This window comes from Anopheles arabiensis, chromosome 3 (assembly GCF_016920715.1).
Source record: "Anopheles arabiensis isolate DONGOLA chromosome 3, AaraD3, whole genome shotgun sequence".
In the NCBI taxonomy this organism is placed as follows: domain Eukaryota; kingdom Metazoa; phylum Arthropoda; class Insecta; order Diptera; family Culicidae; genus Anopheles; species Anopheles arabiensis.
Window position 1 is genome coordinate 18,323,523 of NC_053518.1, and position 288,358 is coordinate 18,611,880.

Consider the following 288,358-nt stretch of genomic DNA (forward strand, 5'->3'; position numbering starts at 1 on the left):
GGTCCATTAGGGACTTGAACCCATGACGGACATTAAGTTCTTAAGTCGTTTGAGTTGACGACTGTACCACGAGACCGGCCGGGAATAATGAATGAGAAGTAAAAAATAATAAATGAACTCATAGATGTATTATTATTGTATTGATATGATAAGCTTGAAATGTTGATAGGTGAACTTATTAATAAAGAAAGAAAGAAAGAAAGAAAGAAAGAAAGAAAGAAAGAAAGAAAGAAAGAAAGAAAGAAAGAAAGAAAGAAAGAAAGAAAAAAGATTAAAATAAAAAATAGTGTTGATAATAACATAAAAAATTTTAAAATCGTTCTTTTTCAAATCAAATACAGACCAGCACGAAAAAATTTTGATGTAGCTTGAATAAACTGAAATTATTTGATTTTTTTTTATTTTTCTGAGGACTATAGCTGGGTAATATAACAAAGAACTGCTAAAAAAGATAGCAATTTTAGAAATCCATTATTTTCCGCACATTTTTCTATATTCCTTTTTTTCTCAATTAGTAATACGTGACAATATGCTGAATAATTAGACGCTGTTGTCTTTTTTTTTTGTTATTTTGATATATTTCAATACTTTTTTTTCTATTTTCTAACAACTCCAATCGCCCATAGTGAGCTGTTTCGTGGCAGCGCCGGCACCAATACACCGACAACGGCCACCGTTGCGTAGCGCTGCGGACTGGCTCAACAAGTTTACCAATCGAAACCGGTGCCTATTTGTGTGCGAACCTTACGCCGAACCACCACCGACCGAGGAACGCGCGTCCGCCGCGAATGCATCGCGCAAGTGAAACGCAAGAGTGTATGTTCTTTTTCCTGTTCCCTTCTTCGGTCGCCAGCGTAGTACTGCGCGGCGTCCAGTCCAGTGACGAAAGGTAAATCTCCATGCAACAAACAGCATTAGCAGTCGGTAACAGTGCTAAACAACAAAAAATTGAGTGAAAAACGAAAACAACCCCAAACTCGGTGGTGCTCTGAAATTTCAAAAAAAAGGTGCAAAGTGGAGGTTGTGTTGCTTTGCGGCAAACGAGAAATTACGCCAAGATCGCTAAGATACGCCAACGCAGAGAGAGGCCGTACATGCTTAACGCGTGGCAAACAGTGCACCAAAACCGATCGAAGCAAACAGTGCATTTTTATCTCTGCCACGGTTGCCATTTTTTCAAGTGTTCGGCCACGTGCGGTCAGTGAGGGGCGGCGCAAACGGTGCGGCGAACATACATCGTTCGGCAATTCGGGTTTGAAAAGCGCAGTGTACAGTGAGAAAAATATATTTTAATCTCCAAGCCCACGAGCTGCTACAGCTTACCAAGTGCGGAGTGCAATAATAGTTTTTGCGTGCAAAAAGTGCTGTTCGCGTGAAGTGGCCCGCAACTGCGTCTTAGAAGCTTGTGAGAAAAAAGAAGCTTGTGATTATAACGATTGCTTAGAATTAGCTCCCAAGTGTGTTCCTGTGACACGGCAGCAGCAAGTTTCCCGGTTCCAGGCCAGTAACTCCACCAACCCCACACAAAAAAAAACACGAAACACGTCGTCGTAAAATATATCGCCCGTTCCTGCCGCTGTACAGGTAGGTTGGCCCCGGTATTAATTGGAAAGCTTCGTAAAACTGTCATAAAATCAACGACCGAAGCTTCTTCCTCCTGACGGTGACCTGTGACGAAACGTTGAAACCTCACATGAGGACATGATTTCTTCCTCCTGGCATGGGGGTTCACCCTCCAGTTCTTCGCAAGGGGGTGTGTCTTTCTAAGGGGAGCTTCATGCACACACACAGAAAAAAAAACCAAAGGGAACGAACCCTTCGCTGGGGTTGAATCGGCGTTTGGAAGGAAAACGCAAAGATCGACCCACGAAGATAGCCCCGAGCCTTCCTGCTTCTGTTCTTCTGCATCGCCAAAGCGCTGGCTGCTCTGCATTTTTCCTGGTGCTTCTTTCGGGGTCCATTGCCTTCCCTCGGGTACATAATATTTATGTTGTACTTTGAAGCGTTTTTTTCTGTTAATACTTTGTCCCGCCTTTGCCTCCGCTTCGTCACGCAACACCGCAAACTCACTCACTCACCAACACCACCGGCACCAGCAGCAGCAGCAGCAACAGCGGTCAATTGTTTCGGTCATTAGCGGACATGCGAAGGCCCTTCAAGAATGCGCTGCCAGGCCCGTCATACAGGTTCGTTAGGCCGTGTCCGTTTGCTTGAGGAAGGGCACAACCAGCACACACACACCACTGGCATACCTTAACATAAATGTCTGTATGTGTGTGTATTTGTATGCTTTGCGATGGTTTCGACCAGTTCGACAGAACCAGTTTCTTGAGTCAGCCAGAAGGAGGCTCCTTTTTGTTGGTGTGTTTGGCCGCACGGTGCAGTGTGTGGAATGATCTCAATGCTGCAAAGGCAACGATCTATAGCTGGGGTCGCTAGCTGTGAAGCAGGTTTCGTTCCACACGCCGGGCAAGTTCTTGTTCAGGTTCAAGCCTTTTCATTCGATCCTCTGTTCCGCTGCTCTGTGGGCCGGCAGAAACACAGGGTTTGCCATTCGTTCATTCCAATAAAAAGGGTCGAGATCCGAGCTTCTCTTTATCAATGGTTCGAGGTTGAGCTGGGTGTGATAGCTTTTCCACAAACATCTCTTCTCAGCCTGCAGTCGTGGTGCGCGAAGTATGATCATTGAATGATCACGGTACAAATGATGATCTACATTTGGGGCAAAAAATAAAACGGTGCATTGCAGTCCCATGCCTGGCCTTCTTTGCTGGATGGTATGTGTGTGTGTGTGCACCAATTTCTTTAAATGCATATGTAGCACCTGTGCGTTCTGTTGCACTCGCGTTGCGCACGTACCTGTTGCATTCGTACCGGCTTGGGGCGTCATTCTTGTGCCAGTCGGCAAAGTGGTGCAAGTAACGGGGTTTTGGTAGCGCATAGAATACCATAAATTAATCTTGGGCACATACAAGCATACATACGCGCGTGCGATTGTGGCGTGTCGAGATGGATGGGATAGATAGTACTGGAGCGTATGTTCGGTAACTGGAAATGTTTAATGATAGTTGTACTAATCTTTTTCCATCACTTATCGGCGGCAGTGCTCCGATTTGTGCATGTGTGGGCTTTTTTATCTTCAATTTCGTTTTAATGTTGCTTAGAGCAGGGTTCTATGTTACTTAAAATTGGAAGAATGCCATCTCAAATGTTAGTTGTAGCCTAGCACATTATGTAGGATAAAAATGCATTAATAGGTAAAATAAGAAATTAACATTAATCGGAGACATGTCGGCTTCTATAAGTCAAAATTCCAATAGTCACATATGACAGAAAGGGCATTGCAGACCTACATTTTCATATGCATCCATTCCACTAGTTTTTACACTGAACGATTTAGTTCTTATATTCCTATTGTTGTCCTCGTTGTATCCTCATAATTGGTTTGAAGAACTTAAAGACCCTAGCGCTATGATTACCAAAAAATACTTAAACTATCAACAGATATGAGAGAACTTCAAACTTCTAATGTTATTTTAGAATTGCTGTACATACTGTTGCGCGATGTACAAAACCTCTACAATGCTACTAACACCTGATAGGTATCAAATAGTTCCCTTGACGCTTGGTAATTACAGTTCATGAGCGATTTTGAAACCAACCAACTGAAAGAACCAAGAAACAAGTTCACAATCTAATTGGAGTATTGATAATTAGATTTACTCAACTTATTTTGGTCGTTCCCTCAAAATATGAAGCTAATTTTGATAGCTTTATTTTAAAATAGAAATTGCTTTATAACCTTGATCCTCTAAGCCATAACATTCGCAGCAGCTAGTATTGTTTTACATTGGCCTTCACGTCTTACCGACAGCGGTTGTTGTGCCAAAGAGAAGAAGGTAGTCTTACTTCAAGGCGTTGCAGAATTTAGAAGTTTACGTGTCTGACATAAAACTATTGTGTGTGTTGTCATAAACCTTAACAATAATTCCAGCATAAATATGTAAATAAGGCATACAACCATTCTCGGTACAGGTGATATGTCTACCATTTCAATTGGCATGATAATTGGAATCAAGTACAGATACTTAAGATAATACTTAAACACATAAATATTTAATTTTAGAGACAACTCTGAACCTAACCGAAACCTAAGGCTTGAAATGCTCTCATACGTCCCAATTCTTCTCCTCCCATGAGTATAGTTTGGGCATTTCTATCACACCAAACAAATGATAATGTGACATGTTTTGGAATGTGTCTTATCACAAATAGAAATGCTTATCATAATGTGGTAGCATTATCAAATCCTCACCATCATTAACCTGCATGAAATGACCAGACATAGCACTTTTAAAACCGGTGGAATAATAAAGTGCATCTTTTAACAATAACTCCTTGGTTTTGATGATGTTAGTCGTTCATAATAAGTTAGAATTAACCTTCCATTAGTTTTATCACCATTTATCGATACCGGAATCAAATTAACCCTGTCATCTTCCACGCTTAGAGCTGTAATTTTCCAGCCAAAAAAGTTGTCAACATGTCTCTGATCCTTTGTTTCGGCGGGTTTGACTTTTGGCGTAGACATTGTTTACATCGTAATCCTGCGTGTTATTAGCATAACTTATCATTTACACCTTCCATGTCCGGTTGAACTCACACGCTGGAGAGGTTGTTTTGGAGCCTCGCCGGCCAATGGTATGCAAGTGATCAGTTTACGTTCTCGGGAACTCCCTCAGCCGATGCGTGAAACACGATACGACACTTTGTGTTTTTCTGTCACTTATCAAGACACCACAAAAAAGGCTGTTCCAGCCCGGGGGGAGTTGGGTGCGAGCTGCCTGGAATTCACCCTTATTTACCGTTTAATTAACATCCATTGACACTCCCGCGAATCATATTACCGCGTAGTTTCGGTTACGGTCGGTGTGTCCGCCGGCATATGTGTGCCCGTCCATTCTTAAAATCGATTCGCATTTGGCTTCGGTTTTTGTGGAGTGGCCCAGAGTTGCTAGGCCGCCGAAAGGGGGTCGTCCCTGTCGATGCACGTTCTTGTGCAGCAGAGGTTAACCTTCACGTGGTAGGGCAAAAATGCTTGTGTATCGATCGGCGGCAGCTGCTCGTGGTTGCAGAAACTGGTTCTTGTTTTCAATATCACTAATTCATCAAACGTGTGCACGGGTCGACCGCGCGCATGCACAAACACACTGTTATAGGTTGCTGTACCGTACTGCCGTGGAAAGCCGTGTAGAGTGGAGGGGTTGAGGACTAATTTGCTGTAAAAAAGGCATAGCGAAGCAGAGGAACGCCAAACGGATGACCGTAAGGCAAGTGTGCCTGTGTTTCGTGCTGCAATTGGGGGGAGGAAACCGGAAAAATGCAACCCAAGTACCTTCCCATCGCCACCACACTGTGCCCATATGGTGGTGCATTCCTCTGCACGAGAACGTGCAGCTCTCTTCATCACGCTACGGTCGAAGAATGCAGTTCTTCCGTTTTTGCCAAACGAGTTGATTGATAAGTAACGATTTGTTTCCAAAATAAGGTAACTTGGTCAACAAACTTATCCAATCAGACGGAGACATGAATTCCCAGAGCGAATCGCCCCCCGTGGTACAAGTGCATCTGGGTGACGACTTGGTCGTAGAGGGTGCTCCAAAGCTGCACTCTTTGATTGACCGCTTGTAAAACTTACAACATCATCAACCATCAACCCCAATATCGATCACCTCCCCTCATTTTGCCATTTCTGACACTCGGCGTGATCATGGTGTAGGAGTGGGAGTGGGTCGCCCCGCTATCAGTTTACGCGACAAATGGCGTTTGACCAAAAGCGTAATGTGTTGGAATGATAAATCGAACCGAGCGCTGGCGTTGAGATTGGGTTTCACAGTGAAATCACTGGCCAGCGAACCGGGCGTGCGGGCGTGCGGGCGTTCAAGTGAATTAATTCGCGTGCGCACTCGGTTAGGAGGGCGCGGGTTTAAAAGGGGTTGCGCAACAACGTGTCTGAGTATAGTTTGAGACGATTCACCGATTTTTTAGTACGATGACAGATGAGTGGAACCACGTGCGGGTAGGATTCAAGTTGGATAAGACGCAGAGCTAACCGTTTTATTGGGCATCTTTGGTTCAATATTTTGGTAGCGAATGATGGCAGATGGAACAATTAAGCAGGTCACTGTATTAAATAAGATAAACTGAGATGATGTGTTTGTTATTGCTAACTTTTCTCTCATAAATGTTCTATAAAATAGAAAAGATAGTTGAAGCTGTACCACGCATTATTGCCTGTTTTCACACTCACTTAGACAAGAAGGCACACATAAAATTCAAAAATGTCTAATAAAATGATAGAAAAGGCTTTTAAAGGCCATACGAAGATATTAAGAATTCTCAGGAAATCCAATTAGAAGTGAAATTTAGAAGATTATTGATATTGATATTACTGCATTTTACTCATTACTTAACTTTACTTACTTGCAATATGTATTGAGAGGGTGATTTTATAGGAATCAATCCCAAGAATTCCCGGCTGGTCTCGTGGCACAGTCGTCAACTCGTACGCCTTTCCAAACATGTGCGTCATGGGTTTCAAGCCCCGAATGGGGACCGTGCCTTGATATGAACAGGGCTTGACTATCTTGCAATATGTGATCAAAAAGTCAATGAAAGCCCAGAATATTAGGTAGTTCAGGCCTTTGACCAACAACGGTTGTTGTCCCAGAAGAAGAAGAATCCTAAGAATTAACAATTACTTTGATGTATTGCTTTGTAAGAGTTATCTCTTTTTATGAGAATCCAATCGTCTAAAATTGTGAAGAATTTTGGGTTATTCGACCTACGCTGATGTCTTCATCAGAAGATGTGAAACAGGACAGCTGACAGGCAGGAGCTGACAGAACAAAATTAGGAACTGTCAAAAGGTGTAATATTATGTTGAATTGATTAAATCGGAAAGTAAGATAAGATGCGCTCATAATAATACTAAACTTCAAAGATGGGAGCATGGATCTTGTTTCCTTTCTTAATGAAGTCTTGACCAAGATCCGGGTTTTACGCCTCTATCAACTCAGAATTCCATTCGAATGGATTCTGCACGTCAACCGATGTATCTGATGAGAGTTTAATAATGCACTACTTGCCACAAACAACCTCATCCAATAAAAATGCCAACAATTAAGTGCGCCGCTGCTGACAAGCTCTCCTTTCTGCACATTTGTGCAATCGATTAAGGCGAGTCGTAGAAGCGCGCTTGCTTGTCACGATCGCTACACTATCTGGAGCGTTACGACGATCCGTTACTAGGAGGTTCCATTGCCGAGTGATCCGACCACTTCCACAGTATCCGGTGCAGCTGGCGAAGGTAATGGATCTGGCGGTACCGCGCCGAAGTACGACGCACCGCGCTTGGCTTTTAATTAGCGTCATTGTCGCTGCATAGATTTCGCGGGCTGCGTCCCGCCACACAAACACCCCGAGAGAGCACGCTTTTCAGGGTGAAGCGCATGAATAAACGCTAGAATTGTTTCGGTGTGTAATTGCCGGTATCGGACTGAATCGCCCTCCCCGGGGAATGATGCTTGGCTGATAATCGCCCGGTGACATCAGCATTGGGACACTGGGGGATGGGTAAGAATTAAAGCAACTTCGCTGAGAACTCTGCGAGATTGTCGGCGAAGGGAGTTGAGTAGTACCTTTTTATTAATTTTTGAAAAAGGAAAGCAAGGTCTCACATTTATAATATTATCACATTAAATACGCCTCAGAAGTTCTCAGAGGCATATTATTAAATAAGCCTCTCAGAAGTAAATTTCCACACAGCAATTTTTTTGCCTAACACAATCAAACGCTTGTCTCGGAAGAGCAGAATTAAATTACTTTTAATTACGATCGCTTTCGCTGTTATGATGATTGATACTTTCAAAATGATTTGAAGAAATTTCAACAATTAACTTAACAACATCTCATTAAGCCACTGAAAAAACGCCATTCAGTTGTATTAAACGGGTCTTTAGACCTTTCAAATTATTCACACAACTGTTGATCCCAGTGGAATTTGAGCCGCTTTTGTTGTAATAAACGGAAAAATCTGAATCTCTCCCCCAAATGCAAAACGGTGAAAATGGTCGTTGACATTTAAAAACATGGGACCCAAAGCTGACATGAAACATCCCGGTGGCGGGTGAAAAACAAGAGCTGATGGAAGCTAGAAGAACGCTGAATGCTGCATTCACCTGTCGTGGCTGGGCTAGATGCAGCAGCACTAGCTGGCTGAGTGGTGAGACAAAAGTGTACAAACAGTTCATTCGCTACCCAAGCGTGACAAGGCGGTACAGGTGGCTGGAGGGCACAGCCGCGGGACAGATTTATGCAAATTCGTCACAATGGGAGCTTTTCACCTTTGCCAGCGCGAGGCAATGCAGATCAGATGGGTTTAATCTACTTTAAACAATAGCGTAGGCTCTGCGAGTGCAGCCCAGCTCTCACACGACTGCATTCCATCGTCCTTCCCCAGCCTCTACCTACTATAACAACGATCGTGCTGCGATCGATCAAAGAAGATCTTCTGCAGGGGCATCTTCCACCTCATATCCATACCGCGGTGGCACACATTTCGCGGGTTCGTCGTTTTCTGCGCGATATACCAACGGTATGGCCAAAAAGATGTTGCTGTGTGTGTGTGTGTGTGTGTGTGTGTGTGTGGTGGAAAGGAAAGCTAGCACAATGACAGTGTGTCGGTGTGTTGGTCTGTGTTGCGAGCGATTTTCATCGCACGTCGCTTTTCCTTCATTTCGTTCGTTTCGCGCAATCTTACCAGAGGGACGCTCCAAGGTGTTGCTCGATTAGGTCGAGCATCGTTTTGGGAACTGTGTTGTAGCTGTGTGTGTGAGAGCGATACTTCTTTTATGCCCGGCATTTTTTTTTAATTTTTACTCGATTCATGTTCATCCCTTCCCATCTCATTTTCACCACATTATGTTTTGCGCCCTGGGAGAAGGCAAATTGTAGGTCTTTCGTTGTCTCTTCCTTTCCTTCTTCTCCTGTTTTTTTTTTCTTCTCCTTTTCTGCACTGCGATCATCGTGACCGTGGCAGATGTCGGCGGTGCGATTGGGAACCCAATATCATTTCACCTGTATCATTGTATGCACATGTGTGTATGCGTGTGTATTTGCGATTGCAATTTAATTTCGCTTGACGATTGAAGAAGGCTTTTTGATATCGGGCTCAGCGTTAGCGTAGAGGGAAAGAAAATTAGGAAACGAATAGCACTACACGAAAGCAACGAAACTTTTGAGGGGAGACTAACACAGGCACTAAAGTTCAAATAATAGAGCGGCTTTAGCACAAACCACCAAGGAACAAAAAAACTTTCCCTCCAATGGTGGCAATGGTGGCCGATGGGTTTTCGGTTTCAGTTGTTGATTAGTCCCGCCATTCCGGTAAAAAAACCCATCGAAAGTTCCGCGAAAACAACCCAACGGTAAACAGGGGGAGCTTCGAGGCCAGTTTTCTTCGACGGCCGTTTCCGGCGGCCCGGGCCTATGCAATTGCGGAGCGGAAATGAAGCACAGCCCTCCCGAGCAGACACGCGCCCTTCGCCCAATTCGATCGATCAGGCTCGAAGTTTCTGCCGAACGATCGTCAGCAAATCAGCCAAAATGCAACAATTGCATACCGTTCATTTTCTTGAAATCACCTCACAACAGGAAAGGAGGGAGTTTTCTTCGTCTTCGTTTGGGAAATGCGTATGGAAAGTGTAAGTGGCGCTGGAAAGGAATCGTTAATCCCCGCGAAAGGTGTTGTTGGGCGCTGCGGGCGAAATGGAAAACTGTTTTCCCGTGTTCGTTTGATTAACGATCTGAATTGGGGTCAGCCTTCGAAGGGTGCTGCACGTAATCGGAACGTAATCCCGCAAACACTCGGCGGGCTTATTTGCAGTCGGTGTAACGCACACACAGTGGCGCTTGGTTTCGGGCGGATTAACTCTCGGTGTAATGGGATACCGGGAAGGGAAAGTACAGAGTAATGAAAGTATTCTTTGAATGAATGAAGTTGGATTTAAAATGTAAACAATGATTTAAAAAGGTGCTAATGATAGAGTTTTGGACGGCTATCGATTTCGCATAGTTAAGTATTCTTTCAGCAAATCCATTTTCTTACAGTACCATGCAAATAAATCCGTCCAGGATGAGTCCTCCAATGTATTTCCAATAATGTGCCTTTAATTTTTGAAGGTTCTCATTTGCTGCAAAAAACGAAACAAATCAACATGTAATACGTCTGACAGACTTCAACGCAGAATTGAAGTGGATGTTACAAGCGTAATCCAAGGAATTACTGTTAGGATTTTGTGAGATACTATTAAGGTCAAAGTAAATTTCATACGTATGTCTCTTATAAGGAACTAAATTATCAATATTATTGTATGACTGGATAGTAGTCTTCGTGTGATGCATCTTATATCTAATTGCTCATACATCCAAAGACATCTGCAGCTCGCTGGAAGTTACAGGAAGGGTTCAGGCAATACAATAGGAGAATTGAAGTCCACCAACGACCATGCATTAATATTTTTCGAAGAAGTGCCTTTTTATATGTAGTTCGGTATCTGAACTGGCACATCAAATAAGTAAAACTCAGAGCAAGTTTAGATCTTTGAAAGAGCATGTGAAAGAGTTCCATCATGCATGTTGTCGAGCATTATCATATTCAATAAAATTGGTTCCAATCCTCATTGGTCATTCTCAGTAAATCAGTAAAAGCTAGTTACCTGTTCGCTTATTAAGAACAGAAATCTCCTTAAGGCCTACGACGACCTTCATTCTTAAGGATCTTAAAATGTTCTTCAAAATGATGTATTTCGATACTGTATACCTTTTGAGATATTTTAAAGGCACGGCATCACTCGTTTAATATATTTTTGATCGTTTCTAATATCGAATCCAATACGAAGTTTAATACTCAATATCGTTGATAGGCTAAACATATTATTATCGGAAATTTGTACCATTCTTTTTGCTCTGTAATTAACTTACAATAAACTCCTAAGAACACTTCCTTTGCAACTCTCCCCTACGCTAAAGCTATTCGCAATTAATCTTGAACAGTATTGAAAACATAATGGCCGAACAAAATAAGCTCCACTCCAATGTCACCCACCTGGGGAGAGGCGAGCAATTTTAGAAATTAAATCCTCAATCCTTGTTACGCTGTCCAACCTGTCTTTTTCATGCATCTGGACTACTTTGCCCTTGGAACGCTCCAGTCCTGTTCTCGCTGCGTGCCAAAGCGCTCCGGCACTAGTTCCACCTCAAACAACTCGCACTTAAAACCCGATTCAACGCGCAAGTTTTTCGTAGTAACAACTGCACCTTTCTGGCGTACCCTCACAGCCGAGCAATGTGTGCACTGCCCTAATGGCCGCAATTAGCCCGTGTTATTGATTCCGATGTGCGAGAGCTGGAAGATGGAAACGGGAGAAGAAAAAAAACCAAAACAAAACGGAATAGTAACGAGAGGAATTACCCTTTAGCAGCTGGCTCGACCTCCTTATGCCTCCTTTCACCAATCGAACCGCAGCACTGTGCTGGGTTTTGGTAGGAATTGGTAGAAATGAAACTGCAACAGTGTTTGCTATGGTATGGCAGAGCTGAGAATGTGAAACAGGTTTTTCGGCGATTCGACCGCTAGGAAGCTGCTGATCCTATGCCAGGGCGGTTAGATTGGGTCTGCGCGACCTTATTTGAAGCCCCGTTTAGGTGTGGGCGCACTGTTGAAGCTCCCCGGGTGTGGCAGAAGAGGTGGAAGCTTCGGGATCAATCCCAATACGTTGTACTTTCTGCTTTCACATCTCATCACACCCTTAGTTCCCAATAGCAGCAGTGCTGATCAATCAACCTTCTTTCTGGGTGGACCATAAAGCGTTAGTTTCGATCAATTCCAACGCCGGCATCGAAACGATGCTTGCTTACCCTTTTGTGTCGTGGATGACTCTTCAAAAATTCAAAACTCAAAGCCGTCGAGATTATTCGTCTCTTTCTTCGGCGGAGGTAATAAACCAAAAAAAAGCACACACCGAAGGTACGTCTTCCAGACCATATCTTCCGGTTTCCCTTAAAACCCTGGGGATAGGAGATTTCATTTTATCTCCATTCTCTGTGACTGTGCTTCAGTGTCCTATAAACTCAAACCAAGCATTGATGTTGTTTTTTTTGGGTTCGGATATGTCTCCCCTACTTCCAAACAAAACAACGAAAGCATGTAGACGCCACGCGGGAGATAGCAAAACGTGATACGTCGAGGTGTGTACCGCTTTCGACCGCGGTTTAAATACCTTCGGAGCCACCAACCCACAAAGATATCCACATTCGCCGTAAAACCGGTCAAAGTAAGCGGGATACTAACGAGTTCTTTGCTCCAAACCCCCAAACGGACCGGTAGAGTTCAGCGAGGTCTATGCGCCAGGGTCTCGACATCATCGTGCTAAAACTATTTGTCATTAAAGCTAACGCTATATTAAGTTTTGCCGGTTCGTTCGTGCCTTTGCTTTGTGTCGTCGTATTGGTGGAAATGCTTCGTTGAGTACCAAACCCGCGGGACAAAGTGTTGCGTGCGAGGAAGGAAAGAAAAATCCCCCACAATCAGCGCGAGCTGAGCTAGTCTGGATGCGAAGAGCCACATAAATATGGTGCCTAATTGACCGGTTGGTTCGTTCGGTGACTTGCCAAACTAACTCACGCGTCCCGAACCTGGGGTCCAGTTTCGAAAAGCAACGGACCTGCTAGCGAACGGGACGCGAAAGTTGTTACACCCGGTCATCCCGGTCTCCGGCGGGAGCTGCGAATGGCAATGCGACATGGCAATGGGGCCAACCAGGGGCGTTTGCGTGAGCGGACTTGTGAATTTGTGGTGCAAAAATACCGAGCACTCAACAGTTCTGCCGGACGGAGTTTGGGTGTCGTTTATCTTCTTAGGTCACTGGGCTTGTTTCTTTTTCTTTCCCTGATCGTTCCGAAGTGGTTCCGTTTTATCGCAGTTTCCTAGGTGTGGTTGGTGGACTGTAATTTCTTGCTGACGTAGAGCATAGATTCGTTCCAGTTGTATGACTTTTTCTCAGAAAATAATCTGACGTTGTTTTGTTTTTAATAGTTTCATTAATTTTACTGAAGAAGGTAATGATTTCCTTATTCTCTAGAATGGCTGTATTTATCAGATCTCATCACAAAACAGCTAATGAAGATGACCCTGCTAAGATATTCTATCTTACATCTATTCCCAAAGGGCCATAAAAGCAGATAAATTAGGTTAACAGTTCGCTTTTAAAATCTAGCCACTGCATCTTGCAAGCAATAGAAAGTTTATCTCATTCGAAATCCCTTCATCATGCCACGATCCAATCGATCGCAGCTGTTTTGCTCATCTAACAGGTGCGTACGGTAGTTCCCGTGGCGGAGTCTACATTCTACCTTGCTTGCTCTCACACTTTCAAAGATTATCGCGAAAATACCGTCATCCACCTTGAATCATACCGTTCAACACCGACTCCGGATGACGTGATCGTCACAAACACCACCATTAAGTCGATCAATCGTTGGTACGATCGAACGCGACAATATGCGTACCGTAGAGGTACCAAAGAGCCCTAACCTCCGGCAAGGGACTTGCACTAGGCGTTGACTGAACAACGGTTAACCACGAGCTGCTAGAACAAGTTTGTCGGACATTTTTTTCGAACTTGTTCAGGCGGCATATGTTGCTAATGCCGGTGTGTTGTACAGCTTGATCACCGTCATTAGGTCTAGCGTGATGGGGAGAGGACAGCGTGTAGTGCTTGTTCAAAGCCTTGATCTATACCGGACTTCATTCGTGGCACGTATTCGCCAGCTAACTCATACGATCGAATCTTCATTGACGGTTGTTCAAAAACAGATATTACCTGCTTTCAAAGGTAATAATTGTTGATAAAATCTCTATAGCTGTGCTTCAAATTTTTGTCTTAAATGGATAATATCCCATTTATTAATAATTGTCTAGTTAAAAAACTGATTCTTGACATCCATTTTTATTTAAGCAGGTTCTTAGTTTTATGGTTCTTTGTGACTGATTTTTAGTTCTTGAATTCATTTTTATGATACTATTCAATGCGCTCTCAGAACACTTCCATCCCATGGTGTTGGGCTTGGTCATCAGGAAGTCTACAACGTGAATGCATTGCTAAAATGACGGAAGATCATTTGGCAACAGTAAAGGTCACTGGCAATCACTCCATCAACTAGGTTATGCCAATCCCAGCGTGGAGCTGAACATTCCGGGAAAGAACATAAAACACGGTCTGCTCACACCGGCTCAGTTGTACATCGGCTAACCGTTAGCTGGCGATTAAGTCTAAATGAAGTGACGGACAAAGCAAGAAAGAGAGTCAACCGAACTCATTGAAGACAACGTTCGAGCCAAGACTGTGGGAATGATCTTGAAGAAGTGATTTCTTCTGTCGGTGCTAAATGCAATTAGGTAGTGTTGTGTGTGTGTGAGCATGACGCACCATGGAGTCTATTTTGGCAATGACACTTTTAAGCTTTTTGTAAACAACCAGTCGGTGAGATATTGTCACAAAGTGTGAAATATAACAGCCTGTTGTTGCTGTTGCGATTATGGCATGGTCAATGAATTGAACTCGTCGTAAAAAGCGCACCCTAAGTGTTTAAGAACATTTGTAAACCGCATTAAATTAACATAAGTTTAGTTAAGATGCTATTGTTTCTAGAAAATAGTCTTCCAACGCCTACGCGCGGACCGTCTGCTCAAGAGCACATCTTTACGGCGCAATTCATCGTCAGAAGATCGGTAATAAGGTATGCCTTCATTGCCGGCTGTTTGTTGTTTTCGCTACAAAACGCTCAACTCCCTCATCCGTTCCCAGTCTACTTACTCAAACACAGGTGCCGATCGGTCAGTTATTTATACATTCCCTGCTGCAAAGCTGTTCAATTAATCATTATTAATGATTGGCACAAGGGCACACCGCGGACACACAGGCGATGAATGTCGCAAGACGCTGAATGAAACAACAAAGTGCACTACCATCTCAGCGAGAACAAACTGCCGAGAAATGGTACAAAGAACTGTCGTGCGCTGCAAGCGACGAACCCTTAGATTCGTCAGTTGGTGCGCCATTGCTGTGCGAACAAATATGCATCCGGTCTGATGCAAGCAATCGGGGCTACGATTAAATGAAATGGAGTCGAATTTTTCGTTGTAGAAGGTGAAGTGGGTGATTGTTTTTCGTTGCAATTTCCTCTCACCCCCGTGCCGAATCGAATCCGGTTTAAACCGCTGCCCAAATCGCTCGCATAAGAAAAGCGGGACGAAAAGCCCCGAAAACCCGGCTCGCGTGTGTGTGTGTGAAGGCAAATGTGGGGTGTAATGACACGCTTGAAAGCTGTCTCAGTGTCTTAGTGACTAGGCTGGCTGGTGGAGGTTCAATTTCAAAGCGATTGAGTTACGATCGATTGAGTCATTTAGTGCGATTGAGACTTGCTTTTTTTTGCTGTTGCTGTCTTATGGATACGTGGCTGTAAGTTTCACATTTGGAATGAGGGGCTGAAGCTGGCTAGGTTTTTTTTGCTCGTGTCCAGTAGACAAACCCGTTGACGTTAAGAGGACAGTTAAAGGTTGATTTGCATTGCGACCTTTTTCTATTGTGTTGCGATTGTAGCGTGTCGCTTTTACAATTGATTTCTATCTGTAAATTAGAATGCAAATTAAACAGCGAGAGAGAGAGAGAGAGAGAGAGAGAGAGAGATAGAGAGAAAGATAGACATAGACAGAGAGAATGGAAATTATTTCACAATTTTAAGCCTATGCTCATTCGTGATCAAGATTCGTTAGACGAAAGGCTAAGGGCCATGCCTCGATTTGCGTGGCTCAGAACAATCTCCGCAGAATGGCTTAAGATTGGCGTGATGTAGGCTAATTCCCTCCCCCCCCTCCACATCTTTTGTGGAATGAAAACGTGTCCGGTTCCACCCCCGTGAGCTTGAGAGTGAGAGAACCACCACCAGCAACTGTTTGCATATTTTCGACGCCATCCACCTCAACCATGTTGGAAGGGTGCCAAACATCGAAAGCAAAATGACCAACACAGCACAGCGCGGACAGTGGGAAAAGGCCACGAAGCACGCGGGAAGTAATATGCTTGTTGCAAGCAGAGTTGCGAAAGTGAGAAATTTCCCATCTCTCGCCCGCCCGCGCGCACACTACATGACGCGTCGTACCGTGTAGGAGGTGTTTCGCCGTAAACATGCCAAATGCTTGTTTGAGCTGGGAAGATGGGAGGAGGATGCAAGAAGAGGGCCGCACTTTTTAATGTGCCCGTTTTTTTGCAGTCCTCAACCGCATAGACGGGTGTGATGTGCATGTGCAAAACGATTCCGCGAGAGCCATTGGCTGCAAAAGATTGCAGCTAAACTTTCGCGCCAGATCCACGACCGCCTGGTGTTGGTGTCGCTCCGTGGGAGAGGCTTTTCGGGGTGCATGCTATGACATCATTTGCCCGGTGTTGGGGCGTGAAGCCAGCGGTTGACCGAAGAGAATGTGATTCAGTTTTTTTTTTTTCAAACAAATGCTCACGAATGTAGAAATGCGTGACATGAATGGAATGTTGCTGCACAAAACACTCACCCGGCAATGGGATGGTGAATATAATTTCTCATTTTTGCTTGACACCTCGCGGCTGCGGGGTTCGTATGATTATTGCATTTAAATCTTTCTCGAAAGCTTACCAACGAGCTTTTGGAGCAAGCGTGCAATGGAACGAAACAGTTGAACCACCTTGAAACTTATGATCCGTGATTGTTATCGCTAAAGTGTGCAAAGCAAAGGTTGAACCATCAACAAAAGAAGGAAAAACACAGAACGTCTCCACAAGCCACCAACCTTTGATAAGAAACTTATGCTCGTTTCACAAAAACTGCCACCCCGCCGTGGCGGAAAATAATGACTATATTTTTGTTTGCTTTTTGACCGGCCCGCTATAATCACAGTGTGTGTGTGTGTCTTTGCTGGCGAAGGAGTGCCTTTTTGTATTTATTTTCTCAGCCCTCCTCCTCCGTCTCTCCTCTCTTGAGGCCTTATGGCAAGGGATGGGGGTGCGTTTAATGGACACAAACTCGACCGGAACAAATCCGGTACGGTGTGGTGGGAAACAAAAAGCGCAAAAAGGTGGAAATCACTACCATTATTACACCCGTCGGGCAGTTCTTTTGGACCGATTGTTACCTAATCAGAGTGGTGCCTCGAATGTGCACTCAGGGTAAGGCCTTTCAACCTTTGACTTCTTCCACACTTTACCTGTGCGACACCCAACGCACCTCCGCAGTTCGCTCGGCTGTCATCTGATTATGGAGACAGCCAGGGACGTGTTCACTTTCCATACTGCTGCGAGGGAGAAAATATAGGTGTACGCAAACGAGCAATGAGCAATTGTATTGTTTGGGGACCCTTCGAGGAGTGAAAAACGCCGGCGGTGGGAAAACGCATTTGGCGAAACACACACACACACAGTTGGATGAAGATCGAGCAATGAAAACAGAAACATGACAAGAAAACATGGAAAAGAAATTTTGATCACAGCAGTGCAGTGAAAAGGGCTCGCGATGAAGTTTTTAAATTTCTGCTGCTGCTGCTGCTGGGATGTTGTGAATTCGAGTAATGTTGTGGAGGCGTTGCTTATAAAAGGGTTCACCATCAACACAGCCACCTCAAGGGGAAGCCCCAGAGAAGAGCGTCCAAAAATGGTTTCCCTCCCCGATCGCGGCGCGCGATCGAGATCGAGTGAAAGTTAAGCCCACCGGAATGGAATGAAGGTGTGTGTGTGTGTGCAGGGGTAGGTGGTAGTGGAGTGTGAGTATTGAATTGTGTGCTGTTTGTATCGGTTTTTAATTTCACATTCACAAATTTTGATGTGAATCAAACGCAAAAAAAAGAGTCCGCTGTTTCTCATCGATACATTTACCATCGGCGGGAGGTAAGGCGAGCAAAATCGAACGGCAAGAGGGTGGACTGGGCTGAAGGGAGGGATCGCTAGACAAACGTGTGACTCGGTTGTGCCAGTGTTGCGTTTCGTCTGCGGTCTTAAAGGCGGGCGCGCGCACTGTCTAATGGCATGTCGATCACGAGTGCAATCGGTTCGATTGCGCCGCCTTTAAGCGCGGCCGTCTGGCTTGCGGTTGGTGCGGCTTGGACTGGACCGTGTTTTATTTCTTGCAGCAAGAATGCGCTTGCACACAGTGGAAATGCAAATTGTTCGTTTCGGCTGCGGAACGAAGCGGAAGGAACACAGCATTGGCGTGAAGAAATCATAAAACTGCACACGCTCGTTCGGTGCAAGGCAATAAATAATGAAGCATTTTCATATGTCGTTAATTTATGGGTTGAGTATCGATTTCGGGGTGGGGGAAGTATTGGGTGTTTTGTTTCTTACTAGAGTTAGTTTGTGGTGATGAAGCAAACGTACCAAAAGGGCCAATGGCCAATGGTGTTGCTGCAGATTTGTTTGCTCGTATGCAATACATTAGTACATTTAATGTTGGAATGTTAATTAGAAAAAAGGGTTTGAGTGTTACAATGCAAATACGATTGTTATTGATATGTACCCTTTGTATGCATGTATTGTTTAAGTAGGTCGTTAATGGATGTAATTATTTGTGTAATCTTGTACTGTTATGAAAACATCATGAATTAAATATTGAATACCGTGAATGGGTTTAAATGGAGCAGCTTTCAATCTTATTAAAATTTAACGTGTCAGACATAAATTGCTTCAGTAGCGTCAATGTATATAACATAATATAATGCACAATCGACCTGCGTTCAAATCTCAAAATAAAAAAAAGCTAAATTTGAACGTTCAATGTATTTGTTGGTGTTTATTTTAAATTCATTCATATTTCTAGAGTACCTTTCATTTTAACCTAACCTTTAATATTTCTGTTTTTTTTTAACAAAATGGAAAAAAAAACATAATTTTAAGAAGAAGAAGTTTATAATTTTGTTAAGGATGAAACATACTTTAGGCTAAATTGTTTGCCTTATAGAAGGATCTTTCTTTTATTCCAAAATTATTATTAAAGTGTGACATGTAACTAAATTTAGTAAACAATAAAATATTAATGTATGTAAAAAATAAAAACAAACAACACTAAGCAATTGTAACGATTTTCGTAAAGGACTGATAAATATTTCTTATGAAGCACAACTTATAGCTTATCGTTGCTGAACTTATTGACCGTTTGCTGCTTACCAAGTATTGGAATAATGTTTTAAATCATTTTTATGATACGCTCATCGCTATTATGATATTTTGTGTGTGGAAAAAATAAAATAAATTTAAGTCTTTTATTAGCGTTCAATGTTTGCCTTTGTGTTCCAAAGGTTTGCAAATATAATCGCGAAACATGACACTCAATCAATTTATTACTACATTCATTATTAACAGTATTATACGAATCGATTTATTTCACACGCCGTCATGCGGTTGAAAATCAATTTTAATTAAACCTCTTGTCAGTCAAATTGACAGCGTTGCAATGCTCTACGTTGTAGCAAAAAAAAGCCAAATGCAGCCATAAGAAAATGCTGATCTTTTCTTTGATTAAAGGAGGGTTGATTGTTGCTACTCCGTTTTTTTCGGCATGAAGTTTGGTCGCTTTTTTGTCAACCAGCATCCCTAAATGCTACACTTTCACAAGCCTCAAAAAAACACACACACACTCACACCATCTTGCCAAAATAGAGAACAAGGTTAGGTTCTTTTCGTGTGGGAACCTCAGCCAGTGCCCCCGGTGATGGTACTACCCCGGTGTGAACGCGGGAAGAAAACCATCAAACCGTGCGCAGACTGTCAAACGGAACAAAAAATAGGCAGCTAGACACAAAACAAATGCACAGTCACTGGGGCTTTTTTGCAACAAACAAAACACACACAAAAAACAAAAGCTCCCCGCTGTCCTCCTTTAAGCGTCGAAGGTATTTGTTTCTTTGCTTTTAGATATTTTTTTTTTCTTACACAAACAGTCGCGTTAGTGCCTTTCCATGCCGGCACGCCAACAGTGGGGTTTGTTTTGGGAAACTAATTTTCGCTTTACCTCCCAATCTACTACGGTGCACGGCGCTAAAACTATGCCATTAATGTGGGCTTTGTAATTAATTGCCAAATACCAACCAGCATTTGTGGCACAATTCTCGGAAGTACGGCACAATTTTGCATCGTGGCTTTATGTTTTTATGCTTTTATTGAGTCATGCCACAATGAAGAGAAAAAAACACACAAAATCACCATAACCGTCGCGATGTTTTTGGCCGATTTGGGGCTACAGATTGCATGGACAAGATAAAACACTACACGACAGCAGCTTTTACGTGTCGCTTGGCCATAGGGAAGCATGAAAGGGCGGCCCATACCGTTCGTTATCACAGCACCGCACACAATCGTAACGATCGCTTACGACGCCCGGTGACGGACGGTGTCGTAAAGCCCGACCACTACGCTTCAACCCCCAGAGATAAACGTGTTGTTCCGCATGCAAAAAACAAAACGGGAAAACGCATAGATATATGGCAGCCGTATTCGAGCGCACGAAATCAAAGCCAATTGTGTAGCGAGTCTAGTTCTCCGTTTTTTTCTATTTTCTTTCGCGGGCTGCAGTAAATCATCCGGGCCGTGTAATGTGGGCTGTGTGGATTGGACATTGGGCAGGGCGCACTGGCTCGTCGACACGGCTGATTGGTGCAGGAGAAAGCAATCGTTCATTATGCAACGGTGTGCAGGCGCTGCTTTAATCAATGCGCATGATATGCACGCTTGCCGGGTGGAATTTTGCGTGCAACCCACCCCCACTGCGCTTGAGTGCAAATATCGCTAAGCTGTCTCAACAGATGAGAGGAGAGAAATGGGGGTTGTTAGGAGACACCCGTACCGTTTGAGGCTGTAATGGGTTATAATGAGTGTAATGGTGAGTTGATATAAAATTTGTTTTGGCACTATTGCTGCGGATCATTTATTGCAGCCGGGCGCGCAGTGAGAAAGCAAGCAATGATTGACGGATAAATGGATTTGTTCGATTTTCTGTGCTGCATGCAAATTTGTTGTATAATATTTGCATATTTATTGGTGGAATTTGATGTTTTTTTGTTGTTGTGTTTCTGATTGAACGGTTTCCATAAGCAAAGTGGCGTTATTTATTGCATCGAAACAAAATAAATAAAACAGCAATACTTGTGATTAGCCAGTCTGATCGTTTCACTGATCAATCAGATGAGTAAAGTGCATGGTATAAATCAAATATTTTGCTATTAATTTCAAGTGAAATAATATAAACGATTATCGTTTAATTTCATACATAGTTTCCTAAATTGAAACGATAACAAAATAAAGCATATTGTAAATGATATTTAAGAACCAGAAAAAGCATAAGCTTCATTTATCTGAGTAGCACAGACAATTAAATATGCCAATTTTTCAATTTAAGTTTTAAGTTAAGTTTTTCCGAGTCAATTTTCATAGTCTTCAACAATTTTTCTCCGCCTCCAAGATGTTTTTCAACAGCATTTAAATGTTCTATTTACATCACAATAATGTTTCAGTTCTTCCACATGGTTTTGCACATGCACATGAACAGGATTGAGTTTGACAGTTATTTGTAGTGTGTTGAAAATCATGTAAAAGAACTGATATTTTATTGTGATGCAAATACACCATTTGACAGCCTTTGTTAACCATTTTCAAGGTTGTGAATAATGATTTGAATTCTCGAAAATGCATTGGAAAACCCTGTATTCTTCATTTATTTGTTTTATGTTCCTACAAATGACCTTATCAAGCATTTGAAGATATGCTTTTTACATAATTATAATATTTTAAATTATTTTTGCCCAAAACCAATATCGATTGTCGATCACAAATGTTAAATATAAATTGATCAATATGTGTTACTGCACAAAATAGGATACATTTTCACTTTATGTGAAAATCAGATCCTATCAAATAAAGAATTGGGTACAAGCGAAAATATTTATTTATTTCCCTTAAAAAATAATATATAAAATTGGTCATACCTTTTATGCCTTAATTTTGAGTAAGAACATTGCAAATTGCAGAAGTTAATATCTCTTCATATGTCACATATGTCTTCTGACTTTGACTTGTTTGTTTGTTTATAGTTTATTATTCTTATTATTTGTTACTATTACAGGGTTTTCCAAGTTAGTTACAAATTTAAACAGTGTTATACACTTCATGAACCATTCACTTCATGTATCTAACCTAACAGGGGTTTTAAAGTCACTTTCGAATGTGCACATAACTATTCAAAACATCCAAGATGTTCTTCAACAGCTGTCAAATGGTGTATTTGCTTCAAAACAAAATTTCAGTTCTTACACATGATTTTCAACACATAACAAAGAACTGTCAAACTCAATCCAGCTTGAGGCGTGTTGAGAATCATGCTGAAGAAATTAAAAATTATATAGATGGAAATGAAACGTCCGATTGAAGTGGATTAACATCTTGCACGCGGTGAATAATAATGTTTACATTTGAAAGTGACTTGGAAAACCCTGTAAAGCGCATTAAATACGAATGAAATGTTCAAGTGATTTTTGATTTTAACATAAAAGTATTCAATGATTTCATATAACAATAATTCAACATAACCCTTACATGATAAAAATACATGTTTGATTCGTTCATCGATTTATGGAAGTGCAACCTTGCCAACCAAACCATACACCTTACCCTAGATCGATTTGACCCTTCTAGTGTACTTCGCTCAAGTTCGCAAGCACTCTCCCACCGCGTAAGACGCTTTCTGCATTCTTGCACTTGACGTACAATGCGGCCACTTTTTCCTGCATCTAACAGGATTAAGTTTCTATTCCCGGCCGCATACCGGTGAGCTGGCAAACAAACGACGCTCGAAACGCTTTAATTTAATAACCTCCAACAACAGCTTGTTCCCCCCAAAAACAATCCTCGATGGGCGCACTGTGTAGCACGGAAAGGTCAACTGCACGATGCAACAGTGCATCAGGCAGCTAACAAATCATTGACGGTTGTTTGCTTTGTTTTTTCGTTCCTCCTTCTGCATCCACGAATTGGGCAAAAGATTGAGCGAATCAGGAGGTTCATCGACATCGACGTCCCAAAAACGTAAAGCACCAGAAGTGTGGCAGACAAGGTAGGCTGGTATCGCAAACAACAATCCCCCTCTCACCCGTGAAAACGAGGAAAACCCGTGCCTGAAGAAAAGCTCTTTGCACTGGCGAAATTTGGTTTTTGCATAACTACTACTTGGTTATGAATATCCGCTGCCCGCCGAGGTTGTGCGCGCTTTTCGGCCAGTGTTTGTTGGAGGTGGAGGTAGAAATGGCACACGAGAAGTGCTTAGGCGAAACTTTAAACCAATATTTCATTACAACACGACCCTCCCCACCCGGAATGGTGCACGGAGAAGACGGTGCAGCCCGATTTATCTTCCCCGAGCATCGTACGTTTTTCCTGCGGCCATTCCGACATTCCAGCGAGTGGAAAATCAACTCGAAAAAGGTGAGCGGCGGCATGACGGAGCGTCTAACCGGGAAACATGACGCTCGGGTTGCGAAAAATGACGGAAATGATTGGAATTTGTGTTTCGTTTTCTACCTAAATCGACACAGTCGGATTGGTTTTCTCTAATCCATTTCAATTTCTTACATTTCATCTGTGTAGCAAAAGAGATTTGAATTTTCTTTTCCTACCTCGGCTTGCTCTGAATGATTTTCCGTGTTTTTTTAATCTATTCCCGATCGATTTAAGACCTTTTTTTCTATGCCTTTTCCCGCAGAAAGCAAAACTGCATCTTCTTTCCCTCTTTAGCGCTCTCTTTCTCTCTTTGTGCACCAAGATGCAATTGTCGATCGCTTACTATTGCTATTGCCGGAAGGATGGAAAGTATATCAACCCTCCTCCATTCAGGAAAGAAAGGAGGAAAAAACGAAAGCATTTTAACTGGCTTATTAGCTGTTAATTAATTGAGTCTATCGCTCAGGCGTGTTTGGTTTCACTTGTTACAGAGCTTAGAGAAGCTGATCGATCAGATTGATCAGAAATTTCACTAAAGGGGAATACAAAACAAGATTTTTAAATAGATAATTTGATTAAAAGATAAATAATTTCGAAAGAAAAATAACTTGTTTGTCATCTCATCAACAGTCTAATTCACTAATTCAGTCCAATGTGTGCACATTACGTCCAACATAACGTTAAATCAGCAAAAAACTACATCACCACAACAACAGAAAAGCATTTTAGTACATTACGATTAATAATTACCGTCAATCGCTGTCAATCAATCACTACTCGCAGCCATTCAGCTCGCGCTGCCCCCGGCTAATGCTTTCGTTGACCCCAAACTTTGCCACACTCTAATAAATCGCTCTCGCCATCCCTCCATGCGGTACCAAAAAAGGAGCTGCGAGATGTAACGCTCGTGCTACTACGGTCCGTTCAATCATCTCATTATGTAACGATAATGCAGCTCCCGCGGCACGAGAGACAACATTTTCCCGCACGATAACGATCGGGCGGTGAAAGGGCCGGTGTTGGTCGTGTACATCTCCCTCTAGCCTTTTGCGCCCTGGGGAGGTGAGTGGCATGTGAGAGGGGGTTTATGGACAAGTAAGTGATAAAAGTTTGTCACTTGCAGCTTAAGAGCAGGCGCCAGCGACACACACGCACAGAAGCGAAGGGGGCAAAAAACACGAACATTCGAAACGGTCGATCACTTCCGTTCGTAATGCTATGGTGCACGTGCCCCTGCGTACTGAAAAAAAAGCATGGTGATCATAGACCATTGCCCGCATTGGTCGCAACGACATCCATCATCACCCTCCCTCAGGGGGAGTTGGCTCTCTCCCTCACGGTGACACATGATGTGTTTGTGTTGGCCGTGTGCGTAACGCGCGAGCCTAAAGCGTCGTTTTTTCCATTGTCAGGGTGGCAAAGTTTACGGTCAACGTGCTTGCGCACTGGGGGAACTCTATTGGTACGACTGTCACTGGCGCCCTCCGTTGTTTGCTTGTCCCCTCCACACCTCCTCTCGGGAGCATTGATGCGTTGTTTCACATGTGCTTTTTTGTATTTGGATGTCTAGCTTTACAACGTTTACCGTTTGGTGCCGTTGTTTACCATGTTCTTGGTTTAGGGTTGGCGCACTTCGAAGGTACCGTTTGCCATTCCGGTACGGTTCTTGTTTGTAATCCACCTGCCACCATCACCACCATAATCAAATTATTATTCACTCTTCGTACGGCGCGAACAAAGGGTAATGTCGATCACTAAGGCGTTTGTGTGCTTGGGTTATGTTCCTTCTGGGTGAAAGATGAAGAGCGAAGCTTCATTCAGTAACGATCAAAACTGCTTTAAAAAATGGGGTCAACGTATCTGGAATGATTGCCTTAAAATAATTATTTATTTAATTTATTTTATTTTATTAATTGGATTTTTATTTGTCGGGATTCGATCTCTAAAATATTTGTAATTTGAATATTTAAAACCTTTTTTATCTAAATTATTTCAACTCTCCAAAAGACAATCAAAGATTATTGAAGTCAATAAGACCCTAACTTTCAAAGTCATTTCAAACCAAACAACCAATCAACGTTGGTATAGTTGTCCAGTTACACCATCTAACAACCTGTCCGTTGAGGGTTCAAGTCTTGAGCCTTTTGTTCATGAGATAAACTATCATGCTGATGGACACAATAATTAGCCTTGGATGATCATGCCCAACACTGACTTATTCAGGCCTCTCTACACTAAGTAATATAGTAAAAATACATGAAACTTCTATGACATGTATAAAAGATAAAGCGACACGATCTAGACATCAAAGAGGCTTGCGAGCCGTACTTTGCCGATCGCTACTCTACGCCATTCATAGTTGATGTAAGCTACAAAACGAGAATGAAATCTCAAATGATCGTACTCAAATTATAAAATCTTAAATACTATGCTTTTCTAAACTCATCTACCAAGAGGCTTTTCAAACAATTTTCGGCCACTTAATTCACATATATATGCAACAAAATTACTGACACAACAGGAGCTTTCCCATACTATGTTTGGGAAAAGAGAAAAGGGATTTTATTTAAAGAATACGGCTTGCAATTAGATCCTATTCATCAAATGTTTTTTCTTTTAAAAATACATGAACAAAGCTACAATCTTGATTGGAATTCATCTAAATTCAACTCGCTAGACTTTGATATGGTGATTCTTATCCAAAACGCTTCTTTTTCATGTATAGGAGGTCGACTAAGCGATTGTCTTCTTCTTCCCTGGCACAACAAACGTTGTCAATTAAGGCCTGCCTGTACTACTAGTGGGCTTGGCTTTCAGTGACTTATTGATTATCAAAGCAGGATAGTCAGTCATGGGTTCGGGGTTCATTCGGGACCTGAAGCCATGAGGGGCATGTTGTTAAATCGTACGAGTTCACGACTGTACCACGAAACGATGGTAGAATCTAATAAACCATTATAACTTTGTAAAAGGCTTGACTTGTCTGAAATCCGAAGAACATCGAAATTCTTCCAATTCCATCGTAAATATTCTTATGATTTTACGTCAGCTGGATCGTTTTTGGATCTGCTCAATCTTGCCACTTTTATCATGTAAGCAATGTATGTTTACTTAGAAAAGTTTTGATGGCTCTTAGCATTTCATACATTTCATAAATCATTCACATATTTTGCTCTTGGTTTGACAATTTGGTTCTTCACGTGAAATTCTACGAACATTAATGTAGAATTTGGCTCTTTCGGTTGTAAAGTTTGCCGACCGCTGGCTTAGGACATAGAGCCCTAGTAGCTAGGAAACTGGACCCCGTTACCAAATCGGGGTACAACCTCGAAAAGAGAAGAAGTAGAACAATAAGATGCATACGCTTAAGGATCAAAACAATGATTTATTTTCGAGTAAGTAAGACAATATGACGCCTCAAAGCCTCAACACAAACTTCACAGTTCAAGTTTAATATTGTTTCCGTTTTTTTTCGTTGAAACACGTTCAACATTTAACATTACAGTTGGAGATAAAAATAATTCATAAATATGCATCCTATAGAAACCTATGCAGAGGCAGTACCAACATATTTATTATTACAAATAATTGTGAAAAAACGGAAACGGATTGCAATCTTCTTCCAATATAACTGTGTGGGGTGTAGTCAGCAAAGCTAATAGGATAGAAGATATTACTTCTACTATAAGAAAATAATTAATATCTTATTACGCCTGAGCTTATGGAACTTCTCGGATAGACGAGCTTTCCGTGCTTTCCTTAATCTGCAAAACTAGAAACATCAACCACAGCAGCACAAAGAAGGAAACTCGCGCTCCTAAACCTGATGCTAACCGACCCATAACACTTCATTTAAGCGAGATCGGTTGCAGAGCAACAGGCAAAACAGCAAAAACAACAAGAACAACAACAACAGCAAAACAAAAGGGAAAAGAGTCCATAATTGAGTACGTACTTTATTTCGTTCGTACATCCGCCCCGTTTCAGGGCAGGAGAGCGAGAGATTAATTAGCAAGATCAAGTTTCCCGGGCGCAGGGCATTGTTTTCGGTTTCGCCTGCCAAGCGCACTGTAACCTGAAACATCAATTCGATCCAATCCGTGCAGCCGGTTTCCTTTCGGTTTGGTGCCTCTTCTCCGCTGCCGGTGTTCGGTCCACGGCGTGTTGATTGATTTTGCGTCTTTGCGCTAGGCGGAGAGAAGCCGGGGCGAACGGGGTAGAGGATTATTTACATCTCATCACCTTCACAAGCGTTTGGCGAAATCGGTTCGTTTCGGTGTGCCGGGGTATGCCGAACGTCCCACCCCTGCAGAAAGTGGCCTGCTCGCCAAGTGCCTGAAGATTATCGTGAAGATCGTTCCCTTTTAGCTGGAACCTTTCCCAGTTTCATCGAACTCTGTTTCAATCCGAGCGGTAGTACGTTCGTTTCAAAGCTCTGTTGGCATCTCTGGGCGAGTTTCTAAATGGCAGTGGCCTTACAAAAGGGAAGGCGCAGCAGAATGGCAAATGAATAGGAAAAGCAACAGAGACCACGACGTCAGGTTATGAAATATGCTGTACAACACTAGGATTGGCATCTTCATAGCTTTACCTCAATCGGAGCTGAGGAACAAACCGTTCGCCACTCTTCAGCGCTGGTGAAAATGAATAGCGAGCGTCAGCATCGCGAACCTTCGCATTTACAAAACTGTTTGGGGCGAGGAGAGGCTTTTGTGTCGAAGAATTCGGTCAGCTTTCAGATAGTCGAAATACCACGATCTGGTAGCATTTGGCAAGCAGCAAATCGGGGTGCAGCTGTTACAAAAGGGTACTTGTTGCTTCTTGAGCATCACGTCCGGATGAAGGACATAACGGATGTACATCAAGTTGGCAAAATCTTCCAGCTCCCAAACAGTAAAAAACTTGCTTCGTAAAATCAACATACTAGCCCGAATACCTTCATGCTCAAGTTACTCATTCTTTCGTCTCTTTCTTTCCCGTGTTGCAGAGTGCCCGTTGCGGAAGAAGATGTAGCTAGCTAGTCGGGATGATGGAGCAGAACATTTTCGACGTATCGGATGACATTTCCTTCCCGTGGCTGCCGGCGTACGGCGAGGCAACGGAAGCGAACCCCCTGAACGCGACCAGCAGCCGCATGCTGGAGACGATCGTCGAGGAAACGTCCGACGATGACGATGGGCGCGGCGACAAGGACCAGGGCGGTTCGCAGCAACCGCTCAGCTGGTCCCAGTACGATCAGGTCTGGAGTTCGGGCGGCTCGGACGCGGAGTCGGTGATACGGGTCGAAACGCCTTCCGGTAAGTATTGCATACCACGCCAAGTCAACACTTCTTCATGTCCTCATGTCTCACGATACCATTGCTTTCGTTTGCAGATCAAGACACAATGTCGGAGCGCGACTTCATCTGCCCACCGAAGCGTCGAAAGCAGGAGACGGCATCGTTCGGCGACGAGTTCCTCGCTTCCGATCTGTCCGCCATGTACGGGCGGCGGCCGCGCATCTGCGAACCGGACGGGCTCGAGCCGAATGAATATTTCATGAAGCGACACAATGAACAAAGGTACGTCTCGAGTACGTTCGTACACGGTGGATAATCCGACCAGGGGGCGGGTTGTTTGACGAGGAGCGATAAAGCAGACCGGACAGCTTCCAGCGAGCAGTTGCTGACGGGTGACATTTGGAGATCATTTCATGGGTCTTGAACCTGTGGAGGGTTTTCTTTTTTCACTTCGCACTTTGCGGAGAAGCCCCAAAAATGGCTTGTAGGAAGTGACATTTTACAGCGTCGAGATTAGTAACCATCTTTTCCTCCACAAACAGGGAAACGGACAAGTTGTCGCGAGAGGAACAAAATGTTTATTTAATGATCCTCGGAAGTACGGGGACAGTCGTGGGGAAACGTGTCGTTTTACATCCAATTTTTTTTACTATTGTGATGGAATGACATCGTAAAGTTGGATGAATTGTTACGGCAAAGCTCTGCACGACAATTTGCCGATCGTGAGCGAAGAGTTATCACACCGAAAGCTTTTTCCAATAACAACAACGAAATGCGTTGCACGAATCAGTCGTGACGTTGCTACGTAGAAATTAAATTTTATTCTATTTTGCCAGCCTTTCATATTGGCGATATGAACGGTTCCTTTATATCGATAGATTTAATTTATATTTACCTTTTTTTGCATTAAGTTTTTAATGGACGGTTGCTTGCATTGCATGAATTGTTGGCTTCAAATTTTTATCTCTTGTGATTACAATATATTTAAATAGAATACACTTAGAATATTAGCCAATTGAAAAAATAATCAAATTCCTGTGATTTGGTAGTCAAACGTGAACCAAAACAAAAATTGTTACGCTTTTAACAAAATAAAAATAACGCCATATTCAAACCAACATTAGCGCCACCTCTATGTCAAAATAGCAAACCAACTTTTTGTCGCATTTTTGTCGGACACCCTGATGGTATGCAATTTGCAGTACAAACACACCATGTGGTATGCAATCCGCAGCACACAACATAGAGCGCTTCATTTTTCTGTTGAGTGTTTTGAATTTTTTGCTTTGAAGTCATGAATTTTAAGGAAATAGAACAACTTTTAAATAATGAGGTGTTTTTCAAAACAAGTGAATTTCTTTTCAGAATTGAAGTATAGTAAAGAAAAGAATGCATGCACTATGTTCCCTATTTCTTAACGCTGCATTCTTCTTAGCAATTCATATCGCACTAATCTTACACGCTCAATTAGTTCTAATTCGACTTTATTTTTTTTAGAATAGTTCTTAGACGTTAAATATACCTTTTAAAGAATGTGACGTCACCATCAACACCCAACGACATCAATGTTTTCCGAAGAGCAAAGTGTCTTGAACCATTTTCACTCAATTTCATTGTTTCTTGAGGATGTCTATTCCTTTTTCATTACCACAACTTCTTCTCCGACCGCGTCACGTAATGGACATGATGGCAATGGCTTCCTGTGGTTCTCTCGCTCTCTCTCTCTCTCTCTCTCTCTCTCTTTTGCACTTTCCGATTTAAAACACTTTCCATGCTGCATTAGCATCCATCCAGTGCACGAGAGCGTAAACGATGGGAACTGACAAATGAGTGAAAATTCGTTTTCGTGCACCATAAAGCAGGCGCACAAAGTTCAAGGGTCTTTCATTTGGAGGGAGTTTCTGTGTGTATGTGTGGTGTGTCGTGAAATCACTCAAAATCGACGATTTTTTTCCACGTCGTGCTGTTCACCCTCTGTGTGCTAGAAATTGAATCGCTTGAACCGGTTGAACCTTCGCTCCCTCGCAGCATAACGTAACGCATTGGCTCTATCCCAGATCTAAGACCATAATCAGGTCGTTAACCGTTTCCGCACGCCCTTGAAAGGGTTGGGGCATCAAAATATGCGACCAGCACGGATTATGAACCTCCCGTACTGGAGTTGTATCTGTAAAGACATATTGGCGCACGACTGTTTCGAGCGGCTTGATAAAGAGCGCGAGCGTAACGCCGTCAACTGAGGATGCCAATTGTCGGTCGGCAGGCTATTAAAGTTGCACTGCGGACAATGTGACAGCGATGTCCCCGTTTCCATCCACAGGGAGGGTAACATAAAGCGTAAGGCCCGCGGTAGACACCAGACATGGCGTCGTCGTTGGTGGTTGTGCCCATTCGCTTTCTCTTCAAGCAGCAGAAGCACTGGAGCAAGGGTCATTTGCCAACAGTGGCTTTGTTGCGCTGTGGCAAAGGAAGCGCGCACACATCAGCATCGTCCAATGTGTCGGTAATGGGGTTGTTTCCTTATCTAATTCCCTCTCTTTGACCACTGTGTCACCTTCTTAATTGACTAATTCCCAGCGAGCCTCCCTCCCAGCCGATGTAAAGCGATGCACCGTTGGCCGTTAATCGTTTTCCCTCAATTATATGGAATGCGTATAAATACACTCCCCCAACTAGCAGCAATCAGCCCGCGAGTAACTGCTGCGGCGAAACGGAAAGAAACTGACTGCCTCGTCAGCGGCACACATTCTTGCGATGTTATTTTTGGATTTCGGAATAAAAACAAATCGGCGTTGTTCCATCGGAAAACTAACCGCGGCATCGCTCACATCTGCTGCTGTTTTTCACATCGACCACAGAGTCTGTACGGACTGCAGGGCATGCAAATCACGTGCAATTACGTGCGTTGCCTACGATCGTGCGGCACACACTGCGGTGTTAGGGGATTGGGTTTGGAATCGAACAAACAGTACCATTGAGTGCTTGCATGTATCACCGCTCGATCGACCTGATACAGTCAGGAATTTTGCGCCAGCGACTCCCAAATGATCATCACGTACGCCTACAGAATGATAACAACAGCTCGGTTCGAGTCGAGTATTGGACGTGTTGAATGTGCACAGAGATCATGAAGCATGTTTAAATAGAGAGCAAAAAACGATCAAACGACCTCACAGCTCTCAAGATACAACTGCGACACTTGGTTACTTGTGCATAAATTCCACACTCACAAATCTTGAGACGCACAACCGATTGCTAATGACACTTTCGGGGTGTAGAGTGTGGGTTCCATAGTTGGTACAGATGGTTTATTAACGAACACGCCAGAAGCACCCGACGGCGTTTGACAAAGAGTGCTGCTGCTAAAGAGACTACGATTTGCATGTCGTCGGGGCTACAAGTAGCTAGTGATGGGGAAATTCCAAATGTTTGCAAACGAAGAGTAACCAGCTTCAGAAACAGGCCGGAACTGATCATGAAAGAGCCGTTGTACCCATTGCCATTGTATTAGTATATTACATTACAGCGTTTTTCAGGAATTCTCATAGCTGTGGGACACTTTATTGACTCCTTCTTACGTGAAATGAACTTAATGTAATAGGAATTGGACTCTATAGCACACTTGTTGGACAAATCCAATAGGAATTTCCGAGAAGTCAGTCCAAAAAAGATGCCATAGAGTCAAATTTCCATCATATGAAGTTCACTTCAATTAGGAAAGAGTAAAGGAAGTGTTCTACAAATATGAGAACTCCTGGAAAACCCTGTAAAGAGTTTGTCATGATGTTATTCTTCTTTTTATATGGTCTTATTGCTTGGTTATGTGTATGATACGTTCAGTCTTCATTTTAGATTTGACTCCATCACTGGTATGTTGTTAGCTTTATTTTCTGGTACGTCACTTCTAGAATACTTTACGATCATATCAGTCTGGTTCATACCGCGAATAGATCGAGTATGCCATATACAGGTCTGCATCCTGATCATAGCTGAAGAGGGATCATCCATAAATTACGTTTAGCGAAAAATGCGGTACCCTCCCTTCCTAGAGTTTAAACACTCCAGACTCCAGAACAGATTGAACACTCCAATAATTGCCTGATGCCATCATACAGTCATTACATACTCTAAATATACAACTTTATGTATACTGCCCATTACAAATTAGGGCTTTCGCTGAAAAAATAACTATGTTTTATCCTTTTGAACAGCAATATAATAGGTTTACGGCGTCTTGGGAGTTTGAAAGTCTTTTGTTTCCATCCAAAATTTAGAAATAATCGTTTGTTAAATTCAGAATAAATCTCAAACCAAGTAGTGACTGAAGTAGAGAATATATTATATTAATTTGTGAGCTATAAAAATCTATCATTAGCAAATTTACAACAGAATATGATTCTATTAAATGCGTGTATTCTTCAGATGAGCAACCGGATTAACATTATTCGTTGTTTAGATTCTCCATATTCACTCTATTAGCGTTTTGTAGCGCATTGATACCCCATTTGTGGTTGAAATAGGCCGCTAAAACAAAAACAAAAATAGCTACTAACAGCTTGCAAAATGTGTACTTGCACCTAGGTTCGAATATTCTTCCAAAGGAACGGAACAAACTAAACCCCCCATCACTAAGCAAGTAGTAGCAAACCTCAACAACCGAGGTCGTTTATCTTGAATACAAAGCGGCTGGTTTGTTTGCTCGGGGCGATGCTGAATGGTGAGGAATAGGTCTAATCAGGCTTTATTGCCAGACAGGGTGTGTGTGTGTTTGTGTCTGTTATGAGTTGAAGAAGTTAGATGGCATAAATCCCCAACGTAGTAGAGAGGTATTTAGAAAGCAGCGATCTTTAAACAGGCGATCCCCTTCACCCAGCACACGAATACTTCTGCGAAAAGCCAAATCGCACAAAGATCATCTGTAGAAGATCTTCTCTATAACAAAGATCCGCGCAGCATTAGGCGTATAAGACGCGCCCGTTGTGTTGCTTGCTCAGAGGAGCTCAGTCGGCTCGGTTCCCTTGCAGGCATGTCAAAATCGCGCTAGTAATTGGACCGTGCCTCGCTGTGTTTAGTGTCCCTTTCCACCTCGGCTTCTCTCCCACTCTCCCCCACTCAATCGCCCATTGACCGCCAGCGTCTTCGCGTCAAGAAAGAGAATGTAACACACGCGCGTCTCAATCCGTGATCGTGTGCCCGTGCGCGCACTTTGGGCGAAAGGTAATTTGGCAACCAGCAAAGTCGGAGCGGATCCGGCGGCGGTGGCGGTGGCGGTTTGTTGTTTTCGGGTGGCCAATCGAGGCCAATATGGGCCACTGTTCAAGTGCTGCCCGCATCAGCGCGTTGTTTATACATCAACGTCCAGAGAAGGCATGGGAAAACTACGTTCCAGAGCGCGTTTCGAGTGATCGCTGCCTGCCAACGCTGTGAGCGAGCTGAGTTTGAGCTTGATCGCCGCACACCGGTCGTCCGGCTGTTCGTCTCTGAGTGTGTCTCACTGTCGGGCCTATCGGTACGCGAGTGTAATGGTGTAGCGAGTCGCCACCGACAACACAACACAAGCGCGCTACTCGCGGCCAACGTTCAGATATCGAAAGACGCGCGTTCAGACCAGCACGTGAAACGAGCAGCGGGTGCCGCGAACGAGTGTGTTCGGTTTGTTGTGTGACGACGCTCGCCTGGATCGCTCGCTTTGGGGTTTGGGTTAATCGGTGTCGATATTTTAATTATTAGCAACACAACAGCCACACATACACACAAACACGTTGGCTGGTGGTAAAGGTGTAAAAGGGTGCAAAGCCCACGCACACCACGCAAGTGTGGGATTTGAAGGATTTGTGTACGGTTTGGATAGGGCCACGGACAACCAGCCGACAGTGGCCGGGGCAGACAGTCAATTGGAGCAGCTCGATCGGTGTGGTCGTATCAATAGAGATAGGGTAGGGTGATGAACCGGTCTCGTTAAAATAGAGCTCGTGATGATCGGAATAATCAATTCGATCTCCCCCTTCCCGTTTATCGCTGTTCAATACAGAGTCCCCCGTTGGTAGCTAATTTTCAATTTCCGTATCTGTCTCTCTCCCTCTCTCTCCGCAGGTTACGATTCGACGAGATTGGACATGATCTATTTACCGACTCGGATAGTCTGTCGTACGCGTCGCTAAGCCGCTCCTCGTCGCTGATCCAGTTCGAATCGCTGGAACGCCAGCTGCAGAGCGAAACATCGGCAAACCAGCACCATCCCCTATCCGGCTCGTCCCCGTCGCTGTACACGTCCGAGTCGAGCGGCCCGGCCAGCCATGCAGGAGGCGGGGTGGACCCAACCGGGCGAGGAAAATCGTTGCCACCTGCCATTGGCGCAGGGGTGCCGGTGCTGTCGGCAGCGGTCGGCAGCAATCTGCTAACGACGTCGAACCTCATGCAGAAGAGCATCGGCCAGACGGCACTCAACATCAGCGACTCGGAGCTCTACTCGACCTCCTCCAGCGTGAGCAGCAGCTGTGGCAGCGGCCCGGACAGCAGCAGTAACGCGAGCACCAGCACGGGCAGCAGTAGTAGTAGCAGCAGTGGCTTCCGCTACACGGACACGAACCGGGCGGGTGTGGTGAAGCAGGAACAGACTGGGCGCGGTGCTGGTGGTGGTGCGACCACACCGGAAGACGCCGGCGACACCGAGGAGGAGCTGCTGAGCGCCACCGTCCGGTGCCATTCGGGCCGTTGCTCGGCGGAGCGGCAGCGACTGCAGCACGGCAGCCGCGGCATTGCCGCCCGCAACAAGAACTCGATCGAGAGCCTCAGCGAGGACAGCGGGTACTGTGATCATCTGCAGCACGGCGGAGGCAGCATGAACAGTGGTCTGCGCGCACGCTCCAAAAGCTTGACCAACTTCGGTTCGGCCGAGAACATCACGTTCGTGTGCGGCACTGCCGGTGGTGGTGCACTGTTTCCGTCAACACTGTTGCCGGCGGGAGCGCTGTCGATGACGCAGCAGCAACACGAACAGCAGCAACCGCTCAGCCTGGACTGTATTGCGATGGAGGTACGTGGCCAGGCCGGCACGTCGCTGTACCACGAGAACCGCCTGTCGACGGTCTGTGATGTGGATGAGGAGGAGGAGGAGGAGGAGGAGGAGGAGGAGGAGGAGCAGTACGAATCCAAGTGTGACGATGGATGCAGCGCGGATGCCAACTGCATCATCGGCCCCTCACGAACACCGGCAACAATCGAACGGCAGCAGCAGCAACACCAACTGTGGACGAATATTAATAATGGTACAAAAATAGAGCGTGGCAGCGTTTCGTGTAAACAACGGACGGGCGAATCGCGTCAGCAGCAGGGTGGTGTGGAGTCGGCCACACGTACGGTGACATCGATGGCGTCGTCGTCGTCGTCGTCGCGTTCGGAGTGTAAAAATAGCACCCGATGGCGACCGGCACTGTCCCTCAGTGCGCCCGATCTGCTCGTCGGGGCGGCGGAGCGGCACCGGCGGCGACCAGGGCGATCGGGCAGCGAGCGGACCGGCACCTCGGCAGCGTCCGGCACGGCTGGCGGCCTGTACGATCCGATCAGTTTTACCGTGTCCAGCGTGCCCGAGTGTTTGCATCTGTACGGCGGTGCGGCAGCAGCGAATCGATCGCACCACGGCTCGTACAGTGACGGTGACAGCGCGTCCGGTGAGTTTGGCCGGCGGCACGCGCCCAGCGGCTACGGGTACGTCGATTCGGTCGCCAGCCAGAACGTGAATCTGTACGATCTGCAACCGCGGCCGGCCAAGGGCGGCAAAACGGTAACGTTCCAAACCGGCGCTGGCAGTAGCCCGGCCCGGCCGAGGCAAAACATACGGGCGAGCTACGCCAACCTTACCGCCCTCAACTACAGCGACGAGGACGAGGAGGACGGCCCAGTGTACGGCGGGCGCCGGGGGCATGAGTACTATCTGAGCCGCAACACGTTCCGGACGAGCAGCGGCACAAGACTCGGCGGGGCCAGCCGCACCACGACGGCGTACCAGCCGATTGTACCGCAGCGCACGACGACACTGCTAACCGTGCCTGATATGGAGCACCGACAGCCGGTGGAGAAGATGGATGCGGCGGTGTTGCAGGAGGATGAGGAGGAGGAGGAGCAGGATCTTGCGGACGATGAGGAAAGTGCGATCTTCCCGGTGGATCGGGACGAGCGGAGCGTGTTCCACTCGCTGCTGGAGGAGATGTCGGCCCACTTTGACCGCAATCTGTCCATCATCAACGATCAGGCCGAGGCGTACGAGCCGATCGCGGCCTTCCTGCACGAGCAGCGCACCGCGGGCAGTTGTGGCGGGTCGCGACCACCTCCAGTCGTCGCGTCGCCCAGCGTCACCAAAACACCTCCGCAAGCTCCGCCGCGTCGAACGCAGATCAAAACGAACCCACACCATGCACCGCAGCAGGCCGGCAGCAGCAGCAGTCCGGCCGTGGTCCCAGCAGCAAGGCCGGTGGCGACGAACCCCGGCGTGACAGCGAGGCGACGAACGTTCGACCAGGACCCGACCAATTTGGTCACCTGCTACGCCGCTAGCCTCGAGCGCTGTACGTTCGATCCGACGGAATCGTCCACCACCAGCCTCGGCCCGTCGGCGACTGATCTGCATACTAATGATGGTGTTGGTGTAGCGCTACCCGCCCGCTACGTGCCAGTTCCGGTGAAGCGTGAGTTTGTGGCCAGCACACCGAACCTGCACTACTACCACGGGGCGGTGAATGGTGCGGAGGCTGGGGAAGAGACTCGCCATCCCGATCATCACAACTCGCTGCGCAATGTTTCGACCTGCCGGTCGACGGGAAGCATTTTGGCGACGGCGTCCAGCTCGCGCTGTGGCCTGTCCAAAGGTGTTAGCTTCTGTCCGATCGTTTCGGAGATTATCTGGAAGAGCACGGGCAGCTCCGATCTGGAGCCGGACGATAATGGCAGCGTCATCTCGAACCAGGACTTTGAGATCGATATCGATGAGGATGATTTCGAGGCGGACGATATGGATCACGTGAACTATCAGCTGGAAACGGGTGCCGGTTTGCAGCGAAATGGTGTGCCAGAGCGGGAGCACACGAAAAGTGATGGGCAGCTGTACCCTTCGACGCCCCTGCAGTCTAGGAATAAGGTAAGTGATGGGCGAGGGTTAGAATAGTACCGCTGTAGTAGCTGTTGTTGGCTTTTGGGCTTTCCAGAGCGGCAGGTAGTGTTGGAAAATGCCTGTAAAAAGTGTGTTTTTTGGGCTTGTTTAGTAACAACTCTTAAATAATCTGGGTTTAGCGTTGTGTAGAGCTAATACAGATTTTAGTTATGGTTGAACAAATTTTGTTACCTGAAATAGAGGTACGATACAGAGCAAAACGATAAATTTACATTTGTTCAGTTTTGCCTACTTGTTAAATCAAAAATCAAACACGTTACAAGGTCAATATTCCAATAATGAAAGTATTTGAAACTCAGTGTCAGAATGTAGAAAAAATCTGAAATATTTTTGAGGAATTAGCTTTATTTGTACTCCTTAAGGAGGCATTAAGAGCAGGGGAAAATAAGGTATTGATTTTGCATAGTTTTACATCCTTACATTACCTTATTGTAGATTACCTAACATTTTTTTGGTTCATCTTACAGTAACAGTTGATATAACTATGACTTTAAAGTTGAAAAGATGTTTTTTTTATTTGATCTTTAATTTGTAATTGAAAAAAAACGTAAGTCAAATAATTATTTATTATTCATTATTATCTCGTATATGCTCCAATTCAATATTTGGCAATCAAACTGGTCGAAGTTTAATGTATGAATTTAGCCTTTATTGTTAAAGTTATCTTGGTTAATCATCTAGAAACAACTTTTAATAGTGTTCAGAAACCCCTGCGCTCAAATGTCTTGCTTAACGAATATAAAACATTTCAAGCTCGTTATCAAATGTCCAACGAAGACTGTGTTTAAACAAACGTTATTATTATAGGATTTGAAATATGTGTTAGCATTGCTATCATTTGAACCTTTTTTGTAGAAATTCGTTGAACAATTTTATACTTGAAAGACATATTCTTGAAATTGTCCTATTATTTGTTATTATTTTCAAAATTTGTTTGAATTTTTCGTTTTAAAAAAAATGAGATGATGCCAGAAAAACGCGTTAAAAAACGAATTAAAAGGATTGACCAGTAAATTGTGGGACGAAATAAGACAAAATCAGAAAGCATTCTAAACTCGTTTTGGAAATTCAAAACAACTGTTATAAGCGGCAGAAGTTTTTCACCCAAAAACACAATTAAATTCTTTAAATTTCGTCTAGCGCAACTATTGCATGATCGACAGTGCAGTGTATACTCAGCCAATTTGGTCGACATAAACGATCATTTGAACAGACGAGAGTGGTAGCGAGAAAATACAGGAGAGAGGATCAATTTTGCAAAAGAGCCAAGAGAGCATTTGAAGCATTTTGAGAGAAGGTACAAACGATCGTACAGTATGACGATGGCATGAAAGAGATAGCGATAGTCAGCCCTTTTCAATTCTCACGTTCGCGCCCGTCTCTCTCTCTCTCTCTCGCTCGTGCGCAACTGTCCGACAGCTCCGACACGTTCGCGTCCGACAACACAACACAGTTGCGATCCGCACTCGTCGCTTTATTTCACGCTCGGTAAGTCGAGAAGGCGGATCGCGTTTTGTTGTTGTGTAGGGCCGTCTCGATCGTGAATCACCCAAAAATAAACGGCGGGGGGTGTGGTGTGCAAATATTAGATCAAATCAAATATTTAAAAAGAAACACACATAAAACAATTGCATCAAACAGTAGGCCTCATTCTCCTTGTTTGTTGCTTTCGTTCCAGAGTGAAGGTGAACTGTATGCGATGATCCGGGAAGAGGAGGTCAGTGGTGTGCAGCATCCAACAACGACGCTGATCGTGAACGATCGGCCAGAACCGACGGTGCGCCTGAACGGTGGTAGTGTTGGTGGTGCGGGTGTTGTTCCGATGACCCCGAGTGATATATCCAGTGCCGGCCAGCCGGCCCGGTTCAGTGCGATGAGTGGCGGTGCCGGTGGTGGTGTAGTGGCGGCGGAAGAAGAGCGCAGAAATGGCGCCGGCCCCCAGCCCAACAGTGCAAACGGCAATGGTGCAATGGCGAGCCGAAGCCTGATCGCCAGTGAGATGCGTTTAGTGAACAGTGTCGGTGACGGTGTGGGGGTCAAGGGTGGGTCCGCGGCCACGATGCCCAACCAGTACAGTGTGAACATGACCAACAACAACAACAACAACAACAGCAGCCTGATAAAGAACTTCAAAAATGGCAAGGCGGAAAAGAAGGGCAAAACCTTCCTGTCCCGCATCTCGTCCGGCTTTCGGTTTTCCTTCCGCAACAAATCGAAGAAAGCGATGGCTGTCGGTGGTGCTGGTGCTGGTGCTGGTGCTGGTGGTGGTATGCTGAAGCAATCGTCCAGCTTTACTGCACCGAGCAACAACAACAACAACAACAACAACCACATCAGCGCCAAGAATGGCCGGGGCGGCGGATCGGCCTCGAACAGTGGGAAGGAGAACGTGTCGGCCGACTTTATCTTCATCCCGCTGAAGGATCGCCGCCCGAACAGCCAGCCGAGGGCGGACGAGCCGCCCACCTATCTGCAGCGCCAGCTAGGTGCGGCCGGCGTGACGGTGGACGACAGCTTCACCGGGGCGGAGGACGAGCCGGACGATTGCGAGATAGCGGTGACGCGGCCGGGCGGCAGCAGCTACTACCGATCGGGCTCCAGCACCGCCCTGCACGGGGAGGGCAGCGGTCCGGAGCAGCACCGGGGTGGCAACCACGTGTTGAGCAGCAAGCCGCCGCTACCGAAGCAACCGCCGCGCGTTGTCGGTGTGTGTGCGAAGCGGTCCAGCGCCTCGCCGGCCAAGCACGCACATGCGCCGCGCGGCTCGCCGACGCCACCGCCGAGGGAAGCCGAACAGGACGAGCTCGACTCGTCCGCCGTGCCGTACGGAGCCCAGCGCCGGAGCCCATCGCAGCCGCATCAGTACGCGACGGCGAACGGTTCGTACGGGTGTGCCTCCTCCGCGTCGTACTACCGGGACGGTCCGGACACGGTCAGCATCGACGGCGGGTACGAGGACGAGTACTACTACGGGGCGGGCGGCGGTGCGGGGCTGGTGCACCAGCGCGGCAGCACCATGGGCAGCGAGCAGAAGATCGGTCTCATCGAGACGAACCTGGACACGCACGAGACCATCATCTCGGGCAAGACGCGCTCGCTGATGGAGCTGGGCGGTGGTCAGCACTATCGGGGCGTCTACCATCACCTGCAGCAGCACCAGCACCAGCAGCCGCACCACCATCACCACCACCAGAACCAGTCGGCGGTGCACGGCCATCAGCTGCAGGTGCACAACGATCCGGCCCAACCGAATGGCGCACCGGAACACCACAGCCATCATCATAGACAGCCGGGCGGTGGCGATGGGCCCGGCCGTCCCCACAAGAGCATGGAGTTCCTGCTGGACAAGGAGAACCAACGGAACGTTCTGGTGAGTCTCTGCCTAAAGCGGTTTCTGTGCTTCTTCGTCAGCGCACGGCACGATCAGAGTTTGTGAAGGAATACGCTTTTTTGGAGGGGGGTGAAGGGAATAAGTCGTTGGGCGAAGTTAATAATAAATCATCGATCGGGTGTGGTGTGTGCCTTAGGGCCGTGGGACTGTGATCCACCAGTGGTCACACGAATGCATTGATATTGTACATATTTCGCGTTAGTATTATTAGCTTAAGTGTTTAGGATTCTCATAGGCTACAAGAAGACGTACGGGCGTTTCCAGAAGAGAAAATAAAATAAGGTCCTTTTTTGTAGAAGAAATGAATGAACCTCGGAGGACGCAAAAGGAACAAACACAATCATCACTTTCGCCTCAGATGATACGATTGGTTATGGGGGTCGATTTTTTACTTCTTCCAAAATCCTCCAGATTGGAATGTTCATTTCAACTCCCTCGCTTTGTGTGAGTTATGTAGGACGGTAAGACGCGTTTTGTGTGTGTCTGTGTTTTCGTAGTTCGTTAACGGATGTACACCCCCAGGGGAGACAGAAGAAGCATAGAAAGGGCAGGAAATGTGAGGCAAGATAGTGGCGGTGAAATCCCGAGTTTGGTTTCGGAGCCGCTGAGGACACTCTTTCTCGCGCATCCTCAAAATTCCTTTTCTATTCTGGGTTCCCTTTTTTTGTTCGCTCGCATCGCAGTTGTCGTTACGTGTCGTTCGTCGGCCATTGTTATGCTGTGTTGGGTCTGCTGGGTTGGGCTCGGGACGTACGACCAAATGCCGTAATGATGATCCACTCTCGGTGCTTTTGTGTAGAAGCAGGAATAGGACGAGGCAGAGCGGAAAAAAGTCCAACTAACGGCCACTTGGGGTGATAATTTTTGGTGGCTTCTCTCTTCGCCTCTCTCTCTCGGTTTGCTACAGGTGCTTTTGTTGTTGCTTAGGATGCATGCCTGTGCATGTGTGCATGTGTGTGTGTGTTTGTCAACAATGCACATGGTGCACTATCTGAAATTGCGTTTCCCTTTGCTCTGCAGGTTGATAAGGTTGTTGTTTGGTTATTGTGTGATGCAGGTACAGAAGTATGTGAGTTTGTGTTTTGGACAACCACTGCCAGATAGTGTGCAGTGGAATGAAGTCATTCCAAGACCGGGTCCACCCCACGTGGGTATATGGGCAGTGATAAAACGAAACAAACGAACGAAAAACCAAACGTCCCAATTGTTTTGGCGTCCCGTTTTGGTCGTGTTCGTTTCAGTTTGGGTTCCGCATTTTTGTTGTATCGTTTTTTTCCTGTAAAAAGAGTGTTTATTGAAGGTTCATAAACGAAATGATGGTGGTAAAGGATTTCGTACGCCCAGTAATGCTGATCTGTTTGTACGTTGAAGCGTTTAGTAAGCAGTTTTGCTCTTCATAGACAAAGGGATAGATAGATCCTTGCCAAAGCTTGTAACATAATCGAACCAATTTATAGACCAACTGTAAGGAAAACATGGTCCTTCACAACATTCCCCTTTTTTGCTACTGGTAGGCACTAATAAAAAATGATCAAATTCTCAAATTCTGGTGCCCGAACCTTACAATCGACACAAATAAAAACAAACGATAATGTTACGGTTGGCTTTGGTTGGGCGCTTTCACGTCGCTGAGAGAAGGGCAACAGCACATCTGGCGCCTCCGCAACTCGTCCGGCATGGGTCCGAGGATGGATGGAAGCCCTTGCGGCCAGCGCCCAAGTGGAACGATTCTACTCCTACCATTAGTCTGGGGGCCTTTCCTCGGATCGAAACCAGACAGCTTTTTATTGTTATTTTTGGGGTAGGTTTTTGTTTGGGTCGGTAGGCAAAAGTAAGCAAGATTAAGAGGCTTCTCAAGTTGGAGGCGGGGTAGTTTTGTGGTCGAAAAGAAGGTCCCTGCTTGATGCGTTGACGTTCGGTAAAGCCCGATCGATGTTTTCGATTGGGAACATATGCTCTCCGCATCGAGAGGCCGCGCTACCCTGTTAGCAACACACGAGAACAACTTTGATCCGCACTGGGCATTGTTTGCTTATGCTGCTCGTTGTGACGGAGGGGAATGATGGGAGCTTTTACCTGGGATAACTTGCCAAGTCGCTTCCCTTTGCTTAACGAGAGTGGTAAATGTGTTTTATCCCTGGTTTAAACTACCCTGCGTGCTTGTTTTTGTACCCCAAATCACCCTACGGACAGAAACAGTCCACGAGTCCAGAAAAGGGTGAAATACAGTGACCTACTAGAGTGATGATTCTCTCAACTTTGAAGTGTTATTTTGAAAATACAATGACCGGTTCTAGTTCTAGAAGCTAGATTGAAAATGTTGATTTCATTCGATAGTAAATCTTTCTGAGGAATGATTTGGATTTTTAAAATGTAATATTATCGCACTTTGTTCGATCCTATCGTCAGACTTTGAGGCTTATTGAGGCTTATTGAACACTTCTGTAGACCACTTATACCTTTCTTCACACGTCAATAAGAACACTTATTATATATGCTCCTGCTAAAATCTAGTTAATGCATAAAAAAAACCTCAGAAAACCATGCCTGAACGCACTGAATGTCGGACATACGTTATTCCTCATCTCAATAGACCCATAGATGGTCTATATTGGCCAATATAGTACTGACATTACATAATTACAGTAATTAGTGATTCTTGGGCTTAACTAAAACAACAAGTGTGTATTACAAAAGCTAACTTTAGAACACTACTTGTTGTAAGCAAAATTAGTGTTCTAAAGTTCTAGCCTGTTCGGGCTGCATATAAACAGTTGAAAAGTAAATTTTGGCCAATTAGAGTTCCATTAGGAGTTCTTCTTCTTCTTCTTCTTCTTCTTCTTCTTATTCTATTTGGCCGAACGTCCTACGCAAATATGCCAGCGGATAGTCAAATCCTTGCAACGAGGGGACGACTTGAATTCAATTCTAGGGTTGAACTTATGACGGACATTTTATTGAGTCGTTTGAGTTGACGACTGTAGCATGGGACCGCTTAGGCCTATTAGGAGATAGACTTGCTCTAATCTAACATTGGAAACATTTGATACTTCATTCATTTAGTTTTATGCATATTTTTGTACTTGAAAAGAACCGAAATAATGCATCAAAACTTATTTTAAATTGAGTGCATTATTAACTCAATCAACCAAAGCAATGACAACACAACTGATGCCAAAAGCTCATGGCTATTGGAAGGCATTTAACAGACAGTACAAGTTATCGTTCATTAATTTAGTACACCACTGTAAAACAAAACTTTTCGATTAAACGTTCTTCAAAGTCAACGATGCGCCAATGGGACAGCTGTTTGATTCACCTTTCTGTTCCCCGTAATGAAGTCCTGTCTTCGTGTTTCGGTGTTGTTGAACCGCTCAGAAGGTCGGGGGACGGACAGAAAGTTTTCACCGAAGTTCCAGTTCACCGTGGTCCGAGTGTCTTTTATCTTTTCAGTCTCGTCCACCGCAAGCAGCCAAAATAACACATGCGGCGGGGGGGGGGGGAAGTGGATAGGATGTTGCTAGTTCAGTGGCCTGTCTATCTTCAGCCCTTTCCTGTAATAAAAAAAAACACCAGATATGGTTCCGTAGCCCGACACTGCGTCCGTCGTCACCTGAAGCGTGAACTTTACGTTCCGCACACGCGAACCTTTCCCCTATTTAGGCGGGCAGAGGGTACGTAGTATGTTGTTTTTCCACTGCTGCCTTTCCCACCGTATATGCTAAGCAGGGCCCGCTTCCAGACACATAGTTCAGCAGCAACTTTGGCATAATAGTGTGTGTGTTTTTGTGTGTGGGGGGAAAAAGTACACTTTTAAAGCAGCTAGTCCGCTTCCGTTCTTTCTTCCGTATCGCACGCCGTACTACCAGCGACCGTCACTAATTGAATTAATGTGCTTCGACGGTGTGTAACGGGATTGTGGCCCTTTTTTGCTGACTGAAGAAATACACACAGAACACACACACTTTAGCAAGCGTTTATCTCATGTGGCGCTTTGTGTTTTTGCTTTTACTGCCTCCACTGTACGCGCACCTCAATGGCTCACAAGCCATAAGGCTGATTTTAAAATTCCTCCGTGTGTTTGTGTGTGTGTATGTGTGGAAGGGGTTTAAGTTTTCCCAACCATCCCCTTCCCCTCCTCCCCTCTCCTTGCATTCCCCGAAAAAAGCAGGGGAAGCTTCACGTTGCAAGGGCGCATGAACGCTTCCGCCCTCCGAATGGTTTTTCCGACGTGAAATGAACGAAGAGGAGCTTTTCCCGTTTCGGCACTGGCAAAAAAGTGGCAGCCCAGCTGCATTTTGGGGTATGCACTGGGCATACGTCTGGTGTGTGCACTCGTCTGTAGCCAGTGGCCGTCCGAAACTGGATCCCGGCTTCGAACAGGTCCCCCGGGGTCAGACGGAAAGCTGAACCGTAAGAGAGAGAGAGCATGGGAGCGGGATGAGAAAATCGATAGCATCGGACCGAATGCGACGACAGAAAGCGCCTTTTTGTGCGTCCAGAGGGCCCCAGAGCGTCTAGTCTGACCGGGAATGGACAGACAGAATCGCACACACACCCATTCGTCACCCATGGTACGGCACAGTAAGCAATCCTTTTTCTTCACCGCACGGGTGAAATAATATTCCCCATTTTCCAGCCTCGGTTGTGCTGCGACCGGAATCTAATTACGCTCTTCACGCCGGGCCGGTTCGAGGTATGAAATTTATTTCCGCCCTTTTTTTCTGCCGCGCGCACCGGCGGGGCTTTATCTACGTGGCTGGGTTTGCTGGGCGAAGAGCACATCAGTTTGCGAGGTTCAGCGTGCTTTCGGGCCGTTTGCCAAACACGAAAATTGCAACTAGTTTGCAAGGATGTGGAGCGATGAAATTAATATTTAAAGCAGAATAGCACGCGCACGTGACTGCAGGAATTGCGGTGCTCTTTAGTGTGTGTGTAGCAAGTCTTCAGGTTGATTGGATTTGTCGTTTCACCATGTGCGACGATGATGCTTTTCACCGCGGATGCTCAACGAAAACGCCCAAAGGGCGCGGTTTGCAACTGTAAAACCGAAGTCCCCGGTTTCGAGGCAGGAGATTTCGTTTCCTTCCCTCCGCGATTTCCATCGTCCCCACAAAGTGTCATAGGATTTATGCGCTCTCTGGCATACATTCAAAATACACACACGCCACTTCCTTCCTTTTCGGCAGCTCGCGCAAGTGTACGCGACTAACGTGGCAGTAGGAGCGCAACAGTGTGTATGATGATGTTGGTTGAGAATGGCGTGTGCCTCCCCTTCCCTGATCCCTGATCCCTGATGGCCCTCAGGCGGTCGATACAAATATTTACTACAGGGGGCATGTTCATACGTTGTGTCGTTGCCGCCTGTGTGCCAAATCGAATTTACATCGCGTGCCAATCGCTGAGAACGGAGCATAGGAGCGCACTTTTTTTTTGTTCGCCCCTTCCGAGCGCCGAAGAATGATTTGTGGTACGGTGGGAAGCACAGCACAGCGACAGTAATAGAGCGTATCCGGGCACCGGAAACAGGATGTGGGGAGCTGTCCGAAACGGTGCGCGCGAGGGGTTTCGAATGGTGAGGTGAAAAAGTTTATAATCATTCAAACGGACGCCGTTGCGTTCTCTCTATTACTCTCTGTCTTATATATATATCTCTCTCTCTCTCTCTCTCTAAATATTGATAGTGAATGTCGGAACACGGAATGTTGTCGGCCGGTGTGAAATACGGAAATTTGTTCCCTTCAAGCGCTCAAACTCAAACAGGAGCGTATTTTATAAGCTGTAAGCAAATAATCTAATTTTTCGGTGCCTTCGGGAATAGGAGGTTAAAGGCAAGAAGGCCTTTTCAGTTGATGTCCCAATTCATGGATTGGAGAAAGTCTTTTTTAAAAAATTGACTATATTGAATATTTCTTGAATTGAAACTGATTTTACTGTAATTTAAAAAAAAACTCTTACATTGTTTGGTTTTATATTCTGAAATTGTGAATTTAAATGATGTCATTGTCTTACTTCTGATTACTTTGTGATATCACCCGATTTTCTCAAGTTTCAAAATTGAACAATCCAATTCTTTGGAAGAATTCACTGTTTGTATTTAGCCCGGGAGGTTTAAAGAAGATTTACTCAACATTGATGACTGTAAGTGGGCATTTCCAGATATATTAGGTTCTCCTTCTTCGTAATGTAGGACCATTCAACCATCCGTTCCTACATGTATAACTGACCGTATGCAGGTTTTAGTTGCATCCTAATAAGAAGTGAGACACACTGCTAGGGATTTTCAATGAAGAATGTTAGGAATTGTCATTGTATTTCATTTGGACTCGTTTTTTTCATGATTTGTGTATCTCTACTTGGTCGTACATTTTTTGTTTCTTAAGATCTTCGATAAGAGATACTTCCAAAGATATTTGCAAAGATACTTCCGACCTTGTCAAAACCTGAGTTAGATTAAAAGGGGTTTATCAGTATCATCCTCTTTGAGGAACTACAAATTAGCCAGATTTTTTATCGCAGTAGTTTTTGATGTCGATACCGTGGTACAGTTGTCAACTTGTATGGCTTAACAACATGCCCGTCATGGGTCAAGCCCTGTACGGGACGTGCTCCCCATACGTAGGAGTGATTATCCTGCTATGGGTAATCAATAAGTCACTGATAGTTTAACCAATTCTTTTGAAGAACTACCCAATGAAGAATCAAATACATTCCATTATAGTAAGATTTGATGCGTCTAGCTATTAAATCCCTGGTGTTTCATCGTCTAATTCCACTTGTCTTATACTCCACAGCTTTGTGAATTCATTCTATACATGTAATATGTGATAGATACTAAGAACTTTGTCAAAAAATGTAAGATTCCGATTATCCCCTACCGAAGATATTATAATCATCTTGAATTTACCTCCACAAAACGTCTCAGAACAACTCGCCACCGATAGAAAAGAATGTAAGAAATGTATCAAACATTCTTTCCAAGGTTGGCTCTAAGTCATCGGAACACCCCAACACGAAATGTTTTAGACATTTTGCCTTCGCCGAGTGTTTACTGAGAGAAAAAAAGTGTGGCTACGATATAAATCATTGCAATGGAAATAATCCTTCATCGCGATGTTGTTCCCACAACGCGTCTACGAGACGCGATGCTGGATGGAGGACGGCCGCGAAACCAAATTCCCATCTTGAATTTTTGGATTTTCATTAAGAGTGAAAGGAGATCGGACTCCTACCCTCTCTACTCGGTGTTGGTGGTTTTGAAAATTGAGTTGATAAATCATTCACACTGTGGTGGCCGCTGGTCGAAGGCGGTGCGAACGAGATGGACGGCGAACGATGATCGTACTAATTGATGTTTAAGCTCTGTACTATGTTGAGTGAAAAATGCTGAAGAAAGATACTGACTGTGGACTGTGCTGGGCTGTGGGGGAAAGTTTGAAGGATACATTTATTCACAACTATTTATTTTGAAAAACCTTCAGAATCAGCTCACTCGTTTGTGGGTGTGTGTGCAGTGTTTGGCAATAGTTTCGGTTTTATTAATTGATGTTTTGTCTTTTTGGAGTGGGAAACTTTCAGTTAGGAGGGCCAACCCATTCGATTCGCTTGGCTAACATTGTAACAGAGCAACTTATTTCCTTTTTTTTTGAAATATTACACACATGACCTCAAACACCGAACGCACCCGTTGCAGGTGTGAGTGCTTACGTGCAGGGACAAGGTTCAAAATAGGACTCCATTTATCAGGTAACAGTAATTTGACATTCCCACGTGTCACCTTCACCCCTTTTTTGCTTTTTGCCCGTATTTGATACAACCCGATATCACGTGAACCATTATTATTGCGCGCAATGTGGAGCAGGCCCACCACCACCTGGGCGCAGCTGCGTTCAATCGCGCTGCATTCCAAAGGCAGGGTCGGTCGGCCCACTCTCGTGCTCTCTTCGCAGGGCAAGTGCAAAATGCGGTCGCCAAGGGCACACGCCAGTATTTCCAACCTACGCGCTAGACAGTTGTGTGCTGTAGCAAAACAAATTGCATTCTCCGTTGGTTTGCTGCCGAGATGGGGGGGGGGGGGAATGCGAACAAACCAGCCAACCAGCGACACAAAAGGGAAGGAAAAACGCACAAGCAAAAGCTGCATTCGTTAGATCCTTATTTTTCATTGCTCGCGGATCTCCTCCTGCAGCGGGGGAAAGTGGACGGCTGCGAGGACGGTAAAACAATCGGGCGCATAAACAAATTAATTCTCATTATGGCGCTAAGTTGTAGTGGCTATTTTAAGCATTGCGCCTCGCTAGCAACGGCACCCCTGGACTCGTCGTCGTCCTCCTCGTTTGTTTCTTCACGCCAACGCCAACTCCGCCCGTACTGATAAGTAAGCGGCAGCCCACTGCCAGCACCCCCTTGGGAGTAAGATAAATGTATAAAAATTTGCTTACCCATGCGAAACGGGCGTCTCGAACGAACGCGAGCGTCTTCTTTTTCGCAGGCTCTTGTGTCATACTTCCGTGGACTTGCTGAGGCTGAGTTTTGTTTTGCTATTTTTTTTTGGGTCTCCTCAGAAGATCCTCAGTTTCTCTCACGCCCTGCCAGCTCTCGATGGCACTCGGTAAAGCGGTGTGTGTGTGTGTGTGTGGCTGCGGTGCGTGAATTTTGTATGAATATATGTATTTATTTCCTTTTTTCCTTAGGTAAAGTTTTGGCCTTATATTTTTTTCTTCTCGTTGTGGGCATCACGTCTGGTGGTGACGTTTTTTTTGTGGTATCCAAAAATCTCCACGTGTCGTGCCACGTGTGGAGTTTCGTTTGGTGTCCCAAAGTCTCCGGGTTTGGTGCGCAGCAGCACCATGATGGTGTGAGGATTTGATGTCTTGCGATGTTGTCTACTTGGAGCTTACTTTGGTAGAGGCCATTTACCGAAACGAAATCAAAGTTTCTGCTGCTGCTGCTGCTGTTGAGGTACCATATGTGTGATGCTTCGAGATACAGCGAGACGTGAATAAACCCTGAATGTCTCGCTCTCTCAGACACCAGCTGAAAATTGAAGATGAATTTTCCATCTCTCGGCACGCGGATGCTGCTGAGATGATAGCTACGACGGCTGCTGCCCGTACTGTACCTTTCTACGGCTAACTCTAGGCGAACATCTTCCACACGGCGAGTCTTTCGGGGCGACCCATGTTATGGGACCGAACCTAACATCTGCTCGCTTGGGATGAGTTGGACGAATGCCCCGATGGAAGGACGCCGAACGGAAAGAATGCAAAGCAAGCAAGAACCTTGTCATGCGGTTGCCTTTGGTACCATGTCAACCGGATGTAGCGGTGCGTGTGTACCGTGGGAAGTGGGAGAGACAAAAACGGAAGACAACGATCCAGGGCTCTGCTCGTGGTCGTCACCGACGTGTCGTATCCAATTCTAGCGAACCGGATGGTAATGTTGGCGCTTTCATCATCATCATCCGGGTCCGGACAATACGAAGACATCGAAAGAGGTCGAATTAGTTGCCTTTTATTGTTGGCTATTGGAGTTTGGCTGAGGTTTTGCAGCGCAAGTCCGCGATACGGCGCCATTCAATTAATCAACGCACGCTTTTGAATGGAGATTTTCGGCCGGTTCCGGCAACCGGAACTCAAAACAGATCAAACAGATTCTGTGAATACTGATAAGCTACATCTGTGTAGCGCTGTTTCTACCCTTTTACCGGAGGACCTTACCGAAGATTAGACAATGGGTTAAGACACAGTTTTACTACGACTGTGTGGTTTCTGTGCAGAAACGAGAATTATAAGCAGGGATCTCCTCACTCGGCTCTCCGTACGACAGGTGAACCATTTCAAGATGTAAATATCTCACCACAAATATTTGCTCACTGTGTTTTATTATTATTCGGTACAGTCGGCAACCATGCCGGCGTGCAAAGGTGAAAGTTGTAGGCAGTAGAAAGAAACACACCGAGCGCTCCAACCCAACTCTTCAGCATCAGGGCATGTGTGTTGTATGTTTGATGAGCATACAGTCTGTAACGTCACCGGGAGCGCCCACCGGTGAAGGTTATGAGATTTTTCACCAACCCCCGTGTCTCGGTTGGGTGAGCCCAAGTTTTGTAATCATATTACCAGGACGGAACAGTTTGTTGCAAAGAATCTTGATCTGCAAGACCGTGTGGGGAATGTGCGTGGTCGTCTGGCCTTCTGGAAATGTCACAGTGTATCCGTTTGGGACAAAATTACATACGGGGTTTTTAATTTGATTTGTGAACCTGGCCGGAACCTACACAAAACTGTGATGCGGTTGGCGAGCTAAATGCCCCTTGACATTAATACGATCAGACAAGTTTAAATTGTCATATGATTGGATGCTCCAGGACTACAAGAGTAGCGCTGGAGAAGGTTTTGCAAAGATGTCCAATTTTGACCTCAAACAAGGCAACTTCAAATTTCAATTAGTTCAAGAATTGGAATTGAATATTCTTTAAAATACATGCATTCTACTCGGTTACTGGCAACACTCAGCATATGCTTGATCTCAATGTACAGCTTTAAAGTTTGCACGAGCTCTCAATATCCACCAGAGATCGTACATTGAAACTACCTTGAATATTTTATTTATTGCCCACCTTGGTAAACGTTGTTCGCTCACCGTTGGTCGTGTCGAGGTGTTGAACTGGTTATCTCTGGTTCACTCTGCTCACCTTGGGGTTGGTTTTTAGATTATTTCCCCCTTGCCAAACCTATACCAAGGTCCCGTCCTGCACCGTCCCGGGAGACACGCACGACCGGTGTTGGATTCAATTAAAAGTTTGGTTGCCCCAAAGTTTTGCCCTCGGAGTTCGTTACCTACAGCTTTCTCTCATCTTATTTTTTCCTATCCAAAAAATACCATTAACACACACACACACACACACACACACACTGACAGAGTGTCTTTGTGACCATAACAGCCGTAAACCGTTCGCATTATCTTCTTGTGCGGGGGGTTAAAAGCAGGATGACCCTTGGACTTTTTTTTTGCGAAAATCTTGAAGGTTACCTTCTCTTACCAGATGGAAAGTGTAGAGAGATTAGCCAAAGCAAGAGATCTCGATGGCCCTTCTGGGGTTGTGCAACCGAAATTTATAGCACACCGTTTATGCAGTCCAAGCACGAAATGTATGTGTGCTTGTGTGTGTGTGTGTTTCTGTTTGATCGAACAACGGCCATCGAGATTGACTATCGATCCGGTTCCGGTACTAGAACGGTTTTCGCTGCACGTTCATTTCAGCCTGAATCCAATATGGCAATGTTATATTCGCGGAAACTTTGGCTAGCATTGGACCGTCATGCAATTCACACCGTTCGGTTAAACCTGACGTGTGATTGACCAGCTAGGCATGATGATGGGAGCGAACCACATGCAATAACCTTGCCGTGGTTCCGGTTTTTTGTTGGTGTGTGGTGAGATTTTGGAACAAAATTTTGGAAAAATAAAACCCCACAAACGCGGTTGCGGATGCCCAGCACAAACCACGAAACCACGCGACGGATGAGCCTGCCAGTCTGTGGCTTTGAACAGGATGGGGAGGCAGCCAACCCGACCAGAGCCCAGTTGTTTACAAACACAAAATCCCACGGCCACATGTAGCAACATTCGGTTCTGCACTGTGCTCGATTCTGAACCTTCCGACGGCGGGTGTTGTGAGTGTGTTGAATATTAAATTGCATTATCATCAACAGCATCATCATCATCTGTTCAACCGGTGTGCCCATGTTCTTCTGCCCCCACACAAACAGAGCATCATCGCGTTGGCCTCCATGTAGAATTCATTCGCGAGCTGCCGCGTGTGACATCATCACCGAGCGCGGGAGTGTTGTGCCGCGCGAGATGAGTTGGCGCATGTTGGGCGCGTATGGTTTTTGTGTGTGTGTGCGGGGGCATTATCAATCGCGCTCCACATATAGCCCTCGGCCCATTGACTGGCCGGTAGGCAGGGAGAGGTTATCGAGGTTGTGCATCTGGTTGATGCATGCACACTCTTTTTGTTGTTGTTGCTGGACTGGAGCTGAGCTTCGTTCCAATTTCGTTGTTGTTGTGTGGCGCAATTGCGCGGGCCCCATGGAATGTGGAGTTGATGCCCCCATGGGTTGTGGGATGCTGCGAGAAGGGGAGATGGTGGCTGTAGTAGAAAGGGGAGGACATTAATTCGCCGGGCTCTCGCAGTAGTGTGATCGATGGGACAGTGTCTCTATCTGCGCAGTTGTGTGGCAAAAAGCAACTTTACGAGCACGCGGAGATATGAATATTCGTAAAGGAAGCAAAAACAAGCAACAACAAAAAAAAGTGGCAGTAAAAGCCATAAGCCTAGAAAATATATTCGAAATGACTCACGCACAGCACTGCTACACGTCTCCGTAAAAGGGTGTTGTTGTTGTTGATGTTTTTTGTTTTTGTTGTTGTTGTGGTTTTGATGCTGTCCACTTTCCAAATCAGCTCTTTTTTAAGCAACCGTTTTTATTGCCACCTTTTGATCGGTTAGCTCTCAGCCATCGTGCTGCCGTGATGTCATAGGTCAAGGCAGACGGGGTTTGACATTTTGTCACAATCGCCTATCTCTTGCCTTCCAGAACAAGTCCCGCTAGCGTGTTGATAAGGTTTCGACATGGTTTTGAAAAAGTCTTTTTTTTATTACACTAGGTCGAATCGAGCTCCGGACGAAAGCGCGATAAAGCGAGGTAGTTTACAATTAAACCCTTAAATGCGCAGCTTTTCGCGGGCCGCAAAAGTGAGGGACCTCGAAGTGTGGTTTAGTGTTATCTGGAATGCGAAAGGCCCTCGGTCCGTGGGAACCGGTTTCTTTAATAGCTTCCTGTACACGCGCATGTCTTCTTTTTTTTCGAAGCTGAAGTAGGCTCTCTTTCTCCCCATTTCCACATCACATTCTTTGCTGTTGCGTTTTCTTGAGCTCAGCTTCTTGAGCTGGTTTTAGGGCACGCTTCACGACGCTGGAGCTAGGTTGAATTTAACAAGTTCTTTACAATTTCTATTGGAGCGTTTGAAGTGAAGGCTTTGAAAAAAAAACGAGCCGCCCAACTACCAGCAGTAACCTTAATCAATTCAATTCAGCTAGAAGCAAACGGCTAACCGACGTTTCCTGTGCGGCTCCAGTGCGGAGAAAGAGCTTGCAGCTCTTACACTTTGTCACGGTTGGGGGTCACACAATGAGAGGCACTGTTGTGCCGCACTCGACATAACTCACCGTTCGGAGCGGACCCGGGACGTCCTCCAAAGAAGAAGATTCCAAGTATTTCTTGTCGACCGCCATCATCTGGAGCTACGCTGGACGCTCAATTCGTCAATTAAACACGCCACGGCCGGCGGGCTAGGCAGCGAACCCGCAGCTGCGACGGCGGCAACATCACGTCACGATGCCGCTGGACATTATTGGTTCAAAGAGGGGATTTTTATATGTTTTTTGCTGTGGCCCTCCAGAAAGCATTGCCATTGCAGCGAGGAGGCAAGGGAAAGGGTTTGTAAATGGAATCTTGGTGCTGGAATAATTTCTCCCCACCCCGGACAAAGATGTGGCACATCACGAGCGCGTCGAAAGCAGTCCGAGCTCGAAAGGCCCGAACCCACCCCGAAGCATCATATCCAGGGCGCGTCGGCAGCGACGACCCCGCATCGAAATTGCAACCCTTCCTTCGCTGCCGCCATTGCTACTGATGAGGCTGCAAATGTTTGCTGCCGCTCGTGATTAGACTAATTGCGGCGGGCGGGCTGGCTGGCTGGCTTAGACCCCCATTATATGCCCCCCCCCTGCGGGTGATGATGTGTATTAGAAAGTTTAAAATCTATTTCGAAACAAATGATCGCACGCGCGAACGTTGCGCAGAGCAGAAGCCACACGCGCTTTTCTAAATGCGCTTTTGATCGTTTCGCGGATAATGATGGGGAACGGCAAAAAAATGGCAAAAATAATTTAGTAGGGTTGGGAAGTAGGGGAAATAAACCAGTAGCATGGAGGAGGCAGTGTGTGGATGTTTATTTTTTTCGCGGATCGCGGAAATTATTTAAAGATCGCCTTAATTTGGCAAGGGGTTGATAAGGCTCCACTCAAAAGGGTAGGTAGGTAGATCAGCTGGGACGCAGTGTACTGATTTAAGGGGTTATGCTTTCTATTTTTCTTTCTTATAATGAGGCTTCGTTGCAAGATCGATGAAAGCTTAGAAATTACAAGAAGAAAAAAAGGGTTTATTAGTAAGAAATTGTCCAGGTTATGCGAATTCAAACCCTCAACACTAACGCGCACAAGCACTAATGTTATGTTTTCTCTCTTTCTTTTCCTCTCGTTTTAGGTGAGTCACTATGAATGGAAAAATTAAACACATTTACCGTACACGAAGCAACTCACAAAGGTGACGGTGAGTCAATGAACAATTGCATCACTCGATGGCAAAGAAGGCCACTTGCGCATCGGCGTGTGTGTGTGTGTGTGGATTCAAACACGGCCTCGTTGCGATTCTTCCAACACGAAGAACGATCGCACCTTCGCGGTGTTCCGATTTCGCGCACACAAAACATGCAAATGAACATGCGACAAACTTCCTCGTTGGCTGCTCCATGATAAGAATAGGTTGTCGCGATCGTGTGAAACGAGGCCACCATGGCCATGGGTGAAACCCGCTTCCTTATCGACAAACCTACGCCACCTTACCACGTCACCGCCTACATGCAACCCAGCGTTGGCGCTGCTATTTGCACGCTGCCGATCGAAGATCCCGATGCGACGACGAACGCTTACGCATGTCTGGCGCGTTAGTCACACGTCAATTGTCACCGTGCAATTAATGCGTTTTCGAATCGTGCCGAATCGCGTTGTGTGGCGCACAATAATGTGCCGTCTATTTTTAGGGCCCGCGTCTGCTCACGAGTCGGACGAGTTAGCAAGAGCAGCCGCCTGAGTTGGCGCTGAGCATAAGGGAAGCAGAAGAAGGAGCAAAACACGATCGACGAGCCCGCCCTACCAGCGCGCGCGAGCGGTCGTATCAGTTTTACCCTCCAGATGGAACATCTAACATGCGGCTGGCGGCTCTGCCCCGGGTTTGCCGCGCGTTTCTTTCCCTGCACTGCAAACGGCTAAACCATTCGGCAGCACCGTCTCCCCGACCGGTCGAACGGTTTATTTATATGGAGCTGGTGCTGGAATTCCGGTACCGCTGCAGGGGAACTATGCCTCTATGTGTGTGTGTGTGTACTATTAAAAACAAAACCCTCCGATCGCTCTTTTATCTGTCCGCACCGTCCTTGGGACGCCTGTAGTAAGCTGGGGATGGCGTCATCGCACAGCAACGCGCTTCCGGTCGTGTGCGCGACCGGCTCGTGAATCGCGTATCGGAGTTCAAAAATAAATCAGCGCTTGATCGAACCGTGTCTGCGACGTGCTATAGATTACACTCATCGCTGGTGGTGGTGTGAGAGGGTAAAAATAATTGCCATCATTACCCGCCGGCATCGCGATCGCGGTTCGTCTTGTCGCCCTACATCCATTGAAGGGGGCAGTCTCTCTCGCCGAAGAGATGAAGAGCTGCGCTAGCGAGGCTCATCTGACACGAGTGACACGAATCAAAACGCTCCTGTCACCACCGTTGTTCACCACCGTAATTGACGTAATTGAATCGATGTCACGAGGGCGTCCAACCGGGGCGAGACCGGCGCGATAGCGTACAGCCCACCTTCCATCATCGATAGGCGCGAGTCAAGAGGCGGCAGCTCACCATGCTCCTTTGGATCTTTATTTGGTAGTTTCGCTTACAAGGCCGAGAGTGCTTTCCCCTTGCTCAAGACGCTACCCGGAGCGAGATTGGCCTTTGGGTGGTGTGCCTGTTTTGTGCGCCAAATTAGTGCACCAATCTCGCGCGTTTGAATGCTAATATGATTAGCGGTCGGTAGCGTTTCGCTGGCGCCTTCCTCAGCTTCCCACCGGCTTGGTACGATGCAGCCATGCCAATGACGGGCACCATGTGATTAATAGAGATGCACAATCAAACCGGTTATTTGTGAAGGATATTTCCGTGCAACCGCTGTTGAAAACGCCGGAAAAGGCCATGTCAACGGCGACGCGTGTTGTTCACGGCCCAGCTTCCCTTGCGTTGGCCGGCGCTAGTTAAGCACACGTGCACGCCGTTGGCAAGATAACGCGCTGTCGCTGCTGCGGAACCTTGATTGATTGCGTAAAACCGCTCATCTTCGTACGCGGGTGTTTACAATTAAATGAATGAAATGGTTAACTCACAGTAGGGTGTGGTTACATTCCAATAGCAGCTGAAGATGACTTCGAGGTCGACTTGTTTAAAGGTTGGTGAAGGTTAGCCTTTCAGCTCAAGTAGTATGTGCGCACTGTGCATCTGTGTCTGTGTGTGTGTGTTTGTATTAGCCGAACCGAGAGCACAAAAGCCTGATGAGGGAGCGGAAAACACTATCCAGCGATGCTTCGGTAGCATTAATGTCAATGTCAATGGGGCTTTGGCTCACTGCTGAGTGGTGCTTGCCTGCTATATACTCTTTGAAGCACACCCGAATGCTCCGCTAATGCTCCGGCCGTCCAGTGTGCTTTCCGCATAGAGCCACAGCCGTGACATGATAGTGTGTCTGGTGAGCTCTTGACTTTAGCTACTCCGCAAAAGAGGGGAAAGGTACGGAATGAGTTTTCCCTCCCCGTCACTGGTTACACGGTTCATGGCGGGTATCATTTTTCCCATTACAAAAAAAATGCTATAATTTAAACACCGGAACCATATTACACCCTCTCTGCACGCTGACTCTCGCGTTGTGTGGGTGTAAGGGAGCACGACACACACACACAGATACACCTCGTTTCCATGCGAAGAGGAGGAGATTGGGTGCGTCTCACCCAGGTGTCACCGGAGACAATTAATGGTTGGCTGGTTCCGGTACATACCGATTCCGGGGGCTGATGCGATTTGCAAGCTCTTTGTGCAAGCGCGCGTCGCTGTTGCGTGAAGAGTGTAAAAGTTCAGCCCAGAACAGCCCTTTTATCCAACATAAGCACGCACACACACGCACACACATGCTCGCGAGCTCCGGTGCTGTAGTGGGGCGTTTTCTCCGATAATGAATGTTTCCAACAAAACCCTTTGCTCTACACACCGCCAGACCGCCAGCTTTCTGTGCTGCTGATGGGTTCGAGTTTCGGTTTCGGGCTTGATAATTAGTCGCATGATTGCTTTGAGCATAATTAATGCATGTACGTGTGTGTGCGTGTGTGTATGTGCGTGTCTGTCTGTTGCGTTATTGTGTGGTGGACGCTATCGCGGGCAAAGTATCGCGCACGGTACATTGTTTACGCATTGTACCGCTCATTACTATTTTTTACAATATTGATGCAACGCTGTGTCACATTTCGATCGAACAAGCGCGATACATTGCAACGTTTGATTGGAAATGTGAAATGTATGTGATGGATACGTATTATGGGAACAGTTTGAATAAAGAAGATAAATGTAGAGCCTTGATTCTTACGTCAAATAATGAATAATTAATTGGTTTGGGTTAAAAATGACACAATATTTTATTTTTTAGTATTGTGGATATGATGTATATGTGTTTTTCGATTGTCTTTTAATAATATCAATACAATTGCTTTGAGATAGGAAGCTCTGACTCAGTTTCGTAAACCTGTATGATTTCTCAAACTGAATCAATAAGTCTGGATTTCAAATTTTAATGAATGAACCTCTCAATGTCCTAAGTTCTGACTCATTAAAATATAATAATTGTTGATAAAGAAAAAAGAGCGAAAAATAACCACTTAACCAAAGATGTAGGAAGAATTCAATAGTTAGCTTAATTAGTTAGTAATAACCAAAGAAGTTTTCGGAAGGATATTCATATATGCCACACTTTTTGTGATAAGTCCTCGAAGGCACTCAAATATATTGTGTTGGTTAAAAATTCATGACTGCTTATAATACTTTAAAGTTTTATTAATCTGCAGGGATTTGATCTTTGTAATCCATCGCTGAAGTGTCATATTAATCAAACTTAATGAACAAACCATGAAGAACAACACCAAAACTAAGCATTTTACTGTCTTCTTTGCAGCAAGATAAGCACAGCGCCTAAAAGTATACGTTCGAATTCTTTAAAATTATATTCAGTATCCTATGCCTTAACCGTAGTGCAAATATTTCAAATACAGGTCAAAATAATTACACAGCAGCCGCTCCACAACGCTACCTCGAGTGAACGTAATCCAATCCACTTAGAATTTTCCACCTTCGTTTTTCTTCAATTTTAACATGAAGGACACGAAGAACAGGGCCTAAGCTGGATTCTTACAAGCGAGACCTTCATCGTGTTTGGCTCCCATCACGCTCAGAAAAACATGCTCCGAAGGACGGCGGCGTCTCAAATTACACTCCAGCCGGGGTTTTGGAGTGAAATTTATTTCTTGCCCATGCTGTATTTCCATCGTCATACCGTGTACACATTCGTACAGGTGTACAGCCCACGCCACCCTCCCGCATTGGCAGGGAATCTTGCGAAATGCTTACGCGTCCTATGCTGCCACCGTTAGAGCTGCTACCACCTGGAGGGGGCTTTCAGGTTCCCCGAACGCTTCCCACAGACATTCCACTTCAACCGAACCTCTCCACAGCAGTCAATCAAGCTGGAAATCCCCTACGGAATGAATGTAAGATAGCTAAAATTAATGTTCCCCTTACAGTGTGCGGCGTTACTTACCCGGTTAATGTTTGTTGTTCACGTGGCGAGAAAATGCGCTTTGTTGGAAAAGAAAATACATTCCCCAAATTTGCATTCTACCCGATGGGGTGGATCTTTCCGTTCTTGAAAGTTTTATTTTAACTACCGCAGCGGCAGCATCACCCTGCCGCAACCAGCTGAACCGAATAAAATCAGCAACATTCGGGTGCCGTATGTTTACGATTGTGTTGCAAAGGAAAACTTGAATGTGGTTTTCCCGGGCGAGGGATTTAGTGGACTTGTGGTGGAAGATGGGGAAGATATTTGATTACGAGTGAAATCTCGAAACTCTTTTCTTGTTTCTTCGTCGTTCGTTCGCATTTTTATGGCTCGAGCACACGCCCTAAACGAATTCTTCAGTTTCAGTGAGGCTTGTAAAATTGGCTTCAATTGTTTTGATATCACGTCGGCTTGCGTGTTTATCCTGCTGTGGAGTACATGATTTGATAAGAAATCTCAGTAATAATGAGGTCACGTGCAGAAACCCCAAAAAATGGTGGAAGCCCAATTTCAATCTCTGGATGGGCTTTGGTGGGCAGGGGGTTTAGATTGTGTCGCAAACGATATCATCATTGCAGATCTTGATCTTGATCTAAAATTGGGCTCCTCCAAAAGAAAAAAACGACCCTCAATGTGCTCACGTACATACAGACGGTTTCATGTGTCACCATATCGTGCCTTGTCTTTTGGTTTGTTCGGATGGATATATTTACAATCCAACCCAGTGTTATGCACGTAAGCGTTTTTAATGCGTGTTTAGGTGTTTGTCGATACACGTGATGAGCACACGAGAGACACGGAGTTTGGTTTCGTTGCGCTTCGTTTTTTTTTATTTTCTGCTCCTATAAACATTTGTATTTCAAACCTCAGGCGAAGCCAAACGACCAGCAAGATTCACTTTTTACGATGACACTGAGCGGGTTTGTTTGCACCAGAGAATCACTTTCACGGAATGTCTGCCCCCCCCCCTCATTCTCTTCCTTCACGCCTATACTTGATCCTTCACCAAGAAGCTGGAGTTCAGGGTAGTGCGCAGAGCGAGCGGGTGTACCCTTCTTTTGCCGTCGATCGGATCGCTTAAACACCACAACAACATAGGCCCGTTTGCACATAGTGCAAACTATGTGCAAACGGGCCTATGTTGTTGTGGTGTTTAAGCGATCCGATCGACGGCAAAAGAAGGGTACACCCGCTCGCTCTGCGCACTACCCTGAACTCCAGCTTCTTGGTGAAGGATCAAGTATAGGCGTGAAGGAAGAGAATGAGGGGGGGGGGCAGACATTCCGTGAAAGTGATTCTCTGGTGCAAACAAACCCGCTCAGTGTCATCGTAAAAAGTGAATCTTGCTGGTCGTCATCATTTGCCTGCGGCAAGCTCATGGAAACAAGGGTCATGTTACATTGGAATGAATCCAAAAAAAGCAGGGAGCTTTTGTTTACATTACATATTCCACAAGATGGGAAGAACCTTTGACTGTGAGGTTGTGTTTTCAAAGACACAATGCTCCATGAAAATCTATCTCTTGGTGTAATTACTGTTCGAAGATCGTGGCTTACATCGTGGCACCAACTTTTGAATAAAAGCAATTTTTCATCATGATCATGCAGTGCGCAATTACTTCCGGGTCTTAGGCAACACACACGGTTAGACATTCAGCCCTGTAATGGAGGGGGATCCGATTCGCTCCATCCATTTTTTGTGAAGGTTGATCCCACCAACTGCGCTTCGAAAGCAGGAGTCGTCGGAGTACAATGCTTAACTTGGGTGCCTTGGAAGCCCTGCCATGTGAACTGTTTGACACGTATCAAATAACGTCGAATTAACACTGGCCCGGAGGGTTTGCGTTTTCTGGGGCCGACGCAATTTTCGACGCATTTCGATGGCCATTTCGCTTGTTGGACTGGGCATCGTTTTGATTCCCACGAACTCACGTAGGTTAAATGATACTGCCCGATTGTCGCATTGTTACATTGCTTAATGATCGAAGTTTTGCAGCGACCTAATGACGATCGTCTTAATGATCATGATCGTCGTTTTCAAAGATGCTTTCAACATTAGAAAGTAGTTACGCAGAGGGGGTATCGTCTGAATCTCTTTCAATTCTAAACAAATATGTTGCAAAGCAAAACCTAATCGAAATATTATTCACCCACCACGGATGTGCATTCGAGCGCACACACTTGGCAGCAGTGAATATTATATTCAATGCAAATGTGGCAACCCTTACGTGTGTCCCGAAGGAAAGCGTCGAGAGTCGCAATAAAAAAGCAAAACAAAATAACAGCTCAAACGCACATCCACAGAGAAGCTAGTGCGCTGTTGGCTGGTCTTCCGCTGGCATCGTAGACTGGCAACCAAGCAATGAGCTGGAAAGCGCTGGACTTGCGCTTTCGTGCCCGTTTGATATTCATCATTAATCTTGTGCGCCTCCTTCGTACGAAATATATATTCATGCATTGAACAGCAGAAAGTGAGGAAGATGCGGTGGATGGCAGGGAAAGCCAGCGAGGAGGAGGGGTGTGTTTTGATTGAATTCGTTTGTTTACACACGGCACACAATTTCCTGTGTCCCAATAGCCTAGACGTCCCAGGGACGGAGTTGGAGTTGGAGGACCGACCATGTCTCCCACCGTTACAAACCATTGTTTTGTGATTTGTTCCGAGTTTGGAGCGATTGATCACTTAATCTACGATGTCGTAGTGTGTCGTACGCATAAGAATAATATGGAAATTGAGGGCCGTGTGCGCTTCGTGTCCAATATGGGCATGACTTCCTACGGCTGAGGACCTTCCGTGGTCTTACCTTACGCGTTCAAAGAACAGTACTTCCGCGGTAGATTCGCTTCGGAAATAGGCTCTTGTTATAGCTCCAGCGCTCTAGAGCTCTAGCGCGTTGTCCAGCAAGCAAAGTTCCAGTCGATAGTCCAACCCATTACAACGCTCACTGGACACCTCCAATGGACAGCACATGTGGCACTGGCGAGCCAACCGACCGGGTCTATAAATAAGCGTCCCAGCAGGAACATAAGCCGAAGGGAGGGAAAACAGGAAAATCGATCCTTAAACGAGGTCGATTATTTGCCACCGAAGAGAAGGGGGAAATTTAATTACGCTTCCATGGCATTCCTGGCCTAGCCAACTGTCCGTCCGCTCCGAGTCAACGATTCTGCTGGGCTGTGAACCTGGAAGTAAATTTTAATGGACTCGTCGTAATAATCGTCGATTGACATGATGCCCCGTTTGTGTCGTGGCGTTTGTTTGATCGTCACTCCCCAACAATGGCGGCCGGCTGATGCATATCGGCTGGAGATGATAAATGGATGGCATCGGTAGCTTTTCCCCTGTTCATCCTTCGGTACGCCAACCTCTCTGTTTGGCCGTCTGAATGTATACTTCCAATCTTTTGATGCCCGATAAGTGAATTATCTCGCTGTTAACTAATCCCTGCGCCCCACTTATTGATTGCTTTTAGTATGCAGTAGCAGCAAAAATAGAAGCAAAACAACCAAAGATGGTCAAATGTGATTTTGGGGCTTTTGGGGGGAAACCACGATAGAAATCGAAAATAATTATATCTCAAAGAGGTCTTCTTTTTTTTCCTCGCTCGATTCATTGGGCTCAACTTTCTCTCCCCATTTTCGTGAACCGGCGTGGGCCTTCTTTTTTGTCTGCCTCCGTCACACAAAATCGATCCATCATCAATAGTAGTAACATCGGCAGCAGCATTAACAACAACGTTGCCAATGAACTCAATCAATTTTCCTTTCGGGCTGAGCTGCAAACCCTTCCCCGGGTCGCTTCCCTCGGAACGGGGTAGTCGGCGTGCTCCTCTCCGCGTGCTTTCCACGTGAATGGCCCCCGTGATTCAATAGCGCGAAAGCTGATGATTTGGTTCGTGTGCTTCTTTTTTTGTTTTGTAAATTACATCCAATCAATGGAAAGACGGAACAAGGCTTGAGCAAAAAAAAACCCTGAGCAAGGAAATAAAGAAAAACGTCCCGGCATCATCCCAATCGGATCCAATTTTCAACAACTCGCGAAATTGTTTCCAATCTATCGGGAGGCAACAAAAAAAAAAAACTCCATGATCTGCTCGATTCTTCCCCCCATCAACATTCGTCGTTTTGTAGCCCAGTGGTACGGTGGAATATGTTTTGCATATTTTAAAGTCATCTTTGTCGGTCCATATCTTAGGAACGCTGCGCTGAAACGGAACTCGCAGAAGGAAAACTTTTGCTCATTTTCCAATCACGCTCGATTGCGTGTCGACGGCGCATCACTTTGTAGAGAGCATCAATCGTATTGATGAGCAAAACATTCAAAACTTGTTGGAGCAACTTTTGCACAGAATATTGAAACGTACTTCTTGGTAGCAATTTGTAAAATATGCGTTTAATTTGTAACGCACCTGCTGCTTTGTTGTGCGTTCTTGGGCAGCTGATCGGTACGTTTGATTTTGTAGTATATTTCCCGGACATTCCACTACAAAAGTGCACGCCAAGCGATAGGAAAACTTCAGTGCAAATGGTCGACTAATTACCTATTTGCGTGGAATTTTCATTTGCTGTAAAATAAACCCATTTATAACAAAACTAAAAAAAAAATACTCGCGCTCCAATGTTGGTTCGGGCTGGAATTTGACGCAAATGCTGCTCTCCTCAACCCCGCACACCCGCGAATGCTGTGTGGTTGGTGTGTTCTGTTTCCATTTTCCACTCCCGGAGAAGGCGAACGAATGGTCCCGGGCGAATGGTGCGATGGTTGTGTTGAGTGCTGCGGTTGCGGTGTGGTGTTTTAAAAATACTTGCATGAGATCATGCGTTCCGGATGTTTCAGTCCGGCTTTCAGACACCCGGCAGTATGTGCAGTGTACTACGCGGTGTATTGCACAGGAAGGGAGCGAAAAAGTAACGATCGTTTCCCGACCGAGATGATTCCTCTCAGCTGTCCGGGAAAATTCCCTTTGTCGTCTAGCCCGATTTGCCACGCTGGTTTCGGCCGAAAAGTACAGAGTGAGAACGGGACGTACGGGCTCTGCTGCTGGTGTGTTTGGAATGTTTTGATTAGCCTGTGCGCAATACAGTGCAAAAACAGAAAAAAAAATATTAGAACCTGATGGTGGTGGTGGTGTGTGCTGGTGCTGATCTTCGGCTCCAGATACGGACGGGAAAATGCACGCTTGCATGCTAATTGCAAATAATCGCATCGCACCGAAGCAAACAACTGATGCACGAGCGCAACAACTGCATCGACATCGACCCTTCACGCACACGTGTGTACACACATACCCATAGACAGTATGGTTGTTTGGGTTTGCTTTGTGGCTGCTGTGGATGGACACTCGGTTGCCCGCACGCCCGCCGTTTGAGGTTCACGACGGGGGCATTCGAGATTAAATTAATGTAACGCGCAGTAAGAGCGCTGCTGCCGCTTGGGTGCAGCTTGGTCTGAGTGCCATGCCGTTGATGATGCACTTTGTGATGGGCGTTCATCATTTGCTTGTTTGTTTATTGTGCCGGGAGGGAGGGGAAGGAGAACAGCTGAAAAAGGGGTAAGACTCAACGGTCGATGTTTATGGTGCAAATTCTTCGCACTTGTGCTTACTTATTTACTGCACAATGTTTTGAGGCTTCGAACGAAGCCAAAACAGTATGAATTATTGTTCCGCTATGATCCGCCGGCTGCACTTTGCCCGAGAGCCCAGCTGTTGAACGAAATGGCTTTTTTTTAATAAATTTAAAGTCAAGTGACTTCCCAGCGTGTCTTTTGTCTTGCTCTAAGCAATGAATTCTCTTATTTTATTGTATTTATTTCTTTTATTTTATTAAAAGGAGCTCTTTGTTAGGAAACTATTGTAACTAGAGATGGACAACTCTGATTCTGAATCATGAAATCTTCACAAACATAATCGGAATCTTCAACGTGATTACATGAATCTGAATCTCAAACTTAGAGATTCATGATTTTATTAAGAATACATGAATCTCAAAAGACTTTACATGTAAATCTGTTTAATAAAAAAAAAATGCTTCTCTTAACATTTTGGTTAGGTTTTGGCTCTTCATTGCACTTTTCGTCATAGGCCAACGTTGTCAAACTCATTTGGCTCCGCGGACCAAAATGCCACTGAAAATAGTAGCACAGGCCACAGCCTAGTTTTTACATGATATTATTTGATACAAAAATCAGTCCGTTCGAAGAACTTTCATTTTGGGAAGATAGTTACGTTACAAAAGTTCAATCAGTACCCTTCATATTTCAGGAGTCTGGAATTGACTGACTTGTACTATAGAAGCAGAAATGATCTATAAATGAATTTCGGCTGAAACGGTCGCAGGCCAAACCAAAACACCTCGCGGGCCATTAGTTTGACATCTCTGGCATAGGCAATTCGAAGCGGTCCTAAAATTCTATCGCTCATAGTTATTTTTCGCTCCACATTGAAGCTTTTGCCAGAATTGTTAATTCTTGTTCAAACTGATAATTTCGCTCACATAATCCTACATTTAAAACCGATGGCTCTTAGCTCGTGTAGCTGTGGGTTTGTGTTCTGAGTGTTATTTTGGGCTCTTTAGAAACCATTCTTGTATGTTACGCTATAGATGACCTGTGTTTGTCGCGGTGCCTCATATACGGCCTCATCTTTACGTACATCTTTACGATAGTACTTTTTAGTGATTCATAAAGCTTTAGTGATTCGATTTGTAATAAGAACCATTCCTCACTGAAGAATCTTCGTACATCTTTTACTTTTTTACAAATATTTCCACTAGTAGATTGTAATTTCTACCCAATATTATTGAATTTTGTAATAATGTAAAAACAATATAATGATTTTCCTGTATTCTAATAGTATTTCATTTATTTCTCCATTCTAGGTGAGTAACAACATCCAAACGTGTTGTCGGCAATAAAAACCTCACTACTAGAACTAAAAAAAAACCTCGTAAGTACCTCAGTTTATCGTAGCTCGGAGCGACACGATTCGAACGTCACGCGGAGGGTTTGATCGCACACAGTTATGGCGCAAACGTCACTCGACAATAACACTCGATTGCTGCCGTCATCCCATAATGTGTTACGACCAATTAAACCTCTGGGGATTGGGGGAGGCACACCCACTGCATGGGGGCGAGTGACGCCATTTCGCACATCATTATTATGTAGAAACGTGCATCTCACTGAATCGTCCGACACTTTGTGCGGTAGAACGAAAGCAAAAGCACATGCCTCAGTGTGTGGGGGGTAGGGTAAAGGATACTTCCGAAGCAAATTTAATTGCTGTCGGTGGGTAGTGCTGTTTGAGCACCGCATGAGACATGGCTCCCGGTTTCTGCGCTGCTCACACTTTACTCCTGAAACGACTAACAGGAGGAAACTAGCGAACAATGTTCAATGTTTTGTAGCCATTTCCTGGGAGCTACCGGATGCACTCACCACAGGAACAGACGATCATCGTTTGTCGGACATTGTGTCCTTTGGTTAGTTTCTATGGGAACTCTTATAGCTTTCGACACGTTTTGCTGTGCCCGGGAAGGAGAGAAAGCTCACCCGAACCGAATGGTGGAAAACGGAACGAGGAGTTACGAGAATAAAAATGCCCCATTGTTGTCGGGGTCTGTTTTTCGCACGTTATTTTCCTCTTCTTTTTTGTTCTTCCACCTCCCTGTACTCGGTGTACTGCGCCGTAATGGTCGCGCGAGTGTTGGGTGGGAATTTATTCGAGTTAATTGAATTAGTTTGATCGCTTCAAGCCCGTTCGATGGAGCACTAGTGGAGCGGAACGAAGCACTTGTATATGCGCTGTTTACAGTAGAAGAAAAAAAACAAGCCAAATCCTTCCCCATCCGACCCCGATGTCTTCTGTCGTTCCCTTGTTCCTCTTGCGTATGACATAATGGTGCAGAAAGTCAAGGTGCTCGATTGTTGCAAAGAAGGGGGCCGAAGCGTTAAGTGATTGAAGTTCTTGCGGTTGCTCAATCGACGGTAGCAATACGCAGGGAGGCATACTCACTCACACCTCAATCCTTATACTGCGCATTGTGTGTTCACTCTCAAGCATCCAGACAATTTCGTGATTATCCTTTCGCTGCTGAGCCGCAAATTAAGGCTTGTGTATGTGTTTGTTCACCGTGTTTGTGTGGTGTACCGCGATGAAAGGCTTCAAGTCAAGCGTATGCCAGACACGTGCATCGGTGCGGCGGCTCCGGTCATGTATCCGTGCACACCTGTTGCCAGCTCGCGGCTCATCCTGCACTGGCAGCCCGACTCATTAGCCCGGGACGTTGACAGGCTCAACTCCAAGCAGCGTTTTAAGCGTAGGCAAAGATTTCTCTTCCTCCACTTGTGTGTACTCTAATGAATAGAAGGCGACAAAATGAGCGTTCTAAACATATTCACAACCTGCTTGTGCTCTGTGATGAGGTTTTATGTGGCTGGTTCCTTCTTTAAACGCACGGATGGTTCATCCTAGAGATGGAGTGTGCTTATTCGGCAACCGCACAACCCATACAGTGCCCGCTACACACGGCTAAGCTAAAGCGGGTTCTGTTGGCTGTTTTGTGGCGTGGACGAAATAAGAAAGAAACTCTTTTCAAGCGATCCTAACGATGTAGAACTGCTCCCGCCACTGACCACTTCACGGCCAAAAGACGATGCTAATCCACCGGCAATGTTGACACGTGCCGGCCAGGTTATGCTCCATGAATGTGCACATGCTTGAGTGGCGATGCCTGGTGGGAGTTTCCAGGATATTCTTCAGAGCAAATCGTACCAACTGTACATGAGTTGATAAGGACGTTCTTTAGTAGAAGTGCTGTTTTGCTGGGCGTCACTCCTTTCATTTAATATCGAGGAGTTATTCAGCTCCAAGGAAATATATATGCCTGGTAAATTTTACCAATTATAGTGAAAGTTTCCGTAGTACCGATGTATGTTGATGGAATTGAAGTATCATGAAGGAATATGCTTGTACATCAGAATCAAATGGCTCTTGTACTATTGGAGGCGCAAAATCCTGCAAAAGAACCTGAAAATTCCCTTTGAAAAGTACAATACAAATTGTGAACCGTTCCATTGCCTGTTTTAGCTGTTTTATGGATATGGCCTTTATAATTTACTGCTGAATGATCTGAATTCCTTGGATACTTCAAAACCCAATACCAGTATTTCAATTTTTAATGTCTTGGAAAAGGCTATGAGTACGTTTAATTTTGGGCTGAATAGTTCAATTTTCCCTTTTTTACCAGCAAAAAACCATTTATCCTTTATAAAAATAGAAGTATTCACACACTCTAGCAATATCAATATCTGCTCTACTTGGAGAATCGCCAGAACTTTTGAGCTCTCGAACCCCACTTACCAACTTCATCTGCACAATCCGTTGTTTAAATAAGCGACAGACAAGCGTATACATCGCTGTATATTACATTCATCGAATGCAATTGGGTTTCCGCGAGCGGAGACATCTGATTGTGTCACTGTGGGTGGCAGCTGATGACAGAGCGTAAAGTGCATCCTTCCGGCCATTTGCGCCTCGCCCTCGGCCATCTCGAACGAACGAATGAAAGATGCAATCATACACAGAATTGTGTCACTCGCAAGACGTAACCGATAGTCGAGGAACGGCGGGAGTGTGTGATACCATTAAAGGTTACTCTCTAATCCCGTCGCGAGCAGCGAGCAAACAATATCTCCTCCATCCTCAGCATCAGCAGCTTCAGCTAACGATGACTATGTTGAGAATGGCATGTTTTTTTTTTTGCTTGTTTCTCGCTGTTGTTTCTGCCATGTTTGCCACATTGCTCGACATTAAAACCAAAGGTTCAAGGTTAGCGAAATCGAACGGCACGGGAAGGTGGGCAACTTGGCAATCGTCGTACTGTCGTTCTGACGAGATTGATTGATTGTGCTGAGCGAACTCGTTCCTTGCCGTCGACGGTGGTGTTACGCAATGGAGGCAAAGGAGGGATTGAAGCTTGCGAAACAATCAGTGTCAAGGGCGGACGAGGGCGAACAAGTAGGGTGGATAATGCTTTCGAGCGGGACGGGCGGACAGATCATGGCAAAGGTCAAGTAGAGGTGTTCTATCTTTTGCCGCGCTCATGTAGCTTCCCGCTTTCACCGATACACACAGGTGGTTCTGGGCAGGTCCTTTCCTTTGGAGTTTAATAATTCATGCAAAATGTACATCAACGTATGTGCTCTTCCTGTGCACATACACATACCAAGGGAAGCTGCGGTTTGTGATGTGCAATTCCATTAGTGGCAACGGTTTATAGCTATTTACTTCACATTTCCATTCAGTGTGCTGGATTAGGATCTGCTTCACGTTTTCGCGCGAATTAGCTCATCGTGTGAGCTCCGGGCTCGTTCACTAATGAACAGCAGCGTGTCCTTGGGTGGGCGGGCTACCAAACCGCCAACCCACTTCCCAGCTCGACCTCATTCGACCTCATCAAAAGGGAAAAAGAAGCGGAAAATTCAAACATATCCACAAACAACAGCAGCAACCTAGTTAGTACATGTTTGCTGCCCTTTTTCGCACGTCTTCTTTCCGCCGTGTGAGGGAGAAACTGGGCGATATATGCGACCACCTACACACATTATGTTTTGATTTATTCGTAGAACTTTTCGGAAAAATTCCTCCATCATGGTCTCTCCCTACTGCTTTCGTGGTCCGGGGCAGCATCACTCGCGGGTTGAGTCTGTTGCATTTGGACTCGTTAGTCCGTGTGATTTATGAGATGAATCTGATAGCACCGGGTTTGGTAAAGTAAACCATCCTAAAGGGCGCATTGGAGGTGACGTTTGCTGCTTCTCTCTTTTTCTTTTTTAAACAAGCAAACGCATGGAAATCGCTCCGTTTTCCCCTCAGGGAAATGGGTTTAAAGTGGGATCAGGTTCAGTGAGATAGCGAGCGACATCCCGTCGTTTGGAAGTTGTGTTGTGCCGTAAATGGTGGAACAAATTGAATCATGCTTGATGCTGTTGCCCAACTCTTTAAGGTTTATATGGTTAATAAAAGTACATCTTCTGGAAAGGTTCCTCCATGTGTGCGGCGGGTGTGTGTGTGTGTCATCTTCTATTGAAGTTGCAGCGAAGCGTAGCAACATCTTTCCACCGTTCGCCTTGATCCATCTCACCAGGGCGGGGAAACCTTCGGGCTACGTAGCTTTTCTTGCACATTCAACCATGAGCTGGAATTCTGTGGGTCTATTTTTGCCACAGTGTTCTGCCCTGCCCCTGGTTCCTATCGCTAAACACACACACACACAGCGTTGTAAAGATGCACGGGACGTCTTGACGCCTCGCTGCGCTACCGATGTATCGACCGATGTAGGAGGATGTATTTCGCTAATCGAAATGTTTCTCATCGCTACTACATTGTGCAGCAGCCAACAGCCCGGGATATAGTAAGGAAGGGCACATTTGGCTAAAAATAAAATTTAACACTTTGCGAGCTGGGATGCGAGAAGAATACTGTTGCAACACATGTTACCATTCTCACGTCGTTAAACTTTCCCGCCTTGAAGCGACCGTTTTCGCGCTTGCTGTTGTAAGCTGCAGCCAGGATAGTGTTGTGTTGTGACCGTGGTATTACTAAAAGGGAATGCACGCTACTGTGCACGTGACGCCTAAGCAGCTTGTATCGATAGTTCGTGCACTTCGATAAACTGCACCTTAATCAGCCGCGTAATCCAACAAAGTTTGCGTAATCCAGCGATCGACATCCCTCTCTCTCTCTCTCTATCTCTCTCTCTCTCTCTCTCTTATCCGTGCCGGTATGCCAACCCATTTCCTTCCGCATGCCGGTGTGAGGAGCCATTTTTGGAGCTGAAGGTATGCCGCGAGAGCTTACCCCGCCGCAAAAACACTATCCAATGGAGCGAAGATAACGAAACCGTCTCGTGGTGTTTTGCCTGTGCTTCCCGATCTTGTTACGGGCTGTCACGGCTAGTCACGTCGCGCCGTGGTGACCGATTTGCTTTGCAGGGCTGCCAACGGTACCACCGCCACCGTGGCATTGGGTCGCGCCAAAACATTGTGCCGACCGACTGACCACTAACCGGAAACTAGCGACCTGACATGTGAAACACCAACAAATTAATGAATGTCCACCGGAGAATTTGAGCACATAAAGGGAAACCGTGGGGAAATAGAGGCATTGGGGGGAAAAAACCTCTCCGACCGACGGCGACTGACAGGTTGACTTTGATCCCAACCGGTGAAATGCGGCGAAATGTGTCACCAGCGGTGCGGTTCTATTTCCGGGCCTTTGCCCCGTGAGCGACCAAAACGTTCGTTTTTCTCACAGAAACAGAAGCGTTGGAAAAATATGCGGAACGCGCCTTTGTGTTTTTAATTAATTGTTATATATTGCCCGTGGTTGCTAGTTGCTAGCTCAAGTATGCCATTATGCCGTCAAGATAATACTAGAAAGAGAGTTCAGTGTTTTGAAATATTGCGAGAAATATTGCAGACAGGACCTAAAATGTTTCTGGACAAAAACATTTTAAATATTGAAATAGCTAAGATATTTAGCTAAAACGGTTTTAATGCAATGAAACCATGAAAGATTGGAAGTCAATTTTGCGGTATATGAACTCACAAATATGTTTTACTCTATATTAAGACATCAATGCACTTTTATTTGCAGTGTATTATCTAAACTCTATCTCCAATTTCTGGGCTGCTATTCCCCAAATAGCCAGAATTGCTTAAGCAGCTCATTTTGGCACGCTAAAGATCGCTGCTCTAATTCGCCTTTTGCAGTAGATAAACAGCATCAAAGTTCTATGTGGGTCTTTCAAACAGCGCCTAAGCAGCTTCCTTATGCCACGATGCCAGGGATTATTTTTCTTTGTGTTTTATTTTCAAGCAAGCGTCATCGATGAAATAAACAACAAAATTTGTTTGGTTTAAACACATATGTATATTTTTAAATCTTTTGTATTGATAAATTACACAAATTTTTACACAATTTACTGATAATTCACAATCGCTTCACTCAATATTCATTCTTCAAGTAACGAATCTAACTTGTGCAGCAGCAATGAGATTATTGCCGGCGTCCGTCTTTGACACTTTGACAAGAGCCACCTTGAACCGATGTCATGCATTAAAAAGCTATAAAGTTCCACCAAGTTCAGTACCCTTTCTTAACAAGCCTTCAAGTTCCATCATGAACCCTACGCATAGTGCTAATCAGCCGCAAAGTTCCAAAGAGTACCATGTGCCTGTTAAAAAGCTCCATAGTTCCGCAAAGTACCGTCTATCTCTTAATCAGCCACAAAGTACGACATCGGAACGATTTTTCGTTAAACAGCCCTAAATCAGCTATAAAGTACGAGCTGGCTATTTGGGTCGTAAATAAATTTCGCTTCTCTCTCTCTCTCTCTCTCTCTCTCTCTCTCTCTTTCTCTCTCTCTCTCATATTCTCATACAAACTACAAACCTCCATATTGTGATACCATTGGGCACAAATGTAATAACAGCCCTCTTGATGTTTTAAGACGGAAAGCTGCCATTTTAACTTGTCAGTCGAACTATATTTATCATCTCGGTTGTATATTTTACACCCCAATTGACAGCTGGCGGACCGCAATGAATTTTGACAATGTGTAGAATCATGCATTGAAGAATAGGTTTGTTTATCATTTTCTGTTTAAAAAACAGGTTACAGTTCTTTTAATATTTGGGGTGTTATTTTGCATGGAGTGATGACGTCATTTCAATCGGCAAATGTCAAACTCCATGTAAAAAAAGTATCTAGTATCGTGAAAGGCTTCATTAACAGAATAAGATGCTTTCTTTTTTCCACTCCAAAGTATTTTTCATATTGATGTTGTTATATTTTAGAGGGTTTGGATCTCGTGAGTCTCTTTCGACTCTATTTCTAATGTAATGCACATGTGTGCTGCGTTTTCTGTACGCCAAATGTGCAAAATCGTACCACCGAAGCTACACTTGCATTGTGTTTTCTAATCAATATGGAATCCATGCTATTGTTTTGACCTATCTGAACGAAATCAGCTTGCGACGAAAGTCCAAAACCACAGCCAACCCTCTTCTTCTGGTGCGATAAATATTCATCGTGCATTTACAATTTGCATTCCTCGGCGTGCTTCTGGTACAGCAGTGCGCTCGGTTTGCGCCTGGCAAAACAGTGCCTAATTTACATTGCCTCGAATTGAATGAAATCCCGGAATAGAAATTGAATTGCCTCGCTTCTGTCCATTATTCCGTCCGTCAATGAAGAGGCCGCCAAAGTTTTCTCCTTGCTTTGCGAACTCCAATTTACATCCCACGTCGTTACGTACGCTTGGTGGGAGTACTTTTTCCATTGACTGTTTTCGCACACTAGCTATCTTGATTCTGATGGACTTACTGACTGATTCAAGCCGCGCTTTAGATTCACACTCATCGCGTGGTTGTGAATTGAAGTTAAGGGAGTTGTGTACGTTGGGTTGACAAATCAGCGTCTCTCGTCCGCAATCACCTTCGTGTAAAGCTTTCAAGCCTTTTTCCAATGTAATATTATTTTATAAGGCTATGTGAAAACTTTCGTACAATGAGTAATACGCAATAAAATTTAAAAACAGCACGATTAGCATACAGATTAGCTTCACTGACCTGCAAGAAAGGCATGGTTTTGCTGTGTCTGTTGGGGTTTCCGCTAGATATACCTCGTAGAAGATGTACTACTTTTTTTTCTTTGCGAGTCACCAGTGCTTACCCTTTCAGAGGTTGTTTCGTCTGTCTATTTACGCCTCCCATCTCCACCACAAGCAGCTTTATCTCCCTTTCTTTAACCCGCCTTTATTCTGCCTTCAGCCACTTGCGTAGGTTTTCCGTTTGAAAAGGCGTAAAGTAGATTAAGATTACCGGGCGCGGGCGCGCGCTACCGGGCGAAAAAGTGTTGTTTTGAAGTTGAGCAAACGTTTTCCGCAGAACAGCACTTCCCATTCTATGCTGAAGGCTTATAGGCGTCCGCTTTCACCTTTTGCTTTGTGCTGTGGGAAAAAGCTTAAGAGAAGTATTGCGCTGCGTGCAACATATTCGAGGTTTTGGCCCCGGTGCGCAGCTTCCCGCTTCATTTTGGTGCCCGGTGCCAGGAACGTCGGCACAAGAATTCTTCCCAGCAATTTTCTCACCGAAGAGCTGGGTGTGTGTGTATGTGGTGCATTGTTGGAAGTTTTTCCTGTTGTCCCGCTTCCCCCGGTACCATTTTCCATCAAATTCTCAATGCGGCATCATTTAACGGCTGCAGAACCTTGCCTCCTCCTGCCGTTCGTTGTGGTAGATATCGTGCTCCACAAGCGGGAAAGAAAATGACTCGCAACGAACCGGGGAGGATAAACGGATGCCGGCAGAGCATCGTTTATCGATCCGAATGTGTGGCATTCGCACGTATTTCCTTTGGCCGCAAACACCCATCCCATACAGAACAATCCATCGCTCTGTTGTCCACGACTTGCTCGGGATTGATGGGAACGTGCCAAGCGTATGGGGTTTTTGTTGTTGCTGTTGTTGCTGCAGCTTTAAGTGGCCACATACACACAACGGCCAACATTGCACAGCACTCCCTGCACGCAGTTGCACTTCCGTGTTGCGAATTTGTGGGGAGAAGAAATACGTGTGGCTCGGCCAATGGATGGGAGATGGATGGATTTCTATATTTAAAGCCGCCAACAAATGCTTCCCTCACGATTTCCATCGCGCAGATTGGCCCGATGAGCCGATGTCCTCTAGTCCCCGCAGACCCACGGGTCGCGCTCGTTTGCAGTTGGGTTGCGGTGGGTGGATGACGGTACAGTTCAGAATGGCGGCAGTAATTGCTACTCTCGGCAGCTCGGAATCGTTTAACTGCGAAACTCCCACACGCCTTCCTCCGCTATCTAACGATCGGTGTGGCACACAGTGAAGCAGAAATTCATCCCCACCGGTCTGGTACGGAGTCGGAGCGGTACGGCTTCAGCTCCAATTGAATAATAACATTTCAAATTGGTTGATATTTTATGCAGTCAGACCGAAGATACACACTCTACTCCTGAAAAACGTGACACAGGATCGGTGGAAAAGGTTTTGAAGGGGCCGAAGAGACTGAGCGGTGAAGTGTAATTTGCTAACTCATGATGAAAGCGGTACTGTACTGCAAAATTTGCATCTGTTTGGGGCGAGTACGAACCAGACACACCGGGAGTTGATTTATATCGATCGGATTGAATGTTAATAAAATGTGTGAGTGTGTTGAAATGCGTTTGAGTTCGAGCGCATGATGCGGAGTCGCGCGTCATGAATCATGCAGCAGGCGATGACAGGACACGAACGACTTTAAGGGAGAGATTGTTAGATGGTATGATTGAGATTTTGATGACTTAACACTTCTTTAAAGTAGGTTAGGTTTCATTTCTACCTGAGCGTGTATACTTCAAAGATATTATTCGTCGTGAGTAGTCTAGGATTCATTGCCGGGAGGAGAATCGAACATGAATCTTCAACTGAGGGTAATTAGAACCACGAGTCGTATGTTCATCGAATCATCATCTGAATGACGGCGAAAGAATCGTACCTGACATCTTTACGAAGCATCCGGTTTGTGTACAAATTCGGATCTACCCAATCGCTTTAAGCGAGTTTTTGACGAATCTTTGAAGGCTCTTGAAGGTTCGATTTGCTACCGATTTTTTAATGTATTTTAGGTATACTATCGATTTATTGTATGTCACGAAGAGTCATTTGGACATCTATGTCTCTTTTGAACTTAACCTTTTAAAAGTAATTAAAGAGATGAATCGTTATTCCAATAGGCTCTATAAAAATTACCAAATTAAAAAATAGTAATCAAATGAATATATCGGGATACCTTGTACCGTTATTTAAACTAAATATCAAATTTCAGATGCATCAGGAATCCAATATTATTAATGATGTATTCTCGAACTAGGCTCTGCTCTATTCTAGGCACCGGTTCATAATTTATAATGTTCCATGAACTAATGCATGTACTACTTGTAGTTCAAATGTCACAGAATAGGAAAACGATAGTCAGTTGTTGAAAAGCTTAATCAGAATCATGTACTTATTGGTGAATAATGTCTCTACGTGTCAGATTCTACACTCGACTCGAGTGTTACGGATTTTGAGGAGAAACATCTCTCACCAGCTCACCACAAAACCATAATTATGCTCTGTTTGATAACGCGTTTCATCGCAAACACACTAAATTGTTCTCTAACAAACAACTCATTACCCATGCTCACTGATCTTGCCATGCTTATTTAACCAATTTGCTCTTTCAAACCGTATTCAAAGTTTGTTTAAGCGTTCAGTCTTTTTTTTTTCGTTTAACTTGAAATGAAAACTCGCAAGGTTTCCCGCCAGCGAAGCTTTTGCAACGTTATACGCTTAACTGATGCGAACAATGGGCAGCTGTTCCCCGGCGTACGAAAGAAGAAAAAAAAACCCTACACCACAGTGCACTCAGTGCCACACCGCAACCGTACCGTGCATAATTAGCGACAGTGATACAGGTCGTAAAATATCATCTTACCAGTTACTCACTCCTCAGAAAAAACGCAGTTTACACGGTACAACGGTGCCTCGGGCGTGTCACCCTGCAGCTTTTTTGCGTAAAAAGTGCCCCTGTTTTGGATTATTTATGCTTCGCGCCGTAATTCTTTCGGGTTCGCTGAATGCAAGGTCATACTGCAATCGGGGTTTTATGGTGCAGAGTGTGGCTGTGTAGTAATCGGAGGGTCGTTCCAAAACTCCATTGTTCATGCGTTTATGCTGCAAAAAGATAAACGAAAAAGACTGTTGAAATGATGAGCTTTTGAAATCGTGTAACCGTATGATTTGTGTTTGGGATTTTTTCTACAACCGATTTTCCATCAGCTATTTGGAAAGAAAAGCGATAGCGTTACGACATCGCTTATAACCAGCAGCCAGTTACGGTATCAATGAGTCACAATAAATATTTATAATCGCCTACAATGACAATGGCTCATTGCGGCGCTTTCTCTTAGGGTTACAAAACTTGCAGCCCTTTTGTTTTTGGTTTCAGGGCCTTATGTAGGCTTACAATTTAGAAGGTAAAAAAAATCACTTTCGAGGCAAAGATATCTCCATCATCCAGCCTCTTCTGCTCGCCAGGTACTCATTTTTATGGTCATTAAATAATTCATGCATCGAACCCAAAAGGGAGACCGGTTCTTGCCGATCTCACCTAATTGGCTCGGCCAGTAGGGCAGCGGCCCTAGTGGAGTATCGATCAGCGTCTCTACCGCCGGTCGGGATACGATTAATGAGACTCATTTAATATTCAACCATTGCAATTTATGGTGGGCAGATGTCCTCTGGTCTGATAAAAAGAGACAGTGATAGTTCGAAGGGTTCAGAAAATTCAGAAGTGGAAAGCCTTTCGAAGCTTCCCTACCGATGGTTTGAAGTTTTGCTGACACAACATTTCCTGCATTGCTGTTTACCTTCAATTACTGCTCGAGTGGGGCACGTACCAGGTCAAGTAACTGCAGAGCAACGGAGCTGGAGTGCGGATAAGCAAAGGATGCATTCCTGGTTCCCCCTTCGCCAGAACAAACATGATCTCGCTAGAGAATGCAATATAAAGCAGCAAATTGGGTAAACGTTAAAACGGCACTGCTAAGCAAATAATCTTATTTAATTTCATTTCTCCTCAAGGAAATACATCGTTACAGTGTTCCCGTTCCGGTGGTCCCCGTGCCATCGGAATCGCTCCTTCCGCGGCGCAAAGCTGCGAAAGTTCTGCGAAAGTTGCATAAATCTCGTCTTTTTCTCCACCTTAAACATTCACTCCACCCTCGCTTTAAATGGGCGCATGGAGCAACCCATTCCATTCTTCATCCGCCTGCGACTGACAGTAGCGCGAGCGCCGTCCGTTGACATTGGCTTTGAAGCAGGATGCTCGCACAAAGACACCGACACACGGTCCCGCATTCGGGAGTGTCGTCTTCGCCACCAGACCACATCCGTTTGGTTTCCTGTATGCCTAGAAATGCACAAACACTGCCGCCCGTACAATTTTACTGCTTACTACAACTACCACACACCATCCGCTTCGGGTTAATGTCAGAATGTGGCGGGGAAAATACGATTTTCCGAAGCTCCGAATTTCGTAAAGTTTCCCTTACTGGGGGGTGGGCTTTTGGCGTTGGCAAAACAAAACAGCAGCACGAAAGCTCCCCGCTTACTGAAGTGGAATGACAGCGCGTCGCATGCGCAGTGCGAAACTAGGTTAGCAGGACACTCTCGGCCTCTGCCGAAGAAGGGGAAAAAGGCACTCAGCCGTCCATCAAACGGAGGAAATGTGTCAACATGAAGATGTGTGTCGTTTTTTCGGGTGAAGTTTAGTGAGTTCGGGTAGGTGTCTCTTAGATGCCCCATAGGTCATCGGAAAATGTCATGGAAAGGATATTTTGACAGCAGACTCACATGCGTCGATCGTGTCTGTGCCATCTACTGTAGGAATTGGTTGAACTGTAAAGTTATTTTTGATTTAATTTCTAAACTTATGGAAATCATCTCTCTGAACCTAGGGAAACCCTACACTCAGCATTATACTAAACATATTCTACTAAAATTCGCTTACTCTTTACTGCTGGTCCTCCAATAGGAAAGCTTTCTCTGCAAAAGCTCCCCATTTGAAAGCTTCGCATCGTTTGCATGTCCTTTCGAGCGCCCGCTGTTAGTACGCGCGAGCCCCCTTTTGTGACGTGTCATCGTGCGTAAAGGACCTTCTGCTTCTTTGTTGTTGGTGTCAAGTACGTACACACCCCCCGCTGCCAGTCTTGTGTACAATGGCAGTGGGGCACATACACATGCGCACGCCCCAAGAAAGCTCTATCGACGGTATCGGCATTGTCATTTGGAGCACACTGACACACTACCGACAGCTGCCAAATGCTCTCCTATTTTGCACACACACATACACTCACGCAGACACTAGGTCCTCCAGAGCAAAGTGTTCCAATGTCAAATGCACTCTCACGTGGTAATATCCTTTCCTATTATCTAATCCTACAGAAAGGAATTGAAAGAGCGATAGAGAGGGAGAGAGAGAAACTGTTTCTCAATCCGAGAGTAGACTTTTAGTATGTACAGTAGCAACAATTCCTTAAAGCGCATCTATAGTTTAGAGCAGTTGTTGGTGTTGTCCTAAACTTGTGATGGCAAATTTGGATATCTTGCATATTTTTGGGATATTTTAATCTCAATTGAGACAACAGGACTCCAATTCTTTGCCATACCTTCAGTTACTGGGGTCCTTTATGCCAATTTAGTGCTTAGTAATTTCTAATATTCTAGAAATAGAAATTACCAAAACCTCAAACAAAAACAACAAAATAACTTGAAGTATTTCATCTGAAACAATCATAATTGTATAATTAAAATAAAATAAACTAAATAAATAAAATACTTAAAACTAAAATAAAATAAGTGGCGTGGATTATGTAAGACTAAATTTCTCAGGCATTTCTGGATTTTCTAATATGCGAAGACAGTCTTGGTCACAATTCAAACTATAGGTTTAAGGGACTAATCTTTGACTTATTGTCTACGTAAGCGTAGAATTTCAAATGTTAGTTTCAAAGCACTTTCAGGCTAGTTTAAAATATCAAATTAATGGTTGTTGTTTTTGTTTATCCTTGCAACTAAAAATTGTGAGAATTGTTGTAAGAATAAAATAGCAATTGTTTGCGGGTAGTTTGTACAACTTTTTGCATCCATACTTGGACTCCATGCTGAGTGAATTAATAAGCCTAATATTACCAACTACACCTACAGCAATGTCAGTCACTGTATCCACTGGTGTGCCGGTTTGTAGTAGACTCTCTCGCACATTGCATTCTCTCGGAGAATGAATTTTCTTGTTTTTCCGCGTGTTGTATTTCCCCCCGTACAATAGCTCCCTCCCATATCGCCAGAGCTTTTCCCCACACACATACACAGCACACATTTTTCCAACCCGAGGTCATTCCAACGTCACGCGAGTCCTCGCGATCCGTGCGTGAAGGGTGCCAGTTGCGTTTTGCTCGCTGGCAAAGGGCACAAAATAGTATAGCCGCCTGTTCGACGCTGCTTCTTCGCCGTGGCCGTCACCCTGCCAGGGTTGCCGTTTATTACTGTGCTGTGTGCCGTTGGTTTCCTAGCAGTGATAGAATGGGGCGATACACTGCACATTAGGCGAGTTATCGATACAGCAGTTGCAGCAACCGCCTCCCAATCACTGCGGAAGTATTGTCGAGATTGTGCAATGTGTAAAAGTTGACGTGCGTTCTGTGTGGCGTTGCTGTTTGGATTATATTCACAGGACGACGAGCCCTTAAGACATCCCGACTGGGAGCGGAGTGCCCAAGAGAGCAAAAGGCAGCCCAAGCGGTTGGAAGGAAGCGTTATCCGCGCCCCCAAAGAGATAGCATTAAAGTGTGGTGCTGCTTTCAGTGTTAACTGCAAAGGAGGAAAATTACTGCCTTGACTGTCACTGCCGCCCTTTCTATTACTACACTATTCGTTTTCCGTCCGCTTTCTATCGTCCTCTGTTGTGCACTGTGCATCATGATTGAGCTTACGTTGCGTTAATCAAGCATTGCAAAGCGTTTGACCTTTTGCTGGGTGGATGAATTGGCCCCTTTGCCTGCCGTCCCTCATCGTGTAGCTACTTTTGTTGTTGTTGTTGCTAAAGACAAGAAGTGATCTTTCAAGGACTTTTCAAATTTTCTTTTTGTTACTTTCTACTGTACACTCTCTCTCTCCTTGTCTGTTCTGCAGTTACTTTTTTTGTCGTTTGCGATGAAGATTCAAGATTTACATGTACAGCAGTTTGTATTGACTAAAATATTGTTAAAATCCGTTCGTTTGATTGTAGTTTAGCCGTTTTCGAGTTATAGTACGAGCCCTTTTGCCCCGTAGTATAACTTCTCTTACAATTGTCTAGACAGTTTCTGCTCCCAAAGCTTCTTGTTTCCGTTTGCCGTTGTTCTTTTGTGCACCATTTCTTCTGCTTTTCTTCTTCTTCTTCTTCTTTTTCCACTATCTTCGTTACACATTTCAGTCTGTCTTGTGCATGTGGGCGTCTGTGTTTGTGTCTGTGGGAAATTAAGGGGGTGCGTCGTGTGCATTAACATACTGCTAGAAAAGTGCTCGAAAGCGTGAACGCTCACGTGAGAAGGCGCATCCTTGTACGAAAGAAGGGCAAAAAGTCACAGCGTGTAAATAAGGAGCATCATGTGATTGTGTGTGTGTGTGTCTGTGTGTGTGTGCGTGCCAACGTATAGCAGGCTGTGAGTGAGCGAGCGTGATTAGTGCAGCTAACACCACGATTGAAAAAAAAAACAACTCAAACCTTCATCAGTACAGCCGATTTTGGGGGGAAGAATTAGAACGAAGAAGAGCAAAGGAAGGGAGTAGCAGTGATTATTGAAGCAAGCGTGTGTGCTCTCGTCCCCTAGTATCCATTCCCACCCTTACCATCTTACACAAATGCACGCAGACGATGTCCTTCGCCTACCGTTCGTGTGAAACGTCATCGAAGCTGCTGGTCTGACAGCTGCCACTGCGGTAGTGTTGTGCTGATAACCAAAAAAACACACACACACACTCGTGTTATGTTGTCTGTGTGTGGGTGAGAGTGTTTTGATGTGCGTGTGTAATACGAAACGCGAAACAGGATAGCGACTAACACCGACGGACACCGACAACCGATCACACGCTCAGCTGTCACACGTGACGCCAGCAGCAGCGCCGGAGCAGCGTTACACACACCCCCCCCAAAAAACCCCGGCCGTGCGTGGCAGGACCGGGAAGCAGCAGAAGCAAAGGATGATTAGTTCGAGCTTTAAAGAGGTAGTGTGTGCTATTTTTAGATTAGACACACAAGCTGCTTCACGGGCGCATTCAGGGCGCGCTATTGATGAGTTTTGTGCAGGAAGGAGGGCCTATCCCTCGAAGAAACGCGTCGAGCAAAAAAAGGATACCAGAAAGGGTTGTAGAGAATAGGAGAGAGGAGAGAGAGTAAGTGAGGGGAATGGAGAGATGATGTTGCTCTTGCTGCTACAAAGCTTTTGAGCTTTCTGTTTGAACAACGGAGATGATAGTGGCGACAGTGTGTACGTAGCTGATGTAAACAAACAGAACCCGAGTCATTTGTCATTTCCGGGATGTACCGACCCTACTGAGCCTTCTTGCGCGTTATGTAATTGCAAATGAAGCAATGCAGCCTTTAAGATGCAGCAGAATGAAAAAAAAAACAAACACTTGTTTGAGATGGAGATAACTCGTTGGAAGTCATTTACTCAAGAACCTGAGCATAATGAGTAGGTCATCAAGATGAGAAGACGCGTTTGCTCCATATCTCTGAAGCTTCGATATGGAACGACATAAAAACCCTTTTGCTTTGAGGTTGGATTTAATCGCTCAATTGTGTTTGTGTGAGATGCAATTCCCTACACGATCCGTCGTATTTCCTCGAAACAAAAAGTCCCACACATTGGGAGTGAAAAATCGTGCATGTTGTTTATGTAATCAAATCTTTCTCCTCCAACCCATACTTTCCTCACAGAAGAGACGACGGAAAGCGAAAGATCGATGTTAGTTAGTAGCTGGTGGAGTCACTTCTTCATTTTCACATTGCTCCCTGACACGTGATTTTTGCGTGAGCAGTGCTCCCTCTCTCTTTCTTCATCTATCTCTCTCTCTCTTAGTATCTCTCGGCTAGTCCGCTCATCGTCTCGCTGGAAGCACACGTCGGGAAATGTAGCGTGTAATTAATAAATCTTCCCACCCCTAAAAAGACGGGAGCCCCTCACGGTGGTAGAGAGACTAAAAATTGACGTCTACAGCACGATTATGTGTCCGCTGTGTGCTGTTTGGTTTTGCAACAACCTGAAGCAAACATCGATTTTGTTTTTTTTTTGTTTTGTTCATAAGGTGATTTTTCATCGTTGAACATTATGGTTTGGTTGTGTTTTCTTGTTTCGGTTCCGCTTGAGTTCCCTGTGGCCAAAGTGAAAGCCAAAGGGCCCTTCCTTACAGCTCGATGATGCATCGATGTGCATGGGGTGCAAACATTACACAATTTCCATACCGCTGGCCGGCCAGGTCACGCTTTGGGGTTTGGGTGTGTCGTCTGTTTTTTGCTACTGACGACACTTGCGACACTATCCAAACCAGCTGGGTTGGGAAGTTAACATTGTAACAAGCTGTGGAGGTAACTATTGCACCCAAACAAACACCCCCAAAAACCTTAGCATCTCCAACTCCACTGCAGTGAAGGAGTTGGAATACAATCAGCTTAACACTTTGACCGCCGGCCTGACGTCACAGTTTGCGAGTGAGCACGTAGCGCATGACAAGAGAGCGATGAGAGCGACAATTGTTCGTGCGACTATTATCACTCTTTTGTTTCATTTCGATAAGCGGCGTAGCACATGTCGTTCTCGTTCTCTCTTTCCTAACTCATTCGTTATCAAGAGAATTGGTGAGCGTCAGATGCAGAGCTGAGCGGTGAACAAAGCCGTCGTGCGATTTCATATGACGCGGCGCTTAAAGTGTTAAATGCTACCATGAATTAACAATGTTTGGTGCATTTTAAAAAGCCACATTGCTTTCTTTTCCCCTGCAAGATCTTGCTTTATGCTTGGTATATACCGCTGTGAGGGTGGTCCGTCTAGGAAGGTGACCGTGTAACGCCGAACCTTTGATGGATCCAACACGAACGGTGCGGAAGCCTGACGCCAGACGCGTCGGGCTGTGTTTACAACATCGTTTGCCGGGGCGAACCCGCCGGGCTCGGGTTCTTTCCATCCGCTGGGGGTTCTTGTAATGTTTTTGCCAAAGCCGGCTGCACGCTATTCGGGTAATGAAATGGAATTCTTGGTATTTCGCCCCGTATGCGGGGCACACACACACACACACGTCATCCGTGTGTCGTTGCGATGTAAATAATTTATGTTCCTTCCCGTACGAACTGAGCTGAGGTTCATTGATGTTGTGTTTTGCATCTTTTTTTTATTCTATGCCTTTCTGTTTCAACAAAGAAAACTAATATTTTGTTTTTTTTTCTTTTTCTTTCTTCCCCATTTTTTCTCGTTTTAGGTAAGTGTGGAGCTGTTGCAGTTTGACAAGTCCTTTGCTTGGAGCGAAGAATGCACCGGCGTTTGAAAGCGGTTGTTGAAAATAACCAAAGATTGAAGACCTTTTCGTGAAAGTATGTCATAAAAACAAGGACCTACCTTGTCGAAAATTGCTCTGGAACGCAAAGCATTAGAATTAGGACAGTCAATCTATCAACTTTACCTTTAAAATGTCTTAGTGACAAATCAACCCAAACGTACCTGTGTTGTGGTGCCATTTCGTTACCGTCGTGCCATCAAAATGGTACCCATGAAAGCCACCGGGAAAGGCTACTCCCACAGGATATGGTCCCGCAGCTATACGATACAGTGACGTAAGCGAATACCATTCCCCTCTAGGGAATCCGGCTACCTTTTCCCGTGGGTTTGCCCCATTCTACTTCGAAAGAAGCAAAGAAGATAGAAAGCAGAGAATAAAACAAAACCCCACGGACGAAACGGTAGCGGGGTACATTAAAATGGGGGAAAAAGCATGTACCATTACCCGGGGAAACTGTGGAAACCACACGGCAAGGCACGCTTGGTGATGTGGTAAAAGCGGCTCAAAACCATACAGCAAGGATATGGTGCCCGCCACTTGGTTGGCCCGGTTTTGGCTTGTGTCGTTTGCAATAATGAGAAAAAGCAGCGACAATAACAGCACTACGAACCACAAACAACCAGGCAGCAGATCAACCAAATGGCAGCGCAATCCGAACGAATGAGTGTCAAAGCTCCGTTCTCTGGCCGGTGTGTCGGTCGGGACGGCTCGCTTGACAGAATGAAATGTCCCGGCTGATAGCCTGGCTGGCGCGGTTTGAACAACACCAGGCGGTTGTGGCTGTGTAAACAAAACGGTGGGAAAAATGTGTCACAACTTAATGAGGAAAGGCATTGTCACGGGCGCAACACAATGGCAATCGACAATGGCGCACAACACAACCTGCGAGATATGCGATAAAAGCTCTTTTTGTTTGTTTGTGTGTGTGTGTGTATTGTGCAAAAGGGTGACGTTTTTCAGCTTTGCACGATCCTTTCGTCCAAAAACCCCTTGGCTGGATGTAAGCTGGCGTGTATGTGTGTTGGAATGTGTTTTTGCTGTTCCTCATCAGCTTCACATTTCACAATTAAAAGTGCCTGAGAAGGTGCTTACAGGCTTCTGGGGTGACATTTAAAGCCATAAAGCGACCCTTCATGAACCGTGTGTGTCGGTGTCACACGCAAATTGGACACGGTGCATGCGAGATTGCAATAATCAAGAAATAACACCATTTTCGCTGACACCGAACGAGCCTCGTGGGCGGCATGCGGGCAGGACCGGAAAACGGTTACGCTTCACACGTTTATTTCTGAGTTCGAGGACTGGTGAAGGTGAACAATTTGCTTCCAGTACATACAGGGATATACCCGTGTGTGTGTGTGTGTGTGTGTGTGTGTGTGTGTGTGTGTGTGTGTGTGTGAGAGAGAGAAAGAGAGAGAGAAACAGAAACAAATGGCAAGGACAAGGGTCCAGTGTCCTTTTTTAGCCGAGTATGCGCTGCAAGCCGTTCGAACGGATCATCCGACAGGCGAACGCAGCATTGCGTGTACTACCAAAGCAAATGGTTTGGTTTTTTTTCCATTTTTATACTGCTTCCTTCCCCGCTTGGCGCCAACCACGAAGGATGAGCATTGCGACAGAATGTCTGGCTGCTAAGGGTTTGGCTGGCGCACGAACGTCTGCGCTGACTTTCCCGCTACACAGCGGTGACCGTACACAGCAATGTTCTAGCGAAAACGGGGTTTTAGCTCCGGGGGCAGTTTAATGTGGGCTGGGATGAGCGGTGCACTTACACTCTGCCAGGACATTAGTATTTTGTTCTCCCATTTGCTCGCTAAGCAAACGGTGCGCGCTCGGTCAGTGAGGAAGTAGGAAGCGGAGTTTTTGTTTCTAGACGCACAACTAATATAGGGGCGAGTAAGTCACGATGTACGACGATGGTGCTGTAGGTTAGGAGATATCGATCCGCAGGCAAAGCGGACTGTAACCGACACTAAGTTTGTCCTAGATTTGTGCTTTTTATTGTTGTTATTCTCACGAATAGGAAAACATACATGACATAAAAGCCTGCTTTTGAGGAGGAGCAGAGAACTTTACATAAATCAAACAAAAGAAACAACTCCATCGGCCTGTAAGTCGTACAGTAATGTTGCTCTTTTCATCTATTGACATACAATTCGTCTATGGACTACAGACCAGGGATTGGAAAACTTTTACGGACACTGATTTAATTAAGCAACTAAAGAGATTGAAAAAAGCTTTCATTTTTCTCACAGAATTTGGAGCATTAGTAAATTATATTTACTATGTTTTGCGATTGTTATACCACTTACATACATTTTTAAACCACTTCATACCATCTGAATCAAAAATATGTTAAAATGGAATATTATTAATTTATGAAATATTATTAAATTAATGTGTGGAGCCTATAAAGTCAGACAATGCTTTGTGACGTTCAGCAAGGGTCTGGCCATAATGTTCACGAAATTTTAAAATAAAAGCCACTCATATAAAATGTAGAAATGGTTTGCAAGCCGCTTTTTAGGGTCTCGAGGGCCGTATTTTTCCGCGGACCTTAATTTGAAGACCTCTTGCCTAATTCGTAAGATAGCAAACACGTCAATCTTTACAGGTTTTATTTTCCTTCTTTTCAATGTATTGAACTTTTTTAGTTTAATTGATTCATAAAAAAATAATAATACACATTTTAAAATTTAAAAAAAACGGTAAACATGATAAAACCTATTAGATTTGAAAAAAGTTTGAATAAGGTCATAAGTGTGCAACGAAGCCAGCAGCCCTCAAACATTTATTTTAAAGATGTTGGTCCTCAAATTATTCAAATTTATTAAACAAATAAAAATTGTTTACTAGTTCATTTTGACAATTTCAACTCATGAAACCTCTGTCAAGCTTATAAGTGCTCAATGTACAATATTTTTATATCCCTTAAAAATAAAGGTTCCTCTTTAGTAGTTGGTGCCTGTTTCTAATGTCCAGATTTTACCAAAACCCCTTTCAATATCCTTTTAAATTTGTGATTTTGCAACTAATAGCACTTTCTTGAGTTTTAAATCTGTAAAAGTACCACAAATTTATGCTCACATCGTACTGCTTAGACTTCATATAAATCAAGCTGCAAAACCGGAATTTGTATATCTCTGGCATAGGCCTTCAGACTTAATTGTTAAGAAATATTACCTTGAATTTGCTGAGCTAGCGATTTCATAAAATTCTTGGTTGGCTAGGTGCATTTCGGCATTTATTACCCTTAGAGAATAAAACGTTAAGAAGAATAAATGGCACACAGGTAGCCCAATTTTACCTAATCTCGTACGGGCTCTACTTTTCCCTTGGAAAAATCCTAAACGTTAGGTAATACTTTCAAACTGACCATTATGTTTAGGACTTACCCGGGCAAAAACTTACCCGTTTAGCAAACCTAATTCTTTGGGGACGAAAATACACCATTCGCCCGTTCGTACAACGGGGTAGCAAAACGGGGTAGATTCTAAAGCCTTCCTCGTACCAAACAAGCAGACAGTCGCATCAGATATCTTCCACCAGCCAAACGGTACAGGTCGCAGCCGCAACCTAACCAATTGTTGAAAAGCTATCTTCAAATTAGTGAACTTTCCCAACCGTGCACCGGCAGAGTTTCACCGAAACGAGCGCCACATAATTGGAATAATTGGACCCTGCCATCGGAGGATGATGAGTGAAAGCAAGTGTGCTGTGTGCGTGTGATTAGTTTGGCAATTTAAAAGCTTAATATTCGATTGTAAAGTGCAAGTGCGGTGCGGCGGCAGTGGGTGCGACAAGCGGAAGCGATGGCATCGATAGGGGTGGCTTCGAACAGCTACCACCGGCCGGCCGACGAGCTGCTGGCGGACGACGCGAACGCAAGCTACTTCATCGACACGAACTCGTTCAGCGCGCAGGATTTCGACCTGTTCGTCCACTCGCTGGAGGAAACGTACCACGCGCAGTTACGGGCGCAGCAGCCCAATCACACGGTCGAGCCGGCGGCCATCTGCTCGGAGGATGAGCGGGATCGGTACAGCCTGTGCGAGTCGTTGGCACGGTACGCGCAGCCGGACGAGATCAGCAGCTACGGCGGTACGCCCACGTCCAGCTCCTGCTGTTACCCGAGCAGCTCGGAAGAGTCGCTGCTGTCGGCGGACGCACCGCACAACAGGCGCATCGGGCGCGACGACCCGGCGCCGCTCGTGACGCGCAAAAGTTTCCTCAACATCTTCCAGTACTTCGACCAAGACGTCACGCTCGCGGAAGAGGATCGGGAGCTACCGGCGGTGGAACATGATTGCCCAGCATTGGACGGTGAAGCAGATGAAGCGAAGCGGCGGGAGCGCAGCAAGAAGAAAGCGGTGCTGCGAGAGTGGGACACGAATGTGGAGCAGCAGCCGGGTCGGCGGCCGCCGAAGCAACCGGTGGGCCGGCTGAACGCGCAGCTGCTGCAGATGTTCGAAGGTGAAAATGAACACCAGCGCAGCATCCATTTGTCGGCACCGTGCAACAACAACAACAACAACAACAACCTCAGCCAATTGGTAAGGTCAGCGGGTGCGAAGAAAGTGCCAATTACGATGCAGCACAACCCCATCGGGCCGGCGGAAAAGTCGGTCAACGGCGGGGGAAAGCGGCACGGCACGAAACCGGCCGACCCGGGCAGTGCCGGCGGACCGCGCTGCGGCCACCAGTCGCAGCCCGCTGCTGATGGGCGACGGGTGATGAACCGGCAGCCGACAACGGTCCCGACGACGGTCAAGATAGTGAACGCGGCGCCCAAGGTGCAGCACGCGACGGTGAAGCAGAGCGATCGGCACAATCTGAACGAACGGCCGGCCCCCGGTGCGGCGGTGTCGTCCGACCGCGACAAATGCTACGTGCGCAACATCAACGAGCTGTTCCTGCAGTACCGCAGCCGGGAGCGGTCGGAGCATGGCGGCGCGCTGCCCAACTTTAGCGAGCACGTCCGGGAAGCGATCGAGCAGATAGAGAAGATCGAGGAGCGGCACGTCCGGTCGGTGCTCGGGCAGCATGCGTTCGATGAGCCGGCGCCCACCGTCAAGGAGGAAGCGAGCAGCACGACGCCGCCAGAACGACCGCAAGTGCACGGCGCGGCACATCCACGCGCAGCAGTGAATAATATCGAGCCCCCCGTCCCCGCCGGCGGCATGGTGGCAGGGCCGGCCCAGGCGTCCGCCCTCGATCTGCACTACCGGCTGCGGCACGAAACGTACCGGCTGCAGATGCACAACCTGATCGAGACGGAGCAGTTCGTGCGGATGGGTGCGGCCGACCGGGACCGGCTCTACCTGCTGGACACGATCTTTAACCGGTCGCACCTGAGCCTGATCCACACGGTGCTGGCCCTCATCCAGGCCAACATTGGCCGGGGCGACCAGGTGCTGCTCGAGACGCGCATGGTCGGGCCGGCCGCTGGCTCGCCCGACGGTGCCGATGCGTTCTGTGCCGCGATCGGGACGGGCCGGTATCGGATCGACGCGCTGGCGACGAGTGCGGCGGGCGAAAACTGCGTCGAGCTGGAGGTGATTGCGGTGGACGAGGCGACCGGCCGGATGCTGAAGATAACGGTCGAGTTCGTGATCGACGTGGCGGACGGGCAGACGAATGGGCGGCCGCGCCCGGCGCCCGATACAGCCGACGAGTTCCGGTTCGTCGTGCGGATGGTGTTTGAGGTAAAGGGGCGGGCGAGGGACCGGTCGTTCTACACGGTGGACTGTGGCATGTACTGGGACCGGGACCGGGTGCTGCCGTTTCTGCGCAAGTGTGCCAGCACCGTGCGGCGGACGGTGGCGAGGGCGCTGGGTCCACCCGCCCGCAGGCTCAAGTGTGCCGTGCGGCGGCGAAAGTGAGTTGTAGTGCAGATGGTGTGCGTCTTAAAAAAATAGCAACACAACTTGGTGGCTTTTCAATTCCAAAGACAGATTGTACAGTAACTCCTTAAGATCTTACCAATAAATGCAAAAAAAAAAAAAGATTTCAAACCAAGCAACGGTGTGCGTGTTTCTGTTTTAATTTAATGTTCAGTCATCTTCGCAACCGTTGCTTGGCTTTGAAGTCTTTGCGCTGGTGAGCTCGTTTCGGATCAATTCTGTTGGATTTGTGACGCCCATTTTGCCCAGTTTAAGCTGTCAATCAAGGGCGAAGAGTGTGTGATGTGGGTTCTGCTTTAAACATAACGACCAAATCCACTTGATTAGGCTGATCATAGACACCAGCAGGCCCCCAAACCATCTCATCTTTCACCCACTTGAGCGTCCAATTGAGGTTCATGGAGCGATTTTTCACGCACTATTAGTCGGTGCTTGAAACATGGTGCCCCGGGGCGGGGCAGGAATTTGTGTAAGACGGGCCGACACTGCGCCCGAAGCGACAGAAGAGATGCAAGCAGGAAAGAATCACTTCCGAGCTTCATTTGAAGGTGTCATTCAAACCGTTCAAATGTTAAGCTTTTGCGACTCGACCACGCAAGCTCAAAATACATTTCTAATCTTTCTTTTTTTTCTGTGTCTTCTCTCCCTCCCCCAACAGCCGCCGGAAAATGAGCTACAGAAGTCACACGAAACGGGCACCAACCTGAGCGAGCATCAGCTGCGCGTGCAGGCCTCCCTGCAGCGGCTGAACATCCCCGACTGGTACAAGCAATACTCGGGCAAGGATGGTCCGGGCAATGCGACGCCGGCCGGGCCGACCACAGCCGCCGGTACCACCGGCGCAAGCACCGGCACCGGCGGCGGCATACTGCGCAAGCGCAACAGCGACGTCGGACGGTGGACCGGGCTGAGCTCGAAGACCACTTCGCTCAGCTCGCTCGGATCGCACCGGTCGGACCGTAGTCCAGTGATGCTGAGCCCCTCCGCACACAGCCACCACGGTCAGACCGGCTTCTCCCGATGGTCCACGTCCCACCTGAACTCGAACCAGACGTCCCCGAGCGTGTCGACGCGCGGCTCGTTCACCCGGGGCGGCCTGAACGCGAGCGTCATCTCCGGCTACTCGACCGCGTCCGCCGCGACCGGTGCGAACCACGGCAACGGCAGCAGCACGATCCGGAACTCCTTCCGCCAGCCGTACCTGGGTTGGCGCAGCCAGGAGAAGCTGTCGCAACCGCGCACGCCCGCGGAACGGTACGCGCTGCCGGTGCGCACCAAGTGGCAACCCCAACATTAACGTTTGCTTTTTTGTTTTTGCTTTTAGATTGGCATCTTCACTGCTGCAACAGCAGCAAGGCTCGAGCAAACAGAAGGAGCACCAGCAGCAGCAGCAACAGTCGAATGAGCCGAAGGGCAAGCAGCAGCAGCAGAAGGACGAGTCCGTCGTCACGCCGGAAATTCAATCCTCCATCATAGAAGTCACGTCAGCGATTGTACATTATGTAAATGACCAAACAAATCGACACTCACGCAGTAGATCGACTAGTCCAAGCCAAAGGTAGGGGGAACAAGGATAGGGGGAGTCAAAGCCCTTCCAAATGCGAACCCAGCTGCACTACTAACTTCCTGCCGTTTGCCTGCGTTTTTAGATGTTGGCTAGAAAGTTCGTTTGTTGGTACCCGGCCCCTCGATTCCCCCCAGACGCCGCTGATCGAGAACAGTTCCGTTCTTGGATCCGGCCACCAGCAGCAGCAGCAGCAGCAGCACCAGCATCAACAGCAGCAACCGCATACGGCCGGTGACCATTATCGGTTTAATGCTGGCCGGATGAATGGCGTCGGTGAGTCGACCCTGATCTAGACACACAGCCACACAATCCCCCACACGTTGTGCTTGTTTTCGTTTGTTTTATTATTACTCCCTCTTCCCTAAAACCGTATGCGTCACGCCGCGAGCGAGTAAGGGCTTACGTTGCGTTTTGACACGGTTTTCGCTGTTGGTTCGATTTTCTTTTTACGGCACAATTATTTCTTTTCGTTTGTGCATCATTGTGTAATTGTCACCATACTTCATTACCGAGCATTATCATCGTCGGCCAACACACTGTACTTTTACTACCAGTAGTTGTTTGCCAATTATAATTATAATTATTATTATTGTGACGTTCCGTTCCCTAGCGCCCTATTCTCTGAGGGAGAAGTGTGTAGCAAAAAAAAAAGAAGGTGCATCTTTTAGAGACAAGGGGCCTCTCTCTCTCTCTCTTCTACTCCCTGTAGCCGGAATGTAGAGCAACGTAAATGTTGCATTTTCTTATTTGATTTGTTTGGTACTTGTAGTTTACTCTTTTCCAACCGGAGCTGTAGGACCATATTTGGTTCTATGTTCTGGGTTTTTTTTTTTTGTAATTTGCTCCCCCTTTTCTGTACGATAAGAAAAAAACCCCGCAAATTGATGCTTTAGTTGTTTTAAGTCCTCGGCAACCTGAGGCTCCAACGGATACACACGAGCGCGTATAATTTCGATCGATTTATTAGTGTTCGAGTTCCAATTCAGTTCGAATTTTTTGTGTACAGTTTTCTCCCCTTCTTTTGTAAGCAATTTTAACATTTACTCGCGTTTCCAAATTGCAACGATCCAGTTGTCGGGACACAGTATGGCAGAGAGAAGGAATTCTGAAGGGAACAGCAGCACAGTACAATACGTAGCACGGTATTAGGTTGTAGCTTTGCAGCGTTGCTATTGCAATGACTGTTTAGAAGAAGCAGAAAAAAGGGAAAATTGAAAAGCTTCCGAACAGTGCAGTAGCAGTGCAAGGACAGTGGAAAGTACGGGAAATGCATTTTGTCCGTTTGGCTGACAAAAGAAACAAACGAAATCGAATGTAGAGCGAAGGAAACTAAAAGCTTGCGAATTTTAGTGATTAGTGGTTAGGACATTGCAACAACACGACACCCTTACTCGATTCGATAAACGAGCAGCACGAGCTAACGAACGCTAGAGCTTGCGAAAGCAATAGTCGATGTTTCGATGGTTCACAAAATTCTAGTGTGCGGGTTCCGCTGTGCTATATGCAGGAGCGAAACAGATAGATGAACAAGAGTAGAACAATCAATCATGACAATCGTTTTAATAGTTAGTCAAAATCAAACGTGTGGTGCAAACGCGTTCAACTCCAAAAAAATTTCAAAAAAAGAAAAGTGTGATACAAAACGAAAACAAAACCCTGTACGTGCGTATGATCGCTCGTAAGACGAAAAACCGTCGCAGACGATCGTCGGCGAAACCCCAAAACGCAAGGGAAGCAGGGCACGCGAAGCGCCACCGATCACCTCCTCTTATTTAAAACGTGCGTTAAATTAAGGAGTGTTTTGATTTGCGGCGTTTTAGGCAACACCGAACCGAGTTTTGGATAATACGAGGGAGCGAGCGACAGAAGGAGGTGGAGTACAGAGACAGAGTGCAGAGTGGATGTAGGATAGAAAGGAATACATTTTGTTTCGATACTCGCGATAGTGCTTTGGCAATGGTTTGACGATTGTTTATTTGAGAGAAAGTGATAGGATTGCAAAAAAAACAGCTGATCGTACTGCGCAATAAGCGAGAAGCAAATGAAAAGTAGCTTGATTTGATTTTGGTTAGACTTTTATTTTACCCCGCGACTCGGTTTAGTTTACACAAAGCAACGGTCTTATTAATATAAAATGGAACTTTGAATCTTTTGCAAAAAAAAAACACACGTTCATCATTTATCTGTATTTGTGAAACCATGTCACCCGCGTAAATAGCGATCCCGATCAACCCCACCCCGCAAGCAGTAATATTGAAACCGGCACATGCCTTACGAATCGATTCGATTGATGGAATGTTTGTAGTAGAAAGGAATAGATTTTACGATAGTACCCAACCTTTTGCGAATCTTGCGAGCACGATTAAACACGGCACACTGTGTAACTGTAGAGGATGGATGCTTTCTTGTTAGCGTTAGCGCACTAGATGATACAACGACGACAGCAATAGCAACGATATATGCTCCTTTACATATAAAACAACAGAAGAAGCGTAGGGAGAAAGGGAGAAAAGGGAGCATCTGCGGTTGGCTGCGGCCTCTCTATCTATCTCTCTCTTTCTCTCGCACGCTTGCGGAGCCCTCTGTCTAAGCTTTTTGTTAGTGTATAAGTTTTAATTGTATAACTCGTATCCATAATCTTATTATTACTATTACTATTATTATATTATTATTTAACTTTTGCCTAATTTGTATAAGTATTATTATCGTTTACAAATAATAAAAAAAACCAACACTTTTCTGCTGCAATATATCCCCATGATACGTATAGAGAATGTTTTGTTTTCTGTTTTGGTTTTCGTCTATATTTGTTCACTCTTTTTGTCATCATTGTTTCACTTTTGTCTTGTTATGTCTGAGTTTGTAAATAGTTTTAGCACTTTCTGTTATTTATTTTGTTAATCGGTGCTTCCTTATCGATTGTTCCAGTTCCAGAAAGATGGTTACACTTTTTCATAACTTTTTATATTCTTGTTTTACCTGGATTGTTACTTAATACCTTTTCTTTGATAGTTTTTGTGTATGTTTGCAAACATGTGTTTGCTGCTATTATTCGATCGGTTCGGGATATCGCCTCAAACCTTTCTTATGTTTCGTTGGCCATTATTTTTCCACTTTGCGCCTCGATCATGCCATTTATCTTAGTTTCGTTTTTTTTAATGAATTTTATGACTATTTTGTTATCATTGCAAAAATTGATGCGCTTCATCCAAAATGTTGTGTTTAAGTTTTTCAACCAACTTTTATTCCCAAGACAGCCGGCCATTACCGGCAATCCTTTAAGGTAGTCCGTAATGTGTATTGGGTGACATACATTCATACGCAGGAAGTCCTTTTGCATTTGGAGATTTCAACGATAGCGAGGCGAAGACAAACGAATGTGTAATTTGTTCAGCTTGTGAGAAAAATGTTTTTCCAACGTGTCTTTTTTTCTTTTCTCTCTCTCTCTCTTTCTTCTCTCTTTTCTCTCTCTTTTTCGCTCCACGTGCGTGTATGTGTGTGTGTGTGTGTATCGCTGGTTTCTGGGTTGGTGATGATGATCATGATGGTGGTTTTTTCCTCGTTTTCTTTCTGGGGATGGGATCATGGTGGTGATGCATTGTTGCCACCTGCACGTGTTAATGGATTGTCATGCTAAACCACCCCCGTCCGGCACTAACACACGCACTACTGACACAAAACGCCGGGTGTGCAGGGGGAGCCGGATCGGCGGTGCCAACGTTCTCGCTACCGGCCGAGCATCAGTCGCCCGGATCGGCCACCCTCGAGGATGTGCTCGCCTCGTTGCTCGGCTTGCCAGCCGATTCACACAGGTCCTCAGGTATGAACCTGTAAGTTCTACTCCAATACAAAGCAAACAAAAACGAGTCCGGAAACAATAGTCGGTGATGATCCGTTGTGACGCACCAAACACTCGCACACAGTCACTGTGAAACACACAAGTTCTTTCTCTTTCTCTCTCTCTCTGTCTCTCTCGAACACGTCACTAAGTGCGCTTAGTGTTGTGCTAGAAGAAGCTGCCAGTGTGTACTTTTAGATGTGTGTCCTAGATGTTGCGCTCGATCAGTGTTTTCTTGTTATTTTCGTACTATTTCTTACTCTTCCTGTTGGCTTCTGTTGGCTGCTCCGTTACTCTGCTGAGCTTAGATTGGGATCTGTCTTCCTAATAACCTTTTTACCGCACTCTGTAGCTTCTCAGTGTCGCTCTCAGCTCAGTCTCCCTGTCTCTCGTTATTCTTTCAATGGTTACGTTACGTTACGCTAGAGTGTTGTGTTTTGTTATGCGTTACTTTCCTGTCGCTAGAGCAAACGTGTTCTTGTGGTTGTTGTTCTTTCTTTGGGGGTTTTTAGGCTATTCTACCGTTTGTTTTTCTTCTGTGTTTCTTTGTGTTTTATGTTGAATGTTGAATAACAGGCATCTGCCACTAATCTACCACTAAGCGCTAATTCAATCAGAAGTACGTTTGAGTTCGATTTGTGCCGTTTGATTATTGTGGTTTGATTATTTCTTTTCTTACCTCGAATTTTGTAACATATAACGTCCTGCTTGCCTTGCCTGTGTGCATAATGTAAAGGAATGAACCGTACTCTAACCTGCATGAAGGATCTTTCGGACTGAGCTGCCCCTTTTAAACTAAAAAAGAAAACATCTAATTAAACTAATTTCGAGTCCAATATACGTTCAGTATAACGTTAGGTTACCGTTTTCTCCGAAAACACTCGATACTTTAGTCGACAAGATAGACAGATGAATGTTATAGCGTCTAGAGATGATTCGTTTCGAACTCTAACCTAATTTTTCGTTCTTTTTTTCTTCTTTTTCTTCATTCACACATGTGTTTGTTGCGTTTTTGTGTTCTCGTATGCCTTTCTTTCCTTTTCGTTTTCATCCCCACTCCCAAAACTGGACGACTCCGACCCTGCAGCAGTTGGCAGAAGAAAAGATGACCGTAGCACACGCGGCTACCGAGATGGCGGCATGCACTAGGCGGAAACGATGGCCATTGCCACTGCCGTTCAGTGTCGTGCCGTCCTGTTCCACGAAACCACCAAACGTGCCAGCCAGCGCCTGTCTGTGAATCTCAGAGTCTCTTCTGAACCATCAACAGTACGTATCGTGTGAACGCCCGCAAAACGCGTCAAGGCCGTACCAGCAGCAGCAAATCTGTAATAACACACATCCATACACACGCTCAAATGCCTTTTTTTTTTTTTTTGCTATGTCCAAACCCGTTGTGTGAGATCTCATTGTGACCGTACGGCTGTCGAACCGAAGCTGAAGTGAACGATCCTCCTGTCTATATACTGTGTCGAACTGAATCCTTTCGATCAATGCCCCCGGCCCAACTTAGTGCGTTTGTTTGCGTTTTTTTTGGTTCTTTGGTTTTGTGTTCCGATGTGTTGCTGCCTTTTTATTGTAAGTGTTTTCGCTCGGTCTTTTTCGTTGCCCATTACATTTACACACACTACAAGCAAGCTCTTACGTCAAAAAAATCGGCTGACACAATCACTCGGCTTGAGCTGGTTTTTACTGGGATATTCTTGATGCTTAAGGTTTCTTTTCATTTATTTTGTTTGTTTGTTGAAATTGGTTCGAAAAACGTCTTTCAAACTGTGGACCCATTTTAAAACTATTTTCTTGTATTGTGTTGTTTTTATTTTGGTTTTTACTGTAGCTGTTTGATTGTTGTGTAGTGTAGCGTGTTTGTTGCTTGCTCGAAATTGTTGTATTTTTCTATTAAGTTATGTGTAGAATCGAATACTTAGCTTAGTTTTAGGTGATGTTTTTGTTTAGCACAATATTTAAACAAGATTTCTTTTTGAGTGCTCCCACTGATGTAAGATGATATGTGTGCATTAAGTGCAAGATATTGTAAGCAAAAGAAATTTAAAGCAACAATAATAATTGCTAATTTGCTTGTTTGTGGCGAAAATATTGCGCATTTAATAGACTATCTCGCATAATGCAACGAAAAAGAGTTTTAAAATAACGAACATTTTTTTCATTTTTATCGCTCACTGCAAAATGCGAAAATATTGCATACTGCTAGGCGGAAAGTAGTCTTTTCCCCCTGTACTTTGGGCAGTTGTTAAGCTTTTTCTGAACGCGGTAACGCAATTCATCATTTTCATGTTTTGCTGAGGTTTTTGTAATATATATTTGAGCTTAATAATGCCCAAGCGATTTGAAAAAGAGTATCAACAATATTCAGTGAAGTGATAAAAGTGTTTTATACGATTACACAAAACGATTGCGCCTAAAAGTATGCAATGTGCATGTATGAATAAATCTCTCAATCTGTGTCAATTGCTTCTCTTTCTCTATTTGTCTTTTATTTTCTTTAATAAATAATTGCAAGCTTATAACATGTGCTTTATAATTTAAGAATAATTTTGCATTGAACAGACTGCCACTGGTGTACATTCAATCGAAGTTTTGAGACTTTTGCTTCAAAATCAATGTATTGCCACATGTCATCTTACATCAACATTTCAAACCTTCCAACAAATCGATAAATATGTGTACATTTTTTGCTTTTAATTACAACTGTTTTGCTAAACCTGCCGCTTTCACGTACGCTCTCTGCTTTCTTTCTCCCTTCTCATGCTCTGTTTCCGACGCTATTCGACCGATTTGCTCCGTTGTCCAATCGCCTTCCATCGTTCCTTCCCAACTGATCCTTCCTACCGATCCTTGTACCTTTTATGTGCGTGCTGTATGCTTGCGATTTGTTGCTGAATACTCACACCCCAAACAAAAACCCTCTTCATCCTGTCCTATTCCTCTCCTTTACCCCCATCAATTGCATTGCTGTTATGTAATGGATGTTTGAATGTTGTTGGACGTGTGTTGGACGCGGGCCGGATTTGGGGGAACGGTCACCGAAACAACAACCCCATTACACCCCACAACTACACCCCCATTGGAGCAGCAAGTGTAGCTAATGTCTGTCTCACGCCAACAGCGCCCAACAGCAGTAACCACACGCTGCAGATCGAACCGATGCAGACGCGCCGCCGAAGCGAAGGTGATGCGGCGGGCACGCGCAAGCGCAACGACAGCGGTGGCTCAATGGCGATCAGCAGCACCGCCACCACCACGACGACAACGAGCGGCAGTACCAACCAGAGCGGCCGGCACAACCACCATCACCAGCAGCAACAGCAAGGGCAGCCACAACCAGCGTCCAAGGGCGATCTGCTCGGGGCCGGATTGGACGCACGGATCGCCCGGCGCGTGTCGCTCGACTCGGCGGAGGCGGCCGGCCACGGGCACTACCTCAAGTGCCGGTACCCGCGGTGCGACGCCACCGCCACCCTCGCCGAGGCCCGCAAAACCTTCAAGAGCTGCCACAACTGTTCCCATCTGTACTGCTCGCGCGAGTGCCGCCGGGCGCACTGGGAGCGGCACCGGAAGGCCTGCCTGCACTCGCGGGTGTCCGCCCTGTGCCGGCTGGTGCTGTCCACGTGCAAGGACGACGCGGACACGCTCCGCCACCTGAGCGTGCTCGCGCGCCGGGGCTACTTGTCGCAGGGGCGAGGTGTTGTTAGAATACTGTTCCGCAGCCCGGAGCGGGCCGACTCGTTCATCAAGCAGGGCTTCCAGTGCCTGGGCGAGGTGTCGTACGTGCGCTGGCCGGACCTGCTGCCGGCCGAGATGGGACCGGAGCTGTACTCGGAGCTGCTGAAGCTCAGCACCGAGTACAAGCCCGACTCGAAGATGCTGCTCTACGTCGCGATCTGCGTGGTGTCGGAGGCGCCCGGCAGCGCGACGGCCCCGGTCAAATGGGAGCGGCAGCTGGTGTCGCGGTGCGCGAAGCTGAAGCTGTGCCGCACGGTCGTGAGCGAGATCGTGAGCGGACCGGGGGCTGGGGAGCGGCCGGGCCCGCGCCCCGATACGGTCGGCGATGTGCTCGTGCTGTCGTTCAACATCCTGTCCAAGACGACGCAGCGGGCCCGGGAGCAGGTGTCGCAGAACGTGCAGACGGTCCTGCGCCAGCGGGGCGTCAATCTGCGCAAACACTACCCGGAGGTGTACCAGCGGCTGGCCACCTTTGTGGAGGGCAGCACCGATCGCTTCCTGCCGGTGACGCTGCACCCCCGGGACACCGCTACCGGGCGGTCGTTCGTGTGCATCGTCATGCCGAACTACGGCGACACGGAGCGGGTCCAGTTTCCGGTGTCGGAAAACGGGGACGATCGGGTCGTGACGGTGGACGTCGGGGCGGATCTGGGGGACGATCTTACCAGCAAGCTTTAATGCAGGAGGGTGTGGGAATGTTCTCTCCAGGGTGGGGAAGAATATGTGAGTAAAGTGTTTTAATTTCGTTACCCATTAACACATACAGGTAAGAGTGCTGCCGAGGGCGCACGCATGGTTGAATATTCAATTTTAGTACACTTTTTAGTACATCTCCTAGTATACGTTGGTGTACACAGAGAGACGCAGACACACAAACATATCCTTAGTATGTCCAAGAGGAGTGAGCTGGTAGATTCGTGCAGCCTCTTGGATGAGAAGTTGTCGTTACCAATATTCAGTTTAGTCCTCTACAGTGCTCCTCGTTCGTGGGAAAGCAATAGGAGGCGTTTGGTTTATAACGAACACTTCCAGGATTGCAATATGCTATGGTTAGTGCGTATTATGTTTGTTGGGCTTTGTTTACACAACGGTAGAGCAGACAAATGATGCTCGATGAGTAAGCTCTCGCTGCGTTAAACAGCTAGAATAAATCCCCAAAACACCCCTTTAGATAGTAGAACAAAATACCAAAAGTGAATAGTATTAGTACATAGTAATCTTCCTCTCTTTACTAAACGCCAAATAATAACACACCACGTACGACTTTTATACCCGTAGCAGGAGCATTAGGATATTGACATGAGCTTCTGTAGCTTAAATGAATATTGCCCTCAAAGAACTACTTTAGTACACTAATTGTACTTAACTCCAACAAAAACTCCAACTAAATCTGAAACAATAATTCCCATTTTCTTCTTCCGCTTAAGTGAGCCATCTAATCTGCCAAGTCTGTTTTAGCTTTGCTGTTTTTTTTTTCTTTCTAATCATACTTGTCTCTTGTCGTTTGTTCTGTCTCTATTGGAGCCCTTTGTGAGCATTAGTCACTACCCTAGTTACTAAAAAATGCTAAGGGATAATAGATATTTGATTAAATAATAGTAAAAAGTACACAAAAATAGTGTAAATTGGACAGATGTGGAGAGTGAAAACAAATCAGTATTGGGATCAATTTCCAAAATGTTCATCTACGTGTGTTCTAGTATGATTAGGTGAATGGAAGTTGGAAGCAAAGAGTGTAAAGAGTGGCCAGAGTGGCATTGTCCACCATCTTTGGTATTCTTTGAGCGAGCAATAGCGAACCAATTTATTCAAAATTGATTTTTTTTTCAATGGAGTCTTCAATATATTCAATTTTAATTCATTTATACTTCTTCAATAGATGAGAGCGGTTCTGTATGTTAGTTGACTCGTTTTTGGAATACATGGACAGCTAAGCTATCTCTGTCAGTTTCGTTTAAGAACCTCCCAAAAGAGCGTGAAACACTGGCACGTTTTAACGTTTCAGCATTGCTGGATAAGCTTTTGTTATACTAGTGACTTTCCTTTGCTGTTTGTTAATATCTCAAACTTGTCCTCATCTGCTTGTTCACAGAATCCATAGTCGTAAGGCGTTGGATTCTTTTTTTCCAACATTCTGAAGTCTACGTCTAACGAAGAAATCAAGGTTTAAAAATCTCTAAAATACATAGTCTCACTTTACTCTTTTTGATTCTTGATATCCACATTACAGCCTGTCAATTAGGCAAGATACTTAAGAGCTTTGTCATTGTTCACGCCTCAGAACCTTGTTTAAAACAACAGAAGTTTGAAAATGCCACTACAAAACGTTAATGTCTTACGTTAAAGGACAGCAAGAGTCGTTGTATTAAGTTCGAGGTTCTCTATCATAAATTGTCTTTCAATGTTAACTTTAGACATTGAAATACAGTCTTTCCCCGAGTTACGCATAACTCGAGTTACGCGAAACTCGAGTTACGCAAATTTTTTTATTTTGACATTTCATAAGTCACATCAATACAATTTTCGCCAACTATGGTCAAATGCAATATAATTTTAACTATTGTTGAATGTTTGAAATCGCTAAAACCATAGAAATAAATCTAATCTTCTATCTTCTTCTTCTATTTAGCGTAACGTCCTACGACGACATGCCATGGTCCATTGTTGGCTTGAGCCTATGACTCCACGACGGACATGTTATTGAGTCGTTAGAGTTGCTGACTATACCACGGAATCACCCCTAATCTTTAATAGGATTCGTATTAAATTTGTATTATATGTTTAATTTAGTGCATGAAAGCACTACATGCGATCAAAAGTAACCATTTATCAATAAATTTTTTACTGAAAAACGTATTTCACATACGCGAAAATCTGATATAAGTCTCCGGAACGCAATATTCGCGTAACTCGGGGAAATACTGTATCCAAGATAAGTCGTTCTGAGACATCTAACGACTAAAGATATCTACACACCTTGAATACATCCAAAGACGAGATAATCAGCCTCTAACTGACTTCCTTGTTTCATGAGGATTAAAGAAGCAAACACCAAAGATCTAGATGATTGTATAATAAACAGAAACAATATGCTACAGAATTACTGGAACGATCCTATTTGACACGATTCTGAATTTATACATTGATTTCAGACAATCCTCTTATTTACTCACACTGCGCATACTACTCTCTTCAGACCTCTCTCCAGTGCGTAAGAATCGGCTCCTGTTTGAAGTCTCTTGCAAGTCGTCTTTAGTTTGATGTTTCATGCTTGATGTTAATCTCGCCTATTGACTTTGGCGCTACTGAAGACGTTTTGAGGCACACGATCAAGCTCGTACATCGGAACACTCGCATGTATAGAGTAGCGTCGTTTAAGAATGCGTTTGGTTTGGTTTTGTTTTCTCTGCCCTCCATTCCCGGTTTTGCACAACCCTTCATTATTCTCTCGCATTCAAAACAAACATAAACACACTTCCCTAAACGCGATCACTTGCTATTCCAACAACACTTCCCGCACGGCGACCTAAGTAAGTTCCTCTTTCATACAGAGTCCCCAATATCCTCTCGAGAGGGAAACCTCTTCGTAAAGCTTACTCTCTCCAATCAGCCAAGTATTTAATGTGTATAATGTTGTAATGAATTTCATTGCACCTGCGTGGTGGTGTACGGGGTGGACAACTGCCGCACCGAGTCATGGCATGGCGTCTCGCGGTTCAGTCGCTCAGTCGGTAAAGTGGTAACTACACTACAAGCAACCAACAACACAACGTGACCGGCGTGCTTTCGACGTGCAGCAATGGTATGGATGGGAACAGTGCAGCAGCCAGCGTCAGTCGGCGAAGAAGGTAGTGTCAGTAGGGTTCGACAAGGAGCCACACCAAATACGCCTTGTACGCCTTCACAACATCACCACAAATGGACGTTTTCACTGAAAAGAAAGGATTCTATGATGATGTGAGGGAACCATTCAGACGAGGCAATTTAATAATAATGACATGAGAAGCGCATTGTTCCTTACCAGGAGAAGAAAAAAACTTTGGACTCGTATATTCCATTTGACATTAGTCGTATTAACAACAGAGTTCAAAACCTTTTCCTTTAGAAAGCTTTTTAAACATGTAAAAGCTATCAAAACAAATATTATAAGTTGAAGATCGAACCGACGGAATAACAAATCAAATCACACACGCTGGACAATAATATCAAAAAAGAGATGAAAACATTACAAACAAGCTTTTGAAACAAATCATTCAACTGAGAGAACAAAATTCAACACTCTTTATTCCCCTTCCTGACCTAAAAGCACCATTGTGTAGCTTTCTCATCTATTTAAACCCTTTAAAACTAGAAACCCTGTGTCTTTAAACCCTTAACAAGAAAAAAAACAAGCGAATGAGCCTCGTGTGACCATCTCACTAACATAAAACTTAAGAGCATAAAGCAGGAACAACAACACGAACCAACAAATCTCGCTTCTGCTTCCGCGTTCCATTCAAGTCCAAGCCAAACTAAGATTAAGAGCACTCTGATGCTAATACGTAATAAACGAAGCAAACTATGCAACGCCAACATGAATGCTCTTTGACACAGAAACAGAAGGCAACCGCCATCATTCGCTTTGCTTACTCGCTGAATCTGCGGCCGACCCTTAACTTTTGTCACCTTTTTTCACGTAAACAGACAACGTGGTTTGATTTCGTGGGAATGTGTGCGTGAAACTGTACACTCTATCATCATTAACAAGCCAATATTTAATCAATGATAGATGTAAACAAAAGAGAACACTTACCAAAGGAAATTGTGAAATATGCTGTGTGTTAAAATCAATTGTTCTGGAGAATGTTGGAAAGGGTTCTATAACAACTCGAAACCATTTCCAACGTGGGCATATGTTTTTTTTTATTGTTTGTTTTATCTTTTTCATTTTGTTTATTAGGTTTATATTCAAATGATAATTTCACAAACAGCTCAGTTGATCGAAAAACTATTATCTAAAAGTTTATTTAGTTGGAACGAAATTGAAACAAGAATGCTGAACTAATAATAATAAATAACAAAACTCTTAAGCTAAAGTGTTCCAGGCGAATAATCGTTCAAAATACAAGAAAGCAGAAAAAGAAAAGTAAGCCAATGAGCCCAAAAACAACAACCAATGGAATAGCGCGTACATGTATTTGGATATATTGTATTTTACTATTATGATTATTACTTAATGGATAAGCAAACGGACAAAATATAATACTGTTGTTAAAAGCCCTGTAATTTGTGTGTTTATTTGTGAAGGTATTCCTGAGCTTTTCAAAATTCTAGAGTTCATTATTTGGTGGTAAGTAACAATCTAATTGTAATATTCAGTATTTAAGTCGTCAAAGCTGTAAGGCTGTGACACAGCCTGATATGTGTGCTCTTTAATTGCATCTCAGCTAATTTTTAGAAGATCTGTAGCCAGAAAATAAGAAATGAATATAATTATAATACTGAAATGACACCAACAGAACCTGCAATTGTTCCTAATGCTTGCCACCATCACACACACCATAAACTGTGTTGTGTAGTGTTGTGCTATCACATTTATGAGATTATGTTGTGGATTATTTCTGTTGGGCAGTTCAGCCGTTGCATTGATCGTCAATCCATTTCATTGCTCGTCTTGTCGGTTATTTGACAAAGCGGTAGAATATCGTGCCACGGATGTCGTAGTTTAATCCCGCGTTTCGCATGACATCTTTCAAGACGATATTGAAAAGCAGACAGAAGAGCGTCACCTTGTCTAAGAACCTATGAGATTCCAACAACCTATGAGATTCCTTTCATGGTGACCTTTGATAGCAAGTTCAACTTTTCAGAAAAGTACGTCTGCTGAATGATGTTTGATAGATTATGATGTTCTATGGAATAGTCTGCCAGTTTGAAGTCGGTGGTGCGTGAGGATTTGGAACTCTCGGTCCTTCAGAAGATTGTGCCCTTCCACCATTCGATCACCTTTTCATCACATTGTGCAGACATAATTTTAAATGGCTTTTGGCATTTATAGGCATGGATAACCTATCATCGTCGTTATACTTACGGAATTTGTACGTGTGCAATACCAAAATAAAGTATTAAGAGCATCTTGTTTTGAGTTTATTTACAAGATTTTTGATCCCTCATTCCAAGCTTACTTTATTTCTTTCTTCATAAATTACAACATTAATTAAAATGCAACAGTAATAATCTTTTAATTAAAATTTATTAAATTAACTTATCCTACACCTAATCTAGCGCATACCAAACTATTAGACTCAAAAATTTCAATTGTATTTCATAGGTAATAGCACAAACGTCAAAGTACAAAAATGAATGAATGATTTGTTTAATTTTCGTAAAATATTCTATTCGTTGATAGTTTGCGTTTGAATCAAGTTGCTTAAGAGTTGGAGTGTTATTCATCTTAAAGTACGTATTTATGCTATGTTGTTTAAATGCCATTTGTGATCTCTCTTACCGTCTGGTCTCTATAACTCCCTGTGTAACGATTACATGCTAATGCTAGTCGTAGGATTCTTAAATACCTTTTTCGAATGTAAAAGTAAAGATGATGAAATCTGTAATGTACACAACTCGTCTAACTAGAAAACAATGTTGATCTTTTACTATGAAATTATTGATCAAAAAGCATAAAATTTTCCTTCTAACGACATGTAAAAATGAACATAACAAAAAAATTTAAAAGGTAAAATATGAATTGCGAGCAGTCTCTGCAAACTAAAACTATTCTTTATTTTAAGGCCAGAAATTTCAAGCCATAAACAAGAATAGAAAATTCCACCAATGTAGAATCGAACATGCCAACATACTAGTTGAGAGAGGAAAAAAAACTTCAAATTACAATAAAATATGATTCGGAAGGCTTCGGGACGGTTTGTAAAAAAAAAACCAATGAACTCATTCAATTGTTTTAATTTTTTTCGCAATCAAGAAGGACACCATATACACCATTATATTATACCACCATTATATCTACCATTATAACCCAAGAGATATTTAAAAACAGATATCGACTTTTCATCATAGATATACTCTTCGATAAACATCTCACGATTACCACTATGATTAAGTTGGTAACGATTTTGTTAAATTTATTTTAACAATTAACTTCTACGCCTTGCTTTATCCTTCCGATGTAGCATAATCGCGTTAAGATATCATCTGGAGCATGGACTTTTAAGTATTATTAAAAATCCATAACAAAACAGATAGGACAACATATATTTCCTCATTGTATTGATCAGTTTGACTGAATTTGTGCTCAATATTTTACTGTTTTTACGGTCAAATCCATTCCTTTTACGTTATACGTTAGGTTAAATATTTCATTTCCTTTCTTTTTCAATTTGATGTGCATCGAAAACAACTGGGGTAACTGTACCAGTATTCGGCAGTGTACCTGTTTTCGGAAGGGTAACTAAAAACGTGTAATAACGCAAAAACACGTTGAAAATTTTCTCAATACATATTTTTTAAATAAAGATATGCTCATTTGTTGTTCATACACGAAGTTTCACAACATTTCCTTGCATATTTTTCAAAATATCAAACAAAATGTGCAGAGTTCAACATATTTCGGCAGATTTGCTGTCAGCCAATAGTTTGGCAGGTTTCATTATTAAGGGAAGTTCCCTAGACATGGGCAAAATGAATCAGAACTGAATGATTCATTCCAATCTTTACACTGAGTGAACGAGTACCGCACCGCCAGATAAATGGAAATGATTCTTCCGCACGCTAGCGGTGCGGTATTGATTCTCCGTGCGGACGCTCTCCCTGTCGACTATGAAAGTGTGCGATACATCTCCGCACGCTAGCGGTGCGGTATTGATTCTTTGTGCGGACGTTCTCCGCGCCGACTATGAATGTGTGCGATACATCTCCGCACGCTAGCGGTGCGGTATTGATTCTTTGTGCGGACGCTCTCCGCGCCGACTATGAAAGTGTGCGATACATCTCCGCACGCTAGCGGTGCGGTATTGGTTCTCCGTGCGGACGCTCTCCCTATCGACTATGAAAGTGTGCGATACATCTCCGCACGCTAGCGGTGCGGTATTGGTTCTCCGTGCGGAAACTCTCCATACCGATCATGAAAGTGTGCAACAAACCACCGCACGCGGTGCGGAGTTCATTCTCCTACTCAGAAAATCAGCATGCTTTTTCGATCTGATAGTGTGTTAACTAGAACGAGAAAGCTTCTGTTATCCATGTCTTCTTTCCCGTTCCGCAAAATAGCAATACACTCTCGCTCTAGTAGTTTTTTTTCACCAGACCGAAACTGCAGGTAATTTTCCATATGTTTGAAGCAACCCATGTCGGCTTTGAATTTATGTAGAAGATTCTCCTCATGGACTACAGTTTTTTAAACTGTACGATTAATTGAATGAGTGTTATGAATCCGTTGTTTTGAACGGCGATAAAGTTACATTTTTATAAAAAAAATACTTTAAACGAGTAGAACACAAAATGAATAATGATATAAGAAAATAAAACAAATCGTGATAAATTTAAAGTTTAGTTGAGCATTAAAACAACTGATTTCCTTTTTCTATGTTTGTAAATGTAACTTTATAAAAAAAAAATAAAATCGGGTGGATATTTTTGCAGCATATAATCGATATTTAAAAACGTACCGCACCTCAGGCGTGCGAAAGAATCACCGCACGCGTTCAGTTCATTTCACTGAGCGAACTGGACCGCACCTGATCTTTAAAAAGAATCATTTTTCCCATGACTAAATGTTCCCTTAGGGAACCAGAGCACTTAACAATGAAAGTGTGGTTTTTATGAAAGATTCTATGGTTGCAGATTTTATACTAGCCCGCTTGGAATTTTAAAATCACTAAAAACAAGTAATTATTTACTTTAAATGCTGCCGAAAATAGGTACACGATGAATGTTGATTTTTGACAGATCAATGCTTTGGGCTCCTGCCGAAACTTGAAACAAAAACACAGTTTTGATTTCGTTGAATATTCATTTAAAACTTAAGCAGAACACTACAATGCACATAAAGCCACATTTCTTGTATCAAATATCACCAATTTCACTGCAAATTATCCAATAACTTGAGAGAAAAATAATAATTTGTAAGCCAGTCGGAGCCGTACTCTATAGCCGTCAGGCAGTCTCATTTCTCCAATGCCTACTTTGATTGTAACTTACATCAAAGTGACTGTAAAAGTTGCCAGCAAAATGCCCAAATTGGGCAACATAAAATTAATAATTTAAGCACTTTTCAACACTAATCTTAGGGAAAAGAAAGTGTAAAACTGTGTTAAACATTTTTGTCCACCTATTGGCATTAATTAAAACATTTACCGATCCGTATTCGCGTTGCCGAAAATAGGAGCCTGCCGAAAATAGGACCAAACTGCCGAAAATAGGAACAAAAACAGTGTTTACATTTTTATGAATATCGCTAGAAAATGCATTTGAAACGGCAAATAAAAAATAGCACAACATAATACGATCGTCCATAATAATGTCACTTTCAAGAAAAATAATAAACATTGTAAGTTTACGCGCTGTTTTAGTGAAACTGCTGCACTAACCTGCCGAATACTGGTACATTTACCCTGCGTAAAAACATTTTATTTGGTCAGTTTTGATGTGTAGCTGTGTCGAATGATGAAAGAAACTCAACAATTTCGTGCGCTTTGTGTTCAATTGCAATGCTCCGCAATTTATTCACTTTTTCAACCGGAATTTGTTTGAGTGATGCAAGATGCTTAAATAATACAAGCATGCGTTCTTTTAAACAATACTCTATGATGGAAAAGAAGTTCAATTCATTTAGAGGAAGGAAGAAGTCAACCTGTCTTTCTTTCAGCATTTTTTCTCCCATTTCTTTGAGAAGCTCTTTTCCAATTTGCTCGGTGGACGCACATTCAAGTAAGCACTTTCCATATAGGTTTGTTACATGTAACATCATTTTCAAATTGTTAGAAGCTATTTGTTGTCTTAAAACATTCTTGTCTACTGTAGCATTAAATTGAATAAATTTCATGATAAGTGTAATATTTTCTGTAGCTAAACTGTAATCTAAGGCACTCCAACCGAACAGCTCATCTTTTACATTGATTGAATCTCCAGAGATCTTTTCCAACAACTCGTCGATGATATCTACTTCTTTATACGCAGCTGCCAAGTGTAAAGGTAACCGTCCAAGAGCATCTTTCTGATTGACGGCAGTAGGATTGTTGGAAAGTATATCCCGTACCTGTTGTGATGATCGATTGAGTATAGCCATGTGTAGTTTACATTCATGAATTTGCTGTAAAACCACTCTATCGAAATTGTCACGCATGTAAAGACAATTATTCGTCCAGTATGAAGTCGACCGGAAAAAGGATACTTTCTTGAATCGATCCTTGTGATCGAACAGCCAACAAGCTGCAAAGTACTCCGCAAATATTCTATGACAGAATTGAATATTGCCCTTGTTTTTATGTATTATTCCCGTGAGCTCTGAAGCCTGAGCAATTGCCTGTAAGCATTGCTCACTGTCTCGTAGTTCATCTTGCGGTAAAAGGTTATCTCTCGTGGGTTTATCAAACACATTAAAAATTGCCATCAAACACACCTGTCGTTTGTTCAAAATATTCTTATATTGTGTGTGTTTATTCGGAAAAAAAGCCACAGCGAGGCAACCAAACACGTCTGGATCAAACATTCTTGTCAAAACATCAAACTTTTCCATTTTACAAGTTTTCTGAAAATAATCAAATGCCTTAGTTTTCCAATCATCTGTTGTAAACTTCTCATTGAAAGCAGCATAATGAAATGCATTCCATCCGTTTGCCGAATTTGCAACTGACGGATCAAATCCTTTGGCAATCAAGCAGGGCAACATGAAAAAGCACCCATTCTCCACCGTCCAATGAAGAAGATTTCTCCCTGCATCGTCGATACTGTTTAGATCGGATGATTGATCCAGGAGATATTTGAATGCAGACATCGATTTCTTATGAAAAACATGACCAAATTTCGGTAACAATCGCATAATGTTCCGAATAAGCTCGTTCCGGATGATTGTGTTGGTTTTTCGAACAATGTACTTCAGCACCTCCATGTTTCCTACCGATACTGCACAAGAAAGAAGAGTTTCGATTACTTTCTGTTCAACGAGACGGCCATCCCTATCAGTCATTAGCGACCTTTCGTTGTTTTGAATACAGCAGGTAGAGGGATACTCATTCACATTCATGGATGGAACGTCACAATCAACTTCAGCATCACAGTGCATGTCTTCCATGTCTTTCAATGTGTGAATATTTTGTTCCAAGCATAGCTGTCGAAAGAGTTCTATAAATTCTTTCATATTTGATCTTTTAATGGCACATTTAATAATCTCAATGATTGTTTCATTCGCAACTTCTTTCGGAAGAGCAACTTTGAACTCACTCACTATGATCATTGCAATATCAAATGCTCGATTATTACACGCTTCTTGAAACAGCTCAATGAATGTATGTTCTGGAATCTTTGCTCGGGATTGTAATACAATTTGTTCGAACAATCCAAACGTATTTTGATTCAGGATTGACTTCACAACTGATGAGTGCTTCAGATCATCCAGGGGCGCAAATATGTCAAGACGTTTTTCGTCAACCAAATACTCTACCACTCTTCGGTGAAAGCTTTCCGCGGTCATTTTGGTATGTTCATGAGCCTCTAAACATTTGCCACATAAATGTGCATGATCCAATAAACTCCTCAAATTGTTCGAAAGTGTTTGTTCAAACAAGACATCCTCATCAACTGTCGCCTGATGCTTTAAAAGAGTGTTGATGAAGCTCTCATGATGATACGCAAAAGCGTAATCTAAGGCACTCCAACCGAACAGTTCATCTTTCACATTGATTGAATCGGTAGACATTTGTTGCAACAAGATATCGATAACATCTACTCTTTCATTCATAGCAGCCATATGTAATGGTAAACGTCCAAGAGCATCTTTCTAATTGACGGCAGCAGGATTGTTGGAAAGTATATGACGTACCTGTTGTGATGATCGATTGAGTACAGCCATGTGTAGTTCACATCCATGACTTTCCCGTAAAACCATTCTATCGAAATAGTATCGCATTTGAAGAAAATCGTCCTTCCAATATGACGTCGATCGGAAAAAGGATACTTTCTTGAATCGATCTTTGTGATCGAATAGCCAACAAGCTGCAAAATGCTCAGCAAAATTTCTATGACAAAACTGAGGAACACCATATCGCACTTCTTGTATTATTCCCGTGAGCTCTGAAGCCTGAACAATTGCCTGTAAGCATTGCTCACCATCCCGTAGTTCATCGGGCGTTAAAAGGTTATTTCTCGTGGATATATCAAACATAGCAAACATTGCCATCAAACAGACCTGTCGTTTGTTCAGAATATTCTTATATTGTCTGTGTTGATTCGGAAAAATAGTCACAGCGAGGCAACCAAACACGTCTGGATCAAACATTCTTGTCAAAACATCAAACACTTCCATTTTACAAGTTTTCAGATAATAATTAAATGCCTTAGTTTTCCAATCATCTGTTGTAAAGTTCTCATTGAAAGCAGCATAATGAAATGCATTCCATCCGTTTGCCGAATTTGCAACCGACGGATCAAATCCTTTGGCAATCAAGCAAGGCAACATGAAGAAGCACCCATTCTCCACCGTCCAATGAAGAAGATTTCTCCCTTCATCGTCGATACTGTTTAGATCGGATGATTGATCCAGGAGATATTTGAATGCAGACATCGATTTCTTATGACAAACATTATCATATTTCGGTAACAATAGCATAATGTTCCGAATAAGTTCGTTTTGGATCATTGTGTTGGTTTTTCGAACAATGTACTTCAGCACCTCCATGTTTCCTACCGATACTGCACAAGAAAGAAGAGTTTCGATTACTTTCTGTTCAACGAGACGGCCATCCCTATCAGTCATTAGCGACCTTTCGTTGTTTTGAATACAGCAGGTAGAGGGATACTCATTCACATTCATGGATGGAACGTCACAATCAACTTCAGCATCACAGTGCATGTCTTCCATGTCTTTCAATGTGTGAATATTTTGTTCCAAGCATAGCTGTCGAAAGAGTTCTATAAATTCTTTCATATTTGATCTTTTAATGGCACATTTAATAATCTCAATGATTGTTTCATTCGCAACTTCTTTCGGAAGAGCAACTTTGAACTCACTCACTATGATCATTGCAATATCAAATGCTCGATTATTACACGCTTCTTGAAACAGCTCAATGAATGTATGTTCTGGAATCTTTGCTCGGGATTGTAATACAATTTGTTCGAACAATCCAAACGTATTTTGATTCAGGATTGACTTCACAACTGATGAGTGCTTCAGATCATCCAGGGGCGCAAATATGTCAAGACGTTTTTCGTCAACCAAATACTCTACCACTCTTCGGTGAAAGCTTTCCGCGGTCATTTTGGTATGTTCATGAGCCTCTAAACATTTGCCACATAAATGTGTATGATCCAATAAACTCCTCAAATTGTTTGCAACTGTTTGTTTAAACACGGTATTCTCATCAACTGTCGCCTGATGCTTTAAAAGAGTGTTGATGAAGCTCTCATGATGATAGGCAAAAGCATAATCTAAGGCACTCCAACCGAACAGTTCATCTTTCACATTGATTGAATCGGTAGACATTTGTTGCAACAAGATATCGATAACATCTACTCTTTCATTCATAGCAGCCATATGTAATGGTAAACGTCCAAAAGCATCTTTCTGATTGACGGCAGCAGGATTGTTGGAAAGTATATGACGTACCTGTTGTGATGATCGATTGAGTACAGCCATGTGTAGTTCACATCCATGACTTTCCCGTAAAACCATTCTATCGAAATAGTATCGCATTTGAAGAAAATCGTCCTTCCAATATGACGTCGATCGGAAAAAGGATACTTTCCTGAATCGATCCTTGTGATCCAACAGCCAACAAGCTGCAAAGTATTTCTCAACAGAACCAATACAAAACTGAGGAATACCATCTCGCACTCGTTTTATTATTCCAGTGAGCTCTAAAGCCTGAGCAATGTCCTGTAAGCATTGCTCACCGTCTCGTAGTTCATCGGGTAATAAAAAGTTATCTCTCGTGGGTTTATCAAACAAAGCAAACATTGCTATTAAACAGACCTGCCGTTTGTTCAGAATATTCTTATATTGTCTGTGTTGATTAGGAGAAACAGTCACAGCGAGGCAACCAAACACGTCTGGATCAAACATTCTTGTCAAAACATCAAACTTTTCCATTTTACAAGTTTTCTGAAAATAATCAAATGCCTTAGTTTTCCAATCATCTGTTGTAAACTTCTCATTGAAAGCAGCATAATGAAATGCATTCCATCCGTTTGCCGAATTTGCAACTGACGGATCAAATCCTTTGGCAATCAAGCAGGGCAACATGAAAAAGCACCCATTCTCCACCGTCCAATGAAGAAGATTTCTCCCTTCATCGTCGATACTGTTTAGATCGGATGATTGATCCAGGAGATATTTGAATGCAGACATCGATTTCTTATGAAAATCATGACCAAATTTCGGTAACAATCGCATAATGTTTCGTCGAATAAGCTCGTTCCGGATGATTGTGTTGGTTTTTCGAACAATGTACTTCAGCACCTCCATGTTTCCTACCGATACTGCACAAGAAAGAAGAGTTTCGATTAAATTCTCTTTAAAGAGACGGTCATCTCTATCAGTCATTAGTGACCTTTCGTTGTTTTGTATACAGCAGGTAGAGGGATACTCATTCACATTCATAGATGGAACGTCACAATCAACTTCAGCATCACAGTGCATGTCTTCCATGTCTTCCACTGTGTGGATATTTTGTTCCAAGCATAGCTGTAGAAAGAGTTCTATAAATGCTTTCATATTTGTTCTTTTAATGGCATATTTCATAATCTCAATGATTGTTTCATTCGCAACTTCTTTCGGAAGAGCAACTTTGAACTCACTCACTATGATCATTGCAATATCGAATACTCGATTATTACACGCTTCTTGAAACAGCTCAATGAATTTATGTTCTGGAATCTTTGCTCGGGATTGTAATACAATTTGTTCGAACAATCCAAACGTATTTTGATTCAGGATTGACTTCACAACTGATGAGTGCTTCAGATCATCCAGGGGCGCAAATATGTCAAGACGTTTTTCGTCAACCAAATACTCTACCACTCTTCGGTGAAAGCTTTCCGCGGTCATTTTGGTATGTTCATGAGCCTCTAAACATTTGCCACATAAATGTGTATGATCCAATAAACTCCTCAAATTGTTTGCAACTGTTTGTTTAAACACGGTATTCTCATCAACTGTCGCCTGATGCTTTAAAAGAGTGTTGATGAAGCTCTCATGATGATAGGCAAAAGCATAATCTAAGGCACTCCAACCGAACAGTTCATCTTTCACATTGATTGAATCGGTAGACATTTGTTGCAACAAGATATCGATAACATCTACTCTTTCATTCATAGCAGCCATATGTAATGGTAAACGTCCAAAAGCATCTTTCTGATTGACGGCAGCAGGATTGTTGGAAAGTATATGACGTACCTGTTGTGATGATCGATTGAGTACAGCCATGTGTAGTTCACATCCATGACTTTCCCGTAAAACCATTCTATCGAAATAGTATCGCATTTGAAGAAAATCGTCCTTCCAATATGACGTCGATCGGAAAAAGGATACTTTCTTGAATTGATCCTTGTGATCAAACAGCCAACAAGCTGCAAAGTATTTCTCAAAAGAACCAAGACAAAACTGAGGAATACCATCTCGCACTCGTTTTATTATTCCAGTGAGCTCTAAAGCCTGAGCAATGTCCTGTAAGCATTGCTCACCGTCTCGTAGTTCATCGGGTGTTAAAAGGTTATTTCTCGTGGGTTTATCAAATAAAACAAACATTGCCATTAAACAGACCTGCCGTTTGTTCAGAATATTCTTATATTGTCTGTGTTGATTAGGAGAAACAGTCACAGCGAGGCAACCAAACACGTCTGGATCAAACATTCTTGTCAAAACATCAAACAACCTCGTTTTACAAGTTTTCAGATAATAATTAAATGCCTTAGTTTTCCAATCATTCGTTGTAAAGTTCTCATTGAAAGCAGCATAATGAAATGCATTCCATCCGTTTGCTGAATTTGCAACTGACGGATCAAATCCTTTGGCAATCAAGCAGGGCAACATGAAAAAGCACCCATTCTCCACCGTCCAATGAAGAAGATTTCTCCCTTCATCGTCGATACTGTTTAGATCGGATGATTGATCCAGGAGATATTTGAATGCAGACATCGATTTCTTATGAAAATCATGACCATATTTCGGTAACAATCGCATAATGTTCCGAATAAGCACGTTCCGGATGATTGTGTTGGTTTTTCGAACAATGTACTTCAGCACTTCCATGTTTCCTACCGATACTGCACAAGTAAGAAGAGTTTCGATTACATTCTTTTCAACGAGACGGCCATCTCTATCAGTCATTAGCGACCTTTCGTTGTTTTGAATACAGCAGGTAGAGGGATACTCATTAACATTCATGGATGGAACGACACAATCAACTTCAGCATCACAGTGCATATCTTCCATGTCTTCCACTGTGTGAATATTTTGTTTCAAGCATAGATGTCGAAATAGTTCTATAAACGCTTTCATATTTGTTCTTTTAATGGCACATTTAATAATCTCAAAGATTGTTTCATTCGCAACTTCTTTCGGAAGAGCAACTTTGAACTCCCTCACTATGATCATTGCAATATCGAAAGCTCGATAATAACACGCTTCTTGAAACAGCTCAATGAATTTGTGTTCTGGAATCTTCTTTCGTGATTGATATACAATTGGTTCGAATAATCGATAAGAATTCAGGTGAATGATTGACTTCACAACATATGAGTGCTGAAAATCATCCAGGGGCGCAAATAAGTCAAGTCGTTTTTCGTCAAGCAAATACCTTACCACTCTTCGGTGAAAGCTTTCCGCGGTCATTTTGGTATGTTCATGTGCCTCTAAACTTTTGCCACAGTAATGTGCATGATCCAATAAACTCCTCAAATTGTTCGAAAGTGTTTGTTCAAACAAGGCATCCTCATCAACTGTCGCCTGATGCTTTAAAAGAGTGTTGATGAAGCTCTCATGATGATAGGCAAAAGCATAATCTAAGGCACTCCAACCGAACAGTTCATCTTTCACATTGATGAAACTTGCAGACATCTTTTGCAACAACTGGTCGTTGACATCTGCTCCTTTATCCACAGCAGCCAAGTGTAATGGTAAACGTCCAAAAGCATCTTTCTCGTTGATAGCAGCAAGATTGTTGGAAAGTATATCCCGTACCTGTTGTTCAGATCGATTGAGTATAGCCATGTGTAGTTCACATCCATGACTTTCCCGTAAAACCATTCTATCGAAATAGTTTCGCATCAGAAGAAGAAAATCGTCCTTCCAATATGACGTCGATCGGAAAAAAGATACTTTCCTGAATCGATCCTTGTGATCGAATAGCCAACAAGCTGCAAAGTATGTCTTAAAAGTACCAAGACAAAACTGAGGAATACCATATCGCACGCTTTGTATTATTCCAGTGAGCTCTGAAGCCTTAGCAATGTCCTGTAAGCATTGCTGACCATCCCGTAGTTCATCTTGCGGTAAAAGGTTATCTCTCGTGGGTTTATCAAACAAAGCAAACATTGCCATCAAACAGACCTGTCGTTTGTTCAGAATATTCTTATATTGTCTGTGTTGATTCGGAAAAATAGTCACAGCGAGGCAACCAAACACGTCTGGATCAAACAATTTTGTCAAATCATCAAACACTTTCATTTTACTAGTTTTCAGAAAATAATTCAATACATCGGTTCTACAATCATCCGTTGTAAAGTTCTTATTGAAGGCAGCGTAATGAAATGCATTCCATCCGTTTGCCTTATTTTCATCCGACGGATCAAATCCTTTGGCAATCAAGCAGGGCAACATGAAAAAGCATCCTTTATCAACGGTCCAATGAATAAGATTTCTCCCTTCATCGTCGATACTGTTTAGATCGGATGATTGATCCACAAGGAACTTGAATGCAGACATCGATTTATCATGCCAATAATGAGAATAATCCGATAACAATCGCATAATGTTCCGAATAAGCTCGTTACAGACGATTGTGTTGGTTTTTCGAACAATGTATTTGAGTACCTCGATGTTTCCTACCGATACTGCACAAGAAAGAAGAGTTTCGATTACTTTCTGTTCAACGGGACGGCCATCTCTATCAGTCATAAGCGTCCTGTCGTTGTTTTGTATACAGCAGGTATCGGGAAACTCTATTTTACCAATGGAAGGAACGTCACAATCATCTTCAGCATCAAAGTACACTTCTTGTATGTCTTCGATTATTTGAATATTTAGTTTCGAGCAAAGTTGTCGAAATAAAAGGTTGAATGCTTGTGTATGTTTGCTTATAATGGCCAACTTAATCATTCCGCATAGTGCTTCATCATCAACCTTTTTCGGAAGCGAACCAGTCAATTCGTTCACAATAATCTTTACAGTTTTGAAAGCATCATAATGGAATATTATATCTATCAACTTATTTAGTTCCCCATGCAGAATCTTTTCTCTTGATTGTAACACCATTTGTTCGAATATTCTATACATGTTTTCATCGAGAGTGTACTCCAAAACCGATGAATCATACAGATCTAATTGAACTGTAAAAATGTCAATGCGTTTTTCATTCAACAGATACTCTACCACTCTTCGGTGAAAGCTTTCTGCGGTCAAAATAGTAAGTTCATGTGCCTCTAAACATTTGCCACATAAATGTGCATGATCCAATAAACTCCTCAAATTGTTTGCAACTGTTTGTTCAAACAAGGCATCCTCATCAACTGTCGCCTGATGCTTTAAAAGAGTGTTGATGAAGCTCTCATGATGATACGCAAAAGCGTAATCTAAGGCACTCCAACCGAACAGTTCATCTTTCACATTGATTGAATCTGCAGACATCTTTTCCAACAACTGGTCGATGACTTCAAACCAACTATCCACAGCAGCCAAGTGTAATGGTAAACGTCCAAGAGCATCTTTGTCATTGACAGCAGTAGGCTTGTTGGAAAGTACATCACGTACCTGTTGTGATGATCGATTGATTTGAGCCATGTGTAGTTCACATCCATAACTTTCCTGTAAAATCATTCTATCGAAAAAATCTCGCATTACACCAAAATTTCCCGTCCAGTATGATCTCGACCGGAATAAGGATACATTCTTGAATCGATCCTTGTGATCGAATAGCCAACAAGCTGCAAAGTACTCCGCAAATATTCGATGACAAAACTGAGGAATGTCATCTTGGACACCTAAGACTATTCCAGTCTTTTCATTGCCCTGAGTTATTTCTTGAATGTATGAAGATGCATTAAATTTATCTTGTTGTGTTAACATATCTTCCCCCTCCTCTCCATCGAATATGACAATAATGCCTAATATTCCCAGCTTTTTTTTGCGCTCCTTGTTGACTGACAAAGTTTGTTGTTGCAGAGCAGGAATAAGTGATGCTGAGTCAGTTGTGCCACATTTATCGGTGTTCAATATCCGTAGCTTTTGTTCTACAAAATGTGTTATCATATGAAATTCATCGAAGTGCTCCCGATCCAATTTTGTTGCGTTCACGGTTCGTTGAGATAAATCGACACTCTCCTCAAGTATTGGTAGGAGCATTGAACATCCCATGTCAAGAAATAAAGGTATATGCATTAGTACTTTCATACATTGTTCACCTTGTCTGTACATCACATAACACAGCCGATAACGGTCGATCTCGTTGCATTCCTTCCAAACAGTTGATTTACAACTAAGATAATTGTACATGAACTTTATTTGATCTTCCTGTGAAAACCGGCATAGTCGGTATATGGTGCTGTTTTTGAATGTTTTCTTTAAATCATCCATGAAATTGTATGGTCTAGAGGAAAGATACAACTCTTTAATTCCAGAGAAAGTTGCAAGTTTGCCCAAATACGCCATCACAAATTCTTTATAAGTTGGCGCAATTTCATCAAACCCATCAAATAGGATAATAAATTGTTTAGCGTTGAGCTTTTCTTTAAATAATCTCAACTGAAGCATTTGTTCTATAGCCAAGGGCAATGTGTTTGCTATGTCATTATCGAGTACCACATTTCCTTTAGAAACTGTTAGAAGATTTTCCATTTGTTCGGACTGCTTTCTAATGTTTTTAACGGATTGAATATTTGCAGTTGTTGTAAATAGAGTTAGGTGAAAAAGACGAAATAGGATCCTGATAAGCGTTGTATCATCCATTGATATAAAGTCAGATGTTTTTAGTTCATTGAAATCAACAACATAGTTCAAAGAAGTCATCCGAATCACACACAAACAAGGATCGTTACGTGATAAGTCCAACGCAAGTCTTACGAAAAAGGTGGTTTTACCACACCCAGCGTCATCCAGAACGATGCGCACTTTGGATTGATCACTAAACTTGGAAGTCATCGAGCAGATGCATTCATTATTTGAATCAATGATCTTTTTCAAACTTTCAATTGATCTCCTCGAAGGCTTGATTGAACTGACAAATAGCAATTCATTACCAACAGAAGCTCTGTTATAGTCACTGCCATATGGATAATCATATGGTTGTACAGTGCGTGGAATATACCATGAGCTGATCGTTTGAAAACTCTGTTGATTTATGTTTTCATCCTTCTTATGACCATATCCGTCCAACACTTTACATAAAAAGCTCAACGAATCCTTTTCTCGCACAATCTGCTTGAGAGCGATTGACGTTCCAAAAAGATGCAACTGTTTATATTGCTCGTACAACTGTTCTCTTGACGCCGTTGTAAGGTGTTCAACAAGTAAGCAATCTTCGGACGAATCATCTTCTGCAATTTGTTCAACAACGATGACTTTCGTTTCACTATCTCTAGAATATTTCTTAATAGTGGTAATAAGTTCGTTTTCCAATTTTCCAAGAATAGTTATGATAGTGCGAGAAGATAGACCAACGTCATAAATAAACTTCGTCACATCAGAAAGGACAGTACACAAGGTGTCTTTCGATTGACCGTCTGAGCAGTCTACAATGAGACAGCTGTAGCCAAGTAGCTCTACCGTTTGTTTCACGATTACTGAGCTCATTTTCATGTTAGCTGAATTACGATATCGATAAATTCTATAGGATGACTCATTAACAAAGTCATACAATTCAAGAGTTTTGAGAGAGCTCGGTTCTAAAGTAATGGTTGAATACATATTGTTTTTGCTGTCTAAATACTGCTGTGTAAACTTTTCAATCTCACAGTAATAATCGTTTACTTTAAGCTCTATGAACTTTCTTTTTATATTTTCAAAATTTATATCATCAACTGGATTTTCTCTCAGAGCGTTAACAAGCATGTAGGAAAAATTTTCAAACTTATCTTTCTTAGCATTTACCCAGTCTGGCATCATGTCGGGTGCTTGTTCCAGCAGTTGTTTGTCATTTTGTGTGCCACATACTAGCAGAAACTCGTCACAAAACTTTTGGATAATGGGGTCAACTTTTGCATACGGCTCGTTGTTTCGTGAGTTTATCAAAATTTCCTCAAAACTGCTTGCTATCAAAATGTTTGCCGCTTCTTTGCTATCTTCCTGTAATATCGATTTGTTATTTTTATTCCCTAAACAATTCTTAACTATCCCAATAAGAGCAGCCCTAGCAGCAGTTTGAGGCTGTCCAATCAACTTGTACAATCCTGAGTTGATTTTTTCTACACAAGATCCAATCAAATCACTGAACAGTACGAAAATAAAACAATCGTCGCCATTGATTTCATCGCCATTTTTGATACAAGATGCTAGTGTTTTTCCTAACACTTCCAAACTGGCTTTTCTTAGCTCATGTTGTACATTATTGTTAGCTTGGTTAATAGCATAAAATTTTCCACCAAATCTGTCAAACAAAGGAAAGATGCCATCAGTGGTTGACTGGTCTAGTGGTAACACGATCGAAACATCATCACTCAGTGGTGCATTGGTACACAGAATGTATTTATGGGAAGCTTCCAAAGTGTCTACATCCTTGCGTTTTGGATAGTGTTCAAGGTATGACACAAAGTAGGCAGGAATTGAAAAGGGACCTTTTGTGTTCGGTCCGTTAAGTAACTCATTTTTTGTAATTGGCTTCAACCCCTTCACTGGATCCTTATGTTTAGCTTGAATGTAAACAGTACCTTTGGATACCATTGCATTTTCGTAATATAAAACTATGTCGTCAAACTTGCCACCATCTTTGTTTTCCATCGTGATTTCAAATTTTGATAGCTTTCGTTCACAGTGTAGGATAAAAGCTCGAAGAAGTATAACCATTCCAAGTTGTAGATGGTAAAACATACCATGATAGGAAGACGTTCTCTCTGTACCCACCTTAGCAACGTTATTATCAGAAGGTCTTGGGATTTTGCTGCCTGATGGTATCGAATTAATGTTTCCAACTGTTGTGCTACTGTGGGGTGGCGTTTTTCTTTTTTTTGCTTTAGAATCCATAATGTGTTTTTCTGTAAATATAAATCAAATAACCTAATCTAATATATCGTGTAATTCATATCCCAGGCGGCTTATATAACAAAATGATGCATTGAGTACCTGGTTCAAATTGACGCTAAATCGAAATTGTACAAATAAAAATAAGATAGGGTGGATGCTTTCACAGATGAGTTTAGCTGTAACGACAAAAAAAACTTTCATGAAATTTCAAGTATTTCATTTATATTTCCGAAGATAAGCTCTTGTCTTCATACCTTTTTTAGCCAGCTAAATCAATCTCCGGTGCTAAGACGGTTTGGATTGATGAGGCCTTGTTATCGCCTAACATCGTTGTTGGTTTTTATATTAAGAGTATGAGTGTGGATTTCCAAGCGTAACTTTCGTGTCATATCAACTTCAAATATATCATTTTTTCTCTGAAAGATAAAATGTAAGAAAATCTAATTGTGTTGTGTTTTGAAAAAGTATATGTTCATGGTAGTGTGTGTGTGTGTGGCCGTGTTATTTTTTGCTATTAATAACAAAAGTTAATTAATAAAAACAAGGTGGCTAGCTAAACTACGGGTGGTCTTATGACTCTAATTTTGGTCGCAAACATGATTTCTATGAAGATAAGAAGAAGGGGTGTAACGATTGCTTTCGACTCCCTAGCTGTCAAATGATATCTTGTCAAGGTAAATCGGACCTTGGCTAATTAGAAAACCAATTTCGAGGAACTCGATGATTTCGAAGATAAAAGGCACAGTTCCTAAGGGTTTTGCTCCTCCTAGAAGAACTCCTGTCCCGTAAGCTTTTTGAAACCTAACTGCTTTTTCAAATTTGACGACGATGGGATTACCGAGCCCAATTCAGCGGAAGAGGTTTAAGATAGTTTGATTTTGGCAAACCTGTTCCTTGAAATATTGTGACTCATTGAGCCTTGTCACTGGCATCAAAAAAGTGGATCCACATTTATCTAAGGTTCGGAATTTAGGAGTTATTAAAGGCAGTAAGCTTAGTTTATATTGACATTACCAAACTATAAGTTTTGGTATACGGGGAAACCCAACCCCTTGGGCGGATGGGTTGCATGGCTACATTGAGAGGGAGGGGGGGTTGATGATTGATGTTCATGACTCTACCTGGGAGCGCCTGTTCTACATGTTAAGTGCTGATTTGGCGGAGGGGTACGCGAGTTAGCACATCGACATCAAACTGCTGATGCGGCGGGTTGAATAACTTGGGTATCGATATGCTGATCGATATATGCATATCGATACCGTTAGCCGACCGGTCACATTAAGCGTTGGTAACAATAATGGAAAATAAAGTTAGTTGGTTTCTAGCACTCGAAAGGTCCACTTCTTTCTAGCATCGAAGAAAGAAAAATAACTCGCGTCAGCGCTCGGGGAAGCGCTTCCGGCCGACAACAACATTGCCGCGATGCCCCTCGTAGACCTCTGGCATATGGTTGAACGAGCCACACAAGTTCGGCCGCTTGCCACGTAGAGATAAAGAAGAATGATTCGACGAAGTCTGCAGACGAGCACTATCGGAGAAGAATGCAGCGCGCGCCGCATGCTACGTCATGAAACTCATCAGTACGTGGAGATATAATGATAAGTCCCACCTCTTACCCCAACACAGGTTTGAGAAGGACGGAAGTATCTTTACGATAATATTACTCTTAGGTAGTTTTTGAATAAAATAAAAATTTACGAGCAAGTGGTGGCATCGGACGTCATTCAAAAGAATCCACCAAGTCATACACACACCCAAGACGACCGACGTAGTTTCATCAAGAAAAAAACGGGTCAACTCCATCGAACACATCAGGACATAACTGCGACATGCATATGGCCAGTTCCACTGGTGCCACACCGGCTCCAGGGCACTACCTTCCGAAGCAGCAGAACCTAATGTATTGGAAATTATCAGGACACACTGCAACATGCATATGGCCAGTTCCGCTGGTACCAACGATGGCACCAGGGCACTACCTTCCGATGCAGGAGAACCTAATGTATCTGGAATTGGCCACTTACAATCATCAATGAGTGAATCTCGCTGTGACCTCCCAGACATGCAGACAGCAAGCTCTCCCAAACTAAATCCGATTGTCCACTTGTACGCGCGCGTGTCTCAAACTTATGTTGTCTCTTTCTTATATATTTTTTCTAATTTGATTTCATATATAAAGAAAAATCTTATCATCATCATCAAGCTCATGATGACAAGTGCAGTTGTACATAACATAGTGACATAGGACTTCTACACAAATATGACATTACACAGTTTGTTTAACATATGCCGCACACCTACGTTTGAAGTCTGGCAAGTTACTCGCATTCTTGATTTCTCCGGGTAATCTGTTGTATAATTGAATCCCCTTGAAAAACAAAGAGTTTCTGGCACCATGTGAAATTAAGTTGGGAACCCTCGGCTCATTTGCTCTGCGTGTACAGTGCCGATGAACATCAGATCCTCGAACAATGCGTTCCCCTAAATACCCTGGCAAAAGGCCCCCCAAAAGTTTAAATATAAAGGTCATGGTTTGATACACAATCCTCTGCTCTACAGACATCCACTGAAGAATATCTAGCATAACAAAAGACGACGTACGTCGGCCACACCCTAAAGGTAACCGCATAATACGATTTTGCAATCTCTGAAGCCTTTTAATTTGTCCCTTATTGCCAAGTAACAGAATCGACGAGCAAAAATCAAAATGTGGTGAAATCAGTGACTTATAGAGGTTAACTATCCCAAAAAAATCGAGATCTTTTGCCAGCCTACTAATAACCCCACACTTTGATGCCACTTTAGCGATGACCCAGTCTATGTGAGTGTTGAACTTCAATCTGTCGTCTAAAATAACCCCCAGATATTTAACCTGACGGACTCTTTCGATTGGTTCCTTATTTATCACGATGGATGGGGGACTGTCTAATACACCAGCAGTCATTACCATGTAACTAGTCTTCTTAACGTTTAATGCCAGCTTTTTGTACCTAAGCCAACCATCCAGAGCGTTTAAATCGAAATTAATCAGAGACTCTGCTTGCTTGATGTCTTTGTGCGAGATAAACAAAACAGTATCATCGGCAAAAAGATTGATCTCACAAGACTTCAAAACCTGTTTCATGTCATTGATATACATTATAAACAAAATTGGTCCAAGAACACTTCCTTGCGGAACTCCAAGGGTATTTTCTATAGGCTCTGATATAGAGTTTCCAAAAACTGTTCTCTGAGTTCTGTCTTTTAAATAATTTTCGAACCAATTGAGCTCTTTCCCCACAATACCAAAACGCCTTAAGGTCTGCAACAATAACGGTCTTGATATAGTCTCAAATGCTCGTTTTAGATCCAAGAAAACGGCAACTATCGATTCCCTTCGATCCATCAACACCTTCCACCTCGCCAGTACAAGATTTAAAGCAGTTTCACAACTGTGAGTGTCCCTGTCGATATCCTGATTGTTCACTAATCAACAGGTCATTTCGAGTTTGAAACTGGACCAATTGCTCCTTAACCACCAATTCCAGCACCTTTTCGAGTACATGCAACATATTGATGGGACGAAACTCTTCCGCACTGGCAGCTCCGCTCACTTTAGGAATAGGTATTACCAATGATTCCTTCCAAGTCTCCGGAAAAATACCCTCCTCCAGCGACTGATTGATCACTATAAGAAGAGACTCTCCTACCACATGGAAGCAATCCTGAATAGTATTACAGTTAACATTCCCTATGCCCGCTGTTTTGGACAGGCTGAAACAAATAGTTTTTAATTTCTCTTTTGTTATTTTCTGAAATTTGAATTGGTTTCCTGGAGCATCATTACAAAACAAAGAATCAGGCGCTCTGGCATCAGCAATGTTTTGATTTATATCTAAAACACTGTTTACAAAAAACAAATTGAATTTCTGGCATATTATTGAATCTTCCGATTCTACCAACCCATCAAATTTTATAACAGAAACGCGTGATTCTTCTGGCCTTAGTAAACTTTTAAGCACTTTCCACAACTCCTTGCTATTTCCTTTATGCTTAGATATCTCACCACTAAAGTAAATTCTACGAGTAGTTTTGAGATTCCTGCTGTATGTATTCCTTAGTCTAGTGTATTCAGTCCAATCGTAGCCTGAGTTTGATCTAATAAACTGTTGGTATGCTTCGTCTCTTTTCCGTTTCGCACGGCTAAGTTCCAAAGTATACCACCTACTAGTCTCTCTTGACAAGATTGTCTTCTCTTCAACCAAGGTGCCCATAGCTTTTTTCAATGTGTTCCATAACAAGTCTGCAGCTTCGTTGAAGCTCGGCGCTTCTTGCCTTAAACCTTGTGGCACATGATTGCAAAGAGCAAATTTCGAGTACCTATTCCAGCATTTAAATTTTCGTTGAATCGTTTCGCCACGTTTCACGTTTATGTTCAAAACAAGTGTTTCATGATCCGATATTTTTAATAACGGATCAGTAGTGACCTTGATTGAGTCTGTGCTACTGTAAACCTGATCGATCAATGTTCTGCTCTGCCTAGCAATTCGTATGAATTCGTTAACTTTTTGTTTCATGTTTACTGAATCCATTAACCTTTTCAACTTCGCAGATTTTTCAACATTTAACCAGTCAATATTGAAATCACCGACGATAATGTTAAGTTTGCTAAAATTCAAGAACCTATCTAACCATTCTTCCAAAATGTCAACAAACCTTGAGTCACTTGCACTTGGCGAATGATACAATATCCCGTAATTGCCTGCTGTCATTCCCTTAGAAACTGCAACACCAAGAAACCAATTACCCTCCAATGATTCATTAAAAATCACCTTTAGGACAATTTCGCTCCTGGCATAAACAGCTACACCTCCTGTATGACGTGAGTGGGACAAACACGACACAACCCTATAACCATTAATATGAAACTGCTGAAATGCTTCTTCCTCAATCACATGAGTTTCAGAGATTAAGACCAGCAACGGTTGAACTTTCTCTACTGTCTCACGAAACATGGCGTAGTTGGACGAAAGACCGGCTACATTGAAATATAAAATCTCTCTGAACCGTCCTAACTCCTCCCCTACCTGCTATTGAGAAAGTTGCATACGCCTTTCTATCTGTTTTTCAAACATCGGACAATTATAATCATTGGCCGCATGTCTTACATCTAGTTTAAGGTTTCTAACAGAGTTCGCAATTCACACATTTCAAAGAAGATGAAGTACATTCAGACTTTTCCAATTCCGACAGATCAATTTCCAAGACCGCATTATATTTTTGGTACTTGTAAATTTTATTTTCAAACATTCCTATGACCTTGACCTGTTTCCAGGGTATTCCCTCATTTTGAGATTTTAAAAGATCTACTAAATGTGAGTCAGTGTATTTTTCGCTCATCCCAATTATCTTTACACGTGACAATGGTAAATCCGTTGCATACTCATCTCCCAAAATGTTTTCTACTTCTTTCCTGAGTTCATCTAATTTAACCTGAGCAGAACATTGAACATACACCTGACCGTCCTTGCCGTTACGGAATTCCGACACCTGCTGCTTCCTTGGATCCAGCTTAGCGCGAAGGTCAGCTCTTGTCTTATCACAAGATTGACCCACCTTTGGTACAATAACCAGAGTCTTACTATTCTTATTTTTGTTTGCCAAAATGGGTCCAGTAACCTTGTCAGAAATCTTGGGCGTCGAATTAACATTCCCCGTGTCAAAACGATTAATAATGGTTTGAACATTACTGTTCCCACTATTCGTCCTTTTTCTTTTCTTAGTCACTGTAGCCCAACTTTCATCCTCTACTGTTTCTCTGGCCTTAGTATCGTCAAAGGTTGCACGCAAGGCTTCCTTTGCCTTAGGCGGCGCTCTGGGACCAATCGAACGAGACAAACAAACACGACTCTGTTCGATAGGTGCTCTGTCAGCTGTTCGATGTCTTATAGACCTGTCATGATGCACTGCAATACGCCAATCTTATCATCTTGAAAATGAAGCATTTTCATAGTGTAAATGAACATCCATCTGCAGGGGGAAGATTCAACAAATAATTTACTAGTTATTCATATAAAAAATAACAGAAAAATCATTCAAATTTATTATTGAAAAATGTAAACAAACGTCCATGCCAAAACACATACAGTGCATACAAATGCATTGTGTACACGTAATAGTTTTATACGTTTCAAATCTGTATATTTGATGTTATAATTGATTGTGAAGCATTGCAAATATTATTGATAGCTATTCTAAATATTTTGTACGCAATTTTAAGAAGAAAAAGAGACAAACTACGTAAAAAAACTTGAAAATGTCCCGCATTGAATTATATCTACTGTAGCTGTGAAGCGTTTGACAGCCAGGTACTCACAGCACAGGTGGGTATCGAACATCACAGACAGAATCAACTGACATGTTCGACTCGATGTTTGTCTTGTTTGTTTGTTTGTGTCTGACAGTGCACCTCCATATGATTATATGGGTTTGTTTGTGTCTTATGTCGTGTTCGATTGCTGCTAGAGCGCCGCCTTATTTGAGCATTCTACCGCACTCAAGCTTTCACGCAATGTTTGGTCCAATTTGCGTTCCACTTGTGCGCAGAGCTCAGTTTTTAGAGTCTCGATTCCCTTTTCCAAGGCACTCGATATCCATACACTCACATTCGACTCCAAATTTTTTATGGATTGTGTGAGTAAATCGTACGATCCACTCACATCTACATCCATACCCGCCAAGCCCGATTTGTGTTCTAAACATCTATCACACATATACAGCACATTCTTATTCTCATTAATTATTTTGGCCGCTGTTTTCGAGAGCTAGGGGGTAACGCAGCGACGATGAAAGTTGCCACCACATTTCCCCGCACACAAAATTGGGTCATCGTTTATTAAAACTACGGCGGAGCATGCTAAACACTCCATGCCGTAAAAACAAAATTCGGGCGAGCTGTTTTAGAGTTAAAAAAATTATCACACAGACATGAAAAAAAGGTAACAGCAAATGCAAACAAACACTACTCTACTACAGCCTGCGATATCAAACGCTTACACTCGTGTACACGTCTTGACAAACCGACAACGATACGTATGTCTAGCACGAACACAAACACATACCGAGTAAAGATTAATCACTTTCGACAACGCAGTGACGCTGTCGACCGAGATACTTCACCCGTGTTTTACATTCACAAAACAATAATACAAATACTAAACAATGATACCGCAGGTAGCACTAACATTAAGTACAAGTAGAACAAAACAAAATAACACTTAGCCTTCTATTTCACAAGTTTTCACAGTTCACAAACGGGAGCTACACATTCACAGGACTGCACTTGTCACCATTCACCTCAAGAATGCCTCAAGAATGGAGAACCACAGACGACTGAGGAAACAGCAAATCCTGCTCTTCCAGGCCAAGCAGCGCCGTTTTGAAGAGCCAGATGAACAGCTATTGAAGCAGCTAGCCCAATCGTGGGACGTCCGCTTGTTTTACAGGAGATTGAAGGAGGCACGGAGCGGGATTGCTCCTAAACCGCAATATGGCCGGAGAGGCTTACCGTCTAAATGCATATAGCTGATCGTGAAAGTCTGGGAGCAGAAGGAGCTACCGGAAGTGTGGAAGCAGGGTGTCATTCACCCAGTCTACAAAAAGGGCGACAGGCTGGACTGCTCGAACTTTCGAGCCAACATAGTCCTGATTGCCGCCTACAAGATCCTGTCCCAGATCCTGTTCTGCAGACTTGCGCCCCTTGCTACAAATTTTGTCGGCAGCTACCAAGCTGGGTTTGTTGGAGGCAAATCCACCACCGACAAATTTTCAATCTACGGCAGATCCTCCTGAATTGCTCAGAGCGAAAGAACCCAACGCACCACCTGTTTATCGACTTCAAGGCGACCTACGACACCATAAACCGGAATGAGTTATGGAGCATCATGCAGCGGTACCACTTCCCTGGGAAGTTTATCCGGCTGTTAGAGGCCACCATGAACCGGGTGCAGTGCAAGGTGAGAGTGTCGAACTTGATGTCGGAATCGTTCGAATCTCACAGGCGTCTGAGGCAAGGTGATGGACTCTCCTGTCTGCTCTTCAACATCGCTCTGGAAGGTGTCATTCGAGGCGCGGGGCTAGACCACGACATCCGTGGCACGATCCTCTACCAGTCTCTCCAATGTCTTGGCTTCGCGGATGACATCGACATCATCGGCAGGACAACAGCGAAGGTGTGTGAGAGGCGTACACCCGACTCAAACGCGAAACAGCAAGAATTGGATTGTGAATCAATTCGACAAAGACAAAGTACCTGCTTGCCAGACACTCAGCCCATCTGGGAAGCAGTGTACTAGTTGACAGCGACAATCTCGAGGTAGTAAAGGAGTTCTGCTATCTCGGGACGGTCGTTTCTTCTGACAACGACATCAGCAGCGAAATCTGGAGACGCATTGTCCAGGGGAATCGTGCATGCTATGGGCTTCGCTAACTGCTGGGATTCAGAAGACTTCAAACCCTCACTAAATGTGTGATATATCGCATTGATTCGCCCGGAAGTCGTCAATGCACACGAGTCCTGGAGCATCCGAGCGGAGGATGTAAACACTCTGGGCGCGTTTGAGCGACGCATCCTCCGGACCATCTTTGGCGGTGTGTTCGAACATGGAGCATGGAGGAGAAGGACGAACTACGAGTTTGCTGAGCTGTACGGCGAACCGAGCAGCTTGACGGTGGCGAAAGTTGGATACGATGGCTGAGGCATGTCATGAGGATGCCGGACTCATGCCCCAGCAAGAAGGTGTTCGACAGCGATCCCCAGTTCGGCATAAAGCGCAGGAGAGCACAGCAAACTCGATGGGTGAATCAAGTGAAGCGAGATCTGTTATCGGTACATGTTATCTTATCTTTTCGAACATTTTAGGTATTTTATGCTGTATTATCTCGGCTTAAGGTTGTTTTTAGCTAGAACTGGTCAAATTCCTGCTTTACCTCCTCTTTTAAACATTGCGAAACATTAATTAAGTTAACAAAGGCACAATACTTGCCACTAAAAGGGCGACCCTATTTGTAGAAATTTAACATTAAGGGCAGTACAACATATAACATATGATACCAATTTTATGCAGCTGTACCATCAGTCACTTGACACGAATTGAACTGGGAAAGAAAATGATAAAGATGTTATGAATTTTGACTGAAATACACGCAGTTTTGCAAACCAGCTGTTGCGCGTTCCAGTTGTCAAATCGTTGGGAGTACCGATGTAATGAGTTCGGAAGTTAGTTACGGTCGCCATGTAATGTGATGAGCGGACATACGGTACATACTGTACATCGAACAACGTCGCGGTAGGTCAGTTTTTACTGACATGAGCCGAGGTGGAATAATACATCGATCGAACGGACTTTTCAGCACTTGATCGTCCAGGCGATCATAGAAACCTTTAGGAGGTTTCCCTTACTGGAAACGTTGGAGTTTAGAAGCCTTACCTTGGGTAGGGGGACATAACAAAACTCTTGAAATAAGTTGGAAGGCGAAGTATCAGGAAGCGTAACGTCCTATCTTGGCAGTCCGAACGAATCTGACTTGCCACGGTCGGAATTGGTTTTATTTATACTCAATAAGTTTCGTACATTTGGTTTTGGAATGTGTTTTTGTCCTAATTAAAGGTTATTGATATGAGGTGCAATTTATACGTTGTATTGGAGTGAGGTGTCTGTCATTATGTGCCTATGCTGCGTTTTTAGTGTTTTTACGAAGGTTCTGGAAAGTATAAACTGTTCTAGCTAAAGAACGGGTGCGTTCGTCGATCTTTGCCTACACTGCGCTTTTAGCAATAAGTTGCTATGCGTTCTCTGTTTGTCCACTTTGCTGCAGAAACGCTTGAATTGCTTATGTTGCGCGTTTCGATTGTTTTCGATAAATGTGTCTCGATGGTTTGTTCTATGGACGGTATGGTCTGGGTATGTTGCTATGGTGTGGATTGATTTGCTGATGTAATATAATGAATGTGTTGCAATAGTGTGATTTGGCTTTCCGAAGTGTGTTACAATGAGTCTATAGTTGATAGTGTGGTTCATAATAAGTTGTGTATAGTAGATATGCTACACCTCCTCCCTTTAGGAGAATAACGAAAATAATGAAATTGTTTGAAGATATTCTTTTCATTTAGTTAAGATACGTTTTTAGCTATGCTTATTTGGTTTACTAATATAATCGTTTCTTATCTCTTAAGGCGGGTAATATTTTATGTAAATAGATCTATTATCTAGAGATAAATAATTGGGCATATTTAATTTTCTTCTAAAATATATAGAAATTCCTATGATTCCTTTGTTGGGTTCATTTCTACAGTTTTCTGCTTTTATAGATCTTATGACTTTTAGCATGGTAATAACATTATGAAATTTTTCTTTGAGCTCGTTTGGAATCTTGTCATAAGTAACATTATTTCTTGGTTCTTTTACATTTTCTTCACATAATGTGAAATAATTAATTTTTTTAGCCTTATTATCGTGGCAATATAATTCATTGTTTGATTCATTTGTATACTTTTTCTTTGATTTGATGTTACGTTTTCTTTTCTTTAAATGTTTTGGCTCAGTTGCATGATTGTCGTTGCAATTAATTTCATCACTCATTTCCATGTTGTCTAGCAGTATTAAACTATCTGTTACTTGTTTTTCAACCATATTTTTCACATCGTCATTACTTGTTGTAATCATTTGAATATGTTGTTTGTTTTCATGTTTACAATCATTGTTACTATCATTTTCATATTCTTTTGTTAAGTTATTATTTTCTTTAATTATTCTTTCATAGTCGTCTCTTGATCTTTTCATATCATAAATTGTTTCAGTATTAAATGTCTTTCTTCTTTTTGTTTTGTTTTCATATTTTCTGTCATTATAGTTTGCTTTGATGTTAATATTTCTATAATTTTTTTTAACTTGGTCATTCATTTGATTAGTATTTCTATAATCTTCATCATTTTGGTGGTAAATATGATTTGTATGGAGTTGATTATTATTATTAAACTGTTCATAGTTTCTGTTCTGTTCTGTTCTGATATAATAACATTGGATATTATTGGATTTGTTCTGACTACTATTATTATAGTTGTATTCGCGATTATCATATCCTTGGTTAGCTTGACTCTGACTACTACAATTGTTCAACTGATGGTGGCGTTTATAGAAACTGAAGTTGTTATTATTTCTATAACTGTAGTTTTTGGGTGCTGTTTGAGTAGTTATTGATTGATTAAAATTTGGACAAATTTGATAATTAATTAGGGTGTCTTTATGTTCAAAATCCCTATTGTTATTTCGGTTATAGTTATTTGATTCTTGGAAATGATGTATCTGTGCGATGTTCTGCCTAGATTCACATTCATTTACTATTCTAGTCGCTTCGTATATTGTTTCAAATTTTCCTACAATGAGAGCTGTTCTTGAGTCTGTATTTGTAATTTTATCAATAAGAGTTTCTACTCCTTTTCTTACTGCCAATTCGTTTGCAACATCGGCTGGTATATTTTTTTGTATATATAACATTTTTAATTTTTCAGTAAGCTCTTCTATCTCATTGCATAGGATTTTTGTATTATTTGTCTTTAACAATTTCATATCGGATATTATATTTGCTAGGTCTATCTTTTTCTCGCATCTTGATCTTATATCTTCCACAATTTCTGCTACTGTAGATGCATTTGAAATTATTCCTGATTCAGCTTTTCCTGTTAATCTGGTATAAATAAAATCAACTAGTATTGATTCCTGATCTGCTGGAAACATTTTTTTGGAAAAAAGTATCGATCTTATAAATGAGTTAAGTTGTTCATTTGAGCCATTATACATTGGTACAAGAGCCAAAGCGTCTTCCAAATTGAATTGTGCCATTATTTGTGTTTTAATATTTTTCAATTCTATTCAATTGTTTGAGATTATCTAGTCTAATATAAAATTGTTATTTTGTTTGATTTGTGCTGGACGTATAGGTCATAGAAAATGTTCTGTAGTGTTTGTATTTATCTTTTTCTTTAAACTTGATGCTCAATATTTTTGGGTTATAGACAAAAAAAACAGTATCGAAAATATAATTGTTTCTTACTTCTTTAATTGTTTGCTGGGTATAATATTTTAATATGCTTTCATTGATAGTGATAACTTGATTCTTTTGCGTTTCTTTGCGTTTGGGCATGTCTGATGCAGCGCAAACTCTAATGTTTGGCTTGCCTTTGCAGTTACGTTCAAATTTGCTTTTATCATTTTTGTGGATTATTATCTGTATCTATCATGCAAGGGGGATATATTCCTAACCTGTTCTTTTTGGTGCTCTTGCCAATTTATACAGCCTCATTAGTAATATTTCAATTTACGGTACCTTTTTAAAATACATATCATGTATATATTGCTGCTGATGATGGTGCTACGCTGCATTTTTACCGGTGCTAGGTGTTTAATCGGTGCTAGGTACATACTCGATGTTAGAAGTGAAGTTCTGCGATGTCATCATTCGTCGCTCGATGTCTTGTCGGGGTTGGGACACTTGTCTATTCTCGCCTGCCAATCCATATTGGGCAGTGAGCTCGCCTTGTCTTTTCGTCTTCCACGGTGGGAACGGTTGTTCCTTTCAATCACGCTGACCACAACTTGTTTCGCGCTGCACTTTATTGTTCCATATCACTTGCTCCACGAATCTTATAGATTACCAAAATTAGATAGGCAGTTGCATGTTATTGATTGCAGCACGTTTTGCTAGAGTTTTCAATATTTTGAAAATGGTTTTAATTACTTTTTGCATGAGTATGATAGCAAGAAGTATCAGCACAATATTCAGTTTTAACTCATGGGTTTCATGCTGCTCTGAGTGAACATTTTGTGTTTGAATAATGGTAAGATCATTATCGCCATTGACATTAGCTTTAGGGTTTGATGCGTCGTTACCCATTTTATAAATCTGTGCTGTACTGTGGGTTATTGTGAAAAGTTATCATTTTTTTTAAGCTTTCATCGTTTCTCATTTCAACGTTACTCTACTTGGTAAATCGATCGCAAGAGCGTTTATACGTTTTTACACATTGGGATAGGTTCTCACAACACTGTGTACGGATAATGTTTGTTCATCAATTAAACATTCATTTTGCACTTACACTGCACTAATTGTTTTTATTTTTCATTCTGCACGGCACTGAACTTGCTTGTAGCTGTTCTTTCATCGTTATTGTTTTTTTTACCTATGGTTTACTTGCGCGAGCTGCGTTGATGAATGTTCCGTAAAAAATGCATATTTGACACTTTTTTTTTTACTTTCCGTCGAATGCCGGTTATGGTCACAATACTTTTGGTTCGTCGCACGACACTTACGCTTTACGTTACCGTTGTACGTATCACATTTTACTTCAAATAATTTGCTTACACTTCTGCCTCTCGATTGCAGATTAAGGTCACGGTCGCCATGTAATGAGTTCGGAAGTTAGTTACGGTCGCCATGTAATGTGATGAGCGGACATACGGTACATACTGTACATCGAACAACGTCGCGGTAGGTCAGTTTTTACTGACATGAGCCGAGGTGGAATAATACATCGATCGAACGGACTTTTCAGCACTTGATCGTCCAGGCGATCATAGAAACCTTTAGGAGGTTTCCCTTACTGGAAACGTTGGAGTTTAGAAGCCTTACCTTGGGTAGGGGGACATAACAAAACTCTTGAAATAAGTTGGAAGGCGAAGTATCAGGAAGCGTAACGTCCTATCTTGGCAGTCCGAACGAATCTGACTTGCCACGGTCGGAATTGGTTTTATTTATACTCAATAAGTTTCGTACATTTGGTTTTGGAATGTGTTTTTGTCCTAATTAAAGGTTATTGATATGAGGTGCAATTTATACGTTGTATTGGAGTGAGGTGTCTGTCATTATGTGCCTATGCTGCGTTTTTAGTGTTTTTACGAAGGTTCTGGAAAGTATAAACTGTTCTAGCTAAAGAACGGGTGCGTTCGTCGATCTTTGCCTACACTGCGCTTTTAGCAATAAGTTGCTATGCGTTCTCTGTTTGTCCACTTTGCTGCAGAAACGCTTGAATTGCTTATGTTGCGCGTTTCGATTGTTTTCGATAAATGTGTCTCGATGGTTTGTTCTATGGACGGTATGGTCTGGGTATGTTGCTATGGTGTGGATTGATTTGCTGATGTAATATAATGAATGTGTTGCAATAGTGTGATTTGGCTTTCCGAAGTGTGTTACAATGAGTCTATAGTTGATAGTGTGGTTCATAATAAGTTGTGTATAGTAGATATGCTACACCGACATGCACCCCGACGAAAGTTTAAATCATGGGATTTGCAGGATCGAGCGATTTTGTCGGTTGACGTCATATATCACGAGGATAAAATGCAAAGCCCTTGCGATAACATTGATAGAGACCATAAATTCATACCAGCGGTACTGTGCATCACACTCATTAAGAGTGTATAGGTAAAGAAACTCAAAAAATTATTCAGGTTAAACCTAGATAGAGACGTAAACCAAAATTGAGTAACTTACCTTGCCGATGGGAATCAAAATTGTTTCGACAAATAGTTTATCGTAATAAAATCCTGGCAAAAATCGATTTTTTTTGTCTCTGTAAGTTAAATTTATGCATAATACATACACATAGGAACACTCATGAATGAACTGCAAAAGTGACAAACAAAATAACAAAAATACTTACAAATTTAGCAAATAAAACGGGAATCTGCGTGGTTAAAAAACGTCTTAGGCCATTCCCACGAGTTGCGCCTGGTTGATCTGTTTTAGTAGCAATCGAGCAACAATAATTTACTATTAACGATCGTCAATGCACGCCAGACACTACACTTCACGAATCGGACTGGATCGCTTGCACAAACTTTTATGGTGTTCTTGGCCTCTAGCTTTTCCGATGGATGAACCCAGACGAGCCAACACACCTTTTGAAATGGAATGCTGCGAACTGAAATGGTCTGTAATAGATTTACGACGAACTTAAATTTTGTAGGTAATCTTATCGTGTGAAGCATATATCAGTTCCGCCTTATCCAATCTCATGTTTTTGCTGTGATTAACAAACGACATGTTACATACCAGCGATGTCAAACTCGTTTTGAATCGCACACAGGGTTTCTCAAACCAGCTCAATATCGTAACACTATTTCTCGAACGCGTTAAACGATTGTCAACATCGTACATACAAGTAGTAGGAGGTAGTAATGTAGCATTCCAGATTTCAACGAAATATCCAGGAAGGATATGGTGGTGGTGGAGACTCTTTTTATTGCTTCTATATTTTTTTATTCAGGACGAACAACCCAACAATGCGTTGTATGGTTCTACCGTTTTGTTATCAACAAATACTATTTTATTTATTGTCAGTTTTTGGTTGTTCATGGTTACATGAAAGTCGAATGACTGCAATTTCCCAATTTTTAACTTCATAGATGAGGTCAAATAAAAAATGGTAAGCAGCTTTTGAACATTGTTCAACTATAAGCATCCATACTAATAAATAATCAGAATCTACGTAGGCGTGACGTACAGATAGGTGAACACACTTTTGAAGTCGTTCCACAATTCCCCTATCTGGGGTCAAAGGTCAGCAACGACAACAGCATGGAAGCTGAGTTGCGCGCAAGGATGCTGGATGCCAACCGTTCATTCTACCGCCTGAAAAATCAGTTCACCTCAAAGAACCTTGTAGTATGTTTTGATGACTGTTACGGTCGCCATGTGGTATGTTTTGAGATAGTCACGGTATGTTCGATTTTGGGACGATTGCCATGTAGTAACTTTGACCTCGCGTTGGTCAGGGTGGCCTTCGTCATCGTTTGCCGAATTAAGTAGAACTGAGGTGGATACTGCTTCGAAGCGGACGTTCGACACTTGATCGTCCAGGCGATCATAGAAACCTTTAGGATGTTTCCCTTACTGGAAACGTTGGAGTTTAGAGGCCTTACCTTGGGCAGGGGGACATTTCTAAACTCTTTAAATGAGAACTCGATAGATGTAGGATGGGCATAGTCCTATCCTGACAGTCTTAACGAATCTGACCTGCCATGATCGGAGTTGGTTTTATTTATACTCAAATGAAGTTAAGGGTTTCTCACATTTGGTTCCGGGTTGTATGTTGGAAAGTTATTGTTTTCACTAAGCTAGTTACGTTTGTCTTTTGTTGACAAGAACGATGGTTCTTGTCACTAAGTTCCTGTTTTGGGTTTAATGCTTCTACTGTTCCTGCTTATGTTGTAGGTTTTCGGTTGGTTCTGTTAAGTGTGTCACAATTTTTTTTTTATATGAATGGTGTGGCCTGAGCTCTTCCGGGTGTGTATGGTATGATCTGATTTGCTGAGTGTGTTATAATGGATGTGTTGCAATGGTGTGATTTGGCTTTCCAAAGTGTGTTACTATGTGTCTATGGCTGATAGTGTGTATTACAATATGTTCTGTATAGCAGATATGCTACAACCTGTCGCGACGGACGAAGCTGGGACTATGTGCTACTGATGTTGTGCAAGAAGCTGGGACTATATAGTACCTATATAGTACCGGTACTCACATACGCCTCTGAGATATGGACACTGTCCAAATCTGACGAAACCCTCTTAGCCGCGTTGGAGAGGAAGATACTCCAAAGGATAATTGGACCCGTGTGGAATGACAATGGAGGAGCCGCTATAATGAATAGCAATACGAGATGTACGGGGACCTCACTGTCGTACAGCGTATCAAGCTCGCCAGGCTCGCCAGGCTTGGGCTGGCCATGTTATACGCATAGAAACGGACGACCCAGCCCGTAAAGTCTTTTTAGGCCGTCCACAAGGACAGAGGAGGCGTGGTAGGCCCAAATTGAGGTGGCAAGATGGCGTGGAGGCGTCCGCCATTAAGGCCGAGGTAACGAACTGGCAGACGAAGGCGCGAGACCGTGAGCGGTTTCGGACACTCCTGAGGCAGGCCAAGACCGCAAAGCGGTTGTAGCGCCGGATAAGTAAGTAAGTAAGACCGAATAAAATTGAATGAGTAAGAACATATGAAATGCCAATAATTGCCTTAGGCCGCGGGGCCATGGGGATTCTCAGCGCTCATTTTCTCAAGCACTCATGAGTGCTTTTGAGAAATCCTCGTTCTCAGCGTTTGTCGAATCGGAACAAAATCGGTTTTGAGAATCTTTGAGAATCTTTGAGAAAGTTGACGATGCGGCGATCGGATAGCTGAAATATAAGCAATTGAGCTATTTGTTTTTCGATAATCTCTGTGGAAAATGTATTCAATGTTTATAATTGAAAAAAATGCAATCAAAAATATATTTTCTATTTAAAGCTCCAAATAAAGCATGAGTGGCAATATCAGTTTCTCAAAGTGAGAAAAACTGACGACGGCCACGGGCTCGCGTCTGAGAACAAGATTTGAGTGCTTGAGAAACTTAAATGAGTGCTTGAGAATGTTTTCTCAGCTTGAGAAAGCCCCGTGGCCCCGCGGCCTTAGGTGGCCGTAATTCGAAGCAAGACGGTACATCAGTATCCATTGTAAAGGTAAACACAAACGTAAAAGCAAAATATTGTTTTCATGACATTCTCACATTTTTACGAGAAACAACTTTAGAATTTTGCCCGGAATTCGAAAGAAGATTGTTTATGAAGTAGTAAATTTCGATCAACCGAAACAAAATAGTGTTTTTGTTACTGTCAAGGTTTTAAATCAAAACGTCCGTAATATGGAACACGAGCTGGAAACTGTAAAATAGGACAGAAAATATCGTTTAGAACCATCGTTCTTGCCAACAAAAGACAAACGTAACTAGCTTAGCGTAAACGATAACCTTCCCACCTTTAACTTCTTTTGAGAATAAATAAAACCAACTCCGATCATGGCAAGTCAGATTTGTTCGGATTGTCAGGATAGGACTATGCCCATCCAACATCTATCGACTTCTCATTTAAAGAGTTTAGTTATGTTCCCCTACCCAAGGTAAGGCCTCTAAACTCCAACGTTTCCAGTAAGGGAAACTTTCTAAAGGTTTCTATGATCGGCTAGACGATCAAGTGTCGAAAGTCCGCTTCGAAACAGCACCCAAAAATTGAACATACCACAATGCCTTTCTGATATAACTGATTGTTCAGTAATTGATATCGATTAAAAAGTGGCGAAAAAAAGTATTTAAATGGGGGTTTTTATTAATGCGCAGGGTGGGAGTCTGTTTCGTTTCAGGAGAGCTGCCTTACGGGCTTGGAGTGGTGACCAACGATGCAGACACCCCATTGCCCACCCGCAGTGTGGGCGATAGGAAGCAGGGACCGCGTCACACCACGGAAAGCAGCGGAAAAAGCAGCAAAATCAGACCAGATCGCCGCAGCAATTCCCAACTGACATTTTCGAGCACGAATAATCGGGAATTCGAGCAAATTCCCTTAAACCAGAGCCTTAAACTTCCCTTAAACTGCACCAGTTTAAGGGAATTCAGAAAAAGTCCTTTAAAATCAACTATGATGCGGCTTTTTCGTTACTTTCTTCTAGATTCGCTCGGAAATGATGTTTTCTATCGTTACAGTTAGTCATGTTCCCATTTTATACTTAAATAATATAAATTTTTATAGAATAACGTCACACAAAATTAACTTTTGTTTTTCAACAAAAACCCAGAGATATTAGTGAAAAATGAGCTCGACTGCATCTTCCATCGATAGAGGAACGTCTAATTTACAAACACACCAAATCTTGGCCCTTTCAACACACTTGATCATACACAAATCCACAATTTCAAGCGTATCGAGTACTAATCGAGCAGATATGGGAAAACAGTTTCGAGCAAATGTCACTTGGGTTGTGCGTCGTCAACCAGGGTGCACCGCACACACGACTCCGCATGAAGTAATACGCTCCACAGCGTACCGGCAGGGTTGGATAAGTCGGGGAGGGGGATGGAATACGCTCACTCCTCGTTAACAAAAAAAAAAAATTAATAATAAAAAAGGTTGGCAGTCCGTTTTGCTCATGTTCATCTCTGTTTCATATAGTTTGATACAGATGTGAACTGTCTTTTGTCGAAACAAGTTTGATGATTTGGTATGCACTCACGGTTTCCACGAAAGTGGAGTGAAAAATTTTCTCAACCAAAACATTAATCCCGCAAGCCGAATACGCACCTAAAATTTTATCGGTGTCGGTGTCTGTAAGCGGTTACCAAATAAACTTTTTGATTACCACGAGCAAGCGGGCATTGCATTATGTTTTCTTTTGAGGCTCAAACTGACTAACATGTCGTTTTGACAGAATAAATAACTGCATTTTGAGTAATTTGTTGTACAGATATTCAGTGAAACGACAAAACCATCTATTACTCAATAGCTTTCAGTAAAAAATATAAATGCAGCAAACTTAGAACATTTTCAGTGTATGATTCGATTGAGTATTTGATAGACATACACACATAATGCAAGGGAAAAGTGTTTTAAAATAACGAACACTTCTTAATTTTCATCGCTCACTGTAGCGATCGTTCATTAATATATTGCATACTGCTAGGCGTACTTTTGGGAGTTGTTAACCTTTTTCTGAGGGCATTGGCGTAATTTACCATTTTTATTATAAGCTAAAGTGTAGAATCCTCCTCTTTTAAATAATACACACGGTTTCGTTGATGTTTTGACGTCACCGTTTATTAACCATCTCCTCAATTCTCACCAACGTTCTCTTTATATAACTTCCAACCAATGTTCTCTCCCACAATTCCCTCTCTTTTATTCAACGTTCTCACACTTCCCCTCATTCTATGTTTGTTCTCTCTCTCTTGTATACAACTGCTTGTACGCAACTCTACAAAAGTTGGGGTAATATATATTTGAACTCAATCATACCCAAGCGATTTGAAAAGGAGTATCAACAATATTCAGTGAAGTGATACAAATATTTTATACGATTATACAAAACGATTGCGCCTAAAAGTATGCAATGTTCATGTATGAGTAAGTCTCTCAATCTGAGTCAATTGCTTCTGTTTTGTATTTATTTTTATTTGTTTATAAATGCTTGCCAGTTTAAAACATGTGTTTGGAAAGTTTTGGAACAATTTTGCATTGAAAAGGGTGCCACCGTTGTTCATTCAATCAAAGTTTTGAGACTTTTGAGATTTTATGCTTCAAAATCATTTTATTGCCACTTGTCATCTTACATCAACATTTCAAACCTTCCAGCAAATCGATTAATATGTGTACATTTTTTGCCTTTCATTAAAACTGTTTTGCTGAACCTGCCGCTTTCACGAACGCTCTCTGCTTTCTTTCTCCCTTCTCATGCTCTGTTTCCGACGCTATTCGACCGATTTGCTCCGTTGTCCAATCGCCTTCCATCGTTCCTTCCCAACTGATCCTTCCTACCGATCCTTGTACCTTTTATGTGCGTGCTGTATGCTTGCGATTTGTTGCGATTTGGTGCGAACACTACACCCCAAACAAAAACCCTCTTCATCCTGTCCTATTCCTATGTAATGGATGTTTGAATGTTGTTGGACGTGTGTTGGACGCGGGCCGGATTTGGGGGAACGGTCACCGACCAAAACAACCCCATTACACCCCACAACTACACCCCCATTGGAGCAGCAAGTGTAGCTAATGCCTGTCTCACGCCAACAGCGCCCAACAGCAGTAACCACACGCTGCAGATCGAACCGATGCAGACGCGCCGCCGAAGCGAAGGTGATGCGGCGGGCACGCGCAAGCGCAACGACAGCGGTGGCTCAATGGCGATCAGCAGCACCGCCACCACCACGACGACAACGAGCGGCAGTACCAACCAGAGCGGCCGGCACAACCACCATCACCAGCAGCAACAGCAAGGGCAGCAACAACCAGCGTCCAAGGGCGATCTGCTCGGGGCCGGACTGGACGCACGGATCGCCCGGCGCGTGTCGCTCGACTCGGCGGAGGCGGCCGGCCACGGGCACTACCTCAAGTGCCGGTACCCGCGGTGCGACGCCACCGCCACCCTCGCCGAGGCCCGCAAAACCTTCAAGAGCTGCCACAACTGTTCCCATCTGTACTGCTCGCGCGAGTGCCGCCGGGCGCACTGGGAGCGGCACCGGAAGGCCTGCCTGCACTCGCGGGTGTCCGCCCTGTGCCGGCTGGTGCTGTCCACGTGCAAGGACGACGCGGACACGCTCCGCCACCTGAGCGTGCTCGCGCGCCGGGGCTACTTGTCGCAGGGGCGAGGTGTTGTTAGAATACTGTTCCGCAGCCCGGAGCGGGCCGACTCGTTCATCAAGCAGGGCTTCCAGTGCCTGGGCGAGGTGTCGTACGTGCGCTGGCCGGACCTGCTGCCGGCCGAGATGGGACCGGAGCTGTACTCGGAGCTGCTGAAGCTCAGCACCGAGTACAAGCCCGACTCGAAGATGCTGCTCTACGTCGCGATCTGCGTGGTGTCGGAGGCGCCCGGCAGCGCGACGGCCCCGGTCAAATGGGAGCGGCAGCTGGTGTCGCGGTGCGCGAAGCTGAAGCTGTGCCGCACGGTCGTGAGCGAGATCGTGAGCGGACCGGGGGCTGGGGAGCGGCCGGGCCCGCGCCCCGATACGGTCGGCGATGTGCTCGTGCTGTCGTTCAACATCCTGTCCAAGACGACGCAGCGGGCCCGGGAGCAGGTGTCGCAGAACGTGCAGACGGTCCTGCGCCAGCGGGGCGTCAATCTGCGCAAACACTACCCGGAGGTGTACCAGCGGCTGGCCACCTTTGTGGAGGGCAGCACCGATCGCTTCCTGCCGGTGACGCTGCACCCCCGGGACACCGCTACCGGGCGGTCGTTCGTGTGCATCGTCATGCCGAACTACGGCGACACGGAGCGGGTCCAGTTTCCGGTGTCGGAAAACGGGGACGATCGGGTCGTGACGGTGGACGTCGGGGCGGATCTGGGGGACGATCTTACCAGCAAGCTTTAATGCAGGAGGGTGTGGGAATGTTCTCTCCAGGGTGGGGAAGAATATGTGAGTAAAGTGTTTTAATTTCGTTACCCATTAACACATACAGGTAAGAGTGCTGCCGAGGGCGCACGCATGGTTGAATATTCAATTTTAGTACACTTTTTAGTACATCTCCTAGTATACGTTGGTGTACACAGAGAGACGCAGACACACAAACATATCCTTAGTATGTCCAAGAGGAGTGAGCTGGTAGATTCGTGCAGCCTCTTGGATGAGAAGTTGTCGTTACCAATATTCAGTTTAGTCCTCTACAGTGCTCCTCGTTCGTGGGAAAGCAATAGGAGGCGTTTGGTTTATAACGAACACTTCCAGGATTGCAATATGCTATGGTTAGTGCGTATTATGTTTGTTGGGCTTTGTTTACACAACGGTAGAGCAGACAAATGATGCTCGATGAGTAAGCTCTCGCTGCGTTAAACAGCTAGAATAAATCCCCAAAACACCCCTTTAGATAGTAGAACAAAATACCAAAAGTGAATAGTATTAGTACATAGTAATCTTCCTCTCTTTACTAAACGCCAAATAATAACACACCACGTACGACTTTTATACCCGTAGCAGGAGCATTAGGATATTGACATGAGCTTCTGTAGCTTAAATGAATATTGCCCTCAAAGAACTACTTTAGTACACTAATTGTACTTAACTCCAACAAAAACTCCAACTAAATCTGAAACAATAATTCCCATTTTCTTCTTCCGCTTAAGTGAGCCATCTAATCTGCCAAGTCTGTTTTAGCTTTGCTGTTTTTTTTTCTTTCTAATCATACTTGTCTCTTGTCGTTTGTTCTGTCTCTATTGGAGCCCTTTGTGAGCATTAGTCACTACCCTAGTTACTAAAAAATGCTAAGGGATAATAGATATTTGATTAAATAATAGTAAAAGCTACACAAAAATAGTGTAATTTGGACAAAAGTGGAGAGTGAAAACAAATCAGTTTTGGGATCAATTTCCAAAATGTTCATCTACGTGTGTTCTAGTATGATTAGGTGAATGGAAGTTGGAAGCAAAGAGTGTAAAGAGTGGCCAGAGTGGCATTGTCCACCATCTTTGGTATTCTTTGAGCGAGCAATAGCGAACCAATTTATTCAAAATTGATTTTTTTTTCAATGGAGTCTTCAATATATTCAATTTTAATTCATTTATACTTCTTCAATAGATGAGAGCGGTTCTGTATGTTAGTTGACTCGTTTTTGGAATACATGGACAGCTAAGCTATCTCTGTCAGTTTCGTTTAAGAACCTCCCAAAAGAGCGTGAAACACTGGCACGTTTTAACGTTTCAGCATTGCTGGATAAGCTTTTGTTATACTAGTGACTTTCCTTTGCTGTTTGTTAATATCTCAAACTTGTCCTCATCTGCTTGTTCACAGAATCCATAGTCGTAAGGCGTTGGATTCTTTTTTTCCAACATTCTGAAGTCTACGTCTAACGAAGAAATCAAGGTTTAAAAATCTCTAAAATACATAGTCTCACTTTACTCTTTTTGATTCTTGATATCCACATTACAGCCTGTCAATTAGGCAAGATACTTAAGAGCTTTGTCATTGTTCACGCCTCAGAACCTTGTTTAAAACAACAGAAGTTTGAAAATGCCACTACAAAACGTTAATGTCTTACGTTAAAGGACAGCAAGAGTCGTTGTATTAAGTTCGAGGTTCTCTATCATAAATTGTCTTTCAATGTTAACTTTAGACATTGAAATACAGTCTTTCCCCGAGTTACGCATAACTCGAGTTACGCGAAACTCGAGTTACGCAAATTTTTTATTTTGACATTTCATAAGTCACATCAATACAATTTTCGCCAACTATGGTCAAATGCAATATAATTTTAACTATTGTTGAATGTTTGAAATCGCTAAAACCATAGAAATAAATCTAATCTTCTATCTTCTTCTTCTATTTAGCGTAACGTCCTACGACGACATGCCATGGTCCATTGTTGGCTTGAGCCTATGACTCCACGACGGACATGTTATTGAGTCGTTAGAGTTGCTGACTATACCACGGAATCACCCCTAATCTTTAATAGGATTCGTATTAAATTTGTATTATATGTTTAATTTAGTGCATGAAAGCACTACATGCGATCAAAAGTAACCATTTATCAATAAATTTTTTACTGAAAAACGTATTTCACATACGCGAAAATCTGATATAAGTCTCCGGAACGCAATATTCGCGTAACTCGGGGAAATACTGTATCCAAGATAAGTCGTTCTGAGACATCTAACGACTAAAGATATCTACACACCTTGAATACATCCAAAGACGAGATAATCAGCCTCTAACTGACTTCCTTGTTTCATGAGGATTAAAGAAGCAAACACCAAAGATCTAGATGATTGTATAATAAACAGAAACAATATGCTACAGAATTACTGGAACGATCCTATTTGACACGATTCTGAATTTATACATTGATTTCAGACAATCCTCTTATTTACTCACACTGCGCATACTACTCTCTTCAGACCTCTCTCCAGTGCGTAAGAATCGGCTCCTGTTTGAAGTCTCTTGCAAGTCGTCTTTAGTTTGATGTTTCATGCTTGATGTTAATCTCGCCTATTGACTTTGGCGCTACTGAAGACGTTTTGAGGCACACGATCAAGCTCGTACATCGGAACACTCGCATGTATAGAGTAGCGTCGTTTAAGAATGCGTTTGGTTTGGTTTTGTTTTCTCTGCCCTCCATTCCCGGTTTTGCACAACCCTTCATTATTCTCTCGCATTCAAAACAAACATAAACACACTTCCCTAAACGCGATCACTTGCTATTCCAACAACACTTCCCGCACGGCGACCTAAGTAAGTTCCTCTTTCATACAGAGTCCCCAATATCCTCTCGAGAGGGAAACCTCTTCGTAAAGCCTACTCTCTCCAATCAGCCAAGTATTTAATGTGTATAATGTTGTAATGAATTTCATTGCACCTGCGTGGTGGTGTACGGGGTGGACAACTGCCGCACCGAGTCATGGCATGGCGTCTCGCGGTTCAGTCGCTCAGTCGGTAAAGTGGTAACTACACTACAAGCAACCAACAACACAACGTGACCGGCGTGCTTTCGACGTGCAGCAATGGTATGGATGGGAACAGTGCAGCAGCCAGCGTCAGTCGGCGAAGAAGGTAGTGTCAGTAGGGTTCGACAAGGAGCCACACCAAATACGCCTTGTACGCCTTCACAACATCACCACAAATGGACGTTTTCACTGAAAAGAAAGGATTCTATGATGATGTGAGGGAACCATTCAGACGAGGCAATTTAATAATAATGACATGAGAAGCGCATTGTTCCTTACCAGGAGAAGAAAAAAAACTTTGGACTCGTATATTCCATTTGACATTAGTCGTATTAACAACAGAGTTCAAAACCTTTTCCTTTAGAAAGCTTTTTAAACATGTAAAAGCTATCAAAACAAATATTATAAGTTGAAGATCGAACCGACGGAATAACAAATCAAATCACACACGCTGGACAATAATATCAAAAAAGAGATGAAAACATTACAAACAAGCTTTTGAAACAAATCATTCAACTGAGAGAACAAAATTCAACACTCTTTATTCCCCTTCCTGACCTAAAAGCACCATTGTGTAGCTTTCTCATCTATTTAAACCCTTCAAAACTAGAAACCCTGTGTCTTTAAACCCTTAACAAGAAAAAAAACAAGCGAATGAGCCTCGTGTGACCATCTCACTAACATAAAACTTAAGAGCATAAAGCAGGAACAACAACACGAACCAACAAATCTCGCTTCTGCTTCCGCGTTCCATTCAAGTCCAAGCCAAACTAAGATTAAGAGCACTCTGATGCTAATACGTAATAAACGAAGCAAACTATGCAACGCCAACATGAATGCTCTTTGACACAGAAACAGAAGGCAACCGCCATCATTCGCTTTGCTTACTCGCTGAATCTGCGGCCGACCCTTAACTTTTGTCACCTTTTTTCACGTAAACAGACAACGTGGTTTGATTTCGTGGGAATGTGTGCGTGAAACTGTACACTCTATCATCATTAACAAGCCAATATTTAATCAATGATAGATGTAAACAAAAGAGAACACTTACCAAAGGAAATTGTGAAATATGCTGTGTGTTAAAATCAATTGTTCTGGAGAATGTTGGAAAGGGTTCTATAACAACTCGAAACCATTTCCAACGTGGGCATATGTTTTTTTTATTGTTTGTTTTATCTTTTTCATTTTGTTTATTAGGTTTATATTCAAATGATAATTTCACAAACAGCTCAGTTGATCGAAAAACTATTATCTAAAAGTTTATTTAGTTGGAACGAAATTGAAACAAGAATGCTGAACTAATAATAATAAATAACAAAACTCTTAAGCTAAAGTGTTCCAGGCGAATAATCGATCAAAATACAAGAAAGCAGAAAAAGAAAAGTAAGCCAATGAGCCCAAAAACAACAACCAATGGAATAGCGCGTACATGTATTTGGATATATTGTATTTTACTATTATGATTATTACTTAATGGATAAGCAAACGGACAAAATATAATACTGTTGTTGAAAGCCCTGTAATTTGTGTGTTTCTTTGTGAAGGTATTCCTGAGCTTTTCAAAATACTAGAGTTCTTTCTTTGGTGGTAAGTAATCTAATTGTAATATTCAGTATTTAAGTCGTCAAAGCTATAAGGCTGTGACACTTACTTAAATACTTAAATACTTACTTTAGTAGGGAATACTTAAATGACACCAACAGAACCTGCAATTGTTCCTGATGCTTGCCACCATCACACACACCATAAACTGTGTTGTGTAGTGTTGTGCTATCACATTTATGAGATTATGTTGTGGATTATTTCTGTTGGGCAGTTCAGCCGTTGCATTGATCGTCAATCCATTTCATTGCTCGTCTTGTCGGTTATTTGACAAAGCGGTAGAATATCGTGCCACGGATGTCGTAGTTTAATCCCGCGTTTCGCATGACACCTTTCAAGACGATATTGAAAAGCAGACAGAAGAGTTCGTCAACTTACCTAACAACCTGTGAGATTCCAACTATTACGACAGCAAGCTCCATAGAGCGCCTCTTTCATGGTGACCTTTGATAGCAAGATCAACTTTTCAGAAAAGTACTTCTGCTGAATGATGTTTGATAGATTATGATGTTCTATGGAATAGTCTGCCAGTTTGAAGTCGGTGGTGCGTGAGGAGTTGGAACTCTCGGTCCTTCAGAAGGTTCTGCCCTTCCACCATTCGATTACCTTTTCATTACATTGTACTGAAATAATTCAAATTATACAACTCTCAAAACTCAACGCTATACTTATCTCTAGGATATTATCGTCATCATACTTACGTATTTTGTACGAGTGCAGTACCGAAATAAAGTATTAAGATCATCTTGCTTTGAATTGATTTATCAAATTTTTCATCCGTCATTACTTGCTTATTTAATGTCTTTATTCATAAATTACAATATGAAATAAAATGCAACAGCATTAATCGTTAAAGTAAAATTTATTAAATCAACTTATCCTCACCTAATCTACTCCATAACAAACTACTGAAATTGCAAATTTATACTGTATTTCTACTAATTGATTCCATCGAGCTCGGTGTTTTTGATGTCTTGGATCGTGTTTCCATTATGTTAGCTACAATAAGTTGTTTCATTTTCGTAAAATGTTCGATTTGTTGATAGTTCACGTTTGAATTAAGTTTCTTAAGAGTTTGAGCCTTTATTGGTTTAAAGTACATATTTATGCTATGTTCTTTAAATACTATCAATTCCAATTGTATTCCCTCTTATCGTCTCGTCTCTGTAACTCACTGTGTAACAATTTAATGGTAATGCTAGTCATAGGATTCTTAAATACATTGATCTTTTACCAATAAACTCAATAAAATGAAATAAAGAAAAACCAATAAACTTAATAAATTGTTTTAAATATTTTTGCAATCAAGAAGGACACCATGTTGATATAACCATTATAACCCAGGAGATATTTAAAAACAGATACCAAATTTTCATCAACGATATACTCTTCGATAAACATCTCAGAATTATCACTATGATTCAGTTGGTAACGATTTTGTTAAATTTATTTTAACAATTAACTTCTACGCCTTGCTTTATCCTTCCGATGTAGCATAATCGCGTTAGGATATCATCTGGAGCAGGGACTTTTAAGTATTATTAAAAAACCCATAACAAAACAGATAGGACAACATATATTTCCTCATTGTATTGATCAGTTTGACTGAATTTGTGCTCAATATTTTACTGTTTTTACGGTCAAATCCATTCCTTTTACGTTATACGTTAGGTTAAATATTTCATTTCCTTTCTTTTTCAATTTGATGTGCATCGAAAACAACTGGGGTAACTGTACCAGTATTCGGCAGTGTACCTGTTTTCGGAAGGGTAACTAAAAACGTGTAATAACGCAAAAACACGTTGAAAATTTTCTCAATACATATTTTTTTAAATAAAGATATGCTCATTTGTTATTCATACACGAAGTTTCACAAAATTTCCTTGCATATTTTTCAAAATATCAAACAAAATGTGCAGAGTTCAACATATTTCGGCAGATTTGATGTCAGCCAATAGTTTGGCAGGTTTCATTATTAAGAGAACCAGAGCACTTAACAATGAAAGTGTGGTTTTTATGAAAGATTCTATGGTTGCAGATTTATACTAGCCCGCTTGGAATATTAAAATCACTAAAAACGAGTAATTATTCACTTTAAATGCTGCCGAAAATAGGTACACGATGAATGTTGATTTTTGACAGATCAATGCTTTGGGCTCCTGCCGAAACTTGAAACAAAAACACAGTTTTGATTTCGTTGAATATTCGTTTAAAACTTGAGCAGAACACTACAATACGTATGTCGACACATAAAGCCACATTTCTTGTATCAAATATCACCAATTTCACTGCAAATTATCCAATAACTTGAGAGAAAAATAATAATTTGTAAGCCAGTCGGAGCCGTACTCTATAGCCGTCAGGCAGTCTCATTTCTCCAATGCCTACTTTGATTGTAACTGTGACTTTGATTAATCAAAGTGACTGTAAAAGTTGCCAGCAAAATGCCCAAATTGGGCAACATAAAATTAATAATTTAAGCACTTTTCAACACTAATCTTAGGGAAAAGAAAGTGTAAAACTGTGTTAAACATTTTTGTCTACCTATTGGCATTAATTAAAACATTTACCGATCCGTATTCGCGTTGCCGAAAATAGGAGCACAGCCTGCCAAAAATAGGACCAAACTGCTGAAAATAGGAACAAAAACAGTGTTTGCATTTTTATGAATATCGCTAGAAAATGCATTTGAAACTGCAGATAAAAAATAGCACAACATAATACGATAGTTCATCGTCCATAATAATGTCACTTTCAAAAAAAAATAATAAACATTGTAGGTGTTCGCGCTGTTTTAGTGAAACTGCTGCACTAACCTGCCGAATACTGGTACATTTGCCCTGCGTAAAAACATTTTTTCTGGTCAGTTTTGATGTGTAGCTGTGTCGAATGTTGAAAGAAACTCAACAATATCGTGCGCTTTGTGTTCAATTGCAATGCGCCGCAATTTATCCACTTTTTCAGCCGGAATTTGTTTGGGAGATGCCAGTTGCTTAAATAATTCAAACATGCGTTCTTTTGCACAATACTCTATGATGGAAAAGGAGTCCAATTCATTTAGAGGAAGGAAGATGTCAAACTGTCTTTCTTTCAGTATTTTTTCTCCCATTTCTTTGAGAAGCTCTTTTCCAATTTGTTTGGTAGACGCACATTCAAGTAAGCACTTTCCATATAGGTTTGATACATGTAACATCATTTTCAAATTTTTAGAATCTATTTGTTGTCTTAAAACATTCTTGTCTACTGTAGCAATACATTGAATCAATTTCTTGAAAAGAATACTATTTTCTGTAGCAAAACTGTAATCTAAGGCACTCCAACCGAACAGTTCATCTTTTACATTGATTGAATCTGCAGACATCTTTTCCAACAACTGGTCGATGACATCTACTCTTTTCTTCACAGCAGCCAAATGTAATGGTAAACGTCCAACTGCATCTTTCTGATTGACGGCAGTAGGATTATTGGAAAGTATATCACGTACCTGTTGTTCAGATTGATCGAGTATAGCCATGTGTAGTTTACATCCATGACTTTCCCGTAAAACCATTATATCGAAATAGTCTCGCATGTCAAGAAATTCATTCGTCCAGTATGATGTCGACCGGAAAAAGGATACATTCTTGAATTGATCTTTGTGATCGAACAGCCAACAAGCTGCAAAGTACGCCGCAAATATTCGATGAAAAAACTGTGGAATACCATCTCGCACTCCTTGTATTATTCCCGTGAGCTCTGAAGCCTGAGCAATCGCCTGTAAGCATTGCTCACCGTCTCGTAGTTCATCTTGCGGTAAAAGGTTATCTCTCGTGGGTTTATCAAACAAAGCAAACATTTCCATCAAACAGACCTGTCGTTTGTTCAGAATATTCTTATATTGTCGGTGTTGATTCGGAAAAATAGTCACAGCGAGGCAACCAAACACGTCTGGATCAAACATTCTCGTCAAAACATCAAACATTTTCATTTTAAAAGTTTTCAGATAATAATTAAATGCCTTAGTTTTCCATTCATCTGTTGTAAAGTTCTCATTGAAAGCAGCGTAATGAAATGCGTTCCATCCGTTTGCTGAATTTGCAACTGACGGATCAAATCCTTTGGCAATCAAGCAGGGCAACATGAAAAAGCACCCATTTTCCACCGTCCAATGAAGAAGATTTCTCCCTTCATCGTCGATACTGTTTAGATCGGATGATTGATCCAGGAGATATTTGAATGCAGACATCGATTTCTCATGATCAAGATGACCATATTTCGGTAACAATCGCATAATGTTCCGAATAAGTATGTTCCGGATGATTGTGTTGCTTTTTCGAACAATGTACTTCAGCACCTCCATGTTTCCTACCGATACTGCACAAGAAAGAAGAATTTCAATTATTTTCTGTTCAACTAGACGGTCATCCCTATCAGTCATTAGCGACCTGTCGTTGTTTCGAATACAGCATGTAGAGGGATACTCATTCACATTCATGGATGGAACGTCACAATCAACTTCAGCATCACAGTGCATGTCTTCCATGTCTTCGAATATTTGAATATTTAGTTTCGAGCTAAGTTGTCGAAATAAAAGGTTGAATGCTTGTGTATGTTCGCTTATAATGGCCAACTTAATCATTACGCATAGTGTTTCATCATCAACTTCGCTCGGAAGTGAAACAGTCAATTCTTTCACAATAATCTTTACACTATAGATAGGATCATAACGGAATACTATATCTATCAACTTATTTAATTCCCTTTTCAGAATCTTTTCTCTTGATTGTAATACAATTTGCTCGAACATTCCATACATTTTTTCTTTGAGAGTATGCTCCAAAACCGAATAGCAATGCAGATCATATTGATCTGTAAAAATATTAAGGCGTTTTTCATTCAACAGATACTCTACCACTCTTCGGTGAAAGCTTTTCGCGGTCATTTTGGTATGTTCATGTGCCTCTAAACATTTGCCACAGAAATGTGCATGATCCAATAAACTCCACAAATTGTTTGCAACTGTTTGTTCAAACAAGGCATCCTCATCAACTGTCGCCTGATGCTCTAAAATAGTGTTGATGAAGCTCTCATGATGATAGGCAAAAGCATAATCTAAGGCACTCCAACCGAACAGTTCATCTTTTACATTGATGGAACTTGCAGACATCTTTTCCAACAACTGGTCGATGATATCTACTTCTTTATACGCAGCTGCCAAGTGTAATGGCAAACGACCAACCGCATCTTTCCGATTGACGGCAGTAGGCAGTAGACTTTCCAACAGTATCCCACGTGCCTGTTGTGATGATCGATTGAGTATAGCCATGTGTAGTTCACATCCATGACTTTTCCGTAAAATCCTTCTATCAAAATAGTCTCGTATTAAAAGAAAATTGTCGTTCCAGTATGATGTCGATCGGAAAAAGGATACTTTTCTTAATCGATCCTTGTGATCGAATAGCCAACAAGCTACAAAGTACTCTGCAAATATTCTATGACAGAATTGAGGAATACCATATTGTACACCTAAGACAATTCCAGTCTTTTCATTTCCCTGAGTAATTTCCTGCATGTATGAAAATGCATTATATTTATCTTGTTGTGTTAATATATCTTCCCTCTCCGCATCATTAAATATGACAAGAATGGCTAGTAGCCCTAGTTTTTGTTTGCGTCGTATGTTTGTTTCTGAATAATTTTGTATATTGACAGGAATAAGTGACGCTGAGTCAGTTGTGCCACATTTATCGGTGTTCAATATTCGTAGCTTTTTTCTACAAAATCTGTTATTATTATAAATTTATCAAAATTCCGTTGGTCTAATATCATTTATTTCACAGTTCGTTGGGATAAATCGACACCCTGTTGAAGTATTGGTATAAGCATCGAACATCCCATATCTAGAAACAAAGGAATATGCATTAGTTCGTTCATACATACATTACCTTGTCTGTACATCACATACAACAGCTGATAACGGTCGATCTCGTTGCATTCCTTCCAAACAGTTGAGTTACAACTGAGATAGTTGTACATGAACTTTATTTTCTCTTCCTTTAAAAACGGTTGCAACCTATAAATGGCGCAGTTTTTGAATGTTTTTTTTTTAAATCATCCATGAAATTGTACGGTCTAGAGGAAATATATAACTCTTTAATTGCATTAAAAGATGCAAGTTTGCCCAAATACGCCATCACAAATTCTTTATAAGTTGGCGCAATTTCATCAAACCCATCGAATAGGATAGTAAATTGGTAAGCGTTGAGCTTTTCCTGAAATAATCTTAACTGAAGCATTTGTTCTATGGCCCATGGCGATGTGTTTGCTTTTCCAACTTCGAGCAACACATTTCCATTTGAAATTGTTAGAAGTTTTTCCATTTGATCGGACTGCTTTCTAATTTTATTTATGTTGTTAACGGATCCACTGTTTTTAGTTATTGTAAACAGAGTTAATTGAAAAAGACGAAATAGGATCCTGATAAGCGTTGTATCATCCATTGATATAAAATCAGATGTTTTTACACACACAAAGAAGGATCGTTATGGGATAACTCCAACGCAAGCCATGTGAAAAAGACGGTTTTACCACACCCAGCATCATCCAGAACGATGCGCACTTTGGATTGATCACTAAACTTGGAAACCATAGAGCAGTTAGATTTATTTTTTGAATTAATGATTGTCTTTAACGTTTCGATTTTTCCCCTCGAAGGATTGATTGATCTGTCAAATACTTATTCATCTTCCGAATACTCTACGCTGCTACTATCATTGTCACTGTTATACGAGCAATCCGACAAAAGAGAATCAATGTCACTGTCACTGTCACTATCACTGTCACTGTCACTATCCCTGTCACTATCACTGTTATAAGGATCATGATAATAAGTATATGAATTGGTATCATCACGATCACTTTTATATGGTTCTAGAGTATGTGGAATATACCATGAGCTGATCGTTTGAAAGCTCTGTTCCTTTATGTTTTCATCCTTCTTATGACCATATCTGTCCAACACTTTACATAAAAAGCTCATCGAATCCTTTTCTTGCACAATTTGCTTGAGAGCCATTGTTGTTCCATTTTTAAACAACTGTTTATATTGCTCGTATAACTGCTCCCTTGACTCCTTTGTAAGATCACCAACAAGTAAACAATCTTCGGACGAATCATCTTCGGCAATTTGCTCAACGACGATGAGTTTCGTTTTATTATCTCTAGAATAATTCCTAATATTGGTGATGAGTTCGTTTTCCAATTTGCCAAGAATCGTTATAATAGTGCTAGAAGATAGACCAACGTCAGAAATAAACTTCACCACATCAGAAAGGACAGTACACAAGTTGTCTTTCGATTGACCGTCTGAGCAGTCTACAATTAGACAGCTGTAGCCAAGTAGCTCTACCGTTTGTTTCACGATTACTGAACTCATTTTTATGTTAGCTGAATTACGATATCGATAAATTCTATAGGATGACTCATTTACAAAGTCGTACAATTCAAGAGTTCGGAGAGAGCTCGGTTCTAAACTAATGGTTGAATACAAATTGTTTTTGCTGCTGAAATATTTATTTGTAGCCTTTAGAATTTCGCAGTAATTATCGTTTACTTTGAGTTCTGTAAACTTTTTTTTAATGTTTTCCAGATTTATCTTCTCGCGTGGATTTTCTCTTAGAGCCGTAAGAAGCATGTAGGAAAAATTTTCAAACTTATCTTTCGTATCATTCACCCAGGCTGGCATTATCTCAAGCGCTTGTTCAAGCAGCTTTTTATCATTTTTGGTGCCACATACTAGCAGAAACTCGTCGAAAAATGTTTCGATAATGGGGTCAACTTTTGCATACGGCTCATTGTTTCGTGAGTTTGACAAAATTTCCTCAAAACTGCTTGCAATCAAAATGATTACTGCTTCTTTGCTTTTATTCTGTTCGTTTGATTTGTCATGTTTATTTTCTAGAAAATGCTGAACTATCGCAATAAAATCTGTACCAGCAGCAATTTGAGGCTGTTCAATAAACTTGTATATGCCTGGGTTGACTTTTTCTACACAAGATGCAATCAAATCACTGAACAGTTGGAAAATAATACAATCCTCGCCATTGATTTCATAACCATTTTTAATACAATATGCTAATGTATTTCCTAACACATCCAAACTGGCTTTTCTTAGCTCATGTTGTACATCATTGTTTGCTTTGTTAATTACATACAGTTTTCCACCGATTCTGTCAAACAAAGAAAAGGCGCCATAAGTGGTTGGCTGTGCTAATGGTAACATGAACGTAACATCATCACTCAGTGGTGCGTTGGTACACAAAATGTATGTATGGAACGTGCCCGAAATCTGTGCATCCTTGCGACGGTGATAGTGTTTAAGGTATGACACAAAGTAAGTAGGAATTGAATAGGGACCCTTTGAATAAGGTCCACTAAGTAAATCGTGATGTGTGATTGACTTCAACTTTCCTACTGGATCTTTATGTTTAGCTTGAATGTAAACAGTACCTTTGGGTATCATTGCATTTTCGTAGTACAACACTATGTCGTCGAACTTGCCACCATCTTTGTTTTCCATCGTGATTTCAAATTTCAATAGCTTTCGTTCACAGTGTAGGATAAAAGCTCGAAGAAGTATAACCATTCCAAGTTGTAGATGGTAAAACATACCATGATAAGAAGATGCTCCTTTAGCTTCTTTATGATTCGATGGTCTTGAGGTGTTGCTCGATGACGGCATCGAGTCGTTGTTTGCAACAGCGCTATAGTTGGGAGACGTTTTTCGACTTTTTGCTTGAGCATCCATGTTTGGTTTTTCTGTAAATTGAAATAAAATAACCCAAACTATATCGTGTGATTCTAGTACCAGGTGGATTATATACTATAATGATGCATTGGGTACCTGGCTCAAATTGACGCTGAATCGATATTGTACAAATAAAATTGAGATTGAGTTGGTGCTTTCAATGGTGAGTTTAGCTGTAACGAAAGAAATTTTTGATGAAATTTAAAACATATTATATCATATATCATATCATTCTAACATTTTTTGAGCCAGCTAAATCAGTCTGAGGTGCTAAGACGGTTTTGATTGATGTGGCATTGTTATCGTCGTTGTTGAGGTTTTGTTATAAAGAGTATGAGTGTGAATTTTAAAGCGTAGCTTTCGTGTCAAATTAACTTCAAATATTGTCCCTGAAAGATACATTGTAAGCAAATCCAATTGTGTAGTGTAATGGAAAATAATACATACATTCCCATAATGTGTGTATTATTTTTAGTTATTCACAAAAAGAGAGGTGTTTTTACAGTTATATTCAAAGTCTATATAATACAGAGGTCGATGCATAGCTCGATTTTGGTCCACCTTTTAAAAGCTTGATTTTGACAGTTAGATGAAAAAGTTTGTGAACGATTCCACACAACCAAATACTTTTTAGGCCCAGTTGTGCCTTTCTGCACAAAATCTATTGTAACTATGCATTTCCTTCTCATTTACATGACATGGAGTAGTTTTTTCACTAATTCACCAGTTAAAAACGACCAAAATCAGGAAACTAGCCTAATAGTTTTGGTCATCTTGAGCTGCACATGATTTCGTCCTAATTTTGGACACTGATCTTGTTATAATCAATAATTGTACTATAATTATTTCTTTATTTGACATTCGTCAACTTTTTTTAAGTACAATGGGCCTGATCGGGAACGAAAGTCGATAACGGAGTGGATAATTTAGTCGATCGGTTAGCAAAATTCCAATGTTATCCAATTGAGGTTTCTCAATCAGAATCTCCGCTAACCGATCGGTTTGCCCAAAGTCTATATAATACAGAGTTTCTGGAGAGTCGTCCAGAACATTTGATCAAAAAGCGTGGGAAAGTTTTGACAGCTGGATGAAAAAGCTTTAGTAGTTTCATCGTAGCATACATTGAGGTTTTAGTTGTTGTGCATGCAGTGGTCTGAAAGCATTTTCGGCCATTTTTACATGTTTGTTTGTAATATTGTACTTTAAAAAGTTGGCCAATATCAAGAAAAGATAGAATTATAGTGAAATTATCAATTACAACAAGATCAGTGCCCGAAATTACGACGAAATCTTGTGCAGCTCAAGAGGGTCAAAGCTAAGAGGCCAGATTTCTGATTGTGGTCATTTTTAAGCGATGAATTACTGAAAAAACTACTCCATGCCACGTTCATGAGAAAGAAATGTATAGTTACACTAAGTTTTGAGCACAAAATGCACAATTCGCCCTGAAAAGTGTTTGGTTGCTTGGAATCGTTCGTGAACGCTTTTTCATCTAACTGTCAAAAATAAGCTTTCAAAATGGTGGGCTAAAATCGAGCTATGCATCGACCTCTGTATTATATGGACTTTGGGTTTGCCAGTGGAGTGGAATGGTGTTAGCCGCCATAGCAACGTGGTTAAAAAGTCGAGCAGTGGGATATGCAGTTGAAAACTTCATATAAAAAAACCATTTCAGTCGGATAGCTATAACTACTGCTCCACCCCAGTTGATATAACAGTGGAAAACTAAATAATATGAAAAACCATGTTTGACAGCTCGCAAAATAAAATGTTTTTTCGCTATTTCAGTTATTTGAGATGTTTTATCACTCGATTTAGCTAAAATATTATTTTTTAGAAAATATAAATCTATGCGTTTTTTTTTAATAAATAATAAAAACACATAAATTTAGGTTTATAACAGGTATCTAATTTTTATGGTTCAAGCTAAGAAATGAAAAACCAACAAAATAAATCCTTTTCTGCTAATCTTTTTCTTTTATCCAACTTTATGTTATGGCCTTATGGCATGTTAGAATCGGTTCCGACACGTAAATGCAACGAGATTAAGAAGACCAGTAGGATCACTAGGTACAAGAAAATATAAGCAACTCATATCCGTTGGAGCGGCGAGTTCCGGTTGGAATCGTTTGCGTTGTTTTGCACCTATCGAAGGTGTTGTGCCTACTTGTACCTTCCGGACTATCCCCAAAAACTCAGAGTCGCTTATGGAAGGGTACAACCCGGGAGTGTTCGGATTGACACATACATCGCTAAGTTCCACGCCTCGTGACAAACGCGTTACCCAATGAATTTTTTTTGTTCATCCATTTAAACGAATATGTACACTTGAATAGCATCTATACTAAATCGCTTAGATTACAATTTTAACGTAGTTATTTTATTTTTATCAAATCTGACGCAATCATCATCGTATGTGTGGAAGCACATTCATTGTCGTATCAAGCTCGCCAGGCTTCAGTTAAACACATGGAAACGAACGACTCAGGTGTTGTGCGGAGGGGGGGGGGAGGGTTGATTTCGTCACTTGGCTTTGAATCAAATTCACACTTTATTTTTTTTCTTGGGAGAGTGGGGGGTATTGGTCGGAATCCCTCATATATGGGCCCCCTGTAGTCTTTGAGTACCTTCGTCCATGGAGCCTCTATCGTTCACGGAGGTCCACGATGAGACTACTGTACACACTATATATGCTGGACTTCATATCCACGGGGCTTCCTGCGGCCACTCAGTCCGCTTACCGTTAAATCCGCAATTGCGGAGAGGGCGTAGTAGGTTTAAATTTAAGTGGCAAGATGACTTGGTGGCGTCAGTCATTAAGGCCAGGATAATGGACTGACGAGGGCGAGAGACCGTGAGCGGCTTCTGACACTGCTTATTGCACGGAATAATTGTACCACGTTGTTTCAATATATTTTTGCACGAGAACGTAAAATACGGACGTTCACGGATCCAACGTTTGCGGCGGCTGGAGTTGATGGGCGCCCATGGTACATGACACAGGACAAGGGTCAGCGAAGGCGGCAAGTTTAGAAAGGATTCAAACCTCGTCTTCCAATTTATACGATTTTGTTTCATCTAGACTTGTTCAGCCAACAACCCGTTTTATACTTTACCCGGATCGTTGGAACAGGCCAACAGTCGGTACTGTCTAAGGCCACTTCTGCTGTGAATTCTTCACTAGATGGTCCGTAAATAAGCAAAATTTACTATTTTATTCATTCCGCAAAACAACACCTCTATATGTAAAAAAAAAGTGTGATTGACATGTAGGCAAAAGCAATGGCTACTCGAATCGGAAAGAGTTATCCACCAGTGGAGAATTATCCACCGGTGGAAAACAAATTCCACCGGTGAAGTCGAGCATATTAACCGATCGGATAAATTTTATCGACTTTCGTTGGCGATCAGGCCCAATATTACGAACGAACGATGTAAAAATGACCGAAAATGCGTTAAGATCACTGCATGCACAACAACTACAACCTCAATGTATGCTACGATGAAGCTATTGAAGCTTTTTCATCCAGCTGTCAAAACTTTCCCACGCTTTTTGATCAAATGTTCTGCACGACTCGAACTCTGTATTAAATAGACTTTGGTTATATTTTAAAACATTTCCCGGTGGTACAGTCGTCATCTCGTACGACTTAAAAACAAACCGCTAGATCTAGCGAAGATTCGTGCTGTGTGAACGCAAAAATATTAGCGAATCTTTTTTCACTTGTTTCTGGTGCAAGGAGAACGATTCACGAAGAAAGATATGGCTTTTGACAACGTACGTATTAGATTACGCCTTAAAATGTTACGTTATGGCAATATATGTAGTCCGGTTGCCTGCAATTCAACAAAATAATTCCTAAAACAAGGGTGCATAAAGAAATGCACAATATACAACCGTTACAGCAAGGTTCGGAAACGATCTAAAAACTACCGTTATGATTCAAATTACGGACAGCTTCAAATTCCGGACATTTCGCATGATTTTATTAAATATCTTCATACCAAGTTCCTGGGCAGGCTGTTTTTAATTTTAGATGTTTGCCATGATGTACTAGAATAAATTAAACATGAATTCCACCCATAGTAGGCCCTGATGCGACAGTAAATAAATATTTTTTCGGTCAGTTAATCACCAAAGGCATTTTTAGCAGCTTTGCTTCAAGCCCACGTCAGTGTTATTTCTTTGATAATTCCTATTTATCGCGACCACGTGCATTGAAATAAATAAGAAGCTATTTTGGAAGTAGTTATCAACGTGAAAACAAAAGTGTTTCACCATATTGTGCTCGTAATTTCATTTAAACACGAATTTAATACTGTTCGGAAAACGAAGCAAGATTTTTTATCTTGTTTTTAATTCCGAACAGCCGAAGCGCATTGTGATTTATTGCATAAAAAATGTTTTTAAACAGTGTTAATAATAAGAAAACAATGATGTTTGAAGATGTTTGTGAAAAACGCATTGATGGCAGTAAGGGAAAGACCGTCGATTCGCGTAGCAATTGTTTGGTTATATTCATCTACGAGTACAAGAAAAAAACAGCACCAAAACTCCGTTGTGTTTAGGACCATCGTTCTATCGGTCTAGGAGGACACCGACATTCAGAATCAAGTGTCCAAACCTTAAAACTCAAAATTGTCCGGAATATGAATCAAAATATCGTTGCAGTTTTATAATATTTTACAATGTTTCGAGTAAAATGATTGGAAATCTTTATTTTCTCTCAAATCGTTCGGAGTCGTTCGGAGTCGTCCGGAGTTGTCCGGAGTCGTTCGGAGTCGTTCGGAGTTGTTCAGAATCGGAGTCGTTCGGAGTCGTTCGGAGTCGTTTGGAGTCGTCCGGCGCCTACCGGAGTCGTTTGGAGTCGTTCGGAGTCGTTCGGAGTCGTTGGGAGTCGCTCAGAGTCGGAGTCGTCCGGAGTCGTTTGGAGTCGTCCGGAGTCGTTCTGAGTCGTTCGGAGTCTTTCGAAGTCGTTCGGAGTCGTCTGGAGTCGTCTGGATTCATCCGAGGTCGGCCTTCGAAACAAAAGTCTGTATAAGAAGTGCACGCGCAAAGTGAAAGACAAAAACACAACGAAAGGAAATGTCTGATCACAAGCACAAAGGCTCCTGTTGACTCCGACCAACTCCGATTCCAGTCGACTCCGAACGACTCCGGACGACTCCAGACGACTCCGAACAACTCCGAACGACTCCAAACGACTCCGAACGACTCCGGAAGGCTCCAGACGACTCCGAGCGACTCCAACTCCGGGCGGATCTAGTGGTTCCATTTTGCCGGAGTCGGATCGGAGTCGTGGGTGCGTTCCACAGAGCACATCACTAGCTGCTAGACTTCCTTTGAGTAAAAATGTGTGTTTGACAGATATTTTTTAGCAAAATATCCCGCTGCAGCAAATTTGCCCAGAGGGATGTCAACGTCTGCTTCCGAACAATTCAATATCTCGCTGAAAGAGTCAATCATATGTTCGATCGAATCAACAAGTTGTCTGAACATGTCTATAAAATCCGCGACAACCCTGTATATCTTATCTTATATATTCCATGCCAAACGGTACGTGTTATCTTATCTTTCGTAAGTTAACAATGGCAATGACAAATTACCTGCTACAAACACCCCTCTTCGTACCAATTTAACGTTAAATCTCCCTATACAAAACGAAGTAAGAGGTGACGCTCACGTCACGCTCACGTTACGCTCATAGGTGAAACGATTGCTCACTATAGGATCTTCCTGTACGAAAAAGTTACTCACTATAGAACGGTTTTGCTAACCAACTATGGGTGCTTGGATGATTTTTATTTCTTTGCGGTGTTTCCATTCTCCGAGGCAACAAGCAATGGTAGAGTGATTGAATCATTGAGGCATTCAAATCAAAAGAAGATCATTGTTTTTTTCTACACACATGTTGAAGGTGTATCAATAATTATCAAATTATTCCCAGTGATTCTAAATAATTCTGTGGTAAAGATTCTACCCCGTTCCATCCATTTTATCGTGCGTAGTAGTGTTTTGGTGTGTAGTTCAAAACGTTTCAATAAAAAGACTTGCTTCGAACCATCATCCAAGTGCAGTCAAATGCTTGCTTGAAAGGATTGCAAAATCGTACGCTATGAACGTTGAACAATTACCATTTTTCATTGTACATTAACCCAAAAATGCGTGGTACAATGCAATATAGTGAAACCATCGGAGCTACATAACTAGGACTAAGTGAACAACTTTAAAACATGCATATAACGGGTTTATATTTCCCATGGATCGGGTCTCCATACGCAGATTGTTGGATAAGGCTCAGTACGAGTTGTGTTAAACATTATATGAAAAAAAAATTGAATAATTGAATTTTAATATTTTGTAGCGGGTTCACGGAGCTTAGTCTCGCGGCTGTGTCGTTACCAAAAGAAGGGCTTTATTCTCACTTCCTTCTATTCTTATAAACTATCCTAATCCTCTATCCTAATCTATAAACCTAACCTAGCTATAATAATTCCCAATTATTATGGGATCAAGGTTGCTACAATTTATTCATCCATTGAAAGTATATTTTGCGGGAAAAACAATTGTATGGTTCAGCAGTGGAATAACAACTGAACTGCACTGTAAAACTCAAATGAACAGCAACTCCTATTGGGAAAAGTAATGGGATAATAATATACACGGAATAAGGACATTCCTGGGTCTGGGGTTCTTTTTATATGAGCACATGATGAAGCTACAAAGTTAAATGAAATTCATTTAATTGTTTTTATTAGCATTTATCACTCCTGAATATTCATGGTTGCTTGGTACACAAATAGTCTTGCAGAAGATGGGGCACGGGTCAATAATAAACCGTGAGCCTGTGTAGGGAAGACTCGGACCCATATGTCATATGAACATGTCATGACATTTAATTGTAGCTATTCCATAAGTTCATGAATGACTAAATTAAATTTTCGTATGTCCTATATGGTTGTGAAAATGTTCAATGATAGCGGAATAGTCAAACATCTTCTTCTTTGCCACAACAACCGTTGTCGGCCAAGGCCTGCCTGCACCACACCGGGGCTTGGTTTTAAGTGACTTTTGATAAACCATAGCAGGATAATAGTCAGTCAGACTGGAAGTTGAACCCATGATTGACATGTTGTTAAGTCGTTCGAGTTGACGACTGTACCACGAGTCCAGCCGATAGTCAAACATACTGAAAAAGAAAGTGGACCACGATTGCTAATGTAATGGAACAACTAACATTTGTAAATAAGACAAAAATATGGAAGGACTATAAACCGGGATAACAATAGGATGGAAGCCTGTACCAAGATAGCAACACGATCATAAAAAGTATCAGTAAATAGACATCAAAAGAGAGCGGGAATGCTTACCTACATGTTTGAATGAAAACATTTAAATGTGCCCTGCAGTTAGTATACACGTCTTAGGTTCTGTTGCTTAAACCTGCAACCGGGCCAAATTAACTAGTGTAGTACAAAATATCATAACATATGATACCAATTGTACGCTGATTGTATGACAGCTCCACAGTACGCTTGCAACATTCCCCTAATCGATTGCAAAACTCCCCTAAGTGATTGCAAACATCCACAGCTTGCATGCAACATTCCCCTACCGATTTGCAACATTCCCCTAAGTGATTGAACTATTCCCTTATATGATTCGAAACCCTGTATATACCAGTGACAACAAACTCGATTTGGGTCGCATAAGGGATGACAGTTAAAAGTATGCTCACGGGCTACACGGGCTACAATTTTTAACTTCCTAAATACACCGTTTTCGAGTCCAAATAAACAATGGTAAGCTGCTCTACAATGTAAACCAGGGTTTTCGTGAAATCTCTCTAAGATGTGGTCTCTTCAAGATGAATTGCCTAATGCCCAGAACGAAAATCCTCCAATCTTCGCAACGGAGGAGTGCGAGTGTGTGTCTCATGTACACAGCAAAATTTTGGGCAACACCACGATGGTGGGAGCGTTTGGGCATGTGATGGGGTGGTGGAGTGCGAGTGTGTCGCACGATTGCTTCTAAATTAGGGCCAGGGGTAGCGAGAGGCATCAAAATGAGTTATATCAACCCCAACAACAACATCAACATCAACAAAAACAACAATAATCTGTCTACACAGCGACGGATCTAACGGTAGGCGAAATAGGCAGTCGCCTGGGGCCCCGCACATTCAGGAGCTCCGTAGATCGGTAGTCTATAGTATGTAGTATGTATAAAATTGGACAGAGTACTAATTCCTAGGGCCTCCGAAACTATCCTAGATGCTAGGAACGTGGGGCCCCGAGACTGGCGAATCATTTGCACCCCCCTCCCCCCGGTTGAAAACCGCTAATCTAAGCTGACGGTCCCTTGAAGATTTGCCTTAGGGAGATTTCACTGTAATACGGACGTCACACGAGCAGTGGCGGATTTAACGGTACGCGGACTGAGCGGCCGCGGGTGCCCTGTCAATTTAGGGGCCCCGTGGATGGTAATTCCAGCATATACAACAGTGTGTACAGTAGTAGTCATCGAGGACTTCTGTACCCAATAGGAGCCTCATGGACGAAGAGACTCATACTTGGTGTTTGGTACTTGGTGTCTAAAAATGATCTAGATAATTTTTTTCATTATATCGTTTCATAGACTTGAAAAACGATCAAGTATAATTATTCGTTATTAGGCAGCGTGTTGGATCGTCATCAGGAAGTTTGTGATGTAGGTGTTACACTGTACTCTAGTTTAAATGTCCATTTACACGTTGACAACACTGTTAACAAGGCATACAAGATGCTAGGTTTTATCTTTCTACAATTCCGATAATGTACTTATGTCTTAAGTCTTATGTCGTTGTTTACTTATCTTTTGTGCTGGTGGGTGATGTACTGCCCAGTACTTTGGTTCCCGAATTGCACTACACAATATGCTCAACACAATAGAGGCAATACAACGGAAGTTTACAAGACTTGCTTTAAAATGCGACCAATTCAGAGGACTTACAATCATGTCAAGTTATCGCTCGCGTTGCCGTCTACTTGGCCTATAGACGCTCGAACACCGTTTTAAGGTAAACCAATGTTTATTTGTTGCTAACATATTCGTCTAAAAAACGAATTAGACGTTGTTTATTCGAGAAGAGCAACATCTACGTGCCTTCGAGACCTCTTCGCTCTCATAACTTGCTTGTTGGTGAGAGCAGGCATACCTTATATGGATACAATGAGCCGTTACTAGCTATAAAGGCAATTCAATACATGGTCTTATCACTTTGATTTTAGTTTAACAACCAACACATTTAAAGAGAATATTTTATTAATTTCGAATTTTAGGCGACACCGGATTAAGGCAGATGTTAAGGGAATAAGCTAGGGATTAGGTGTTGAATAGCTAAATAAATATATTTATATTTGATTAATAAATAAATAATAAATTATGGGTAGTCGAGGGCCGCCTCGTGTAACATACGTATAAAGACAGATTGGTATAGATAGTAAACGACGAACAGTTACAATTTATTTTTAGAATATTACCTTTCAATGTGTCTCGAGTTTTACGTAATAAAAGATCTTAAATATAACAATTTGAACCAGAAAAAGGGAAATAAAAAGATTTTAAAATTTATCTATCTTTGTTTGTACTCAAATGACGAAATTAAATTAAATTCGATTAAATACTGTTCCACTGACAGGCAGAAATTTAAGCTTGCAGGCTTGGGTCATTTTTAGATTCAAATGATTATTGATCGTTTTTAAAGGGAATTGTACTCCAAGTTATTTTGTCGATCACGAGTATTCCAATGCGTAATCACTCATACAAATACACGACCCACGGCCCAATGTTGGGTTAAGTGGGGGAACTTGTGTAATGGAAGTATATTTTTCCAACTTTGAAATCTTTTTTTAGGGATCATTTTTTTTCTCGTAAGGACAGCCTGGTTGGCCGTATCATTATGGACTAGACTTAAATCTTACATTGTTGGTTCTATTGTATTTTTTAATATCTATGGGCTAGCCGGAGCACATTTCCTTGCTCGGCTTTGTGCCCCTTATTCCGGGTGGGCTCGGATTCTGTTGTATGCCAGCCGTTCTCTTTCCATAATGTCTATGGGGTATTCCAGTATTCCCAACCAAGCGAGCAGGGATTCGGTGTATATAGCATCGACACCGTATTTTACAGATGTTAGGCGAGCGATGGTTTCCAGCATCCGGGTTGTCTAGTGCTCCGCGATGGGTTGGTTGCTCTAAATCACCACTCTGAGCTCGTCACAACCGTCGGTTATGTGTTCAGACTGCCCGAAGATCACTAAACATAATTAAACATACAACGTGGACTGTATACTAGGCACTAAAGTTACTACTAACAAATATGCGAATAGGTACAATCATTCATAACCGGGTAAATATGTACACGCGAGAACATTAATAAGTTTTCACATGCCTATGCGTGTGTAGATGTGGATATAAAGAAAATCCACATGCACACACACACACCCATGCACACGAACGCCCATACACCCTAAGCCATACATGATCATACCTTTACATTTATTGGGTCTCTAAACATATAAGTTCGGTACGTGATTATAAGGTGATGCCAACCTCTTTAGCACATTTGTGCAGAATTCTCGCGTAATCGTAGTCCCTTTGACCAAGGATGTCACGTATTGGGACCTCAGGGTTCCTCCCTATTGCTGGAACCGTCGATATTAGTGCGGGTCTTGTTGTTTCAAACTCCACACATGACCATATGACGTGGACTCCTAGGAGAGATGGAGTAAAGAAATCTCCAGAGATCATCGGCATCCCACATGCTCTGCCAACGAGCCATGCATAATTGCTGTGGGAAGCGGAGGAATTCGTGAGGCTGAATCGATCGTTCAAAGGAATCGCCCTCAGAGGCGCCTCGTTTGGCCAAGAGATCTGCCCTCTCATTGCCAGGGATTCTGCAAGGTAGCCAGACAAGCGATATTCGAAACGCTTTATTGAACAAAGAGCTTAGTGTTTCTAGATTTTTTTTTAACAAAGTAATCAGAGCCCTTCATCGCCTCCACGGATTTCAAAGTTTCGACAGCACTGAGACTGTCAGTGAATATATAATATTGATCCAGAGGGCTCGCGCTTATTAGAAGCAACGCGTAGAATATGGCATATAACTCTGCGACAAATATTGAGCATGGCTGTCTCAATTTGAAGAAGGCTTGTTTGGATGTATTATATACACCAAAGCCCGTGCCCACGTCTGAAGAGGATCCGTCCGTAAAAAGGGATCATATTAAAACATAAGCATTATTTTACTATAAATTACTTTTAATATATTTTATTTATGCAAGTTACATTTTAACATTTTCTATAACGCGATGTGTGTGATATATGTAATATAATAGGCTTAGTGGTATCAAAATATTAAACAATAAAAATACCCCGAAGCTCAATTTATGTACATGGTAACTGTATATTAATTCACACTCGCTTGAATATTTAGTATTTAAGAAACTAAATATTCTGAAACCCATGGAAGCAGACAATTATTCAAACGAATAAATAAATAAATAGATAAATAAATAAAAAAATAAAGAAATAAATAATATTGATCCATTATGCGCTTCATGTCGAAGGCAAAGGTGTCGAACCTCCAACACTGTATTACTTCAAAATAACTAAAAATGCCTTGAACATAATACTATTGCCGCCTGGTTTAAAGACGGCTTGCGCAATTTTATGCATAATTTCTACAGAGACTCAACCTCTCGGATTTGTGTGGAAATGTGTAAAATTAGAAGTATAAACAAATATGTCATCAAATTTTACCCTACAACAAAGCACCCATTACCACAATTACATATTTAGAGATTTCAGCGTTGAAAACTATGAATCGCACTTTTATATTTCAAGCAATGATTTATTTTCCACGCTTACATTACATAGGTGTTGCGAATCCATCGAACATGATTAGAGTTTGTACAACTTTACCTCACCAGTGCTGCATTCGATCGGTGGATTTCCTAAATTTAACTCATATTTTTCAGACGTATCTACCGTAAAAGATGTTTCTTTTCTTCTGTTTCTTTTGTAATTGTCGTACGAGACATTCTCTTTTTTTCTTCCTACCTAATCGAACCTGCTACCACTCTCCAAAAGCTAGCGGACTTCTATGTGCTTCCCCATCGACAAAAACCCTTCACTTATCGTGCAATTAAATGTTAGCATGAATGCATCAGTGCATATGTACGTATTACTCACTATTTCTGAGTAAGGGTTTGTGTTTTTACTAATTTACTTTTATTTTAATTTGGCTATCGCATTGAACGTGCCTCCTCCACCCGAACAATTACACTCACGGTAGAGCTGTTATTCACATCTACCTGTTTGTGTGGGTGTGTGTTCGTGTGAGTGAAAGAAGAACCTCTTCGATCTGGCCCTTACAATATGCTCGTCGCACACGAAATGCTTACAATTAATTGTTCATAATCTTTTCCTCGCTGCTGAGGATCGCGGACTTTGATTTTAACCATTGCAATCGATCTTTACCGGTAAGTAAACGATTCGAATGGTTGTATGTACATGGCCTTACGTACTACGCGTTAGAAGGAGAGGGGATGTAGAATGCTTTAAGGCGGAAAACGAAATTCGATTAGAGGTTTGTTCCGATTTTGTAACAAAACGAAATACCTATTATAATACTAAAAAGTGCAACGTTTAACGCACATTCCAAAAGAAAGAAGGTACATTTGAAACCAGTGACAGGTTGCAACTACACCAAAGATACGGAAAATGCCGTAGTACGTCTTCTCCGCAATAGGGTAGTATGTGGTGACCATGGTTACTTGAAAGCTCGGTGAGTGGAAACCATTATAGTACAGATCGTTAAATAGGTGCTCGCAACAGCGAAAGCACTCACGCAATACTCACTTGCAGTCGTGCGCTAAAGAAACGAATTATTTTCCGATTCTTGTCTTACTTTTTAAAGGAACATTCTCGAAACCCTCCAAATACGATGATGCATTACTACACGGTTCGTAGAGTGGTATTTTATGCAAAAGAGTTCATCCAAGCAAAGACCCCTTTCTAGTGGGGGATAAGTACTCCTCCAGGGTGTATGTATCTATGTACATGTATATAAATAAATCTTCTTGACTTTGGAAGGAAAGATCACCAATAACACGCTTAAAATGCCTCAGATGGGCTCTGTGCCTGTAGCTTTGAAGGAATTCGATTCTAGTTCGACTCCCGCGGATCTCGTACGGTGGTGATACCTCCGAGTGCTTACGTGGCTACACTATAGGTAGTACAATTCATGGGTGTGTGTGTGACAATGAATTGATTCTGTTACTAGTTGTACAAATTGTACGCTTCATCTTATCTATCTCCTCTCCTGCTTATCTGTCAAAAGAGGGCTTTCCTGCCTAGTGCATTCATATCGCTTAACTTACACGATAAGTTTTCGAAATTTCAGTGCCTGTGGGAGAGATATTGGGCTTGTATATCTATGTCTATACTGTTTGCTCACTGTAATTCCTTCTACGCCAAGTACAAATCAATCGGTTGGCCTTCTGAGAGTAGAGTGTGTGGTACGCCTGCGCTTCACACAGCCGCCGGTGCTGTGTTGGCTGCACATCGCCACTATACGTTAAGCTTATCTACTATGCTTCAATGCTTTCCAGCTCTTTATCTCCTCTTAGGTAACCTGACTCAGTCAGTGTGTGTGTGTGTGAGGTGACCGTGGTAGGGTCCCCACCATCTTCACGATCATTTCAATTCCTTCCCATACTCTGCTTCATCCTGCCGCACACATAAACACTAAGCCAAACCGCAATAAATAAGCTGCTGAAAGCGAGTGTTGCCGCCGACCCACATACCCCACATTAAATGCTGCCCCGAGCACGCGCGGGCACTCTCGCTTCCGGTCACGCATAGCTTTGCGCCAGGTTCGGTTGCTGGGGCGGCTGCACGCTCTGCTGCAGCGTGCCCACCGCCCCACAGTGCTCGGACAGATGCCCCGTTAGATGAGCGGCGCCGGTGGCCCCCGCCGGCCGGGTCGAGCGTTAGGTTCACGTTGCAGGTGCCCCGCTCGACCCAGTGCTTTAGCCGCCCGCGCAGCTCCTCCAGACTCTTCGATTTGGCCTTGTTGATGCGCTTGTACTTCACGTCCTTCGGTTTCGTCACCGACCGGTGGTTGGACATTACGCGATTGAAGTTCGTCACCGCGCCCTGCACCTTGCAGCCGCCGCCCTGCGCCACCGGCGTCATTTCGCACTGGTCCGACGGCTCCACGTCGCAGCTGCTGCTGCTGGTAATGATGACCGGTGTGCCTTCCTGCCGTGCGCCGCTCCCTTCCCCGGCCGGCTGAACGGTGGAGATGCATTTTTCGGTGCGATTTTTAAACTTGTCCCGCTTCTCGCTGACCGCATCCGGTTTCGGTGAGGTGGGCCCGGTCGTGGATCCACTGCCGGGGCCGCTTCCCGCCGTCCCATTCGCACCGGCCGCCGCATTCTGTGGCTCCGGGTCCTCCTCCACGCTGTACACGGTTTCGAGGATTTCGGGCCGCCGCAGGAAGCAGTTAGACCGGCGGGTATTGTTGTACTTCAGGTTCGTCTCGATCGCGTCCGAGATGGACCGCACGATCGTGACGTCGTTCGTCATCTTGCAGGAGCGTGACTTGAGGCTGCCGCCGCCACTGATGCTGCTGCCGCCGCCGCCGAAGTAGATCGAGCTGTTGCAGTCCGAGTCGACGTCCTCGAGCACGACGGCCGAGTCGGAATCGTTGAGCGAGTCAAAGTCGTTACTGTTGCCGCTGCCGCCCGCGTGCATCGGTGCGTCCATGCCGACGTCCATGATGCCGTGATCGATCAGCCGGCTGGAGAGCGTTTCGATGATCCGCTGCTGCCGGTAGATCGTCAGCTCGCGCTGGTAGATCACGTTCGAGACCTGCTTCTGCTTGCGCATGATGCGCGACTCGAGCAGCAGCAGCTGGCTGGTGAGATAGTTGAGCTGCTCCGTCTTTTCCTTCTGCAGCCGGTGGTTCTGCTCTTGCTGTTGAGGGGGGGGGGGGTTGTCAAGGGAAAAATAACGAGAAAATTATATTAATTTATTGTTTTACAAGAGAGAGAAATGGGACAGCATGGAACATTTATTTCGCGTCTGTACAAACGGATGGAATGGAAAGCCACATTGTAAAGTAATTGAAGTTTTCGCTCACCAATGTTGGTAAACACCAAAGGCACATCTTAGACCAAACCACTACATTATCGTTGCATACCACTTTACCCCTTTTCTCCGAGGAAGAACATCTCCAATAGGATTGTCTTCTGCACGAGTCTCAGCTCAACCGTAAACGTGAGCCACATTTTGGATGGTCGTTGTGGCGGAATTGTGCTTCTAGGGAAGGACGGATTTGATGGCTGCCAGAGAACACACCTTCTTTTACTTTCGATGCCTTTTTGCCTCACGCCCTGCCCTGTTGTTCCCTTGTCCCGATCGTTCCAACCAAAAAGTTGGAAGTGAACTAAATAGATTACACGCCACAACCGCGCCAAGACAGGCTCCAAAGTGGTTGATGGGAAACTTTGCACGGTAAAACACTTTCGTATACAGCACGAAACCCGAACCCGATTTTGGGGCATTGCGCGAAAAGGGATGCATCGTTTTGTTCGTGCTGTACTTTTGAGCAAGAACATTTTTGCTTTTCTCTACTCCTTTTCTAGTCTTTCCCCTTTGTGTTGCGGGGATTTGGGACGCCTAGTTTTACCCATTTCTTCGTAGAATGTGTTAAAGTTTGGAATGGTTTTCTTTCCGGAGGGGAGCAAAAAAAATAAAGAAAAGGATGCATGTAATCCTATTTGTGGGTAAGTTTGGCTATTGTGACGTGGAAGTTTTAACAAGTAAAGCCCCTGTAGCATATCTGCTAAACAGAACTTGTTATAAACCACACTATCAGCTATAGACACATTGTACATAACACACTTCGGAAAGCCAAATCACACTATTGATACACATTCATCATATTACATCAGCAAATCAATCCACACCATAGCAACATACCCAGACTATACCGCCCATAGAAAAACCATTGAGACACATTTATCGAAAACAACCGAAACGCGCAACATGAGCAATTCAAGCGTTACTGCAGCAAAGTGGACAAACAGAGAACGCATAGGGGCGTCCATAAATTACGTAACGCTCAAAGGGGTGGAAGGGGTTCCCTGTAGCGTTACGGTTTGTTACATAGGGGAGAGGGGGGGTTCACATTCTGTTACGTAACGTAATACAATCCTATCACTGGTCACTGACAAATGATCGCCCACCTGGGTAAGTTTTGCACTTTTATTTCTTTATATCTTTTGATAGGGAATACGAACTTGACATTTATAAAATACCAAAACAGAGGTTTGACAGAAAATTGCCATGAAAAAATCCACCGTGTAATACAGATTTAAGAGCCGTGTGTCTCAGGTAAAGACTGTAGTTTTCAATCTTACCGTCAACAAAATTCAAAATACGAAAAATGTTCTCAAATGTGTTGTTTTACCTTCAGTTTGGATTCTACATTGTTGAATTACACAAAATTACCTTTTTCATGCATTTATGAGAAATGTCATTCTACGCTAAACGCATCGACCTGTATATTATTGTTGGTAAACAACAGTCGTGCGGTGCTGTCAATCAGGATTAGTTGGATAATTCGGCTGCCAAATTAAGGGGGGGGGGTGTTCGATCATGCGTTACGTAATTTTGGAAGGGGGGTCTCCTCCAACGTTACGTTTTGTTACGATAGGAGGGGAGGGGGTCGAAAAATCCCAATTTCAGCGTTGCGTAATTTATGGACGGCCCCATAGCAACTTATTGCTAAAAGCGCAGTGTAGGCAAAGATCGACGAACGCACTCGTTCTTTGGCTAGAACAGTTTATACTTTCCAGAACCTTTGTAAAAACACTAAAAGCGCAGCATAGGCACAAATTGACAGACACCTCACTCCGATACAATGCATAAATTGCAGCTCATATCAATAACCTTTAATTAGGACAAAAACACATTCCAAAACCAAATGTACGAAACCCATTGAGTATAAATAAAACCAATTCCGACCGTGGCAAGGCAGATTCGTTCGGACTGTCAGGATAGGAATATGCCCATCAAACATCTATCGACTTCTCATTTAAAGAGTTTAGTTATGTCCCCCTACCCAAGGTAAGGCCTCTAAACTCATACATTTCCAGTAAGGGAAACCTACTAAAGGTTTCTATGATCGCCTGGACGATCAAGTGTCGAAAAGTCCGCTCGAACAAAGTTAACACGTTCATCATATGGCGACCGTAGCTATCGCCTAACCCATTACATGGCGACCGTGACTATCTTCCGAACTTACTACACCCCGTTGCCCGTCAAAATCGAATGTTCCACCAGTCGTCGGTTGGGTTTACACACCCATCCGGGGATTCTATCGGTTGTTGCTACCAATTTTGGGTGTAATGTTTTTAATGCTTCGCTTCTTTTCGCTGTTTCCATTTGAGTTACTTATTGAAGCAGAAATAATCTCCTGACAATTGTCAACTAACGGTAACACTATTTAAGAGATTATTTACGTGGTTTGTACTTATTTATTTTTGTATTATTTTTTTTTTTCTTTGGCACAACAACCGTTGTCGGTCAAGGCCTGCCTGTACCCACCAGTGAAGTGAGCTTGACTTTCAGTGACTTTTTGTTACCGTAGCAGGATAGTCCTAAATATGGGGGCACGGGCTATTCGGGGCTTAAACCCATGACGGGCATGTTGTTACGTCATACGAGTTGACGACTGTACCACCAGACCGGCCCTAGTCTTCAATATATTCAATTTTAATTTATTTATACTTCTTAAATAGATGAGAGTGGTTCGGTATGTTAGATGACTCGTTTTTGGAATACATGGACAGCTAAGCTATCTCTGTCAGTCTCGTTTAAAAATCTCCCAAAAGTGCATGAAACACAGGCACGTTTTAACGTATTGCTGGATAAGCTTTTGTTATATTAGTGACTTTCCTATCACATTGGCCAATTGTATGATGGGTATATAGTTTCCAATGACTTCAAATATCTTTGCTCTTTGTTAATATCTCAAACTTGTCCTCATCTGCTTGTTCACAGAATCCATAGTCGTAAGGCGTTGGAGTCCTTTTTTCCAACATTCTGAAGTCTACGTCCAACGAAGAAATCAAGGTTTAAAAATATCTAAAATACATAGTCTCACTTTACTCTGTTTGATTCTTGATATCCACATTACAGCGTGGCAATTAGGCAAGATACTTAAGAGTTTTGTCATTGTTCACGCCTCAGAAACTTGTTTAAAACGACAGAAGTTTGAAAATGCCCTTACAAAACGTAAGACATTAAAAGGACAGCAAGAGTCATTGTATTAAGTTCGAGGTTCTCTATCATAAATTCTTTCAATCGAACGGAGAGATTTGAACTTTAGACGTACGAAATTTGATGAATTAACAATAGCGCTAACTCAAACCAATTGGGAATTATTAACCGTGGGCTAATAATGCACTACGCTTCGCAAAACGCCGGAGATCTAATGCCCAACAAAAACTGCGCAGTCTTCGAAACAGCACCAACCAAGCAAACTTTGCTCGCGCTGCTCGGATTTACAAACAGTTAAACCGTTTTGTGTACGCTGACTACGTTAGAAAGATCGAATTAAGATTCAAAAGGATCCACTAGCATTCTGGAAATTCATACGGAATAAGAAATCCTGCGACCGTCTTCCAGCTGTAATGAACTTCAAGGGAAACATCATTTCGGGTGAAGATGACCTCTGCAAAGTTTTTGCTGAACATTTTGCTTCCGTGTACACCTGCAATTCTTCGAAACCTCTTAACCTATCTTCAGCACTTTCCGCAATCAACGACGCAGTTGACTTATCCACATCTACTATCAGTGAAGATGAAGTCGATGCTGCCATATCGCAACTGAAGCTTTCGTATGCCTCTGGGCCGGACAACATTCCCAGTGCAATTCTTATTCACTGTAAGGCTGCTCTTTTGCCTATTCTGACTCAACTTTTCAACAAATCCTTACAGTCGAAATGCTTCCCGCAAATATGGAAATCTTCTTACATGTTTCCTATCTTTAAAAAAGGAGACAAATCTGATATATGTAATTATCGCGGAATCTCTATGTTATGTGCTTGTAGTAAGCTGTTTGAAAAAGTTATGTTCCGCCACATTTCCTACGCTTTCCTGCCTGTTATATCTGTTATGCAACACGGCTTCATGCCTAAACGTTCGATTGAAACTAACCTGCTTCATTTGCTTCAATTTTGCTACTCCAATATTGACAAGGGCCTCCAGGTTGATGTCATTTATACCGACTTCTGCGCTGCATTTGACAAGGTCAACCACTACTTATTGCTTGCTAAATTATTAAAATATGGTGTACACTCAATTTTTTTAGCATGGTTAGAAAGCTACCTAATGAACCGTTGCATTAATGTAAAAATTGGAAAAACTTTTTCTGACCCTTTCTGTAACTTTTCTGGTGTTCCACAAGGAAGCATATTAGGGCCATTATTATTTATTATATTTATTAACGATATTGTGTTTGCTGTTCCCAACGTCAATGTTTTACTATATGCAGACGATCCTAAGATGTTCCTTGCTGTTGAAAATTCAAATCACTGCGAAATACTTCAAGATTCCATAAACCGTTTTTGACGTGGTGCCATGATAACGAAATGTTTGTGAATGTACAAAAATGTAACTGCATTACTTTCTCTAAGAAAAGGATTCCAATAACTTTTAATTACAAAATAGCTCAAGACAGTGTGCCGCGGTCATCTGTAGCTCGTGATTTAGGAATAATGTTAGAAAGTAAACTTATATTATCGTGCCATTTCCTCACAATCGTCTCAAAAGCATTAAATATGTTAGGTTTTATTCTACGTGCTTCTTCCGACTTTAAAGATCCTTTCTGTCTTAAATCGTTATACTGTGCCCTAGTCCGTCCTATACTAGAATTTGCTTGCGTTGTTTGGTGTCCAAACCAAGTGACCTATATAGACATGATAGAAAAAGTTCAGAAAAAGGCGACACGCGCTATGTTTTATCGTCTTCCTTGGTCAAACCAAATGCCACGCCCCCCGTACCATGTCAGGTGTCAGTTATTTGGTCTCGAAACTTTAGAACACAGGAGAAAGAATGCTCAATGTATTTTCATGCATAAATTATTAAATGGGCTTATTGATGCACCTGAAATTTTAAATCTGATCAGTTTTTCTGCACCTACTAGGGATCTTAGAAGCAGGTCTTTAATCAGGATCCCATTTCGATCTTCTTCATTTGGCGCTAACGATCCTTTAATTAAAATGTGTGTCAGCTACAATAGACTTGAATCATCTTCAGATTTTCATATCCCTGTTTCTCACCTTCGTCAGTTGTAAAGGGCTAGTGTTATCTATGTTTAAGTTGTTTACTAATTAAGAATTTGTATCTGTTATTTAGGCCTATTGCCCGATAACATTAATAAATAATAATAATAATAATAATAATAATTCTCTTTCAATGCTAACCTTAGATATTGAAATACAGTCTTTCCCCGAGTTACGCGACACTCGAGCTACGCAAATTTTTGATTTTGACTAATTTGACTAAAACTATTGTCAAATGCAATATAATTTGAACTATTGTTGAATGTTTGAAATCGCTAAAACCATAGAAATAAATCTAATCTTCTATCTTCTTCTTCTATGTAGCGTAACGACGACGACATGCCATGGTCTATTATTGGCTCGGACCTATGGCTCCACGACGTGCATGTTATTGAGTCGTTAGAGTTGCTGACTATTTCGCGAAACCACCCCTAATCTTTAATAGGATTTGTATTAAATTTGTATTATATGTGTAATTTAGTGCATGAATGCACCACATGCAATCAAAATAACCATTTAGCAACATAATCGTAATATTTGACATACGCGAAAATCTGATATAAGTTTCCGGAGCGCAATATTTGCGTAACTCAGGGAAATACTGTATCCAAGATAAGTCGTTCTGAGACATCTAACGACTAAAGATATCTACACACCTTGAATACATCCAAAGATGAGATAATCAGCCTCTAACTGACTTCCTTGCTTCATGAGGATTAAAGAAGCAAACACCAAAGATGTTGATGATAACAAAATAAACAGAAATAATATGCTACAAAATTGCTAGAATGATCCTATTTGACACAATTCTGGATTTGTACTATGATTTCAAACAATCCTCTTATTTACTCACACAGCGCACACTATTCTCTTTATACCTTTCTATGATGCGTAAGAATCGGCTCCAGTTTGAAGTCTCTGTGAAGACACTTTTCGTTTTATGTCTCATTGCAATATCTCGTCTATTAGCCTTGGCGCTACTGAATACGTTTTGAGGCGCACGATCGATCTCGTATATTGGAACACTCGCATGTATAGAGTAGCGTCGTTTAAGGATGCATTTGGTTTGGTTTTGTTTTCTCTGCCCTCCATTCCCGATTTTGCACAACCCTTCATTACTCTCTCGCATTCAAAACAAACATAAACACACTTCTCTAAACGCGATCACTTGCCATGCTATTCCAACAACACTTCCCGCACGGCGACCTAAGTAAGTTCCTCTTTCATACAGAGTCCCCAATATCCTCTCGAGAGGGAAACCTCTTCGTACAGCTTACTCTCTCCAATCAGCCAAGTATTTACTGTGTATAATGTTGTAATGAATCTCATTGCACCTGCGTGGTGGTGTACGGGGTGGACAACTGCCGCACCGAGTCATGGCATGGCGTCTCGCGGTTCAGTCGCCCAGTCAGTAATGTGGTAACTACACTACAAGCAACCAACAACACAACGTGCCCGGCGTGCTTTCGACGTGCAGCAATGGTATGGATGGGAACAGTGCAGCAGCCAGCGTCAATCGGCGAGGAAGGTAGTGTCAGTAGGGTTCGACAAGGAGACACACCAAATACGCCTTGTACGCCTTCGCTACATCACCACAAATGGACGTTTTCACTGGAAAGAAAGGATTCTATGATGATGTGAGGGAACCGTTTCAGACGAGGCAATTTCATAGTAATGACATGAGAAGCGCATTGTTCCTTACCAGAAGAAAAAAAAACTTTGGACTCCTATATTCCCATTTGAAATTAGTCGTATTAAGAACAGAGTTCAAAACCTTTTCCTTTAGAAAGCTTTTTAAACATGTAAAAGCTATCAAAACAAATATTATAAGTTGAAGATCGAACCGACGGAATAACAAATCAAATCACACACGCTGGACAATAATATCAAAAAAGAGATGAAAACATTACAAACAAGCTTTTGAAACAAATCATTCAACTGACAGAACAAAATTCAACACTCTTTATTCCCCTTCCTGACCTAAAAGCACCATTGTGTAGCTTTCTCATCTATTTAAACCCTTCAAAACTAGAAACCCTGTGTCTTTAAACCCTTAACGAGAAAAAAAACAAGCGAATGAGCCTCGTGTGACTATCTCACTAACATAAAACTTAAAAGCATAAAGCAGGAACAACAACACGAACCAACAAATCTCGCTTCTGCTTCCGCGTTCCATTAAAGCCCAAGTCAAACTAAAATTAAGAGCACTCTGATGCTAATACGTAATAAACGAAGCAAACTAAGCAACGCCAAGATGAATGCTCTTTGACACAGAAACAGAAGGCAACCGCCATCATTCGCTTTGCTTACTCGCTGAATCTGCGGCCGACCCTTAACTTTTGTCACCTTTTTCACGTAAACAGACAACGTGGTTTGATTTCGTGGGAATGTGTGCGTGAAACTGTACACTCTATCATCATTAACAAGCCAATATTTAATAAATGATAGATGTAAACGAAAGAGAACACTTGCCAAAGGAAATTGTGAAATATGCTGTGTGTTAAAATCAATTGTTCTGGAGAATGTTGGCAAGGGTTCTATAACAACTCAAAACCATTTCCAACGTGGGCATATGTTTTTTTATTGTTTGTTTTATCTTTTTCATTTTGTTGATTGGGTTAAATTCAAATAATTTCACACACAGCTTAGTTGATCGAAAAACTGCTATCTGAAAGCTTATATAGTTGGAACGAAATTGAAACAAGAATGCTGAACGAATAAATAACAAAACTCTTAAGCTTAAGTATTCCAGGCGAATAATCGTTCAAAACACAAGAAAGCAGAAAAAGAAAAGTAAGCCAATGAGCCCAAAAACAATAACCAATGGATTAACGCGTACATGTATTTGGATATATTGTATTTTACTATTATGATTATTACTTAATGGATAAGCAAACGGACAAAATATAATACTGTTGTTGAAAGCCCTGTAATTTGTGTGTTTCTTTGTGAAGGTATTCCTGAGCTTTTCAAAATACTAGAGTTCTTTCTTTGGTGGTAAGTAATCTAATTGTAATATTCAGTATTTAAGTCCTCAAAGCTATAAGGCTGTGACACTTACTTAAATACTTAAATACTTACTTTAGTAGGGAATACTTAAATGACACCAACAGAACCTGCAATTGTTCCTGATGCTTGCCACCATCACACACACCATAAACTGTGTTGTGGAGTGTTGTGCTATTAAATCACATTTATGAGACTATGTTGTGGATTATTCCTGTTGAGCAGTTAAGCCGTTGCTTTGATCGTCAATCCATTTCATTGCTCGTCTTGTCGGTTATTTGACAAAGCGGTAGAATATCGTGCCACGGATGTTGTTGTTTAATCCCGCGTTTTGCATGACACCTTTCAAGACGACATTGAAAAGCAGACAGAAGAGTTCGTCAACTTACCTAACAACCTATGAGATTCCAACTATTACGACATCAAGCTCCATAGAGCGCCTCTTTCATGGTGACCTTTGACAGCCAGATCAACTTTTCAGAAAAGTACTTCTGCTGAATGATGTTTGATAGATTATGATGTTCTATGGAATAGTCTGCCAGTTTGAAGTCGATGGTGCGTGAGGATTTGGAACTCTCGGTCCTTCAGAAGATTGTGCCCTTCCACCATTCGATTACCTTTTCATTACATTGTACAGAAATAATTCAAATTATACAACTCTCAAAACTCAACGCTATACTTATCTCTAGGATATTATCGTCGTCATACTTACGTATTTTGTACGAGTGCAGTACCGAAATAAAGTATTAAGATCATCTTGCTTTGAATTGATTTATCAAATTTTTCATCCGTCATTACTTGCTTATTTAATGTCTTTATTCATAAATTACAATATGAAATAAAATGCAACAGCATTAATCGTTAAAGTAAAATTTATTAAATCAACTTATCCTCACCTAATCTACTCCATAACAAACTACTGAAATTGCAAATTTATACTGTATTTCTACTAATTGATTCCATCGAGCTCGGTGTTTTTGATGTCTTGGATCGTGTTTCCATTATGTTAGCTACAATAAGTTGTTTCATTTTCGTAAAATGTTCGATTTGTTGATAGTTCACGTTTGAATTAAGTTTCTTAAGAGTTTGAGCCTTTATTGGTTTAAAGTACATATTTATGCTATGTTCTTTAAATACTATCAATTCCAATTGTATTCCCTCTTATCGTCTCGTCTCTGTAACTCACTGTGTAACAATTTAATGGTAATGCTAGTCATAGGATTCTTAAATACATTGATCTTTTACCAATAAACTCAATAAAATGAAATAAAGAAAAACCAATAAACTTAATAAATTGTTTTAAATATTTTTGCAATCAAGAAGGACACCATGTTGATATAACCATTATAACCCAGGAGATATTTAAAAACAGATACCAAATTTTCATCAACGATATACTCTTCGATAAACATCTCAGAATTATCACTATGATTCAGTTGGTAACGATTTTGTTAAATTTATTTTAACAATTAACTTCTACGCCTTGCTTTATCCTTCCGATGTAGCATAATCGCGTTAGGATATCATCTGGAGCAGGGACTTTTAAGTATTATTAAAAAACCCATAACAAAACAGATAGGACAACATATATTTCCTCATTGTATTGATCAGTTTGACTGAATTTGTGCTCAATATTTTACTGTTTTTACGGTCAAATCCATTCCTTTTACGTTATACGTTAGGTTAAATATTTCATTTCCTTTCTTTTTCAATTTGATGTGCATCGAAAACAACTGGGGTAACTGTACCAGTATTCGGCAGTGTACCTGTTTTCGGAAGGGTAACTAAAAACGTGTAATAACGCAAAAACACGTTGAAAATTTTCTCAATACATATTTTTTAAATAAAGATATGCTCATTTGTTATTCATACACGAAGTTTCACAAAATTTCCTTGCATATTTTTCAAAATATCAAACAAAATGTGCAGAGTTCAACATATTTCGGCAGATTTGATGTCAGCCAATAGTTTGGCAGGTTTCATTATTAAGAGAACCAGAGCACTTAACAATGAAAGTGTGGTTTTTATGAAAGATTCTATGGTTGCAGATTTATACTAGCCCGCTTGGAATATTAAAATCACTAAAAACGAGTAATTATTCACTTTAAATGCTGCCGAAAATAGGTACACGATGAATGTTGATTTTTGACAGATCAATGCTTTGGGCTCCTGCCGAAACTTGAAACAAAAACACAGTTTTGATTTCGTTGAATATTCGTTTAAAACTTGAGCAGAACACTACAATACGTATGTCGACACATAAAGCCACATTTCTTGTATCAAATATCACCAATTTCACTGCAAATTATCCAATAACTTGAGAGAAAAATAATAATTTGTAAGCCAGTCGGAGCCGTACTCTATAGCCGTCAGGCAGTCTCATTTCTCCAATGCCTACTTTGATTGTAACTGTGACTTTGATTAATCAAAGTGACTGTAAAAGTTGCCAGCAAAATGCCCAAATTGGGCAACATAAAATTAATAATTTAAGCACTTTTCAACACTAATCTTAGGGAAAAGAAAGTGTAAAACTGTGTTAAACATTTTTGTCTACCTATTGGCATTAATTAAAACATTTACCGATCCGTATTCGCGTTGCCGAAAATAGGAGCACAGCCTGCCAAAAATAGGACCAAACTGCTGAAAATAGGAACAAAAACAGTGTTTGCATTTTTATGAATATCGCTAGAAAATGCATTTGAAACTGCAGATAAAAAATAGCACAACATAATACGATAGTTCATCGTCCATAATAATGTCACTTTCAAAAAAATAATAAACATTGTAGGTGTTCGCGCTGTTTTAGTGAAACTGCTGCACTAACCTGCCGAATACTGGTACATTTGCCCTGCGTAAAAACATTTTTTCTGGTCAGTTTTGATGTGTAGCTGTGTCGAATGTTGAAAGAAACTCAACAATATCGTGCGCTTTGTGTTCAATTGCAATGCGCCGCAATTTATCCACTTTTTCAGCCGGAATTTGTTTGGGAGATGCCAGTTGCTTAAATAATTCAAACATGCGTTCTTTTGCACAATACTCTATGATGGAAAAGGAGTCCAATTCATTTAGAGGAAGGAAGATGTCAAACTGTCTTTCTTTCAGTATTTTTTCTCCCATTTCTTTGAGAAGCTCTTTTCCAATTTGTTTGGTAGACGCACATTCAAGTAAGCACTTTCCATATAGGTTTGATACATGTAACATCATTTTCAAATTTTTAGAATCTATTTGTTGTCTTAAAACATTCTTGTCTACTGTAGCAATACATTGAATCAATTTCTTGAAAAGAATACTATTTTCTGTAGCAAAACTGTAATCTAAGGCACTCCAACCGAACAGTTCATCTTTTACATTGATTGAATCTGCAGACATCTTTTCCAACAACTGGTCGATGACATCTACTCTTTTCTTCACAGCAGCCAAATGTAATGGTAAACGTCCAACTGCATCTTTCTGATTGACGGCAGTAGGATTATTGGAAAGTATATCACGTACCTGTTGTTCAGATTGATCGAGTATAGCCATGTGTAGTTTACATCCATGACTTTCCCGTAAAACCATTATATCGAAATAGTCTCGCATGTCAAGAAATTCATTCGTCCAGTATGATGTCGACCGGAAAAAGGATACATTCTTGAATTGATCTTTGTGATCGAACAGCCAACAAGCTGCAAAGTACGCCGCAAATATTCGATGAAAAAACTGTGGAATACCATCTCGCACTCCTTGTATTATTCCCGTGAGCTCTGAAGCCTGAGCAATCGCCTGTAAGCATTGCTCACCGTCTCGTAGTTCATCTTGCGGTAAAAGGTTATCTCTCGTGGGTTTATCAAACAAAGCAAACATTGCCATCAAACAGACCTGTCGTTTGTTCAGAATATTCTTATATTGTCGGTGTTGATTCGGAAAAATAGTCACAGCGAGGCAACCAAACACGTCTGGATCAAACATTCTCGTCAAAACATCAAACATTTTCATTTTAAAAGTTTTCAGATAATAATTAAATGCCTTAGTTTTCCATTCATCTGTTGTAAAGTTCTCATTGAAAGCAGCGTAATGAAATGCGTTCCATCCGTTTGCTGAATTTGCAACTGACGGATCAAATCCTTTGGCAATCAAGCAGGGCAACATGAAAAAGCACCCATTTTCCACCGTCCAATGAAGAAGATTTCTCCCTTCATCGTCGATACTGTTTAGATCGGATGATTGATCCAGGAGATATTTGAATGCAGACATCGATTTCTCATGATCAAGATGACCATATTTCGGTAACAATAGCATAATGTTCCGAATAAGTATGTTCCGGATGATTGTGTTGCTTTTTCGAACAATGTACTTCAGCACCTCCATGTTTCCTACCGATACTGCACAAGAAAGAAGAATTTCAATTATTTTCTGTTCAACTAGACGGTCATCCCTATCAGTCATTAGCGACCTGTCGTTGTTTCGAATACAGCATGTAGAGGGATACTCATTCACATTCATGGATGGAACGTCACAATCAACTTCAGCATCACAGTGCATGTCTTCCATGTCTTCGAATATTTGAATATTTAGTTTCGAGCTAAGTTGTCGAAATAAAAAGTTGAATGCTTGTGTATGTTCGCTTATAATGGCCAACTTAATCATTACGCATAGTGTTTCATCATCAACTTCGCTCGGAAGTGAAACAGTCAATTCTTTCACAATAATATATCTATCAACTTATTTAATTCCCTTTGCAGAATCTTTTCTCTTGATTGTAATACAATTTGCTCGAACATTCCATACATTTTTTCTTTGAGAGTATGCTCCAAAACCGAATAGCAATGCAGATCATATTGATCTGTAAAAATATCAAGGCGTTTTTCATTCAACAGATACTCTACCACTCTTCGGTGAAAGCTTTTCGCGGTCATTTTGGTATGTTCATGTGCCTCTAAACATTTGCCACAGAAATGTGCATGATCCAATAAACTCCACAAATTGTTTGCAACTGTTTGTTCAAACAAGGCATCCTCATCAACTGTCGCCTGATGCTCTAAAATAGTGTTGATGAAGCTCTCATGATGATAGGCAAAAGCATAATCTAAGGCACTCCAACCGAACAGTTCATCTTTTACATTGATGGAACTTGCAGACATCTTTTCCAACAACTGGTCGATGATATCTACTTCTTTATACGCAGCTGCCAAGTGTAATGGCAAACGACCAACCGCATCTTTCCGATTGACGGCAGTAGGCAGTAGACTTTCCAACAGTATCCCACGTGCCTGTTGTGATGATCGATTGAGTATAGCCATGTGTAGTTCACATCCATGACTTTTCCGTAAAATCCTTCTATCAAAATAGTCTCGTATTAAAAGAAAATTGTCGTTCCAGTATGATGTCGATCGGAAAAAGGATACTTTTCTTAATCGATCCTTGTGATCGAATAGCCAACAAGCTACAAAGTACTCTGCAAATATTCTATGACAGAATTGAGGAATACCATATTGTACACCTAAGACAATTCCAGTCTTTTCATTTCCCTGAGTAATTTCCTGCATGTATGAAAATGCATTATATTTATCTTGTTGTGTTAATATATCTTCCCTCTCCGCATCATTAAATATGACAAGAATGGCTAGTAGCCCTAGTTTTTGTTTGCGTCGTATGTTTGTTTCTGAATAATTTTGTATATTGACAGGAATAAGTGACGCTGAGTCAGTTGTGCCACATTTATCGGTGTTCAATATTCGTAGCTTTTTTCTACAAAATCTGTTATTATTATAAATTTATCAAAATTCCGTTGGTCTAATATCATTTATTTCACAGTTCGTTGGGATAAATCGACACCCTGTTGAAGTATTGGTATAAGCATCGAACATCCCATATCTAGAAACAAAGGAATATGCATTAGTTCGTTCATACATACATTACCTTGTCTGTACATCACATACAACAGCTGATAACGGTCGATCTCGTTGCATTCCTTCCAAACAGTTGAGTTACAACTGAGATAGTTGTACATGAACTTTATTTTCTCTTCCTTTAAAAACGGTTGCAACCTATAAATGGCGCAGTTTTTGAATGTTTTTTTTTTTAAATCATCCATGAAATTGTACGGTCTAGAGGAAATATATAACTCTTTAATTGCATTAAAAGATGCAAGTTTGCCCAAATACGCCATCACAAATTCTTTATAAGTTGGCGCAATTTCATCAAACCCATCGAATAGGATAGTAAATTGGTAAGCGTTGAGCTTTTCCTGAAATAATCTTAACTGAAGCATTTGTTCTATGGCCCATGGCGATGTGTTTGCTTTTCCAACTTCGAGCAACACATTTCCATTTGAAATTGTTAGAAGTTTTTCCATTTGATCGGACTGCTTTCTAATTTTATTTATGTTGTTAACGGATCCACTGTTTTTAGTTATTGTAAACAGAGTTAATTGAAAAAGACGAAATAGGATCCTGATAAGCGTTGTATCATCCATAGATATAAAATCAGATGTTTTTACACACACAAAGAAGGATCGTTATGGGATAACTCCAACGCAAGCCATGTGAAAAAGACGGTTTTACCACACCCAGCATCATCCAGAACGATGCGCACTTTGGATTGATCACTAAACTTGGAAACCATAGAGCAGTTAGATTTATTTTTGAATTAATGATTGTCTTTAACGTTTCGATTTTTCCCCTCGAAGGATTGATTGATCTGTCAAATACTTATTCATCTTCCGAATACTCTACGCTGCTACTATCATTGTCACTGTTATACGAGCAATCCGACAAAAGAGAATCAATGTCACTGTCACTGTCACTATCACTGTCACTGTCACTATCCCTGTCACTATCACTGTTATACGGATCATGATAATAAGTATATGAATTGGTATCATCACGATCACTTTTATATGGTTCTAGAGTATGTGGAATATACCATGAGCTGATCGTTTGAAAGCTCTGTTCCTTTATGTTTTCATCCTTCTTATGACCATATCTGTCCAACACTTTACATAAAAAGCTCATCGAATCCTTTTCTTGCACAATTTGCTTGAGAGCCATTGTTGTTCCATTTTTAAACAACTGTTTATATTGCTCGTATAACTGCTCCCTTGACTCCTTTGTAAGATCACTAACAAGTAAACAATCTTCGGACGAATCATCTTCGGCAATTTGCTCAACGACGATGAGTTTCGTTTTATTATCTCTAGAATAATTCCTAATATTGGTGATGAGTTCGTTTTCCAATTTGCCAAGAATCGTTATAATAGTGCTAGAAGATAGACCAACGTCAGAAATAAACTTCACCACATCAGAAAGGACAGTACACAAGTTGTCTTTCGATTGACCGTCTGAGCAGTCTACAATTAGACAGCTGTAGCCAAGTAGCTCTACCGTTTGTTTCACGATTAATGAACTCATTTTTATGTTAGCTGAATTACGATATCGATAAATTCTATAGGATGACTCATTTACAAAGTCGTACAATTCAAGAGTTCGGAGAGAGCTCGGTTCTAAACTAATGGTTGAATACAAATTGTTTTTGCTGCTGAAATATTTATTTGTAGCCTTTAGAATTTCGCAGTAATTATCGTTTACTTTGAGTTCTGTAAACTTTTTTTTAATGTTTTCCAGATTTATCTTCTCGCGTGGATTTTCTCTTAGAGCCGTAAGAAGCATGTAGGAAAAATTTTCAAACTTATCTTTCGTATCATTCACCCAGGCTGGCATTATCTCAAGCGCTTGTTCAAGCAGCTTTTTATCATTTTTGGTGCCACATACTAGCAGAAACTCGTCGAAAAATGTTTCGATAATGGGGTCAACTTTTGCATACGGCTCATTGTTTCGTGAGTTTGACAAAATTTCCTCAAAACTGCTTGCAATCAAAATGATTACTGCTTCTTTGCTTTTATTCTGTTCGTTTGATTTGTCATGTTTATTTTCTAGAAAATGCTGAACTATCGCAATAAAATCTGTACCAGCAGCAATTTGAGGCTGTTCAATAAACTTGTATATGCCTGGGTTGACTTTTTCTACACAAGATGCAATCAAATCACTGAACAGTTGGAAAATAATACAATCCTCGCCATTGATTTCATAACCATTTTTAATACAATATGCTAATGTATTTCCTAACACATCCAAACTGGCTTTTCTTAGCTCATGTTGTACATCATTGTTTGCTTTGTTAATTACATACAGTTTTCCACCGATTCTGTCAAACAAAGAAAAGGCGCCATAAGTGGTTGGCTGTGCTAATGGTAACATGAACGTAACATCATCACTCAGTGGTGCGTTGGTACACAAAATGTATGTATGGAACGTGCCCGAAATCTGTGCATCCTTGCGACGGTGATAGTGTTTAAGGTATGACACAAAGTAAGTAGGAATTGAATAGGGACCCTTTGAATAAGGTCCACTAAGTAAATCGTGATGTGTGATTGACTTCAACTTTCCTACTGGATCTTTATGTTTAGCTTGAATGTAAACAGTACCTTTGGGTATCATTGCATTTTCGTAGTACAACACTATGTCGTCGAACTTGCCACCATCTTTGTTTTCCATCGTGATTTCAAATTTCAATAGCTTTCGTTCACAGTGTAGGATAAAAGCTCGAAGAAGTATAACCATTCCAAGTTGTAGATGGTAAAACATACCATGATAAGAAGATGCTCCTTTAGCTTCTTTATGATTCGATGGTCTTGAGGTGTTGCTCGATGACGGCATCGAGTCGTTGTTTGCAACAGCGCTATAGTTGGGAGACGTTTTTCGACTTTTTGCTTGAGCATCCATGTTTGGTTTTTCTGTAAATTGAAATAAAATAACCCAAACTATATCGTGTGATTCTAGTACCAGGTGGATTATATACTATAATGATGCATTGGGTACCTGGCTCAAATTGACGCTGAATCGATATTGTACAAATAAAATTGAGATTGAGTTGGTGCTTTCAATGGTGAGTTTAGCTGTAACGAAAGAAATTTTTGATGAAATTTAAAACATATTATATCATATATCATATCATTCTAACATTTTTTGAGCCAGCTAAATCAGTCTGAGGTGCTAAGACGGTTTTGATTGATGTGGCATTGTTATCGTCGTTGTTGAGGTTTTGTTATAAAGAGTATGAGTGTGAATTTTAAAGCGTAGCTTTCGTGTCAAATTAACTTCAAATATTGTCCCTGAAAGATACATTGTAAGCAAATCCAATTGTGTAGTGTAATGGAAAATAATACATACATTCCCATAATGTGTGTATTATTTTTAGTTATTCACAAAAAGAGAGGTGTTTTTACAGTTATATTCAAAGTCTATATAATACAGAGGTCGATGCATAGCTCGATTTTGGTCCACCTTTTTAAAAGCTTGATTTTGACAGTTAGATGAAAAAGTTTGTGAACGATTCCACACAACCAAATACTTTTTAGGCCCAGTTGTGCCTTTCTGCACAAAATCTATTGTAACTATGCATTTCCTTCTCATTTACATGACATGGAGTAGTTTTTTCACTAATTCACCAGTTAAAAACGACCAAAATCAGGAAACTAGCCTAATAGTTTTGGTCATCTTGAGCTGCACATGATTTCGTCCTAATTTTGGACACTGATCTTGTTATAATCAATAATTGTACTATAATTATTTCTTTATTTGACATTCGTCAACTTTTTTAAGTACAATGGGCCTGATCGGGAACGAAAGTCGATAACGGAGTGGATAATTTAGTCGATCGGTTAGCAAAATTCCAATGTTATCCAATTGAGGTTTCTCAATCAGAATCTCCGCTAACCGATCGGTTTGCCCAAAGTCTATATAATACAGAGTTTCTGGAGAGTCGTCCAGAACATTTGATCAAAAAGCGTGGGAAAGTTTTGACAGCTGGATGAAAAAGCTTTAGTAGTTTCATCGTAGCATACATTGAGGTTTTAGTTGTTGTGCATGCAGTGGTCTGAAAGCATTTTCGGCCATTTTTACATGTTTGTTTGTAATATTGTACTTTAAAAAGTTGGCCAATATCAAGAAAAGATAGAATTATAGTGAAATTATCAATTACAACAAGATCAGTGCCCGAAATTACGACGAAATCTTGTGCAGCTCAAGAGGGTCAAAGCTAAGAGGCCAGATTTCTGATTGTGGTCATTTTTAAGCGATGAATTACTGAAAAAACTACTCCATGCCACGTTCATGAGAAAGAAATGTATAGTTACACTAAGTTTTGAGCACAAAATGCACAATTCGCCCTGAAAAGTGTTTGGTTGCTTGGAATCGTTCGTGAACGCTTTTTCATCTAACTGTCAAAAATAAGCTTTCAAAATGGTGGGCTAAAATCGAGCTATGCATCGACCTCTGTATTATATGGACTTTGGGTTTGCCAGTGGAGTGGAATGGTGTTAGCCGCCATAGCAACGTGGTTAAAAAGTCGAGCAGTGGGATATGCAGTTGAAAACTTCATATAAAAAAACCATTTCAGTCGGATAGCTATAACTACTGCTCCACCCCAGTTGATATAACAGTGGAAAACTAAATAATATGAAAAACCATGTTTGACAGCTCGCAAAATAAAATGTTTTTTCGCTATTTCAGTTATTTGAGATGTTTTATCACTCGATTTAGCTAAAATATTATTTTTTAGAAAATATAAATCTATGCGTTTTTTTTTAATAAATAATAAAAACACATAAATTTAGGTTTATAACAGGTATCTAATTTTTATGGTTCAAGCTAAGAAATGAAAAACCAACAAAATAAATCCTTTTCTGCTAATCTTTTTCTTTTATCCAACTTTATGTTATGGCCTTATGGCATGTTAGAATCGGTTCCGACACGTAAATGCAACGAGATTAAGAAGACCAGTAGGATCACTAGGTACAAGAAAATATAAGCAACTCATATCCGTTGGAGCGGCGAGTTCCGGTTGGAATCGTTTGCGTTGTTTTGCACCTATCGAAGGTGTTGTGCCTACTTGTACCTTCCGGACTATCCCCAAAAACTCAGAGTCGCTTATGGAAGGGTACAACCCGGGAGTGTTCGGATTGACACATACATCGCTAAGTTCCACGCCTCGTGACAAACGCGTTACCCAATGAATTTTTTTGTTCATCCATTTAAACGAATATGTACACTTGAATAGCATCTATACTAAATCGCTTAGATTACAATTTTAACGTAGTTATTTTATTTTTATCAAATCTGACGCAATCATCATCGTATGTGTGGAAGCACATTCATTGTCGTATCAAGCTCGCCAGGCTTCAGTTAAACACATGGAAACGAACGACTCAGGTGTTGTGCGGAGGGGGGGGGAGGGTTGATTTCGTCACTTGGCTTTGAATCAAATTCACACTTTATTTTTTTTCTTGGGAGAGTGGGGGGTATTGGTCGGAATCCCTCATATATGGGCCCCCTGTAGTCTTTGAGTACCTTCGTCCATGGAGCCTCTATCGTTCACGGAGGTCCACGATGAGACTACTGTACACACTATATATGCTGGACTTCATATCCACGGGGCTTCCTGCGGCCACTCAGTCCGCTTACCGTTAAATCCGCAATTGCGGAGAGGGCGTAGTAGGTTTAAATTTAAGTGGCAAGATGACTTGGTGGCGTCAGTCATTAAGGCCAGGATAATGGACTGACGAGGGCGAGAGACCGTGAGCGGCTTCTGACACTGCTTATTGCACGGAATAATTGTACCACGTTGTTTCAATATATTTTTGCACGAGAACGTAAAATACGGACGTTCACGGATCCAACGTTTGCGGCGGCTGGAGTTGATGGGCGCCCATGGTACATGACACAGGACAAGGGTCAGCGAAGGCGGCAAGTTTAGAAAGGATTCAAACCTCGTCTTCCAATTTATACGATTTTGTTTCATCTAGACTTGTTCAGCCAACAACCCGTTTTATACTTTACCCGGATCGTTGGAACAGGCCAACAGTCGGTACTGTCTAAGGCCACTTCTGCTGTGAATTCTTCACTAGATGGTCCGTAAATAAGCAAAATTTACTATTTTATTCATTCCGCAAAACAACACCTCTATATGTAAAAAAAAGTGTGATTGACATGTAGGCAAAAGCAATGGCTACTCGAATCGGAAAGAGTTATCCACCAGTGGAGAAATTATCCACCGGTGGAAAACAAATTCCACCGGTGAAGTCGAGCATATTAACCGATCGGATAAATTTTATCGACTTTCGTTGGCGATCAGGCCCAATATTACGAACGAACGATGTAAAAATGACCGAAAATGCGTTAAGATCACTGCATGCACAACAACTACAACCTCAATGTATGCTACGATGAAGCTATTGAAGCTTTTTCATCCAGCTGTCAAAACTTTCCCACGCTTTTTGATCAAATGTTCTGCACGACTCGAACTCTGTATTAAATAGACTTTGGTTATATTTTAAAACATTTCCCGGTGGTACAGTCGTCATCTCGTACGACTTAAAAACAAACCGCTAGATCTAGCGAAGATTCGTGCTGTGTGAACGCAAAAATATTAGCGAATCTTTTTTTCACTTGTTTCTGGTGCAAGGAGAACGATTCACGAAGAAAGATATGGCTTTTGACAACGTACGTATTAGATTACGCCTTAAAATGTTACGTTATGGCAATATATGTAGTCCGGTTGCCTGCAATTCAACAAAATAATTCCTAAAACAAGGGTGCATAAAGAAATGCACAATATACAACCGTTACAGCAAGGTTCGGAAACGATCTAAAAACTACCGTTATGATTCAAATTACGGACAGCTTCAAATTCCGGACATTTCGCATGATTTTATTAAATATCTTCATACCAAGTTCCTGGGCAGGCTGTTTTTTAATTTTAGATGTTTGCCATGATGTACTAGAATAAATTAAACATGAATTCCACCCATAGTAGGCCCTGATGCGACAGTAAATAAATATTTTTTTCGGTCAGTTAATCACCAAAGGCATTTTTAGCAGCTTTGCTTCAAGCCCACGTCAGTGTTATTTCTTTGATAATTCCTATTTATCGCGACCACGTGCATTGAAATAAATAAGAAGCTATTTTGGAAGTAGTTATCAACGTGAAAACAAAAGTGTTTCACCATATTGTGCTCGTAATTTCATTTAAACACGAATTTAATACTGTTCGGAAAACGAAGCAAGATTTTTTATCTTGTTTTTAATTCCGAACAGCCGAAGCGCATTGTGATTTATTGCATAAAAAATGTTTTTAAACAGTGTTAATAATAAGAAAACAATGATGTTTGAAGATGTTTGTGAAAAACGCATTGATGGCAGTAAGGGAAAGACCGTCGATTCGCGTAGCAATTGTTTGGTTATATTCATCTACGAGTACAAGAAAAAAACAGCACCAAAACTCCGTTGTGTTTAGGACCATCGTTCTATCGGTCTAGGAGGACACCGACATTCAGAATCAAGTGTCCAAACCTTAAAACTCAAAATTGTCCGGAATATGAATCAAAATATCGTTGCAGTTTTATAATATTTTACAATGTTTCGAGTAAAATGATTGGAAATCTTTATTTTCTCTCAAATCGTTCGGAGTCGTTCGGAGTCGTCCGGAGTTGTCCGGAGTCGTTCGGAGTCGTTCGGAGTTGTTCAGAATCGGAGTCGTTCGGAGTCGTTCGGAGTCGTTTGGAGTCGTCCGGCGCCTACCGGAGTCGTTTGGAGTCGTTCGGAGTCGTTCGGAGTCGTTGGGAGTCGCTCAGAGTCGGAGTCGTCCGGAGTCGTTTGGAGTCGTCCGGAGTCGTTCTGAGTCGTTCGGAGTCTTTCGAAGTCGTTCGGAGTCGTCTGGAGTCGTCTGGATTCATCCGAGGTCGGCCTTCGAAACAAAAGTCTGTATAAGAAGTGCACGCGCAAAGTGAAAGACAAAAACACAACGAAAGGAAATGTCTGATCACAAGCACAAAGGCTCCTGTTGACTCCGACCAACTCCGATTCCAGTCGACTCCGAACGACTCCGGACGACTCCAGACGACTCCGAACAACTCCGAACGACTCCAAACGACTCCGAACGACTCCGGAAGGCTCCAGACGACTCGAGCGACTCCAACTCCGGGCGGATCTAGTGGTTCCATTTTGCCGGAGTCGGATCGGAGTCGTGGGTGCGTTCCACAGAGCACATCACTAGCTGCTAGACTTCCTTTGAGTAAAAATGTGTGTTTGACAGATATTTTTTAGCAAAATATCCCGCTGCAGCAAATTTGCCCAGAGGGATGTCAACGTCTGCTTCCGAACAATTCAATATCTCGCTGAAAGAGTCAATCATATGTTCGATCGAATCAACAAGTTGTCTGAACATGTCTATAAAATCCGCGACAACCCTGTATATCTTATCTTATATATTCCATGCCAAACGGTACGTGTTATCTTATCTTTCGTAAGTTAACAATGGCAATGACAAATTACCTGCTACAAACACCCCTCTTCGTACCAATTTAACGTTAAATCTCCCTATACAAAACGAAGTAAGAGGTGACGCTCACGTCACGCTCACGTTACGCTCATAGGTGAAACGATTGCTCACTATAGGATCTTCCTGTACGAAAAAGTTATTCACTATAGAACGGTTTTGCTAACCAACTATGGGTGCTTGGATGATTTTTATTTCTTTGCGGTGTTTCCATTCTCCGAGGCAACAAGCAATGGTAGAGTGATTGAATCATTGAGGCATTCAAATCAAAAGAAGATCATTGTTTTTTTCTACACACATGTTGAAGGTGTATCAATAATTATCAAATTATTCCCAGTGATTCTAAATAATTCTGTGGTAAAGATTCTACCCCGTTCCATCCATTTTATCGTGCGTAGTAGTGTTTTGGTGTGTAGTTCAAAACGTTTCAATAAAAAGACTTGCTTCGAACCATCATCCAAGTGCAGTCAAATGCTTGCTTGAAAGGATTGCAAAATCGTACGCTATGAACGTTGAACAATTACCATTTTTCATTGTACATTAACCCAAAAATGCGTGGTACAATGCAATATAGTGAAACCATCGGAGCTACATAACTAGGACTAAGTGAACAACTTTAAAACATGCATATAACGGGTTTATATTTCCCATGGATCGGGTCTCCATACGCAGATTGTTGGATAAGGCTCAGTACGAGTTGTGTTAAACATTATATGAAAAAAAAAAATTGAATAATTGAATTTTAATATTTTGTAGCGGGTTCACGGAGCTTAGTCTCGCGGCTGTGTCGTTACCAAAAGAAGGGCTTTATTCTCACTTCCTTCTATTCTTATAAACTATCCTAATCCTCTATCCTAATCTATAAACCTAACCTAGCTATAATAATTCCCAATTATTATGGGATCAAGGTTGCTACAATTTATTCATCCATTGAAAGTATATTTTGCGGGAAAAACAATTGTATGGTTCAGCAGTGGAATTACAACTGAACTGCACTGTAAAACTCAAATGAACAGCAACTCCTATTGGGAAAAGTAATGGGATAATAATATACACGGAATAAGGACATTCCTGGGTCTGGGGTTCTTTTTTATATGAGCACATGATGAAGCTACAAAGTTAAATGAAATTCATTTAATTGTTTTTATTAGCATTTATCACTCCTGAATATTCATGGTTGCTTGGTACACAAATAGTCTTGCAGAAGATGGGGCACGGGTCAATAATAAACCGTGACAGTGAGCCCTGTGTAGGGAAGACTCGGACCCATATGTCATATGAACATGTCATGACATTTAATTGTAGCTATTCCATAAGTTCATGAATGACTAAATTAAATTTTCGTATGTCCTATATGGTTGTGAAAATGTTCAATGATAGCGGAATAGTCAAACATCTTCTTCTTTGCCACAACAACCGTTGTCGGCCAAGGCCTGCCTGCACCACACCGGGGCTTGGTTTTAAGTGACTTTTTGATAAACCATAGCAGGATAATAGTCAGTCAGACTGGAAGTTGAACCCATGATTGACATGTTGTTAAGTCGTTCGAGTTGACGACTGTACCACGAGTCCAGCCGATAGTCAAACATACTGAAAAAGAAAGTGGACCACGATTGCTAATGTAATGGAACAACTAACATTTGTAAATAAGACAAAAATATGGAAGGACTATAAACCGGGATAACAATAGGATGGAAGCCTGTACCAAGATAGCAACACGATCATAAAAAGTATCAGTAAATAGACATCAAAAGAGAGCGGGAATGCTTACCTACATGTTTGAATGAAAACATTTAAATGTGCCCTGCAGTTAGTATACACGTCTTAGGTTCTGTTGCTTAAACCTGCAACCGGGCCAAATTAACTAGTGTAGTACAAAATATCATAACATATGATACCAATTGTATGCAGCTGTACCATCACTTGACACGAATTGAACTTGGAAAGAAAATGATAAAGATGTTTGTGATATGCATTTAGACTGAAATACACGCATTTTTGCAAACCAAGTGTTGCGCGTTTCAATTGGTAATTGTTGGGTGTACCGACATGCACCCCGACGAAAGTGTAAATCAAGGGATTCGCAGAATCGAGCAATTTTGTCGGTCGATGTCATATGTATAAAACGCAAAGCCCTTGCGATAACATTGATAGCGACCAAAAATTCGTACCAGCCGTACTGTGCGTCACACTCATTAAGAGTGTATAGGTAAAGAAATTCAGAAAGTTATTAAGGTTAACTCTGGATAGAGATGTAAACCAAAATTGAGTAATTTACCTTGCCGATGGGAATCAAAATTGATTTGACAAATAGTTTATCGTAATAAAATTCTGGCAAAAAACGACAAACGGCAAACATTTAAGCACATTACACACACATAGGAACATTCAGGAATAGGAATGAACTGCAAAAATGACTAACAAAAAAACAATAACACTTACAAATTTAGCAAATAAAACGGGAATCTGCGTGGTTAGAAAAAGTCTAAGGCAATTCACACGAGTAGCGCATGGGTGATCTGTTCCAGTAGCAATCGAACAACAATAGTTTACTATTAACGATCGTCAATGCACGCCAGACACTTCACTTCACGAATCGGACTGGATCGCTTGCACAAACTTTTATGGTGTTTTAGTCCTCTAGCTTGTCCGATGGCTGAACCCAGACGAGCCAACACACCTTTTGAATTGGAATGCTGCGAACTGAAATGGTCTGTAATAGATTTACAACGAACTTAAATTTTGTAGGTAATCTTATCTTGTGAAGCATATATCAGTGCCGCCTTATCCCATCTCATGTTTTTGCTGAAATTAACAACGACATGTTACAGGGTTTCGAATCATATAAGGGAATAGTTCAACCACTTAGGGGAATGTTGCAAATCGGTAGGGGAATGTTGCAAGCAAGCTGTGGATGTTTGCAATCACTTAGGGGAGTTTTGCAATCGATTAGGGGAATGTTGCAAGCGTACTGTGGAGCTGTCATCAGACTGTGGGTAACGGTGTAAAAAGCTACGAATTGGTACCGTTGATGTTTTTTTTAAACATCGTTTGGAGTTGTTTTCGTGTGGGATTCTGCTGTACACATGATAAACTAAATAAATCCTGCTGTGGAGCCATAATTAAACATGATAAGTTAGTAAGATTGACGAAAATATTTTGAGGTATTTACAGCGGCACCCACAGTCTGATGACAGCTCCACAGTACGCTTGCAACATTCCCCTAATCGATTGCAAAACTCCCCTAAGTGATTGCAAACATCCACAGCTTGCATGCAACATTCCCCTACCGATTTGCAACATTCCCCTAAGTGATTGAACTATTCCCTTATATGATTCGAAACCCTGTATATACCAGTGACAACAAACTCGATTTGGGTCGCATAAGGGATGACAGTTAAAAGTATGCTCACGGGCTACACGGGCTACAATTTTTAACTTCCTAAATACACCGTTTTCGAGTCCAAATAAACAATGGTAAGCTGCTCTACAATGTAAACCAGGGTTTTCGTGAAATCTCTCTAAGATGTGGTCTCTTCAAGATGAATTGCCTAATGCCCAGAACGAAAATCCTCCAATCTTCGCAACGGAGGAGTGCGAGTGTGTGTCTCATGTACACAGCAAAATTTTGGGCAACACCACGATGGTGGGAGCGTTTGGGCATGTGATGGGGTGGTGGAGTGCGAGTGTGTCGCACGATTGCTTCTAAATTAGGGCCAGGGGTAGCGAGAGGCATCAAAATGAGTTATATCAACCCCAACAACAACATCAACATCAACAAAAACAACAATAATCTGTCTACACAGCGACGGATCTAACGGTAGGCGAAATAGGCAGTCGCCTGGGGCCCCGCACATTCAGGAGCTCCGTAGATCGGTAGTCTATAGTATGTAGTATGTATAAAATTGGACAGAGTACTAATTCCTAGGGCCTCCGAAACTATCCTAGATGCTAGGAACGTGGGGCCCCGAGACTGGCGAATCATTTGCACCCCCCTCCCCCCGGTTGAAAACCGCTAATCTAAGCTGACGGTCCCTTGAAGATTTGCCTTAGGGAGATTTCACTGTAATACGGACGTCACACGAGCAGTGGCGGATTTAACGGTACGCGGACTGAGCGGCCGCGGGGGCCCTGTCAATTTAGGGGCCCCGTGGATGGTAATTCCAGCATATACAACAGTGTGTACAGTAGTAGTCATCGAGGACTTCTGTACCCAATAGGAGCCTCATGGACGAAGAGACTCATACTTGGTGTTTGGTACTTGGTGTCTAAAAATGATCTAGATAATTTTTTTCATTATATCGTTTCATAGACTTGAAAAACGATCAAGTATAATTATTCGTTATTAGGCAGCGTGTTGGATCGTCATCAGGAAGTTTGTGATGTAGGTGTTACACTGTACTCTAGTTTAAATGTCCATTTACACGTTGACAACACTGTTAACAAGGCATACAAGATGCTAGGTTTTATCTTTCTACAATTCCGATAATGTACTTATGTCTTAAGTCTTATGTCGTTGTTTACTTATCTTTTGTGCTGGTGGGTGATGTACTGCCCAGTACTTTGGTTCCCGAATTGCACTACACAATATGCTCAACACAATAGAGGCAATACAACGGAAGTTTACAAGACTTGCTTTAAAATGCGACCAATTCAGAGGACTTACAATCATGTCAAGTTATCGCTCGCGTTGCCGTCTACTTGGCCTATAGACGCTCGAACACCGTTTTAAGGTAAACCAATGTTTATTTGTTGCTAACATATTCGTCTAAAAAACGAATTAGACGTTGTTTATTCGAGAAGAGCAACATCTACGTGCCTTCGAGACCTCTTCGCTCTCATAACTTGCTTGTTGGTGAGAGCAGGCATACCTTATATGGATACAATGAGCCGTTACTAGCTATAAAGGCAATTCAATACATGGTCTTATCACTTTGATTTTAGTTTAACAACCAACACATTTAAAGAGAATATTTTATTAATTTCGAATTTTAGGCGACACCGGATTAAGGCAGATGTTAAGGGAATAAGCTAGGGATTAGGTGTTGAATAGCTAAATAAATATATTTATATTTGATTAATAAATAAATAATAAATTATGGGTAGTCGAGGGCCGCCTCGTGTAACATACGTATAAAGACAGATTGGTATAGATAGTAAACGACGAACAGTTACAATTTATTTTTAGAATATTACCTTTCAATGTGTCTCGAGTTTTACGTAATAAAAGATCTTAAATATAACAATTTGAACCAGAAAAAGGGAAATAAAAAGATTTTAAAATTTATCTATCTTTGTTTGTACTCAAATGACGAAATTAAATTAAATTCGATTAAATACTGTTCCACTGACAGGCAGAAATTTAAGCTTGCAGGCTTGGGTCATTTTTAGATTCAAATGATTATTGATCGTTTTTAAAGGGAATTGTACTCCAAGTTATTTTGTCGATCACGAGTATTCCAATGCGTAATCACTCATACAAATACACGACCCACGGCCCAATGTTGGGTTAAGTGGGGGAACTTGTGTAATGGAAGTATATTTTTCCAACTTTGAAATCTTTTTTTAGGGATCATTTTTTTTCTCGTAAGGACAGCCTGGTTGGCCGTATCATTATGGACTAGACTTAAATCTTACATTGTTGGTTCTATTGTATTTTTTAATATCTATGGGCTAGCCGGAGCACATTTCCTTGCTCGGCTTTGTGCCCCTTATTCCGGGTGGGCTCGGATTCTGTTGTATGCCAGCCGTTCTCTTTCCATAATGTCTATGGGGTATTCCAGTATTCCCAACCAAGCGAGCAGGGATTCGGTGTATATAGCATCGACACCGTATTTTACAGATGTTAGGCGAGCGATGGTTTCCAGCATTCGGGTTGTCTAGTGCTCCGCGATGGGTTGGTTGCTCTAAATCACCACTCTGAGCTCGTCACAACCGTCGGTTATGTGTTCAGACTGCCCGAAGATCACTAAACATAATTAAACATACAACGTGGACTGTATACTAGGCACTAAAGTTACTACTAACAAATATGCGAATAGGTACAATCATTCATAACCGGGTAAATATGTACACGCGAGAACATTAATAAGTTTTCACATGCCTATGCGTGTGTAGATGTGGATATAAAGAAAATCCACATGCACACACACACACCCATGCACACGAACGCCCATACACCCTAAGCCATACATGATCATACCTTTACATTTATTGGGTCTCTAAACATATAAGTTCGGTACGTGATTATAAGGTGATGCCAACCTCTTTAGCACATTTGTGCAGAATTCTCGCGTAATCGTAGTCCCTTTGACCAAGGATGTCACGTATTGGGACCTCAGGGTTCCTCCCTATTGCTGGAACCGTCGATATTAGTGCGGGTCTTGTTGTTTCAAACTCCACACATGACCATATGACGTGGACTCCTAGGAGAGATGGAGTAAAGAAATCTCCAGAGATCATCGGCATCCCACATGCTCTGCCAACGAGCCATGCATAATTGCTGTGGGAAGCGGAGGAATTCGTGAGGCTGAATCGATCGTTCAAAGGAATCGCCCTCAGAGGCGCCTCGTTTGGCCAAGAGATCTGCCCTCTCATTGCCAGGGATTCTGCAAGGTAGCCAGACAAGCGATATTCGAAACGCTTTATTGAACAAAGAGCTTAGTGTTTCTAGATTTTTTTTAACAAAGTAATCAGAGCCCTTCATCGCCTCCACGGATTTCAAAGTTTCGACAGCACTGAGACTGTCAGTGAATATATAATATTGATCCAGAGGGCTCGCGCTTATTAGAAGCAACGCGTAGAATATGGCATATAACTCTGCGACAAATATTGAGCATGGCTGTCTCAATTTGAAGAAGGCTTGTTTGGATGTATTATATACACCAAAGCCCGTGCCCACGTCTGAAGAGGATCCGTCCGTAAAAAGGGATCATATTAAAACATAAGCATTATTTTACTATAAATTACTTTTAATATATTTTATTTATGCAAGTTACATTTTAACATTTTCTATAACGTGATGTGTGTGATATATGTAATATAATAGGCTTAGTGGTATCAAAATATTAAACAATAAAAATACCCCGAAGCTCAATTTATGTACATGGTAACTGTATATTAATTCACACTCGCTTGAATATTTAGTATTTAAGAAACTAAATATTCTGAAACCCATGGAAGCAGACAATTATTCAAACGAATAAATAAATAAATAGATGAATAAATAAAAAAATAAAGAAATAAATAATATTGATCCATTATGCGCTTCATGTCGAAGGCAAAGGTGTCGAACCTCCAACACTGTATTACTTCAAAATAACTAAAAATGCCTTGAACATAATACTATTGCCGCCTGGTTTAAAGACGGCTTGCGCAATTTTATGCATAATTTCTACAGAGACTCAACCTCTCGGATTTGTGTGGAAATGTGTAAAATTAGAAGTATAAACAAATATGTCATCAAATTTTACCCTACAACAAAGCACCCATTACCACAATTACATATTTAGAGATTTCAGCATTGAAAACTATGAATCGCACTTTTATATTTCAAGCAATGATTTATTTTCCACGCTTACATTACATAGGTGTTGCGAATCCATCGAACATGATTAGAGTTTGTACAACTTTACCTCACCAGTGCTGCATTCGATCGGTGGATTTCCTAAATTTAACTCATATTTTTCAGACGTATCTACCGTAAAAGATGTTTCTTTTCTTCTGTTTCTTTTGTAATTGTCGTACGAGACATTCCTCTTTTTTCTTCCTACCTAATCGAACCTGCTACCACTCTCCAAAAGCTAGCGGACTTCTATGTGCTTCCCCATCGACAAAAACCCTTCACTTATCGTGCAATTAAATGTTAGCATGAATGCATCAGTGCATATGTACGTATTACTCACTATTTCTGAGTAAGGGTTTGTGTTTTTACTAATTTACTTTTATTTTAATTTGGCTATCGCATTGAACGTGCCTCCTCCACCCGAACAATTACACTCACGGTAGAGCTGTTATTCACATCTACCTGTTTGTGTGGGTGTGTGTTCGTGTGAGTGAAAGAAGAACCTCTTCGATCTGGCCCTTACAATATGCTCGTCGCACACGAAATGCTTACAATTAATTGTTCATAATCTTTTCCTCGCTGCTGAGGATCGCGGACTTTGATTTTAACCATTGCAATCGATCTTTACCGGTAAGTAAACGATTCGATTGGTTGTATGTACATGGCCTTACGTACTACGCGTTAGAAGGAGAGGGGATGTAGAATGCTTTAAGGCGGAAAACGAAATTCGATTAGAGGTTTGTTCCGATTTTGTAACAAAACGAAATACCTATTATAATACTAAAAAGTGCAACGTTTAACGCACATTCCAAAAGAAAGAAGGTACATTTGAAACCAGTGACAGGTTGCAACTACACCAAAGATACGGAAAATGCCGTAGTACGTCTTCTCCGCAATAGGGTAGTATGTGGTGACCATGGTTACTTGAAAGCTCGGTGAGTGGAAACCATTATAGTACAGATCGTTAAATAGGTGCTCGCAACAGCGAAAGCACTCACGCAATACTCACTTGCAGTCGTGCGCTAAAGAAACGAATTATTTTCCGATTCTTGTCTTACTTTTTAAAGGAACATTCTCGAAACCCTCCAAATACGACGATGCATTACTACACGGTTCGTAGAGTGGTATTTTATGCAAAAGAGTTCATCCAAGCAAAGACCCCTTTCTAGTGGGGGATAAGTACTCCTCCAGGGTGTATATATCTATGTACATGTATATAAATAAATCTTCTTGACTTTGGAAGGAAAGATCACCAATAACACGCTTAAAATGCCTCAGATGGGCTCTGTGCCTGTAGCTTTGAAGGAATTCGATTCTAGTTCGACTCCCGCGGATCTCGTACGGTGGTGATACCTCCGAGTGCTTACGTGGCTACACTATAGGTAGTACAATTCATGGGTGTGTGTGTGACAATGAATTGATTCTGTTACTAGTTGTACAAATTGTACGCTTCATCTTATCTATCTCCTCTCCTGCTTATCTGTCAAAAGAGGGCTTTCCTGCCTAGTGCATTCATATCGCTTAACTTACACGATAAGTTTTCGAAATTTCAGTGCCTGTGGGAGAGATATTGGGCTTGTATATCTATGTCTATACTGTTTGCTCACTGTAATTCCTTCTACGCCAAGTACAAATCAATCGGTTGGCCTTCTGAGAGTAGAGTGTGTGGTACGCCTGCGCTTCACACAGCCGCCGGTGCTGTGTTGGCTGCACATCGCCACTATACGTTAAGCTTATCTACTATGCTTCAATGCTTTCCAGCTCTTTATCTCCTCTTAGGTAACCTGACTCAGTCAGTGTGTGTGTGTGTGAGGTGACCGTGGTAGGGTCCCCACCATCTTCACGATCATTTCAATTCCTTCCCATACTCTGCTTCATCCTGCCGCACACATAAACACTAAGCCAAACCGCAATAAATAAGCTGCTGAAAGCGAGTGTTGCCGCCGACCCACATACCCCACATTAAATGCTGCCCCGAGCACGCGCGGGCACTCTCGCTTCCGGTCACGCATAGCTTTGCGCCAGGTTCGGTTGCTGGGGCGGCTGCACGCTCTGCTGCAGCGTGCCCACCGCCCCACAGTGCTCGGACAGATGCCCCGTTAGATGAGCGGCGCCGGTGGCCCCCCCGCCGGCCGGGTCGAGCGTTAGGTTCACGTTGCAGGTGCCCCGCTCGACCCAGTGCTTTAGCCGCCCGCGCAGCTCCTCCAGACTCTTCGATTTGGCCTTGTTGATGCGCTTGTACTTCACGTCCTTCGGTTTCGTCACCGACCGGTGGTTGGACATTACGCGATTGAAGTTCGTCACCGCGCCCTGCACCTTGCAGCCGCCGCCCTGCGCCACCGGCGTCATTTCGCACTGGTCCGACGGCTCCACGTCGCAGCTGCTGCTGCTGGTAATGATGACCGGTGTGCCTTCCTGCCGTGCGCCGCTCCCTTCCCCGGCCGGCTGAACGGTGGAGATGCATTTTTCGGTGCGATTTTTAAACTTGTCCCGCTTCTCGCTGACCGCATCCGGTTTCGGTGAGGTGGGCCCGGTCGTGGATCCACTGCCGGGGCCGCTTCCCGCCGTCCCATTCGCACCGGCCGCCGCATTCTGTGGCTCCGGGTCCTCCTCCACGCTGTACACGGTTTCGAGGATTTCGGGCCGCCGCAGGAAGCAGTTAGACCGGCGGGTATTGTTGTACTTCAGGTTCGTCTCGATCGCGTCCGAGATGGACCGCACGATCGTGACGTCGTTCGTCATCTTGCAGGAGCGTGACTTGAGGCTGCCGCCGCCACTGATGCTGCTGCCGCCGCCGCCGCCGAAGTAGATCGAGCTGTTGCAGTCCGAGTCGACGTCCTCGAGCACGACGGCCGAGTCGGAATCGTTGAGCGAGTCAAAGTCGTTACTGTTGCCGCTGCCGCCCGCGTGCATCGGTGCGTCCATGCCGACGTCCATGATGCCGTGATCGATCAGCCGGCTGGAGAGCGTTTCGATGATCCGCTGCTGCCGGTAGATCGTCAGCTCGCGCTGGTAGATCACGTTCGAGACCTGCTTCTGCTTGCGCATGATGCGCGACTCGAGCAGCAGCAGCTGGCTGGTGAGATAGTTGAGCTGCTCCGTCTTTTCCTTCTGCAGCCGGTGGTTCTGCTCTTGCTGTTGAGGGGGGGGGGGGGTTGTCAAGGGGAAAAATAACGAGAAAATTATATTAATTTATTGTTTTACAAGAGAGAGAAATGGGACAGCATGGAACATTTATTTCGCGTCTGTACAAACGGATGGAATGGAAAGCCACATTGTAAAGTAATTGAAGTTTTCGCTCACCAATGTTGGTAAACACCAAAGGCACATCTTAGACCAAACCACTACATTATCGTTGCATACCACTTTACCCCTTTTCTCCGAGGAAGAACATCTCCAATAGGATTGTCTTCTGCACGAGTCTCAGCTCAACCGTAAACGTGAGCCACATTTTGGATGGTCGTTGTGGCGGAATTGTGCTTCTAGGGAAGGACGGATTTGATGGCTGCCAGAGAACACACCTTCTTTTACTTTCGATGCCTTTTTGCCTCACGCCCTGCCCTGTTGTTCCCTTGTCCCGATCGTTCCAACCAAAAAGTTGGAAGTGAACTAAATAGATTACACGCCACAACCGCGCCAAGACAGGCTCCAAAGTGGTTGATGGGAAACTTTTGCACGGTAAAACACTTTCGTATACAGCACGAAACCCGAACCCGATTTTGGGGCATTGCGCGAAAAGGGATGCATCGTTTTGTTCGTGCTGTACTTTTGAGCAAGAACATTTTTGCTTTTCTCTACTCCTTTTCTAGTCTTTCCCCTTTGTGTTGCGGGGATTTGGGACGCCTAGTTTTACCCATTTCTTCGTAGAATGTGTTAAAGTTTGGAATGGTTTTCTTTTCCGGAGGGGAGCAAAAAAAAAAATAAAGAAAAGGATGCATGTAATCCTATTTGTGGGTAAGTTTGGCTATTGTGACGTGGAAGTTTTAACAAGTAAAGCCCCTGTAGCATATCTGCTAAACAGAACTTGTTATAAACCACACTATCAGCTATAGACACATTGTACATAACACACTTCGGAAAGCCAAATCACACTATTGATACACATTCATCATATTACATCAGCAAATCAATCCACACCATAGCAACATACCCAGACTATACCGCCCATAGAAAAAACCATTGAGACACATTTATCGAAAACAACCGAAACGCGCAACATGAGCAATTCAAGCGTTACTGCAGCAAAGTGGACAAACAGAGAACGCATAGGGGGCGTCCATAAATTACGTAACGCTCAAAGGGGTGGAAGGGGTTCCCTGTAGCGTTACGGTTTGTTACATAGGGGAGAGGGGGGGTTCACATTCTGTTACGTAACGTAATACAATCCTATCACTGGTCACTGACAAATGATCGCCCACCTGGGTAAGTTTTGCACTTTTATTTCTTTATATCTTTTGATAGGGAATACGAACTTGACATTTATAAAATACCAAAACAGAGGTTTGACAGAAAATTGCCATGAAAAAATCCACCGTGTAATACAGATTTAAGAGCCGTGTGTCTCAGGTAAAGACTGTAGTTTTCAATCTTACCGTCAACAAAATTCAAAATACGAAAAATGTTCTCAAATGTGTTGTTTTACCTTCAGTTTGGATTCTACATTGTTGAATTACACAAAAATTACCTTTTTCATGCATTTATGAGAAATGTCATTCTACGCTAAACGCATCGACCTGTATATTATTGTTGGTAAACAACAGTCGTGCGGTGCTGTCAATCAGGATTAGTTGGATAATTCGGCTGCCAAATTAAGGGGGGGGTGTTCGATCATGCGTTACGTAATTTTGGAAGGGGGGTCTCCTCCAACGTTACGTTTTGTTACGATAGGAGGGGAGGGGGTCGAAAAATCCCAATTTCAGCGTTGCGTAATTTATGGACGGCCCCATAGCAACTTATTGCTAAAAGCGCAGTGTAGGCAAAGATCGACGAACGCACTCGTTCTTTGGCTAGAACAGTTTATACTTTCCAGAACCTTTGTAAAAACACTAAAAGCGCAGCATAGGCACAAATTGACAGACACCTCACTCCGATACAATGCATAAATTGCAGCTCATATCAATAACCTTTAATTAGGACAAAAACACATTCCAAAACCAAATGTACGAAACCCATTGAGTATAAATAAAACCAATTCCGACCGTGGCAAGGCAGATTCGTTCGGACTGTCAGGATAGGAATATGCCCATCAAACATCTATCGACTTCTCATTTAAAGAGTTTAGTTATGTCCCCCTACCCAAGGTAAGGCCTCTAAACTCATACATTTCCAGTAAGGGAAACCTACTAAAGGTTTCTATGATCGCCTGGACGATCAAGTGTCGAAAAGTCCGCTCGAACAAAGTTAACACGTTCATCATATGGCGACCGTAGCTATCGCCTAACCCATTACATGGCGACCGTGACTATCTTCCGAACTTACTACACCCCGTTGCCCGTCAAAATCGAATGTTCCACCAGTCGTCGGTTGGGTTTACACACCCATCCGGGGATTCTATCGGTTGTTGCTACCAATTTTGGGTGTAATGTTTTTAATGCTTCGCTTCTTTTCGCTGTTTCCATTTGAGTTACTTATTGAAGCAGAAATAATCTCCTGACAATTGTCAACTAACGGTAACACTATTTAAGAGATTATTTACGTGGTTTGTACTTATTTATTTTTGTATTATTTTTTTTTCTTTGGCACAACAACCGTTGTCGGTCAAGGCCTGCCTGTACCCACCAGTGAAGTGAGCTTGACTTTCAGTGACTTTTTGTTACCGTAGCAGGATAGTCCTAAATATGGGGGCACGGGCTATTCGGGGCTTAAACCCATGACGGGCATGTTGTTACGTCATACGAGTTGACGACTGTACCACCAGACCGGCCCTAGTCTTCAATATATTCAATTTTAATTTATTTATACTTCTTAAATAGATGAGAGTGGTTCGGTATGTTAGATGACTCGTTTTTGGAATACATGGACAGCTAAGCTATCTCTGTCAGTCTCGTTTAAAAATCTCCCAAAAGTGCATGAAACACAGGCACGTTTTAACGTATTGCTGGATAAGCTTTTGTTATATTAGTGACTTTCCTATCACATTGGCCAATTGTATGATGGGTATATAGTTTCCAATGACTTCAAATATCTTTGCTCTTTGTTAATATCTCAAACTTGTCCTCATCTGCTTGTTCACAGAATCCATAGTCGTAAGGCGTTGGAGTCCTTTTTTCCAACATTCTGAAGTCTACGTCCAACGAAGAAATCAAGGTTTAAAAATATCTAAAATACATAGTCTCACTTTACTCTGTTTGATTCTTGATATCCACATTACAGCGTGGCAATTAGGCAAGATACTTAAGAGTTTTGTCATTGTTCACGCCTCAGAAACTTGTTTAAAACGACAGAAGTTTGAAAATGCCCTTACAAAACGTAAGACATTAAAAGGACAGCAAGAGTCATTGTATTAAGTTCGAGGTTCTCTATCATAAATTCTTTCAATCGAACGGAGAGATTTGAACTTTAGACGTACGAAATTTGATGAATTAACAATAGCGCTAACTCAAACCAATTGGGAATTATTAACCGTGGGCTAATAATGCACTACGCTTCGCAAAACGCCGGAGATCTAATGCCCAACAAAAACTGCGCAGTCTTCGAAACAGCACCAACCAAGCAAACTTTGCTCGCGCTGCTCGGATTTACAAACAGTTAAACCGTTTTGTGTACGCTGACTACGTTAGAAAGATCGAATTAAGATTCAAAAAGGATCCACTAGCATTCTGGAAATTCATACGGAATAAGAAATCCTGCGACCGTCTTCCAGCTGTAATGAACTTCAAGGGAAACATCATTTCGGGTGAAGATGACCTCTGCAAAGTTTTTGCTGAACATTTTGCTTCCGTGTACACCTGCAATTCTTCGAAACCTCTTAACCTATCTTCAGCACTTTCCGCAATCAACGACGCAGTTGACTTATCCACATCTACTATCAGTGAAGATGAAGTCGATGCTGCCATATCGCAACTGAAGCTTTCGTATGCCTCTGGGCCGGACAACATTCCCAGTGCAATTCTTATTCACTGTAAGGCTGCTCTTTTGCCTATTCTGACTCAACTTTTCAACAAATCCTTACAGTCGAAATGCTTCCCGCAAATATGGAAATCTTCTTACATGTTTCCTATCTTTAAAAAGGAGACAAATCTGATATATGTAATTATCGCGGAATCTCTATGTTATGTGCTTGTAGTAAGCTGTTTGAAAAAGTTATGTTCCGCCACATTTCCTACGCTTTCCTGCCTGTTATATCTGTTATGCAACACGGCTTCATGCCTAAACGTTCGATTGAAACTAACCTGCTTCATTTGCTTCAATTTTGCTACTCCAATATTGACAAGGGCCTCCAGGTTGATGTCATTTATACCGACTTCTGCGCTGCATTTGACAAGGTCAACCACTACTTATTGCTTGCTAAATTATTAAAATATGGTGTACACTCAATTTTTTTAGCATGGTTAGAAAGCTACCTAATGAACCGTTGCATTAATGTAAAAATTGGAAAAACTTTTTCTGACCCTTTCTGTAACTTTTCTGGTGTTCCACAAGGAAGCATATTAGGGCCATTATTATTTATTATATTTATTAACGATATTGTGTTTGCTGTTCCCAACGTCAATGTTTTACTATATGCAGACGATCCTAAGATGTTCCTTGCTGTTGAAAATTCAAATCACTGCGAAATACTTCAAGATTCCATAAACCGTTTTTTGACGTGGTGCCATGATAACGAAATGTTTGTGAATGTACAAAAATGTAACTGCATTACTTTCTCTAAGAAAAGGATTCCAATAACTTTTAATTACAAAATAGCTCAAGACAGTGTGCCGCGGTCATCTGTAGCTCGTGATTTAGGAATAATGTTAGAAAGTAAACTTATATTATCGTGCCATTTCCTCACAATCGTCTCAAAAGCATTAAATATGTTAGGTTTTATTCTACGTGCTTCTTCCGACTTTAAAGATCCTTTCTGTCTTAAATCGTTATACTGTGCCCTAGTCCGTCCTATACTAGAATTTGCTTGCGTTGTTTGGTGTCCAAACCAAGTGACCTATATAGACATGATAGAAAAAGTTCAGAAAAAGGCGACACGCGCTATGTTTTATCGTCTTCCTTGGTCAAACCAAATGCCACGCCCCCCGTACCATGTCAGGTGTCAGTTATTTGGTCTCGAAACTTTAGAACACAGGAGAAAGAATGCTCAATGTATTTTCATGCATAAATTATTAAATGGGCTTATTGATGCACCTGAAATTTTAAATCTGATCAGTTTTTCTGCACCTACTAGGGATCTTAGAAGCAGGTCTTTAATCAGGATCCCATTTCGATCTTCTTCATTTGGCGCTAACGATCCTTTAATTAAAATGTGTGTCAGCTACAATAGACTTGAATCATCTTCAGATTTTCATATCCCTGTTTCTCACCTTCGTCAGTTGTAAAGGGCTAGTGTTATCTATGTTTAAGTTGTTTACTAATTAAGAATTTGTATCTGTTATTTAGGCCTATTGCCCGATAACATTAATAAATAATAATAATAATAATAATAATAATTCTCTTTCAATGCTAACCTTAGATATTGAAATACAGTCTTTCCCCGAGTTACGCGACACTCGAGCTACGCAAATTTTTGATTTTGACTAATTTGACTAAAACTATTGTCAAATGCAATATAATTTGAACTATTGTTGAATGTTTGAAATCGCTAAAACCATAGAAATAAATCTAATCTTCTATCTTCTTCTTCTATGTAGCGTAACGACGACGACATGCCATGGTCTATTATTGGCTCGGACCTATGGCTCCACGACGTGCATGTTATTGAGTCGTTAGAGTTGCTGACTATTTCGCGAAACCACCCCTAATCTTTAATAGGATTTGTATTAAATTTGTATTATATGTGTAATTTAGTGCATGAATGCACCACATGCAATCAAAATAACCATTTAGCAACATAATCGTAATATTTGACATACGCGAAAATCTGATATAAGTTTCCGGAGCGCAATATTTGCGTAACTCAGGGAAATACTGTATCCAAGATAAGTCGTTCTGAGACATCTAACGACTAAAGATATCTACACACCTTGAATACATCCAAAGATGAGATAATCAGCCTCTAACTGACTTCCTTGCTTCATGAGGATTAAAGAAGCAAACACCAAAGATGTTGATGATAACAAAATAAACAGAAATAATATGCTACAAAATTGCTAGAATGATCCTATTTGACACAATTCTGGATTTGTACTATGATTTCAAACAATCCTCTTATTTACTCACACAGCGCACACTATTCTCTTTATACCTTTCTATGATGCGTAAGAATCGGCTCCAGTTTGAAGTCTCTGTGAAGACACTTTTCGTTTTATGTCTCATTGCAATATCTCGTCTATTAGCCTTGGCGCTACTGAATACGTTTTGAGGCGCACGATCGATCTCGTATATTGGAACACTCGCATGTATAGAGTAGCGTCGTTTAAGGATGCATTTGGTTTGGTTTTGTTTTCTCTGCCCTCCATTCCCGATTTTGCACAACCCTTCATTACTCTCTCGCATTCAAAACAAACATAAACACACTTCTCTAAACGCGATCACTTGCCATGCTATTCCAACAACACTTCCCGCACGGCGACCTAAGTAAGTTCCTCTTTCATACAGAGTCCCCAATATCCTCTCGAGAGGGAAACCTCTTCGTACAGCTTACTCTCTCCAATCAGCCAAGTATTTACTGTGTATAATGTTGTAATGAATCTCATTGCACCTGCGTGGTGGTGTACGGGGTGGACAACTGCCGCACCGAGTCATGGCATGGCGTCTCGCGGTTCAGTCGCCCAGTCAGTAATGTGGTAACTACACTACAAGCAACCAACAACACAACGTGCCCGGCGTGCTTTCGACGTGCAGCAATGGTATGGATGGGAACAGTGCAGCAGCCAGCGTCAATCGGCGAGGAAGGTAGTGTCAGTAGGGTTCGACAAGGAGACACACCAAATACGCCTTGTACGCCTTCGCTACATCACCACAAATGGACGTTTTCACTGGAAAGAAAGGATTCTATGATGATGTGAGGGAACCGTTTCAGACGAGGCAATTTCATAGTAATGACATGAGAAGCGCATTGTTCCTTACCAGAAGAAAAAAAACTTTGGACTCCTATATTCCCATTTGAAATTAGTCGTATTAAGAACAGAGTTCAAAACCTTTTCCTTTAGAAAGCTTTTTAAACATGTAAAAGCTATCAAAACAAATATTATAAGTTGAAGATCGAACCGACGGAATAACAAATCAAATCACACACGCTGGACAATAATATCAAAAAAGAGATGAAAACATTACAAACAAGCTTTTGAAACAAATCATTCAACTGACAGAACAAAATTGAACACTCTTTATTCCCCTTCCTGACCTAAAAGCACCATTGTGTAGCTTTCTCATCTATTTAAACCCTTCAAAACTAGAAACCCTGTGTCTTTAAACCCTTAACGAGAAAAAAACAAGCGAATGAGCCTCGTGTGACTATCTCACTAACATAAAACTTAAAAGCATAAAGCAGGAACAACAACACGAACCAACAAATCTCGCTTCTGCTTCCGCGTTCCATTAAAGCCCAAGTCAAACTAAAATTAAGAGCACTCTGATGCTAATACGTAATAAACGAAGCAAACTAAGCAACGCCAAGATGAATGCTCTTTGACACAGAAACAGAAGGCAACCGCCATCATTCGCTTTGCTTACTCGCTGAATCTGCGGCCGACCCTTAACTTTTGTCACCTTTTTTCACGTAAACAGACAACGTGGTTTGATTTCGTGGGAATGTGTGCGTGAAACTGTACACTCTATCATCATTAACAAGCCAATATTTAATAAATGATAGATGTAAACGAAAGAGAACACTTGCCAAAGGAAATTGTGAAATATGCTGTGTGTTAAAATCAATTGTTCTGGAGAATGTTGGCAAGGGTTCTATAACAACTCAAAACCATTTCCAACGTGGGCATATGTTTTTTTATTGTTTGTTTTATCTTTTTCATTTTGTTGATTGGGTTAAATTCAAATAATTTCACACACAGCTTAGTTGATCGAAAAACTGCTATCTGAAAGCTTATATAGTTGGAACGAAATTGAAACAAGAATGCTGAACGAATAAATAACAAAACTCTTAAGCTTAAGTATTCCAGGCGAATAATCGTTCAAAACACAAGAAAGCAGAAAAAGAAAAAGTAAGCCAATGAGCCCAAAAACAATAACCAATGGATTAACGCGTACATGTATTTGGATATATTGTATTTTACTATTATGATTATTACTTAATGGATAAGCAAACGGACAAAATATAATACTGTTGTTGAAAGCCCTGTAATTTGTGTGTTTCTTTGTGAAGGTATTCCTGAGCTTTTCAAAATACTAGAGTTCTTTCTTTGGTGGTAAGTAATCTAATTGTAATATTCAGTATTTAAGTCCTCAAAGCTATAAGGCTGTGACACTTACTTAAATACTTAAATACTTACTTTAGTAGGGAATACTTAAATGACACCAACAGAACCTGCAATTGTTCCTGATGCTTGCCACCATCACACACACCATAAACTGTGTTGTGGAGTGTTGTGCTATTAAATCACATTTATGAGACTATGTTGTGGATTATTCCTGTTGAGCAGTTAAGCCGTTGCTTTGATCGTCAATCCATTTCATTGCTCGTCTTGTCGGTTATTTGACAAAGCGGTAGAATATCGTGCCACGGATGTTGTTGTTTAATCCCGCGTTTTGCATGACACCTTTCAAGACGACATTGAAAAGCAGACAGAAGAGTTCGTCAACTTACCTAACAACCTATGAGATTCCAACTATTACGACATCAAGCTCCATAGAGCGCCTCTTTCATGGTGACCTTTGACAGCCAGATCAACTTTTCAGAAAAGTACTTCTGCTGAATGATGTTTGATAGATTATGATGTTCTATGGAATAGTCTGCCAGTTTGAAGTCGATGGTGCGTGAGGATTTGGAACTCTCGGTCCTTCAGAAGATTGTGCCCTTCCACCATTCGATTACCTTTTCATTACATTGTACAGAAATAATTCAAATTATACAACTCTCAAAACTCAACGCTATACTTATCTCTAGGATATTATCGTCGTCATACTTACGTATTTTGTACGAGTGCAGTACCGAAATAAAGTATTAAGATCATCTTGCTTTGAATTGATTTATCAAATTTTTCATCCGTCATTACTTGCTTATTTAATGTCTTTATTCATAAATTACAATATGAAATAAAATGCAACAGCATTAATCGTTAAAGTAAAATTTATTAAATCAACTTATCCTCACCTAATCTACTCCATAACAAACTACTGAAATTGCAAATTTATACTGTATTTCTACTAATTGATTCCATCGAGCTCGGTGTTTTTGATGTCTTGGATCGTGTTTCCATTATGTTAGCTACAATAAGTTGTTTCATTTTCGTAAAATGTTCGATTTGTTGATAGTTCACGTTTGAATTAAGTTTCTTAAGAGTTTGAGCCTTTATTGGTTTAAAGTACATATTTATGCTATGTTCTTTAAATACTATCAATTCCAATTGTATTCCCTCTTATCGTCTCGTCTCTGTAACTCACTGTGTAACAATTTAATGGTAATGCTAGTCATAGGATTCTTAAATACATTGATCTTTTACCAATAAACTCAATAAAATGAAATAAAGAAAAACCAATAAACTTAATAAATTGTTTTAAATATTTTTGCAATCAAGAAGGACACCATGTTGATATAACCATTATAACCCAGGAGATATTTAAAAACAGATACCAAATTTTCATCAACGATATACTCTTCGATAAACATCTCAGAATTATCACTATGATTCAGTTGGTAACGATTTTGTTAAATTTATTTTAACAATTAACTTCTACGCCTTGCTTTATCCTTCCGATGTAGCATAATCGCGTTAGGATATCATCTGGAGCAGGGACTTTTAAGTATTATTAAAAAACCCATAACAAAACAGATAGGACAACATATATTTCCTCATTGTATTGATCAGTTTGACTGAATTTGTGCTCAATATTTTACTGTTTTTACGGTCAAATCCATTCCTTTTACGTTATACGTTAGGTTAAATATTTCATTTCCTTTCTTTTTCAATTTGATGTGCATCGAAAACAACTGGGGTAACTGTACCAGTATTCGGCAGTGTACCTGTTTTCGGAAGGGTAACTAAAAACGTGTAATAACGCAAAAACACGTTGAAAATTTTCTCAATACATATTTTTTTAAATAAAGATATGCTCATTTGTTATTCATACACGAAGTTTCACAAAATTTCCTTGCATATTTTTCAAAATATCAAACAAAATGTGCAGAGTTCAACATATTTCGGCAGATTTGATGTCAGCCAATAGTTTGGCAGGTTTCATTATTAAGAGAACCAGAGCACTTAACAATGAAAGTGTGGTTTTTATGAAAGATTCTATGGTTGCAGATTTATACTAGCCCGCTTGGAATATTAAAATCACTAAAAACGAGTAATTATTCACTTTAAATGCTGCCGAAAATAGGTACACGATGAATGTTGATTTTTGACAGATCAATGCTTTGGGCTCCTGCCGAAACTTGAAACAAAAACACAGTTTTGATTTCGTTGAATATTCGTTTAAAACTTGAGCAGAACACTACAATACGTATGTCGACACATAAAGCCACATTTCTTGTATCAAATATCACCAATTTCACTGCAAATTATCCAATAACTTGAGAGAAAAATAATAATTTGTAAGCCAGTCGGAGCCGTACTCTATAGCCGTCAGGCAGTCTCATTTCTCCAATGCCTACTTTGATTGTAACTGTGACTTTGATTAATCAAAGTGACTGTAAAAGTTGCCAGCAAAATGCCCAAATTGGGCAACATAAAATTAATAATTTAAGCACTTTTCAACACTAATCTTAGGGAAAAGAAAGTGTAAAACTGTGTTAAACATTTTTGTCTACCTATTGGCATTAATTAAAACATTTACCGATCCGTATTCGCGTTGCCGAAAATAGGAGCACAGCCTGCCAAAAATAGGACCAAACTGCTGAAAATAGGAACAAAAACAGTGTTTGCATTTTTATGAATATCGCTAGAAAATGCATTTGAAACTGCAGATAAAAAATAGCACAACATAATACGATAGTTCATCGTCCATAATAATGTCACTTTCAAAAAAAAATAATAAACATTGTAGGTGTTCGCGCTGTTTTAGTGAAACTGCTGCACTAACCTGCCGAATACTGGTACATTTGCCCTGCGTAAAAACATTTTTTCTGGTCAGTTTTGATGTGTAGCTGTGTCGAATGTTGAAAGAAACTCAACAATATCGTGCGCTTTGTGTTCAATTGCAATGCGCCGCAATTTATCCACTTTTTCAGCCGGAATTTGTTTGGGAGATGCCAGTTGCTTAAATAATTCAAACATGCGTTCTTTTGCACAATACTCTATGATGGAAAAGGAGTCCAATTCATTTAGAGGAAGGAAGATGTCAAACTGTCTTTCTTTCAGTATTTTTTCTCCCATTTCTTTGAGAAGCTCTTTTCCAATTTGTTTGGTAGACGCACATTCAAGTAAGCACTTTCCATATAGGTTTGATACATGTAACATCATTTTCAAATTTTTAGAATCTATTTGTTGTCTTAAAACATTCTTGTCTACTGTAGCAATACATTGAATCAATTTCTTGAAAAGAATACTATTTTCTGTAGCAAAACTGTAATCTAAGGCACTCCAACCGAACAGTTCATCTTTTACATTGATTGAATCTGCAGACATCTTTTCCAACAACTGGTCGATGACATCTACTCTTTTCTTCACAGCAGCCAAATGTAATGGTAAACGTCCAACTGCATCTTTCTGATTGACGGCAGTAGAATTATTGGAAAGTATATCACGTACCTGTTGTTCAGATTGATCGAGTATAGCCATGTGTAGTTTACATCCATGACTTTCCCGTAAAACCATTATATCGAAATAGTCTCGCATGTCAAGAAATTCATTCGTCCAGTATGATGTCGACCGGAAAAAGGATACATTCTTGAATTGATCTTTGTGATCGAACAGCCAACAAGCTGCAAAGTACGCCGCAAATATTCGATGAAAAAACTGTGGAATACCATCTCGCACTCCTTGTATTATTCCCGTGAGCTCTGAAGCCTGAGCAATCGCCTGTAAGCATTGCTCACCGTCTCGTAGTTCATCTTGCGGTAAAAGGTTATCTCTCGTGGGTTTATCAAACAAAGCAAACATTGCCATCAAACAGACCTGTCGTTTGTTCAGAATATTCTTATATTGTCGGTGTTGATTCGGAAAAATAGTCACAGCGAGGCAACCAAACACGTCTGGATCAAACATTCTCGTCAAAACATCAAACATTTTCATTTTAAAAGTTTTCAGATAATAATTAAATGCCTTAGTTTTCCATTCATCTGTTGTAAAGTTCTCATTGAAAGCAGCGTAATGAAATGCGTTCCATCCGTTTGCTGAATTTGCAACTGACGGATCAAATCCTTTGGCAATCAAGCAGGGCAACATGAAAAAGCACCCATTCTCCACCGTCCAATGAAGAAGATTTCTCCCTTCATCGTCGATACTGTTTAGATCGGATGATTGATCCAGGAGATATTTGAATGCAGACATCGATTTCTCATGATCAAGATGACCATATTTCGGTAACAATAGCATAATGTTCCGAATAAGTATGTTCCGGATGATTGTGTTGGTTTTTCGAACAATGTACTTCAGCACCTCCATGTTTCCTACCGATACTGCACAAGAAAGAAGAATTTCAATTATTTTCTGTTCAACTAGACGGTCATCCCTATCAGTCATTAGCGACCTGTCGTTGTTTCGAATACAGCATGTAGAGGGATACTCATTCACATTCATGGATGGAACGTCACAATCAACTTCAGCATCACAGTGCATGTCTTCCATGTCTTCGAATATTTGAATATTTAGTTTCGAGCTAAGTTGTCGAAATAAAAAGTTGAATGCTTGTGTATGTTCGCTTATAATGGCCAACTTAATCATTACGCATAGTGTTTCATCATCAACTTCGCTCGGAAGTGAAACAGTCAATTCTTTCACAATAATCTTTACACTATAGATAGGATCATAACGGAATACTATATCTATCAACTTATTTAATTCCCTTTGCAGAATCTTTTCTCTTGATTGTAATACAATTTGCTCGAACATTCCATACATTTTTTCTTTGAGAGTATGCTCCAAAACCGAATAGCAATGCAGATCATATTGATCTGTAAAAATATCAAGGCGTTTTTCATTCAACAGATACTCTACCACTCTTCGGTGAAAGCTTTTCGCGGTCATTTTGGTATGTTCATGTGCCTCTAAACATTTGCCACAGAAATGTGCATGATCCAATAAACTCCACAAATTGTTTGCAACTGTTTGTTCAAACAAGGCATCCTCATCAACTGTCGCCTGATGCTCTAAAATAGTGTTGATGAAGCTCTCATGATGATAGGCAAAAGCATAATCTAAGGCACTCCAACCGAACAGTTCATCTTTTACATTGATGGAACTTGCAGACATCTTTTCCAACAACTGGTCGATGATATCTACTTCTTTATACGCAGCTGCCAAGTGTAATGGCAAACGACCAACCGCATCTTTCCGATTGACGGCAGTAGGCAGTAGACTTTCCAACAGTATCCCACGTGCCTGTTGTGATGATCGATTGAGTATAGCCATGTGTAGTTCACATCCATGACTTTTCCGTAAAATCCTTCTATCAAAATAGTCTCGTATTAAAAGAAAATTGTCGTTCCAGTATGATGTCGATCGGAAAAAGGATACTTTTCTTAATCGATCCTTGTGATCGAATAGCCAACAAGCTACAAAGTACTCTGCAAATATTCTATGACAGAATTGAGGAATACCATATTGTACACCTAAGACAATTCCAGTCTTTTCATTTCCCTGAGTAATTTCCTGCATGTATGAAAATGCATTATATTTATCTTGTTGTGTTAATATATCTTCCCTCTCCGCATCATTAAATATGACAAGAATGGCTAGTAGCCCTAGTTTTTGTTTGCGTCGTATGTTTGTTTCTGAATAATTTTGTATATTGACAGGAATAAGTGACGCTGAGTCAGTTGTGCCACATTTATCGGTGTTCAATATTCGTAGCTTTTTTTCTACAAAATCTGTTATTATTATAAATTTATCAAAATTCCGTTGGTCTAATATCATTTATTTCACAGTTCGTTGGGATAAATCGACACCCTGTTGAAGTATTGGTATAAGCATCGAACATCCCATATCTAGAAACAAAGGAATATGCATTAGTTCGTTCATACATACATTACCTTGTCTGTACATCACATACAACAGCTGATAACGGTCGATCTCGTTGCATTCCTTCCAAACAGTTGAGTTACAACTGAGATAGTTGTACATGAACTTTATTTTCTCTTCCTTTAAAAACGGTTGCAACCTATAAATGGCGCAGTTTTTGAATGTTTTTTTTTTTAAATCATCCATGAAATTGTACGGTCTAGAGGAAATATATAACTCTTTAATTGCATTAAAAGATGCAAGTTTGCCCAAATACGCCATCACAAATTCTTTATAAGTTGGCGCAATTTCATCAAACCCATCGAATAGGATAGTAAATTGGTAAGCGTTGAGCTTTTCCTGAAATAATCTTAACTGAAGCATTTGTTCTATGGCCCATGGCGATGTGTTTGCTTTTCCAACTTCGAGCAACACATTTCCATTTGAAATTGTTAGAAGTTTTTCCATTTGATCGGACTGCTTTCTAATTTTATTTATGTTGTTAACGGATCCACTGTTTTTAGTTATTGTAAACAGAGTTAATTGAAAAAGACGAAATAGGATCCTGATAAGCGTTGTATCATCCATAGATATAAAATTAGATGTTTTTACACACACAAAGAAGGATCGTTATGGGATAACTCCAACGCAAGCCATGTGAAAAAGACGGTTTTACCACACCCAGCATCATCCAGAACGATGCGCACTTTGGATTGATCACTAAACTTGGAAACCATAGAGCAGTTAGATTTATTTTTTGAATTAATGATTGTCTTTAACGTTTCGATTTTTCCCCTCGAAGGATTGATTGATCTGTCAAATACTTATTCATCTTCCGAATACTCTACGCTGCTACTATCATTGTCACTGTTATACGAGCAATCCGACAAAAGAGAATCAATGTCACTGTCACTGTCACTATCACTGTCACTGTCACTATCCCTGTCACTATCACTGTTATACGGATCATGATAATAAGTATATGAATTGGTATCATCACGATCACTTTTATATGGTTCTAGAGTATGTGGAATATACCATGAGCTGATCGTTTGAAAGCTCTGTTCCTTTATGTTTTCATCCTTCTTATGACCATATCTGTCCAACACTTTACATAAAAAGCTCATCGAATCCTTTTCTTGCACAATTTGCTTGAGAGCCATTGTTGTTCCATTTTTAAACAACTGTTTATATTGCTCGTATAACTGCTCCCTTGACTCCTTTGTAAGATCACTAACAAGTAAACAATCTTCGGACGAATCATCTTCGGCAATTTGCTCAACGACGATGAGTTTCGTTTTATTATCTCTAGAATAATTCCTAATATTGGTGATGAGTTCGTTTTCCAATTTGCCAAGAATCGTTATAATAGTGCTAGAAGATAGACCAACGTCAGAAATAAACTTCACCACATCAGAAAGGACAGTACACAAGTTGTCTTTCGATTGACCGTCTGAGCAGTCTACAATTAGACAGCTGTAGCCAAGTAGCTCTACCGTTTGTTTCACGATTACTGAACTCATTTTTATGTTAGCTGAATTACGATATCGATAAATTCTATAGGATGACTCATTTACAAAGTCGTACAATTCAAGAGTTCGGAGAGAGCTCGGTTCTAAACTAATGGTTGAATACAAATTGTTTTTGCTGCTGAAATATTTATTTGTAGCCTTTAGAATTTCGCAGTAATTATCGTTTACTTTGAGTTCTGTAAACTTTTTTTTAATGTTTTCCAGATTTATCTTCTCGCGTGGATTTTCTCTTAGAGCCGTAAGAAGCATGTAGGAAAAATTTTCAAACTTATCTTTCGTATCATTCACCCAGGCTGGCATTATCTCAAGCGCTTGTTCAAGCAGCTTTTTATCATTTTTGGTGCCACATACTAGCAGAAACTCGTCGAAAAATGTTTCGATAATGGGGTCAACTTTTGCATATGGCTCATTGTTTCGTGAGTTTGACAAATTTTCCTCAAAACTGCTTGCAATCAAAATGATTACTGCTTCTTTGCTTTTATTCTGTTCGCTTGATTTGTCATGTTTACTTTCTAGAAAATGCTGAACTATCGCAATAAAATCTGTACCAGCAGCAGTTTGAGGCTGTTCAATAAACTTGTATATGCCTGGGTTGACTTTTTCTACACAAGATGCAATCAAATCACTGAACAGTTGGAAAATAAAACAATCCTCGCCATTGATTTCATAACCATTTTTAATACAATATGCTAGTGTATTTCCTAACACTTCCAAACTGGCTTTTCTTAGCTCATGTTGTACATCATTGTTTGCTTTGTTAATTACATACAGTTTTCCACCGATTCTGTCAAACAAAGAAAAGGCGCCATAAGTGGTTGGCTGTGCTAATGGTAACATGAACGTAACATCATCACTCAGTGGTGCGTTGGTACACAGAATGTATGTATGTGACGTGCTCGAAATCTGTTCATCCTTGCGGCGGTGATAGTGTTTAAGGTATGACACAAAGTAGGTAGGAATTGAATAGGGACCCTTTGCATAAGGTCCACTAAGTAAATCATGATGTGTGATTGACTTCAACTTTCCTACTGGATCTTTATGTTTAGCTTGAATGTAAACAGTACCTTTGGGTATCATTGCATTTTCGCAGTACAACACTATGTCGTCGAACTTGCCACCATCTTTGTTTTCCATCGTGATTTCAAATTTCGATAGCTTTCGTTCACAGTGTAGGATAAAAGCTCGAAGAAGTATAACCATTCCAAGTTGTAGATGGTAAAACATACCATGATAAGAAGACACTCCTTTAGCTACTTTATGATTCGATGGTCTTGAGGTGTTGCTCGATGTCGGCATCGAGTCGTTGTTTGCAACAGCGCTATAGTTGGGAGACGATTTTCGACTTTTTGCTTGTGCATCCATGTTTGGTTTTTGGTGTAAATAGAAATAAAATAACCCAAACTATATCTAGTACCAGGTGGATTATAGACCATAATGATGCATTGGGTACCTGGCTCAAATTGACGCTGAATCGATATTGTACAAATAAAATTGAGATTGAGTTGATGCTTTCACAGATGAGTTTAGCTGTAACGAAAGAAATTGTTGATGAAATTTAAAACATATCATATCATATATCATATCATTCTAACATTTTTTGAGCCACCTAAATCAGTCTGAGGTGCTAAGACAGTTTTGATTGATGTGGCCTTGTTATCGTCCTTGTTGAGGTTTTGTTATAAAGAGTATGAGTGTGAATTTTAAAACGTAGCTTTCGTGTCAAATTAACTTCAAATATTGTCCCTGAAAGATACATTGTAAGCAAATCCAATTGTGTAGTGTACTGGAAAATTAATATATACATGGGAATGTGTGTATTATTTTTAGTTATTCACAAAAAGAGAGGTGTTTTTACAGTTATGTTTTAAAACATTTCCCGGTGGTACAGTCGTCATCTCGTACGACTTAAAAACAAGCCGCTAGATCTAGCGATGATTCGTGCTGTGTGAATGCAAAAATATTAGCGAAACTTTTTTTCACTTGTTTCTGGTGCAAGGAGAACGATTCACGAAGACATATGGCTTTTGACAACGTACGTATTAGATTACGCCTTAAAATGTTACGTTATGGTTATATATGTAGTCCGGTTGCCTGCAATTCAACAAAATAATTCCTAAAACAAGGGTGCACAAAGAAATGCACAATATACAACCGTTACAGCAAGGTTCGGAAACGATCTAAAAACTACCGTTATGATTCAAATTACAGACAGCTTCAAATTCCGGACATTTCGCATGATTTTGTTGAATATCTTCATAATATGTTCCTGGACAGGCTGCTTTTTCATTTTAGATGTTTGCCATGATGTAGTAGAATAAATTAAAAATGAATTCCACCCCTAGTAGGCCCTGATGCGACAGTAAATAAATATTTTCTTTCGGTCAGTTAATCACCAGAGGCATTTTTAGCAGCTTTGCTTCAAGCCCACGTCAGTGTTATTTATTGGATAATTCCTATTTATCGCGACCACGTGCATTGAAATAAATAAGAAGCTATTTTGGAAGTAGTTATCAACGTGAAAACAGAAGTGTTTCACCATATTGTGCTCTAAATTTCATTTAAACACGAATTTAATGCTGTCCGGAAACGAAAACGAAGCAAGATTTTTTATCTTGTTTTTAATTCCGAACAGCCGAAGCGCATTGTGATTTATTGCATAAAAAATGTTTTTAAACAGTGATAATAATAAGAAAACAATGATGTTTGAAGATTTTTGTGAAAAATGCATTGATGGTCGTAAGGGAAAGACCGTCAATTTGCGTAGCAGTTCTTTGGTTGTATTCATATAAGAGTACAAGAAAAAAACAGCACCAAAACTCCGTTGTATTTAGGACCATCGTTCTATCGGTCCAGGAGGACAACAATATCCAGAATCAAGTGTCCAAACCTTAAAACTCAAAATTGTCCGGAATATGAATCAAAATATCGTTGCAGTTTTATAATATTTTACAATGTTTCGAGTAAAATGATTGGAAATCTATATATTTTTCTCAAATCGTTCGGAGTCGTTCGGAGTCGTTCGGAGTCGTTCGGAGTCGTTTAGAATCGGAGTCGTTCAGAATCGGAGTCGTTCGGAGTCGTTCGTAGTCGTTCGGAGTCGTTGGGAGTCGTTCGGAGTCGGAGTCGTCCGGAGTCGTTCAGAGTCGTCCGGAGTCGTCTGGATTCATCTGGAATCGGCTACAGACGGAGTCATCTGGAGTCGTCTGGAGTTGGCCAAGGTCGGCCTTCAAAACAAAAGCCTGTATAAGAAGTGCACGCGCAAAGTGAAAGACAAAAACACAACGAAAGGAAATGTCTGTTCACAAGCACAAAGGCTCCTGTTGACTCCGACCAACTCCGATTCCAGTCGACTCCGGACGACTCCGAACGACTCCGAACGACTCCGAACGACTCCGAACGACTCCGAACGACTTCGAACGACTCCGAACGGCTCCGAACGACTCCTGACGACTCTGGGCAACTCCGAACGACTCCGAACGACTCCGGAAGGATCCGGACGACTCCGAGCGACTCCAACTCCGGGCAGATCTAGTGGTTCCATTTTGCCGGAGTCGGAATTGGACTTACAATAGTTGGAGACGGATCGGAGTCGTGGGTGCGCTCCAAAGAGCACATCACTAGCTGCTAGACTTCCTTTGAGTAAAAATGTGTGTTTGACAGATATTTTTTAGCAAAATATCCCGCTGCAGCAAATTTGCCCAGCGGGATGTCAACGTCTGCTTCCGAACAATTCAATATCTCGCTGAAAGAGTCAATTATATGCTCGATCGAATCAACAAGTTGTCTGAAAATGTCTATAAAATCCGCGAAAACCCTGTATATCTTATCTTATATATTCCATGCCAAACGGTACGTGTTATCTTATCTTTCTTAAGTGAACAATGGCAATGACAAAATACCTGCTACAAACATCCCTCTTCGTACCAATTTAACGTTAAATGTAGTACAAAATATCATAACATATGATACCAATTTTATGCAGCTGTACCATCACTTGACACGAATTGAACTTGGAAAGAAAATTATAAAGATGTTTGTGTTATGCATTTTGACTGAAATAAACGCATTTTTGCAAACCGAGTGTTGCGCGTTCCAATTGGTAATTGTTGGGTGTACCGACATGCACCCCGACGATGATTTTAAATCATGGGATTCGCCAAACCAAAATTGAGTAACTTAACTTGCCGATGGGAATCAAAATTGATTTGACAAATAGTTTTTCGTAATAAAATCCTGGCAAAAATCGACTTTTTTTGGTCTTTGTAAGTTAAATGTATGCACATTACACACACATAGGAACACTCATGAATGAACTGCAAAAATGACAAACAAAAAAACAATAATACTTACAAATTTAGCAAATAAAACGGGAATCTGCGTGGTTTAAAAACGTCTTAGGCCATTCCCACGAGTTGCGCCTGGTTGATCTGTTTTAGTAACAATCGAGCAACAATAATTTACTATTAACGATCGTCAATGCACGCCAGACACTGCACTTCACGAATCGGACAGGATCGCCTGCACAAACTGTTATGGTGTTCTAGTCCTCTAGCTTGTCCGATGGCTGAACCCAGACGAGTCAACACACCTTTTGAAATGGAATGCTGCGAACTGAAATGGTCTGTAATAGATTTACGACGAACTTAAATTTTGTAGGTAATCTTATCGTGTGAAGCATATATCAGTGCCGCCTTATCCCATCTCATGTTTTTGCTGAAATTAACAACGACATGTTATATACCAGTGATAAGAAACTCGATTTGGGTCGCATAAGGGATTACAGTTAAAAGTATTCCCACGGGCTACACTTCAGAATCTAAATATTTCAGAATTTTTAACTTCATAAATACACCGTCTTCGAGTCCAAATAAACAATGGTAAGCTGCTCTACAATGTAAACCAGTGAAATCTCTCTAAGATGTGGTCTCTTTAAGATGAATTGCCTAATGCCCAGAACGAAAATCCTCCAATCTTCGCAACGGAGGAGTGCGAGTGTGTGTCTCATGTACACAGCAAAATTTTGGGCAACACCACGATGGTGGGAGCGTTTGGGCATGTGATGGGGTGGTGGAGGGCGAGTGTGTCGCACGATTGCTTCAAAATTAGGGCCAGGGGTAGCGAGAGGCATCAAAATGAGTTATATCAACCCCAACAACAACATCAACATCAACAAGAACAACAATAATCCGTCTACACAGCGGCGGATCTAACGGTAGGCGAAATAGGCGGTCGCCTGGGGCCCCGCAGATTCAGGGGCTCCGTAGATCGGTAGTCTATAGTATGTAGTATGTATAAAATTGGACAGAGTACTAATTCCTAGGGCCTCCGAAACTATCCTAGATGCTAGGAACGTGGGGCCCCGAGACTGGCGAATCATTTGCACCCCCCTCCCCCCGGTTGAAAACCGCTAATCTAAGCTGACGGTCCCTTGAAGTTTTGCCTTAGGAAGATTTCACTGTAATACGGACGTCACACGAGCAGTGGCGGTACGCGGACTGAGCGGCCGCGGGGGGCCCTGTCAATTTAGGGGCCCCGTGGATGGTAATTCCAGCATATACAACAGTGTGTACAGTAGTCTGTGTACAGTAGTAGTCATCGAGGACTTCTGTACCCAATAGGAGCCTCATGGACGAAGAGACTCATACTTGGTGTTTGGTACTTGGTGTCTAAAAATGATCTAGATAATTTTTTTCATTATATCGTTTCATAGACTTGAAAAACGATCAAGTATAATTATTCGCTATTAGGCAGCGTGTTGGATCGTCATCAGGAAGTTTGTGATGTAGGTGTTACACTGTACTCTAGTTTAAATGTCCATTTACACGTTGACAACACTGTTAACAAGGCATACAAGATGCTAGGTTTTATCTTTCTACAATTCCGATAATGTACTTATGTCTTAAGTCTTATGTCGTTGTTTACTTGTCTTTTGTGCTGGTGGGTGATGTACTGCCCAGTACTTTGGTTCCCGAATTGCACTACACAATATTCTCAACACAATAGAGGCAATACAACGGAAGTTTTCAAGACTTGCTTTAAAATGCGACCAATTCAGAGGACTTACCACCATGTCAAGTTATCGCTCGCGTTGCCGTCTGATGGCCTATAGACGCTCGAACACCGTTTTAAGGTAAACCAATGTTTATTTGTTGCTAAAATATTCGTCTAAAAAGAATTGAGAGCAACCTTATATGGATACAATGAGCCGTTACTAGCTATAAAGGCAATTCAATACATGGTCTTATCACTTTGATTTTAGTTTAACAACCAACACATTTAAAGAGATTTTTTTTTCTAATTTCGAATTTTAGGCGATACCGGATTAAGGCAGATGTTAAGGGAATAAGTTAGGGATTAGGTGTTGAATAGCTAAATAAATATATTTATATTTGATTAATAAATAAATAAATAAATTATGGGTAGTCGAGGGCCGCCTCGTGTGACATACGTATAAAGACAGATTGGTATAGATAGTAAACGACGAACAGTTACAATTTATTTTTAGAATATTACCTTTCAATGTGTCTCGAGTATTACGTAATAAAAGATCTTAAAAATAACAATTTGAATCAGAAAAAGGGAAATAAAAAGGTTTTAAAATCTATCTATCTTTGTTTGTACTCAAATGACGAAATTAAATTAAATTCGATTAAATACTGTTCCACTGACAGGCAGAAATTTATGCTTGCAGGCTTGGGTCATTTTTAGATTCAAATGATTATTGATCGTTTTTAAAGGGGTATTGTACTTTAAGTTATTTTGTCGATCACGAGTATTCCAATGCGTAATCACCAGTGCTGCAAAATGTCACTATCAATGTCATAAAAAAAATCTGACTGAAACAAAATCCATATCAGCGTCACGTACTCAATTGTGATAATCAGAGGTGATACTCAGAACGATTGGTGTGACTAATACATGCTCATGACATGTTTGCGACCATCGCTTGGTCAGTCGCTATATCACGACTTTTTTGCTGTGATTAATTTTGCAAAATGTCACTGACATAGTCATGACAAATTCTGGTTGAAACAAAATCATCTCAGCGTCACGAGCTCTACTGCGAAGATCAGAGGCGAGCCTCAAACTGTTGATGTGACCTGGGTAGCGGAGGAATTCGTGAGGCTGAATCGATCGTTCAAAGGAATCGCCCTCAGAGGCGCCTTGATCTGCCCTCTCATTGCCAGGGATTCTGCAAGGTAGCCAGACAAGCGATATTCGAAACGCTTTATTGAACAAAGAGCTTAGTGTTTCTAGATTTTTTTTAACAAAGTAATCAGAGCTCTTCATCGCCTCCACGGATTTCAAAGTTTCGACAGCACTGAGACTGCCAGTGAATATATAATATTGATCCGGAGGGCTCGCGCTTATTAGAAGCAACGCGTAAAATATGGCAGATAACTCTGCGACAAATATTGAGCATGGCTGTCTCAATTTGAAGAAGGCTTGTTTGGATGTATTATATACACCAAAGCCCGTGCCCACGTCTGAAGAGGATTCGTCCGTAAAAAGGGATCATATTAAAACTTAAGCTTTATTTTACTATAAATTTCTTTTAATATATTTTATTTATGCAAGTTACATTTTCACATTTTCTTTAACGTGAAATGTGTGATATATTTAGTGGAATAAAAATATTAAACAATAAAAATACCCCGAAGCTCAATTTATGTACATGGTAACTGTATATTAATTCACACTCGCTTGAATATTTAGTATTTAAGATACTAAATATTCTGAAACCCATGGAGGCAGACAATTATTCAAACGAATAAATAAATAAATAGATAAATAAATAAAAAAATAAAGAAATAAATAATATTGATCCATTATGCGCTTCATGTCGAAGGCAAAGGTGTCGAACCTCCAACACTGTATTACTTCAAAATAACTAAAAATGCCTTGAACATAATACTATTGCCGCCTGGTTTAAAGACGGCTTGCGCAATTTTATGCATAATTTCTACAGAGACTCAACCTCTCGGATTTGTGTGGAAATGTGTAAAATTAGAAGTATAAACAAATATGTCATCAAATTTTACCCTACAACAAAGCACCCATTACCACAATTACATATTTAGAGATTTCAGCGTTGAAAACTATGAATCGCACTTTTATATTTCAAGCAATGATTTATTTTCCACGCTTACATTACATAGGTGTTGCGAATCCATCGAACATGATTAGAGTTTGTACAACTTTACCTCACCAGTGCTGCATTCGATCGGTGGATTTCCAAAATTTACCTCATATTTTTCAGACGTATCCACCGTAAAAGATGTTTCTTTTCTTCTGTTTCTTTTGTAATTGTCGTACGAGACATTCCTCTTTTTTCTTCCTACCTAATCGATCCTGCTACCACTCTCCAAAATCTAGCGGACTTCTATGTGCTTCCCCATCGACAAAAACCCTTCACTTATCGTGCAATTAAATGTTAGCATGAATTTATCAGTGCATATGTACGTATTACTCACTATTTCTGAGTAAGGGTTTGTGTTTTTACTAATTTACTTTTATTTTAATTTGGCTATCGCATTGAACGTGCCTCCTTCACTCGAACAATTACACTCACGGTAGAGCTGTTATTCACATCTACCTGTATGTGTGTGTGTGTTCGTGTGCGTGAAAGAAGAACCTCTTCGATCTGGCCCTTACAATATGCTCGTCGCACACGAAATGCTTACAATTAATTGTTCATAATCTTTTCCTCGCTGCTGAGGATCGCGGACTTTGATTTTAACCATTGCAATCGATCTTTACCGGTAAGTAAACGATTCGATTGGTTGTATGTACATGGCCTTACGTACTACGCGTTAGAAGGAGAGGGAATGTAGCATGGTTTAAGGCGGAAAACGAAATTCGATTAGAGGTTTGTTCCGATTTTGTGACAGAACAAAATACCTATTATAATAATAAAAAGTGCAACTTTTAACGCACATTCCCAAAGAAAGAAGGTACATTTGAAACCAGTGACAGGTTGCAACTACATCAAAGATTCGGAAAATGCCGTATAACTCTTCTCCGCAATAGGGTAGTATGTGGTGACCATGGTGACTTGAAAGCTCGGTGAGTGGAAACCATTATAGTACAGATCATTAAATAGGTGCTCGCAACAGCGAAAGCACTCACGCAACACTCACTCGCAGTCGTGCGCTAAAGAAACGAATTATTTTCCGATTCTTGTCTTACTTTTTAAAGGAACATTCTCGAAACCCTCCAAATACGACGATGCATTACTACATGGTTCGTAGAGTGGTATTTTATGCAAAAGAGTTCATCCAAGCAAAGATCCCTTTCTAGTGGGGGATAAGTACTCCTCCAGGGTGTATATATCTATGTACATGTATATAAATAAATCTTCTTGACTTTGGAAGGAAAGATCACCAATAACACGCTTAAAATGCCTCAGATGGGCTCTGTGCCTGTAGCTTTGAAGGAATTCGATTCTAGTTCGACTCCCGCGGATCTCGTACGGTGGTGATACCTCCGAGTGCTTACGTGGCTACACTATAGGTAGTACAATTCATGGGTGTGTGTGTGACAATGAATTGATTCTGTTACTAGTTGTACAAATTGTACGCTTCATCTTATCTATCTCCTCTCCTGCTTATCTGTCAAAAGAGGGCTTTCCTGCCTAGTGCATTCATATCGCTTAACTTACACGATAAGTTTTCGAAATTTCAGTGCCTGTGGGAGAGATATTGGGCTTGTATATCTATGTCTATACTGTTTGCTCACTGTAATTCCTTCTACGCCAAGTACAAATCAATCGGTTGGCCTTCTGAGAGTAGAGTGTGTGGTACGCCTGCGCTTCACACAGCCGCCGGTGCTGTGTTGGCTGCGCATGGCCACTATACGTTAAGCTTATCTACTATGCTTCAATGCTTTCCAGCTCTTTATCTCCTCTTAGGTAACCTGACTCAGTCAGTGTGTGTGTGTGTGTGTGAGGTGACCGTGGTAGGGCCCCACCATCTTCACGATCATTTCAATTCCTTCCCATACTCTGCTTCATGCTGCCGCACACTTAAACACTAAGCCAAACCGCAATAAATAAGCTGCTGATAGCGAGTGTTGCCGCCAACCCACATACCCCACACTAAATGCTGCCCCGAGCGCGTGCGGGCACCCTCGCTTCCGGTCACGCATAGCTTTGCGCCAGGTTCGGTTGCTGGGGCGGCTGCACGCTCTGCTGCAGCGTGCCCACCGCCCCACAGTGCTCGGACAGATGCCCCGTTAGATGAGCGGCGCCGGTGGCCCCCCCGCCGGCCGGGTCGAGCGTTAGGTTCACGTTGCAGGTGCCCCGCTCGACCCAGTGCTTTAGCCGCCCGCGCAGCTCCTCCAGACTCTTCGATTTGGCCTTGTTGATGCGCTTGTACTTCACGTCCTTCGGTTTCGTCACCGACCGGTGGTTGGACATTACGCGATTGAAGTTCGTCACCGCGCCCTGCACCTTGCAGCCGCCGCCCTGGGCCACCGGCGTCATGTCGCACTGGTCCGACGGCTCCACGTCGCAGCTGCTGCTGCTGGTAATGATGACCGGTGTGCCTTCCTGCCGTGCGCCGCTCCCTTCCCCGGCCGGCTGATCGGTGGAGATGCACTTTTCGGTGCGATTTTTAAACTTGTCCCGCTTCTCGCTGACCGCATCCGGTTTCGGTGAGGTGGGCCCGGTCGTGGATCCACTGCCGGGGCCGCTTCCCGCCGTCCCATTCGCACTGGCCGCCGCATTCTGTGGCTCCGGGTCCTCCTCCACGCTGTACACGGTTTCGAGGATTTCGGGCCGCCGCAGGAAGCAGTTCGACCGGCGGGTATTGTTGTACTTCAGGTTCGTCTCGATCGCGTCCGAGATGGACCGCACGATCGTGACGTCGTTCGTCATCTTGCAGGAGCGTGACTTGAGGCTGCCGCCGCCACTGATGCTGCTGCCGCCGCCGCCGAAGTAGATCGAGCTGTTGCAGTCCGAGTCGACGTCCTCGAGCACGACGGCCGAGTCGGAATCGTTGAGCGAGTCAAAGTCGTTACTGTTGCCGCTGCCGCCCGCGTGCATCGGTGCGTCCATGCCGACGTCCATGATGCCGTGATCGATCAGCCGGCTGGAGAGCGTTTCGATGATCCGCTGCTGCCGGTAGATCGTCAGCTCGCGCTGGTAGATCACGTTCGAGACCTGCTTCTGCTTGCGCATGATGCGCGACTCGAGCAGCAGCAGCTGGCTGGTGAGATAGTTGAGCTGCTCCGTCTTTTCCTTCTGCAGCCGGTGGTTCTGCTCTTGCTGTTGAGGGGGGGAGGGTTGTCAAGGGGAAAAATAACGAGAAAATTATATTAATTTATTGTTTTACAAAAGAGAGGAATGGGACAGGATGAAACATTTATTTGAAAAAGAACATACTCGCGTCTGTACAAACGGATGGAATGGAAAGCCACATTGTAAAGTAATTGAAGTTTTCGCTCACCAACTAACGATGCTCAATTGTTCATGCGTCATAGTGCATGTTGGCACCAAAGGCACATCTTAGACCAAACCACTACATTATCGTTGCATACCTCTTTACCCCTTTTTTCCGAGAGGAATATCTCCAATAGGATTGTCTTCTGCACGAGTCTCAGCTCAACCGCAAACGTGAGCCACATTTTGGATGGTCGTTGTGGCGGAATTGTGCTTCTAGGGAAGGACGCATTTGATGGCTGCCAGAGAACACACCTTCTTACACTTTCGATGCCTTTTTGCCTCACGCCCTGGCCTGTTGTTCCCTTGCCCTGATCGTTCCAACCAAAAAGTTGGAAGTGAACTAAATAGATTACACGCCACAGCCGCGCACAGACAGGCTCCAAAGTGGTTGATGGGAAACTTTTGCACGGTAAAACACTTTCGTATACAGCACGAAACCCGAACTCGATTTTGGGGCATTGCGCGAAAAGGGGTGCATCGTTTTGTTCGTGCTATACTTTTGTGCAAGAACATTTTTCGCTTTTCTCTACTCCTTTTCTAGTCTTTCCCCTTTGTGTTGCGGGGATTCGGGACGCCCAGTTTTACCCATTTCTTCGTAGAATGTGTTAAAGTTTGGAATGGTTTTCTTTTACGGAGGGGAGCAAAAAAAAGACAGAAAAGGATGCATGTAATCCTATTTGTGGGTAAGTTTGGCTATTGTGACGTGGAAAGTTTTAACCAGTAAAGCCCCGTTGCCCGTCAAAATCGAATATTCCACTAGTCGTCGGTTGGGTTTACACACCCATCGGGGGATTCTATCGGTTCTATCGGGGGATTCTGCTAATTTTGGGTGTAATGTTTTTAATGCTTCGCTTCTTTTCGCTGTTTCCATTTGAGTTACTTATTGAAGCAGAAATAATCTCCTGACAATTGTCAACGAATGGTAACACTATTTAGGAGATTATTTACGTGGTTCGTACATATTTATTTATGTATTATAAATTTTATTAAAATATCTAAAAGTTAACAGCTGTATGTATTGCTTTTGCTTGATAAACCTGCAACTAATGTTTGACTAATTTATAGTAATATTTACTGAACTAGGTAATTTATAACTTGCAACAGCCAAACAAGACGAGTGTAAAATCGTATTTGCCGGATCCTTGGTTTAAAAAAACAACAATCAAAGAAACAAAAACTGTTTTATAGCATCAATCTAGAAATTAAAATATTTACAAATGTTTAATCAACAAAAAAAGACACATTACCCCCGATTAGTGCATGATTGTTTGAAACCCAAACGGTACCGACGTTAACGTCACGTACCAAAAAACAAAAATACATCAAAAACAACACTTTTCCAAAATCGATTACTAAACCATAACCTCCCTCCCCTCCCTTAGCACGATTGATGGTCCAACGGGATGCCAATCAGTATTCCCGAGAGCACGTGCCCTTTTTGAACCATGCGTCCCATTCAAAGCGTCGTGCAGTTTGGGAGCTTAAACCTACCCAGCTCCCTTCCATTGGCCTTACAAAATCTAATTTGTGGTTCTTTTGAGCCAACAATTCAACACCCACACTGCCCAGCATGCTCCTTTGCTTCATCTGGCTGATCTTAAGAGTGACTGTGCCGTGTTAGTTCGTTTGACTTTCGGTAGCTTCATCTACTTGCAAAAAAAAGGAAATAAGTACTAATTTTCCTCACTTTAAAGCAGTGTACTCATTTTCCCTAGATAAATCGATTCCCCGTTGGGCAGGGGTGGATTGATTTATTGCGAAAGTTCAGAGTTCGCGTGAGTGGCAAACCAAATTAACGACGTTTGCGTCGCTCGGTTGAACGCTGTGCCTGCGTGTGCCCCTAAATCTATGCAATGCGTTGGTGTGTTGAATTTTAATGTAACGAAGCGGTGCTGAACAGAACACGCTCTTCATACATTTCCTTTCGTCCAATTCATTGCTAGTTGTATAGCATTAAAAAGGATAGCTTTCCAACAAAAGACGCCTAATCATGCTTGATCCCAAACCTTTCGTGTGATTCGCGTGAAAACAGTACAATTCACTCGCTTCACATCGGCTGCCTGCGCCGCTAAAGACAACGAACTGTCGACAAAGTTTTATCATCGTCAGCTTACCGAAGCGAGCAAGCAGCCACCCGTACCACCCTGCAGTGCATTGTCTCAGGCGGGCTCGTGCCAAGAGAACAAGTTGTCAAGCGTTATCGTAATTTTATTTTCCCTCTTTCTCGATTGTTGCGCTTCAGTCTGTCACTCGAGCGCAAACGGGGCAAAAGTAAGACGGTGTTGGCAGGTCTAGCCGAGGCAAGGAATTTAATTTTCCCACATCTCAACGCGTGTTTGGGTGCGAGTGTGGATCCAGTGTGAACAATTAATCTTCCTCCTTTAGCTCTCGCACGCGCAGCGGGCCTTTTAGGCCTGCCACGCACTTCTAATTCAAAACCGCAACGAAGGGAAGAGAACGCTTCGACATGGTGGACGGAGGCTTGTAAGCCCCACATCAAAATACTTAAAAACTTTGCAAAGCATCAGGATCGGCCTGTGCCGGGTCCCGTGTCGAAGCATAACATACGGTCAGTAGTAGTGCCCCCCCCAAAAGAGTCTGTTGAAATAGGTTTGCTGTTAGAAATAAGCTTTTCCCGGTAAAAGTGTTAGCAGCAAACAGCTAAGCCTACCCTTGGAAACCGGACGTGCTTCCTCGAGCAGTAATATTATGGCAGCTCAGCCCGGGCTATGCAACCCCTTTTTACTGTCAGGCACGGAAATGGACAGCACGGCCCCACCACAGAATGGCCGTGGAGTGTGCAATGTAAAATACATTTTATGGAATAAATAAAAATGCGAAACATTCCGCTCTGAAGCTGCACGCACGGGCGCCACCAAAAATCCCCGACCTGTTTCTGAGTTAATACGCTGCGTCAGTAGGGTTCGTGGGTTGAGAGTAGAAGTGAAAAGGGGGAGACGAAAAGGTTGATTGGATTTGGTTCGCTTTTCCCGCTTGAGCTGGCAAAGAAAGCTCTAGTGGATGTTTGGTTCGCAGCTGTTAGACGCACAGGTGAGACAGATTAATTTAATGTAAGTGGATGAAGTTTGTTGTTCTTGCATAGGAAAATGTTTACTTAGAAGGGAATGGATTTATGCCACCGAGAACTTAGTATTTATAAAAAAATAAAAATAGAGGGAGTTAACGAACGCTTCAAGATGAAAGCGTGTTTTGTTGTTTTGGGTTTTCAATGCCAAACCATAATCATTTCTAAACATTTGTTTTTTTTTAACTAGATAACATCTTGCATGCCTTTTTAAAATATTGACAAATGATAAAAATGACCAAGTGCAATGAATGACGCAAGTACCGCAAGTTTAATTGACAAAACGTCCAATGAACGAAACCAATCCAAATGAGTCTTTGTAAAGCGGCTACAAGTATGCAACGCGCGCTGCACATTGAAACATGTAACTGTTTTAGATCAAAAGTCAACGTTTAGATCTAATTCAAATCTCACATAGATAAATTTATCGATTACAAGATTTTTATTGTTATTTACGATGTTTAAACTATTTTAAAGGCATTTTTCTGTACATTCTATTGACAAACCTTATTTTAAATGATTACAAATTATAATCATCATTTTAAGCAATACGGCAAAGCCGTCCCTCCTGAATAAAAAAAATTACAATCTTGACAAAATGTCTATATTTCTAAGGCAAAGCAACATAGAACTTCTACCTCATTCGCACTACTGGATTTTTGCCCAATTATTTATGTAAATTGCACTTTAATTTTGCCTTTGGCTTCTTTTATTTTATGAATTCTAGTTCTTTTTTTTTTACTGGCAGACGAAGGCGCGAGACCGTGAGCGGTTTCGGACACTCCTGAGGCAGGCCAAGACCGCAAAGCGGTTGTAGCGCCGGATAAGTAAGTAAGTAAGTTGTTTTTTTATGAATTTGCCTAAAATATATTATCTATGTATTTACAAATTTGATTTATTTAAATCGATGTATTGCATTGTACACGCACACGAAGAAAATAAATGTGAAATACATTCGCTATTGTGATGATTGTACAATGTGCTTTGATTATGATGATTATGAGTTTCTTCCAAGACACTCATAGATGACACATTTCCCAACGTACAAAGTTTAGCATCTGTTTAGGAACATCGCGATTACCCCACCAATCCAACCCATCTGGTAAGTAACGGCTCACCAGCAAAAAAAACGTTCGTGACCTTCGTGTAATCGCATTAGCACCTTTTACAGCAGTTTAGTTGGGGCGCTCCTGTCCCATCAAGCTGATGAAAAACGCGTCACGGAAGTCACTGGGAATAATTTATCTTCCTCTCACACACGAACGACTCTCTGTAAAAAGTCTTGCCCAATTTTTTTTTTTACACATAAGCAAGCGGGAAAAAGCTCATCCCTTAACAGAGGCTTTCCAACGGAGTAACATCCACAAAAAAAAGAAAGAAACCACCTTCCCAATTTGACTTTTCCTTTTGTTAGGTATAGTGTGGCTGTTTTCACACCCGCAGCGCAGGTGGTGGTGTGATTTACTGAATGTATCCATGTAAACCATCCTGTCGAGCTGTTTCACTCCTCTCTTTACTCCAGTCGTATGAGTGGTTGTTGAGCGCCACACACGCTGGCAAGGATATACACGCGAACCGGGTGTGCCGGTAACGATCGCGCCGCCCCCGGGTGATGATAATGACGTTGATGGGTTAATTCAGGCTCCATGCCGAGTTAAATTGAGCGCACCCAGCCCCGACGTAATGATGTAAGGCACCGATAAAGAAGCTTCCCAATTCATCCCATTTACTACAACACAAACATATACGAACACGCATAGAATTTTAGATTGTCTTCTTCCCCAGCAAAAAGCTCATCATCTACCCTCGATCTCTGTTCAATACTCAAACGCAGACTGGGATCCTAGAGCTTGGCTGCGTTCCATTCCATCCGGGTACCGGAAATTGAGCTTTGCGTGTATATTATGCCCGATCCCTTTTCTTGGCGGCGTGCAACAAACGTACCTGTAGCGAGAACGCCTTCTTCCAGGCCATGATTTGCTCGGACTGATTTCGGCACCGGTTGCGAAGCTCGTTGATAATGAGATGCGCATTTTTCATGTCTTTCGGTTCCTCCTGCAATGCAGAGCGCGCGCGGCAAAGAAAAGAAAGCGGCACCACGATAGCGCCCGGTTAGATAAGTATCTTATTTTTAAAGGGAAAATCATAGGCAAACACAAAGGAATACCCCGACCGGCGATCCGTATGCGATGAAAGGGCAGGGAAAATGAAATAAGGAACTCTCCACCGCTAATTGGATTATCGACTAATGCAAGTGAAGCAAACACGGGGAGCCAGAAAGTGAGCTGATAGCGCTTAAGACAAGCTTAACGCGTTTGATTGGAGTAGGAAAAAAAGGAGAGATCTTACGGAGGGCGGATTATTTAACGGATTAAAGCTGACCCGAAATTTAATCTTTTTTTTTCGCTTTTTTGAACACGGGCTTCGGTCTTCGCTGTGAACCTTAGTATCCTTTCGACCTTACCTCCTCATTATCACAGTGGTTGTTGTGCTGGTCAGTCGCTGCCTCACTCTTTACCGTTGTGGCCGGCATCTTGCGTGCGGGCGAAGCAGTTCCCGGTGTCGATGATTAATAATTCCAACCTTCCAGCACTATGAGATCAACCCGTGCTTTGCTAATCTAAAGTAGAAGCCTGTTGCATAAACGCACGAACGAGCTTCTTTTTTTTAACGTCTCGATGCAGAACTTGTGGATGTGGTCTACGTTCGTTCGAGCGGCGAACTGGCTGTTGCTGATCCACTGCGGTCGTTGCTGTGCATGATGATTTTCCCACTTTTCGCCGCACTATCAATCATCGCCGAGTGTGCCGGCATCGGCAACCGGTGTCGCATAGTGACAAATGATTACAGGAGAAAGCACGACGCGCACACCCTGCGTACGCGGCCAGCACTCCGGTGTGCGCATAAACCTGCAAAAAAGAGAGAGAGAAAGGGGGAGATGATTTGATTAATTTGCTAGTGCTGCAAAAGAGTGACAAATTCAGCGCTTCATTGAGCGCGTTCGGATGAACCTATAATTGATTGTTTAGATTTGAGAACGATTCTTCTTCACACAGATATCTTCATTTTTATTTCTTGCTTCAACTCCTTCGAAGGACTCACCCTCAGCACAAGCGTCCATACATCGTCGGATTATGGCAGTGAATTTAAGATTATGCACCAAAACCCTACCCTGCTTCTTGGAATTTCGACCCGAAAATAAGGCCCAGGTTACGGGAAAAAGAATTCAATAAATAATAACAATGCCACCGTCGGGTTAGGGCCTAATCTATCACACGCGCATACATCGCATAAACCCTCGGGATGCGTACTGGAATTTTGTTGGATTCAAAATTAATCACACAAGCTTTATCAAAAAATAATGCAACCATACATGGGCAGAGTGGTGAACAATATCAGCTCTTCTTATAAAAACATCAGCCAAACGATCACGCAGACCTGGACGAGAAGGCACGTATCCTTTTCTCCCGAGTGCCCTCTGGGAAGCGAATTCGCGTGATACGCGTGAGGTCAATATTTTTTGGACGCTTTTCCAACAACCAGAAAGGGGTTGCTTTTCCATAGACAAATCGAGCCAGAAAGGTACTCCATTTGGAAGGAAGCTTGAGCCGAGTAGTGATGGGATTTTCTTTAGAACCTTCTACGTACGTTCCTTTTCTTGTATGGAACAATCGAACTTATGTTCAAAACCTAAAGCCATATCAAGTAGGTTTTTGGTACGTGTTGATGTTAACCAGAGTGCTTTAAACTTCAAAAAACAATTGCATACGAGTGCTGGGATGATAAATTGATCTCTATAATTTGCTAGAAATTACTTCACGTTTATAGGCTAGTATCGGTTGTAGCTGTTGTTCTTTGAGCGTCTTATGCCTTTATAAGACTTATTTATGCAGGAATTTGATAGACAATTTCCATATTATTATTTCTTCTTTTTGGTATAACGACCAACGTGGTCATGCCGGCTTATACAAGCTTTCGAGACTTGATAGTATACCACGCAGCCGGGATACTTAGATCTCTTCTCAGGTCAGGACGATGCATATGAGGCTTGAACTTATGACGAGCATGTTATTAAGTAGCACAAGTTGATGACTATACTACCGGACCGTCCTGGTATGCTATTAGTTCATTGCAGTTGATTTGTGAACTGTATCCGGACATTGAAACATTCTTAAGTTTGTTTTTGTAAACTTAATATTGAATATGTGCCTTGGAAATATAAACAATAATATTGGGTCAATTTGTATACTTCTTTTATGTAAGATCTACTATTTTTATTTTCCCGTAGAATCAAAGATGCCTAGGTTCGTTCAGATTCCTTCTGAACAGAAAACAGAAAGGCGTTTTGCGTTTCTTACCGAAAAAATGGAATTTCCCCATCACTACAGAACAGAACATCTTACACACACGCATATTTGCATACAATTGGGGTCTCTGGAAGGGGTACGATTTGGGAAAATGAAGCTTAACATAGAGATTCTTGGGACTGCTGAGAAGGAAGATGTAAAATAACCATACCAAACAGAACAACTCAATCGCTTTCTGCATTTTTTTTTTAAATCCAATGGAACCCCCAATACATCACAGAGGTAAAAAGATGTTTTCATCCTCAAATGTACCGCGCGACGTGACTTTGGATAAGATCACACACCACCATGTGGAACCCGCACCAATCGCGTACCGATATATGTATAGTCTGATAACGAACAGCAAACGTAGCGCCAAAAAAGACGTGAGATCCGCTCGACAACATCGCCATTTGCTTCACACCAAAGGTTGGTTCAATCATCGAAGACATCCGCTCTTCACACGTCCTGCGGTGGTGGCAGCTTCCAGCAAATGTATGCTTCCTTCCCCGCGGGGCCCCATCATCTCACACTCACGAGACGCAGTTCCGGCTAACGTACTATTATTTCCAGCAAAACGCAGCACCGGAGGCTCGTCCTTATGCTTACGACGACCTCGCAGCGCTATATTGTTTCCACTGGCCTGCCCCAGAACGGGAGCGCATTTCCCTGAAGATAAACATGTCAATTAGGTGGAAATTTTAGCTTCACTTTTCGCTTTACGCCAGAGCACGCGCGCACCCGAAAATCGATAAACACCGCGCCAAAGACAGACAGAAGACACAGAATCATTTATCAGCCCGCTTCGCCTTGGTGCTGCTGTGCACATCATCTCAGTGGGATGACACTTTTCGCACACTAGCAGTGGTGCTTTCTTCTGGGCGGAAAGCTTACACGCTTTAACTTCTTGTTCCTTTTTGCTCAACAAGGAATTTCCATTGAATTTCCCTACTGTGTGCTTCTTTTTTTTCAACCTACACTACATTATGTTGTGCTATGCAGACGTGTTTGCCTCAGGTTTGTCGCTAAAGAAAGGCATAACCCTTGAACGATCTTCAAAGAAGCTCGCTCGGCTCCCGCCGGCAACAGCGTATCGATCGATTGAAACGGCGAAACGGAACCCGACCCGATCTGTTTCTGTGGGAAGCTAGGAAAAGGGGTGTCGATGGTAAGGCTAATAATGATTTCACCTGCCGTCTGCTCCAACGACGTGCGCCTGATACACACACAGTCATTGCATTTTAATGACCCTTGGAAGACACGTTGACTGCGGTGACGGTAGCAGCAGCAGCAGCAGCTTCATAAGACGCTACCATTAATTATGATTGACGAGAGAGCGCTGTCGGTGACGGTAATTCGACGACAGTCGCAACGGAGCTGTCGTCCAGTTCGGACGTGTTTTTTGAGCTCGCGACAATCTCAGTTGTAAGAACGATTTCCAGTGAAACACAGTTTGAGCGTATTGTGTGTGGTAGTTCCACGCCAATACATGTATAGATGCAAAATTGGTATATGGTGCCGTATAAGGCAGAACGCGGTGTGAAAAAGAAGAGGATAAAGAAACCTCCGAATTATCTCGCCTCTCTGAAAGAGGCATCTCTTTCTCTCTCGAGCGCGAACGAGGAGAGTGCAGCCATGCCTGCGAGGAAGCGTGAAGGAGAGCTGCTGGAAGCTACACCCATGAATTCGAAGAAGAAGGGTGCGGTGATTATTACGCCGGCTTTTGCCGACGACGGAGCTGTTAATACAGCAATGGATGGTGCTGTTGCACCAAATACTGCGGGAGAACAAATCACTCGCAAAGAAAAAATCCCACCCATTGTGGTGTCTGGATTAAATGAAGAAAATTATGCTTCTCTTTGTTCGGCTACACAGAAGGGAACCATAAATGCATCCTTCAACTTCACGGCAGGAAACACCTGTCGCATCAATTGTGCCACTAGAGCCGATCATCAGGCGATCAAATTGGAGTTGGCCAAATTTCAACGGGAATATTACTCCCATGACTTTAAGGCAGACAAACCCTATCAAGTTGTGCTGAAAGGACTTCGAATTTGGTTCCGAAGACCATGTTTCCGAAATGCTACGGAACCTAGAACTATTGCCATCGCAAGTACGTGAGCTGAAAGTGGGCGAAAGTCGTGGCTTATCATCCAAACTATTTGTTGTCTCCTTCCCAAAAGGCGCTACATCTCTTGAGGAGCTACAAAAATCTCCCACTTAAACTACACAAATGTAAAATGGGAGCGATTCCAGCCCAAACAATCTGAGGTAATGCAATGCCTAAATTGCCTGCACTTCGGACATGCCTCAAAACATTGCGCCATGACGCCACGTTGTGCGAAATGCGCTGGAAATCACCGGACACGTCAGTGTGATAAAGAACTGGGTGGTGAACAAACATGTGCAAACTGTCAGGGAAACCACAGTCCTTACAATAGAAATTGCTCAACCAGAATACTTTATCTGCAAAAACGCAACTTGACAGCGTCAACACCAAAGCGCTTTATTCCTGCGCCAATTCCAACCAGATCGTCATGGGAACAACCATTAAACTGGGTTGGACAAAACCACCGTCCTACAGGCCAGCATTTTTGCTCCTGTCCTGGTTGTCCCAACCGGCAGCAACAGGTCAATCGGCCCCAGACACATCAGCAGCCGCAGCAAAATTCCAACAGCAGCAGCGGCAGCATCAGCAGCAGCAGCAGCAACAGCAGCAGCAGCAGCAGCAGCAGCAGCAGCAGCAGCAGCAGCAGCAGCAGCAGCAGCAGCAGCAGCAGCAGCAGCAGCAGCAGCAGCAGCAGCAGCAGCAGCAGCAGCAGCAGCAACAGCCGCAGCAGCAACAGCAACGGTCGCAGCAGCAGCAACAACAGCTACAACCGCCCCAGCACCCACAAGGTCAACGAAACCAGCGGCAACAGCGACAACATCAACATCAAGCGCAGCAGCATCAACAACAACCGCTCTCAGAGGTTGTGACGATGGAAACGGCAGAGCATGGTGAGCTGTTTCAACATCATGACATGAGACAACAGTCCATCGTCTCCACCAGTGGGCCTCATCCAGCTCCAAGAAAGATCCACCGTCAACCAGCACAGGACAAACTGAATGATCTTCGATCTCGACTTGATGCTGAGGGCGAAGAAGAAGTAAAATCGCAATTCAGCGATATTGTCCGCCTGTGGGTGGAATTTAAGCGCATCTCGAAGATGTGCCCACCAGATCAAATTCTTATGAAAATGGCCGAATTCATCACGAGCCATCTTTAAGATGATCAAGTGCGCAACATGGAATGCTTGCTCTGTCCTACCTAAACGATTAGAGCTAATAGACTTCCTCCGAAATGAGGCTGTCGACTTGCTTGCGCTGACAGAAACGCATCTGAAACCAGAAAAATCCTTCTTTCTGCCAGAGCATACAGTAGTACGCCTTGACCGCCTGGATCAAACTAAAGGAGGAGTGTTGATTGCTATCCGTCGATCTTTAGCATTCAAAACACTCTCCCTACCTGACACACAGCTTATTGAGGCAGTTGGGATTCAAGTGCCATCAGCTGAGGGCAACATTGATTTCATCTCAGTCTACTGCCCGAAGCAGGCTCGCGACGCTGATGGTTCAACACAAATGCTGCAACGTGATCTCCGTATCCTCACACGTAGATCAGCTAGATTCATCATAGCTGGAGATCTGAACGCGCGTCATCAGGAATGGGGCAACGTCCGCGCCAACAAAAACGGGCGGCTATTGTGGGAGGACTCACAGGTGGGGTCCTACACTGTGGCTTTCCCATTTCGTCCGACGTACCACACAGGTAATTCCAGTTCAACGATAGATATATTTTTAACAAATATATCCAACCGCATTGATGTTCCGACCACTATCACGGGACTTTCATCTGATCACCTACCGGTGACGATGGGCATCAGTGCCTCGGGGTCACAAATCAGACGACAGCAGCGAAATTATCGGGAAGCGGACTGGCTTCGTTTTGAACACCACATGGGGGAGCACATCGATGCCTCCCCCTCTCTCGTTACGGTTGAGGATATCGACGCAGCAATCTCCAGCATCGTTGATTGTATGAGGGAGGCCGAGATACGCGCGGTCCCCTTGGTACACATCCGAGATAAAGTTCTAGAACTGGATGCGGTGACAAAGCGTTTTATACGCGTTAAAAACTCTTTCAGGCGTAGGTTTCAAAGGACAGGAGATAAGGCCTTCTACTCTGCATTCCGACAAGCAGCTAAACTGGTTGAGGCCAGACTCATTGAAGTTAGGAACAACCAGTTTGCGAACAGGGTACGTACCTTCCCAAAATGCTCGAGGCCCTTCTGGCGTATGACAAAGGTTTTGAAAGAAAAAAGGAAGCCCATCCCCATTCTTAAAAACACTTCTACTTCCGCTTTCACTCCTAGTGAAAAAGCTGAAACTTTGGCTTCTCATTTCGCGCTAGCCCACAGGCTTAGTGATCCACTCACAAGCCCGTTTGAGGATGCTGTTCATTCTAGCATCAGGGAGTTAAGTTCTGTACCTGTGGATACCACAGAGATTGACCGTGTCACCTGCGGGGAAGTTCTAAAAACCATTAAATACAGTGTTAGCTACAAGGCTCCGGGACCGGATGGCATATTCAATGTTATGCTCAAACACGTTAGTTACAGCACTGCCATCTTGCTTACTAGGGTGTTTAACAGGTGCCTTGAATTGGGATATTTTCCAAAAGTGTGGAAACTTGCTAAAGTAGTGCCAGTGCTGAAACCTGGAAAGGACCCATGCTCGGGATCGAGTTATCGTCCTATTTCTTTATTGAGTGCCATTAGCAAAATATTCGAAAGGATAATTCACACGAGGTTGGAGACCCACGTGTCTGCTAACAACATCCTACCGGACGTACAGTTTGGGTTCAGGAGGCAGCGGTCGGCTGCCATGCAGTTACAGCGAGTGATGCAGATTGTTAGCAATGCCAAAACAAGTGGAAAATCCACTGGCATAGCCCTTCTAGACGTGGAAAAGGCGTTCGATAGCGTTTGGCATAATGGTCTCATTTACAAACTCAGACTGCAGGGTTTTCCTTCCTACTTGGTTCATTTGGTCCAAAACTACCTCAGTGAACGAACATCGGCTGTTTACGTGAATTCGGAAAAATCCGAATCATATTCCAATTGTGCGGGTGTACCACAGGGGAGTGTTATCGGTCCTCTGTTGTACAATTGCTACACGGCCGATGTTCCTTCACTGAGGTCAGGCACGGATCTGGCCTTGTACGCGGATGACACTGCCATCTTGTGCTCAAGCAGGACCTTACGACACGTTGGTACCGGACTTCAGAGAGGCCTTGACACGTTTGTCAAGTATCTGAACGACTGGAAAATTAACATAAACTCCAACAAAACTCAAATGCTATTAGTCCCATACAGAACTGGCACTAGAACTTCCACAATAGAGCGTAAGGCTGGAAATATTAAAATGGGTCCCATTAACATTCCATGGACAAGCACCGCACGATATCTAGGTGTAGTTTTTGATCAGCGGCTCTGTTTTAAACATCATGTCCAAAACATCAAAGTCAAGGCAACCTGGATGCTAAAGAGTCTATACCCTCTCATCAAGCGCAAATCAAGTTTGTCACTGGAAAACAAAAAGATTATTTACAGTCAGATTGTTTTGCCATCGATAACCTATGCATGTAACGTTTGGCATAAATGTTCAAATTCCAATTTTAAATCGTTACAAACCATTCAAAACAGGTTTTTGAAATTAATAATGAACTTTCCAAATCGGTACCCCACCACAGATCTGCATGCACAAACTGGTTTGCCCATTTTAACGGAGAAGATCCAGGATATCCTAGAACGACTTCGACAGACCTGTATAAATTCGGATTCGGATAGTATAAGGAACTTATTTTAGTACTCTAGTTCGCAATTAAGTTAGGTTAAGCTAGGGTAGTTAGTGTAGTAAGCTTTTGTAAATATTCTTCTCCTATCAATTTCATTATGGATTTTATCCTCACAGTAGCTAAACGCTTCATTTACATAGCCACTCTGTGCTGTTATTAAGGAAAACATTCATTTTCTTCCTCAAACAAAAGAAAAGCTTGAGCTGTAAGTTCAAACCCCTAGCGTAAACACCACCAGGCAGGAAACCTAGTTAAGATTTCGTCAACTGAACTGAATCAATCGATGTATTCTAGTGTATGAATAAACACAATCATTTTTTGCTCTTTAAAAAAAAAAAAAAGACGGTAATTCGATTTGCGAAAACAAACATGAAGCATAACCTTCAAGACAACATCATTTACAATGCTTATTAACAACGTGTTCGTCTATGGTTGGTTCGACAGGGCGTTAATAGGATCATTTTAATTGAGATCACTAGTGGTTTTCGTACTGTTGAATTGCATAATTATGTTGTCTTAGATTTAAAAGCACCATGATCAATATTGAGTCGCCCGATTTCGGCTTTTCCATAAACAGCTGCCGCAATCATTGCGTGTCTTGCCAACAATACATAATAAAACTCTCACAACTCTCAAAATAACATCTGAGAACGAGTTCTTTTCCCAACGAACAATCTTCGATTTCCACTGCCGCGCCTGTTGCTGTTGCTCGGAAGAACAGTCGGAAAAACTTCAACCCATTTCCATTTATTTATTCGCTCCTCAATCGGTTCGAAGTTTGTTGAAAAAGCATTCAAGCCAATTCCCCTTCCTTCACCGCTCAAATTCCGCCCCAAAACGCCATCGCGCATGGTTCATTCGTAACTGCAGCAGCACAATTCAAATTTCCCCTTTCCTTGCGACTGTGCTCCGGGACACGACGGTGGTCGGTGGTTTTATGTTTGTCCTTTCTGGAAGTACGAAGCTTTGAGAGATCGGGGCGCTGAAAACACACGCATACCGGGCCGGTCGGTCGGTTGGTTGGTTGGTTGGAATTTATTCATTAAAATTGTACCCCATTTCCGTCTGCAGCAAAAAGCTTAACGAGTTTCGGGCATTACTGTGTGCTGCTTTCTTCGTTCTCTTGCAAACCGTAAACCTTTTGGGTAGGAGTTTTTTTTTTCAAGTGCATCCAAGTATGAAGACCGGGTAAACTTATGATTTCGGTATATTGTTGGGATTTGCTGTTTTGCTTCTCCAATTACGGGGGAGTCGGTGCACCGTGCCAGTCTTTGGCAACGGCACTAACTCCAGAAGGGCAGCGCAGTACTTTTGATTTGTTAGCTTTTTGTTACACACAGCCAAATACATCAGCTGGATGGAGAAGAAGCAAAGAGAAGTTTTCTTCAGTGAGTTGCCAGGTATATCCGGTGAAGCGGCGAGTAATAAAAGGAAGTGAGGCTGCACCTGAGATTGATTACGTTTGAACTGTGGCAAACAGTCGTAGAACTTTATTTTCCTAATTGTTTTCCATCGATTCCAGCATGAACAGCATGGACAAAAAGAGGTTTTCATCAGGATTTTTCAATAACTAATTTAAAATATTCCACATATATATTTCCCAAATAACATTGAACTGGATTTGTAGTATGATTCCAATTTAACAAAAGATCTGCTTCAGAAATTCCAACAAAATTTAAATAAACAAAAGACGTTCGTTTGCTTTGAAACGAACTTCGCAGGGCAGGAAGTAAGGCTTCACTTCTCCATGTTCGCATTATTGGATATTTCCGAGAAATCTGAATTATATCGCAAAGCATTCTACCTTTTTGAAGGCCTACAACATATCGGGTATCCATGCAAGCAAAGTCCCCTTCTCCCAAATGTCAAAAGACGAGAAATTTCTTCGTAAAGTTCTTTGAACATTGACTATTTGAACAACAAATGACAAAATGGGTCGTTGAAAATTCCTAGTACAAAATTCTATGATAACAGTTTCTAGCACAACTCATATTGAGATCAAGGAGTTAGGATATGCCTGATACAGGAAGTTGAGTTACAATACTGGTCCTAGGACACAAACTACCAATCCACAAACTACCCCACAAACGTTTCTCTAGATACATATCAGTTTTTTCTGCACGAAAACTCGTTCTTTCGAAGAGCTATTGTCTACTGAAGCAGTAGACAAACAAATGTAACTTACTACTATCGCACATTCTATTCGACTGCCCATTTCATTGTTCTTGCACATGTTTTAATCCGTAATAGAAATCCGTTCAAATAGATGAAAAGATTTCGAATTCCCTTTCTAACTTTAGTTTTCAATTTGAAACCAACTAATTTCCAAAGAGGAATCCATTGGAAGGTCCCTTTTGGGTTGTTCAACATAACACAAAGGTTGGGGTTAAAAACCTCAATGACATTGACGTTGTCTCATACAGGATGTGTCACGAAATAATGCTTAAATATATTAACTTTAACACGCTAAACTAGATCGACAACAACAACATATTATATAATTCAATTGAATATATCATCAATTTAAAAACTTCTCTTGTTCTCCCACGAAACTGATAATTTGACAAAACTACCAGCAACAACATGAGAGACAAGACAAATTAATAAAAAAAAAGAAATGAGGAATAATATTTCCATTCAATTCAACACCCATTGTAAATAGATCGAAATGCAATCGATCACCTTGTCATCTACAGTTGTATGCATATTTTTTCAGGAGTAGTCGCTTTTTTAAACAAATTTATTTAGTCTACAGGTTACTAATAAGTGGCAAATAAGCTCAAAACAAGCAGTGAAAACTCACGTCGTTTTGAAAATTTCAATAATTTTTGTTCATGTTTCCTTTCAATCATTCATGAGAGTGATGTTTTGAAAGTCCCAATGCTTCTCCTCTGTTAGTATTTTCCAGCTTTGTTGAGATCAAAACTTTATTCTACAGCTAGAAGGAGAATCAACTAACGTGCAAAATACAATCAAACATAACTCACTTAAGTCTTAAGAAGCCGAAAGATTTAAGTAGAAATCTGTATAATTTATTTGCAGATGTCTGTTAGTGTTGCATGCATGGAAAAGAATAGGTCGTTGTTTATGAGTAAAACATTTTGAAGAAATAAATTGATCACCAAAACTCTCGTATTACATAAAACCACAAAGCTAAACGTGTAAAACTAAACAAACAAAAGCTATGTTACCTAATGAAACAATTTTCAAGCCACCCGCGAACTCCACTCGCCTTAATGTGTACTATTTTGTCCCGCAAATGCATAGTAATTTCGAAATAAATATAACTACTACGCACATCATTCAGGACGGCGGATGCCACCGGCAGCAAAAGAAAGCCTCCTTTCGATTTAAAACATTTCCCCAGAAAAACCCTAAAATTAACCAAAACGGAAATGGGCTCCCATATAATCCACCGCACGCGTTTCCCAACGGCTCATCTTTTCCACTCACATTTGGGCCCAGGAATTTGCACACAAAGTCATCGAAAATGCTTCCCTCGTTCGAGCGCATAACTACACCACACTGGGCTATCTAGAGGGGTAAGCTGAAGCCCCTTTACTTTTGCCGCCTTACTTTAACGATGTAAGAATTGAAGCTAAAACAGAAAAAAACACCCCGAAGGAAACGGGGGGGGGGGGTCGCAGCATCAAAATAAAACCTCTCCCGCCCCTGGGGTGCATTGCACATGACAGCAACACGGCCGGTAAAGCTCGCTTTCACTGACCAACCCACCCCACGCCACCTGCAGGGGTTGCGCAATGCGAGCGCGAGCTCAATTAGCTACAATCATACATTGCATTAGCGTGTGTGGGTCATTATTATTGCGCCTCTTTCACTCTCGTCAGTCGCGCACTCGTGAGCCGTACTGTGGTTAGCCGATGCTATTTGTTTGCGATTTTTGCTTTCGCTGTCATCCTCTTCTGTCATGCTCGTTTTGGAGGATTGCTATCTCCCGTGCGGCAGGTGACGCCTGTCCTCCCGCTTTTTGCTGATGATGGCGATGAGATTTTGCCGTCTCGCGCTGATATTGGGCCGTCCCCCTGCGGATGAGTGCCCCCGACCATTGGAAAATGGCATTCCCGCGCTATGCGCTAATGCGGAGGGGTTTTGCACCGAAAGCGACAGGTGTGGAGTAGCTTCCTATAGGTTCCCATCACCCTTTCTCTGGACGCTGCCTCGTCGAACACGTGGACGCCGCCCTGTTTCATCATCTAATTTGACACGACATTTCATATGGTGCTCGGAGGAATTGCAACAGTTTGTACCACTCGCGACAGCTCCCGATGCGATGCCATAACACACGATGATGCCAACACACACGGGTGATGATGGTCACCGGGTGCTGCTACCGGCAGAGATATGTCTCCCATGACAATGTGTGCTCCACGGTGGTGGTGGAAAGCGTAACGTAATTGTTACAATTACACCCAATGGCTGCAGAACAGCGGGGTAAAACACTCCAAATCGTTATCTCAGAATTGCCAGAGACCATGCCCAGAGACCTCCCCCCACCACACATCATAAATGCAACGAGCGTGTACCGGACCGTTGTTTACAGATGTTCTTTCCGGGCCGATCCTGGCGGACATTAAAAGCATGATAAAATTCAACCAACGTCCAGAATGGATGCGAAGGCAGACCCTGAAGAGATTAAAAAACACACCGTTGCGGACATTTGGCACGAAATATCAATTACGACCGGAGTACGATCGCCAGCAGAATGTCCTCTCGCAACAGGTTTGGCAACAGGCGCCTTCGATCACTCAGAAGCACCGAGCTCCGAAATCCCATTTTTCATTCCCGTATCGGTTAATGATTCGAAGCACGTGCCTCCCACACTTTATTATAGGGCCAGCTTCTCGCTGGCGCATGGCCAGAAAGCTCCGAACCTTCAACCTTAATCTAACCGGAGGGTAAGAATAATTGCTCACCATTTCCTTCCCGCCGCTGTTACGTGATATTATTTGCGGCGCGAACTATTAATGTCGAATTTATTTCCCCTAACGCCCCTTCCCTCAACACGACAATAAACCACGAGGATGAGGCGGTTTGGTCCGGTGTGTCCAGGGGGTCTTCTGGAGCACGCAACAATCTGTTGGCGTTGTTTGTATGGTTTGTGGAATGACGTTTCCAGATCCGTACCGCACTCGGACTGTATCCTGCGCTCAGGACAGTATTAAAACGCCCGCAAAACTGCCCTTGCTGTGCCCTGGTTCGTTGGCGTAGGCACACAAATCTCAACGCACACCTCGGCGGACACTAAAGAGCTCCCAGGTTTTGCTTATCGTACGGCACAGCAGCAGCAAGGACGGTGATTTATGGTTTTCACCGTAGATAAGATATATCCGGGGCTGTATTAATCGGGTGTTGTTGTGTCCGTGGTGTGTTTTATGCGGCCAATAGCCAATGTGCGTGTGTTACTCGTTTTGTTTTGCAGTTGGTAGGTAGTAACGATCGATGCGGAATCGCCCCGCCGGCCCGGTCAATACGGACAGATGCAAGCTGTTTCTGTCCTGGGATTTAACTTTGGAGCTCAAAATCTCAAAGATATACAGCGGGATGTTGGGAGGGTTGTTTGAACATTCTATAAAACGTTTTATGGTTACCTTTTGCTTTCAAGAGAGTCAACGTACTCCATCTCAGCGATTCAAAAGGATTAAAAGCTTATCCAAATTAAAGCATTCTTTATGTTGGGAATTAGATGATCCCAACATATCCTTTACGCAGACCTTTGCTTGATTTCTGTGCGTATGTTTGGTACTTTTAGTGTTGAAATACATGTTTCTGGATCTTTCAATTACGAAATAAACTCCTATATTGACTAATGGGTTTAGCTTAGCTAACCTTTTATAGAGGATGTTACAACTCCAACAAATTCTTCTTATTTTTGTTTTTTTCCGAAAAGTTTGAGTTTTAATAATAGTTTTGTTTATGAGTGTGGCAATCGGCAGCTGAAATTATATAAATAATGCTAAGACCGCAAGCATCCAAATTTGAAATTGAAATGTTTATAAGCCGACACATTGAAATGTTGCCAATGTGCAGTTGCGAATGTTAAATCTTGTATTTTTAATATTTGTACCATACGTGTGTAATCATTTTGTCAACCATACGAATACACAGCAAAAAAGTAAAAATTAAAGTAAATGAACTACTCCTCGTAGATTATCCAAGGACGAATTTCGACCTAAGATGCATTTCCCAAACGAACACATACAATAATATCAAAGTCCAAAGTTTCCTTCAAACGTTGAAATTCAACCTTTAATCATCTGGGTATGGCTGTAATAGAGAAAATAATCTTCATTTGTAATACTATATCTCGCTCTAAATTAGCAGCTCTGAACCATACAGAGGATACTGATTATGATGTAGATTATCCTTCAACAAATTAAAAAAAGCTCCGATCGTGTATATTACACGTTAAAAAATTTCTCTATCTTTAACGACTCAATCTTTGCCATATAACAGAGCTAGTTTTTCAAATATTTTCTCTCCTACACTTTGCAATGGGTAACCGGCTGCGTGGTTTCTGTTTCATTACTCTATTCAGAAGGCTTTTGTGTTGGCGAACGCGCCCCGTGTACGCAAGTATCTCGAGGGATCTTCCCAATTGCACGATGGATGCGTTCTGCTCCGCTTGCCGTACATAGAAAAGCTTTTGGAGAGTGCGCTTCTGAACAACGAATGCAAATGAAACAATCTCCAGCAGGCTTCATTCCCCCAACAGACAATGGAGGCGACCGTGGTTGAAGGCTATTATGTTTTACACAATGAAACAAGGATGAGCTTTTATATAAGTCATTCTTATTACCATCCCTACTGGGTGGAAGGAAATTTCAGAAACAAACATAAAGCCTCAGCAAGAGTAGCATGTGTCATAACCACATCTCGTGCTTTTGAGTTCATTTCAGGTTTCTTTTGTCATTTTGTTTATTTTTATAAACCATATTTTCCTATTTCAAACACCATCTCAACAGTAGAAATGATGTCATCCGTATGAATTCTTTAATAGCATTTTATTTCGGCACAGCGTCATAACAACTGTCACAACCAAAAATCACGTTTTCCCACGCACGATTTCAGATATTGTGTTGCTTGCTTTAACAAGCTCCTCCACCCAAACAAAAAAAGGGTCACCGAAGGAGAGTTGTAGGCCGGCGAAAAAGTTTTCCCATCCAGATGAATGGTGAAACCACCACAATGCGAGGACTGTGCGATAAAGGGGGGGGGGGGGGGAGGCCAGATTAATCAGCACCTTTCGCCCGCGCAACAAATGGCAGCTCGCATTCACAACGTGCAGCAGATTGCTTCCTCTTGGAGCGATGACGAAGACATTCCACCAGACAACCTCTCCACGGCACGGGTACACCTACACGGGCCGTAGGTAAAAGTAGAAAAAGGACACCCAACAAACCATAAATAGAATCCAAGGAAGGTCGCTTCCTACGTGTAGCGGCGCATCAGGTCTGTAGCATGGGACAGTGGGAAGATGCGTGCGCGTGTTTGTGCATGATGAATTTTACGCTATTACGAGCACATAAGAGGACGAAAGGGATTTTTCACACATAGAATAAAATGGACAGTTTTGCAATCAGTGCTTGTTTGCAGTGAGAATCATTATAAAATGATAGGCTAGAACGAGACGTTAAAAGACAGTGATAGTTGTTTGTCAGCCGGTCTCGTAGTACAGTCGTCAACTCGTACGACTTAACAACATGCCCGTCATGGGTTCGATCCCCAAATAGACCGTGCCGCCATGCGTAGGATTGACTATCCTGCTATGGGGGGAAATCAATTAGTCATTGAAAGCCAAACCCCCACTAGTGGTACAGGCCTTGACCGACAACGGTTGTTGAGCCAAAGAAGAAGAAGAAGAAGAAGAAGAAGAAGAAGAAGAAGAAGAAGAAGAAGAAGAAGAAGAAGAAGAAGAAGAAGAAGAAGAAGAAGAAGAAGAAGAAGAAGAAGAAGTTTGCGCTATTGAAGGATTATAATTGTTGAAGGTAAATGAAGAGTAATCTGACCTGACAATCCGGTTCGAAGGACTATTTTCCGCTTGAGCGCTGTGGCATTGGGAATGATCAATCGTTTGATACGATTTAGTTTACAAGTAAAGAGCACTGATTGTAATGAAACCTTTAAGATTCGAAGAGAGATAGTTTGAAATAACCAATGACAGGTTTTTATATTTATGTTTACTAATATCACGTTGAGAGAGTAAGAGTGACCCGACAATCCGGTTCGAAGGACCATTTTAGGATAAAGCGCTCTAGCATTGAAAATATTGAATCGTTTAATTTCAATATAATTGTAATGTCATATGTTGTTAATCGGTTTACAAATAAAACGACCAATGTGCAATAAAACCCTAGAGTTTCGAAAAGAGCACTAATATGTAAAGATATGGGGTTTTATTATGTAAAGCTCAATTATATTCATTCAAATTCACAATGAGGAAGAAAGGAAGAAATGTGTATGTTCCATACGTTAGGTAATTGCATTTATCGATGACCAAAATACATTTTACATCTACATTTTCACATAAAAAAGGGAAGACAAAATTTAAAACAATCTTTAATTAGCGAGCGATTGCTTAAATCAGGTTGTTTTAACAGAAAAAACACATATTTCCGTCTTATTACTGCCTCTAACCACTGCTTTAGCTGACATTTACGCAGAAAGCCAATTTAACGTTGCATTCAATGCGAACAAACTGTGAATTTGTCAACAGCTCACCGTTTCATTGGAGATCAGACACGTTGCTATTTCCCGCTATCGTTATCGTTGCTATTTCCCGCAAAATTTCTTTCGTAACGTAAACACACCGTCCCGAAATAGCAATTCCCTTGAAATGTAAAACCTTCCTGCTCACTGAAAATGGGATATTCGAAAAATCAATTTTCGCCCGAAAGCAACCTTCCACGAAAGAAAAAAAACCCTCCAAATAAGACGCTACTACCACACCGTCTGATGGAATTTCGATAAATGTTCCTAACTTTCCCAGCAAACCCCTGGCCAGGCACCGTCCTCCGCCATCTGCAGCGGCAGCAAGAGCAAACATTTGCATTCCAATGAACGCAGCACACATACCTGGCGGGTCGTGTGGCAAACATATCGCTCTGCCTGCCTGCGCACAATTCTCGATACGACCTCGGGCGGGCCCATCGTTTTCCTACCAGGAAGCAGCGGCCGTCGTCTTCCACCGGTCCCACTCGCTGGCACCGTGAATCTTCCGGTGTGCGTGTCGTCTGGACGTTGCTGTCGCTGTGCCGTGTGTGCGCCATCATGTTTAACGCGCAGCATTAATGTTGTTTGATCAACTTTTCAGCATCCACCGAAACTCACGGAACCACCACGGGCTGGGCAGTGTCGGGAAAACGCACCAAATGCCGCAGTGTGTGCAGTTAGTGGTGCGCACATTGACCTAAGGCTCTGCCTAGACATTCTCGTGTCTTTTTGGGTAGTGGTGGACGACGCACATTTTTTTTAATTTTTCGGTCATACACGGACTACAGGACCGGGACGCTCGAAGGCACACGGGGCTGGCCGAGCAAGACGACCGTAGAGCCGTTACGGAGGAGACGACCTGGGGACACATTGCCGCTGGTAGGCAGGCTTTTAAGACGAGCACGAGTGTCTCCCCCAGCGGAGTGTGTTCTAATGGAAAATGCAAACATTACCAATTATCCAGCACCAGAGGGGTGAAACTGTGGTGTTTGGTCGCGGCGGCTTGGAATGGTGGAAAAAGAAACGAAATCCTCTACCATAAGACACCGCCACACGGCCGGGGCTATTTGTCCACTTTCTTCTAAAGCATGAGACGCGGAAAGACCCGGCAAACCACAAACACTCGCACCTGGACCTGGAGACGATCGTGAAACCAAGCGACACACGCTAATCGGATCCGAACGCAGCCTACTGGAACATGACCTGCACGGAATGACGGACGCAAAGAATGCCGTCCAGTACAGCGCACCACCACGGGTACACTCGCACAAAGGCCCACGGAGTGGTTCTCCCTTCCTTGCCGGAGGATGGAATGGAATGGAGCGAAACCAACGGACCGGAAACCAAGCACTGACAACCGCTTGTCATCAGCCTGTGTCCGCCTGTGTACAGCCGGTCCTCTCATCCACCAGGCCTCGGTCGCTCTCCAAGCTCGTAACAATGACACAGCCACGTCTCACCACACGGCTCGCAAAAATGGCCGCCACGAGACTAAAGACCCTTAAAACGAGCCCCCCACACACGCCTAGTGACCGCCACTGGGGTGCGGGACCATCTTACCGCATCATACACACGCCGACGAAATGACACATTTTACTTACCGGATAATGGTGCGCGGCTTCTTCCCCGCCGGCGGATCCTGTGTGCCGACTACTTTCTTCCCCCCCCCGCCAACCGGTCAGAGATGAGGCTGGTAAGAAAACCGTTGGCTGAGGACTTTAATCAGTCTGCTTCCTTCCGCCTTCCGTTGCTTGAGCTGCTGGCGTCTGCTGGAATGGAACGAGCAAAGAAAACGAGAAAAAATGTTACAGAAAAAATAAAATCATAATGACGGGGAGGGCAGGAGGGCTTGCTCTGTCTCGGTACCGAAATGAATAAATTACACAGCATTTAGCATAGAACAAAAGAGGAACACTTTCGGTTCGTGCGCTTTGGCTTGGCTTTCGCACGGGAAAGTGAGTAAGTCACACGCAACTGCCGAGCGCAACAAAGAAAGCATGGGCTCGTTTGGATGGGTGGTGAGAGCAAAAAACGGTTATAAATATTTAACACACTTTAGGGTAATGTTGAAATTAAAATTGAAACACTCTGAGCGATCACGGCAATCACACTCACACAGACAGCCTAAAAAGTATCCTTAATCGTGTTCTTTGCCGAAGGTTACTGTCGAGCTCTTTGGGAAGTTTCGCGCAACAGAGCTTTCCTTTAATCAAGCTCCGGTAAAGTTTGCTGAAGAAAATGTCCCAACTTCTTTTTTTTACACCTCCCCAGTGTTGGATTAAAATAATCTGACCGTAGCAGATAGAAAAACTCTTACCACAATAAAGCAACTATCTGAAAACGAAGGACGATTGTATTGTATATGCCGTGGCCGTTGCTTCGGCGATGCTGGAGCAGAGTTTAACTTGAAGGTACATTGCGCCAAAGATGCTAAGAGACCGAGCGCCCCTCCCGGTCAGGAAGACACTCTTAATGGTGTGTGATTTATTGTTTGCCGTTTTCTACTTCCATGGAGCACCAGCAGTGGGACTGGCGTGACAGGGAATCCTTTCTTTTTATAAAGCCAAATATAGTATGCTGCTTCCTTGCTGCGAGGATGACTTTTCTTACAAGTGGAGCGAGATAAAAAGAAAGCTTGGCATGCAGGGAAAGCTCTTACACGGACTGCGGATATTCTTTCTGCGGTGAATAGTGCATTTTCTTTCTGGTACGATTGAGAAAGCCACAAAAGAAGGCAAACGTATGGGACCATGGGGCAATATGGACATGCTAGAGTAGCTTTCCGTTTTTTTAAATTAGTACTGTGAAAAGAGAACTAGGCTATCTGTCATGTCAACCACCAGTGCTGCAAAATGTCATGAGCATCACAAGATTTTCACCAACGAAAACATTGAACATATCCGTGGTGCCTTGATGCGCATTGCGGATACTCAATGAAAGTGCGTCATGACATGCCGAACACGACATGCGAGTGTGCTTGAGTCAAACGCGAAACTCTGACTGACAAGCTGAGCTTAATGCCGGCGCAAAAGCATTATCATGATTTTTTGTGCCTGTGAACAGTGCTGCCAAATGCCACTGTTTCAGTCACGTGTTGGTGACTTGACTGAAACGAAGCTCAAATCAGCTCACTTGCACTAAGATGATCAGACACGAGACTCAAACAGTTGGTGGATCAATCACATGCTTGGTGACATTTTGATGAGCACCCAACTCTTGTCGCGACCAAGTAACTGACCAATAGTTGGTCGCACAAAATGTCACAAAGCATGTGATGGTCGCAAGAACTGTTTAAGGTCAATTACTGATCATCACAGTTGAGCTCGTGACGCTGACATGATTTTGTTTCAGCCGGAATTCGTCATGCCTATGTCAGTGACATTTTGCAGAACTGATCACAATAAAAAAAAAGTCATGACCAAGCGATGGTCGCTAAATTGTCATGAAGTATGTGTTGGTCACACCAATCGTTTTGAGTATCTACTCTGATTATCGCAATTGAGTACGTGACGCTGATATGGATTTTGTTTCAGTTAATTTTTTTATGACATTGACAGTAACGTATTGCGGCACTGTCAACCACATTACAGATGGTAAGTCTTAAAAATGGTCTGTTCATTTCCGTTTTTTTACTTACTTCCAGAATGAAAGAAATATTCTGTTTGGACTTTTAAATTAAAATAGTAGAACAGAATAGAACAGTAAACAGTAAAACAACAATAATAATTCGGTACTTCTATCCAATTCACTGCATAAAAACGTCTTAAAATGATTTTTTTGTAAAATCCAAGGTCCATAAGATACTTATAAATTTATCATAAATAAATTGCTGTGCAAGTTCCGAATTTAATTCATCATTATTTGAGAGTTGCGATAGTATACCACGTGCAGTATATATAACCACTTTGATCAATCCGGAAAAGCAAGTGAAAAGAGTTGATTATGAAATGAAAAATATGACATATGCCCTTCCATTCCGCAAGGATGAAATGTTTGATTATATTTAATGTTTTCATTTGCATTTTTCATCCTTTTTAACAACGGTTTTAATTGATAAATTCAATAATCTCTTTTTGCTTAAAACAATATTGCTTGACTTAAATTTAAAGCGTTTTATTCAATGGAAGATACACTGTTAAAAATATCAAAAAAAATTCAAACAACCTTGTAGCATTATTAAAACATGATATGTTTATCATACTATCTGCAAAATTGTGGAAGACATTATTAAGTCTTCAATCATCATTTTAAGGCATCACTTCATTAACTCCTGGAATGTTTCCAGCATTGCACAAAACATTCATAATAGGGTCCAGTAGCTAATAAAAATATATTTTAATCTTAAAAATTAATTTCAAATGTGTACGGACTCTATTTTCAAAGATGTCCACATCACCCTTCTATCCTTAAATGACTCCCAGTGCTGCCATACCATTGCCGTGTGCCAATCCTCAAACTAACACAACTACCCGGAGGGAGAATTTTGTGTTAGATTTCCCTGGTGAACAAAACCTGTAGCTATGTGCAAACCGAAAAAGGCATCGTGTTAAAAATTGTGAGGGTTTTCCAAAGGTTTTTTTTTTTGATAACTTCCGTCACAGAGCCATAGCGCACTCTACGTCACCAGAGTGCATATCACATAAGCGGGGAAACGGAACAAAATCGCTTTTCCCTATCTTCCTAGAGTGCATTTTGGCACCTCATTCACACTTTGATGCAATGGGACCGAGTGTGTATGTGTGTTGGCTCATTGACATTCAACCAAAGACGCTCGCCGCCCTCGAAAGCACGAAACGTCCTTCACGGAAAAGCAGGGCTTCGTTCACTTCCTTTTTTGCTGAGCATGCAGCATGCACCAGCGGGGATGGGAAATGGTCGGTGGTGTATCATTTTCACCGCACAAAACCAAATACGAGCGCCTCAAAGAGCCGCCCGAGTGCACCTTTCCCACCCTCAGCATGCAAGCGCGCACCACGCGGAAAGGAATGTGCAAACGCGAAACTTTGCAAACCGAGCGCCACTCTCCTTCCCTCGCCAATGCAGCTGATGTGTGCAAGCCTTTTTTTGTTTTTTTGAGTGCCTACCATTGTCTTTGTAGGCATTTTCGAACGGGCCCAACCATTGAAGGTAAAGTGGAGCTTTTTCTCACCCCCTTAGCATACTCCAGAAGAGCTCCACCGACGATGTAACTGTAACCGCCCGCCTCTTCGCTAGTTGACGGTAGTATTGGCAGCGGGTTTTAATTGATTGATTTTTCGCTCGCTTCTCACATGCAAATTTTTCGTCAGTCTCTACTGGTTTAAGTGACTTTTTACACCCTCCCCCCTTGCCTTACCGATTTTCAACCTCCACTCCCCACCGCTCTGTGTCTGAACAATGTTGTTACTGCGAGGGAAAGAAGGAGGCCACCACAGCAGTAATTAAAGTGCACAAAAGAGGGAAAATTGTGCTGACGTTATGTGCGGTACCAGCGCGAGTGCGCGAACCGGTGAACGATCATTAAGAAGCATTTCCCCCACTTGACAACCGTTGGCAGTAGTAGAGGTAGTAGTAGGTACACCAACGAAGGAGCGGTGCTGAACCCCATTCAAATCGATTCAATCGACCTAATTTAGAATGAGCGTAATGTGTGTGTGTGTGTGTCAGCGAGCTCATTAGCTGCAGCCAACAACCGCGGGCGAACGAGGCGAAAGCAATTACATGCACTGCACTCGCTGCAGCTACTGCACATTTTACCAACATTTTACACGGAATTTCACTCTCCGTATGACATCGAGCGACGTAATAAATTTCATTCCCTATTTTGATTTGGCGAATCATTCCCTTCAGGCGCAGTACAGACGCAGGGTGGTGTGCTGGGAAAGCTTTTCCTTGCTCTAACTTTTTTTTTAATAACCACCACACACGGGGGAAGGAGCCTTTTTTGCACTCTTATCAAGACGCCTTTAGCCTTCATGCTCCCGCTGTGCAAAAGCTTCTGATGGTGTCTCGTGACGGTGTCGTGACAGCGAAGTTATACAGCAACTCGATGGTGACGCCCGTAACCATTAAAATTCGTCTCGATAATCTCATCCTTTTTAATCCAATCTAAGTGGATTGTAGTTGGACCACCGAGAAAGGGGCCACGCGCGTCTCGGGACAATTAAGACTTTATTCAGGTTGCACGCACACCACACACCCCATGGTGATTCGCAATGGTGCGCTCAAGTAAATATGACTGAAATTAAATTTTATTCACCCAATTAAAACACCAGCTGACCTTCTTCTTCGGTGCAGGCAGAGGACATCGTCCGAGGAGCATCTTCCAACGAACAATTCGCATATTCCCGTGGGTAGAGCCGCAAAGCGAGAGAACGAGAGCCAGTTCGATCGCTTTTTTTAAGCAAACCACTCATGGCATCCACATCAAGCATCCACACCAATCTTCTACGGGTGTAAACGTCTTTCGCGACCCCCTAATGAACTGGTTGCCCGAACTAGACCCAACTGGTGTCGATCTGAACCTTTTAAAAACAACCCACCCGCGGGCAAATAAAATGGAAAGTTATTATGCTGCACGCCACAGCATCAACACAGCTTATGCTACAGTGCTTCTTCTCTACGCTGATTGGCAATTTTAGGAGGCGATCGTATTATAAATTATGCTCCTAATGTGTTTTGCGTGTGCGTGGGGTGGACTGCGCGCCGGTGAAAGAAAGCTTTCAATAGGTAGCAGCACCACCAACGCCGGTACTTTTAATGAAATACTTTCATGCTTCAAAAATACATTTGCTTTATTTCTAGACGCATTTTGTTTTTTTTTTAGCGTGACTGGCTTCTAGGAGAAAAACTGCTCGAAATATTATTATTGAGATCTATTTTGGATGGTTTCACCGGCGTGGGCATCCATTGCAAGATGCTGAAGCATAAAACGTGAAGCTCCATTGCGCGCCAATAAGGTGCATAATGGATGGAGATGGGCTGGCAAAAAGATGATGTGGTTACGGGGGTTGTTGGTTGTTGTGCGTGAAAATAGCTGCTCTGCGCCACTTACGCACCAGCTAATTACTGGTGTAATGGGAAGGGGGGGGGGATGGCTTTTGGGTGATTGATTAGACCGCTTTAAAAACGTAAGGGGGTTTCCAGCTGTTTAAAGGGATTTACCGAAAAATATGATCACTTCTTGCTAGCGCCCGCCATCGTCGCTGTTGTGGTGCGGCGTTGTTAATAATGCGCCACAGTTTATGTGGCTTCAGGCTTTACGGACAGAGGTAAGGAACGGACTTTAACCTGCAGTTTAGACCAGGAAAAATGAAACCTTTCATGATTTATGCGATAAGTAAAGATGCCGACAAGGTAAGAACGTCATATTGCTAATTTTACTAAGTACTGGGTAGACAATTTAAATGTAACATACAGTTACGGGTTTTCCCGAACTGAAAGGAACTAATTCTTAACGATTCCATCTAGTAGGAAATGGATTATTGATTTCAATTTCTTTAATACATTCCTTAGAAATGTTCCGACGAATAAAGTTGGGCTTCAAAATAATTCAAAATTTGAATCAATCATTTATAACTGATATGTTTTGAAACCTTATAAAAATAATTATAAATATAAGGTCTGGATTCATAACAATGGTGGTTGAGGAAAACTAACAATCGAAAAGGAAATAAATATCGAAACTGTTCAAAACATTTTTTTAAATAATAGTCTAAAAATTTTACAAAAGAAAAAACAAAACTTCCCGAGAATACATATCTTAAAAGAAACTAAGAAACTTAAACTTCCCTAAAACTGCACCAGCTTAGGGGATTTTTAGACCAAGCCCTTTAAAATCGACTGTGATGTGACTTTTTCGATGCTTATTTCTCTATCCTTTAGGAAATAAAGTTTTTTTATTGGTCGATGGGAGGATTAGGCAATCTTTGTAACTGGTCGTTTAGTCTTTTTGTACCAAAAAAATCGAATTTTCTCAAAATAACGCTGCACGATATGTGCCTTCTTTTTTCGTCAAATATTTAAAGAATTGAATCTAAAACGGATTAGACGCCATCATCATCCAATACAGGAAGGTCATACACACGCACAAACAAAATTTTGAACCTTTCAACACGGTTTATCACACACAAAATTTTCAATGTTTCGTAATTCGAGCACCATTATTAAATATTATCATATAAACCTTTTTTATTATTCAGGAGGTTCATAACAATCTGTTAAAGATGTATAAAAAGATTTGGTGAAGAGTTTCATCAATAAATCTACAACAAACTGTAACCATTAAATCGTTGTTCGTCATTCCTATTACAGCAGTGATTACGAACCTTTTTTGGATGACCTATTTGGAAATTAGAACAATGGTGTTCAAGTACTTTAATATAAGTTGCCGATTACCTAATTAAAATCGTTGCAGAAAAGCAGAGAAGAACAATAAAGGAACAATTTGACCTACAGCAAATCATACTAAAAAATCATATAAGATTTTTAACGTATTGCCTTAAGTTAATCTGATATACCAAATACAATTTGAAACCAAATCTTTCCAAAAACGTGAATCAAATCAAGCAAATTTACTCATAAATAGCATTATCTAAAAAAACCTAACCTCAACCATGTCCAGTTACGACGATTTTCCCTTGGAGAAATAAAGCACATGATGAAATTTCATCATTACTGGTCTGCGGACGCTGGAGTTATAATTGGTTCACCACCTTCTCCCACCTTCGGAGTCCAATAAAGCAATCGGAAAAGCGTATAAAACGTGGAACTTTATTACTACAGCCTCCCGAGAACGCAACCACACACACACAGCATGATTGATCCAGCAACTGTTGGCCAAGAACGGAGTTCCTGCAGAACATGAGGAAACCCCAAACCCCACTACACCACAGCCACACAATAAAAGTTTCTACCAGCAAGCGGCGGCAAGATATACCCATTATCATTATCATGCTCATCGCCATCATCATCATAATCATCGCCGTCATCAGCTCCTTCATCATGCATCATCGTGCTCGAGAAAGAATTGTGCGATGGTGCCGTATTCCACCGGGAAACAATTCAACCCATCATGGCCTGTCGTTTGTCGTACCGTCGTGTACGACTGCTGAGAAGAACTTTTACTTCACTCTTTCTTTGCTTATTTTTTGTTACTTTTTCCCACTCTCAGTTACATGAAAACTTTTAATGAAAATGCACTCCACACCACCCAGAAACAGGGCACGGAAGATGTGCGCGTGTGTGTGCGCGTGTGTGTGTGTTTAAGAGCAGGGCCGGGTAGCTGGAGATTCACCTAAAAATTCCCCGGTACTGCTAGACCTCCGAGGCGTTCTGCTTCTGCTGAAGAGTTCATGACACATTCCTCCCTCCCGGTTACGCACATTTCCCAAGCAGTAAAGGTAAATACAGTTTATAACGCAATTAATTTCAGCTAATTAGACACACACACACACACACTTACTACAGGCATACGACGAAAGAACGCCACAAAGGATGGGAAGGATGAAGTTTGATTGAGCTTTCACGCGCGCCTCGAAGTAAGTTCCGGTCATTGGGTGTTTATTCTGCCCCGGCGGATGTTCTTGCCAATAGGAGGGAAGGAGGGGGGGGGTTATGCCCAACGACCACACACAACAAACTGTTAATGGAAGGAAAATATTGCGCCTGTTTACGCTACGACAGCTGATGCTTTCACAGGCCGGGGCGAGAAGTGTTGTAATGGAGAAGATGTGAACCGGTTTCGATGATTGACAAGGAAATTAAATTCATATATATTTTTTTCTTGTTTCATGGAAATAAATTTTGGGAAAAACAGCTTTGTTTTTTCCCCCCTAAAAAGCATTCCTCGCTTTGTTTTTACAACACTTGTTGCCGTGTCTCGTCACAATCATAAAATGCAAATCGCCGCAAAACCGAACACACACCCGTCGTGTGGCAGAGAGAGCTACGGAAAAGTAAAACAGCAAAGCAAATAAAGATCCGGGCTCCCCCGCGTGCATAAATCACATCTTGCAGCCCATCCATTGGTGAATAACCGATAACCAGAGACCCGCACACAACCCAAAACCCCAGCAGCCTGTTTATTTATTTACCATTCGGTTCGGGTGGGCAAGAACAATCCTTCGCTAAAAACAAACATAAAAAAACAACGGGGAAAAATGCTTTTAAAAAACCATCCAGAAATGTGCTGTAGGCCGGTCAGCTTTTCCTTTCATTTTCCATATTTTTTCCTGTTTGCTTTCCACCACCACAACCAACCGGGGGGGGGGGGGGGGGTCGTCGTCGTTACATTATTCGTCAGGGAATGTTTATCTTCGTGTGGCGACCATCGTCAGCTGTAGGACGGCGGCTCAGCAAAACAGTGCCCGGGCCAGCTCACGCACACAACGGCAGGTGAAAATCAAGCACCAACCTTTTCACCAATTACCACGAGACGGGGGGGGGGGCTTTGGCTTTTCATTTTTTTCCCGGGGAAGCGTCTTGTATCGCACGCGCTCGCACGGACAACCGCGCATTCAAATATTGCAACAACACGGGTTTGGACGGGGAAACGTACGGTTGAAATGCGTACACAGACAATGGTCGAACCGAATCAGTTTGCCGGTCGCACACGTGTCTACACAAAGCAAACAACAACAGCAACAAAAAGCAAAGGGAACCATAATGGAAATGGAAATGGAAAATTTTACTTAATTGTGTTGTGAGCTTTTAATAAAATTAACATCAAACCATCGCCCGCCGTGCGCCCTCTCACCGGGAGGAAGGAACGGTGTGTGCGATCCACTGCGAGCTAATTATCACACACACACACACACACCACTGTGGTACAGCAGCATATGATGCTCTAGCATTGGCTGCTTGCCGAGATTGGTTCGTTTCGGTTTCTGTCCTAGGCTGGTGGGTCGTCCGCGCTCGTGTCACTAATTGACATGTTCATCTGTTTTTCGCTCTGGGCTGGCGATTATTATTAAAATAATGCACATCAATGAGAAAAACTTACAACCAGGCTCGTTCCGTACCACCCGCTCGTTGATGATTCAGGCACCAGAATTTGTTATGCAAATTTAATTAAACTCTTCCCAAAAAAATGGCATTACTTTCTCAACTCGTCGGCTTTCCCATCCAACGCAACAGTCTTCTGTTTTTGTTTGTTTGTTGCCAAAGTGACAATAAAGTAACAATCCCATAGCAAATAAGTGAACGACGCATTGACATTTCCAATCGTGATTCTTATTACATTGTTTTTACCATGAACAGTGGGATAGTGTTAGGTGGGACTTTGTTCGGGGTATTTAAAACCATCCTCAAGAGGAAAAACAATATCCAGAGAGGAACGAGTAGGTTGTCGGAGGCCAAAAAAAAAGGAATTAAATGTTCACATCTACATTCATTTCCACCATTGACAGCGTGTGTGTGGGCACACCCTGGTGTGAAATGATGCTCAATTTTCCCAACATCGGGTGGGTCCGGTATGCAACAATGTGTCAGTGATAAGAGGTAACAGTAACGGCTTCGTTACTAAATATCTACTGCACGTTATAATCATTCCAGTGCATAATTAAATATAATGAATACCTCTGAGATGTCTTAAAGGAATGCTTTTGCAGTTATTTGCATACAAAATAGAATGATAAGTGCTTGTGAAGCATAACAGTATGTTTCTACTAACGTGCCGTTCAAGTTTGATTTAATTTATTCCATGTTATGTTAATACATAAACAAAGGGTTTAATAACACTAAAAAAATATATTAATATTGATGCCTTTAAAAGATGCACATAACTTTTCAAGGTCTAGTTCGTCATCGATCAATGGAGTAAATCTTATAAAAAAAAAAAAAACAAAAAATGAACCAAAAAAACTAATTGAAACAACATTCTATTCCGCAATAAACTTGCTACAAAAAACAATAAAAACTGCAACATATTTTTTCATAAAATGTATATCAAATACATAGTTGATAGCAATGTAGATTTAAATATAATTTTGTTAAACAAATTGAAATAATACATAACCTTTCTTATGATGTACAATACCGTCATCAGGTGGCGATTTAATTGATTGAAATAAAAAATAAAAATAAAACTAATAATTCTACTTTTACTTTCCCTCGTCCACTGCATGGACCTCATTTAACTGTTGCCTTACAAATGCCACCCAATGCCGTAGAATGATCCCACCATGAATCATTCCTCCTACATTTCCTACACCCCTGTCACACCTTACACCTTACGTATTCTCTAATTACACATTATACCGCAAAAATGAAACATTAATAAAGCAAAATCGGACAGAACGGGCCTCGGTTACGCCGCTCGAAACCATAAAAGGGACGCAACAATGCGGAGGTAACGTTCTGTAAAGCAAAAACAAACACACAATGTGTGTATCTTACAACATCTTCCCTCCCCGCTGCACATCCTTTGCACCGGACAACGACAGGGACCCGACAGGTGACCCAAATCCTGAAACCAAACGTTAAAACAAAAAGCCATTCATTGAGCGCAACGGCAAACGACGAGCACCCACCGTAGAAGAACAATACCGATGACATTTTCAGTGAGAAGCCTTTAATTTCCTGCCGTTTTTTTGTTGTTGTTGTGCCACTGACATAAAAAAGGGTATCGGAGGGATAATGTCCTTGCAGCCGGCCCCCCTTTTGCTTCTCCAACTGTATGGAAAGTGGGGCGACGGTTTTGAAACAGTAGCGCTATTCTTTGCCACAACAGGAAGTGCTGCAGCCAGTCAGGGGGAGCTGCAAAAGGGAAGTAAAGCATCGAAAGGATGGCAGACAACTGTCCGTTGCGGTTAACAATTAACGCTTCCTACAAGGGAGGTTCGTTCTTGGTGGGTATTATTAATCGCCAGGTGCTTCTATTAAATGGAGGTGAAAAAAGGACTGTGCACGACACAACGGCAAAGGGCTATTGAATTTGAAACACAAGGTAAACCCTACAGAGCATAAAAAAAAGCGAACCGGAAAACCTTTATCAGGTGCAGGAAATGAAGGCTAAGTGAATTTCACAGGTTTCGTTGGTCAATTTTGCCCAATCTGACCGCGATACAGTTGGCAAAAAAGGCACAAAAAATCCAACAAGAAAAGCAAATGTATATTACTACATAGTATTACTAAACCAACATGAATCCTTGTCAAAATCTGTGTCCTAAATTTCTTGCCACATAACGTTAATAACACTTTAAGCCTTGTTTCAGAACCATTTTATCGACAACGAAGCTGGCGAAAAAGTTTTACCCCAAATCCCGGTACTAAACGAAGCTATTAAAATCGAATACAGAAGGCTTATCCTTGGGAAAGCAGCTGCCTTCTGAAAAAAATGCACAGAAAAGCAATAAACAAGCATTTGGCCGAGCAATTACGACCAATCGTTAGTAGCTTGAACAGCAAACGAAAAGTAAAACTGAACAACATAATCCTACAGGTCACGCCAGAAATTCGGAGGGGAAAATAAGGTGCTTGGTTACAATTTTGTTTAATCGAATTCGTTGGGAAGAAAGAGTCTATTCTTTTTTTTTTGCAAAGGAAATACTTTTTTGGTTCACTGGTAACAGAGGTTGAAGCAGTTTGATGGAAATTTGATTAAATCATAATCAATAGAACCTCTAACCTCACCACTCCCTAGCTGTGGCTTCTTCAAGGTAAATATGTTAATTGACTTTCTCGCCGCTTTCTTGCCACACGCTTACATAGACTAATAGAGAAACCAAACGCAATAAGGAGGTCCAGCAGCTTGTCGATAAACGTCCTACTCCTTCGAGCTCGTTTTATTTTCACCTCAATTGACCTCAGGAAGTTGAGAGCACAAACGGTGATTGGAACTATGAATTGGGGAGAAGCTAAAACACACAAAACGGTGGTAAAAAAAAAACAGAGAACTCAGCGAACCGAAATCAGTGCCCGGATACTGGCCACTGCACAGGTTTGCTGTTTGCTCCGTACACCTTCCCATTCTGACCCAAGGTCTGCCATAAATCGATCATTGCCTGCGTCTGGGTCGGTTATTTATAGGGGTTTTCCCTGCCCCATTTGCCCTTCAAGCAAGCAGTGCCCCTTTTGCATATACGTGGGCGCTCCCTCCCTGCGTTACGACACAATGAGTCAATGAGTGGTGAGCTATAGGTCCGAAAAAGGGTGAAGAATGAGTGCCATTGTGCTTTATTTAGCAAGTGAAGAAAGCTATAACAACAAGCACTACAAATAGAGGGTGTATTGTAATGTACTCATCCTTCGTCGCTACTCATCACAATCATCACCACGTATACTGTGGCTAGGACCAGCTCTCGCCGGAAATGCGTCTACGTTTTGGAGCTTTTAAGGATTCCTGGTGCCTTAAAATACTTCCCCAGCGTAAGAAGCAACAAAATTGAAGCCCCTCAAATTGAAGCCCTTCAAACTGCCAATTTCTTCCGGTTCTCCCTTTTCTACAACGTTTTGAGGAAAATCATTTCTATCGCAATCCCCATATCATCATCCCCGGGGCCTTCCAATCTCCCTGAACACTGTCAGGCGGAAAGAGCCCGGCCGATGGAAAGAAAAAACACTTTTTTATTTATTTACGTATCAAAGGAAGACTTTGAAACATTTCCTCACCCACCAATTCGATGGTGCTGCTTTACCGTAACTCGATCTCACCAGCACAAGTATGCATTTCGTAGAATTCGCTCTCCCTGAAGAGAATTAAGATTTCTACCCTTTCCTGTCGAATCCTTTACGGCGTGGATCGTTAGAAGGGATTTGCCGAATGGCAGCAGCAGCAGCAGGCGGTTCAAACGCTTCAACGAAGATAAATGTTATCTATGGGGCGGTGGTGGCAATTGTCAATATTTATTACCACTGAGAACAACCGCCACCGAACATAACAGTCCAATCGACAAGAGGTAGTAGCCAAAACACACACAAACACACACACACATACCATTGCCGAGTTGAGTTGATTTCGTACTCAAATATTCATGACCAACGGGGGAAGAAGAAGCCCGAAGGGAAGGAAGCGAACCGGCAAAAGCAAACTTTTTTATTTCGTTTATTTCGCTCAATATTTGCGATCGAATTGGAATCGGAAATAAATTATTGACGGCTCTGTGTGAGCATGTGTGTGTGTGTGTGCTTTTTTTGTTTTTGTTTTGGTTTGGGCATGATACGAAAGCAACACACGTACAATTTATTATTTAAATTTGACCCAAATTTTGGACTGCTTTTATTACCAATAGAAGGGGTGTTTTTTTCTCCTTTTGCTACAAATAATACTACACTTATCGCATCACACATTCCACCGCAGTTCGATGCTGTCAACACATTTAGCCAGCTCTGCACAGAGAGTTAAGGTGCGAATAGAGGTAGATTAAAACCGAAATTACGGATACAGAGACAATTCATTTTATGAAGAATAAGTTATCCAATCAAATATTCATCAAACTCATCGCTATTAAATGTTAATTCTTGATACTTAATTTCAGGCAAACGCACAAAAACATATCCTAAAAATGAAATTCACAATAAAAAAATGTTATAAATGATAATTTAAAATAACTAAAATGATAAATAATACTAAGTTATTTTTTTATTCTTTTTTTCTTGTTTTATTCAACACATCACCCATTTAAATAATGGACGTTAGCCTTTATTTGAAAGCATAATTCTCTTCCCCAAATATTTTTAATATTTTCTGAAATTGAATGTTACATTTTGCATAACTTTTCGTCATTCCACTTCAGTTGTCATCAAAATTTTATCATGAAAAGGCCTGTTGAACATATCATTTAGTGTGAGTGATTATTACCATTTTTGTTGATAAACAAAATGCATTTAAAAAACACGATACTGTTTCAAATATTGTTCACTGTCAACCAACAACTGAACGATTCTTTTGAAAAATGAATCAATGTCGTATAGTTCTTTCCCATCCCTTTTCGTACTGTCATAAGAAGTAATGATGAAAACTTTTCCAGGTTTTTTAATCCAGGTTTTTAAAATAAAAAAATAATACATAACTACCGAGCCCAAACTTTCAGCACCATTTCCACGCTACCTCTAATCACTGCCTTACTCAGACAACGAGTTGTTCGAGATTATCGAAAAGCGTTATCCCTGGGTGCAGCGTTTTTCTCTTAATTTTATTTGTGTCCTATCATCCCATCGTGAAGGTGCAATAAAATTCGACATTCTTTTCAAATGTTTTCGCTTCCAGCGTCTGGTTTGTAGCTTCAGCTTGTCCCACCATCCTACGCACGCACCGATATCGGTGCCCTCCGTCCCGAGGTACATACATATACATCCTCTCCTGGTCCGCCTACTGCACAATCAGTGCAAGCTGTCAAGCTGTTGGATCAGAATGTAATCTGGACTGGAATAGCGTGTCCGGCGGCGACAAGCGGGGCAAAACTTTACAGACGCCAGCCAGCCAGCCAACCGTTGTGCGTAGGAGAGAGGCGCACCATTGTGTTCAGCAGCGTTTCACCTCGTGTGCGTTATCTGGACATGCGACGGCGTCTCGCCCGGAAAGGTTAGCCCCGAAGGTTGTGTGCTGGGCACCTTTTCGTTCTGTTTTCCCCCGTCTCTTACGCTACTCTTTTTTTGTAATTATTTCCCTAACTAAGGGTGACAATCGAACCGATAGTACAGAAGCCAAGGCAACAGAGCACAGCATGGTCCATGGGCCAGAGGAGTGGAAGAAAACCTTCCATGACACTAACATGCCTTAATTGCAACAGGTCAAGTAGGAGTGCAAAGAGAGAACTGTCATCCATTTGCTCACATCGACCGACCGAGCGAACGCCGGCATGTGGTCGGACAGCGACATAAACAACACCCCGAGCGCCACACTCGCTCACTCACTGTGGGGTGTGACATCGGTGTGACATAAGATAAACCGAACGGTGCTGCACAGGACAAACCATCCGGAAAAGGAGAGTCCCCGTAGGTGGCGTACGGGTCGTTGCAGCGGTGGTGGTGATGTACGTAAAGTGAAATAAAGCTCAGCAACACGTAGGTTTAGATTTCGAGAAAGGTTGCGGGATTGCAAAACTCCCACTGAGATGTCACCAGGGCAGGACAGAGGGCAGGGATATTGGACCATCATCGACAAACACAGCCCACCGTTGTCATTGATCCCAGGCATTGATCCCAAGCAGTTGCTTCCCTCCGAGAGCAAGCCACATCGTGTAATGAGTGCTCCAATCCATTTTGGAGTTCAACCCGGCCCGGAAAGAGGCTCTTGAGAGATTGAGCCAGCAAACGGAAAGGGCTCATCCCAGGCAGCACCATCCTCCAACCTTCTGACCGATGAAAGAAGGTTGAATACAAATCTGGTAATGAAAACCTTCCCACTCTTCTCCCCCCCCCCCTCCCCTTAATTCCATCCTAAAAGCTCTGCATCATCAAAAAGGTACACCCAAAGAGAAAGGAGCTTCCACAAACACACACAAGTACCTTTCATTTCACGTAGTTGAGGCCTTTTTTGCTGCAGAAGGAAGAAGAAGAGTTTGTGGTATAAATTATTCACCAAACAGACCGGCGGGCCACTCGCGCGAAGTGCTCTAGTTTTCCGCTCCTGTCCAACACCGAACGACACCTCTCCCTTGACAGCTGGAGAGACATGGGCCATCGCAAACTGGCTACCCTTTTCCCTTTTGCTTCAATCCGATCGGCATGGGAAGGTTGGTTTCGCGCGAACCCTTGCGCTACGTGACGGTGACCCCCACGCCGCCGTACACGTTCTTGCACATCCCGAGCAATCTTTGCGGTCGACGGCTGCTAGAAAGGCCAGGAGGCATTCGCCCCTCCCGGGGGCTTGTTGGAATATTTGGACGGGACCAACTTTCGCTACAGCCCCCCCGGCGGCACACTCTGTTGACGGGAATGACCCTCTTCCAACGCGTTCAAAGTGGACAGTTTTTGCAGCAGCGCAGCCACCAAGGTTAAGATGCGCTTGGTTTGAAGTTTCATTTTATGCTTTTCCAGTCACGCGGAGATTGTTTCCTGTGCGGGAGTGCGGAAGACAGATGGTATGGAGAGGGAGCCACAATCTTGACGCCATTATTTTGTTACCCAGGACAAATTAGTATGCGTCGACCAGAAAGCCAGTTGCTGCCTGCTGCTGTCGTTTGGTTGCACTGATAGTGTTACTGATTTAGTATCTGATTGTAGCACAGCATCTGCTTTAAGATAGACAATCTTGTTGAAGTCACAACCAAGGGTGATGATTTGTAAGACAACAGCGTTCTATCGCTTTCTATGTAAATCATGCAAGAAATGATAGTAATGAATATTCATCCAAAGGTAACCCTACAATTGAATTGATTGCTAGGTTTGAAGGATCTCCCAATAATAATCATTCTCTTTTTAGCAATCTTTCTGCTGAATAGTTTGCTTAGCTCTGCAGGTTGCATTTTATGAAGTAATTGGATCATTTTATAAACATGAAAATACCTTTTTAGTACCTCAATTCTACACAATCCTATCGAAAGATAAGATGAACTATCAACGGAGATTTTATGAATTCGCCTAATACGGCTTTTTATAATCAGAGTAAAGAAATATGCTTAGACATACGCAATAACATAGAAACTATGAGAAAACTGTAAAAATCACAAACGACAAAAGTGTTGAAGAATACTGAATTCAGAGCACTTTTATGGCATCGCTCATCAATTAGTTTAAATGATGAAACAAACAAGCACACCACTGAGCGCTCAGATGGTGTAATGGTGCACTCGGCTGATCCTGCAAAGGCACTATGTAGTTCAACTCCCAAACGAACCGTTTTAGGCTCTACTCTGCTCACAGTTACTTTCATTATCATTAAACATCTTTAAATAAACGTGTTATAACCTAAAATGTAAAAATAACTTTAACTATTATTATGTCTGAATCCACGTAGGTTTGAGCCAAATTATTAAACACATAATGCAACCGCGCTGTGCTGAAGTTAAAATGAACAAAAATGAAAAATTAGGGGGGAAGAATTATAACCATTTTTTGTGTCATTTGTGGTACACAATTATGATGTTATGATGCTAGTTTTAGCTAGTTTTCTTGCCATTTTGTAAAATATCATCAGGCTCAATGCATTGTCCAGCAGCTTCGTACAGCTTCTTTCGGTAGTCTATCTTAAATTAACATATTTTTTGCGATCTTACGGCTTAAACATAAATTAAGAACATCAGGAGCATTGTCTCTATAAATTGAAATATGTTTGAATTTGGGTCTCACTATGATATCCTGATGGTAGGTCTAATTTCATCAAGTTGTTTCAAAGATTCCAAAACGGTGTTCTAGAAAATACTTGGAACTTGGGAACTAGGGAATTTGGAAAAATAAAAATACCGACCTCATCACATCTTTCGCACAGATTTATCATTAGAACTAAAATCTAAAGCAAAAGTTAAGACACATTTCCACGAACACAATGAACCACATTCCTGGCCGGCACACCAAAAAGCATCACACGCCTCGGCAAACCGTAAACGCCACCCTAACTCGACTGAAACAATTTTGCAAAGTGCCAAGCATTATCTTTCATTTCCGGCGAACTTGGCTGCCCGCGCTAACGCGCAAACCGGAACACAAAAAGCTGCTACCCCGGGCCGGAAATCAAACAGTGCAGACGGCTGTAATGGATCAAACTACACCAACGTCTGCCCCGTGGGAACACCTTAGTAAGGACGCTTGGTGGTAGTGCAACAAACCGGGAGCAGCAGCTACAAAAAAAAGGGCCAATGCACCTCCAATGAGAGTACTTTTTTTTACTGACGACACTGAAACCCGCGCGCGCAAAACGATTCCGTGGAATGGAAAAATTCTTAACAGCTTAATCGCACCCACCGGGTGGATGGTCCCATCAGGTTGGTGCTGGCATTGTTGCTGCTATCGTACACCAGACAGAGCACACCTTTCCGCGACAGTGAGCCGCGGCACACTGGAACGCTAAAAATTTAATTAAATCCTTTAACGTCTTCGGCGGTGGCGGCAATAATGCTGAACGATGTTAGAGCTTCGCGCAAGCACCACGGGGAGAACGCTACAAAATTGATAAACGTGTCGAACAGCGCACGTTTGCTTCTTCGGCAGCTTTACCGATGGCAGTAGCCTGGCCGGGTGGGTATGTTTTCCACGCTGCACGAGCGGAAATTGGAAAACGAAACTTATGCTCTCCAGCGACCGACGATCGACGACGACGGCCGCCAGAGTTTCCCACGCTCCGGCAGAAAGGGGCGATACACAAGGGCGGGCGGGCGCACGGGAAGGGTAGAACTTATTGGATTCGCGTTGAAAATGTTCTGCTCAACGGCGCACAGTAAAGCCACCGGAATCCTTATACCAGCAGCGGGATGGGCATGCCGTGTTTAACCAGCAACGCGACCCGGCGTCATACTCACGTGAGCGTGTTTTACCCTTTTTTGCGCTCTTCTGCATTGCTCCACGAGCGTTGGTGGTCTCTGAACGTTCGGTAATAAAGTTAAAACACCGCTCACGGCCAACCCCGTGTAAGCTAATTACCACACAACACAGAGAATACAAAATTCACCACCAAAACCATCGTCTTCACACATAAATATACGCTGCTGGTTTGAGCGAAAATTTGCCTCTAATCAAATAACGCCGATCGCTGAAGGGCTTTTTATCGATAATCTTTATCTATTCGTTTCTTCTCACGCCTGCTACGGTTTAATCGACGATCAACGCCAGCAATCCGGGGCGATAAAGAAGCTCCTTTTGTCATCCCCAACGTGAAGGCGGCAGTAAAATTTATGTCAAAATCCCAACCTTCAAACACCGTTCCGAACGCATCGCCATAAGAACTCGCTCGCAAACGATTGCAGAATCTTCCACCGAAAGTCGAGATCGAGCGAAAGAGATGAACGCGGACAAGATGACGTTGCTAATCATAACATCTCACCACCCCGCGCGCCCTCACACACACACACACACACACTGACAATTTCGATAGACCGGTCCGATGGGCAGAATCAAAGCACCAAGTTGCCGCCAAAGCGGGTCAAACCAACACACGGGCCGTCATAAACTTTTTCCCCCTTCGGGCAAGAGGATCACCCCTCCCCCAATCTCCCCAGGCGCAAGCCACCAAAAGCACAACACACAGGTACGACGACGACGACGACGACTGGGACATAAATCAACTCTGCTGCCCGGTTCGGTACTAAACAAATTTCCATTCCCAGCGATCCCGATTTTGCACGTCTTTGAGACCATTAATATAAGTCAGCCGGCTTATCTGCGCGAGCGATCGATCGGCGAACGGGTTCGCCCTGCATCGCCTCTCTCCACCTTTCGAGCCTTTCTCCAAACCACTCTGTTCACCTACAGAGCCGTGCGAATTGAGGACACATCCAAAGGGCTCAGCTCCCCCAAAACGGCGCGCACAAAAACAAGATACGCCCGAGCAATAAAAGCCCCAAGACCTCAAGAACTCTGCTTGGATGCCAGCGCCGTTGCCATTGCTTTCCATCAAAACCAGTACCAGGCAACGGGCAGGCAACGGGGGCGCTGCAAAAGACAATTCTTCACGTCCCTAAAAGATAAGCCTGGTGGTGGTGGTGGTGGTGGTCTGCCTTGCAAACACGATGGAACGCCTCTAAACAAAAGGCACCGAGGTTAGATCTCGATGGCCAACTTTCTTTTTCCACTATTCGCTGCTCCACCTCACCCCATTCGACGGGGTTTCGTATGACTTTTGCACTAAAACCCAATTACCGTTAAATAATGGATTAATTGTTGACGCAGGCGAGAGTCAGGCGGCAAGAGGTGCAAAGAGGGAGAGGTAGATCCATCCGATTGGCGCACGTTTTGCTCCGTGGTTCCGCGGGCATACTTTCGACCCTTCAGCTGCCCCACAAAACCGAATCGGAAAACCTTGCCAGATAACCCCACCGCAGGGGGCGGTGGTGGCAATCTTGCTGACCTGACCTTATTCTGGGAGCTTTATTTACCTTAGTTAGATCACGTCCGGGGTTGTTTGCAGAAGTTGCCAGTGCGCCTACACAACCGTTCTCCCCAACTTCAAGCTCACTTCGAGGGGCATAAAAAAGAACAAAAAATACCTTCTTTCTAATTCCTACCTTTACCTTCCGCATCATCCGCGTGTCAGCAAGTTGGGTTTCACCACAAAGCCCTCCACGTTCGGAGCCCAAGCAACAACAACAAAAAAAACCTTCCTCCTAATTATACGCCATCCCCCAATCCGTCACGGTAGATTACACACTTTTCGGTGGAGGTCCGCGGGATGATTGTCATATCAAACCTTGTGCTTCCTCTTCGTCTGGTGCTTTGGTGTTTAACCCATCAAAGACCACCGTTAGACCGCTGGCAGAGATGAAAGCTCGCTTTAATCACATCAACCCCGAGTCACACCGAGATGATTGACACACCGCAACGGAGGAGTTGTTATCGGGTGCTCGGTCAATCCCGGTTCAACCGGTTCAATACCGCCGGCCCGGAGTGTATGATGGCGTAATGCTATTATCGAGCCAGCCAAGAAGCCAGCACAGCTAATTCCCGGTGTGCTGTGTGTGTGTGTGTGAGCTAGACGACGCGTGGTGAAATCGCGCGGGAATCAGATCGCGCACGGGACCCGTTAATGCTGTGGCATTGCGATCACACCCGTCCCGTTGGAAGATATTTTAATTTGCCACCTTCACGCGGTACCGTTTTGGGACGCCCCGCCGGTAGCTTCACCACAGAGACACATTATAACGATGTACAAACACACACACACGTGGGTGTGCGGGAACTGCAACGGGTCCGTTCGTTTGTTGCCGTTCGTTGAGAGACAGTAAATCCCGCCCAGACAGCCCAGTGGCATCGAAATTCCAAGCTGACAGATAGGCAATGCAATAAAACTTAATTAAACAGTGGTTGAATGAATGTGTAAACCGTATTTATCTAGCGCTCTTGATATCTTCCTGGGATTTCGGTAGTCACATCCACCAAGATAGTCTACTTGTGATACATCATAGAATTGATTTCCGTCTAAATCCTGAACTCTGATTTAGAAAACGACGTTGGGGAGTACCTCGGAATAAGTTCAAATCTTCCATATTTTCCAAAGCAGTCACCGATGCAGAACTCTGACGCGACCACCTGGAGGAAGCCCTTTTTAGACATTTGTTCGGAAGCAATCATCCGGATACACGAGGGATGGTCGTTACCCGTGACTCCACAGTTCGTCGATTTTCCCGCCGACTCAAGTTTCTTGCCTTTTCGGGCTAGCTATATGGCTTCGTTCGGCACACGGTTCATCGACGCTTCTTACCTCAGCCCGAAGCATTCATCCGTATCTCACCCAAACCCAGCCTCCTTCCGCTGGAAAGCTTCCTCCTCCAAGTGTGGTCCACCTGTCTGCCTGTGCAGCAACAACACTGCACAGCGTGCCCGTGATTGACGGTTCGACGCGACACACCACGAGACACGAGATGCAAATCGATGGCAAACTTTGCTCCTTCCGGATTCTCGGGTCCCTGCCTCTTCCATCATCATCATCATCAGCCAACTGTCAATCTATCAGAGTTACCAACCGTTCGTGTGGAACAGCGTGTTTAAAATGGTAGGTCTTTAAATACCCGGACCTGTCGGTGGGACGAGAGATGGTGTGTTTTTGTCCCCGCTCGATACCCTCAACGATTGACATTTGAGATCTCTATGGATGGACGATGACACAGAGTGGTCGCGTTGCTGCATGGTGTTTCTTCTGATGTTTAGATTTTGTTTCGTTTTCTACCTCTACCCAACTAGCCCCATGTTGTTTGTTTCATGTTTCATTCTGTGTTGCAAAAGTATTAAATTATATTAGGTCCTTCAACAACTAGGCTGGTTCATCCTACTGGCCATGACGCTTGATGCCGGCCGCTGTCAGTCAAGCTTCCTCACCCTCCTATATGAAGGGTGAACTCCAAACAAGCTATCCCTGCTGGATCAGATATCGGGAGCGAGACGAGGTCTGTTACCGCTCTCCCATCACGGTGTTTCTTCCGTATGCAGGAACGATTCATTCGTCCGTTTAATACCGAACGATGCTACAACACATATGGTCAATGATGGAATTGGATTGTGGAGCTTGAAAAGCTCATCCGAACCAATTACTCACTTCACACCTTTTCCCCATCACCTTTATCCGCTTCGAAAGGGAATCGCAAAGAAAAAGCAACATCAAAACCTCGGCGATGTACAAAAGCACCGTATTCGTGTGGTTTAATTTTTCAAACCGTACACTCTTTGCTCGTCTTCATCGTTGCTCTCTGCCAGTCTGTACAACTTTATCAAGATGAACTATTTAGTTCCAAATGTACGATTTATTCTCACTTTGGCCAATCCGCATCATCATCTTTCCATCCGTTATTGTTGTGTTGTGCATATATGATTGTAATCCCGTGGCTAAATGGATGTCTCAGTGTTGAGAAAGGGCATAGGATGAGGGAGGTTTTCAATAAAATAACACCAACCCGTACCACCCACGAGAACCAGGTGGGGACAGAAATCAATAAAGTACCGACACAGAACACCATCGGACCACACGATGGCGATGTTCCTTTCCCCTGAGCGCACTACTATTAGCCGCGTGGGGCGATGAAACTGAAGCGGTATTGAGTCAATTCATTACAGAGGATCATATTTCGTTGCATAAACATCACCTCATCGAGTTGACCAGGCTCGCCTCTCCTCGGAGGTAAACTGTGGAAACACAAACTGCTGCAGTACTTGAACAAAGAAGTTGTGCGCCCTCTCTGGGTGGTAGATTCGCATGAAGCCTTGGGTAATACGATAGGGTTTGTAGTTTGGTTTACTTGCACATACCGACCACACCGTTTGTAGATGGTGCTCGCACATGGTTGTGGATGCTGTTCTCCCCGCCAGAGCATCTCAAATTAGCTGTCCATCTTGTGATCTCACTTTGTAACGAGGCTTCTCTCGCATCTTTAGGATGCCCCTCTCCATAAAATGGGCAGGAAATCTCTTACCTAAAACGAAACAATAAAAAACAACAACAACATATAAGTAAAGCGCATTCAATCGATTGTGTGTTTGGGGCGCCTCTGTCGATCAGAGGATGTGCGATGCACGATAACGTAATTATTTGACAATGGGCCCGCAACATAATCGACCGTTCAATGGACGTGGAAGTGTGCTCGCCCAATATGGCTGCTGCTGCTGCTGCTGCCCGGCTACAAAGAGCTACATAATTGATCATCCAAGAGCCAGCAGCGGGACAGGCGTTACGTGACACACCGTGCCGCAAAAGTAAAATCGTGTGCTGCCAGCCATATAGACAAGCGCACAGCCCCGGCAGCGTTCATCATTATCACACACCATCCCGTTGGCAGAGCTCAGCCGGAGCAGGACCAAATGGAGTGTAATTGTCCGCCAGTTACGATAAACAAACGGCATCTCTCCTCCGGGGCTCGGTGCACCGATTGCGTGCTTTAATGTGGTTTGATTTTAATTGGAAAAGAAGTGAGTAGGATAATCGTGATTTCGAGCGCGGCTATGATACGGATAATACAGTGTAAATGTGACTTTTTACCGCAACGTAATCGCAAATGAACCCTGCCGAAAAGGGGTTTCTCAATCAAAGAGCGAATGATATTCATTTCGTTGTGGTCGCAAACATATACGCAGCTCGCGCAGAGAAGGCCTCGAAAAGGTACATTCTATTGATTCTTTCACCAAGCTTACGATTGCGAACTGCTCTAGCTGGCTGCCTTACAAAGACCCTAATCAATTCCCATTGTCGTTCGAAAGTAGTTCACCCGAGATGTTTGAGCTAGACTGTGTGGTTTTTTTGTGTTGTTGCTCCCACCAAACACCACTCTCAACCAACAAACCTACGACTCCCCGTAAGCCCTCCGCCAGATCGCAGAAATAAGATAATCGCTAGAGCGGCTCCCGCACGTCCCAATCCCTCTTCCAAAGGGAACTTTCTCGTACGCGATCCACAAACTCACCACCATCTCGTCGAAAGGCAGTGTGTAATCGATCAGTCAATCGATCGGGCAAATATTTTAATATAAAAAAGCGCCTTCCTCCAGTCACCCAAGAGGTCTACTCACCCAAGAGCGAGCTGGAGAGAGAGAGAGAGAAACCAACAGCAGCATTACCCATTACCCTAGGCATCATGATCTGGTAGATGCAAAACCGTACAACAATAACAAGCTCGGAGGCACACACACACACCTAGCCATCGTAGAAGCATGATCATGCGATCACGATGATCGTGGACGAAACTCAGCGCGTGCAACAAAGTAAAGGGAGAGAAAGAGAGCTTAGGGTGATGAGGATCGGAGGTTTTGCCCATTTCCTGCCCGACCCAGATACACCCAGAGACCCAGTTCGAGTGGCTCCCAGCGGCTATAAGAAGGGGCCTTCAGCAGCAACAACCAACAGGAAGATGGCCAATCGTGCGGCTGCATCATCGTAGAGCAGTAGTAGCAAGCACTCGGATGCCTGCAGGCTGTGGCTAGCACCTCGCCTTCTGCTGACCCTGTTTACAACAGACTTACGATTTCATAATAAATCTTCCTGCCTGCCCCAGAGGAGATGCTCCCGACTCGCCAGACCCGGCCCGCCGGGTATGGGTGAGAATTTTGCATTGCGTTTACATACCCGACACACCGGATGCCTTCTGGCTGCAACGTCCCTTGCAGGCCCGGCACAGTTGTGGCAGGCAAGAAGCCAGAGGGGGGAGTTTTTACAAATGTTGACACACGAGGTGTTGCTGATCATCTCTGCTTTATGAAGACGGGATCACGGGACAGACGACACACGGTTAAACTAGGTAAACAGAGTGTCGCCAGCTCTCCTAGCAGTTATTGGTCTTCCTCTTCTGGGACCCCCGTCAACATCAGACGGTCAGTAATTCCAACTCCCCGAACGTATCTTCCGACGACTGCATGTGAGTCCGTAGCAGAAATCCAGTTTCTGCTCGGTGCACAAATGAGTACTGGGCTAATCTCACGAGATGCACAACCCAGTCGAACATGTCTCGGTACTGGTTAAGCTGACACACACACGCGCCAGTGATACTGACTAACTAACTGACAGACTGACTGACTGACTGACTGACTTGGTTAGGGCCTCGCTTTGACCCGCTGTAAGTGGACCCAGGCTAAGTAACACGAGAACCTTTCCACCATCTTCGATTGGCAAAACAACGGCTTATGTCCCGATGGCTTTCCCTTCCCTCTCTGACCGTCCCTGGAGGAGTTGTTGTTTGTGCTGGTTTGCCCGCTGTCTTTCTTTGTGTGCACGAGGCGGCGGCGTCCATCTCTCATATATCGTCTCCAGACGTCGCCAATATCCCTTCGTTTCCAATGCCCATTTACCGATTTCGACCCTAACCGATTTCTAGCCCTATCCCTTCTCTTCCCTCATATCAAACGTATTGCCCCAGAGCAACAGCCGTAAAGAACTCACAAGGTTTGTAGACGACGACTCAGTCGCCCCATTGCGGGGGGAAAGGCTACCGCACTCGCTGTTCTCTTTCTTTGTTGCGTAATGCGCAATGTACACGGTTTTGTACGACGACCAGGAGATACCTTCTCTTTCCTCTCCCTCTGTGGGTACGTCACCCTCCCAAGCCTACACACACACACACACATAAGGCGTATGCTGCTTCCAGTGCTGCTGGCCTTTTAGGGGGATTTTTGTCTCCGTAACTCCGTAACAAGCACGGAGGGTACACAGTCGGGAGGCGCAGTAGTAGTGGGCGCCTGTGCACGACAAAAAAAGGCCACCACCATCATCCACCAAGAGGGTTTGTGCAGCAATTCGCAGCCAAAAAGAAAACTCGTTCTTGGCGAGACTGCTGCTGCTGCAAGAAGAAGGATGGCCCCCACGGAGGAGTTTCGTGTGTGTGCACGCGACCGACTACGCGGCGGCCTATATTTAAATGTCAAACCGGTTCCGCACACCGTAGGCACACATTTGCAGTCACCAAACTGGAGACCACCACCGCCACCAGATGCTGGCTGGGCTGGTCTGTCGGCCGTCTCTTACCCCTTCTGCTTTCCCCCCTCGCCACGCGCATCATGTTCGCCTGATTAATGCAAGGCAAAATATAGGACAATTTTGTAATTAAATCAAAATGAAGTCTTTGGTGATGATTATGCTGTTCTGTGCTTCCGCTGTGCGAGTGTGAATTCTCGGATCCTCTGCCACCCCATTCGTGGGCCCAAGCCCTGTCAGTCCTTTATGTTTTGTTGGCTGATTTTAAGACTAATCAACTGATGGCTTTAAGCCGGACTAATTATGCAGATACTTTGGGTTGGCCGGCAGGAAAACGTTCCGTTAGTCCCATTTTTTACACTTCCGTATTAAAAACTTGAGAAACAATCAACAGAGCATAACGTTCATTTTTGATGTCTTAATTTCTTGGGTGAAAGATCACAAGTGCAGCACTCGGATCTAAAAGAGATATAGGACATTGGAATCTTTATCTGTTAGGCTTTGTAACTGTTGCTGTTTATTAAACACTGCACTTTGAACCAATCAATATTCAATCAATAAAGCAGCTATAAAACGCAAACGGCTGAGTATCCCGAAATTCTTAAGATATTGTTCAACTTTTCCCCAATTTTTAGTGTCAAACGGTAATCCAAAACGGTTTAATCAATTTTCAACGCAGTAAAACTCCAACCTCTTCGCACCAACATCTCTTTTGCCACCATTCATCCGAACCGTCCAAGGTTTATGGCCGCGCGACGTTCAATTAAATTGCCTGCGTTGACATTTTATGGAGCGCATCCAACAACCACACACCGTCGCCTTCCCCCAATCATCCCATCGGGCGACATCTGTCTATTAGCTTCAAGTGACAGGCACAATCACAGCAGCTCTCAAGGCGGCTCGCTCGCGTAGCACTGGTCCGCGCGCAGCACTGTTCAAAAATAGTCAGAACACGAGAAGCAACAACAGCAAAACACAACCCCCCAACATTGCCCGGTACTATCGCCACTTCAACATCTGGAGTGTGTGTGTTGTCCAACATCTCCACTCGAAACGGAGCATTCCGTCCCGTCGAAGCTTGAGATGCTATAGATACACACACTCACACACAAAACTGACTTCAAACGGAGGGCGCGGGCGCGCGCGCGTACACACTGCTGATTGGCATCATCGTCTAGCCAGAGCGACGAAACAGTAGCACAAACGAATGGACCTTTAGGCACCGGGTGCCCCTATAGACTCCTAGGTAGCCTAGGGAGCGCATTACTTTGAGGTTTCGTCGGGTTTACGTCTTTTCGGCAAAACAACACACAGCACACAGGCAGGCAGGGCAGGCATAACAGTTGCCATTCACCGCCCTTTACGCTGTCCATGGGGCACTGGGTGTGGCTGAGAGCTGGGGCAGCGTGTGGGCAACTCCGTAGGCCGCCACACAATCACAGCTTCCCCCGACCTCAACCAGTGCACGACATTGAGTGTGTTCTCCGTGTATGGTGTCTTGCCCGAAAGCTCTTCTACAAAAAAAAACACGTTAAGTAACCAACACCCAAGAAGTGCTCGCTCGGAGTTAGGCAAGAGTATCAATTCGTCGTTGCGCTTCTTACAAGAGCAGGAGACTACATGCCGTTAACGCCTTCTTCTTGATGCCTTCTCAGTTCTCCAGCTCCGGGGAGGCTTTTAATGCGCTCCAAAATCTTCATTCTTCCTCACCGCTTATTAAGATGCTTCACGCAACCCGTTGTCAGCAACTAAAAACTATTGACGAAAGCCGAAGAACATCATGTCCCTGGAAGCTTTAGAGTCTTCACAGCCAAAGTTTCCCCCGCTTCAAACATTGATGCCATAGTTGGGAAGAACCTTGGAGCGAGAGTCTTCGTGCACCTAAACCGCCCTCTTCCCGTCTCTGCTTTGAGTCGCACTCACTCGGTCAGTCGGTTAGTCGGAGATGTTCAACTGTGTAGAAAGTGGCCCTTTCGGCTGGGCCAGGCGAGGAAAATTTATGAAGACATAGCTCGTCGTGACCCACATATATCTCCAGGCACTGGCGTCGTGTGGAAAGCACACCACGGCGGCGTGCTGCAATAAAATACGGCTTTATTTTGTTCTCCATTACCGGTCGTCGCGCGTTTGAAATGTTAATCCCAACGCCGCCCCACCGCCTCTAGGGGCAGTTCCGCAGCACCATTACCCTCTCTCTCCCCTCTGGGCGCTCAAGGGAAGCCCTTGGAAAGGCTGTCACTTCCTCAAGTCGTCTCTAGCACCCAGGACAGCCTGCGGAAGCAGTCCATCACGGGTGACGCAAACTCCACCAAGGGAAATAAACAGACATCGACGCTGCAAAGCTGCGCCATGAGCAACCACTTTGGGTCATCCGACCCCTCACCCCACCTGCCAGAGCAGGTGACATTCGATCCACTCGGGAAGATATTATTATCTTACGCAGGTTCACAACCACTTCTTCCAGCCAATAAATGCTGCCCGTGGGAAGCATGAAATGGACACCGTGAGATAAAAGCAAAACGCTTTGCCCGAAGAACGCCCGTAGCGGACGACCTTGCGTGATTGCGGAAAGCGGGTCACTGTCTGTGGGGCGGCTCTGGAGCGGAATGTGGAATTGTATTTTCGGGAAAGGTTTACAATTACTGTCCCATTTCGCTCCCATTGCATAACAATTGACACTAACAAATCTAACAACCCGTGCGCTTCGGTGCTTGTATCGTTCGTAGAAGAACTCAACCGGAACGAACGATCTCGGCGTCATGCTCTGTCATTTCAATGTGACAATTCAATAAATCGAATCACACACATACCTCGTGTGTCGTTCCTAGTCGTCACTGTCGCTGTCGTGCGGAAGAAGTTCATTTCCTGCGCATAAAATTCACCTTAGCAAAAGGCACAATAACGAGAAGCTATTTTCTGCTGACTTTTCACTCCCTTTCTCTCTCTCTCTCTATCCCTCAGTCTTTCTTGCCTACACTTGCGTCTGCTCAAACACGATAGAATATCAAGAGCAATCGAGGGAATATGAATACAAAAGAACATTACCTCATGGCAAGCAATAGCGCCGCCGCTGCCATTCAATTTATGCTCCATTACCATTTGCAAATGCGATCCACCCGGCAAACAAACATGCCACCGCAGCCGCTGCTGCTACAACCTGTTCTAAATCAATACACATTACGTATCTCCCCCATAGTACGTTCATGGGGTACCTTGGCCCTTTTACCTTGGTCTTGGTACTTGAAGGAGTTCTATCCCGCCGCTGCTCTTATGGTCTGCCATTGCTTTTACATAACGGAATGAGTGTACACCCTTCCCCAGTTAGAGACAGCAATAACACATCGAGCCACACAGGTATTGCCCATTTTTCGATGCGTTTTGTTGGCAGAGGCACTCGCCGTCGCCATGGTCCCCCAGGTCCGTTGTGCCACCCAATAAACTGAAGTTTTATGAACTAGACGTAAAGAGATTCGCAAGGGAACGGAGAGACGATGCTGCGTTGTCCTGCCCAGTTTACGAGCAACATAATATCAACGGAAAAACAACCAGAGACTGTTTGGTTGACTCAGGCGAAGCTAGCTCTCCTCTCGATTGCCCGTTCTAATCCTCCGCTTAATATCCCACTTTTCTATCAGCCAAGTCACCAGGCCACAAGAAAAAAAAAGAAACATAAACGCGAGCCCACAAAGGCTCTCCATAAAAGAAGGTATGGAAGGAAATTTGCATAAAATGTACAAAACGCTGGTTGTAAGCGACACGGACGGGGGTCACGCGCGCTCGCATTTTCCGTTTGGCAAGTCGGTTTGCTGGCTGTACCGTTTTGTACCGTGTGCTACACACTACCTTTGCACAAGACACAACACAGCGGAGGTGGTGAAAATGCGGGACTTCCCTCAATTTCCACGGTCGAGCGACGAACTCCCCCCACGTCCAGTAGGGCCGTTATCATTTTGAGTCGTTTAGCTGGGGCTGTTTTTCCTCTGCTGTTTTGTGTGCTTTTGCTGTCTCCATGGCGAGCAGCAAGGTACCGTTTTTTTCCGACGACCGAAAGCTTGTGTGCTTTTGTTGGGCTTTGTGTTTTCAAGCCCCAGCCAAAAGCGAAGGGAAAATCTTTGCCCTTCTTCCACCCTAGAAACGAC

At 42.5% G+C, this 288,358-nt stretch overlaps 8 protein-coding genes across 31 annotated transcripts in view; 2 read left to right on the forward strand and 6 right to left on the reverse strand.

The window, feature by feature from the left end:
* Positions 1-743: 743 nt before the first annotated feature.
* Positions 744-149,599, forward strand: LOC120900599 (filaggrin). 21 transcript variants are annotated; one of them, XM_040307828.1, is made up of 10 exons: positions 744-1,584; positions 28,615-28,924; positions 29,002-29,188; positions 35,000-38,039; positions 39,751-41,442; positions 92,002-92,597; positions 92,668-92,901; positions 92,993-93,183; positions 96,605-96,730; positions 143,687-149,599. In XM_040307828.1, exons 2-10 carry the CDS (start codon positions 28,654-28,656, stop codon positions 145,012-145,014), a joined length of 7,665 nt encoding a protein of 2,554 aa, XP_040163762.1. In that variant the 5' UTR covers positions 744-1,584; positions 28,615-28,653; the 3' UTR covers positions 145,015-149,599. The 21 variants fall into 21 exon arrangements, with proteins under 21 accessions (XP_040163762.1, XP_040163764.1, XP_040163777.1 ...); XM_040307830.1 differs by having other exon boundaries at positions 143,696-149,599; XM_040307843.1 differs by having other exon boundaries at positions 96,605-96,740; positions 143,687-143,714.
* On the forward strand, positions 67,107-91,993 carry LOC120900603. The gene is made up of 2 exons (XM_040307849.1): positions 67,107-67,174; positions 85,363-91,993. Exon 2 carries the CDS (start codon positions 89,253-89,255, stop codon positions 91,320-91,322), a length of 2,070 nt encoding a protein of 689 aa, XP_040163783.1. The 5' UTR covers positions 67,107-67,174; positions 85,363-89,252; the 3' UTR covers positions 91,323-91,993.
* Positions 149,600-156,393: 6,794 nt separating the features above from the next.
* On the reverse strand, positions 156,394-158,636 carry LOC120905191. Its single transcript, XM_040316055.1, has 3 exons — positions 158,560-158,636; positions 156,608-158,474; positions 156,394-156,523 (listed from the first exon to the last, which is right to left on the reverse strand). The coding sequence occupies exons 2-3, from the start codon at positions 158,461-158,463 to the stop codon at positions 156,394-156,396; spliced, it is 1,986 nt and encodes a 661-aa protein (XP_040171989.1). The 5' UTR covers positions 158,464-158,474; positions 158,560-158,636.
* Positions 158,637-171,855: 13,219 nt separating this feature from the next.
* On the reverse strand, positions 171,856-185,661 carry LOC120905193. Its single transcript, XM_040316056.1, has 2 exons — positions 185,647-185,661; positions 171,856-173,484 (listed from the first exon to the last, which is right to left on the reverse strand). The coding sequence occupies exons 1-2, from the start codon at positions 185,659-185,661 to the stop codon at positions 172,252-172,254; spliced, it is 1,248 nt and encodes a 415-aa protein (XP_040171990.1). The 3' UTR covers positions 171,856-172,251.
* Positions 185,662-188,556: 2,895 nt separating this feature from the next.
* Positions 188,557-198,916, reverse strand: LOC120905194. Its single transcript, XM_040316057.1, has 3 exons — positions 198,680-198,916; positions 190,723-190,799; positions 188,557-190,637 (listed from the first exon to the last, which is right to left on the reverse strand). Exon 3 carries the CDS (start codon positions 190,624-190,626, stop codon positions 188,557-188,559), a length of 2,070 nt encoding a protein of 689 aa, XP_040171991.1. The 5' UTR covers positions 190,627-190,637; positions 190,723-190,799; positions 198,680-198,916.
* Positions 198,917-203,759: 4,843 nt separating this feature from the next.
* LOC120905198 lies at positions 203,760-219,123 on the reverse strand. Its single transcript, XM_040316070.1, has 2 exons — positions 219,109-219,123; positions 203,760-206,936 (listed from the first exon to the last, which is right to left on the reverse strand). The coding sequence occupies exons 1-2, from the start codon at positions 219,121-219,123 to the stop codon at positions 205,806-205,808; spliced, it is 1,146 nt and encodes a 381-aa protein (XP_040172004.1). The 3' UTR covers positions 203,760-205,805.
* A 2,931-nt stretch (positions 219,124-222,054) lies between these two features.
* On the reverse strand, positions 222,055-227,345 carry LOC120905203. The gene is made up of 2 exons (XM_040316082.1): positions 227,113-227,345; positions 222,055-224,289 (listed from the first exon to the last, which is right to left on the reverse strand). Exon 2 carries the CDS (start codon positions 224,122-224,124, stop codon positions 222,055-222,057), a length of 2,070 nt encoding a protein of 689 aa, XP_040172016.1. The 5' UTR covers positions 224,125-224,289; positions 227,113-227,345.
* A 3,493-nt stretch (positions 227,346-230,838) lies between these two features.
* LOC120902064 overlaps positions 230,839-288,358 on the reverse strand; it is a 79,489-nt gene continuing 21,969 nt past the window's right edge. For 3 of the 4 annotated variants that reach the window (XM_040310544.1, XM_040310543.1, XM_040310541.1), the window contains 4 exons: positions 257,867-258,034; positions 239,755-240,199; positions 239,235-239,345; positions 230,839-234,028 (listed from right to left, as the gene is read on the reverse strand). In XM_040310544.1, coding sequence (XP_040166478.1) covers positions 232,901-234,028; positions 239,235-239,345; positions 239,755-239,823 — 1,308 coding nt within the window. In that variant the 5' untranslated portion in view covers positions 239,824-240,199; positions 257,867-258,034 and the 3' untranslated portion in view covers positions 230,839-232,900. The remainder of the gene's footprint in view (positions 234,029-239,234; positions 239,346-239,754; positions 240,200-257,866; positions 258,035-288,358) is intronic. The other variant, XM_040310542.1, reaches the window with a different exon arrangement.

Bases quoted from the DNA above. Each gene is read 5' to 3' on its own strand.
- LOC120900599 (XM_040307828.1), top strand. From the start codon at position 28,654: ATGATGGAGCAGAACATTTTCGACGTATCGGATGACATTTCCTTCCCG. The intron at 29,189-34,999 runs GTACGTCTCGAG...CTCTCTCCGCAG, and splicing joins AAGCGACACAATGAACAAAG to GTTACGATTCGACGAGATTG. The intron at 38,040-39,750 runs GTAAGTGATGGG...CTTTCGTTCCAG, and splicing joins CCCTGCAGTCTAGGAATAAG to AGTGAAGGTGAACTGTATGC.
- LOC120900603 (XM_040307849.1), top strand. From the start codon at position 89,253: ATGGCATCGATAGGGGTGGCTTCGAACAGCTACCACCGGCCGGCCGAC.
- LOC120905191 (XM_040316055.1), bottom strand. From the start codon at position 158,463: ATGGATGCTCAAGCAAAAAGTCGAAAAACGTCTCCCAACTATAGCGCT. The intron at 156,524-156,607 runs GTATATTCCACA...TCCTTATAACAG, and splicing joins TTTCAAACGATCAGCTCATG to TGATAGTGACAGGGATAGTG.
- LOC120905194 (XM_040316057.1), bottom strand. From the start codon at position 190,626: ATGGATGCTCAAGCAAAAAGTCGAAAAACGTCTCCCAACTATAGCGCT.
- LOC120905203 (XM_040316082.1), bottom strand. From the start codon at position 224,124: ATGGATGCACAAGCAAAAAGTCGAAAATCGTCTCCCAACTATAGCGCT.